This window comes from Pelophylax lessonae (assembly GCF_965119305.1).
Source record: "Pelophylax lessonae genome assembly, chromosome: 10".
In the NCBI taxonomy this organism is placed as follows: Eukaryota; Metazoa; Chordata; class Amphibia; order Anura; family Ranidae; genus Pelophylax; species Pelophylax lessonae.
In genome coordinates, this window is record NC_138777.1 from 62,011,709 (window position 1) to 62,300,066 (window position 288,358).

Below are 288,358 nucleotides of genomic sequence, written 5' to 3' on the forward strand. Positions count from 1 at the left end.
ACCTCTCTACATGAATATGGGCCTCACTCACTGACCCTGTCCTCCATAGGACCTCTCTACATGGATATGGGCCTCACTCACACTGTCCCTGTCCTCCATAGAACCTCTCTACATGAATATGGGCCTCACTCACACTGTCCCTGTCCTCCATAGGACCCCTCTACATGAATATGGGCCTCACTCACACTGTCCCTGTCCTCCATAGAACCCCTCTACATGGATATGGGCCTCACTCACACTGTCCCTGTCCTCCATAGAACCTCTCTACATGGATATGGGCCTCACTCACTGACCCTGTCCTCCATAGGACCTCTCTACATGGATATGGGCCTCACTCCCTGACCCTGTCCTCCGTAGAACCCCTCTACATGGATATGGGCCTCACTCACTGACCCTGTCCTCCATAGGACCTCTCTACATGAATATGGGCCTCACTCACTGACCCTGTCCTCCATAGAACCTCTCTACATGGATATGGGCCTCACTCACTGACCCTGTCCTCCATAGAACCCCTCTACATGGATATGGGCCTCACTCACTGACCCTGTCCTCCATAGGACCTCTCTACATGAATATGGGCCTCACTCACTGATCCTGTCCTCCATAGAACCCCTCTACATGGATATGGGCCTCACTCACACTGTCCCTGTCCTCCATAGGACCTCTCTACATGAATATGGGCCTCACTCACTGACCCTGTCCTCCATAGGACCTCTCTACATGGATATGGGCCTCACTCACACTGTCCCTGTCCTCCATAGAACCTCTCTACATGAATATGGGCCTCACTCACACTGTCCCTGTCCTCCATAGGACCCCTCTACATGAATATGGGCCTCACTCACACTGTCCCTGTCCTCCATAGAACCCCTCTACATGGATATGGGCCTCACTCACACTGTCCCTGTCCTCCATAGGACCTCTCTACATGAATATGGGCCTCACTCACTGACCCTGTCCTCCATAGAACCTCTCTACATGGATATGGGCCTCACTCACACTGTCCCTGTCCTCCATAGAAGAGCTCTAGATGGATATGGGCCTCACTCACACTGTCCCTGTCCTCCATAGGACCTCTCTACATGGATATGGGCCTCACTCACACTGTCCCTGTCCTCCATAGAACCTCTCTACATGGATATGGGCCTCACTCACACTGTCCCTGTCCTCCATAGAAGAGCTCTAGATGGATATGGGTGTCACTCACACTGTCCTTGTCCTCCATAGGACATCTCTAGAGGGATATGGGTGTCACTCACAGTGGCCCTGTCCCCCATAGGATATACATTGTCCCTTGCAATTTTTGTTACACACGTCTGTCCTATAGGGCAGATCATTCATTAGTATAGGCTGCTCTATGCGTGTTTGTTGCATGAAAGAAGCCCTGTAACCTTTTTGTGCGACAAGGTTTGCACGTTGTTTTTTTTTCCCACGTGCGGCAAAATCCTATCGTATTTGGAGTGCCATTGAAAATGTCTCCCAAACACATCACGTGCAGAATGGTGCTGATTCTGCTTGCGAATCTAAAGCACCAGGTTTGACCCGGCCACTTAAGGGCCTGTGCAGGTAAATGTAAACACCTGACATGATATGTATATGACAGACGGGGAAGCATTTCTGTAATTAAAAATAAATAAATAACCCTGCCTGTCAGTCATTTTTTTTAAAATGAGACTTTAATATCACTTTAAGGACATGCTCACATCACACTCACAGCTTGTTTTTTTTGCAGCCCATTCATCTTAATGAGCTAACAAACACATGGGAGTGTACACATACAGCAGGCGCAACTTTTAAAACCTACCATACCAAACCATATGGTACTGTGGTTCCATGCATTTCAGTGACTACAATGGCACTTTTCCACTGCAAGTACCGGCTCGGCTCTACTCGGCCCTGCTTGGCCCGGTTTGCTGGTACCGCATGGTACGGTGTTGGAACGGTTCGGTATGGTTTGCTTTTCCACTAAAGTAGTACTGAAGTTAAGTGGGTGGGATAACAACGATTCTCTGACCAATCAGTGGCTAGTAGTGACTGCATGCAAAGGATTGTGGGATATGGTACCGGTATGGTACCTCTTGGAACCACAATCGAGGTGGTACTGTTTTTGAGAGCCGTACCGTTCGGTTCCATGCAGTGGAAAAGCGCCGCCGTACCGAACCGTTCCTACACCGTACCATGCGGTACCAGCAGTGGAAAAGCACAAACGCGAGCCGAACCCTTCGGTTCCATGCAGTGGAAAAGCGGTATAAATGTATGTGTGTTTGCTAGATGTGTTTGGGTGCTATTAACAATTAATGGCACCCATGAACATCTGCAGATGGCAGCACATTCCTGTGCAGTTTGGGAAAACACGCATGAAAATGCACGTTTTTTTTTTACACAGTAGCTTATGTGAACGGGCCCTAAAGCTGAACTCTGGGATAAGCAAACATTAAAAGTCATGTAATCTTGCTTAAGGCTCCCATTCGCACCTGCGCGTAGCGTTTTTTCAGGCGTTATTTGCAGGTATTTGGAGGCAAGCATTGAAATTGGACCACAGAAAAAACTTTACCAGTCCATGTGCGGATACTGAGCTTCAAATCCAGGCTGGGGAAACCTTGAGATGTAACTAATGGTGGGGAGTGGCAGCTCTCCTAACCCTCCATTGGGATATGGGGAAACAACTGTGTAGAAAACAAAAGGACAGAGCGCACAACCGCCCTAGCATAACACCGTTTTATTGAAAATAAACAAAGCCATAAAATGTTACTCACAGGCGTGTATAAAAAGTCATGCAGAGTAAATGAAGACCTGAAGGAGGCCACGCCTCCGAAACGCGTTGTCCTTAGCAACCACATTTGGTCATGTTAGGGGTAGGGATGCACCGAATATTCGGCGGCCGAACATTATTCGGCCGAAAATAGAGAAAATAGCACTTTCGGCGTTCGGCCGAATAAGTCAAAAGGCCGAATAATTTTGAGCCGAACAATGTCAGCTTCCGCCCTGACCGCTCACCTTCCTCATTGCGGCTCGCGGCTCCCTTCTCACACGCCGCCGGTGTCCTGTCCGGCCGCGGGTAGGGGGTGTGACGTCACACGCGCGTCCCGCCCCCCTGCTCCTGACTGCGGCTCCTTCACACTAGGTCCACGCCCCGCCCCCCCCTGTTCGCGGCTTTTGGCTCTGGCTGCAGTTCAGGTATGTGATGTGGAGCTGAGCACATTTGGGGGAGAATACGGTAGCTGGCAGCTGCACAAGCATTAGTGTGCAGACTGCCATATGTTGTTGCCACTTGCCATGCTCATTACATTAGAGTGCCCTATAAAGTGCCCCTTAAAGAAAAAAAATGTGCCCATCAGAGTGCCCCTTAACATAAAATATGCTCATCAGAGTGCCCCTTAACATAAAATATGCTCATCAGAGTGCCCCTTGACATAAAATGTGGCCATCAGCGTGCCCCTTATTTTATGCTAAGGGACATGCTGATGAGCATATTTTATGTTAAGGGGCACTCTGATGAGCATATTTTATGTTAAGGGGCACTCTGATGAGCATATTTTATGTTAAGGGGCACTCTGATGGGCATATTTTATTTTAAGGGGCACACTAATGGGCATATTTTATGTTAAGAGCAACGCTGATTTAAATGTTTTGTTTTGCCCATCAGAGTGCCCCCTAACATAAAATGTGCCCATCAGCGTGCCCCCTAAAAATTGGCAAAATAAATGGAAAAAATGCGAAACACCGCGTTCGGTATTCGGCCTTCGGCCAAGCATTTCATTATTATTCGGCTTCGGCCAAGAATTTCATTTCGGTGCATCCCTAGTTAGGGGACCTCCCCTTTGTGTACCCATACCAGTGTGCCCTTTGAGCGGCTGCTCGTACCTTTCCTGCCTTGTGTGTGCGGTGACGGCTGGACCGGGCGCAGGCGCACTACACACAGCTCCCTCTAGGCGGAAGGAATACTCCGGATGTCACAGGTTCAGGAGGCTGCAAACAAGTGCAGGACGAGCGGTTAGCTGGCGGGACCTAGAGGAGAGTCTCTGTCAATGGAACATCAGGGATTCATTTACTATGCATGACTTTTTATACACTCTTGTGAGTAACATTTTATGGCTTTGTTTATTTTCAATAAAACGGTGTTATGCTAGGGCAGTTGTGCGCTCTGTCCTATTGAAATTGGACCAAAAATGCTAGTAATCTTCCAAAAAAGAAGCTTCAGGCGACAAAACGCTCACATGTGAACAGGAGCCATTGAAATGAATGGGATTTTGCTTCTTGACCAGTTTGGAACTACAGAAATTAGCGTTTTACGAGCTGAAAAACACTCATGTGTGAACAGGGCCTAAATCTGGGTGTGCTTTGTGTATTTCTCCCAGATCTGTACAGTAATTCAGTGTGGAGGAGCTTCCTGTAATACGGACCGGTCATTGCTGCTTTAGTTTTCTGCAGACACCCTGTGCACACTGCGCCATTTTGGTTGGTAGTGTTTGGCTGTGAGAACCAAAGTAAAAATCTTTGTTCACAGTCCAATTCATGTCATATTTTACGCTTGTACACGAGAACCTTTAGTGCTAGTATTTACATGTGTACAGGGTAAATGGTCGCTGTATGCCACCACTTGTCAAAACCATATCTATCTATAAAGAATTGTATGCGATTAGTGACCATGGGGCTGTATGACCTCTGCTTCCCTTATTGTGAATGGCTGAAGGCCGAGGTCATGCTGCACCTGCACTGTGGATTACACACTATTGTTTACATGTTGGCCCTCAATGACTCATTTAGGACTGACAGGTAAACTGTGGGGTTGATTTACTAAAACTGGAGAGTGCAAAATCTGGTGCAGCTCTGCATGATAGCTGATCAGCTTCTAACTTCAGCTTGTTCAATTGAGCTATAACAGCAAAACCTGGAAGCTGATTGGTTTCTATGCAGAGCTGCATCAGATTTTGCACCCCCCAGCTTTAGTAAATCCAACCCTTGTGTGTGTACAATCAGTTGCAGCAGCACAGAAGGTATACATCCAGCTCCTACGAAGAGAAGTGCTTGTATGTGTGGCTTGAAATGCAGCACACATCAATTTTTACACAGGATCTTGCTCCCAGTATGTATAGGGCCCTAAAACATGTCTAAACGTGTACAGTTAAGCACTTGATTGTGGAAGCGTTATAGAGTGCCCCAATCTCCTCTTCCTGTGATTACTGTAAAGTTTTGAATTTCCCATTCTTTTATTTATTTATTTCTCTTTGACAGTATTCACCAATGACAGAACATGGTAATCTCTCCAGCACAGACAGACATCAATAATAACCTGATAGGAGTACTAACCTTTCCTTAGCTGTTTGAGAAAGTTGGTTTCACATACTCTTAACTACTTTAAGACCGGAAGGATTTCCCCCTAATGACCAGGCCCTATTTTGCGATTCGGCACTGCGTTACTTTAATGGACAATTGCACGGTCGTGCGACGCTGTACCCAAACACAATTTGGGTCCTTTTTCCCCACAAATAGAGCTTTCTTTTGCGTAATTGTCCGAGATCACTGACTTGGAGCCCAGCAAAAAGCTTTTTTCATAGAGGTGGGGTCAGCAGTCGCGGTACTTATGTTTTCTCGGTACTTGTTTCCGTTTAACAAATTGGTGTAAATGAGGTTCTATGCCTCCTGATGGTTGCTGTATTCAGTTCCGAGAAATTTCTGTGGTTCCTATAGATTTCATCACTTTTCACATTGGCTTTCATCTTTTTTATGTTTTTATTTACTCTGCTTGACCTGCTATATTGGAGTGTTATTGTGTAAACTTGCTTTTCTTTTTCCAGTATTTGAACCTTTACCTCGGTCTGGAGTTGTTCAACCATGTCTACAGGAGATTCTGATGTTTGCAGCCATGTCAGAGTGGTGGTTCGAGTCCGTCCTCCAAACGAAAGAGAGAAATTGGCTAATTCAACTACTATTGTCCAAGTGGTGGATAACCACATTTTGGTGTTTGATCCAAAAGTAGAAGAAGTGAATTTTTTTCATAGCAGAAGCGTCGCAAACCGGGATGTCTCTAAGAGGAAAAATAAAGACCTTAAATTTGTATTTGACTGTGTCTTTGGTGAGAACTCAACACAGCTGGAAGTGTTTGAACAGACCACTAAGATTGTGCTGGACGGTGTCTTAAATGGATATAACTGCACTGGTATGTATTACGTAATTCTGTGCTTTTAAAACGGAAAGTACGGTGTATATTCATTGAGCCCATATTGAGTTTTATTATTGCTGAGTTTACTTGTAATTTTTGTCATGACATTCACACTTTTTTACATGCTTTTTTCTTCCACAACTCTGTATTAACAAGACTAAATCGCACTAGTGCATTGATCTGCATTTCTATGCAGCTGTAAAGTGCAAGTCAACGCAAGGACACCTAGAAAATGTTTTTCATATTTTTTGTTCACCAGAGGTGGGGGACTCGAGTAACATGACTTGACTTAAGTCAGACTTAAGTCACCAGTTTGAGGACTTGAGACTTGCTTGACTAAAATTTAATAAAAGACTCGACTTGACTTTGACTTGGTATTTATGACTTGAGACTTGACTTTGACTTGAGACATATGACTTGAAATTACTTTACTTTTTTAAGTTATTAAATATTTGCATTTTCTCAAGATGTGTTAAAGCAAAATGAATGTGCCTGTTATGTTTCTGACACCACAGTCACTTAAAACACCTCAATGTGTTCTGATTTTTAGGACACTGGCTGTTTAACAATGGAAATACTTAACCTGTTTTTAGTGACTGTGGTGTTGAAACCTGACCGGATGAAGGATTTTGACCTGTTTGGGCATTCAACGTGTTTCTTTAATATGCCAAGAAAAAAGCACTAAGCAGTTTTGTTAATGTTGAAAATAAAACAAAACCTTTCCTGACCACTGACTTTTAACTGATTTAAAGGTGAAAATTGGGCTAGATCAGTATTTTTGACTTGATCTGTGACTTGACCAAAATAAATGACTTGACTTGCTTGACTTCTAGCAGGGACTCCACTTGACTTGCTTGCTTTTCGCCACAGTAAAGCCCCGTACACACGCACAGATCGTCGTCATACAAACGTCGGCGGACGAAAGATCTGCCGATTGTACGCGTGTTAGTATGGTGCCTCCGACAGCTGTCTGCACACAATCCGCGGACAAGAGTCTTTCTTGCAAACATGAAAATTTTTGTCTGCGGACACCAGAACGGACGATTGTTCGCCTGTCAGTACAGAAATCAGCCGACAGACCGCAGATTTGCAAGACTGGGCATGCTCAGAAAATAAAAAACACAGGGAAAGTTAACCATTACATGACATCACTTCTGCAGTCAGCTGAAGTCTGCGGACAAAATTCTTGTGCTGTCTTTGCACTTTTCAACAGACACCGACATCCCGGGGAGAAAAGACGAACATTTGTATGACGACGATCTGTGCGTGTGTACGGGGCTTTATGCCCCGTACACACGTGCAGATTATCTGCAGACTTTTGTCTGCAGACTTTTCAAAACCATATAATATGAGGTCAAACCTAAACACTTTCAATTTGTATGCAATCCGGCAGGCCCTTGCACTACATAGAAAAGGTAAATCTGCAGATAATCTGCACGTGTGTACGGGGCATTAGGCCAGTCACTTCACTGGGTATATGTAAGGGTTTACAACCACTTAAGGTTAGAGTCTCACTAGGTAGGGAGGGAAGGATAAGATTGACCACCACTTCAAACTCAGCGATTTGTATGCTGTTATTTCTATTCTGACCAAATTATTTTAAAAATACAAATTACCAAGTGGGGAAGAATACAGACATGTATTTTTGGTTTCTTACTGTGGTCCCAGACAGAAGATTTCTGTCCCAGTGATGAGACCGAGAGAGGAAATCTCCTCAATGTTGTAACAGCAATAAAAAATTAGCAACAGTTCTAGTCATTGCCTCAATCTAGGAATATAAAAAAATAATTTTGAAACCAATTATGCTATCCCTTTATGCTGTATCTTTGCAAACATTAAAAACTCAGACTAGAAATTAGACCTATAAAGGTAAATTTTGACCCAAAATTGAAAGAACTCGACGTAAAAAGATGGATCAAACCAACTATGTGCACCAGCTTTCCTACAGCTGAAATCCTCCACAGGTCAGACAATGGAAAATATAACATACTTAGGTTGTGCTCACACCCTTCACACACAGCAGGTAAACAACATCCAAATGAAATACTGTATGTTCACCACAAAATATTTCAAAGGGCGGTCCGACCGTATGTCCATTTTTCATCCCATCAGTTAGCGGATGAAAAACTGACATAATTGCATGTCTATGGGATTGCGCATGTCTGCGGATGACCATTCGCTAACATCTGATTTGCGATTTGCGTCCTTTCCGATCAGTTACGTTTTTCGGAACGAAAAGAGAACCCTATTTTCTCCTTTCATCCTTCCAGGACGGCCTACATTTGAGAGATTGTGGCTCCGCCTCACAGGAAACACAACTAATTTGCAGCTGTTTAAAAGGGTCCCACCCATCCTTAGCTTCAGTTCAGTTGTGTTTCCAACCTCACATCGGAACGTTTTTTTTTTTTTTTTACTAACCTGAGGCAAATAGCTGGCCAAGAAGGTACCCCTGGAAGGCAGCTTCGGTCGGCCTAATAGCAGGTTCCTCCCTAGCTGTGTCCTTGAAATAGGAGCTTTTAGGTCGCCAAACATACCAGGTAGTGCGGTTTGCCTTATGGTGAAGGTCCCTCATACCTGAAGTCCTGCTTGTCTCTGCAGGAAGTCTCCTCCATTTGCTCCTCTAGAGCGGTAAGGATTTCGCCGGAAAAGAACCAAGGGGTTTAGAAGGTCTAGCCACCTGTTGGTTCCACATTCTGGACCAAGAAAGGGATTGCAAGCATCAAAACCCTCGATTTCGAGGTGGATTAAGCAAGCCATTAGCATGCCATATAAGGTGTGAGGTAAACCCACACCCGCAAAACTAAAGGCACATTCCACAAAAGGCATGGCAACTTCCTGGGCCGAAAAAGCCGGAACATCCTGGGAGCAGTCCGCCATGTACCCATCTGGTCCAGCCAAGATAAATTCCTAAAACACTATTGTGTGGAAGTACTGTCGCAACAAGACCTTGCCTTTGGCAGAAAGGTTTTACAGGCAGTGGTCCCACCCTAACGTAGGCCAGTATGGATTCCTTTATCATCCTCTCAAATGTAGGCCGTCCTGGAAGGATGAAAGGAGAAAACTTACCGTTAGTGTACCGGTAACGGCCTTTCTCTTCAATCCTTCCAGGATGGCCGGCCTACTTCCCGCCCAATGTGGTGGTGAGTTCTAAAGAATATGTATATATAAATGTATATGTATATATGTGTAGCTGTTTGAATAACTATATTCCTTAAGGTTCGGTTGGAAACTACTTTCCTATTACTGAAGCTAAGGATGGGTGGGACCCTTTTAAACAGCTGCAAATTAGTTGTGTTTCCTGTGAGGCGGAGCCACAATCTCTCAAATGTAGGCCGTCCTGGAAGGATTGAAGAGAAAGGCCGTTACCGATACACTAACGTTTTTCTTCCGTTTTAAAGAACGGAACGGACGCAAAAACAGATGTCAGCAGTTTCATCCGTAATCCCATAGACGTACATTATCTCCGTTTTTATCACGCAGAAGAATTGTCATAATATAAAATAAAATATGTCTCTAAACATCCTAATGTGTATATAGACAAATAGGATAACATTGAGCTGCTTCTACAGGCAAAACCCCTGTAGAAAAAGCGTGTTTTTTTTTTTTTTTTTAAGCCAGTGTGCATGGACCCTAAAGCCCCGTACACACGTACCGATTGTCGACCGTAAATATTCGGCCGACGACCGATCGGCCGATTGTAGGCTTGTTAGTATGATGCTTCCGACAGCCGACAGCGCATTTTCGGCCGAACAGAATCTGTTGTGCAAGCATTAAAATTTTTGTTGGCCAACACCAGAACGGCCGATTGTTCGCCAGTCAGTACAGATTTCGACCAACATACAGCAGATTTGCAAGACTGGGCATGCTCAGAAAATAAAAATGACAAGGAAAGTTAACCATCACATGACATCACTTCTGCAGTCAGCTGTTGTTGGCCGACAAAATTCGTGTGCAGTCTTTTGCAGTTTTTAACAGACACGACAGCCCTGGACAAAAGACGGCCGATCGTTTGGCCGACGATCGGTACGTGTGTACGAGGCTTAAGGGTGTAATGTGCAACCTGCTCCAGCTGCATCATCCATTTACAAAGTTTTGTGAATGAACTAAAAGTCCATGGCAGACGGCTTGTAGTTCTCAATGAACTGCGAGGGCGCTGCTGAGCATCCACATACTGTAGTTCATTCATTCTATTCATTACTCTGCACTTCAGTAATTGTCTGCTCATTTGGGAGCTACAGCCAGGCAGCTGTACTGAGTGTGCAGGAGCCTGACATTGCACCTGCATTTTTATTTATTTTTTCCAAAAGGTGAACCTATCCTTTAAAAGCAGCCGGGCCATTGGTTGCAGTGAGTATCTCTGACTCTGATTTTGGGGGCCCTTAATCTCTCCCTGGATTTTTTTTTTTTTGAGGAGTATCAGTTGTCTATTATCCCAGATTTACAAAAGAGTGTTTAAAGTGAACTTCGCCTTTGAGTTATGTTATAGCGGCTTATGATCCCTAAAGCTAAAGCGTAACTCCGCTTTTGTGACAAAATATGGCATATACAATTGCTACACAAGCTATAATGTAGAATAGTGTTTTTTTTTTTTTTTTTTTCAAATTTTCTTTCCTCTTAAATCTGCAGTTTTTGTAATTTTTTTTTTTTTTTTAAATTCAATATGTCAACCTGTAAGCCTTCTGTACACGGTTGGTTCCCCAGAAATGTAATTTCCTGCTTATGTGATTGGCTCAATGATTTTCCAGAAATCTGCACAAAGATGCAAGTAAAATTTTAGGCAATAAGAATAATATTTTTGGTGAGATACTCTCTAAAGGGATGCAGATCCTGCAACTTTATGGTGTTTTTTTTATGATGCTCAATAGAAATTCAGCTTCACTCACTTTTAAATGGATTCTCAATATGTTTTTCAATATACTAGCCCAGCCTTTAACCAGGGTGCCCCTTTGGGTTTCCTCAGGGGTGCCTTGACAAAATGCCTTAAAATTTCATACAAGCCAGCAGATGGCTCAAGCCTTTTGCACAAAGCCACAAGTTTCATTGTGTACCATTACAAGCGTCCAATTGCTGGCATCTTAACCAATGACTTTCTGTTGATATGGGAAATGTCGGGTGCCTGCACAACTTCGTTTGCACCTCTCCATAAGCATTGAGGTCACATTAGCTGGAGGAAAAGAGAAACATTGGTGTACTAGTCATTACCAATGTGCAAAGGTGTATTTGCTTTGGAAGAATAAATCGCCTCTAACGTTGGGTCTCCTACATGTGTGGATGTTGCTGTGTTATCTATTAGTTTAGTTATTTAGATTTTAAAATGGCATGTCTCGAGATTTGCCCATAATTTTAAAGGGTGCCTTGACTGAAAAAAGGTTGAGAAGCACTGTGCTAGGCTATGTAAAATACACTTTGCAGTGTTAGTCAACCAAATATTTTTCTCCTCTCAACTTCCAGGACGGCAACACATGAAAGATGAGGGCGTCCACCCTACAGGAAACGCAATAAGTTCACAGTTGTTTAAAAGGTCCCACTCTTCCCCTTGTTCCCCAGTATTGATTGAGTTTCTCCCACAGCTAAACGTTTGTGTTGTGTTTTTTTTTTTTTTTCTCTGACCAGAAGACCTAGAGAGTCGGATGGTACCCCTGTGAGGTAGGTTTAGGAACGCCAGTGAGGAGGCACTTTACCTGCATTTTCTCACAGGTCGCCTCTTGATATGGAACAGGCGGTTCGGGCACAGTGTGTGGTGGTGCTCCGCTTAGCAGCTCGGGTCTCCTCCTGTCCTCCCCTGCGTACAGTGGGTGCCATGCTGTAAAAGGCTGGCCACATTACATTAGCAGCGATGAGGGGAGGACTCGGTGTGCTCCAAGCCTCGTTCTGAAACCGGAACTTTCAGTCTGAACAGGGAAGAGGCAGTGCTTGCGTAGCGTGACCCAGAAGAGGGAGTAAAGTGCAGAGGAGACGCTGGACCCGCGCGGCGGCAGGAAGGTGACAGGCTCTTCAGCTACCAAGAGCCAGAGGCCTGCTAAGAGTGTGAAGCCTGTCTGGATCCACCTCATGGAGGATGGAAAGATGGCACAGGTGGCTGCGGGCAAGAGCAAGTCAAAGCCAGGTAAGTTAAGTGCATTTTCTGAGGAGAGTTCAGAAAATGCCACAATGCCCTAGGAGGGACAGCAGAAGAGGAAAAAGTCTGTCTGCAGCCCCCCCCCCCCCCCATAAAAGTTTTGATCCCAGAAGGTGTGTGCTGCTGCTGCAGTTTGGCACAGCAACTTTGAAAAAGGTGATTTTGGCCGCTATCATCCTTAGGTAACCTTGAGGATAGAAAAGCAAGCCCTGTGACTGGGGTACAGGGGAAAGACAACAGTGGTGAGTACTCTTCCCTTTTTGCCTTGGGAGCGTAGCAGCAGAATCCCTAATAGCAGCAAGATGGTTTCTTGGCTTTGGGATATTACTCCCTCCTTTAATACAGGGTGCTACTAGCCTTTCCTTTAGGCCTGAGAACAAGTAACCCAGAAGCTTCAGCTAGACTAATGTCCACAGCTTCCTTTTAACTCAGAAGATGCTGGGGTTATTGCAACATTAAGTTGCCAGTCTCACTCTATAAACCCAATTGTACATCAATAAGGGTACATCTAGTTAAGGGGTGAGACCTGTTAGACATGTAGCACTGCCCCCTTGAGGGCTGCTGAACTGTACTAATTCGGGTCCCCCTGGGTTACATTAACAACTCCAACATTCACAGTTTACCACTTTTTTATTCTTGGCTCAGTCAATAATTAGTCCAGGGGTATGTAGTTGTTTTGGGTTTTATTTTATAAATTAGGGATGGGAGAAGGGAATAGTGGGATACTCAGTTACATAGTTTGTGAGGTTGAAAAAAGACATCAGTCTATCCAGTTCAACCTATGATTGTGTGTGTGTTTGCTGTTAACCGTACATTGTATACCCCTCTATGTTGTGGTCTTTTAAGGTGCCCATCTAATAGTTTTTTTGACACTATCAATGCTCCCTGCTCATACGACTGCTTGTGGAAGAGAATTCCACATCCTTACTGCTCTGACAGTGAAGAACCCCTTGGGTATTTTAACCCTCCTCTTATGTTAGAATTCTGTTACTATCCATGATGTTAGGGTCAGTTTTGACCCGTGTTTTAAATCAGCCATAAAATACCCTCCTGAATAATTATTTATCATCAAATTTGTTTCTTACCTCTTGGTTACCTTGTTAGGCTTCTTTATCCTTGAAAAGATTGGTTTTAATATTTTTGGTGTGACCCCTAGACCTTTCTTTTGATAGCATACCTCTCATTGTCAAATTGAAAAAATGGTAAAATAAAGTCAGCAACTCTGAAATGAATTTGTCCTATGTTTCTTCACTTTATTTAGAGAAGCAGACAAGCAGGAAAAGAGATAGGCCCCTCCCTAACTACAGCTCACAGGGTTGAGAGGGGATTGGCTGTCAGTGTTACTAAGCAGAGAGAGTGTTTATGATTTTAGTTTTGGCACTTATTAGTGTCCTAAAATCCTATATTATAACTGGGTCAGAATTGACCCTAACACCATGAACGTCTTAATTTTCACCACAGTATTTTATAATTTAGTGAAAAGGATTATTTTTCTATTACATTGTTTAAATAGAGGTTCCTGACAAAGTAAAAAAATCTTGATGCAATAAACAAATTTGTGATACTTATAGACATTCAAAACCTGAAAACGGGTCAGTTTTGACCCTAACACAAGAGGGTTAAGGTTAAACCATTTTTCCTCTAGTTTTAGTGAGTGGCCACGTGTCTTATTGTATTTCCTTTCTCTGAAAAGTTTGTTCCTTATGCTAGGGTCGCCAGTACAGTATTTGTACATTGATATCATATCCCCCCTCAATCGTCTTCTCCAGAGAGAATAAGTTCAGTGCTTGTAGTCTTTCCTCATAGCCGATGCCCTCCATTCCCCTAATTTTTTTTGTTGCCCTTCTCTGGACTCTCTCCAATTCCAGCACATCCTTCCTGAGGACCGGTGCCCAGAACTGGACAGCATACTCCAGATGTGGCCGGACCAGAGTCTTGTAGAGTGGGAGAATAATCTCTTTATCTCTGGAGTGAATCCCCTTTTTTATACATCCCAGTATTCTGTTGGCTTTGCTTGCAGCGGCTTGGCATTGCATGCCACTGCCAAGCCTGTTGTCTACCAGTACCCCCAGGTCCTTTTCCATCCTAGACTTACCCAGAGGTTTCCCCCCCAGTGAGTAGCTTGCTTTCGTGTTTCTGACGCCCAAGTGCATTACTTTACATTTTTCAACATTAAACCTCATCTGCCTTGTAGTTGCTCACCCCATTATTTTGTTCAGGTCCGCTTGTAAGGTTTCCACATCCTGCATAGAAGATATTGGCATGCTTAGTTTAGTATCCGCAAATACTGAGATTGTACTTGATATCCCCTCCTCTAGATCATTTATGAAAAAAATGAAACAGGATTGGTCCCAGGACAGAACCCTGGGGGACCCCACTTTCCACACCCGCCCAATCCGAGTACTCCCCATTAATCACCACCCTCTGGACTCTCCCCTGGAGCCAGTTCTCTATCCAGGTACTCACCTTATGGTCCATACCTACCTTCCTTAGTTTGTACAGTAAGTGTTTGTGGGGAACGGTGTCAAAGGCCTTTGCAAAGTCCAGATACACCACATCCACAGGCTTACCTTTATCTAGGTGGCAGCACACTTCATCGTAGAAGGATAATAGATTGCTTTGGCAAGAACGATTTTTCATGAATCCATGCTGATTACTACTAATAATACAGTTTTCATTACTAAAGTCTTGTATCTGGTCCCTTTAACATCCCCTCCAAAATCTTGCAGACTACTGATGTTTGGCTGACCGGCCTATAGTTACCTGGGATATAGCTCGGCCCTTTTTTAAATATTGGTACCATGTTGGCTTATTTCCAATCAGCTGGCACCATACCCGTCTGTAGACTATCCTTAAAGATCAAGAATAATGGTCTGGCAATCATCCGGCTGAGCTCTTTAAGAAGCCTCGGATGCAAGCCATCTGGTCCCGGTGATTTATTTATGTTAAGTTTTTCTAGTTTAGTTCTAAGTCTGTCTTCTGTTAGCCATGGCGGCACTTCCTGAGGTGTATTATTTAGTTTAGCCTTACAAGCTGGGTTAGTGTAGCCCCCCGATTCTTTTGTGAAGACTGAAGAGAAGAAATTATTTAACACTTTCACCTTTTCTCTGTCCTCTGTGGCCATATTTCCTTTGTCGTCTTTTATGGGGCCAATGTGTTCTGGCCTTGCTTTCTTACTGTTTATATACTTAAAGAATTTATTGGGGTTCTTTTTACTCTCTTCCGCTATATGTCTCTCGTGTTCTAATTTTGCCGCCTTGATTTCGTCTTTACATTTCATACTACACTCTTTGTAATGCTTGAATGCTGCCAATGACCCCTCAGTCTTGTATTTTTTGAAGGCCTTTTCTTTAGTATTATGCATTTTTATGTTGGAGTTTAGCCACCCAGGGTTTAGTTTTGCTCTTTTAAATTTAATTCCCTTTGGAATGCACTGGCCAATCCCTTTGTTTAGTATGCTCTTGAAGCACTCCCATTTTTCCTCCGTGTTCTTTGTTTCCAGCGTTCTATCCCATTTGATATTTTCTAGCAGAGAGCGCAGTTTTGGGAAATTGGCTCTTTTGAAATTGTGTCCTTATATTACCCTTGTGTTTCCTATTACTATGACTAATACTCCAGATTAACTATGCACAAAGTTTGGAGGACAAAGATCTGTTGATCCACCAGCCAGGCTGTTGATCCACCTTGCCACTTAGGAGGATTTAGGTTTTAGTCTCTTTCCAGATGACTTGATAATGAACTAAAGTTCTCTTCAGGACACTCTACTAGTATCCTCCTTTCTTGACCACTGACTATCCTACACTGGAGTGGTCCCCCTCAGGTCAGGCCCGTTGACACGATCTCCTGTACTCCCAATACTGTTTTTCTAGGGTCGGTCTCCAGTGTGTCCCCCTCAGTCGGCTTTCCTAGACTTCTTGGTTCAGCTCCATTCCTCTACCAAAGACCCTGCAGCACATGTGCTCCTGGCTTTTATACAGTATCCCAGAATGCACGGAGACCGCCTGTCTGCCAATCACCAAGACTGTATCAAAGCCTATGTATCCATTGATCAGGTTTCCTCCCACTGTCCCAACATGCCTCCCTATTGGACCAGTGTGAAACACTCTCAAGACTCAATGAATCGCATACAGGTCCTCCTCTCTGGTAGGTAGAAAGCAATAAAGATGTGCCTGCTGCTCTTCTTATAGGCAGAGCCAAAAACTATACCCTCTCCCTAGCACCTACATAGGAGGGTGCTACAGACACAGAATCTCTTACAGGCTATTTCAGCCACTGAACAAGTTAGACATTCCTAAAAGATTAATTTGAAAGGGATGTAAGGTGGTCTGCAGGAACCTGGAGATTCAATGAGTAATACCACATATTTTTCCCTGATCAGCAATGCAGACCAGATAACCTGAATATATTAGGCCAGCTGCTATAATTCTGGCAGGCAGCTCCGAGAGGGTTAATTTTAGAGTTTTTTTTGCCTCTAAAAGCCTGCCTTCTAATTTTTCCCGATATATGGTGGAGAGACACAGGAAGGGGTATGCTTGGGAACATTTTCTCCCTGTGGGGTTGCTTTCTATGTGTAACATCTTAACAACAAGCTCCATCTAGGGTTGCCACATCATCCCTTTAAACCAGGGCACATAATAATTACACAGGTTCTGAGGCAAATATAATGCACATAACTCACTAAGTGAGTTTAATTACCGCCTTGATTGCACTGCTGTTAGATTTGTTGTCGTGTAAGAGTTAATTGGGACCTCTTGTGATTTGGGCTACAGCCCACCCTTTGGATAAACTAGCAACATAATATGTTATTCTGCCACCCTGGATTGATGGTTTCTTGGTGCAAACCTCTATGCAAGAGCTATATATACTAACAAGTATTTAATGTTTGCTTGTTAAGCCCTCCAGGCTAATGCCTCGTACACACGCAATGATTATTGGCTGTCTTTTGTCCGGTGTTGTTGTGTTGGTTGAAATGTGCTCTAGACTGCACACAAATTTTTTCGGCCAACAAAAACCAACTTCAGAAGTGATGTCGTGCTGGTTTACTTTCCGTGTGTTTTTTCTTCTCTGAGTATGCCCAGTCTTGCTCATCAGATATTTGTCTGACGAAATCTGTACTGACTGATGGAAAATTGGCCGTTCTGTTGACGGCCAACAAAAATGTTATAGCCTACACACCAGATTTTGTTCGGCCGAAAAGTCGGAGTCGGTTGTCAAAAGCATCATACTAACAAGCCGAAAATCGCTAGATCGGACGTTGGCCGAAAATTCACGGCCAACTATCGATGCATGTGTACGAGGCATTAGGCCCCTTTCAAACAGGCGGACCGTTCAGATCCGTTTGTCCCTTTTTTTTTTTTTTTTTTTTTTTTTTTTTTTTTTGGCGGATCTGAATGGTCCCCCCATGCATCTCCTTGGGGGATCGGATGTCAGCGGAGACATGTCCGCTGACATCCGATCCGTCAAATCTGGACGGATGGAAACCCTATTTTCCATCCGTCCAGCGGATCAGATCGAATGGGATCTGATGAGAACGGATCGACGGTCCGTTCTCATCCGATTTCCCCCATAGAGATGCATGGGGAACTGACAGCTGTGTCTCCGCACACAGTGCGGAGAACAGTTGTCATCCTCCTGCTCAGCGGGGGATCGGCGGCTCGATCCCCCGCTGAGAAAAATGGAATCCATCCGACAGACGGATAGTGTGAAAGGGGCCTAAAGCCTCGTACACACGCAACGATTATCGGCCGACCGATCGGCCGTCTTTTGTCCAGTGTTGTTGTGTTGGTTGAAATGTGCTCTAGACTGCACACGAATTTTGTCGGCCAACAACAACCAACTTCAGAAGTGATGTCATGTGCTGGTTTACTTTCCGTGTGCTTTTTCTTCTGAGCATGCCCAGTCTTGCTCATCTGATTTTTGTTTGCCGAAATCTGTACTGACTGACGGAAAATTGGCCGCTGTGTTGACGGCCAACAAAAATTTTATAGCATGCACACCAGATTTTGTTCGGCCGAAAAGTCGCAGTCGGTTGTCGGAAGCATCATACTAACAAGCCGAAAATTCACGGCCAACAATCGTTGCGTGTGTACGAGGCTTTAGATTGTGTCCACCTCCTTCCTGAGGCTGACTTAATTGATCTCTAGGTCTGTGCTCGTTAAGACCTTAGATGCTGGGAGACTTGAACTCACACCTGTGTGTGGGCTAACCACACTTATTCCTAAGGGCTCTTTCACACACTCCGTCCGCTGGACGGAGTCCGTTTTTCTCAGCGGGGGATCGAGCCGCCGATCCCCCGCTGAGCAGGAGAGCTGTGTCTCCGTGCTGTGTGCGGAGACACAGCTGACAGTTCCCCATGCATCTCTATGGGGGAAATCGGATGTCAACGGACCGTCAGTCCGTTCTCACCCGATCCCATCCGATCCGATCCGCTGGACGGATGGAAAATAGGGTTTCCATCCGTCCAGATTTGACGGATCGGGTCGGATGTCAGCGGACATGTCTCCGCTGACATCCGATACCCCATAGGAATGCATGGGGGGACCGTTCAGATCCGCCAAAAAAACGGACAGGCGGATCTGAACGGTCCGCCTGTGTAAAAGGGGCCTTATGCAGTGATAGGAAAACCGCTACTACTACTACTGTGATGAATGCACCCACCTTCGGGTCCTTTCACACGGGCTTTACGCCTGGCGGACTCCATTTTGCACAGCGAGGATCGATCTGCCGATCCCTGATGAGCAAGCGAATGACAGTTCTATCTCTGCTTCCTTTGCAGAGACAGACCTGTCAGAGCTCCGCTCTCCTCTATGGGAGATTGGATAAAAATAGACCCCCCCCCCTGTCCGTTTTTCATCTGATCCTATCAGATCCTCCAGTAGGGTTTCCATCCGTTTTGATTGATCGGATAGCAGGGGGTGTCAGCAGATATGTCACAGCTGACCTGATTGAATGCTGCATGGAGCATCCGATCAGGTCTGCCTGGAAAAACTGACAGGCGGACCTGATCGGAACCTGTGTGAAAGGGGCCGTAGACTTCCGTTATTTGGAACTACCCTGGTTCTCCTCTGGTGGATGAAGGTTTAGTATCTAGAGTCCAAGCTATGCCTATAATAGATTTTGCCCTTTTTTTAGCTATTTCTTAGTTGAATTCACCATGACTCTGCCTTGTCTGGCTGCATATCAGAAATGCTGATAGGGAACATTATTTGTTTTTTTTTTTTTGTTTTTTTTTCTGGTTGTTTTGCTGCTCATCAGAAATACACAACACTAAGGCCCCATGCACACGGGACGTTTTTAACGCCGCTGTAAGCAGCGTCAGGCGTTTTCTTTTTGCAGCCTAAAAACGCCCCTCCATGTTATTCTATGGCCTCATGCACACTCAGACGTTTTTGAGCTAGACGTTTTTAGGCTGCAACAAGAACCCACCACCTGCGCGTTCTGAGGACCAGCGTTACAGCGTTAAAAACGCCTGACGCTGCTAAAAGCTGAATAACTTTGCTATAACGTTGCTTAACGTGCGTTAAGCCACGTTATACGTTTTTTTTTCTTCCATTCAAAATCAATGGTTCCCTATGGGATCCTATTGATTTGAATGGAGGTCGCACCGCAACACCGCAAGTCGGATCCGACTTGCGGGGTGACTTGCGCTGTGGGAATCTTGAGGGGGAACTCCACGCCAAAATGGGAAAAAAACGGCGTGGGGTCCCCCCCAGGGTTCCAAACCAGGCCCTTCGGGTCTGTTATGGAATTTGAGGGTAGCCCCATGCCGAAAAAACGGCATGGGGTCCCCCCCAAAATCCATACCAGACCCTTAACCGAGCATGCAGCCCGGCAGGCCAGGAAAGGGGAGGGGACGAGCGAGCGGCCCCACCCCCCCTGGACCACACCAGGCCACATGCCCTCAACATGGGGGGGTGTTGGTGCTTTGGGGCAGGGGGAGCTCTGCACCCCCCACCTCAAAGCACCTTGCCCCCATGTTGATGAGGACAAGGGCCTCATCCCCACAACCCTGGCCGGTGGTTGTGGGGGTCTGCGGGCAGGGGGCTCATCGGAATCTGGAAGCCCCCTTTAACAAGGGGGGACCCCAGATCCCGGACCCCCTCCCTATGTGAATGGGTATGGGGTACACTGTACCCCTACCCATTCACCCCATAAAAGGCAGTGTATGGAAATAACGACAAGAGACGTTTTGGAAAGTTTATTAAAAATCTTCATCCGACTCTTCTTGTCTTCTCCTCTCCGGGGGTCTTCTCCGGGGTCTTCTGCTCTTTTGCTGTCCGCCCTTCTTGTCTTCTCCTCTCCGGGGTCTTCTCCGGGGTCTTCTGCTCTTTTGCTGTCCCCCTCTTCTTGTGTTCTTGTCTCCGGGGTCTTCTGCTGTCCCCTCTTCTGCTGTCCTCTCTTCTTTTCTTCTCCTCTCCGGTCTTCTGCTCTTTTGCTGTCGGCTGTCGGCTGTCGGCTGTCTTCTTCCTCCGGTCCTCCTCCGACGACGTCTCCGCTGATTATGCCTATCTCCGGTCTCTTCAGCTTATTATATAGCCATTAGGGGCGTGGCCCCGATGACGTCATCTGGAGGCCCCGCCCCCTCATGTCACATATGACGTCATCTGTGACATGAGGGGGGCGGGGTCTCCAGATGACGTCATCGGGGCCACGCCCCTAATGGCTATATAATAAGCTGAAGAGACCGGAGATAGGCATAATCAGCGGAGACGTCGTCGGAGGAGGACCGGAGGAAGAAGACAGCCGACAGCCGACAGCAAAAGAGCAGAAGACCGGAGAGGAGAAGAAAAGAAGAGAGGACAGCAGAAGAGGGGACAGCAGAAGACCCCGGAGACAAGAACACAAGAAGAGGGGGACAGCAAAAGAGCAGAAGACCCCGGAGAAGACCCCGGAGAGGAGAAGACAAGAAGGGCGGACAGCAAAAGAGCAGAAGACCCCGGAGGAGAAGAGTCGGATGAAGATTTTTAATAAACTTTCCAAAACGTCTCTTGTCGTTATTTCCATACACTGCCTTTTATGGGGTGAATGGGTAGGGGTACAGTGTACCCCATACCCATTCACATAGGGAGAGGGTCCGGGATCTGGGGTGCCCCCTTGTTAAAGGGGGCTTCCAGATTCCGATGAGCCCCCTGCCCGCAGACCCCCACAACCACCGGCCAGGGTTGTGGGGATGAGGCCCTTGTCCTCATCAACATGGGGGCAAGGTGCTTTGAGGTGGGGGGTGCAGAGCTCCCCCTGCCCCAAAGCACCAACACCCCCCCATGTTGAGGGCATGTGGCCTGGTGTGGTCCAGGGGGGGTGGGGCCGCTCGCTCGTCCCCTCCCCTTTCCTGGCCTGCCGGGCTGCATGCTCGGATAAGGGTTTGGTATGGATTTTGGGGGGACCCCATGCCGTTTTTTCGGCATGGGGCTACCCTCAAATTCCATAACAGACCCGAAGGGCCTGGTTTGGAACCCTGGGGGGGACCCCCACGCCGTTTTTTTCCCATTTTGGCGTGGAGTTCCCCCTCAAGATTCTCACAGCGCAAGTCGCCCCGCAAGTCGGATCCGACTTGCGGTGTTGCGGTGCGACCTCCATTCAAATCAATAGGCTCCCATAGGGAACCATTGATTTTGAATGGAAGAAAAAAAAACGCTGCTAAAAGCAACGTGGCAAAACGTGCAATAACGCCAATGGAAAAAGCTACTGAAAGCACGTTTTTACAGCTGCTTTTTCCGGTGTCAGAACTAACTTTGACGTACGTTTTTTCTAACGCCCCGTGTGCATGGGGCCTAAGTTGTCTGTCTTTTTCTGGTTTGACTGTGCCTTGTTGAGCATCAGAAATACACAATGAAGTTTATTTAGTCTTTTCTGTTTAATTTGGTTCTATGACGCTTATTAGAAATACACAGTATTGAAGGTTGTGGGTGTCTCTTTTATACCTTATTTTTCTGTACATTAGAGATGCACAACATTGAAGTTTGTTGGTAACATTTCTGTGTGTTATAGGCTACGTTCACATCTTGGCGTTGCTATTTACAGGCGTTTTTTTAGGCGTTTTACAGGCGTTTTTAGGTTAACTAGTAACCAATGGAAAAAAAGAAAAACGCCTCTAATCTGCCCAAAAAAGAAGCTCATGTACTTTTTTAAACGTTGGACGTTTTGCTTAAAACCTCAAAACGCTCAGATGTGAACAGGGGCCATTGAAATGAATAGGATTTGTCTTGTTGGGCATTTTTTGAGCTGATCCTAAAGCAGAAAAACTCCCCAAAAACGCCCCAAAACGCCTACATGTGGACTTAGCCTTATGGCTGTAACGGGGCTGCTAAATCAGAAATGCACACCAATAAAGGTTGCTACTGACATTTCTGTTATGACTACCCTGTTACTAATCAAAATGTGCAACATTTACATTTTGTTAGTAGCCTTTCTGTTATATAGTTGTACCCTGTTACTAATCAGAAATGCACAACGTTGAGGCCCCATTCACACTGGGGCGATCCGACTTCCCGGGGCGACCTCACAGGTCGCGGCGCGCTGCTCGCACTGCGACCTCGGAGTGGCCGGCACGGACTTCATAACATTGAAGTCAATGCAGGTCGCTCCAGGTCGCCCCAAAGAAGCTCCGGACCCTTTTTCTAAGTCGGAGTGACTTGTGTCGCTCCTATTAGAACGGGTCCACAGCTTCTCTATGTCAGGCGACCAGGTCGCCTGACAGGTCGCCCCAGTGTGAACGGGGTCTGAAGGTTGCTAGTGACATTTCTATTGGTTATATGTTGGTACCCTGTTGCTAATAAATAAATAAAAAATGCTAAACATTTAAATTTTGTTAGCGACATTTCTGTTGGTCATATGACTGTACCCTGTTGCTAATCAGATAAGCACAACATTTTTGTTGGCAGTGTCTTTCTGATATAAAACTGTACTTTGTTGCTAATCTTTTAAGTCTTGTTTCTTTTCTGTTAATTTTGGTTATTGTACTGTATTCTATTGCTCATTAGGAATTCAGTTTTTAAGGTTGTTGGTATCTTTTTGGTTTTCTTATTGGTTATATGACTGTACCTTGTCAGGCAGCAGCAATACACAGTACTGAAGTTTGCCCTTTCTTTCATTCTGTTGGTTTTTTTGCTGATCTTGCTACACTTTAGAAATACACAAGATTGAAGTTTTTTGTTACTTTTCAGTTTTTACATTTGTCTGCACATCACAATACTCAACAGTGAAGACGGTTTGTGTCTTTTACTCTTTTTTTTTATATTTATTTTATAGCCCTAGCTTGTTGCACTTTTGAAATACGCAACATTAAAGTTCATGTTGTGTCTTTTTTTTTTTTGGGGGTTGGTCTATCTAGCTGCACTTAAGCATAGACAACAATGTTGTGTATTTCTTATGTCCTTTGTCTACATCTATTTTTTGGTGCTGTGCGTCAGTAACGCACAATTTATAATCTTCTATATTTGTGATATTAGTTATACATGTATCACTTTTGTTTCAGACCTTATTTTCCCATGTACATGGAGGGGCCAGGAGTTCTGGCTGCAGAAACGTCAGATAATTCAGTCCTTTACATTGAGGCATACCAGAGGCATTCCCTCTGCTTGAAACCTGGTAGGGTTGTAGGACACTGGAAGGTTATAAAATCTCACATTTAAGAACCTTGGCCATAGGGTTTTTATGGCCTAAATATGCAGTGTCAGAACTTATCTGACCCTTATACCTAACTCAATAGGTTTACAGTTCTATATGTATCCTTCATATCAACCTCTTAGCATAACTGGTTGTAGTAAGCTATTGTGAGTCTTCTGCTACCCCTATGGACCTGAAATGGGGATCTGCCCAATGTATCCCTCATCAGTACCTAAAAGGCACCCAATGGTGTTTTAAAGTGGATTATGGTTTCAGACATCAGGTCGGACACCTGATCTCTACAGAATGGCTAAACAGTTCTTTTACCAAGCTCCTTTCCGCTTAATTTTATTGCATTTGCGGCTGGTGTATAGGTATTTTTTGGTATATAGAGCATTTTCACAACTGACATGCCAACATTCAGATGTAAGGGAAGTCATAGGTTTGGTGTACTTTGTGTACATACCTGTCTAGCTTTCTGAGCCCAGGGAATAACCTACCCTTAATCTATTTCCCTTAAGTGGGCTTCCCTTTACCCATTACTATGAAAAATAAATAAATTAAATGGGACCTGCAAGGTTTGTCTGTCAGGGAGCCTCTTTTGAACTCCTTCTCCTGAACAGAGAAGTGTTTTAGCCAGATCCTCTTTGTTGTAGTAGTGTCCTTGTTTCACAGAGCAAGTCTTGGATTAGTCCTTTTAGTGGTCCTAAGAAGTGGTATAGACATGATAGGCCACGATTGCTAGATGTCAGTCAATCTTGCTAACCTACTGATTTCACAGGTTTTCTGATTCCATCTTTAAGATCCCACTCCCCATAGTTCCTGCATCCGAAGCAGGGACATCGGAGGAGCAAACCTGCTGATCAGCCTCTTGATCCAAGATATCTTCATCAGTCATAATGGAGTGGAGGTAAAACACGCTGCAAAGCTTGGAATTTGGCAGGAAGATCTTGCAGGCAGTGATCCCACCCAAAGGTAGGCCTGCAGTTACTTGATTATCCTCTCGTGTTGCCGTCCTGGAAGGGGAGTGGAGAAAACCGGCTGTTAGACTTACCACTAACGGTGTTTCTGCAAACCTTCCAGTACGGTACGCCTACTTCCCGCCCAGTTAAAGGGTGAGGAAAGAATGTAAACACTAGGTGGCGATTACCAAAGTGAATGTATACCCCTTGTGCACCGGTTGGGAGAATTACTTTTTTACAACTGAGAGACAAGGGGAGGGGTGGGGCCTTGAAAACAGCTGTGAGCTGATTGTGTTTCCTGTAGAATGGAGCCTCTCATATCTCGTGTTGCCGTCCTGGAAGGTTCGTAGAAACAGAAACATTTACCAGTAAGTCTAACCGTTGTTTTTTTCACCCCTAGAAAGGGGTCCACTCCACGAGGAGTCTCTCGCCAGTGCCAGCTAATTCTCCCCGCCTCCTTCCAGGTTTTGGTCCTTGGACATCTTCATTGGCTAGCCCAGAATGACGTAACTCCTGTGCACACACCCAAGTCAGTTATCCTGGCACACAGGGACAATGCTGACAATGTAAATTGCATGCCACAGGAGACTGCGAACAGGCAGGTAGGTGTATTTTATTGCAGAAGAGACATTGCATGTCTCTTCTTTAATAACTAGCATATCTCTTCTTCAATAACTAGCCTGCCTGCTCGTAGGTTTTTTTGTATGATGCCTTTAGTTCTGTTTTAAAGAGTAAATGGACTCGGGAAGTTGTGCAGACAGGGCAGAAGACTAGTTACCAGTAGTATTGCATGTGATCTCCCTGCATTTTTCCTCTTTCTTACCATGCCTTGTTCCGCACTGTTCCCATGTGGAGGTGGCCATCTTGGTAGAGACAGGGCTTTGCTTCCTCATGGCAGAGCCTCCAGCAAGGAGAACAGTGAGCAGCATAGAAGTGACATCACTAATTCCTACTCTAGAGACTGGCAGTCAGAGACAGTAGTGCCTTGGATATGACACTGCAGACATACAGCTATGAAACTATAGACGCACAAGTGACCTGGGTACCCCCTCTCACTAATGTACTGACTTTTTTTTTTTTTTTTTTCTTTCTTCAGTAGTATTGCTTAGGCACAATTAATATTTCAATATATTCCCTATAGCATAGCTATTTTTCACTTTTTTTGTATATCCTGTTTAACAATAAAGGTTTGCTTTCTTTCTTCATTTTTTTTTTTTTTTTTTTTTCCGATGTGGTAACATTGCTCTACTTTGGAAATTAACTAGTAGAGACTAACCCCCCCCCCCCCCCCCCAGGTTTTTAATGAATGAATACTAAGGTTTTTTTTTTTTTAACCCCTTAACACCACTTAGCCCTTTAAGTGGGCTTTAATGCCTGAGAGGTGGCGTAGCTACTGTATCTTGTGACCCTTGTAACTGGTTTTTACAGGGGTTCACATGATTGGCAGCCCATCCCGTGGCACCCGATCAGAAATCTTCTTGGTGGCAGCTCTGTCAGTGTGCTGGGAGTGTGCAGTAAGCATGCTGTCTGCGCAAAACCTCAGGTATATGGGTGGATTGGTCTTGCCACTGCATGTATGCATTATGCGGTCAGAAAAAGGTTAAAGTAAACCTTTTCTCAGAGAAACATTGAAGCTGCCATGGCCAACTTCTTTCTGCATATTTTTAGAACACTGCAAGTGCATCAAGGGATTTAGGTTGAATGTAGACACCCATTCAGTAATCCATATTCCAAGGCAGGGGTATCAAACTGGTGGCCGTGTTGCAGAACTACAATTCCCCATGAGACGCATTGCAAGGCTGACAGTTGCAAGCATGACACCCGTAGGCAGAGGCATTCAGGGACTTGTTCCGCAACAGCTGATGGCGCATTATACTCATTTTTACTGCTGACTTAAAGTTTATCTTTAACAAAACGAATGCTAACACATCCTCCTTTAGTCGTATTGAACTTATCTACGCTAAAGCCCCCATCACCGGCTACTTATGTCAGGAGTACAGCTGTGTCCTTTTCTGATGTTTACAACCCCTTGGGTAGAAATCCTCTTCAGCGCCAGCCTTGTCTAATTACTTGTATGCCAAAATATATATCCTTATTTTCTGCCACTTTTGTGACTTGTGTACCCCTACTATACTTTACAGCCACAGGGTGAAACCACTTAGGCTGGCCATACACTATACAATTTTCTTATTCAATTTCCTTTAGATTTACCTTAAACTATGTAGTGCAAGGGCCTGCCTGACTGCATACAAATTGAAAGTGTTTGGGTTTGACCCTATATTACATGGTTTTGGTAAATCTAAAGGAAAGTTGAACAAGAAAATTGTATAGTGTATGGCCAGCCTTAAACCATGCAGTTCTGCTTTTTCTGCCTGCACACTGATGTGGTCCTGATCTTGCCTCTTCTGAAAGCTTTCCTAAACCCTATTCCTTCAGCCCCAACCACCAGCCCTTTCAGTTTTATTAGGACCTGACCAACTGACTCACTTTAAATAATGGTATGCATATATATATATATATATATATAATATATAATAATAATATATATATATATATATATATATATATATATATATATATATATATATATATATATATATATATATATATATATATATATATATATATATATATATATATATATATATATATATATATAATATATATATTTTTTTTTTTTTCAAAATTTTACTTCTATGAACTTAAAATTGATAAGTTCTGATTATTTACCTTTTTACTCACCTAGTTTTGGCTTATGGAGCTACTGGAGCCGGAAAGACCCACACTATGCTGGGTTCCCCCACACAACCTGGAGTCATGTATCTCACAATGATGGACCTTTACAACCGAATGGAAAGTTTAAAAGATGAGAAAATTTGCAACGTTGCAGTCTCTTACATGGAGGTTTGTACCCACTGTTTATATTTTTTTTATAGATGTGTGACTGTGTTTTTTGTAAACAAGTTATGGTAAATTAATAATTAAAGATGGCATCACACATTGCAAACTTATTATACTGTGTAATCCATTTTAGATTTTGCAAAAATTATGTAGTACAAGGGCCAACCCAAACAAATAATTTCAATTTATATACAGTTGGATTGCAATGTATGTGTAATCATCCTAAAGTCTGCTAGTTCAAAAGTAATGCTTTAATTTTTTTTTTTTTTGTTTGTTTTAATAAGTGTTTATTGAGAATTTTGTACAAACAGGTAGAAACAGAAACGTATCAACCAGTATGAGAGAGGAAAAACATACCATCTCCAACAGCATAGCCATGAGCAGGAATATCCAACAGCATAGCCATGAGCAGGAATATCCAACAGCATAGCCATGAGCAGGAATATCCAACAGCATAGCCATGAGCAGGAATATGAACAGTACATTCGAGTTGAAATGGGAGCAAAAATGGTATCAAAATGCAGCAAGAAATTGGAGAGGCAGAATGATGAAGAAGAAACAAGAGAGGGGAAAGGAGATGAGAGAAGAGATCGGGAAACGTTAAGAAGAAGTCGGGGGGGGGGGGGGAATACGGGAGGCGACCGGCTCCTATGGCTGTATGAGTATAAAACAGCAAAATGGTGAATATCCATCATAATATTATGACATTAACTCAGCATAAGAGGCAGAGTGGGTAAAGGAGATCCAACAGGCCCATGTTTTGTATGGCTTATCAAGTTGATTTCTATATTCTAGGGTCATATCTTCCACATGATAAAGGTGATCCACAGTTTGAAGCCAAAGAGAAATAGGGGGGATAACTTGGCTTTTCCAATAGCTAGGGATTAAAGCCTTGGTCACATTTAAAAGATTGAAGGGTAATGAAAAATAGTGCTTTAATTATAGGTGGAGTCTAGTGGGCCGAGCCAGCCCTTGTCTTCTAACGTCTTGGATGCCACATTTTTGCCTCTGTTCCGGTCTACCTGACCGTTTTGGTTGTTCCAGCAATCCCCACTTGCATTGTCCACAATGTTAACTAGAAAATCCATGGGAAAAAGTGGCAGCTGCTCTTGTCCCTTGCACAGCTTAAAGCTCCAGTTAGGAGCAACGACTACAAGAATTATACAGGTCCCTCTAAAAAAATTAGCATATTGTGATAAAGTTTATTATTTTCTGTAATGTACTGATAAACATTAGACTTTCATATATTTTAGATTCATTACACGCAACTAAGTAGTGCAAGCCTTTTATTGTTTTAATATTGATGATTTTGGCATACAGCTCATGAAAAACCAAAATTCCTATCTCTAAAAATTAGCATATCATGAAAAGGTTCTCTAAACGAGCTATTAACCTAATCATCTGAATCAACTAATTAACTCTAAACACCTGCAAAAGATTCCTGAGGCTTTTAAAAACTCCCAGCCTGGTTCATTACTCAAAACCGCAATCATGGGTAAGACTGCCGACCTGACTGCTGTCCAGAAGGCCATCATTGACACCCTCAAGCAAGCAAAGAAATTTCTGAACGAATAGGCTGTTCCCAGAGTGCTGTATCAAGGCACCTCAGTGGGAAGGAAAAAGTGTGGCAGAAAACGCTGCACAACGAGAAGAGGTGACCGGACCCTGAAGAAGATTGTGAAGAAGGACCGATTCCAGACCTTGGGGGACCTGCGGAAGCAGTGGACTGAGTCTGGAGTAGAAACATCTAGAGCCACCGTGTACAGGCGTATGCAGGAAATGGGCTACAGGTGCCGCATTCCCCAGGTCAAGCCACTTTTGAACCAGAAACAGCGGGAGAAGCGCCTGACCTGGGCTACAGAGAAGCAGCACTGGACTGTTGCTCAGTGGTCCAAAGTACTTTTTTCGGATGAAAGCAAATTTTGCATGTCATTCGGAAATCAAGGTGCCAGAGTCTGGAGGAAGACCGGGGAGAGGGAAATGCCAAAATGCCTGAAGTCCAGTGTCAAGTACCCACAGTCAGTGATGGTCTGGGGTGCCATGTCAGCTGCTGGTGTTGGTCCACTGTGTTTTATCAAGGGCAGGGTCAATGCAGCTAGCTATCAGGAGATTTTGGAGCACTTCATGCTTCCATCTGCTGAAAAGCTTTATGGAGATGAAGATTTCATTTTTCATCACGACCTGGCACCTGCTCACAGTGCCAAAACCACTGGTAAATGGTTTACTGACCATGGTATTACTGTGCTCAATTGGCCTGCCAACTCTCCTGACCTGAACCCCATAGAGAATCTGTGGGATGTTGTGAAGAGAAAGTTGAGAGATGCAAGACCCAACACTCTGGATGAGCTCAAGGCCCCTATCGAAGCATCCTGGGCCTCCATAACACCTCAGGAGTGCCACAGGCTGATTGCCTCCATGCCACGCCGCAAAAGGATTCCCGACCAAGTATTGAGTGCATAACTGAACATAATTATTTGAAGGTTGACTTTTTTGTATTAAAAACACTTTTCTTTTATTGGTTGGATGAAATATGCTAATTTTTTTGAGATAGGAATTTTGGTTTTTCATGAGCTGTATGCCAAAATCATCAAAATTAAAACAATAAAAGGCTTGCACTACTTCAGTTGTGTGTAATGAATCTAAAATATATGAAAGTCTAATGTTTATCAGTACATTACAGAAAATAATGAACTTTATCACAATATGCTAATTTTTTGAGAGGGACCTGTATGTATTCTCCCTGGAGAAGAGATGCTGAATAGGAGATTTGCTAGTGATTTACAAATATCTCAATGATTCAAACATACAGAGAAAACTATTCAGTCACAAATTGCTTAAAAGGACATATGGCGGTTTAACCTTAAACTGCATAAGGGATTCTTTACTGCCAGAGCCGTAAGGATGTGGAACTCCCTTCCAAAGTTGGTGGTGATTGTCTATTTAATTAAAAAACAAAACCTATAGATGGGCATCTTAGCGTACACAATTTACAGGGCTATGGGAAATGATAGCGACACATCCACACAGGTTGAACTGAATGGACTTGTGTCTCTTTATTCAATCTTACCAACTATGCAAATATATCTGCCAAAAAGTACCATTTTTACATGGACTGGCCCTTTAAGCGCTTTGCTCTATTCCCTCTGTTATTTAACCACTTGTAAGGTCTTTTTGACTGGTAAGGATATCGCTTTGATGTATAAAAATGTCCTTATTACAAATCTTTCTTTTATATTGTAACTTTCTTGAGCTCTTGTAAGAACAGTATGGATTCTCTTTAGCCCTCTTTTTTCATAGCAGTAATCTATAATAGCGCTTTCATTGGTACTTTACATCAAAACAACATAAATGTAGTACTAGAAGCCACTCTCAGCTGCTCAGCGCGCTCTCATTTTACTGTGTATAGAAGATTTACATCCTTATTAGTACAAACGACTCATTGTTGGTAAGGAATGTAAGTCAGATGGCTGTTGTAAGCTCAGCTGACCATATTTTCATGAACTGCATGATGTAGCTTTTAGGGACAGCTATGTGTTACATAGATTTCCAATGGTTAAAATTGTTAGCAGCCTCCTGTCTAAATGGCAACAGAGGGCCTGGATAGATAAATCTCACCAGGTAGTATTCACTTGTGCCACTGGCTATAGAAATTGTAATATGGCTGTCCAAACAAATTGTTGCCTATTTGTAGTTAATCTGCTTGCATACAGATACATAATAATACACACTTTATATTTGTAATCGTTCAGAGGGAGGGTTGCAGTTCATAAGGCTACATGTACACGGGACGTTTAAAAAAGTCCTTTCAACGCTGGAACTTGACAGCTACAGAACGACGTTTAAAAATGCCCGTTGTGTTGCGTTTGCATGCTGCGTTTGGACATGTTTAGTGGCGTTTGCGCTCAAAGGCGTTTTTTGCAAAACACATCAGGAGACCCTCCCAAACACCCACAATGCAACAAATATATGATTTTCATATATATATATATATATATATATATATATATGTTGTTTATGTATATGTGTGTGTGTATATATATATATATATATATATATATATATATATATATATATATATATATATATATATATATATATATATATATATATATATATATATATATATATATATATATATATATATATATATATATATATATATATATATATATATATATACACACACACACACACACACACACACACACACACACACACACACACACACACACACACACACACACACACACACATATATATATCACACACACACACACACATATATATATCACACATATATAAAGGCCTCCTGAAAACGCAAGTGCGAAACGCGTTTTTGCGTTTGAAACGCCTGTAAACACATGTCCTGAACGCAAATAATTGCTTTCCAAAAAACGACACTGAACTCAACTGACTGTAAACGACCCAGTGTACATGGACAGATAAGCTAACCTAGAGGTGGGTTCAGTGGCTTCTGAAAAAAACGCCCAGCTGCTCCTAAACGGCTGTTTACAAGTTGCAGTGTACATGAGCCCTCAAAGTCGTCTTGATCAATCTTTGATGGATACAAGAATTCTGGATTTTTTATTTTTATTCAAACATACTGCTGCCTATGGGGCTTTAGGACACTGGCAAATAAAGAACGTTAGCCAGGCTCCGTATTACCTCACCTAAAACTGTCATGCCTGAGTTTTTGCTAGGTGGATCTATTGGGGGAAAAAAAGTAAGTCTTTTTGCTATTTTTTTTTTTTTTTTTTTTTTCTTCATTCAAGACATTCACTCAGGGGTTGGCTGAGTGACTTGAGTGCTAATGTCATCATTTGGGTGAAGCATTGTGTACTTGTGCTCTTTCCCCCACTATTCAGCTTAAAGGAAGCCCCATTCCTCTAAGGACTGGAAACAATCCATAAGATATATAAAAAGAAATCCCAAAGATTGGTAAAGACAGGTAATGAGTGCACCACAATAATCTGGGCTTGACAAACCCCAGGCACCAGGTCATTATTGCCACTAGAAATTGTGTCCTGGCACCTGGGCTTTTGTCAGCCCATTCACTGTTGGCACCAGGCGTGAGCATAGTTTGCCAGAGCGCAGTAGTCCCTAAACGATTAGCCATGACGCGCGCTAATCGTCGGGAATCTCCCATCAAGACTCTCACCCTATTGACCGTCTCCTTATTGTCTGTCTTTTCTTTTTCTCTCACAAATGAGGCCCGCCCCTGTATTCAGAGGAAAGCAGCAGCAGTGTGTTCTGGGGAGGAGTACGAGTTCTATCATTGATTTAGGACCCTGGGGTTTATATCAGTGTGCCCCCACTTTAACCACTTCCATACCGAGTCATAGTAATATGACGTCGGCATAGTGGTTGTACGGATCCGGGCGGCCGTCATATAACGTCCGCCCGCTCTAGCTGCTACTGCGCGCCGCGCAGCGATCAGGGATGAAGCTCGTCCCTCGGACATAGCCCATCCCTGATCAAGGTAAACAGCCAATAGAAATTGGCTGTTTACCATGTGATCGGCTGTGTCAATCACAGCCGATCACATGAGCGGCTCCAGCACGAGCCGCTCATTCTCTCTGCAATGTGCGCCCCCGGGGGCGCACAGAGCAGCGATCGGGGACGAGGCTCGTCCCTCGGACAGAGTCGATCCCCGATCTAGGTAAAGAGTCAATGAAATTGGCTCTTTACCACGTGACCGGCTGTGTCCAATCACAGCCGGTCACAAATGTCAACAGAGAACACGGTAACTAGCTGTCACCGTGTTCTCCTCCTCACACACTGATCCTGTGTGAGGAAGAGAGTGTGGTAACAGCTAGTTACCGATTACAGTGCACCCCAACCACACTGATTGCCCCCCCCCCCCAATAAAGAGCACCTGTCACTAGCCCATCAAAGTACCCGAGTACCTGTCACCAGCCCATCGGGTACTCTGATGACAGGTACTCGGGTACTCTGATGGGCTGGTGACAGGTATTCAGGTACTCTGATGACGGGTACTCTGATGACGGGTACTCGGGTACTCTGATGACGGGTACTCTGATGACGGGTATTCGGATACTCTGATGACGGGTATTCGGATACTCTGATGACGGGTATTCGGATACTCTGATGACGGGTATTCGGATACTCTGACGGGTATTCGGATACTCTGATGATGGATACTCGGGTACTTTGAGTACTTGTCAACGGAGTACCCGTCATCAGAGTACCTGTCACCTACCCATCAGAGTACCCGAGTACCTTCCACCTGCTCATCAGAGTACCTGACGCCTGAAGTACCCGAGTACTTGCCGCCTACTCATCAGTACCCATCACTACTCATCAGTACCTATCACGTATCAGTACTGATCATCAGTACCCATCAGTACAGTATCACCTATCAGTACTACTCATCAGTACCTATCACCTGCCCATCAGAGTACCCGAGTACCTGTCACCTGCCTATCGGAGTACCTGCCACCTGCTCATCAGTACCAGAGTACCTGTCACCTGCCCAACAAAGTACCCGAGTACCTGTCACCCTTCATACAGCCACCATGTCCAAGTCCAAAAAGGTTTATATACGTCCTCCGTTTAAACCTAAATACCGGTGTTATGGCAGCAGATAGCTGCCATAACCCTGGTATTTTTTTAAACAGTGGACGGTTGGCTTTCCGATAAGGGTGGTCCCAGCGGCGGTTTCGCCGTGGGATCACCCTTCCGGGATGGCGGAAGAGGTGCCCCCCCCCTCCCGCCGCGTCCGGTCCTTTTCCCCGCTTACTGGACCCGCCGGCAGCGGGGAAAACGATCCGGTCCCGGATCCTCACAGACAGGATGTCGAGTGAGGGCAAGCTTGCCCTCACTTGACTCTATGGTCTTGGAGGACCGGAGCTATGGAAAATGTTGTTGCCTAGCAACCGGTTTAAAGGTCCTTTTTTTTTTTTTTTTTTTTTTTTTTTTTATCTTTTAGTGTACTTGTGAGATCTGAGGACTTTTTGACCCCAGATCTCACAAAAAAGAGGTCCTGTCGTGCCTTTTTCTATTACAAGTAATGTTTACATTTCTTGTAATAGAAATAAAAATGATCCATTTTTTTTTTTTTTTGTTAAACGGTGTAAAAATAATAAATAAAATAAATAGTAAAAAAAAAAAAATTAAAGCGCCCTGTCCCCGTTAGCTCGCGCGCAGAAGCGACGCATACGGAAACCCCGCCCACATATGTAAACGGTGTTCAAACCACACATGTGAGGTATCGCCGCGATCGTTGGAGCAAGGGGAATAATTTGAGCCCTAGACCTCCTCTGTAACTCAAAGATGGCAACCTGTAGAAATTTTTAAATTGTCGCCTATGGGGATTTTTAAGTACCAAAGTTTGTCGCCATTCCGTGAGCGTGCGCAATTTTGAAGCATGACATGTTGGGTATCTATTTACTCGGCGTAACATTATCTTTCACATTATGGAAAAAAATTGGGCTAACTTTACTGGTTTCTCATTTTTTAATTAAAAAAAGTGAATTTTTTCCAAAAAAATTGCGTTTGGAAGACCGCTGCGCAAATACGGTGTGATAAAAAATATTGCAATAATCTCCATTTTAATCTCTAGGGTCTCTGCTAAAAAAAATATATAATGTTTGGGGGTTCTAAGCAGTTTTCTTGCAAAAGAACTGATTTTAGCTTGTAAACACCAAATGTCAAAAATAGGCCTAGGCAAGTGGCTAGGATGCATGATGATGCTCCTTGGATGTTGGGCCCCTCTATATGGATAGGCTGTGAAAAAGTCTCACACATGTGGTATTGCCATACTCAGGAGTGGCAGAATGTATTTTGGGGTGTCATTTTTGCTGTGTACATGCTATGTGTTAGGAATATCCTATAAATTGACAACTTTGTGTAAAAAAAAAAAAAAAAAAAAAAAAAAAAAGTTTTCATTTTTTTTCCCACATTTTCCAAAAACCTGTGGAAAAAAATATGTTCAAAGGACCCATAATGCCTCATATAATATACGTTGGAGTGTTTGCTTTCCAAAATGGGGTCATTTTGTGGACTTTTCCATTGTATTGGTGCTCTAGGGCCTTGAAAAGTGTGATAGGTAGTAAGAAAGTTTTATGTGTATTTATGCTCCTAGAACGCCTGAAGGTGCTTCTTGGACGTGGAGTCTCTTTTTGTGGCCAGGCTGTGTAAAAGTCTCACACATGTGGTATCGCCATACTCGGAAGGAGTAGCAGAATGTATTTTTGGGTGTAATTTTTGCTGTGTAAATGCTGTGTGTTAGAAATAGCTTATAAATTGACAACTTTGTGGGAAAAAAAAGAAAAATATTTTTTTTCTTCATTTTCCCAAGAATTGTGGGGAAAAAATTACAACTTCAAAAAACCCACCATGCCTCTTACTAAATACCTTGGACTGTCTACTTTACAAAAAGCGGTCATTTGGGCGGTATTTGTACTGTCCTGACATTTCAGGGCCTCAAGAACGGAGATAGGCAGTCAGTACATCTGGTGTGATCAATTTTCAGTAATTGGTACCATAGCTTCTAGACTCAATAACTTTCACACAGACTAAATAATATACACTAATTTAGGTTAATTTTACCAGAGACATGTAGCAGTATACATTTTGGCCCAAATGTATGAAGAAAAATTAATTTTTTGCAAAATTTTATAATTGAAACTAAAAAAGTTTTTTTTTTTTTCAAAATTTTTGCTCTTTTTTTGCATATATCACGAAAAAAAAAAAACCCCAGTTGTGATCCAATACCACCAAAAGAAAGCTCTATTTGTGTGAAAAAAATGATAAAAATTTTGTTTGGTTACAGTGTAGCATGACTGAGCAATTGTCATTCAAAGTGTGAAAGTGCTGAAAGCTGAAAATTGGTCTGGGCAGGAAGGGTGTCTAACTGCTCTGTATGGAAGCGGTTAAAGTGGAGTTCCACCCTATTTTTATACTTACCTCCATCTTCTCGCTCCGGGTCACCTGAAAAAGAAATGGATAATCGCATATTTTTTCTTTTTTTTACTTACCTCGTAGCGAAGAAAAAATACTTACCTTACTTCCTTCTTCCTCCTTCCTCGGCCGCAGCCCGTCGTCACTTCCTGGCTCTGCAATGATTCCTGGGAGCTGAACGTCATAGCTCCCAGGAATCATTGCGCCTAAACCGGCCCCGACGTCAGTTCCGGGTCGCGCGCGTCATCCCCTTCTAAACAGCTTCTGGGCATGCCCAGAAGCTGTAGAGGGATGATGCGTGCGAACCGGAAGTGACGTCGGGGGGCCGGCGCAGAGCATCGTGGGACCAAAGAAGGCGGAAGAAGACGCCGAAGGGGATCTCGCTGGCTTCAAGCTGCCCACATCTGAGATGGCAGCGCTGGACAAGACGTTTGCAAGGTAAGTATTTGTCCTAACAGGTAAGTGCAACCCGGGACAGATCAGAGGCTAGCCATTGTGGAATGTACTAGCCCTGACTGTCCCGGGGGTATTAATAAAAAAAAAAAAAAAAATCCAGGGTGGAACTCCGCTTTAAGACCAACGATTGGTCTCGTCGGGGGAGTTCGCTTATATAAGGTGTGTTCTCACACCTCAAACTAAACTTTTGAAAATTCAGCTCAAATTCCCCCTTATAATTGTATTTATCTACTCACCTGTATCATTTGGAATTGCACGGACACTAGTCACTTTATCCCTTTTGGACTGTATATGATTTCACTTGGAATCTTTTCACCATTGTTTTATTTTGTACTACACTGTTGAGTGATTTTCTAGATCATTTATATATTCATCTGTTCACTACATGTTTATCATTAACCTTTTGGTTTTTGACTTTAACACACATTTGTGTTTTCACTTGAGAGTGATAACTTATATGTTTAGCGCACCTGATTTTACGTTTATTATCTGCCATTTCCTTTTTTTGGATCTATGGTTGCAGCTTCACATATTATTTAATCAGCGCACCTTTCACCTATTTACAATCTCACTTATGAGTATAAAAAAACCCTAGCAATACGTACAGACAAATTAAAAAAAAGTTGAAAAACTATGGCAACCTTGATTTTCTTGGATTAAACCATAATAATCTGTTTGTGGAAACAATATTCTACTACATCTCTGCAACCTTTCTCCTCTTTTTCTTTCTTTCGCTTTTCCTGTACCATTTTATACCCTGTTCAATATATATCATACTGTATACAAATCTAAACATGCTATCTGATGCTATGACTAAACTACGTCAACCTGTTATATACGTTTTTACTTTCCTTTTTGTATTGTAAACCTAACATTGCATTATTCAAAACTAATAAACATTAAAAAAAAAAAAAATGAATTAGTACCATTGCAGAATGGTCTGGCCACTGGAATGCTTGAGTTCACTGTAGTAGCTTGTAATACCTACAGTAAGCTGTATGGTTTTCCTGCACCTGTATCCTGAGACTTAACTTCTGCTTACTTTAAGTCCCGGTTCAAACTTCTGCGATGCGGGAACGCTGCGAATATGCAGCATGTTCCAGCATCGCATCCGCACCCCTGGCACTTCACACTGCCATATGCGATACGCAGGGGGTGTCAATTAAGTTGACACCCCCAGTTGAGATCGCATATCGCAGTGCGATCTGCAAGTTCGCATAGAATCAGATCGCACTAGTGTGAACCACCATGTGATCCGATTCTGCTGCGGATATAAAAAAGGGTCATGTGCGTGTTTAGTGCGATTGCGGTGCGAATTCAGACATACAAACTGTATGGCTGAAATTTGCACCTCACAGAGCGCATGTAATTAAGGAGCAGTGTGCTCCGAATTACATGCGATCTCTGTGATCGCACTAATGTGAACCGGCCCTAAAGCGGTTCTTCCGCCATTTTGAAAAAACAAACTAGCTTCTTTAACCACTTGCCGACCAGTCACTGGGACTGTACTGCGGCAAAGTGGCTCGATTCCGTCCAGCGACGTAGACCTACGTCGCTGGACTCCTCCCCTTGTGGGCGGCGCTCGCGCGCCGCCGGAGGCTCGCTCCCGCTGTTTTCAGTCACAGCGGAAGTCGGGCAATGGGAGGAGCAGTGGCGATCGGCGCTGCTCTTCCCCGATCGTCAGGGAATCGAGTCTGGAGATCCGCCCGCTTGTGTAAACAGAGCGGGCGGATCGCCTAAGTGACAAACAGTGACAGATTGCAGGGTTCTGCATAGCTGAACATGCGATCTGTCCCTGTGTCACTCAGTCACCTCCCCCCACACAGGTCAGTAAGCACCAGGCATACATTAACCCCTCCCTCTCCAATAAAATTAACCCCTTCCCTGCCAGTGTCATTTTTACAGTAACAGTGCATATGTATAGCACTGATTACTGTAGTAATGTCACTGGTACCCCCAAAAATGTCAGTCAAGGGTCCAATCTGTCCGCCGCAATGTCGCAGTCCCGCAAAAAAAAATTGCAGATCGCCGCCATTACTCGTTAAAAAAAAAAAAAAAAAAAAACACACCAAAAATGACAGAAATCTTTCCCTTAGTTAGTAAACGCAATAACTTTTGTGCAAACCAATCAAAATACGCTTATTTTGATTTTGGTAAAAAAAAAAAAAAAAACGTAGGTAGCAGAAAACAAATTGGCCAAAAATTAAAAATTTGATTTTTACATTTTTTTTGGGGGGAATTTCATATAAAAAAATGTGAACAATATTGTTGTTTTTTCGAAAATTTACACTTTTTGTTTATAGCGCAAAAAGTAAAAATCGCAGAGGTGATCAAATACCACCAAAAGAAAGCTCTGTTTGTGGGAAAAAAAGGACGTAATTTTGTTTCAGTACGGCGTTGCACGGCCGAGCAATTGTCAGTCGCACAGTGCCGACTCGCAAAAAGTGGCCTGGACGTAAGACAGCAAAATCCTCCGGTGGTAAAGTGGTTAATTAAAAATCAGAAAACTCACCTGTCCTTAAGTTAAGTGTCGTGCTCATCTGAACTGCTTCTTCTCCAGTCTTCCAAGTCTCTGGCATGTTTTCTGTGGGCAGCTGACTATGTGATTCCTTGCTGCTTCGCAACCCGCTGCTCTTTGTGAATGGTCCCTCCACCTGGGTCTTGTGATGTGTCCCGGAAGGTTGTGGGCTGGGTGGCAGTGGAAAACTTCTGGTGGATTGCGGTGGTAATCCAACCGGAAATGGGACCGAGCACCCGTCAAAACCAGGTGCGATGCATGGTGCCCCAACTTGTAGTGCTGCACAATAAAAACCTGTTGCTTTGTGTAACCAAAAAAAGCAGGCTTAATTAAAAATTTTTTAGGCAGTTTGCCATCACACTTAAGAACCCAGGGGTGCTGCGGCACCCTGCTTGCAAAATGCTGCCCTATTCTATTAAAACAAGGAAAATGGTTTATGTCTTCAATAGTACTTTTTATTGGTGAACATTTAAGGGAAAGTACGAATGATAAACTGATGGTAATTTGTGCTCTCTCTGAGATGCTGCCAGCAAAAACATGATCCCTAGTGTTACAATCTAAAAAACAAAAGAAAAGCCAGCGGTTCCTAAACTGCCAGAGTAGTAACCATTCAATAGACCTCTTGAGAATCCAATCTAACCTCTGTAGTGTCTTTACTTATAGGAATATTATCTCATGATGGCAACTCTCCCTCGTTCCACTCTACACTACAGATTCTAGATTGGATTGTGAAGAGGTTTATTTAATAGTTACTACTCTGGCAATTTGAGAAGCGCTGGCTTTTCTTTTGGGTTTTTTGTTTTTTAATGATGGTCTGTTTTTAGAAAGTACATTTTAAAAAATAATTATAGTAATCTGGGGCAACTTTGACATGCTTGCATGCTTTCCTTGTTGTTTTTCTCTTACGTCCTCTGACAGTCACCACCCACTCATACAATCTGCACGTCTGGGTATTGGCCTTCTCCACAGGAGTAAGCTAGGCAGAAGATTTTGTTAGAATATTCACAAAAACTTTGTATAGACACACCTACAGGGGGCTGTCCCTCTGGTCCAATACCCCCAGCTAGCCTCATTCCCAATTCAGTTTGCTGCTGCCTAGCTTAGGAGTAGGCTGGCTCTTCCCTGGCTGGGGCTGCGGTCTCAGCCTTTTTTCTTATTTTTTTCTCATTTTTTCTCTCTAGAAACGTTTTTTTTTCTTTTAAAAGATAGCTTTTTATTTGTTCCTGCGCTTAGTTAGTTGGACTTCAGAAGACTACAGCGTTTGCGGAGCTGGGAATCGCACTGGTTATTCTAGAGCCTTACGGAATCCCAGCATGCCATCGAGCGTTAGCAGGTTATTGGTACGCCCAGGCCTAGCAAACGATTATGTTCCTGACCTCGGGGTCGAGCCTGCGAAGTTGCTATCTTCGCTGGGATGTCTCAACTGCGGTACGCCCGCCTGTTGCTAGCATCCCCTTCGGCTGATGGCACCACCACTCGAAGTGGGAGGCTTCTTGTCACAAGAGTGGTACCCACGTTTTCGCTGGGCCGACGAGTACCATTCTACCCCTCTGTCTCTGGCATTGTCTGTCGGGGTGTGTATGTGGACGCTCTATTTTATGGGGATGGCAGTTCGGTATGGGTTCTGTAATGTCCCCCTCATGTCTGTAGGTGTGGTCCCTGTGTGTCCCTTCGCTGTCCCTGCGGGGGCGCTGTGGGGGTTACACCGCTGTATGGGGGGTGGTGGGGGTCTCCTATGTCCCTGAGATGCTTGTGCAACTATTGGGGGAACAGTACATGGTGTGTGGGGGCCGCAATCAGCACGAAACTGCGCGGCTGCCATTTTAGGTGTGGGCAGGCTGTTTGGCCTCATTGTGAGGGCAGCAGCCATTTTCTACTATACTGTTGGCTCCGATCGGGCACCATCTTTAGTGTGGGCAAAATGTCCTTATGTGGACAGCGGCCATTGTCCCAGAGCTTTTCTCATAGACTTGTATTGGCAACCATTTTGTGGCTCAGGGCTGTGTCTGCCTCTAGAGGCGTGAGATCACTTCCTCTTTCTTCACATGCAGATCGATTCAGCAGCGTGGCAAGTATAGCACACTGTGGGGGGCTTTTATTGTGTTTCCTGGCCTGCATTCCTGCTAGCATTCATTTTTTTGCAGTTTCCTGTAGCACAGGACCTGCTCTCCATTTGCGGTGGGGACTGCGGAAATCGCCGGTTTAAAGGGCCAACGTCATTTAAATTGAGATTGCTATTATGGAGTCCCAGGATAGCAAATTCCCCCCAGATCTGGTAGAGGGTTCAGGTACTCCTGAATCCTCTGCTATAGTCTCCCTTACTGCTGCACTTGCGACTTTAGCGTCAAAAGTGGATTTGTTGATGTCTGACCGGGCTTCTAAGAAAAGGCCTATGCCCTCTCATCTTCTGATTCAGAGCCAGATTTGGTTGCCACGGACAGCGTACCCCCCGATGGGTCTCAGTCTGATGTGGAGGAGTAGGATTCCTCCTCCGGATCAGCACGGGACCGCGCTGCGGTGTCCGCGCTTATTAGCTCTGTTGAAGACACTTTAAATTTGGATGATGAGCCCCACCTGTCAGGTAACCGGTCTTCCTTTGGGACCCGCAAAGCCCAAAAATCGGGTCAGGTTCCTTGTCCCGCAGAGTTTCACGATACCGCGAATGAACAATGGCGTCATTTGAAACGTAATGTTGTGGTGCCAAAGTACCATTATCCCTTTGCGGATCCGGTGGATTCTCGCTTGATTGTGGCTCCTAAGGTGGACCACACTGTGTCCAGGTTAAAAAAGGCCACTTTAATGCCCGCGGAGGATTCTCCATTGTTTAAAGACCCGGCGGATAGGCGGGTGGAAACTCTTTCCCGCCACATCTATCTGGTAGCGGGTTCCTTGCTGAAACCCGTGTTCGCTTCGGTAATGGTCTCTCAGGCTGTTGTGGAGTGGGCTAAGGCGCTTAAGCGCACTCTAATTGCTGACTCCGTCTCTCCTGCTGCTCTGGAGATGGTGGATCAAATGGGTCAGGCTGTGTTATACCTTTGTGACGCGGCCTTAGATGAGGCCCCTTTAGTCGCACGACTTTCAGCGGTCGCAATTGTGATTCGTTGCATCGTTTGGTTAAAAAGCTTGTCGGCCGACCAATCTTCCAAGAAGACAGTGTCTAACATCCCTTATGCGGGGAGTCCTCTTTTTGGGGACTCTCTGGATGAACTGGTCAAGGGGATCACTGGGGGCAAGAGCACTCTGTTGCCCCAGGTGTCCAGAGGAAAATCATTCCGTGGCAAGCAGGGTCCCTCCTTTATACCTGACCAGGGGTCCATTCATGCCTTCAAGGCACAAGACAAAGGTAAGTCCTTCAAGGCCTCTAGTGGCCAGAAGAAGTGGCGGGTAAGTCAAAAGCCACCCACACTGACACAGCGGCTCAGCCCGCTTGGACCTGAATGGGCGCCCTCACCCGTTTCAGGGGTGGGGGGACGTCTGCGCTATTTTCCCGAACCTTGGCTGGCCAAGATTCAGGAATGGTGGGTTCAAGAACTCATTTGGTCAGGGTACAAGATCGAGTTTCCATCACGCCCAGCAGATTCTTTCCCTCAAATCTTCATTTAACCCCCGATCGTTTCCGAGCTCTCCATCGGGCGGTTCAGGATCTCCTCGCCCAAGGGGTGGTTGTCCCGGTTCCACAGCGGGACAGGTTTTGGGGTTTTTACTCTAATCTGTTCACAGTGCCCAGAAAGGAGGGCAAGGTGCGTCCGATTCTGGACTTGACGTTTCTAAACCGCTTTGTGGGGGTTCAAAATGGAGTCTCTCCGGTCGGTGGGGGCATCCCTGAGTCCAGGGGATTTCCTGGCTTCCATCGACCTCAAGGATGTGTATCTACACACCCCTATTTACGAGGGTCATCAGAGGTACCTCCGATTCGCAATAGCGGAGGAGCACTATCAGTTAGTGGCGTTGCCTTTCGGCCTCGCTTCGGCTCCAAGGGTTTTTACCAAGGTTTTGGCTCCTGTTCTAGCTTTGTTGCGGGTGCAGGGGATTGCTATCCTCGGTTACCTGGACGATCTCCTATTAAGGTTGAGCTCCAGTACCACTCTGTTGCGCGATCTGTCGCTCACGGTTCAGACGCTCCAGGAGTTTGGGTGGACCATCCATTTTCAGAAGTCGACTTTGTCCCCTTCTGTTCGCCTCCCTTACCTGGGGATAATTCTGGACTCCGCCCAGGCGAAGGTCTTTCTTCCGGAGGACAAGCTCTGGATCCTGCAGGACGAGGTCAGGTCCCTCAGGGACAAAGAGTTCTCCTCACTTCGGACCTGCATGCGGTGCCTGGGCTTGATGGTGTCGGCTTTTGAGGCGATTCCCATTTGCACTGTTTCACACGAGACCTCTTCAAGCGGAGATTCTGGTTCTGTGGGCTCAGTCTTTGGAACGGAGGATTGCTTTGAGCCCCCAAGTCAGATCGGATCTCCTGTGGTGGCTCCAGTCTCCGGCTCTGAAGGAAGGCTAGTCCTTTTGTCCGTTGCTATGGACTGTGGTCACCACGGACGCCAGCCTCTCGGGCTGGGGTGGAGTTCTGGGCAAGTTGTCTACCCAGGACACTTGGTCATAGGGGGAATCCTCCCTGCCGATGTCTTGAAACTGCGGGCAATCAGGCTCTGTTTGCTCCGTTGGTCAGATCGTCTTCAGGTCTGCCCAGTGCGTGTACAGACGGGACAACACAACTGCGGTAGCTTACATCAATCACCAAGGGGGCACCAGGAATGCCCGGTCGGCCGAGGAATTGGCCGAGATTATGTCCTGGGCCGAGACGCGTTGGGGCTGCCTTGGACTCGGTATTGGCTGATTTATGCCTTACCCCCCCCCCCTCCCCCCCGATTCAGTTGTTGTCAAGATTCCTCCACAGGTTGGTCTCGAGACCGAGGTTGGTGATTCTGGTGGCCCCAGACTGGCCGCGTCGGTCTTGGTACGCGGACATCATGCAACTGGTCGTCTAGCCTCCCTGGCGGCTCCCGCTAAGAGACGATCTTCTGCTTCAAGGGCCGATCTTCCATCCTGCTTTACAGTCGCTGGCTTTAACGGCGTGGCTGTTGAAAGCCAGGTCTTGAGAGACAGAGGTCTCTCGTCGACGGTCATTCCTACCTTTTCTCAAGGCCAGGAAGGCCCCCTCAGGTAAGATTTATTATCGTACCTGGAAGGCTTATTTCGCCTGGTGCGAGTTGCAGGGTTTCAATCCATGCTCCTTTTTCGGTGGCGAGAGTGTTTGCTTTCTTGCAAACTGGTGTAGAGCAGCGTCTTGCGCTGACCACTATTAAGGGCCAGTTGTCTGCGCTGGCCATTCTTTTTCAGCGCCCTTTGGCATCAAATTCCTTGATCCGCACCTTCATTCAAGGGGTGCGTCATCTGGCTCCCCCTAGGAGGGCACCCTTGCCTCCTTGCGACCTGAATTTGGTTCTGTCCGTTTTGCATCGTCCTCCCTTTGAGAACCTCCGGGAGATTCCTCTGCCGGTGCTGTCACAGGGAAGTTGCCTTTCTGGTGGTGATCACATCTGCTCGCAGAGTGTCGGAGTTGGCGGCTCTATCACTCTGCCACTCCCCCTATCTGCTTGCTCATAGGGATAAAGTGGTCTTGCGACCTCATCAGTCCTTTCTTCCGAAAGTGGTTTCGGATTTCCATCTCAACGAGGACATTGTCTTGCCTTCGCTGTGTGCGTAACCTCAGCATCCTAAGGAGTTTGCTTTGCATTCCTTGGATGTGGTACGGGCGATCAGGGTTTACCTGTCGTCTACTGAATCCTTCAGAAAGTCGGATTGTCTTTTTGTCCTTCCTGAGGGACCTTGGAAGGGTACGGCTGCGTTTGCAGCAACCATTTCAAAATGGATCAGGCAGACGTTTGTGCAGGCCTATTCAATTAGGGATCAGGTTCCACCTTTCCCTGTCACAGCGCACTCTACCAGAGCGATTAGTGCGTCTTGGGCCTTCCACCATTAGGCGTCGGTGACTCAGGTGTGCAAAGCGGCGACCGTGCATACCTTTACAAAATTACAAACTTGATGTCTTGGCATCAGCGGATGCCTCTTGGCCGCAATGTTTTGAGTGCGGCAGTGCCTTAGGGGAGACAGGTAGTTTTGACCTGTGTCCTCCTATTGGAGGTTACTCCCTTTTTTGTTTATCCTGGGTTTTTCGCTCCTGTTGAGCTTTCTTGTTCATTGTTTACCTTTCTGGTTCAGAAAAGGTTCTTTTCTCTGACCTGGGTGCTGCGTTGCATTTCTTGACTGTTACGTTTTCCCACCCCTCACATCTACACTGCTTTGGGACGTCCCAGACGTGCAGAATGTATGAGTGGGTGGCAACTGTCAGAGGACATAAGACAAAATAGAATTTTTGTAAGAACTTACTGTAAAATTATTTTCTTCGAGTCCTCTGACAGTCGCTGCCCCCCTCCCCTCTTTGGGGTTCATGGATCTCTATACTGCTTGCTACCAAACTGAATTGGGAATGAGGCTAGCTGGGGGGGTATTGGACCAGAGGGACAGCCCCCTGTAGGTGTCTCTATACAAAGTTTTTTTGTGAATATTCTAACAAAATCTTCTGCCTATCTTACTCCTGTGGAGAACGCCAATACCCAGACGTGCAGATTGTATGAGTGGGTGGCGACTGTCAGAGGACTCAGAGAAAATCATTTTACGGTAAGTTCTTACAAAAATTCTATTTTTTTGTCATTTTTTTTATATTTAGAGATTTGTACAACGGCCACTAGAGGCACAGTACCAGTTGGTTCAGAAATCTGTTCAGGCTACTTTATAGCATTCAGTAAAATATTGTTATGTTGGCTGCCTTAAGGATTCCACCCTCTGCCTTCAAATGATAAATATGAACTATTCTAATGCACAATTTTGTGTTTATCTGCCTAAAAATAAATAACATTAAACCTTTTTAATGTTTTAGTTTTTATAAATGCTAGAAAATTCTGTATAATCTTTTTATGGTACTCTTATTGTATTACACATCTAGTACTTTTGAATTTATTATTTTTTTATTATTATTTTTTTAATCTGAAGCATTTCTCCCGTGCTGCGTAGGTGTACAATGAGCAAATCCGTGACCTCCTCTCAAACTCTGGTCCCCTTGCTGTGCGAGAGGATGCTCAGAAAGGAGTGGTTGTACAAGGATTAACATTGCATCAGGTATGTCTTCAAATATACAAGATAAAGCCGTTCAAATTCCTTCCACCCACCTAAATCTTATCACAATGTATATATATAGCACTAATATGTTGATCTGTACTTTTAAGCTAGTTACTGATCTAAGGAAGAAATATATAGATGACGTAGAATGCAGTTAAGCTCTTACCTAAAAATAAAAGTGAGTTTTCTACAAAACTTAAACTTGGCTGCTTTCTATCACGTCAAAGAGCAATTTTTTTTATTTTATTTTTTGATTTTCTAAGCAGATAATTATTTTCATTGTCCTATATTATTGTGTGAGTAGTCTGGTTGCTATGAGAAACAAGATCAATGTCAAACTGAACCTTTAATGAAAATGGAAGATCTGCTTTGGTGTGTGTGTGTAATTTTATTTTTTATTTTTTTTCCCTGGCAGCCAAAATCAGCTGGTGAGATTCTCCAGTTGCTTGACTATGGCAATAAGAATAGAACGCAGCATCCTACTGATGCCAACGCCACCTCTTCTCGATCTCATGCTGTATTCCAGGTAAAGTTTAAAAAATACAATGCTTTTATTTTATGTTAGTATTGCTGAAGTGTGAAGACAGGAAAGTGGCAACATTTTCCCCCCAAAATCATTTTCTATTTGTATAGATGGACAAAAATATCAAATAGGAATTCAAACTTCACAAAGCAAACAGACAAAATATGTTGTTGAAAAGGTTTTTTTACATGAAGAAATGGATAAAACCAATCTTTGGAAGCCCCTGTTTGAAAGTAGTCTAATTCTCTATATTGCTAGCTGTAGATAGTACTTCTTACTCCGTATATCCTTTTTTTCCTTGATTCTAATCTAAATGTCATCATGTAGTAATGCCCCCTAATTACCCTCAGCCTCCTCACCGCCGATTAAATTTACCAAGAAGCAGCACATCAAAGGGAATCTGTAACAGCACACTGCCACGTGGCAAAGTGCTGCATCTGAGGTTTCTCCTAAATAGAACGAGTGGTGTAAAGTCTTTAGTTGATGGAGTTCAATGGCTCTTTTTAGTAAATTATGGGGGAAAAAAAAGCTTTCTCCCTGAAAAGTAAAGCCATGATGTGCTAGAATTCATCACATACTGCCACGTCACATAGCTCTGAAGGAATTGCATGGGTATGCCGTCCCTTCAGAGCTCATGCGCCAGTGACGTCACCGGCTGCTGCTCACTGGAAAACCTCCTAAACAAAGCTGCTAACCTGTAGGTAAAATATAATTACTACCACTTTAAAATGCTCTCAAGCACACAATAGTTTCCTTTGGAATCTTGAAAGAAGTCTAGAAAAAAAAACAGATGAGCAAGGGCACCAATCCGGTCCAGAGTCTACAAGTATTCCGTCGGCCAACCAGTTTCAGATGCCGAGTTACAGTTCTATCCCTTTTTTTAATCAGGGATCAAAATAATGTGTCAGGTGGAAGCAAGGGGCATCATTTTAAATTACTTTTTTTTTTTTTTTTTAAATGCATCTTAATTGCAGTTAATATAATGGAATCAGCAGCTAATAGCTAAAAAACATGGTTTGAATATCTACTGCTGAAGCCTTTAAATTGTCCTCTTCTCTGACACAGTGATTTTAGCGCCGATGAAGATTGTACTGCCCCTTGAGATATACTTGCTTAGTATTTCGGATGAAATAACCTCTTTAAAAATTTAGATTCTTGGGTGTGGCTGCCTTACTAATATATTTTACCAGACAAAGCCCATGAACTACGAGCGAGGAGGCCACTTTGTGTTACTGCACTGAGGTGTATATTGTTTCCCGGAAACTAATTTTTACTAGTATAAATATGCTTTAACAAACCTAAGAAAAAATTCATACTTTTTAGGAACGTTTTTATGCTGTTCCCTTTTCACTAGATATACTTGAGGCAACAAGACAAAAGTGCCAGCATTAATCAAAATGTCCGGATTGCCAAAATGAGCCTGATCGATCTGGCTGGTTCAGAACGAGCAAGTGCTACAAATGCCAAAGGTGAGCGCTTGCGCGAAGGCACAAACATCAACCGCTCTCTGTTGGCTCTTGGGAATGTAATCAATGCTCTGGCAGATCCTAAGGTGAGTTATTAATTGCTTGTCTCCATCTTGTCTCTTATGCCAAACATTGGGCTACTTTGTCACTTTGGCCTCCTATTTAATTTGTTTTCCCTTTTTGCATGCCTATTTTGTTTTAGAAGTGTGGCTAGAGAACTAAAACTTTAATTTCTCAATCTACACAAAGATAAACACTGGGGTTTTATACAGTTATGTGTTTATTAGAAAAACCTGGTAAATGTAGTTCTAAATCTAGCTGGCATGTGTACCAGAAATCTATGTAGGCTTCCCATGATTCCATCCAGACCATGAACTGAACTAAGAGAAAAGGGCCATCACTGATGGACTTTGGGCTCTCTTAAAATGTTTATGCTGTCAGTTTAAGATGATCTTAGCAACTGTGAGCTTGGTTACAGAGGGCTGACCTCCTGGGTATCCTTTTCTAGTCGGCAGGTGAGAAAGGGGAGCAAGCTGTTTTGCGTTTGTATAAAAGAGAAGACTGATGTGGTCCACTTGGCTTTATACTGTGTCTGCATTGCCCAACTTCCTGAACAAAGTTACAAAATGCTTGGGCAGGTGATATGTTATGTATTTGTATGCGTTTTCAAGCGTGTGTTTATCTGCCCAACTGGAATTCCAGTTATAAGAAAATATTTACATATATAAACCAGTGCTTTGCTAATAAAGAATCAAATTGAATAACACACAAACCGCACAAAGTGTATCCAAAAAGTAGTGTCAATCGACTCGGCTGGTAAATTAGAGAAGCCAATGGTTTTACAATTGGCATCTGCTGTGCAAATGGTAAAACAAAAAAATAATTTAGGCTCTGTTCACATATTGACATCCCAGTTCGCGGGCAGAATCGCTGCTATTCTGCCTGGGATTCTGAATCGTAGCAATTCGCAGGATGCCTGCACGATTCCCGTCACTTCTAATGGCACCCCAAATGCGGCACGATTTTGCTGTGATTGTCACCCGATAAATCGCAGTAAAATCAAGCAAACAGAATCGCAGGATGCCTGTCGTCCAAAAAAAAATACAAGAAAAAGGGGACTGTTTCGCAGGTGATGACAGGCTTCTTCAGGAGGATGACTGTTGTGATCACTCTAGAGGATGTAATGATAAAATTTAAGTATAGATGTATAAACGTATGCATCATGTGTATAGAGACCTGCTCAAAATCAAGAAAACACATGGAAAATATGCATATATGTATACCACAAATATAGGGGAATAAAGACATAGGAGATGCTCCTGCTCACCGAGGAAGGTACACCAGCTATCCGGTACCACAGAACGACCCAGCCAGACAACCCTTCCCCCGGCGAACACGGGGGACTATAAAGATAAGACCTAAATGATAACAAAAATTCACAAGGTAGAATCAAGCGACGTGGGTTACCTATTTTACATGGTTGATATAAAACTAACCTTCTGATTAGTATAGCCACAAGGTGCAAGCCAGGGTGGAAATTTGGCCTCACGAACTGCAGGAACAATATGTATCCTGATGTTTAAAGGGTTAAGAAGTAACTGTTAATTCTCCTGATGGAATTGAGGTAAGGGATAAACATATATGATTTGTAAGTCCCCAGAAGGAAAGGTATCAAGACCAATCCTATAAATTCCAAAGGAAAGAGATGGCTTAGGAAGAAAGAGGGTGGGCACTATCTCAAAATGCCATATAATAGAACGTGCAATGAATGTAGCTAAAGGTAAAAAATTACATTTTTTTTCCTCAATTTTCTGTCTTTTTTTAGTTTATAACGCAAAAAATAAAAGCCGCAGAGGTGGTTAAATACCTCCAAAAGAGAGCTCTATTTATGTGAAACGGGCATAAATTTAGTTTGGGTACAGCATTGCATTACCGCGCAATTGTCAGTTAAAGTCACACAGTGCCAAATTGCAAAAAATGGCCTGGTCATTAGGGGGTAAATCCTTCTGGTCCAGCAGTAGTTAAACAGTTACAAACCCAAATGTAGAACAGCGCTGTATGTAAGAATAAGCTCACAGAAGATGATCCCCAAACGCAGTGACCTGGATAGGGGATCAAAACTGGCATCTATGATGTATGTATGATGTAACGGACGTCTATGCTATAAGAAAATATTGCAAAATTCATGAATGGGCAACCCTTCCATATCCCACTAATAACCAACTTTTGTTAAACTGTAAAACATGACCATTAACCAGTTCTGGACCGGAAAGATTTGCCCCCTTAATGACAGGCCATTTTTTGCAGTTCGGCAATGCGTTGCTTTAACGGAATATTGCGCGGTCGCGCGACACTGTAACAAAATAAAATGTCCCCCCCCCCCACACAAATAGTTTTCTTTTGGTGGTATTTAGTTTGATCACCTGTGCGATTTTTTTATTTTTTGCGCTATAAACAAAAAATAGTGACCATTCTGAAAAAAAAGTTTTTTTAAAAATCAAAATATTTCATCCTTTCAGGCCAATTTGTATTCTGCTACATATTGTGGTAAAAAATATCCCAATAAGCCTCTTTTGATTGGTTTGCTCAAAATTTATCGCATCTACAAATTTTCTACTAGTACTGGCGGTCATCTGCGATTTTTAGTGGGACTGAGAAATTGCAGCGGACAGATCGGACCCATAACTGACCTTTTTGACACTTTTGGGGGGACTACAGTATTCAGTGCTAGAAATATGCACTGATAATGTAATAATGATGCTGGAAGGGGTTAACCTTGTGGGTGATCAAAGGATGGAAGGTAAGCCTAGGGGAGTGTTTACTGACTGTGGGGAGAGGGGTTTTTGAAATGACCATAGAGACCTGTGATCCTATATAGAAGGATCACAGGCGTCTGTGATCATTTCATAGAGAAGAATGGTCGGCTGTGCAGTACAACTTTGGCAGGCGGTCGGTAAGTGGTTAAAAGAGAAGTATGGAAATCGTACTTGCTGCATCTGTCCCCACCAGCTCTAAGGCTGAAAACTAACCTCTTGCTTCTCCGAGATCTCTGAGCAGAGAGCTGTTGATTTTCAGTCTCTGGCTCCTCTGCTCTGCCCCTCCAGCGCTCACTGGAGCGCTGGGCTGTGGAGGGGGCAGGAGTGGCAGGCTGAGGCTGTTAGGCTCGGCTAGCTGAGAGGCTTAGCTGGGTTGAGATCCAGGCATGTGGGTGGATCCCGACTGTATGGTCGCGTTCTTTCCCAAGCCTGGACCAGCTCTGTGATGTCAGCCGATAACTGGTTTCAGTCTGCTGTCTGCTGAAAACAGTTTTGCACTCCTGTGATCCACAGGAGCTCGTTTGGCTGTACTTCTCCTTTTAAGATAAAAATAGCAATACTTAGTGACCCGCTGTGTCCATCTGGTTCTTCGATAATACATGGTTTGCGCTTCAGATATAGGTGGATGACTGTGCACTAATGTAGTAGAAAACCACAACTTTATTCCCTATTGTAAAAGAAACAGGAGTATCCCAAATGTGGTAAAATGGTATACAAATAAGTCTGTAGCTCCGGTCCAGGCAAAACACTCGTGGAGCTAGAGTATTCTGTGAAATCCTCATAATGACAAAGTTCTAATAGCACTTCTCTAGGTCAGTTTACCATAACTGACCCCACCTCACACAGCGGGTGCAAGTCTGGTTCGCCTCCGGATAATGCTTCAGATGAGGATGGATGACCGCACATCGGTGTAGTAGAAAACTGAACTGTTGGTGGTTTGAGAAACCAAAGCCTTATGCCTCGTACACACGCAACGATTATCAGCCGACCGATCATCCGACTTTTGTCCAGAGTGGTGTTTTGTTGGTTGGAATGTGCCTAGACTGCACACTAATTTTCTCGGCCAACAAAAATCTACTTCAGAAGTGATGTCATGTGCTGGTTTACTTTCCATGTGTTTTTTCTTCACTGAGCATGCCCAGTCTTGCTCATCAGATTTTTGTCTGCAGAAATCTGTACTGACTGACAGAAAAACCGTCCGTTGTGTTGATGGCCAACAAAAATTTTACAGCCTGCACACCAGATTTTTTTCGGCCGAAAGTCTGAGTCGGTTGTCGGAAGCATCATACTAACAAGTCGAAAATCGGCCGATTGGACGTTGGCCGAAAATTCACGGCCAATAATTGTTGCGTGTGTACGAGGCTTTAGTCTAAGGTCCAAGCAGAACTAGTAAGGGTATAAATCCCTTTTTTTTTTTTTTACCTACTGCATTCCTTGGCCCTCACTTTAGACTGCTCTTTTGATGCGTTTTGTTCAGGAGTTTAGCAGCTAAATAGGACACTTAATTTATTTTTCTTATAGACCCCTATGTTACTGTAGATAACTCTGCTGCTAATTACACAGAGAAAAATGCCAAATTAAATAGGCTTGTTGTGTATGATACAGACTTGTTTAAGATTATGATGTTGTGGGAGTCTTGTGTTTTGCTACTATTCATTTTTGGCTCTTGAAAGATATTTGTATCTTTTTTACGTGTGTTCGTAGAGGGTGATTAATTGACAAAGGAGGTTGTTTTTCTCTGCAGTTCCTTTGTAGTTTGGGGTTTTAAACCATATGCGTATAAGCCTGCCCTGTTCATCATTTGATGTTTACTATGTTATTTGGACTCGTAGCTGTCTGTGTTCATATTAAGGAATTGCAAATGTATTTTACTTTTGCCACACTCGTATGTATTTTGCCATTGACGCTCATTTCACTTTTTGTTCTCTGCTCTGCACTCTAGTAAATGCATAGCTTATATGAATTACACAATCAGCATTTCTTTCTTGGTTCTTTGGTGCACTGGTTAATGAGCCCAGTGGTCTACTATGTTTATGTAGGATTTTACGTTATTGATTAGGAGGATTTTGTTGTATAAACACAGCTATTTATAGGTTTTTAAGCTTAGAGGAGCTCTAGTTACCCCCCCCCCCCCCAAAAAAAAAAAATAATGAAAAAATGGGAGTCAGCAGCTACAAATACCAGTTACTTTTACTGATCCATCTCCAGCCACAACATCTTAAAGTGTTTGTAACCCAAAAAAAAAGGCTCCTTGTTCCCTTATAACAGGTTAGGACAGCACAGTACTTGTGCTGGCTAACCTGCCCCTCTCTAAGCTGTAAAAAACCTGGCTGATCCTGTTTCTGCCCTCCACCCTGTAAACTGACCACGGTTTATCATGGCTGCTGGGCCTTGACACCATGGTCAGGTTACGTGCCTCTGTCATCCGCAGCTCTCCTCTGCCCTCTCCCTCCTTAGCTCCGTGTGTCCTGTGAGAGCTGTCTCCGCCCCCCTCCTACCGCTATTAGTAGTACATACAAGTTAAAAAATTGTCACTGCCTGCCCCTCTTCTTTATCCAGCGATAACACAATGTGTAAGTGTTTATTGAATTTGATGCCTCTAAATACATTTATTTCAGATATCTTTAGGCCAGTCACCTGACTTCCGCTTGCTCTGCTTTTCTGATCCAGGGCTAGAGCGGGATGGGTGAAGCAACCAGCATGGCAGTCACGTGACCTCTCGGCTGATGTCAGGAGAGCTCCGCTCCTCCCGCTGCAGCCCCAGATCAGAGTAGCAGGGCAGCTGGGAAGTACGTGACTGGCCTGATATTTAAAAAAAGGTATATTTGGAAGCATCGATTTCAACAAAACACTTACACTGTGTGTTATCGCTGGATAAAGGAGAGGGGCTGGCAGTAAAAGTCATTAAGGTTCCTAACACTTTAAGGGAAGCCAGCAGTAAAGCCTTGTGGCTTCACAGCCAGTTTCCCACTGGGAAAGTCTTCTGGCATCTGTGACGTGTCCCAGAAGGCTGCGGGGGGAGGGGGGGTGTAGGAGGAACACTTCCATTCAGATTGCTGTGGCTATCCGACCGGAAGTGAAAGCAAGTACCCCCCCCCAAAAAAAAGTGCAGGCAGTAGTCACTGTGCCGTGTCTTATGTATGAGGCCGAGGGTTGGGAGGGGCGGCGCTGTGAGGCCAGGTAAGAGGAGAGGGGTGGGACTGTAAAGAGTGGGTTAGGGGAGATGTGGGGCAAGTAGGAGGGGAGGGGGCAGGGCAGGAAAAAGCCCCTAGCAGGAAATGCCCCCTGTGGTTTTCAGTGCCACCATGGCGGTGTAGATTCGAGGCTCTGGCTTTCGGGATCCTGGAGCTCCTCCTACAGGATCACTAGGAGCGGGTCCATGCCGAGCTGTCTCTCAGCCTCACCTCAGAGCAGGAAGGAACCGGCAGCGCTGAATGGGCTCAGCCGTGCCCCCAAGCAGGGGACCCCTAGGTTGCTCTGGATTATTTGAGGTGCAATTGGTTTCCAGGTCATCAACTGCATCTGCACTCTCCTGTACTTCACTCTTGGTTCATGATGCACTCTTCACAGTGGTGGGTGAATTGTGTGGAGTAGGAGGGTGGGAAGGAGTGTCTTAAGCTGAGGACCTTAGGCACTGGTCCTTCTGTCTGTTTTGGGACTCCTGAGGTTCCATGCAGAGAGGCAGACCTGAGGTGCAAATACCTGGAAGTGCTTGCACCCTTAATTGAAGAACAATTCTTCTTTTCTCTTACGTCCTCTGGACAGTCGCTGTCCGATGGTATTAGCCTTCACTAATGGTTAATGGCACCCTCTGCAGGAGCAAGGCTAGGCAGATAATTATCAGGTTAATACAAAAAAGTTTTATACCTCGGCATGCCACTTGGTGGCCATCCCTCGGCCATTATCCTAAACCCAATTTGATATTACCGGAGCTGGTTAGGTTTCTCTGACTGAGACCTTGTGTCTCAGTTTTCTTTTTTTTTCTTCTGAATTCGCTGCCGATAAACGTCTTGGAACTCCGAGCGATCATACTTTGTCTGTTCCGGTGGTCATCTCTACTTCAGTGGTGTCCGGTCCAGGTACAGACGGACAATGCCACGGCTGTGGCTTATATCAATTACCAAGGAGGCACCAGGAGTGCCCAGGCGGCCAAGGAAGTGGCTGAGATTCTATCATGGGCCGAATCGCATGTACGGCTATCTCGGCTGTTCACATCCCGAGTGTGAACAACAGGCAGCCTATCTGAGTCGCCGGACCTTGGACCAAGGGGAATGGTCCCTGCATCCGGAGGTATTTCGCCTCCTGTGCGCCCGGTGGGGGATCCCGGACGTGGATCTGTTCACGTCCCGTCTCAACAGTAAGGTGGATAGCTTAGTGGCCAGAACTTGCGATCCTCTGGCGGACGCATTGGTGGTGCTTTGGCATCACTCTCGGCGGATGTATGCCTTTCCTCCGATTCAACTGTTGTCCAGGTTCCTTCGCAGGTTGGCGTCGGAAAGGATGTTAGTCATTCTCGTGGCCCCAGACTGGCCTCGACTTCTGTCTCGAGGACCGATCTTCCATCCTGCTTTACAGTCTCTGGCTTTAATGGCATGGCTGTTAAAAGCCGGGTCTTGAGGGATAGAGGTCTTCCACAGGCGGTCATCCCTACCTTGTTAGAGGCTCGAAAAGCGACTTCTAGGAAGTTTTATCACCACACCTGGAAAGCATATATCGCTTGGTGCGAAGCGCATGGTTTTCATCCTCGTTCCTTCTCGGTGGAAAAGGTCTTGGCCTTCCTGCAGAAGGGCGTTGATCAGCGTCTGGCGCTGACTACGGTCAAGGGTCAGTTGTCGACCTTGGCCATCCTTTTTTTCGACGACCTTTGGCGTCGCATTCCTTGGTCCGCACCTTCATTCAAGGGGTACGGCATTTGGCTCTCCCGAGGAGAGCTCCCTTACCTCTCTGGGATCTGAATTTTGGTTTTGTCTGAGTTACAACCTCCCTTCGCGAACATCAGAGAGATTCCTCTGTCTGTGTTGTCCTAAAAAGTTGCCTTTTTTGGTGGCCATCACGTCGACTCGCAGAGTGTATGAGTTGGCGGCCTTGTCCTGCCGCTCACCTTCTCTGGTATTTCATAGAAATGAGGTAGTTCTACGACCGAACCAGACTTTTTTTCTTCCCAAGGTGGTTTCTTCGTTCCACCTCACTGAAGCTATATCGTGTTGCCTTCGCTGTGTGTGCGGCCCAAGTATCCTAAGGGATTTGCCTTGCATTCCCTGGATGTGGCCCGGGCGGTCAAGATTTACCTGTCTGCCATGGAGTCTGTTCGACAGTCTGATTCTCTATTCTTCCTGAGGGACCTCGGAAGGGATCGGCCGCCTCTGCGGCGACCTTTTCTAAGTGGATCAGACGGACGATTGTTCAGGCCTATACCATTAAGGGTGGATTTCTCCTTTTCCGGTAAAAAAGGCCTGTTATGCTCGAGCAGTTGGTGCCTCTTGGGCTTTTCGCCATCAGGCTTCTGTGGCTCAGGTGTGCAAGACGGTGACTTGGTCCCCAAGAAGGGGACATTATTTTTACTGTCCCTCCTTCTTGGGGTGTTTTTTTTTTTGTTATTCTGGGTTTGTTTCCAGTTTTTTCCTGTGGGCTCAGGTTGTTACTGGCCCGACTGTTTGCGGTACCTTCTGAGTTGGTTGCGTTGTTTTCCCACCTCTCATACCTGCACTGCTTTGGGACGTCCCATTAGTGAAGGCTAATGCCATCGGGCGGCGACTGTCGGAGGACGTTAGAGAAAAAAGAATTTTTGTAAGAACTTACCGTAAAATTATTTTCTGAGTCCTCTTCACAGTCGCCACCCCTCTGGTTTTTTTTTGGATCTGGGGGTTGTTGCCTTCCGGTACTGCTCGCTACAAACTGAGGTAATATCAGATTGGGTTCAGGATAATGGCTGAGGGCTCGCCTAGGTATACATTTTTTTTTTTGTTAACCTGATAATTATCTGCCTAGCCTTACTCCTGCAGAGGGCGCCATTACCTATTAGTGAAGGCTAATACCATTGGGCGGCGATTGTCAGAGGACTCAGAGAAAATAATTTTATGGTAAGTTCTTACAAAAATTAAAATTTTCAAGCCTGTGACTGTATAGTGAACGGAGAAGCAACAGATTATTAAGCTTCTCCCGGTCTCTCTGCAGTTGTCTCCTATCAGCAGGTTTCTTGTTGGCACACATGCATTACAACACAACTGACACCGTGCGCTGCTTCTTCCAGTTCTCAAATTTAGATACTTTCTCTGCTTTCATGTATTAAAATCAGTTGGATTGCATTTTCATAAAAAGGCGTCAGTGGCTGCCTCAAACGATGTCATGAAAGGTTTCTTTTATTTGCATTCCTTCCCATGTAGTCCTTTTTTTTTTTTTTTTTTTTTTTTTTATTTTTATTTTTTTTTTAGTTGGCATATGGATTAGAAGCCACCTCAGGGCAGCATTCTCTCTGGGTTCTGGACATGTCTTAGCCTCATTCTCGTGGTTTAATATACTCCAGACATAGTACCTTGGCAAGTCCAGAAAGTTTGTTACACTACATAGTTTCACAGATTTTTGAAGCCTTTTTTTCTGAAGCATACATGAATGCCAAACTCCCAGAGGGCAATCTGCAAACTTTTCAAGTTAACATTATTGATACTGGCTGTAATGTTATACCTCAAGTTTATGGTTCACTCACTGAGTTAAACAAAGTATATACTTCACATCTGTTATTTGTGATCATTGACTACCAGAAAGTAACCTGAACTGTTTTTAAACTGAGTTTTTTTTGTATATATGTATGTGTATGTAGAATATATATAGATCATATGCTCTGCAGCTGTTTTTTTACTACATAAAATAAACCGACTTTAACATGGTGTTTATCTAAAATGTAGCACCCAATACCCTATTTCCATGATACATTTTCACTGGCTGTCTGTGTACCTAAATTGAACCTTTCCTTAATGCTAAATGGCCCAATGTTGCCTTTCCTGCCTATAATAGTTCCTTCTGTGTCTGCTTTACTTATTTTGTGTCTGTTTTCATGGACACCTGTATTTTTTTATTTTTATGTACCTGTAACATAATGTTGAACTCAGAGCATGTTGCACACATAATTAACAATGATGGGAGGATGGTTGCAGTGGACACAGAGATGGCGACTGTACTAAATGCTTTCTTCTTAGTTTTTACACAGGAAAAGGAGGGGTATACTGACCATAACTGTATGGTTAGCAACACATCACAGGACTTGCCGCTATGGCTGACAGAGGGTGAAATTAAGGGAAGGCTTGATAACATTAACACACACAAATCACCAGGACCGGATGGTGTGCTCCGAGTACTCAAAATCTAGATCTATATATCTAGACCGTTGTTCCTGATCTTTGCAGATAGCATTTTTACAGGAGCTGTACCAGCTTACTGGAGGAAAGCCAATGTGATACCAATATTCAAAAAAGGGCAGAGGCATATCCTGGGAAACTATTGGCCGGTCAGCCTGATGTCAATAGTATGTAAATTACTGGAAGGGATGACAGGGGACTATAGCCAAGAATTTGCTAAGGACAACAGTCTCATCCGTAGTAATCGGCATGGGTTTACAAAAGGATGCTCTTGTCAAACCAATCTGTTAACATTTTACGAGGAGGTGAGCTTGACAGGGGGAGACCTCTGGATGTGGTGTGTCTGTATTTTGCTAAAGCATTCGATATAGTTCCCCACAAACGCTTAATCTACAAACTAAGGTCAGCAGGCATCGACCACAACGTTTGTTCTTGGATAGAAAACTGGTTACATGGGCGTGTCCAAAGGGTGGTGATAAATAACACGCACTCAGACTGGTCTGGAGTTGTAAGTGGGGTTCAATTTATTAATAAATAACCTCAAGGACGGGATCATTAGCTCAATCTCAGTTTTTACAGATGACACAAAAATAGGCAGGGCAATAACTTCTCATCAAGATATAGAAGTCTTACAGAATGACCTGAACAGAATAACAGAGTGGGCAACTACATGGCAAATGAGGTTTAATGAGGAGAAATGTAACCTTTATATTTGTTCAAAAGTGCTCCTGGCATGTATTTTTTATTTCCTCAGCTCTCTCGGTCTTTTACAGCAGCTGGGCGTGCCATTACTCCCCAGCTGCTGGGCGTGTTCCAACATGAAGGAACAACAATTTAGGAAGTGACATAGTTGTTTGTAAGAAGTGTGTGTCTCTCTGTGTGCCATGTGCTGCTTTCTTTTTCTCTCGATCTCACGATCTCAATCTCTCTCTCTCTCCTGATCTCTCTCTCTCTCTCTCTCTCTCTCTCTCTCTCTCTCTCAACATTTTCAGGAAATAAAAGGCACCATGAAAATTTCAGATAACAGGAAATAGTTGTCAGTGAAGAACAGGAAGAAGCTGTTTGTCCAGCTTAGTTTAAGACTTTCTAAGCTCCACAAGCAGCTAGCCAAAAAAATGAATAATATCAAAGATAAAGATATTTAACATACTATTAATAGGGAAATTTTTTATTTTTGACTGGAATTCCTCTTCAAAATACGCTTTAGGGGGGAACCTCTGGGGGAATCAAGAATGGAGAAAGATCTTGGAGTCTTAGTTCAAGATAGACTAAGCAATAGCATGCAATGTCAGAATATTAGCATGCATAAGGAAGGGGATTTATTCCAAAGATAAAGCTATAAATCCTACCACTTTATAAAACCATGGTCCAGCCACATCTGGAGTACTCTGTCCAGTTCTGGTGGCCATTCCTCAGAAAGGATGTGCTGGAATGGCAGAGAGTCCAGAGAAGGGCAACTAAACGGATTAGGGGATTGGAGGACCTTCATTATGAGGAGCGTTTGCAAGCGCTTGATTTATTCTCCCTGGAGAAGAGGCCTGAGAGGGGACATGATAGCAATTTACCAATACCTCAATGGTGATCTCAGCATAGGAAAAAAAATATTTAGTCTCAAGGAGTGCAAGAGGACATGTAGCCACACAATGAGATTAGGGGAGAGGCGGTTTAACCTTAAGCTACGTAAGAGGTTCTTTTACTGTAAGGGTGATAAGATTGTTGAACTCTCTTCCACAATTGGTGGTAACTGCGGGGAATATAGCTCTTTTTTTAAAAGACTCTTGGACGTGCATCTCAAAGATCACAACATTCAGGGCCATGAGAAATGAATACGTCCACACCTACACGGGTTGAACTGGATGGACTGTTGTCTTTATTCAACCTCAACTACTATGTAACTCAAAAGCAATAGTCCATAATGTTAAAAAAAAAAAATGCTGTAATGAGCACCACCACAAAATCTGGTGCCTCCGTTTTTATGATGGCAACTTGCATATACTCCAGAATGTTATGAAGAGTGATCAGATGAATTGCAAATATTTGCAAGTCCCTCTATGTCTTGAAAATGAATTTAATTCCATTAAAACATTTCCACTGCATTTGTGAAGAAGGCTTTAGGGTGCCCAAGAAAGTCAAGCGAGTGCCAGGACCGTCTCCTAAAGTTGATTCAGCTGTGGGATCAGGGCACCATCAGTGCAGAACTTGCTCAGCTATTGCAGCAGGCAGGTGTGATTGCATCTGCACGCACAGTGAGGCGAAGACTTGGGAGGATGGCCTGGGGTCAAGAAGGGCAACAAAGAAGCCTCTTCTCTCCAGGGAAAAACATTAGAGACAGACTGATATTCTGTGAAAGGTACAGGGATTGGACTGCTGAAGTCTAGGATAAAGTAATTTTCTGTGATTAATCCCCTTTCCGATGGGGTACCATCAGTCCTGTGTCATGCCAACAGTAAAGCATCCTGCGACTATTCATGTGTTTGGTTGCTCCTCAGCCAAGGGAGTGGACTCACTCACAATTTTATATAAGAACACAGCCACAAATACAGAATTGTACAAAAATATCCTCCGGGAGCAACTTCTCTCAATCATCCAAAAACAGTGCCTTTTCCATGATGGAGCAACTTGCCATAAGGCAAAAGTAATAATGAAGTGGCTTGGGTAACAATAAATCGAGGTGGGTGAACAAAAAACCCTCACAAATTCTGACAAACTCCAAGCATTGATTATGCAAGAATGGGCTGCCATCAGTCAGGATTTGGCTCAGAAGTTGATTGACAGCATTGCACGGCAAGTTGCAGAGGTCTTAAAGAAGGGTCAACACTGCAAAAATTCATTCTTTTCATAAACGTAATGTAATTGTCAATAAAAGCTTTTGCCACTTAAATGTTTTTAATTGTACTTCAGTATACCATAGTAATATCTGACAAAAAGATCTGAACACTGAAGCAGCAGACTTTGTGAAAATGTAATATTTGTCATTCTCAAAACTTTTGGCCACGGCTGTACATCTTCCAGGCATTTGCAGCCATTGTCAGTTATCTCTCCTACACAGATGTCGCTACTGGAGAGATCATGTGACTGGACGGGAGTGGCGTCAAATGCATTTATTTTCTTTCAAGTTAGATAGCATAGGCTTAGAAGAGGGGGCAGTAGTAGGTTTAGCCTATTTTTGACGAAACTGTACTTTAATATTGACAGCGGTGATTAAAATCAGTTTTTTTTTTTTAATTCATGCAAAAACTTTATCCCAAATGGGGGAAAAAAACTGCTGCAACCGATTTATAAAGTATGAGCTGGAGTTTGTCGTCAATTTGTTCATGTACATAAATCTGCAAATACATTTAATGCCACCCTCCTACAGGGGGGGGGGGGGGGCACTCTAAAACATAAAACAGGAGGTGTGTTAGTGGTCAGATCATCAGGTGAAAGCAGGGGGAGGGACCCCGTGCACACCGGCTGAATGCCAATGGCTGAGAGCGCTGACCAGAGTGTTCCCCATCCCCCTGTTGGAACACACAAGAACAGCAGAGGAGATCGCTGTACTAACATTGGATCGTTAGTACAGCGACTCCAACCTGAGCTGGCAGGTTTTTTTACATTCACCCAGCTGTGTTGAACAAGCGGGTCTGACCTGAGCTGTCAGGGACCAGTTTTTTTTTTTTTTTCGTTCAACCTGCTGGGTTGACCAGAGAAAAAAAAAATTGTGATGTGTACCAGGCAGAAAGAAAACTAATGCAGCCACCACATCTAATGAGTAAGCTGCAATATAATTATGTTTTTGTTTGTGGGTTTAATACCACCTTAAGGATTCATGTACACTGGCCTACATTTCCCGTGGCCGCGGAAAAACTCAAAACATGGCAAAATCACGCAGCAATTTTTGAATGTTTTTGTATTGCCCAAGGTTCCCAAAACTTTTAAAGGAATGTCCAGATATGAAAAACTATGAAGAAATGGTAAAATAAGAGTAGAAAAACTAACTGCATATTTTGATTGTGTTTTAAAGTGATTGTAAAGTCTAGTTTTTTTTTTTTTTCTTTAAAAATATTAAAACGAAAAACAAACGTGTTATACTTGCCTCCTTGCAGTTGGTTTTTGCACAGAGCAGCCCTGATCCTCCTCTTCTCAGGTCCCTCTTTGGCTCTCCTGGTCCATCCTTATTGCATGCCCCCACAGCTAAAAGCTTGGTATGGGGGCACCCGAGCTGCAGCTCCATGTGTCCTTTGAAACACAGAGCCACCGTTCGACCCCACTCCCTTTCTCTCCTGATTGGCTAACTGACCTTGACAGCAGTGGGAGCCAATGGTGCCGCTGCTGTGTCTCAGCCAATGAGTAGGGGGAGTCACAAACAGCCAAGGCACTTGTGGACATCGCTGGATAGCGATGGGTCGCAGGTAAGTATTATTAGGGGGTGCTGGGGCAGCTGCTGCACACAGGTTTTTATCTTCATGCATAGAGTGCATTAAGATAAAAAAAATCCTTCTGCCTTTACAACCCCTTTCCACCCATACTGGCCCTAACTGCATATGTGGAGATCCATGCTTTGCGCATGCAAATAAGGTAACTGTTTAATTTTCACGCAGACCTCCACAGATGCATATATTTAGGTTTGGTTTGCTATAAAATACTTCATAAGTGTCCATTGTATATAAATGAATAAAATACATTTTACATTTCTATTCTTTTTTAAAAGCATCTAGAACTAAACTCCTTTTTGTATTCAGAAGAATTTTTAAAAGGAGTATAAAATGACCAATATGTACAGTATCAAACCAAGACTTGGCAAGCATGCTATAAACATACAGTAGTCTGTAGATAGTTGCATAAGTATGGTTTATTTTTGTGTATTGACCGAACATTACATAAGCCTTTTAGTTCTTTGAATGATCGTAGTGAAGTGTGTTATTCTACGTGTTCGCAGTCCCATGGGATGCTTTCATAAAGTGCACCCCTGTAAGGTTCCACTGCCTTCATTAAGCCGTGTTGTATTTCTGTCGTACTGGATGCTTTTACAAACTAATAATCTTTTACAACATACTTTGTTAACATTGACATCATGTTTAATGCTCTGTGGGCTGAAAGCTCAAATGGCACATTATAGTTTGATTTTCTCTGTGCAGGAATACATTTGTGAACTGACAGATAAGTCTGATATACAATGACTATAACAGCTCATAAGGGGGAAATGTGTATTTACATTAAAAACTTTAGTTTTGGGTAAAAAGTTAAAATCAGATTTTTAATTGCTGTTATTTTTTTAACCCTGCTATTTAGTTTTATAGTCTCGATTTGGTATGGTGTCTGTTGACATCAGGGCAGAAAGTCACAGGAAAGCCAAAATATAGTTATAACCAGAAAAGGAATAGAGGGCAGTCTTCAAACGGGGCAACTGGAAATCTCCCTAGTTGAAGACTTGAGTGGGTTTTTACTACATCCTGTTCTGTTTAAACTAAAATTGTTTTTCTTAGTTGTACATTACATGATACAAAGGAGTAAATTACGACTACACTGTACTTGATTTATGCTGCCACTTTCAAGTAAATGGACAATGGCCAGAAAGGGCAGGAATCCTCACCTAGGCATAACCCCTAGCCAGTTTTGTGCTAGTATCTAAAGTTGTTGGATGCTCCCGAGTCTCCCTGAAGATCTCTTCCTTGTACTTTTTTTTTTCAACATTTTTTGTCCTGTTTTATTACACCCCTACCAGGGCATAGCTTAGCTCCATTTGGATTGGTCAGCAGCAGACCAATCTGCAGTTAGCAGATCAAGAGGGAATGTACCTGGACCCTGCATGAAAGAGTGGGCACGGCTGGTAATGTCCACCTTTGTGTGAGGAATCCTTGGGGGCAGCAATCTCTGATGTATCGTGTACCCAGAGATCCCACAGCATGCTCTACATGCCCAGGGCACTGATTCCTCCTGGAGAGGAGTTGAGTGCTTGAAGGCCCTGAAGTGCATCAAGGCTAGGCCTGATAGTGCTGCTGTGTGGATTGGTTGGTGGCGCTGTGGCAAGCCCCACCTTACAGCATTCCCGGAGTTGTGGGGGTTTTGGGACAGTGTCAGAATGTCTTTCCCTTATGGGATGTTATACTGACTGTGGCAATGTTTAAAAGGGGCTGTCCGTTATGCACCAGCCTGCCTCCTACCAATGCTGACTGCATTGATCTCTACTCGTGTAGTCACTGCAAGTCCAGGAACACTTGTGTTTTTGTGGGTGCTGCCACACAAATATTCTCTCCTAGACTGACACTTCTTTCAGCTGAGTGGCCACTTATCTCAGATATACAGTCCAGATTATCCCTCAGCAAGCCATGGCTTCACACAGTCAGAAATGATGAGGACAATGGGATGGGTTACTAAATCCCTCTCTCAGGTTCTTCTGCAAAGGTTGCCCTGCAATGGCTTTTCTAGGGCAGTGATTCTTAACCACCACTCCGTGGCAGCCATCTTGCCGAGCCCTGGTTTCCAGTCTTCTCTGACAGCTAGACTTTAGCTGTTTATGCAGATGAGGACCACAACTCAGCAGGAGTGTGCTGTCTGGGTCCTGAAGTGGGGGTGGAATGATGAAGTCATCCTAGCCAGCTCTGGCTGCCTTTGCCGCCTAACAGCCCTATAGCCCTGTAGCTTTTTATGATAAATTATTGATTTAAAGTGTGTGTGTGTGTATAGAAGTTGACGACAGGTCAATTGTGATCTACCTTCTAGTTATGGCCATGTTGTGATATGGAAGGTTTTGAAAGTTTACCAGGCTCTGGTCTTCGAAAGGTTGGGAACCACTGCCCCTGGGACCAGATTTTCCCTAAATCCCTGCCCTTATCAGGTAAGTACATGGTTTGAAAAATAAAATGTGGTATGACCCAACTACCAGCGCAAAGGAAATAAATTATAATATGTATGAATGGTGAATAAAATTAAAGCGGTTGTAAACCCTATGAAAAAAAAAAATAAAAAAAAAAAAAACCTGCAAGACAAAGGCATAATGAGCTAGTATGCATCGCATACTAGCCCATTATGTTTAACTTACCTTAAAACGAAGCCCCGACACGGACCCCCGGACATCGATGCGGGCGCTGCCATGATCCCTCGTCGTCTCTTCCGGGTTCGGCGGCTCCGGCGCGCTGATTGGCCGGAAGAGACGGCTCCAGCGCGCTGATTGGCCGGAGCCGCGATGACGTCACTCCCGCGCATGCGCGCGGGAGTGATTTTTCCGGCAAGCTCCCGGCAAGTTAATTGAAGGTCCCCCCGGACCTTCAGAGCGCATGCGCCGCTCGCGCGAGTGGCTGCATGCACTGTAAATATCTCCTAAACCGTGCCGGTTTAGGAGATATTATTTGTACCTACAGGTAAGCCTTATTATAGGCTTACCTGTAGGTAAAAGTGAAAAAAAGCGGGATACAACCGCTTTAATGAGTGAAAATCGATAAAATCAATATGAATAGTGTAGGTGAATCCTAAATTAGAAGCAGCAATCAACACGTGATCCGTGAAAAGTGAAAAAATAAATACTAATTAAGAGATTGCGCTCAACTAAAACACTTATATGAACACAATACAATATTGTACATATAAACACACCAAATCTGTGCAAATAATACCAAATAAGTATAAAGTGCAATAATGGGAGATATGGATTATTCGCAAAATGTGCAAAATCACTGCAAAATGTCCATAGATGGATAAATAGCCAAATAGTCCATGAGTTGACAATGAATATCCAAGTATAGATGAACGAAAACACGCTTGGTAGCAATATACACCTCCACCATAAATGCTTACCAGTTTCCGTGGACCCCTTCAGTTATAGGGGGGTCTATCAAGCGAGTGTATATAATAGACACCAGACTTCAAAATAAGCATCAACTTCACATACTCCAAAGTGATTCCTCCTCCAATACCATAAGATCTGGGGATAGGCTCCCACACAATACCTAGAAGGAAAGAAGGAACTCGATAATGAAATATGTTATAATAATGAAATGTATTAAAGAATGGATGCACTTACAAACATAAACGATGTCAGGGCATTAAGGATAATCCCGACTCGTTTCGCCAGCTCGTAATCTGACGTCGTCTGGGTCCGTGATGTCAGATTACGAGCTGACGAAACGCGTTGGGACGTAGGACCTGTGACTGCGCCAATATGTCATTTCCGGCTCCCGGTGGAACGCAGATGGAACGCGGAAGGCATTCCTAACCCAGAGACCGTGATTATCCTTAATGCCCTGACATCGTTAATGTTTGTAAGCGCATCCATTCTTTAATAAATTTCATTATTATAACGTACTTCACTATCGAGATCCTTCTTTCTTTCTGGGTATTGTGTGGGAGCCTATCCCCAGATCTAATGGTATTGGAGGAGGAATTGCTTTGGAGTATGTGAAGTTGATGCCTATTTTGAAGCCTGGTGTCTATTATATCCACTCGCTTGATAGACCCCCTATAACTGAAGGAGTCCACGGATCTGGTAAGAATTTATACGCTCTGGGTGTTCTGGTGGAGGTATATATTGCTACCAAGCTTGTTTTCGTTCATCTATAGTTGGCTATTAATTGTCAACTCATGGACTATTTGTCTTTTTATCCATCTATGGACATTTTGCAGTGATTTTGCACATTTTGGGAATAATTCATATCTTCCATTGCTTATATTTATTTGGCATTATTTGCACATTTGCATATATTGCACTTTATATTTATTTTGCATTATTTGCACAGATTTGGCAATATTTGCACAGACTTGGACATTTTGCAGTGATTTTGCACATTTTGTGAAAAATCCATATCTCCCATTATTGCGCTTTTATATTTGGTATTATTTGCACAGATTTGGTGTGTTTATTTATATGTACACTTTATTTTGCACTATCTGTACAATATTGTATTGTGTTCATATTAGTGTTTTAGTTTGAGCGCAATCTCTTGATTAGTGTTAATTATTTATTTTTTCAAGTACATGGTTTGTTTGTTTGTTTCAGGGGCAGGTTCTATACTTCAGTTGTGTCCAGGGAGTAACTCTGTAGCCATTTACGGACTGCAGAATCGGCTCTCAGGGGGGGGGGGGGTTCATAATGGCTTCAAACACCTGGGAAACTAACCTTGATGCTCTCCTTGCCCTCCTCCCCTAATGAAGGAGAATGAAGCATTGGAGAATATTCTTTAAGAGGAAGTGGAAGCCATTGAGGATCAGAAATCCTTCCAGAAGAATCTCCGGGTCCAGAGCTGTCTCAGACACCGCTACTGAAATCTTACTCTCCTAAGGTCTGTGAGTTTGCATCTTGGCAGTCGCTCACAAATCCCAAGTACTTCCCAACTGCATCCTCACTTACAAGAAGTGATGTATGCTGTTTAGGCTCACCTGGAGAAGGGTTTTTTTCACTAGCAGGACGGTTTGCCCACCAGTACCCCATGGAGAAAAAAAATGTGTCTCTTTGGCGGTTGACCTGGCTATATCCTATTTAAATAGGACTCTGACAGTCCCTGTGGGTCGAGCCCTGGTCTCTAATGATACTACAGATAAAAGGTTATAGTCAAGACTTGGGTGCATCTCTTCAACCTGCGGTGGCTGTGGTAGGGAAGTACAATTCTCGGTTAAGTGGTTGCTTCATTCCAGGGAATCTGATCTGATTTTACAAGTAGCTTTCACAAGTAGGCACCACATATTTTCACATATTTTCACATGAGAAGGATATTATGGTTTAATTGTTGGTTGGTGGAAATTCTCTGCAAGAGGCAAATTGAGTGCCTGCCCTTTTTGGGGGTAAATGCTTATTTGAACCATTTTTGGAGGCCTATATTTAGAAAGTTACTGTGGGAAAGCACATGCTCCTACCCCTTAAAGTGGTTGTGAAGCCCCAAGGTTTTTCATCTTAATGCAGCCTAGGGAGGATCAGAACTGGTAAAAAAAATAAAACTGTAGGCCTCTGCAGGATAACTTCTTTCTGCTCTTCTGGAGATTTGGGCAGTTTGGCTGTTTCTACGGTGTTGGACCATCCTACTATGGAAGGTCATCGGATTAATATTCACTCAGACCCTGCAGCGGTGGCATACATAAACGGGGAGTAACCAAAAGTCTTGCTGCAGTAGGAGGTAGATTTAAATCCTGTACTGCAATAGACTTCATGTTCCCAACCCTTCAGCCATGCACACCCCTAGCTCTGGGAGACAAAGTTGGTTTTACTTTTATAGGTATCACCTCTGTAAGGTTAGTGTTTGAACTGGCAAACTTATTCTGCAAAGCACGTTTTGGTTTGCATAAAGGTAAGGTAGTGTTGAGGCCAAGGACTACTTGTCTAAAGTACGTTCTGCTTTTTACCTCAACAAGGACATTGTCCTTCCACCCCTTTTTTCTGGCTTTGGTTCATAAAATAGAAATGACCATCCATTGGTTGGAAATGCCGCAGGCTGTGATCTATTTCTCAGCCACTGCTTCCTGTTAGGTCCAGTGAGGAGGAAGAGATTGCGCCGCTGCTGTCGTGTAGAGCGCTGGATGGATCGGGCTACAATAAGTATTGGGAGTGGGGAAGTGACAATTTAGTTTTTTTTTTTTTTTTTATATTAATGAAGAGCATGTATTAAAATAAATAACCTTCAGTCTTTACAAGCACTTTCAATTTACACACATTTAATTGAGCTGCAACATTAAACCCTTCCAGTCTCCCATTTTATAGACTGACCCTTTGAAGCTTCAATAAGTAAAAAAGGGTGTATGAGGGCAAAACACCATGTTTTTTCTTTTATCAAACCCATGGAGGTCTGTGACACCAGCATATTACACGCACCCCCTTTTAAAAATCAATTCTACATCTAAAATTTAAGAAAGTACTTCCTACTAAGAACTGGTTAGATACTCTCCTCTTGTGCTGGCTGTGCTGCTAATCCTTGCACTAGCAAGGTGAAACTCCCAACTGCCACTTTTAGGAGTGCTTATTTCCTGATTCCCTACCTAGCCCTTGCTTCCCCCGTGTCACTGTGGGAAGTAATAATGTAGGGTCCAGCAGATCAAATTGCTGAAACAGCTTCTTTAACCGTACATTTACTGAGGTGGGGGGGAGCAGTTTCCGGGTTGGGAGTGTGCTCCTACTCCCCTGTGATTTGACACCGCGGGAGTTTGTCACCAGATCACACCCAAAGATTCATGGCTGGGACCTGCTGATCAGCTGTGGCGAATCACAGCACAGAGCCGTGTGTTGACACAAACCGAGTCTGAACAGACGGTAAGATCGTTTTGTTTTTGTAGCCGAAACCAAAAATAAAATTTTTTTTATATAGAATTGTATTATGATTTTGATTTTTTTTATTTAATATCATGAATTTAAATGAATATGAATTTATTGTTGGCTATTATTGGCACCAGTCTTTTTTTATTTTTTTATAACAAACCTATTTTACTTACCTCCTCTGTGCAGTTGAGTTTGCACAGAGCAGCCTGGATCCTCCTCTTCGCAGGTTCCTTTTTGCTGCTCCTAGCCCCTCCCTCCTGTCAAGTGCCCCCCACCGCAAGCAGCTTGCTATGGGGCCAACCGAGCTGAGCTGCAGCTCCGTGTGTCTATTCAGACACAGAGCTGCGGTTCTGCCCCGCCCCCTCTCTCCTGATTGGCTAACTCACTTTGACAGCCGCTGAAGCAAATGGCGCCGCGGCTGTGCCTCAGCCAATTTGGAGGGGGAGTCCCAGACGGCCGAGGGACTCGTGGACATTGCTTGACAGAGATAGGGCTCAGGTAAGTATTAGGGGGGGGCTGGGGCGGCTGCTTCACACAGAAGGCTTTTTATCTTAACGCATAGAATGCATTAAGATAAAAAACTTCTGAATTTACAATCCCTTTAAGACCAGCTTAAAAAAAATGTATCCTTTTAAATTCTATATGTCTTTACACTCTGTTGCGCTACTGTTGTGTTTAAAATCCTGTTCTCTGCATTTTTGGGCCGTTAAAAAAAAACACCAAAAAAAACGCACCTCCCTGTTGAAATGCATTGAAAACGCAGAAAGAATTCCTAAATAACGCACCCAGGTTATGTCTAATGATACGGTTTTGGAGTCACGTGACCTATGCAAAACCACAAGCACGGTAAAATCGCAGCAGTATCGCGTGTGTGTTAGGGGCCATTATTGACCCCCATTTTTGGCCAATTTGTTTCAGCCATCGTAATTTTGGTGCATCTCTAAATTCAGCCACCACTATTATGCCCTATGCCCCTTAGTCCCACCTCCAAATCTGTAACCTGACTGCCCTTTAATTTCATTGTTTGTAGCTGAGGAACACACTTTACCTCCCCCAGAACACAACGATTGTATTTAGAATACAGCAATCATTGGGCCTAAGCGCTGTCAAGTTGTGAACGTTTTAGTTTGCTCAAGAAGTCAAATGTTTAGTTGTCATAGATCTAATGGTGGTTAGGAGGAATGTAAGGAATTATAGATTGCTTCTGGTTCCTAATGTAAAATGAGGTTTTTTCTTTGCCTAGTAGGCGTGAAGTACATGCTCACTTTAAAAGCAAAGTATGGGCTTTTCCACTTTCCAAGAGAATACTGCAGTTAAATTTAGATGCTATTTTGGTCATGTCTGATCCAGTTAACTAGGCATGCTATTCCCGGCTGTTTGGAATATGCCTCTGACTTTGGGGGATAATGATGCAATATTTCTGCTCGAGTGTTGCCTTAATCCAACCACTGACAAAACTAAACAATATGTCAGGGAGGGCTTTTCCCTTGAAAATGTTCCTTTCTTGTGTTACCAAACAGCTTGTAATTAAAATATGTATTCAATAGAGCACTAAGGCCCAACTTGTTTACGTGATATAATAAGTTCAACGTGGTCAGGTTTTCAGAGCCTTCATTGTTCCACATCTGTGTACCACTAGCAGGGTGATCGCACAGCTATGCCTTCTAATGTCTTTGCAGCAAAACAGTGAGTTTTTTTTTTTTTTTTTTCCAAAACTGTTTTTGTAAAAAAAAAATCTACTTAGACTTTGGAGTTTGCTATGTAAATCTTACCATTGGGCCAACACATTAAAAATAACTGAAATGTCAGAACTGCAGTGAGCTGAGGCATTTGCAAGGTCAGAGGTTACATCACACACTATTTGCCATGTTCTGAATCCATGGAAGCCTGGCCGATGACCTCTGACTTGCCACTTTTGCATCACTCCTAGACCCTCTTATGTTTCTGCTTTATTTTAAAATGGAATTCAAGTCAAAACTAAGATCTTTCTTTGCATTTTAAGTAAAATATCCCTATGCTTGGGACTTGGACCTGGCCTCTTATGCCCCATACACACGTGCAGATTATCTGCAGACTTACCTTTTCTATGTAGTGCAAGGGCCTGCCGGATTGCATACAAATTGAAAGTGTTTAGGTTTGACCTCATATTATATGGTTTTGGTAAGTCTGCAGACAAAAGTCTGCAGATAATCTGCACGTGTGTATGGGGCAATAGAACGAACTGGACCATTAGCAGACATCCTTCCACTCTGCCTTTAGGGGAATGCTTAATATCTCTTTGGCAAAACAAGTGTTAAGGCCCTTAAAGGTTTGGTATATGGTTCCAGCTATTTCCAACCTCCTCACCATTATGTTTTAGTGACTGCCAATCTCTGTGTACCATTCTCCTTGTTTGGTGGAAATGCCCTACAATCAGGGGCTTTTGTAACAAAGTATGTTATATGGAAGGTTACCAAAACACCGGTTGCCCAGCTACCCCTTATAGCTCATCTTTATGAAAAGGTGAGATCTACAATCAGCTGCCAGACAGGGCGACAGGCTGGATAATCAAGATCTAGAGGTCACCCCAGTCTGGCCAGTGAGCACCCGCAGACCTCGGCTCCACGCTAGGTCGGCCGCGACATTGCTCCACAGCGAGTTAAATGTCTCGCGGGGTCGCTTACGACCTGGCCTCAGCCTGAGTTGCAGCATTCCTCCTGGCGGTCAGCGCCCCCCATTTCGATGGAGAGGAATATCTGTCTGTCTGGTGCCCACCTGGTTCCTGGTATGGTGATTAGCTGCCCCCCCCCTCTACCCCTGGAGGGTTTTGGTTCAAACCCCCGGGTTCCCCTCCTTCCCGCAGGCAGCTCCCACGCCAAGTCTTTCATCCTGCCCCCCTTCACATACGCTGGGGATGTCGTTTTTTTGGGTGGTCTGGCCACTTTCCTGGGGTGGGGGCAGGGCGCTAACTAGCAATGGGGGCTGGCGGCCAGATCAATCGATTGAACTGGGGAGGTTGTACCTGGTGGGGGCTACTGCCAGGGCCCCCCATCCTGCCTGGATCTGTCCTGAGGCCTGGTTCCATTATGGGTCCCTGTATGCCTCGTGGTGCCGCCGTTTAGTTGTAGCCCGTGTTTCGATACACGGCGGCCATGTTTGTGTAGTTCTGGCGGCCATTTTCTTGTGGTTTACCAATTTAAATAGCGGCGGCCATGACAGTGGAGCACCGTGGGCGGCGTTTTTGCCGGTGGGAGCCCCTCCTTATCCCCTGGGGCTGACTCCTGGATCATTTAGCTTCCTAATCGCTGCAAGTGTAGTGCAGGTTCTTCTGGTGGTTGCAGGTGCCTGTGTCAGCTGGTGGTGAGTCTGGTCGGGTTCTCTCCCTCTCTCCTGAGGATCGCTCTGTGCCTTGTGCTTGGCGAACAGGTGGTGCTGCTAGCGCGGTGGGGGTTGTCCCTTAACAGTATGTTGCACTTTTTTGTGGGCTCCCCCTTGTTACTCATGGTGTCCTTGAAGCACGTTTCCCCACCTGATCCCCTCTCTGAGGCTGCGGGGCCCTTCGGGTCCCAACCATCCATCCATGCACTGATGGCGGTCCTGGAGTTCCTTGTGTCCCGGGTGGAGGCAGCTTGTGGGCGACAGATTAGCAAAAAGCACCCCCGCCCTTCCCCTGCCTCATCAGATCATATATCTGGTTCGAGGACGTGGGTCACCCTGCTGTGTCTGCGACCACGCGCCTGGAATACTCTGATAGTGAGGATGATTCCTCCACGTCTGCGCATGAAAAGGCGGTATTGGATGCACTGAATGTATCTGTGTGAGACAGAATCGGTCATTGTGCTTGCACATGATTTGGTGATAGAACGCATCAGAGCGTAACCTTATTCATACGGGAAAATTATTTTAAATTAGTCTATATGCCTTTAGTAAATCTGCCACAATGAGTCTTTCAGCTTTTTCACCTGTGGTACTTCATGTCTGGAGGATTGCCAAAATGCAGATGTTAACAGCACTGGAATGGATTGTATGGTTAGAGCAAGCAGACCTTCCCTCGCAATTTTTTCCTCTTGGCAAAAGCAGTGTTTTACTCTGGTCGTAGTTTTTCTTATTTCAAAAGTATTAGACCATAGTTCTCTCTTTAGATGTTGTAATGTCAGGCATTCTCTTAGCCTTAGATTGCTTCTTTTTCTTTAACCAAAGCCAGGGGCGGTATTTATTTTATATGCAGGTTTGGTGTGTAGTGCTATGTAACAATTTTGAGAGTGGAATGTTTTTATTGGCCAAATTTTATAAGCTTCATTTCTAGGTTTGCATAACTTTAAACTGTCAGTTGTTGTGCCAGATATTCTCTGGCAAAATAAGTATAACATATGGTTATGCCGCCTTTTTGATTTCTCCCTTCTCCTGATTAGTGGATAGAGTTTGTGTGTATACGTTGTTCCTGAAATTAAAACATTTAAAGGAAACATGCGTGTAGTTTCAGCCATTTAAAGTGTAGCTTGGGTAATTTTTTTTTCTATTGTGGACAGAGTAGGGAGGGTTATAACCCCTGTCAGGTTTCTTTTTTGCTATCTGTTTCTTGGGGAAATTGCCCTTACTTCCGGTCTCATAGCCAAAACAGGAAGTGAGAGGAAACCCCTACAAAGTGATGGAATCCCTGGGTGTCACCAGGGTCTATAGAACCAGTGTACCATTGGAAGATTTCTCATCTTACTGTTCCAGTGTAAAACCCAAATGTGGTATTTCCTTTCACTTTAAAAACACAGTTAACCGGACAGAGAGGGCGATCCTCCCTACTAGGGGCATAGACCGCAATAAAAACTGACAGGTGTTCGAATTCCTCTCTATTCAGAATTTGAAAAAAAAATAAAAATTTTGCGTTTAGTTACACTATACAGTTTCAAGCTTTCACATTTGCATGAAAGCCAATTCCTGACCATGCTTGTCTTTATATTTATTGCACAGATTAGTAAGTGCACAATCTAGTGGCTATATATACTTTAGGAAATGTAATTGGTATCCCAACTTGATGTGTGTTAAGATGAGCAAAGTAAAATGTTCATGCTCATTTGAAATCTGATTGTACAATTTATTTTAGATTTTGCAGGATCGATTTAGTTAGGGACTACATATTTTGTCATAAATTACCTAGTGCTTTAAGGAGGAAGTCGCAATGCACAATTGTTGGCATAGCTACGTACCTCTAAGTTTGTATGGCAGGAATAGTGGTGGAATCCTAAAACTGACTAAGAACCCAAATAAACAATTTAGTAAAAAAAAACGGACAAATTAAAAAAAGTATTCCCAGGAACATAGGTGTGTGTGGCAAGGGTAAGTTAAAGTGATTGATTGTAAACGATCACCTTGTTAAACAAACTTTTTTTTTTTTTTTCATTCATTAACGGAAACAGCTCCTGATCTTCATAACCATTGAATTATACTGCCCCCTACAGGAGTAGAACACTAGGCAGAAAAAGAATCTGGCTACGCCTATCGGAAGTCCCAGGGGGTATACTCCCTCTCCCTGCTATAGGTAGTTTTTTTTTCTGCCTAGTCAGGAGTAAGAACCCAGTTCCTTGCTGAGATCTCCGGTCCTGGCAAACTTTTTTTCTTTTCAGATAGAATTTTTTTCTCCTAGATTTTTCCTGTGAGATCTACAATCAACTGCCGGGCTGGATAATCTAGATCCAGTGGTCACCTCTGTCTGGCCAGCGAGTGCACGCAGACCTCAACTCCAGGCTAGTTAGGCTGCGACATAGCCCCACAGGACCGGGGGGCTGACCTGCGAGTTAACCACTTAAGCCCCGGAGGATTTGGCTGCTCAAAGACCAGACCCCTTTTTTCAACTTGGCACTGCGTGACTTTAACTGACAATTGCGCGGTCATGCAATGCTGTACCCAAACGAAATTTACGTCTTTTTTTTTTTTTTTTCCCCACAAGCAGAGCTTTTTTTGGTGGTATTTGATCACCTCTGCGCTTTTTATTTTTTGCAATATTGATAGAAAAAAGGGAAAATTTTGAGAAAAAAATTACATTTTCGACTTTTCTTTTATAAAATATCCAATATACTCAATTTATGTCATATATTTTGGCCAAAATGTATTTAGCTACATGTCTTTGACAAAAAAAATCTCAATGAGTGTATTTTTATTGGTTTGCGCAAAAGTTATAGCGTTTACAAACTATGGTGTAAATACTGGAATTTATGCAGCTTTTACTTTGACTGCCTATCTCATTTCACGAAGTGCTAAAATGGCAGGGCAGTACAACCCCCCCCCCCCCTAAATTACCACTTTTTGGAAAGCAGACATCCTGAGGAATGTCCTGAGAGGCATGTTGAGCTCTCTGAATATTTCATTTTTTTGTCACAGGTGTTTGATTAATGACTAAAAAACATAAAGTTGTCTTTGAAATGATATATTGCTCACACATGCTATGGGTATATGTGTAATTACACCCCAAAATACATTCTGCTGCTTCTCCTGAATATGGGGATACCACATGTGTGAGACTTTTTGGGAGCCTAGCTGTGTACGGGACCCCGAAAACCAATCGCCACCATCAGAATTTCAAAGGGTGTACATTTTTCATTGCATTTTCTCACTACCTATAACGGTTTAGGAGGCCCTGAAATGTCAAGATACCACAAAACCCCCCTAAATAACCCCATTTTGGAAAGTAGACACCCCAAGCTATTTGCTGAGAGGTATGGCGAGTCCATGGAATATTTTATATTTTGCTACAAGTTTCTGAAATTTACATTTTCTTTTTTAAATTGTTTTTTTTTTTTTTTTTTACATAAAGTTGTCAATAAATGATATATTTGCTCACACATGCCATGGGTATATGTGAAATGACACCCCAAAATACATACTGCTGCTTCTCCTGAGTACAGGGATACCCCATGTGCGAGACTTTTTTGCACTCTAGCCGAGTACAGGACCCAAAAACCAATCACCACTTTCAGGCTTTCCAAGGGCGTAAATTGTTGATTTTACTTACTCCTGACTACCTATCACAGTTTCAGAGGCCATGAAATGCCAAGACAGCAAAAATGACCCCTTTTCGGAAAGTAGACACCCTAAGCTATTTGCAGAGAGGCATGTTGAGTGTTTTGCAGATCTCACTTTTTGAAATTAAAAAAAGAGGAAAAAAATGCATTTTCCTGTTTTTTTTCTTTTCCAAAAAAGAGAGCTGCAAAATGCTCACCATGCCTCTCAGCAAATAGATTGGAGTGTACTTTGCAAAATGGGGTCATTTGGGGGGGGGGGGGGTTGCCATCTTGGCATTTCATGGACTTCAAAAGTGTGATAGGTAGTAAGGAGTGAAATCAACAATTTGAGCCCTTAGAAAGCCTGAAGGTGGGGATTGGTTTTCAGGGTCCTGTACACGGCTAGACTGCCAAAAAGTCTCACACATGGGGTATCCCTGTACTCAGGAGAAGCAGCAGAATGTATTTTGGGGTGTCATTCCACATATACCCATGGCATGTGTAAGCAATATATCATTTAGTGACAACTTTGTGTAAAAAAAGAAATAATAATTTTTCCGAAACTTGTGGCAAAATATAAAATATTCCATGGACTCACCATGCCTCTCAGCAAATAGCTTAGAGTGTCTACTTTGCAAAATGGGGTCATTGGGGGGGGGGGGGGTGTTGTGCTATATTGAAATTTCAGGGCCTCTGAAATTGTGACAGGTAGTGCAGAGGTAAAATAAGCAATTTACGCCATTAGAAAACCTGAAGGTGGGGATTGGTTTTCGGGGTCCCGTACACAGCTAGGCTACCAAAAAGTCTCACACATGTGGTATCCCTGTACTTGGGAGAAGCGGCAGAATGTATTTTGGGGTGTCATTTCACATATACCCATGGCATGCTTGAGCAATATATCATTAAAAAAACAAATTGTCACCTTCCCGAAACTTAGGGCAAAATATAAAATACTCCATGGACTTAATTTGCCTCTCAGCAAATAGCTTTGGGTGTCTACTTTTCAAAAAGGGGTCATTTGGGGGGTGTTTGAACTGTCCCGGCATTTTATGCTCAATCTTAGCCACACATCACCCACTCTTCTAACCACTTGAAAACCTAGCCTTTTCTGTGACTTTTTGTTTACATGAAAACTTTTTTTTTTTTTTTACTAGAAAATTACTTTGAACCCCCAAACATTATATATTTCTTTAAAGCAGAAGTCCTACAGAACAAAATGGTGTATGTTGCAAATTTTTTTGTCACACGGTATTTGCGCACAGATTTTCCAAACGCAATTTCTGCGAAAAAAAATATATTTTTTTTCAAATTTAATGCACAAATACACTATATAACTCCAAATTGTTTGGTAAAATTTAAAAGATGATCTTATGCCGAGTACATAGATGCCAAACCTGACATGCTTTAAAAATTGTGCACGCCTGTGTAGCGGCAACAAACTATGTACATTTTTGAAAGCCTTAGTCTTTACAGGTTACCACTTTAGACTTACAGAGGAGGTCTACTGCAAGAATTACTGCCTGACCTGGCGTTGGCGGTGATACCACACATGCATGCTGCAATTGCGGTTTACATATGACACTAGACCAACGCTTGCATGCTCCTTTGCGCGCAAGCACGGGGGGACAGAGGGGGCTTGATTTTTTTTTTTTTTTCCCCCATAAAATAATTTTTATTGAAAACCAAAGAATACAAGCAATTGCACAACAGCATTTGAAACATAATGGAAATTCAAAGAACCGCATACAGGTTATCCAACGATACAGGCCATACTTCACAGCAAATATAATAAGTCCTCCTGGATGGGGGCCGAGGCCCAGTCCCTTGTGGGTGCAAACAGATCAAGAGCATACATATAGGCTACTGGATTTCACTTAATAACCCAATAAGGCCAAACAGGAACTGAAGTGCCATTGTAGCACAGAAACGGTGAGATTTAGCCAGATTGAGGTAAGCCGGGGGGGGGGGGGGGGAGAGTCCCCTCCCACTGCATGTAAAAGCAGTCTAGCGGCCAACTATCCGCTAGGGTTGCTTTTACATGTAAGCCGACCGCTGGCTGTAAAAAACGATACCAAGATGATGCCTAAATCTGCAGGCATCATCCTGGTATAACCACTCAAAGTCCAGCAATGCACCAGTACATTGCTGGTCCTTGTTTGGCATATAGTGTAGGTTTTTTTTGTTTTTCATGCAGCCTGTGGGCTGAACGAAAAAAAAAGAGTACCTAACCGAAATCACCACAGGAAAATAGTGTAGTATACACACCATTAACCGCCCAACATCCAAACCCACTTATTTAATGGTGGATATACATGACAATATTCCACGTATACCTAAAGGTATTTTAAATGCAGTGGTGAAATCAACCTACCACTGCGCTGCCATCAGAGGAATCCATATATGCTGAGCGCAAACGCTGTTTGTGTCAGAATATATAAAATCAGTGTGGCAGCCAACAGGTACCTGCAAGAGAAACAGGTTAACAAAAGAATAAAAAACAAAGTACAGTAAAAGGTACAGTAGGAAGAGTAGAAGAACATAAAAATACCGGACACAACTGTGTTTAGCTTTTTTATTTCTTTTTTTTTTTTACACTTTTTTTGTGAACTGCAACTTTCTAGCTTAGGGTCTCTCAAAATGTCAATAGCCATCGAACCTCTTTTGAGACCCTGTGTTTGTGTGCCCTACACTATGTCGTGCTGTACCTTACACTAATACTCCACTAGTGTGTGGTAGCGCTCGAAACATTCCCAGATGCAGAGACCAGGTTGGTCAGGACAGCTGGGACAATAACAACGGGTGTCACGCCTAAATCCGCGCCTGCTACAGACACGACATCTTCTTTGGGGGTATCTTTGGGTAGGGGTACTCGGAAGGACCCGGCTCACTACATCTGGAAGGGGAAGTTGGGCAGGAACACCACCTGGGTACATGTAGGCATTGATGATCTCTTCCTGGAATTCTCGGAAGGATCCGGTTTCGTCCTGACGCCCTGTATAGAACCAGGGTGTTCAGCATTGCCAATTGGAATAAATAGAAAAATATAAGATAGCTGCGCTATGCACCGCAATGTAAACAGTCAAATATTTAAGATGATTAAATGAATAAAATACATAAAATGGATAAAAAAGCAGCTACACATAGAGATTCTGAAATAATCACACAAACCTATAGAGGGTATAAATTGTAGCGCTTATAATGATAAAGTCCGCATAAATTTTAAAAGGAAATGTCCTTTAAAATCCACATAAATAGCAGATATCCACGTGTTGATTAACGATGACATCCACCAACACTCCCACGAAAGACCAGGTGACACAGAACCACCACCAATAGAGGCATATTAAATACCCTTACCAGATCTCAAAATCTTAAAGGCAGTAAGTATCAGCTGATATCAGCATGCACAGAACATCCTCCCAGTAGATATCTGTGATCAATCGCACTCCAAATGCTAATTATCCCCTGTGAACATGGTTCTCAAAGACACAAAGGGAGCCTCTCATAGTGCAATATATCCAAAACAGACCGTTTATTGTGATAAAACAAATATATTACACTCACATTTTAGCAGAGTGGCAGTAGCATTTGGTATATCAGCATGGATGTAGCTGTTTCAATCCAAAAAGATGGCCGCTCTCGCCCTCTACTGCGCATGCGTCCGCCTCCACCAATGAGGGTCCACCCGACGTACGTTTCGTCATACGCAATGACGTCGTCAGGGGCGTGGCCTCATGGTAGGAGGACACACTTTATATACAGGCAGGACGAGGCGGATTGGTCGGCTGGGAGCCAGAAATAGGAGCTATGCGCGCCATTGACCGGATGACAGGAAATAACGATTGGCTATATTATAGGATTGACCCAAAATAATATGCCACAAAAACATAAGTTCAAACACCACCATCCAAAAGGATATATATCGATAAATGACATATCTGAAATGGTGATATAAAACTCCATATGAGTAAGCATGCGAAGCCCGGGGACGGCGCCATCTTGTGGCCAAATGAAACAACCACAACCTGCTACCTACACCAGCCACCCTGCAACCATAAACAATATACATTTTCTTAAAAATACATTTAAAACAGACAAAATGCAATACAATTAAAAATATTAATCATCAACAACATGGTGCATCAGCAACATTACATGTATTCACATTATTGATAATTGAGACTTCTACGATTTACTGATAATAATATTATCAATAGTGGAGATGGAATAAAAAGTAACAAAAAATCATGCTTCCTTACAGCTAAAATATTGTTTAGGTAAATCATACATTATTAATAAACGCATTCAAATCCCACTCAATGTTAAGTCCATAAGGGGCGCAAGCTTTGATACGGTAAATCCAGGAAGTTTCCAACCTGGAAACACCCCGAGTAAGATTACTCCCCCGCCAGTTCCCTACATACCTGTCGATCCCTAAGAATAGGGTACCTGCTGGGTTCCTATTGTGGCATGTGTGGTAATGGCGGGAGACACTATGCTTAGGAAAGCCATTGATTATATTTGTAATGTGCTCGTTCGAACGGACCCTAAGCATCCTAGTGGTATGTCCGATGTATTCCAATCCACATGGGCATCTAATAAGATACACCACGTGACTGGAAGCACAAGTAATGAAGGTTTTAATTTTATGGACTTCTTTAGTGACTCCCGCCTCAAACTCCTCACATTTTTTCCTTCCTCCTGTGTTTACTCTGCAAACCGCACAGGATTTACAATTAAAAAATCCCACTTTATCTTGGAAAAAGGAAACCCTCTTTGGGGGATCAATAATATTATGGGCCACTTGTAACCTCAGGGGCGGTACGCCTCTAAAGATTACCTGTGGTGCTTCTGGTAAGACAGGGCCTAAAACCCCATCGTTCCACAGCACAGGCCAATGTTTCCTCAAAATTTTTTTGACGGAATAATGCTGTGTGGAATATGAGGAAAAGAAAGCGTGTTGAAAAGTATCATTGTTTTGTCTACATCTGGGTTGCAATAAATCCTCTCTATTTCTCTGATCTGTCCTTAACATGGCAGAATCAAGGTCTTTTCCATCATAACATTTCTCTAAAAAAATATTTTCTTTAAGGAGACAGCCTCTTTAAGGAAATCCTCCTTTTTAGTACAATTGCGCCTAAGCCTCAAGAATTGACTGACAGGAATGGATCTCAGCCAAGATGGATGACGACAGATGGTCTTATCAATAAATCCGTTCCTGTCAGTCTCCTTGAAGTACGTGGAGGTGACGACTTGATCGTCCAATATTTTGATGTTCAGATCCAAAAAAATTTATCTTTCTTACTCCACTCAAAGGTCAACACAATACCCCTATCATTCCTATTCAGCCTGGCCATAAATTGTTCTAGGGAAGCAAGATCGCCATCCCATAGGAGGAGGATGTCATCAATGTACCTCCGCCAGAGCATAAGCTCCGGCTGGGGGACAGTACCGATGACATCCTCCTCCCACCTGGCCATGAACAAATTGGCCGTACTTGGCGCAAATTTTGCTCCCATAGCCGCTTCTCGACTCTGACGGTAATAGGTGTTGTCAAACCAAAAATAGTTGCGACTCATCGCAAAGTCGAGGAGTGACATCAAAAATTCCCTCTGAAATCCCAAAGGTACATCCTGTCTCAAATAATGGGCCACTGCCTCCATTCCATGCTCGTGCAAAATTATAGTGTATAATGAGGAAACATCAGCGGTGGCCAACATGTAAGTATCTTTCCAACTGATGTTCCCCAATTCATTTACAACTTGCATAGAATCTCGCAGGAAAGAAGGGGTTTTAACCACCAAAGGTCGAAGGAATTTATCAATGTATTTACCCACCCGGGAGGTAACGGAATCAATTCCGCTCACAATAGGCCGCCCGGGTGGGTTAACTGGATCCTTATGTACCTTTTGGCAGGTAATACATTACAGGTATCCTCGGGGCCAGAGGGATCAAAAAATCTTTTTCTTTCTTTGTCAGAACTTTATTCCTAAAACCGGTATCCACTAAAACACCCAATTCTTTTTTATATTTAGCAGTAGGATTACCTGCCAAAACTTCATAGGTCTCCCGATCCGATAGTAGCCTAAGCATCTACTTATTATAGGCGAGAGTGTCCAAGATTACAATCCCACCGCCTTTATCGGCGGGTCTTACAATGATGTCATCTCTTTCTTTAAGGCAATGAAGTCCCCTAGCAAATGTAGGATTAATCCTAGGGTTTTTAGAGTAAGCAAGGTAAGACAGTAAGGGAGGGGGTGAAGTCCCAGGGAGTGAGGACACTAGTTTGAAAAGCTGAAAATGAGGAATGTGTGTGCTGAGGACAGTGATGTGTGTGTCTGTATTTGAGGACAGTGAAGTGGAAGAGCTGTGGTGTGTATGTTGAGGACATTACAGTGGATGACAGAGGATTGTAATGTGGGAGGAGGTTAGGACATTCAAATGGAGAGGCTGAGGACTGTGATGTGGTGGGCTGAGGACATCATTAAAGTGGAGCCCTGAAGACTGATGTTCGGTGGGCCCTGAGGACATTAAATTTGGGGAGGCTGAGGACTGTAATGTGGGGGAACTGATGATTGTAATGTGGAGAGAGCGGAGGAAAATAAAGTGGGGGACTGAGGACTGTAATGTGTGTGTGTCATTAAATTGGGGGAGGCTGAGGACCGTAATGTGTGTGTTTGTGTGTGGGGGGGGGGGGGCATTAAATTGGGAAATTGGGGGAGGCTGAGGACTTTAATGTGTGTGTGTGTGTGGGGGGGGGCATTAAATTGGGGGAGGCTGAGGACTGTAATGTGGGTGTGTGGGGGGGCATTAAATTGGAGGAGGCTGAGGACTGTAATGTGGGTGTGTGGGGGGGGGGCATTAAATTGGGGGAGGCTGAGGACTGTAATTTGTGTGTGCGGGGGGGGGTGGGGGAGGGTGGGGATATTAATTTGGGGGAGGCTGAGGACTGTAGTGTGTTTGTGTGTAGGGGGGACATTAAATTTGGGGAGGCTGAGGACTGTAATGTGGGGGGGGGACTGCTGATTGTAATGTGGAGAGAGCTGAGGACAATAAAGTGGGGGACTGAGGATTGTAATGTGTGTGTGTCATTAAATTGGGGGAGGCTGAGGACTGTAATGTGGGTGGGCTAAGAAATATAATGTGGGGGACAATAAGCACAGTAATGTGAAAGGGGCTGAGGACAGTAATGTGGGGTAGCTCAGGATTGTATTGTTGGGGGGGGGGGTGATGTAAATAGGGGCAGAGGATAGTGCTGTCAAAGGGGGGGGGGGTCGATGACAAGGAAGTGTGAGAACATTACTGTGAAAGGAGTGGAGGGGGGTGATGTAAAGGGGAACCTGAGGACACTCATCAAGAGGGGATCTTGATGTGAAGGCGGAGGGGACTGTGATGAGCAGTGGGGACTGAGGGATCCAGATCTGTGCATGTGGCGCACACATCGCGGGCTGAACTACCCGCGAGAAACATAAAGAAAGAAGTCCTTGACCTTTTTTTTCCAAAATCGCGCAGAACCAAGCCGCATGGTGCTGTGGCAACATACTGTTTGGCACATGCAAAAAGACGCCACGGGTTCCGACATGATATTCGGACCTCTGCTACAAGAAAATTTTACTGATCGGACCTCGATAAATTTTAATTCAATACCCCTGGTATAGGGTGATAAATGCGCTGTCACGTGTGTATCCGAGTAGGAGGATTCCTCTAGTGTGTTGCAGCTGGTGACAAATTTATGACTCTGCTTAAACTACACTTCAACAACACTCTGCTCCATACGAGCACCCTGCGATTCCGCGCAGATTATCTGCAGGTGCCTGTTTCTGATGGGTGGTTAGTCTGGTGGGGTTCTCTTACTCTCTGCTGAGGATTGCTTGGTGCTTTGTGCCTGACGACCCAGTGGTCCTGCCAGCGTGGTTGGGGTTGTCCCTTGTAGTGTTTTTACCTTTTTTGTAGGGTTAACTGTATAACCCCCTGGTGGCTCATGGAGTCTTTGGAGCACATGGAGTCTTTGGAGCACATCTCCCCACCTGACCCCCTCTCTGAGGCTGCGGGGCCCTTAGGGCCCCAACCATCTATCGATGCACTGACAGCAGTCCTGGAGTCCTTTTTTCCTTGTTGGAGGTGGCTTTTGGGCGACGGGCTAGCATAAAAACGCCCCGCCCCCCAGAGGTGCCCTCTGTTTTACAAATCCTGATTACTAAGAACATTAAGGGCCGTTTCACACTGGTGCGATAGAAAGACATTGAATGTGTTTCGCACCACACTGCTATGTAAATCACATGCGATGTCTTTGCGATGCAAATTCATACAGATTGTATGGCTGAATTTGCGTCGCATTTGGACCAAGTCAAGCAGAACCTTTTTTTTGTCCGCACCAGAATCGGATCGCATGGGTGTTGACCCCTATGCCACCTGATTCCTGTTTGAATGCGAACTAATCTGGGGGTGTCATTAACTTTGTATTGATACTCCTAGCAATTTGCATATGGTAGTGTGAACTGCCTGCAAGTCGCGTGCGATGTGGGATCCCCCTGTGGATTTGCAGGGTTCCGGCATCGCACCAGTGTGAACCGACCCTAAATCTTGTTATTTAAAGTATGTAATCTCTATGGAATGCATTTTAAAATAATGCTGCTTCTCACTGGGAGCAAAATTTTCTATGTAACCAACCGGCAATTCAAGCGCAAGTTTTTGCTATATCGTGTCTAAATGTATCACATTATCTCTCATAGTTCTCCAGGCAAAGCACAGTAAACACTCATTGATTCCACAAAGTGCCATTTAGTGCTAAAACATTTTGATTTTAAGCATGAACTTGCTGTGTACCTGCATGCATTTTTGTGGTTTTAATAACTGGTTTTAACATTGGCTAATAAAGATTTGTAAAATAAAGTGCAACCCTGTAAATTTTACTTCCATCCAAAAAAAGTATGGTTGGAATTGATGTTGGCACTATAATTGTCCCTCCTGAGAAGGGAAGAAACCAGTGCGTTGTGTACTTGAGCAAACGAGTATGTGTAACAAAGAATTTTTAAAGCAGAAGCAATTTATTTTGGCATTGCCGAGTCCTAGTCTGTAAAGTAAATAAAATGAGGCAGCAGGCAGGACTAACACTTAGTGCTTTCAAGAAATAGTATTGGTGAAATTCTCCACAATGCCTGTATGCCAAGGGAACTCTCACCACATCCCTAGTACATATAAGGTTAGAAAGAGACAGGTGTTCCCAACACAACGGACTCTATATTAGCCCCATGATGTCCGTATGTATGCGTAGGATACACCAAAAGTGGGATTTTCAAGGTAAGGTTCACTTGGCAATAGATAAATAGTAATAGTAATAACATAAAACAAAAAATAAAATACAATAATTTTATTGATACATAATTGACAAAGGATTTTTCATCCAAAAAAGGGGCAGAACATCAATACAAATATGCAGAGTTGTATAATAAAACATGTATTTAAGAACCATATCCTATGGTAACAGGGTCACACAAGTCCAACATGTTTCGCCGCCATTTTATGGGCTTCCTCAGGGACCATAGAAACTGGTGACCTCCGAATAGGTTCTAAATATAAATGACATATTATAAATTTCATGTATATATTCAATTAAGAATTCCTTTATACAATGTAAAAAGATTAAACAGTGATCACATATTTAGAGATGTCTAACCAGACACTCGCCAATTATAAAATCCAGGGCATGATTAGTAAGTCGACAAACAGTGGCATGATGTATGCGTTCATCTAGGGAGTGCTCACACTCCTGGACTAATCCAGCTAGATATATCCTCCTAATGTGGCAGAAACTGGACCGGATAATGCCGGACAACGGGAGTTTGATAATGTGGCCAGCAATAAGGACAATCCAAATAGCTGCCTCCTTGAGATCAAGAGAAAGAAAACAAATTGGCAGGTAATATGACTATATATGGTTTGGGGTGGCAAATAAGTATGTCACCATCCATCAGGCCAAAAATATTTGTCAGTTGCCAAGCAGTGAAGCGGACATAGAATGGAACACTAAATAGTAGGGTAAGAAGTGCTTTGAAAATATCATCTAGGCTACTACCCAGCAAAGATGACACAGAAAACCGAGATGTGAAAAGAAATTAACACTGTGACTAAATAGGATCGTGCAAGTATCACAGAATTGAAACGCGTGCGTATAAGAGAAAAGAGGCCTCCATTTAAGTGTTTTCAAGGTGGTGAAATGATTACAAGAACAAAGAAGTACATCTATCCATGCAGAGACCAGCATGCCCGGAAGTAAATAATACCAAGCGTTAAGTGCAAGCCCAGAGCAGGTGAAGGAGATAGCTGCTTTCAATTGAGACAAGTACACACCATGGAGGCATATTCTTTGTTCATATTTAATGTCTGAGGTGTACAACCACTTTAATCCCTAAGAAATGTGAACTAAAGCAGGCAGTTCATGTCAGGAAGTCAACCAGCATTATGTTTGACTCCTTTGTTTCTTTGGGTTCATATTGTCTAGTTTAGGGCTTGCATTAAAAAAAAGTTTTATGTTAAATCGGAGTTCCAGCCAGTTCCAGATTTTTTTTATTTTTTAATTCTTTAATTTTTTTTAAATCACCCCCGTGATAGTCACCAAATATGTATTGGAAATCGGCATATGCTACAACGTTTTCTGTGTCATTAAAAGTATTAGTATAAGACCCCGTTCACACTGGGGCGATCCGACTTGCCGGGGCGACCTCACAGGTTGCGGCGCGCAGCTCGCACCGCGACCTCGGAGCGGCCGGCGCGGACTTCATAACATTGAAGTCAATGCAGGTCGCTTCAGGTCGCCCCAAAGTAACTCCGGACCCTTTTTCTAAGTCGGAGCGACTTGTGTCGTTCCTATTAGAACGGGTCCACAGCTTCTCTATGGCAGGCGACCTGTCAGGCGACCTGGTCGCCCCAGTGTGAACGGGGTCTTAACTGTAGCCTCCTGATCCAGCAAGTGTCCATCCTGAGTGTGGGCAACTGAAGCCCATTAGAAGTCTCCTCTGGGATAAGGTGCTGCTGGCTACCCAGCAAGCACCTCCCGATCTCATGCATGTGCAGTGGAAATTTATCACGGCCGTAGCAATGGAGCCTAGCATCTTGCCATTTCTGGTTTAGTAACTTGAGGTCATTGTAGCCGTATTAGTGCATTTGCGACCGAGACAATTGAGATACTTTTTTTATTTGCGCTAACATACAATTTTTCAGGACAAGCTTTCGGGGTATGCCCCCTTCATCAAGATCCAAGCAGTACTGATTCACAAAATGTTTAGCAGAATGGTAAAAAAACACACAATCTCTAAGAGCCCATTCACATTAGCGCGACTTGTCAGGCAACTTGTCAGCCTGACAGTCGCGCTCAGTCGCGGTCCATTGATTAGCACAGGACTCGCTCTAATAGGAGCGACGCAAGTCGCTCCGACTTAGAAAAAGGGTCCTGTACTACTTTGGGGCGACCTGGAGGCGACTTTCAGAGACTTCACATAATGGAAGTTTGAATTAAGAATGATACTTCTTTTTGACACAAATAACGGCTTAAATTTAGATATGGGTTTCCTTACTCATTATCTCACAGTTTTACTACCCCCTCTGTTACTATCCCCATCCCCCCCCCCCACCTTCCCTCCTGTCTTCAGCTCTCCCTCTGTCTTATCTCACGAACTATGCTAGTTTTATTACCATTGCCAGTTAAATTTATTTGTTTTTTTGGTTTTCTCTTTTTTTTTCCTTTTGGCTTAGAAATTTTTTTTTTTTTTTACCATTCTGCTAAACATTTTGTGAATCATTACTGCTTGGATCTTGATGAAGGGGACATACCCCGAAAGCTTGTCCTGAAAAATTGTGTGTTACTGCAAATAAACAAAGTATCACGGACAGTACTCAATTGTCTCTGGTTTAGTAACTCAATGCAAGCTGCGGAGGATGCCCATTGACTCCTGGGATTGCTTACGCTGGTATCCCAGGAGCCAAATGCGAAAAAGGATATGACGTACTTCGCCTCGGCCGGATTTGGACAGAAGTGGATCTTTTTTAGAAGGAAAGGTACTAAATTTATAAAAAAAAAAAAATACACTATCCAAAGGGGAATGGCGGAGTGATCAGCAGCACATGCAGATTTAAATGCAAATTAGGGTGGAACTCCGCCTTAAGTGTAGGACCAGCAGTTGCACAATCACGCATATGGTGTAAAGAGATGTTTTAGCTTCACTGTTTTGTGAAGGTGATGTCTTGCAAATGATTTGGCAGAGAGCTAATGTGCTTAGATTCCTATAGATCATAGTTGATTGCTGGCAAAGCAGTTTTGATGGAGGTTTATTAGTTAAACAGTTTTTCTCTTACGTCCTCCGACAGTCGCCGCCACTTCATAATCTTCACTAATGGGGGTAATTGACCTTTGCTCCGCAGGAGTAGCTAGGCAACAAGATTTGTTAATATCAAAGCTTTTAGCATATCACACCCCTAGGGGGTGGTCCCCTCAGTCAATACCTCCCTGCTTCCAGCATTCTCAACTCAGTTTTCAATTGCCTAGCTTAGGAGTAGCTGGCTGATCCTGTGCTGGGGCTTTCAGTCTCAGCCTTCTATTCTTTTTGATTTTATTTTGAGTATTTTTCTCTTTCTTTTACTTAGCTGTTCTTTTCTCAGCATTAGTTTAGTTTTCTTCGGATGAAGAATGATCATGCGGAGCTGGGTCTCGGACTGGCCACCCTGGATCCCAGGGCTCAGGGCCAGGGGTTCCCCAGCCTACCATCGAGCGTTCAGCTCAGGTTTCCCTGGCATATTGAACGACTCATCCCTGTTCGCTGCAGGGATGCTGCCTGTTAGGTGGCTACCTCACCTGACGCCATTTGCGGTTTCGCACCACAGTTCCACTGCGTCCTGGCTGCGACACTCCCTGTCCTCAGTACAGCGGTTTGGTCGCTGGAAAAGGCTCCCCACGCCATCCGGAATGGTAAGTGCACTTCTATGTGGGGACCTGTCTGTTTTGGGTGTCAGTCTGTGACTGTGTGACCCGCATGTCTGTGTATGTGCTGAGCTCCCTGTCAGATTCCTGTGTGGAATAGCTGCCTTTCTGTGGGCTGCGGGGGGGGGGGGGGGCTCTCCCGCTCTGCTGTTTGAGATGTATGGGGGCAGACTGGGCTCAGACATGCTGTGCGGCGACCGCTAATGCGGCCCGCCATTTTTTTCGGCAAACCATGGTGACCGGCCCTGTGTGGTACAGCGCAGTGTTTTGGCGCCAAACGCCGCCATTTTTGGCGGCGATCGCTCATACAGCCACATGTCGGCGCCATTTTCTCATTGCCTACAATGCCTCAGCCGAGCGGCCATGTTTGTGAAGCCTGCATAGGCTTTATAGGGCGGTCAGTCATTGCATCACTTCCTTATGCTCTGGAACAGCGATCGGTGGCAGCAGCCTGTGTGGTCTCTCCAGGTTTTTACCTTCCTTATCCTGTATTTCCTTGCTCAGTGTTCCTTATCCCTGTGGGGGTCGATACATACAGTAGTGTGCGGTGGGCTGCGCTCGCCGCGGTCTTAAAGGGGCAGTCCTTCATTTCAATTATTACTAGGGCATGGATTCTCAGGATTGCAAGTTTCCTCCCACCTTGGTGGGGGGCCAAGGGGCTGCTGCATCCCCCGAGGGGGCTGATCTGGCTGCTATTGTGGCGAACTTGGCTTCTCGGGTGCAGATGCTTATGGCTGATCGATCCGCAAAACGGCCCAGATTGTCTATTTCCTCTGATTCAGAGGGCGATGGGGCTGCTATGGCCGGGGTACCCTTCTCAGGGTCTCGTTCATCTCTGGACCTTGTGGGGTCTGAGGGGGAGGCTGAGGTAGAAGGAGTTGATAATTCTCCCCCTGCCTCGCCTGAAGAGCTTGCACTCATGGATGAGTTGGTTGCTTCTATCAAGGAAACACTGCGTTTGCAGGATGAACCATGTCCTTCTGCTTTGATGTCCTCTTATGGGACGCAAAGGAAACGCAAAACAGCGCAGGTTTTTCCCTGCCCTGCGGAATTTCAACGCGCTGTTGATGAGCAATGGCGCAATTTAAAGAAGCCCTTTACTGTGCCAAGTAAGTTCAAGCTGCGTTATCCATTTACACCCACCACTGATGAGCGTTGGTGTGTGCCGCCTCAGGTGGATCACGCGGTGGCAGTTTTGAATAAATCTACTGCGATTCCTGCTGAGGATACCCCGGTGTTCCGGGACCCTACGGACAGGAGATTGGAGTCTCTTGCCCGTCATGCTTATACGGTTGCTGGTTCTATGCTGAAACCTATTTTTGCTTCCATTATGGCAGCCCAGGCTATTGCGGATTGGACGCAGGTGCTCAGGCGCACCCTGGTGGCTGACTCTGCTCCGCCGACAACGTTGGCTATGGTGGATCAAATTCATCAGGGTGTCATGTATTTGTGTGATGCGGACTTGGATTTAGTCCCTTTGGCTGCACGCCTCTCAAGTGTAGCGGTGTTGAACCGTCGCCTGATATGGCTGAAATGTTGGTCGGTTGACCAATCATCTCGCAAGACTTTAGCTAATTTACCCTACGCTGGATCTCGCCTTTTTGGCTAGTCTTTGGATACTCTGATAAAGGGAATTTACGGGGGTAAGAGCACTCTCTTACCCCACTCTCAGAAGAATAAGTCTGTTCGAAGTAAGAAGAATACCTCGTTTAGGCCCTCTCAGGGGTCCTTTCGTGCCTTTCGGTCGCAATACAAGGGCAAGCCCTTCAAGGGCCAAGGCCCCCAGAAGAAGCCGTGGGCAGGTAAGCAGAAGTCCGGACAGTCCGGGTCCGCTGCCCATGCCAATTCGGCCTGAAGGGGCGCCCTCACCCGGTTCTGGGGTGGGGGGACGTTTGCTCGGTTTTCTTCAACCCTGGCTGGCCCGCATTAGGGACAGGTGGGTTCAGGAAATCGTTTAATCTGGATACAAGATCGAGTTTCTCTCTCGGCCGGCGAGCAGATTTTTCCCCTCAAATCTTCAGCCGTCTCCGGAGCGTTTGCAGGATCTGCACCTGGCGGTGCGGGACCTGCGGGCCCAGGGAGTGGTGGTTCCGGTGCCTCATCTGGACAGATTTCGGGGGTTCTACTCCAAATCTGTTCACTGTGCCCAGAAAGGAGGGCAAGGTACGTCCGATTTTGGACTTAAAAGCTCTGAACCGCTTTGTGCGGGTTCGCAAGTTCCGCATGGAATCCCTGCGCTCGGTGGTGGCTGCCCTGGTTCCGGGGGAATTCATGGCCTCCATCGACTTGAAGGATGCGTACCTTCACATCCCCATTTTCGAGGGTCACCAGAGGTACCTTCGATTCGCCATTGCGGAGGATCATTACCAATTCGTGGCGTTACCCTTTGGTCTCGCTTCGGCTCCGCGTGTTTTCAACCAAGGTGCTTGCGCCGGTCCTGGCTTTATTGAGAGCCCAGGGCATCTCTGTCTTGGGGTATCTGGACGATATCTTGATTCGGTCTGCGACCAGTCAGGGCCTGGTGAACGACCTGTCCATCACGATGCAGACTCTGCAGGAGTTCGGTTGGATGATAAATTTTCCAAAATTAACGCTGTGTCCGTCGGTTCGTCTTCCCTACCTGGGGATGATCCTGGACTCTGTTCAAGCGAAGGTCATCCTGCCGGAAGACAAGCTCCGGACACTTCAGGACAAAGTCAGGTCCCTCAGGGACACTCAGTGCTCGTCCCTCCGGACATGTATGAGGTGTCTGGGATTGATGGTCTCGGCTTTCGAGGCGATTCCCTTCGCCCAGTTTCACACGCGGGATCTTCAGGCGGAGATCCTGGCCAAGTGGGACAGGTGTCCGCAATCTCTGGATCTGCGGATTTCGTTGACCCGCCTCGCCCGAAGGGGTCTTTTGTGGTGGCTCCAGTCCCCGGCGGTGTCGGGGGGCAAGTCCTTTCGTCCTTTGTCGTAGACGGTGATCACCACGGATGCCAGCCTGTCGGGCTGGGGTGGTGTTCTGGGCGTTCTGTCCGCCCAGGGAACTTGGTCGGAGGAGGAATCCTCCCTTCCGATCAACATTCTGGAATTGCGAGCGATAAATCTCTGCCTTCTACATTGGTCGGAACGGCTTCAGGGCCGTCCGGTTCGGGTGCAGACGGACAATGCCACAGCGGTGGCCTACATCAACCACCAAGGGGGCACCAGGAGTGCCCGAGCGGCTCGGGAAGTAGCCGACATTCTGTCTTGGGCCGAGACGCACGTCCCGGTGATATCTGCAGTTCACATTCCGGGGGTGGAGAACTGGCAGGCGGATTATCTGAGTCGCCAGACCCTGGACCAGGGGGAATGGTCCCTTCACCCGGATGTCTTCCAGATGTTGTGCGCGAAGTGGGGTTCCCCAGATGTCGACCTGTTCGCGTCTCGTCTAAACAACAAGGTGGAAAGGTTCGTGGCAAGGACGCGCGATCCTCGGGCAGACTCCTCAGACGCGTTAGTGGCGCCCTGGCATCAGTATCGTCTGATGTATGCCTTTCCACCGATTCAGCTGCTGTCCAGGCTCCTTCGCAGGTTGGCCTCGGAACCGCACACTGTGATTCTGGTGGCGCCAGACTGGCCTCGTCGGTCTTGGTACGCAGACCTCGTGAATCTGGCGGTCGACGCTCTGTGGCGTCTGCCACTTCGAGAAGATCTTCTGTCTCAAGGACCGATATTCCAACCTGCTTTACAGTCGCTGGCTTTAACGGCCTGGCTGTTGAAAGCCAGGTCCTGAAGGATAGGGGTCTCTCCCCTGAGGTCATTCCCACTTTTGATCAAGGCTAGAAAAGCCTCTTCGGGGAAAGATTTACTACCGTACTTGGAAAGCGTATTTTGCCTGGTGTGAGTCCAGGGGGTATTCCCCTCGCTCATATTTGGTGTCGAGGGTGTTGGCTTTCCTTCAAACGGGCGTGGACCAGCGTTTGGCGTTGGCCACGATTTAAGGGTCAGATTTCTGCGCTGGCTGTTTTCTTTCAACGCCCTGTGGCGTCTAATTCTTTGGTTGACACCTTTGTTCAAGGGGTGCGACACTTGGCCCCTCCTCGGAGGGACCCTTTACCTCCATGGGACTTGAACCTTGTTCTGTCCGTGTTACAGCATGCTCCCTTTGAGAAGATCAGGGAGATCTCGTTGTCTCTCTTGTCCAAGAAGGTTGCCTTTTTGGTGGCAATCACTTCGGCTCGCAGGGTGTCGGAGCTGGCGGCCTTGTCCTGCAGCTCTCCCTACTTGGTGATTCACTTGGATAAGGTGGTCTTACGACCTAATCCTCCTTTTCTTCTGAAGAGGATCTCGGAATTTCACCTCAATGAGGACATTGTTTTGCCTTCGCTTTGCGCGAAGCCTAAGCATCCAAAGGAGGTGGCCTTGCATTCCTTGGATGTTGTTCGGGCGATCAGGGTTTACCTGTCATCGACGAAATCCTTTCGCAAGTCGGATTCTCTATTTGTCCTTCCAGAGGGTCCTCGGAAGGGCATGGCGGCGTCGGCTGCGACCATCGCCAAATGGATCAGACAGACCATTGTGCAAGCCTATGCTTTGAAGGGGAAGGTTCCTCCTTTCTCTGTGAAGGCGCACTCTACCAGATCTCTGAGTACGTCTTGGGCCTATCGTCATCAGGCTTCTGTGGCCCAGGTGTGTAAGGCGGCGATTTGGTCGTCCGTTCACACTTTCTCAAAATTTTACAAAGTGGATGTTCAGGCATCGGCAGATGCTTCCTTTGGCCGTAAAGTTCTTAGTGCGGCAGTGCCTTAGGGTCCCTTGTTTGGGTCCTTGGCTGTTGGGGTGTTTTACCCCTAGGTTACTTGTTCTTTCCTGGGTTGTTGCTCCTGTTGAGCATGTTTTCCTGTTGCCCAGTTGGTTCTCTTTCTTTGGTAAGGTTCCTTTCTCTGATGTGGGTACTGCGTTGCTTTAGGCGCGGCTGCGTTTTTTCCCACCCCTCATGTCTACACTGCTCTGGGACGTCCCCATTAGTGAAGATTATGACGTGGCGGCGACTGTCGGAGGACGTAAGAGAAAACTGAATTTTTGTAAAATCTTACCGTAAAATTCCTTTCTCTGAGTCCTCCGACAGTCGCCGCCCCTGCCCCTCTTTTGGGGTTTGTTTATGTACTCTACTGCTATGCTACTGAAACTGAGTTGAGAATGCTGGAAGCAGGGAGGTATTGACTGAGGGGACCACCCCCTAGGGGTGTGATATGCTAAAAGCTTTGATATTAACAAATCTTGTTGCCTAGCTACTCCTGCGGAGCAAAGGTCAATTACCCCCATTAGTGAAGATTATGAAGTGGCGGCGACTGTCGGAGGACTCAGAGAAAGGAATTTTACGGTAAGATTTTACAAAAATTCAATTTTTTCTTCTTTTCTGTTTTTAAGTTAAAACCTTAAGCACCTAAGAAGAAAAAAAAAAAAAAAAAACACAGACCTAAAAAAAGCATTAACCTCCACGGGGGTAGCATCAGTGGGATGGATTGAACCTGGAAATACAGTGCTGTAGGAAAGGGCCAACTGCTTTTGGCAACATTTTGTTTTTATTTTTAAACTTGACTAAGGAAGAGGATTACAGATATTTGAAGAAAAAATGATCTAGATCTAATGTGTATTTTGGGGAACAAAAAATTGAATTGGCTGTGTCTTAAGTTCAAAGCCTCAACAAATAGATGTTTTGCTGCGGATACTTGTTAATGATCCAGAGACCGAAATATAGTGGGATATAGAGGACTATTTTGTTCCAAGGTTCTTTCAAGTGTCTGAAACACAGAACACAAACTAGCTTGTTTTAGGAGCACATTTTTGATGTATATTGGAGTCAAAAGCTACATGTTTTTCTATTTTGAAGAATATTGTTTTGTTTTTTGTTTTTTGTCACCCACTCAGCAGTGGTTGGCAACATTTTCTGTATGTCTGGAAAGTCTTTGCTGGTGGAATAGAGAATATTTTTTATTTATTTATTTATTTTTTTATCATCAGTGTGGGTTTGGGGTTTGTTGCTTCTGCTCTTGCTAACCTTCTAGAAACATTTCTGGGGAGAGGTCCACTAACCAATCTACTCAATTTGTTCCATGTGTAGTCATTGGAAACATTACTAGACTAGAAGCTTAGTTTTACTTGGGGATTTTTAAATGTTTTTTAAAATTCTTTGTGATTTGTTTTTTTGCGTGCAACACTAACATGCATTTTTTTATGTATTACCTGGAGATAGGTTAAGTTCAGTTGTCAAGGAAACATTAACTGTTCCATGATTGTTAAAACTTACCATACATGGTTATCATGAAGGTTCACATAAGGTAATATCTGTACCCTATTTATGTCTCTCCTACCAAACTGTTCAGTAATCAGACCTTACATTTCATAAATTATATATTCAATTTCTTTAGTTTTTCATTGGTATACTGTTACAGTAGAAGGCATTTAAGGCTGTAGGTACTGTAATTGTATTATGTTGGGCAGTGAGTTCCATAAGTCAGCAAACCATGAAAGCAACTAGCTTGCTAGTTCTAGGTCTACTTATCAGGCCTTTGTCTTTAGGCTTCTGATTGTACCCCTGTTAATGCTGTTTTGTCTTTTTGTGGCTGTCCCGAACAACTGACTCTAATTTTCCAAAAATACCATGCACCATGAGCTTCTGCAGAAGTCTTTTTTTAGTGCCACCTTAGAAGAGCTGTAGTAGGTTCTTAACCAGTTGTGGACCGGAAGAATTTGCCCCCTTAATGACCAGGCCATTTTTCGCGATTCGGCACTGTTAATCAAAAATTGCGCGGTCATGCGACACTGTACCGAAATAAAATGTATGTCCTTTTTTCCCCCTCCACAAATAGAGCTTTCTTTTAGGGATATTTGAACACCTTTGCGTTCATATGTTTTTTTTTTTTCCACTATAAACAAAAAAAATGACATTTCTGAATAAAAAAAAAAAAAAATTTGCACATTCTGCTATAAAACATTCCCAAAAAAAAAAAAGGTAAAAATCAAAATTTTTCATCCTTTTAGGCCAATTTGTATAATGCTACATATTTTTGTTTAAAAAAAAAAAAAAAATTGGAATAAGCGTATTTTGACTGGTTTGCGCAAAAGTTATCACATCTACAAACTAGGGGAAAGATTTGTCATGTTTATGTATTTTTTTTTTTACTAGTAATGGCAGTGATCTGCGATTTTTAGTGGGACTGCAACATTGCTGCGTACAGATTGGACCCCTAACTGACATTTTTGACACTTTTGGGGGATCAGTGACATTGCTACAGTATTCAGTGCTAAAAATATGCACTGTTACAATGACATTGGCAGGGAAGGGGGTTAACCTAGTGGGTGATCAAAGGGTTAAGTGTGAGCCTAGGGAAGTGTTTTTTAACTGTATGGGGGATGAGCTTGTGAAATGACCACAGAGACCTGTGATCCTATATAGAATGATCACAGGTGCTCTGTGATCATTTCAGAGAGAACGGTCAGCTGTGTTTAAAGCAGCTCACTGTCCTCTCTCAGCGGGGAGTGATCTCGGGTGCCCGGCGGCATTCCCGGCCGCCGGCCACATGCATCCGCAGCCCCCCTGCCTATTGGGGGTGGTAGCGCGCCACCAGTGGCGCACTCTCGCTCCCCCAGCACCACGCGCGTGACCGATGTAGGGCAACGTCAGTTCGCGTAGGAGAGACAGCCTGCCGCAGTAAATCTGCAGCGGGCAATCTTAATGTGGTTAAAGGATGACCTCGAGAAAAAAATGTATATTGCAGTTTACCATTCCTTAGTGTGTTGGTTGCACCAGTTTTCATTTTTGCAAGCGAAGAACATTTTTTAGTAAGTGGAAAAAAAAAAAAAAACTGATCTTGTCAGAATTTCAGTGCCCTTTCAGAAGAACTGAAAGCAGAAACGTGGTTGTGTATCTTAGAGCTAATAAAACCATCAATCCCCTTGTAATAAGGACATGAACACCAGCTAGGAGTAACAGTATTCATGCACTGATCCTGGTGCATAGCAAGTCTCATACATGTGGTATCGCCACACTTGGAAGGGGTAGCAGAATGTGTTTTGTCGTGTATTTCTAAGTATGCCCTGTAATGTGTGTTAGATATATCTTATTAACCACTTACCCACTGGGCACTTATACGCTCTTTTTTTTTTTTTTTTCAAATACATTTTATTGAGGGTTTTCCAAATAACAAAAAGAGCTGTTACAACAGTATACAGTCTGTAAATACAGGGGATAAAAACTGTAAAAAAAACAGGGATACAGGAATAGCCATTAAACTGATTAACAAAAACCTGGGGGAAGGAAAGGCAGAGGGGAGGGGTTGAGGGGGAAACGAGAAACAGAAGCAGCAAGAGGGGGGGGGGGGGGTAGAATGGGGTTCAAGGTTAGAGGTATGGTGAGTATGATAGGGAGGGGATGGGAAACCTAGAAAGAGAAAAGGGAGCATATTCATGTCCAAAAAAAGAATAGGCTATTACATCCCTAGAATTACATATACGGCAGAGATATACATCAATACAATTTCCAATATCACTCCACTTTGAGTAAAGAATTTGGTCCGGGTGCCCGAAGGGGTATTCCCGGACTAAAGGATAGGGCAGTGATGGAGCACTCGCGCCATGGGCCGATGTCAGCAGCTGATAATGGAATAGGAGAGATAGCGTCAGAGGGCATATGATCAGCAGTAGGAGAGTGCTGCGGAAAGGCAGAGGAAAAGATTAGGCTGTCAGACAGGAGCCGGATGGCCCCTTGGAGGTTGTTACATCAAAGAGAGAATGAATCCAGGATGAGCAGGAAAATGTGGGGTGTAAGATGGAGAGATAGGGGGCCCCATTTCATGGAGAACCTACGGGTAAGGCCGGTGAGGAAACGGCATCTATGGTGTCTCTACTAAGTAGTTTTGAAAGTTCGGATCTAACATCATGTAATGTAGGAGGATTGCAGGTTATCCAGTTATGGAGTATAGCTCTTCTAGCTAGCATATAATAAGTAGACAGCAATCGACCATCCAGGTATCCGAAGAGCAGTAATAGTGGGTGACCGGTTGGTTTGAGGCCAGTGATTTGTAGAGCAAAAAGTTCCACCTCCAACCAGAATTGTGAGATGAGGGGACAGGTCCAAAACCTTTGACCTAAGGTTGGTCTTTTCGCCGAACACCATACACACTGTTGAGCATTTGAGGTGTTGGAGCAAGTAAAAGGGGCGTATGCCCGGTGTATTTTCAATTGCTGTTCCCTCCAGAATTAGTTGTTTATGAAGGAACATGTAGATTTGTAGCCGGAAAGGATGCAGTAGTGAAGATTGGCGTAGTGGAAGTCTTTTTCCCAGGGTGAGGTACTCGGAGGCGCTTTCTGCAAGAGACGGTGGCGTTGAAGAGGTTTGTAGATAGTTGAGATGCTAGATTTGGGAAGGTCTATGAGGCTATCCAGTAGAGAGGGACTGAAGCGCCTGGCATTATCCCAGCAGTGGTGAGTAGCAAAAGTGATGGCCTGATGAACATGAAGAAAGTCAGATTGTAGAATTTGGAACTTGGAGCAAATATCCCGCAGGGGGAGAGAATGACTAGTCGATGTGTCAAACAGTTGGGCAAAGGTCCGTAAGTTTTTTGAGGGCCATTCCAAAAAAGCAACATATTGGCTGGTTTGTTGGAACAAAGGGTGGCCTGCAATGGGCAGGTGTTTTGTAAGTTTGGGGGAGAGGTTGAGTAGTTTGCACATTTCACACCAAGCAATTATAGTGTCTCTGAGGAGCAGGTTGGATTTGAGTGTGGCTGGCAGAGAGGGAAGGGAGCAGTGAAGGAGGGTTCCAAAAGTAAATGGGGCAACCATTTGCATTTCAATGTCTAGGTTAGAAAAATGTGAGTGACCTGACAACCAATCCAAACCTGACAACCAATCCAAACCTATCCGTAGAAGGCAGGCTATATTATATAATCTGATGTCGGGGATGTTTGCCCCTCCCTCACACTTGGGCAGGAACAATTTTTTGAGTGCTATACGTGGGCGCTTTTTCCTCCAGAGGAACATTGTGAGCGATTTGTATAGGAGTTGGGTATCCTTGTGTTTTAACAACAATGGAATCTTCTGTAATGGGTATAGGAGCTTTGGGAAGCACATCATCTTAAAGAGATGACACCTACCAAGCAAAGATCATGGTAATTCAGACCACGCTTCCAATTTTTTAGTGATGGCTTTGAGGACTGGTGTAAAATTTAAAATGTAGATCGAAGACAGGGTCTTTCCTATGTTAATTCCGAGGAACTTGATGTGTTTATTATTGATCTTGAAGACTGAATGTGGCGACCAGGCAGGGGAGTTGGATTGTCCGAGAGGCAATATTTCGCTCTTGGAGAAGTTAATTTTAACCCAGCACATGAACGGAACGTAGTAAAGACATCATGGATCAGGGGGATATCAGTCGACGTATGCGAGGTGAAGATGAGGATATCGTCTGCAAACATAGCTGTTCGAACCTCCTGATCTCCCACTCGTACACCATTTCCCAAGACCTTAAAGAGCTAAGTGAAATTGACATTGTCGAAGGCCGTTTCTGCATCTAGTGTTATAATGGTCATGTCATTAGATGGGTTTAATTTTGCCGTTTCCAGTACCGATAGGACTTTTCTGATGTTAGAGGTGGCAGAACGCCCCTTCGTGAACCCTGCTTTGGCCGAGTGTATGATGTCTGGCATAATTTTTGCTAATCTGTTTGCAATGATTTTTGAGAATATTTTGAAATCTAGATTTAATAGAGAGATGGGGCGATAGGATCCTGGTTCCAGGGAATCCTTACCAGGTTTAGGAATCAATTTAATGTGGGCTTGGAAATCAGAGGCAAGATAGGGACCACCATCCAGAATATGCTGGTAGACAGAAGTCAGTGTTGGAGATACTATGTCCGAGGTGAGCTTAAAGAAGTCGGAGGTATATCCGTCAGGGCCTGGAGCTTTGCCGTGAAATAGAGAATGGATGGTGGAGGAAACTTCAGTTGCGGTGACAGGGGCATTTAACTTTGAAAGCGCTACGGGATCTATCTTGGGGAGAGAAACTCCTTCCAGGAATTTGTCAGCTTCCTGGAGATCAATATCTTCTGGGCCATAAAGAGAGGAATAAAAATCGTACATCACCCAGGAGATATCGTCCTGGGAAGAGCAAGAAACAACCCTGGAGTTTTTGATTTTAGCGATGTACGTTGGGAGTATATTGAGACTTGCAGAGCTGGGCCAATAATTTTCCCGATTTATTGCCATATTTGTGTAGTGCAAGATCTTGTAGGGAGTATTGGAAACGTTCTGACATCTCTGCCCAATGGTCAAAGTTTTGTTTAAGTTTTGTTTAGCCTCTTTCCACTCGAGTCTATGAGCTTGGGGTATTTGAATGAGAGAGTTTGGCTTGAGCCCGTCTCAGTGTGTCACTAGCCAATCGGAACTGGGCGTTCGCTTTTCTTTTATATGCTGTACTGAATGCGATTATGTGTCCTCGTATTACCATTTTCCCCGTTTCCCAGAGGAGAGCTGGGTTGTGTGAGTGTTGTGCATTATCGCTCAAAATCAGTCCAGACTTTTTTCAAAAGGGCCTGTAGTTCCAAATTGTTGGCCAGGAAGGAAGGGAATCGCCAAATTCTAGTGGAGTTAGGTGAGTGGTGATCGGGAAAGATAATAGAAATTGGAGCGTGATCCAAAATTGCTATTTCCCCAATTAGGGGATTTGAGGACCTCTGGCGGGAGAAATGATTACAGAAGAAATAGTCAATGTGCGATAAACTTATCGTGTGGATGGGAAAAGAATGTGAAATCTCTGCCTAATGGATTACCTTGACGCCAGATATCAGTCAAGGCTAAAGGTGCTGCAAAATCTGGTAGGTACGTAAGCTGTGCATGCTGGGAGGGGAGTGTGTCCTTATCTTTAGACTTGTCTTCCTCGTCCATCACGGAGTTAAAGTCCCCACCCACCAAAAGGGGGAGGTGAACCAGGGGAGCCAGTTTGGAGGTGAGAGTGTGAAAGTAGGCTTTGGAGGGGGAATTAGGGGCATACACATTAGCCAGGGCGAGAGTGGTATCCCTTATCTTGAGAGTCAAGGTTAGTAACAAGGTAGGGCTTTGTTTGATTATCAGAGTAATAACCCCCGCATTGTGGTTAATGGCAGCAGAGCCGCGTACCTTTCCTACCCATGTTTTTTGTAATCGATGGAAGTCAAGATGACAGGTGTGTTTCCTGCAATATAGCTATGTCTGCCTTTAGTCGTTTTAAGTGACGGAGTATCGCCAATCTCTTGTGGGGGGAACGGAGCCCTTTGACGTTCCATGATATTTTGATATCAAGGAGGGTCAAAGAGGGGTAGATTAAGCGGTATCAAGATTAAGGAGAGTATAAAAAACATGAAGTCTACATGAACCGGATACATAAGTTGAGTGCCCTTGGGGGTAGTGGAGCTTGCCTTCTGTCTAGTTAGGTGTGGATAGGTGTTCCCAAATGAGATTAAACAAAAAACGGTAAAAGAAAATGAGTACATTTAAACATACCAAAGAAGTCTTGGACTTCGCTTTCTTCCTGAAGAGCTGCATCTCACCAGCACGGCGTTACCGGAAATTCTGGGTGTAGCCAACTCCCGGAGCAAAGTAATCTTGTAGGAGTAAAGGGAGTCGCTGGGTCAATGAAAAAAGTCTTAATGGCTGGGAAGATACCTCCACGTAATTTATACATCAACACATCTGGTCTTAGGAGGGGGCGATAATTGTTTCTTTCCGCTAAGGCTGTGGGGGGGAGAGGCTGACTGCGAGAAATATAAAAGCATGAGTATCAGACAAGAACACAGTTAGCAATGTGATCATTTAAAAAAAAAAAAAAAAAAAAAACATGGAAAAGAAAACAAAAAGAAAAGAGAACAGTAAGAGCCGGTTCACACTACCACGACCAGAAAGTCGCCCGAGACTTGTGAAGAGACTTGTGAAGAGACTTGTGAAGAGACTTGTGAAGAGACTTGTGAAGAGACTTGTGAAGAGACTTGTGAAGAGACTTGTGAAGAGACTTGTGAAGAGACTTGTGAAGAGACTTGTGCACTACTTTGAAGAGACAGGCGACTTTGTCTGTGCGGAATGCCTGGCTAATCTTTCTTCTTCCTGGAAAGTCTGATAACAAGTTGTGTCAATTAAGATAAGGAGGCGACTCCCATTGAAGTATATGGGACAGTCGGATCACAGATCGCCTCAAAGTAGTACAGGACCCTTTTCTGAAGTCGGAGCGACTTCAGTAGTGCCAATTAAGACCGCACTGATTGATTAACATTGCTTTTGTTATGTCAAGCTACCTGGGGCTACACAAGTCGCCTCACAAGTCGTTCTAGTGTGAATGGGCTCTAACACATCAAATTAAATCCTGAGAGCATGGCAAGGACAAGTTATTGAAGGCATATTACCATGATCCTAACCATGTCCTTGGGGGGTGGGTGGGCAATAGTGTTGAAACCGACCTATTACATATGGTAAATTAAGGTGTTGTGGTCAGCGCTGATGGTCACCGTTGGATTTGTGCCCATATCTTGCTCTTTTAGATTAATCTTTCCTTGAACTACGGAGGTACCTGGGAAAGAGGCAGCAGGGAATGAATCTTGGGCATCCATCACAATTTGCATGTGTGCTTGAAGGTATTCAGAGGCTTCGTCGGGGTGTGTGAAAGATTTAGAGTCTCCTGCAGGAGTACTGAAGCGCAGGGTCGCCGGATAAGCCAGGGTGAATTTGATACCCTTGTGATATAGTGTGGCACAAAGTTGTTGAAACGCCTTTCGTCACCTTGCGACATCTTGTGAGTAATCTGCAAATAGGAGCAGTTTGTGGCCATCCATTTGTAGTGCTTTTGCATTGCGGTACGATTTAAGTATGGCGGTCCTGTCGGCGTAGTTTAGGAAACGCGCGATCACTGGGCGTGGCGTGCGCCTGCCGTTAGAAGGTGGGCCCAGTCTATGTGCCCTTTCCACTGTGGATGGTGTTGGAAGCCCCAGAGCCTGGGGGATGCGATTAGAGCACAAGTCAGGTAGGGTGGCAGCAGTGAAAGATTCTGGGATTCCTATAATTCGCAGATTGTTTCTGCGCGAGCGATTCTCGAGATCTTCTAATTTATCTAAAATGTATTGTTGAGTCTGTGCCGTTTTTTTGGTCATTGGAGAGATTCGATTGAACCTCATCCTCAACTTCAGAGAGCCTGTGTTCTATCTCGGAGAGCCTTCTTGCCTGCTCCCCCATCTCCATACACAGTTGTGTGATACCAGCTGTGACAGCCTTATCCACTGCCGCCGTGATGGTGGGTGACAGTAAAGCAGCCTCTGCCTGGGCTATACGGGCATACTGATCATCCGTGCAGGGAAGAGCAAAGGCTATTGGCATTGGGGAGGCTGTGAGTCCCGATTGCTGCTGTGTGGTTGCGGTGGCCATATTGGCTGCATGTGCGGCGGGAAGTTCAGTGTCGAACTGAGCCTCTCCAGGGCACGGAGCTCCGTGGATAATGAATCGATCCATACCTGGGGTGTCCCCGGAGGTGAGGGAGGTGGGTGCAGTGTGAACCGCCGGTTGTGGGAGCTGAATGCCGGTCTTTTAGGCTGATGTGTCCGGAGCCGCCGTTCCCGCCACTTAGCTCATCAGGCGCCGGAACCGGAAGTTGAATACGCCCTTCTTAACCAGACCGTTTTCAGCTTTCAGTGCTCTCACATTTTGAATGACAATTAGTCATGCAACACTGTACCCATATGACATTCTTTTTTTTTTTTTTTCCACACAAATAAGAGCTTTCTTTTGGTCGTATTTAATCACCACTGTTTTTTTTTTTTTTTTGCGCTATAAATGAGAAAAGACCGCAAATTTTGTAAAAAGAAAATTGCATTTTTCTTTGTTTCGATATTAAAAAACTGTACTTGCCCTTTCTCTGTACACGGTATTATGTGCAGAATAATAATACATGAAAAACGCAATATGAATAAAGTGCCTTGAATTGCTACTTAACGTGCAAAAACCATATATAATGTAAGCCCATATAATATGATGAAGCCCAACCGATTCAAAGACCCGATAGTGACTGCTTTGGAGACCATCCTTTTACAGTTGTCTTAAAGAAAAAAGTGCTCCATGCATCCACAATATCCCCATCTGTGCCTCCCACTGGGGTATGCATTCACCCCAGTGCTAGGGACCCCCCTTAAACATATACTCAGGTAGGTCAACCAGCTTTAAATTTACTGCTGCATTGCCATCCAGGTGCAATGGATTCACATCTCAATCTATAACTCAGTGAGGGAGAGACCAAGGAGAGCATCATAGTGTAACTGTATTTTACTATAAAAATAAACAAAAACATATATGCACTTACAAAGAAGGTGCTCTGTCTTGGGCATCCGGATTTTCTGCCAATACACCGAAAGATGGCTACCAAAGCTCCGTAGCTCTCTGGAGTGCATAGGTTCTAATTTTTTTTTATATAATAAAATAGTTACGCTATGACGCTCTCCTTGGTCTCTCTCGTTCTCTGAATTATATATTGAGATGTGAATCCATTGTACACAGCTGGTAATGTAGCAGTAATTTGAAGCCTGGTTGACTTACTGGAGTATACGCTTGGGGGGTCCACAGCAGCGGGTGAATGCAGACCCTGATGGGGGGGGGGGGGACACAGATGGGGATTTTTGTGTATGCATAGAGCAATTTTTTATGAAGACCACTTTATAAGGATAGTCCCCAAAGCACAGTCACTATCACGTCTTTGAATCTGATGGACTTGCATATATATATTATATAGTTTTTGCACTTAAAGCGGAGTTCCACCTAAACAAAAAGACAAATGCATAAAAATACCCCCGGGACAGTCAGGGCTAGTGCATTCCACAATGGATAGCCTTTGAACTGTCCCGTGTTGCACTTACCTGCAAGAAGAAATACTTGCCTTGAAAATGTCTTGTCCAGCGCTGCCATCTCAGGTGTGGGCAGCTTGAAGCCAGCGCGGTCCTCTTCTGCGTCCTCTTCCATCTTCTTCGGTCCCACGATGCACTGCACCAGCCCCGCCGTCACTTCCGGTGCTTCAGCGTCATCCCTGCACAGCTGCTGGGCATGCCCAGAAGCTGTTTAGCAAGGTATGACGGCGCCTGCACCAGAACTGACGTCGGGGCCGGTGCAGGCGCATTGATTCCTGGGAGCGATGACGTTCAGCTCCCAGGAATCATTGCAAGCCAGGAAGTTACAACGGGCCGTGGCCCGCCGAGGGGAGGAAGTAAGGTAAGTATATTATCTTCTAAACAAGGGAAGTAAAAAAAAAAAAATTGCTATTATCCATTTGTTTTTCAGGTGACCCCGGGCATGAAGATGGATCCAAGTCACATTTTAGGGTGGAACTCCACTTTAAGTAGCAATTTAAGGCACTTTACTCATATTGCATTTTTCATGTGTTATTTTGCACATAATCGTTGCACATAGGACAAGCACAGCCTCTTAGTAATTTAATATTTGTGCAGAAGTGTAAACAAGCAGAGGGGTTCATTTTCAGATCGAATAGCTAATTTATTACGTTCAGTGTCATTTTAGTATGTACCCTTGTGCATTCTTCCCTCCTCTTTTTAATCATAAATCTGTTCACATTGGGGAACGTAACCACTTTCAGACCGGAGGATTTTCCCCCTAATGACCAGGCCCTATTTTGCGTTTCGGCATTGCGTTACTTTAACGGACAATTGCGCGGTCATGCGACACTGTATCTAAATAAAATTGATGTCCTTTTTTTCTCACAAATAGCTTTCTTTTGGTGGTATTTGATCACCTGTGCAGTTTTTTTTGCGCTATAAACAGTGACAATTTTTTGCAAAAAAAAAAAAAAATAAATATATATATATATATATATATATATATATATATATATATATATATATATATATAAAATTCCCAAAAAAAATAATTAAAAATCAAAATTTTTTAATATTTTAGGCCAATTTGTTTTCTGCTACATATTTTTTGTAAAAAAAAATTGCAATAAACGTATTTTGATTGGTTTGCGCAAAAGTTATTGCATCTAATAACTACGGGAAAGATTTGTCATATTTCGTGTTTTTTTTTTTATTATTTTTTTTTTTTATTTTTTTGTTTTTTTTACTAGTGGCGGCAATCTGTGTTTTTATTTTTTGCGGGACTGCGACATTGCGGCTGACAGATCGGACCCCTAACTGACATTTTTTACACTTTTGGGGGGACCAGTGACATTACTACAGTAATCAGTGCTAAAAATTTGCACTGTTGTTGTAATAATGACACTGGCAGGGAAGGGGTTAACAGTATAGTTGATCAAGGGGTTAAATATAAGCCTAGGGGAGTGATTCTATCTGTGGGGGGGGGGGGGGGGGCTTGAGAGATGAACACCGAGACATGTGATCCAATATAGCAGGATCGCATAGCCTCTGTGATCTTTCTAAGGAGAAGGACGGACGGCTGTGTTTACTCTGTCAGCGGGGAGAGATCACCGGGGGGGGGGGGGGTGGTAGCGCGCTGCCGGCGGCGTGCGCTCGCCCCCTAGCGCCTCCCAAGCAGATGACTGGGAAAGCCACTTTGCCGACGTATTTATAAAGTAAGCGGTCGGCAAGTGGTTAAGAGATATTCAACTTTTACTTCAGGTTTTTAGAAGCTCTGTTGCAACTACAGAGCCCAATGTTTTATAACGAATTTTAATGAAAGAAATCACCAAAGGCAAAACACAACCGATTTGTAGTTGGAAAGTTTTTTTTTTTTTTTTAATCTCTTCCACATGTGATATGTAATAAATGTATGCCATTCATTAGAGAACATGTGTTTAAAATCAGATTAATAAACAGCATATTCATGTAACTGGGGCTATTCTGTAAGCACAGTCTTTCTCCTTCTCATCAACATATCCTCTGTGTGAAGTACAGGCAGTAGGGAAAAGAATTAAAGGAAAGTCTGAAACCTGTTTTGGAAGATCTGAAGTGTGTTTTAGGACTAAACTGGTTTCCCTTCAATACTGTTGAAGTAACTCACTTGGAAAAAATAAATAGCTAAAGGTATGTAGTACAATTCCCAGCCGTTTTGCTGGATATTGGTCCGCCTGGGTTACCGCTAGCAACAGCAGCACATTTAAACATGTTCTCCAAGTGTGAGCACTGAGACAATGACCAGTCCAGTATCTTTTGGGTTTTTTATATTTATTGAGAACTTGGATGGTAGAAGGGAATGAGTGGGATACTCCTTTGGCTCAACTATACACAAATTGCTAGGGACAATTGAAAAATTACGCTGGCCTGCTGCCTGTTAACGTTGAACTGACTTTTGACTGCTTTCCTCAATGAAGAAGTCCTCTTTAAGCTCCCTTAGGCACTCCTTGCTGAGGTAGCTACATGTATACTCTGCTGCACTGCTGAACACTTCAGGGCAAACACCAGCGCCCCCTTTCTCTTATCTTCAGGGCTTAGACACTGGCACCCCCTTTCCTAAGCCTCCTCTACTGGTTAGCTGGCTCCCGGATCCCTTTGACCTTCTGGAGTGGTCCCCCTTCCTAGACAGACCCCTGGGCGTTTTCAAGTACTCACGACACTGTTTTTCCCCAAAACTTCTGCCCAGCAGCTCCACTCGGTCCACAGCACTCTGGATCCCTCTCTGCAGCCCTGCTCAACCTTCGTCCTCTAGGCCGACTGTCCAGGACACCTTCACTAGCGCTGACAGGAGGAGAGACAGCCGTCACCCTCTTCCTGGGGCTCTGCTTCCTGCCAAAGACGCCCTGTCACATGCTCCCCTCAGACTTGTAACTCATCCCAGGGTGCATTGCGGCAAACTCCGCCCACTGAGATAGCCATAATCCCTGGTGTGCTATTGGCTAGGTTTCCTCCACTGTCCAATAAGAGCCCTCATTGGAAACAGTGGGGAGACTCCCCAGGCACAACAGGTCACACCTGAAAGCATGTGACAGCCTAACTAAATGATCAGGCCCCCCTGATATGCAGACAAAGCCACCTATATGCTTTTTCCTAGCACCCACCTAGGAGGGTGCTACAAGTATAATGCGTTTTGTGGTCTTGTCATCTGCAGATGGGACACAAGATTGTTATGGCATACTGTATACTCCACACAGACCCTAGATGGTTCCAACCACACTGCTAAACAACCATCTGTAATATTTACTGACCCAACAGTGCATATACAGTGCCTTGCGAAAGTATTTGGCCCCCTTGAACTTTGCGACCTTTTGCCACATTTCAGGCTTCAAACATAAAGATATAATACTGTATTTTTTTGTGAAGAATCAACAGCAAGTGGGACACAATCATGAAGTGGAACGAAATTTATTGGATATTTCAAACTTTAACAAATAAAAAATTGGGCGTGCAAAATTATTCAGCCCCTTTACTTTCAGTGCAGCAAACTCTCTGCAGAAGTTCAGTGAGGATCTCTGAATGATCCAATGTTGACCTAAATGACTAATGATGATAAATGGAATCCACCTGTGTGTAATCAAGTCTCCGTATAAATGCACCTGCACTGTGATAGTCTCAGAGGTCCATTTAAAGCGCAGAGAGCATCATGAAGAACAAGGAACACACCAGGCAGGTCCGAGATACTGTTGTGGAGAAGTTTAAAGCCGAATTTGGATACAAAAAGATTTTCTAAGCTTTAAACATTCCAAGGAGCACTGTACAAGCGATAATATTGAAATGGAAGGAGTATCAGACCACTGCAAATCTACAAAGACCTGGCCGTCCCTCTAAACGTTCAGCTCATACAAGGAGAAGACTGATCAGTGATGCAGCCAAGAGGCCCATGATCACTCTGGATGAACTGTAGAGATCTACAGCTGAGGTGGGAGACTCTGTCCATAGGACAACAATCAGTCGTATACTGCACAAATCTGGCCTTTATGGAAGAGTGGCAAGAAGAAAGCCATTTCTTAAAGATATCCATAAAAAGTGTTGTTTAAAGTTTGCCACAAGCCACCTGGGGGAGACACCAAACATGTGGAAGAAGGTGCTCTGGTCAGATGAAACCAAAATCAAACTTTTTGGCAACAATGCAAAACGTTATGTTTGGCTTAAAAGCAACACAGCTCATCACCCTGAACACACCATCCCCACTGTCAAACGTGGTGGTGGCAGCATCATGGTTTGGGCCTGCTTTTCTTCAGCAGGGACAGGGAAGATGGTTAAAATTGATGGGAAGATGGATGGAGCCAAATACAGGACCATTCTGGAAGAAAACCTGATGGGAGTCTGCAAAACACCTGAGACTGGGACGGAGATTTGTCTTCCAACAAGACAATGATCCAAAACATAAAGCAAAATCTACAATGGAATGGTTCACAAATAAACATTGCCAGGTGTTAGAATGGCCAAGTCAAAGTCCAGACCTGGATCCAATCGAGAATCTGTGGAAAGAACTGAAAACTGCTGTTCACAAACGCTCTCCATCCAACCTCACGGAGTTCGAGCTGTTTTGCAAGGAGGAATGGGCAAAAATTTCAGTCTCTCGATGTGCAAAACTGATAGAGACATACCCCAAGCGACTTACAGCTGTAATCGCAGCAAAAGGTGGTGCTACAAAGTATTAACTTAAGGGGGCTGAATAATTTTGCACGCCCAATTTTTCAGTTTTTTATTTGTTAAAGTTTGAAATATCCAATAAATTTCATTCTACTTCATGATTGTGTCCCACTTGTTGATTCTTCACAAAAAATTACAGTTGTATATCTTTGTTTGAAGCCTGAAATGTGGCAAAAGGTCGCAAAGTTCAAGGGGGCCGAATACTTTCGCAAAGCTCTGTATTTTCCCTTTGAGCTCACATGCTATGTAATCTGTACCTATGACCTCTCAATGGCACTCTTTTGACCATATAAACAGAAATTGTAGCGCTCAATAAATATATTGAAGCACCTTAAGTGATGTAGCAAAAGTCTAAAATATAGAAATATGTGTGAAAGAGTCAAAAGTGATGCTTGTAACAGGTGACCAAATTGTAGGATTATGCACACAGGCGCATAAACAAGCGCTGTGCATTCTTCAGTAAAGAATAGAAACATTTGTATCTCTTTCGTTCATTGACGGATACAGCTCCTGATCTTCATAACCATTGGGTTATACTGCCCCCTACAGGAGTAGAACACTAGGCAGAAAACAAATCTGGCTACGCTTATGGGCAGTCCCAGGGGGTATACTCCCTATTTCTGCTATAGGTGCTCAGTTTTTTTTCTGCCTAGTCGGGAATAAGAACCTAGTTCCTTGCTGGAATCTCTGGTCCTGGCAAATTTTTTCCTTTTTAGATACATTCCTTCTCCTGGTCTTTTCCTGTAGGATTATCAATCAACTGCCGGACTGGGCGACGGGCTGGATAATCTAGATCCAGTGGTCACCCCAGTCTGGCCATCTAACGCACACAGACCTCAGCTCTGCGCTAGGTCGGCCGCGACATAGCCCCCACTGGACGGAGGGCTGACCTGCAAGGTAAGGTCTCGGCCCGAGTCGCAGCATTCTTCTTGGCCGACAGCTCCTCCCATTTTGATGGTGAGAGGTTCTGTCTGGAGCAGCGCTCGCCTGGTTCCTGGTATGGTGAGTAGCTGTCCCCCCCTCTCCCCCTGGTGGGTCTTGGGGTGAACGTGGGCCCCTCCTTGGGACAGTCAGACCCCTGGGTTCCCTTCCTTCCCATCAGGCACCCCCTTTCATTTGTCCTCCATTCTATCTTACCCCCCCCTCCACTTATGCTGGGGCTGTGTGGCTGGTCTGGTCCACCTCCTGGGGTGGGGGCAGGGGAGTTGAGTGCGCCAGTGGCGACTGGAGGGTCCCCCTGGTGACTCATGGACTCTTTTTGGAGCACATCTCCCCACCTGACCCCCTCTCTGAGGCTGTGGGTCCCAACCATCCATCGATGCACTGACGGGCCTGGAGTCCATGGTGTCCCAGGTGGAGGTGGCTTTTGGGGGATGGGCTAGCAAAAAGTGCCCGGTGCCTTCCCCTGCTTCATCTGTCTCATCAGATCCTGAATCTGATTCGGCCGCTGCGGACGAGGGTCACCCTGCTGGGTCTGCGACCACAAGCCCGGAATCCTCAGATAGCAAGAATAATTCCTCCACATCTACAGCGCTGGATGTATCTGTGCTTGAGACCTTGAAGATGGAGGATGCAGCTGCGACGGAGGCACAGGTTTCCTTCGTCATGCAAAAGCCATCCAGAGCGTCAAAGGTGTTTCATTTTTGCCGCCTATTTTGACGGAATTGTTACTAAAGAGTGGGGGCGACCAAAGTGTCCCCTTGTGGTCCCTAAACGATTTACTAGGCGTTACCCCTATGAGGAGTCCCTTATTAAGAATTTGACTGTTCTACCGGTGGTGGACCCTCCGGTTTCCAGATTGAACAAGGCAACCATGATTCCGGTGGAAGAGTCCATGGGCCTTTAAGGATCCGGCTGACAGGAAGGCAGAGGCTGTGGCCCGCAATATGTACACTCTGGCTGGTTCGGCACTGAGGCCGGTATTCACCATTGCCCTGGTGTCGCAAATTCTGATCGAGTGGGCTAAGCTTTTACGCCGTGACTTGGAGGAAAAACCGCTCCCCCCTGCATTTGCCCGGTCGCCAATGTTCTTTGGAAGCTTCCTCTTGGTCACCTTACCTGGTGGTTCAGAGGGACAAAATGGTGCTATGTCCCTGGTCAGTCGTTCCTTCCTAAGGTCATCTCTGATTTCCACTTAAAGACATTGTGTTGCCTTCCTTGTGCCCTACGCTGACACCTTAAAGAAATTGCTTTGCATTCCCTGGATGTGGTTCGGGCAATTAGGGTATACCTGGCGGCGACTGAATCTATGTGGAAATTGGATTCCTTGTTTGTCCTTACGGATGAATCTCGTAAGTGGCAGGCCACATCGGCTGCGTCTTTTTCCAGATGGATCAGGCAGACGATGGTGCAGGCCTATTATATTAAGAGTCAGGATCCTCCTTTCCCTGTTAAGACGCATTCTACAAGGGTGCTCAGTGCCTCCTGGGCCTTCCGTCATCAGGCATTAGTTGTTCAGGTGTGCAAGGCGGCCACATGGGTAGTCTGTGCATACATTCACCAAGTTTTACAAGGTGGCTGTCCTAGCATCTGCAAATGCTGTGTTCGGCCGCAAGGTTTTGTAGGCCGCTGTTTTAGAGACTTCTGCCCCTTGAGGGTGTATTCTTTCTGGGGGTTGAGCGCCAGTTGTTCCTGGTTGAGCTTCTGGCTTACCTGGTTGACTATGTTTAGCCCTTTTTGGGAATTGTGTGCATTGCTGGGTTTTTTCCCACTCCTCATGTTGGCACTGCTTTGTCACATCCCCAGAGTTAAAGAAGATATGGAGCCGTGTCTGTCAATGAATGAATGAGAGAAATGGATTTTTGTCTTACCGTAAAACCCTTTTCTTTGATCATTAACGGACACAGCACTCACCCCTCTGAGTTGAGTTATGTATTCTTCCGACACTGCTTGTTACAAACTGAAGTCCTTTAGCGGGAAGTGGGAAGTATACCTCCTAGGACGGCCCTAGAGGCGCAGTAAAGTTTTGTTTCCACCTAGTTCTACTCCTATGCAGAGCAGCATAACCCCTGAGTCAAAGAAGATATGGAGCTGTGTCTGTCAATAAACATCAGAGAAAATTATTTTACCTATTGCAGAGAGAGGGTACCTACAGCAGAGAGAGGAAGTATACCCCCTTGGACTGCTTATAGGCATAGCCAGATTCTTTCTCTGCCTAGTGACCTACTCCTGTAGGGGGCAGTATAACCCAATGGTTATGAAGAACAGGAGTTGTGTCCGTCAATGAACATCCGAGAAATTGATTTTTCGGTAAGACAAAAATCCCATTTTTTGGTCAGTAATTTACGCCTCATGCCCAAATGCTTACAAATATGTGTAAATATCCATTTACATATTGTGCAGAACAAAAATGCAAGATTAGGTTTTTGCGCATTTGCGCGGAAATATGCGCAAATACATTAAAAAAAAAAAACGGCTGAAAAAGTAGATGCTCAAACAGGACTATCGTGTGCAAGAGGCCTAATACAATTCAAGCAGTTATACCATTACTGTTTGGAGTTATTGGTCAACTAATATAAAAGTTGTGTTTTTTTTTTTTTTTTTTTTTTCCCACAGTGTGGCTGGTGGTGCATTACACACGGTCTCTGTGACAAATACACTGCAGACACCACCCTGCCCATTGGACAGTGAAGGAATAGCAGCAGGCTGATGTCTCCCTGATAAGTCTGCTCTTGTTTCTTTTCTATTGTTTTGTGTGTGCATGTATGCATCTCAGCTGAATATAAGGACTCCTGGCACTTGGCCTCCCTCTAGCAATATGAGCTGTATTGTACAGGAGATTACAAGGAGCTAAGCAAAAGAAACCTGGTACTTTTGCTATATACTGCACACAAAAAAAAGAGCTGCATGAACGTTTGTCTGTACATTTCCTTGACATTTAGCTTAAGCCTGGGTACACACTTGTGCGTTACAGACATCACATGATTCGCACATTTTGTATGGCTCAAGTCGCATCGCATTTGCTCCAAAATGGTGCAGGACCCTTTCCCCCTGCACCTGAATTGATTCTGGCAATTGCATTGCGTTTTGCAATTTTGTTTTGAGGTGTCGGTAATCTAACATTGACTGCTCAAAACAAAATAAGGTGAAAGAACCACCTTTCTCCTGCGCTCAGAAAACGAGGCTCCCCGATTGCTCTTCCCACAGGACTTTGCAAAAGGCGTCTCGGATGGCTATGGTCTTGCTGCCTTAAAGAACTGGGGCAGTCCAACAGTACTGCAAACAAATAACACAAAAAAGGGCGCACCGACCTAGCGCATTATCCTCAATAATGGCTTTATTGTTGTAACATAAAAATGGCTACTCACAAACGCAGATGAAATCAATCATATCCTCAGAGTGGCTCTGAGGAAGAGGCGCATGCCTCGAAACGCGTCAGCCGTCATCCTAAAAGGACAATGGACATTCGTATGGACTACTTCTGACACTCAAGTTTCTGAGTCTGGTATGATTGATTTCATCTGCGTTTGTGAGAATCTTATGCGTTTCCTGCATCCCATTAGTGAACCAGGGCTTATTTATATGCTGAAATCAATTATATGCTATTTCCAAATATTTTGTTTATATTATTACCGGTTTTGTTTCCTTTAGACAAAGAAACAACATATACCTTACCGAAACAGCAAGCTTACACGGCTACTAAAGGATTCCCTGGGTGGGAACTGTCGCACCATCATGATTGCTGCTGTTAGTCCTTCTTCACTGACCTATGATGATACATACAACACTCTCAAGTATGCCAATAGAGCGAAAGAAATAAAATCTTCTGTAAGTAAATTGCTTTGGTCGATCCTGTACTCATTTTTCTTTTGCAGGGGTCAATATAGTGAACAGGAAGATGACCAACATCCTACCATTTTCATTTGTGGCAGATTTGAGTATTGAGGTTGACCCAGCTTTGTTACTATGTTAGCTTTTGGAGTTGGTTGTCCATTAAAAAAATACAAAGGTTGCGATTGCTGACCACCTTCAAAAACAGCTATTGCTTGGCTGCTACACTGACCTATTGATACCAGTGTTATTCAAAGACCAGTATGCAGATCAGGAGAAACAAAAGTTTACGTACATGTGAACACTTACCTTGTAAAACAACCCAATCAGCTTGAAATAAAAAGGAAAGGCACAACATTTGTGTATCTATAAAAACAGTAATAGTTTTTTTTTATGTGAGATCATGTCATTTCTGTTCTCGGCGAGCTGGTGTCAGCAGAAGTCTGACCATTGGAGGACTGGCAGACTGTTCTCGCAATACAGCCAGAAAACGGACCATACTACAAGGGATGTTCTTTCATGCCTAGTGTGGTTAGTTTGAAGTTGGAAAGCAGGGGGACTGTCAGGATCACCAGGTATTTTATGCAAAGAAAGCAATACTAAGAGGACAGGCTACTTTTTAACACAAGTAAGTGGTTCAACAGACACATCAGGAATATGAAATGTTTGGCTAACATATTCTTTAAATGTCCCACTCTATGCTTGTGTTGGTCAGTGACTTAAGCCTAAGGTTCAGTATTCCAGACAGAATTTTTAGGAGAAGTCATTAATGGCAGCTTGCATATTTTTCTCATGACTTGGTCCTATGAGAACACAAACTGTTAGGTGGATCCTGTTGAGCCAGACAGCAATTTGAGAATGTTTAGTTGCACATAAACCCAATCCATAAACTCTTATTTGCTGTCTTTTGTTCTGTTTAAAATATCATTGGAAGCATTTTTTTTGTCTCTTTGGTAAGTGCATAAAAAACTATGTCAGGAATTCAGAGCTGTCATGTGTCTTCTGCATGCTCCCACTTTTTTCTCAAAGAGCCATTTTAGTTGTTATCTTGGACTAAAGATTGAATAGCCTCTAGGTTTTAGAGATTTGAGAGAGGTAACAGTAAGTAGTTTAGCAAAAGACACTAGGCAGGGCAGACAGCGCTCAAAACATAGTCCGCAGAAATGCTGTACATCTGATCGATAATTTTTTTTTTTGTCTCATCAATTGAGAGACACCAGAAATTAGATTTGCAGGTTATATTGCGAACTACAGATGTAGTGGACACTGGCCAACACACAATCTGTAGGGCAGACCAGGATAACCTGTCCAACTATCATCATGCCTCAAATTTTGTAAAAGTGTCCTATGTGAATGGACATAATCTTCTCTGCTCCACTGGGAAAAAGTCTTAAAGGACATTGTGTGCTAATATTTAATATTCTTGACGTCTCTATTGTACCATGTACAGTGCCTTGAAAAAGTATTCATTCCCCTTGAAATTTTCCACATGTCTCTCGTTGACGGACACCGCTCCATATCATCTTGGACCCTTGAGTTATGCTGCTCTCCATAGGAGTAGGACTAGGCGGAAACCAGTTTAATTATGGCCCTAGGGCAGTCTTAGGGGATATACTTCCCACTTCCTGCTATAGGACTTCAGTTTTTTTTAGTCAGGAGTAAGGACCTGGTTCCTTGCTGGGATCTCTCGTCCTGGCATTTTTTTCCTTTTTAAATGGAATTTCTTTCTTTTATTATTTTCTGTTCATGTGAGAACGACAGTCAACTGCTCGACTGGGAGATGCACTGGATATCCTAGATACTTACGGTCTCACCAGTCTGGCCAGCGAGCGCGATCCAAGTTTACGACCTGGTCGTGGCCTGAGTCGCAGCGTTTCTCCTGGCCGACAGCACCCCCATTCCAGTTGAGCGGTGATCTGTCCGGAGTGGTGTTCACCCGGTTCCATGGTATGTTAAGTAGTTGTCCCCCTGTCCCCCTTGAGGGTTTTGGGTTGGACGTGGGCCCCTCCCTGGTACGGTGGGACCCCTAGGTTCCCCTCCTTCTCCCCAGCGCCACTAGGGTCACCGTGGATCTTCCATAAACCCTCGTGGATCTTCGTCTCAACAGAAAGGTGCAGAGAATTGTGGCAAGGTCTTGGGATCCTCTGGCTGACATCACAGATGCACTGGTGTCTCCTTGGGGCCAGTATCTTCTGATATACGCCTTTCCCCCACTTAAATTTCTGCCAAATCTCCTGTGAAAGATCGAGGCAGAAGGGATATGGTCATCCTAGTGGCTCCAGACTGGCCTCTCCGATCTGGTACGGCTGGTCGCCGATTCACTTGGAGGCCTTCTCTCAGAGAAGATTTATTGGCCCAGGGGCCAATCTTCCATCCTGCTTTACAGTCGCTGGCTTTAACGGCTTGGCTGTTGAAGGCCAAGTGTTGCAGGATAGGGGGTTGTCTGAATCGGTGATTCCCATGTTGTAAAAGACTAAAAAATATACCTCTAGGAATACTTTACCATCGCGCTAGAAAGGCGTACATTGTGTGGCGTGAGTCTCTTGGGGTTCATCCCCGTTCCATTTTAAATGGGGGATCAAAGGGTTAACTGTGTGCCTAGCTAGTGTTTGTTTGCTGTGGGAGGTGTTTTTACTAGTGGAAGGCATGGATCCATGTCCCTTCTTTGCAGGAACATATGTTCCATTCCTTACTACTGATAGAGCAGGGATCTGCCTTTTTTTACATAAACAGATCGTCCTTCTGCCTCTGTGCTGGATGATAGGTGGGTGCTGGCAGACCTAGAGCCTGCAAATAAGCTCCTGCTGGCAGTGTGCATGCGCACCCCAGACCTTTAAGTGTCGGATAGTGTACTAGGTACGTGATCCGGCACAGCAGTGCCACCTTGCCTCTTAAGTGTTATGTAGGTGTCAGTGGTTAAAGTGCTTAACAGGAAGGCATTCCCCTCCCTCCTTAAGTCGCAAAATGCTTAGGTGTGAAAAGGGCCTTAGGCAAATGGATTCCCTCTCTGTGCTTCTTAACAGTTCTAGGCAGGGAGTTTCCTGCTCCACTCGCTCTACATGGGTCAAACACATTATTCAAGTCAATAACTTGAAGGCTAGGTTTCCTCCCTTCTCTCATAAGTCACCTTGCTCATGCTTCTTGACCGTTGTAGCCTCTGTTTTTCAGATTTTCAAGGCTGTCACTTGGTCATCTTTTAAACATTTAGGTTCTACTAAAGTGGCTGTTCAGGCCTTCTTCAGGCATTTGGTTCTACAAGCGGATTTCTGTGTCTGTCGAGCCTTGCTCTGTGGGCCTGTTGGAGTTGTTACTGTGTTGCTCACACCACAGACACCTTTTGGACATCCCAGTTTTAATCATTAAAGAGCCTTTGCCCCATATTTTTCAACTGAGAAAATAGCAATTTTGACTTGCCAGTAAAATCCATTTCATGAAGTGTAGTGTGGGACACAGGTCCTTCCCCATATTGTCATCACCGTATTGCCTGCCACAAAACTTAGGCTAGCTAGGAGTGGCAAGGGTTATTAGGGGAATGGCCCTGCATCTTAATTTTTTTGCCAGTGTCCAGTCACTTGAGGTAAGCTGTATGTCGTAATGAATCAAAAGCCTTTAGCCTGTACTATATTACACGAAAGGGATTCTACTTCTATGTCAAATCTTTTCATTTTTTGTTGTATTTTCAGGGCATTTAAAGGGATAAAACACTTGGGACTGTACACATTGCAAAGCTTGTACTGTATGTTTGTTTATTTTTGCTTTGATATACACTTACAATTTTATTTTGTGTTAACAGGTGAAGAGTAATGTGGTTAGTCTGGACAGTCACATCAGTCAGTATGTTAAGATTTGTGAGCAGCAGAAAAAGGAGGTATGTCTGTAAACTTTCATACTTATATCTGGGTATTTAGAATAAAAAGTTATTTAAAATGGATGTCCGGTCTACTCCAATCTAATTTTAAACCTGCTCCTACCCCCATTTTAAGTCCTATACGTAAATTACTAGCCTGTAGAGGAAAGATGTGTACACTTACCTATTCTAAGAGCTTCCTGGTCCGGTCATGTGATCGGCTCTCAGCACCAACTTCAGGGGAAAGAAGTTATGGTCAACAATGGGTGTTATATAAAAAGGCTATAGGTGACGCTATCACTCCGGTACTGCAGCCGTTGTTGGTGAACTCTCCTCTCATCTGAAACTGACACTGGGAGCCTATCACTTGAGTGGTCAGGAGCGCCCTTATATTAGGTACGTATTCTCCTGTTCTCTACAGGCTAGTTAGTATAGGACTCAGAACAGGAATGGGATCAAACTACTGTATTTTTCTGGCGTATAAGACTACTTTTGAACCTCAAAAAAATCCCCCAAAAATGGGAGGTCGTCTTATACACCGAGTAGAATATCTCCAAGGTAACCGAAGTATAAGTATTACCGGTAGATCATGTAATAGGGGGTCGTCGTTATATACGCCGGAAAATACGGTACTACCTAAATTTCAGTGTTCTTTTTTTAAACTGGTGCCAAGTGCTTACTGGGGCAATCATTTTGGTGCCAATAATTTAAGTGTCCCCCTTATACTCCATGGCTATTAGGCTTCCTTTACACTAAACTCTAAAAAACAAATACCCATCCCAAGCTTTTTAACATAACCCTGAAAATTACACTTTGCCTTAACCTAAAAAGTAAACCTAACATTTATATCCCTAACCTAAAGTGTTCCAAAACCCAGGACCCTGCATTCACTGGTCTCCCACAGTACACAGAACATGGAAATGCAATAGTTTTAGTAAAGATTAACTGCTAAATACCTTTTCTCATCAGCAGTTGGAGTAGTCTTGTGACTTGTATCAGTGTCTGCCTAAAACTTGTAGTAGTTTTCATTCTCCCCTTACCTGTCTGGACAGTGCTGATCACATGCACTCTCCCAAGAGGAAGAAAAAAAAACCTCTAGCAATACACACCAAACTGAGCGTGTACAGTCTGACTCCTAATGCTTTGTTCTATCGGGAGATGGATTGGGGACAGTTAAAGAAGGGGAGGATCAGAGAGACAGGATCGCACAGCCTTTATACACAATGCAGAGGATTAACCCCTTAGGTTCCAAAATGAGTATAACGAGCATGCTTTACTGCATATACAGACGGATTTTACTGTTGTGGGTTTAGTACCACTTTTCAAGATCTATCACCAGAGGATCTTAAAGATTTTAACCCCCCCCCCCCTCTGCAGGGAATCCTGGATACAAAGCACTTGTCCCCTGTACATCTGAGCAGCGGTTGCTGAGCTGTATTGTTGAATAGCCCATTCGCCTAGCTATCTGACAACACAGATAAACCAAGATGGATTTGAGTATTGGCTCAAGAGGAGAGGGTGAATGCCAGGCAGTTTACAGAGAGTCTGTACAGCCCCCACCTTCCTAACCTCCTAAGCTGACAGAACTGTGCAATGCTGTTTCCTAATCGCTGCACGAGGGCAAAAAGTGTAAACCGTTTGCTTGTGTTGTGAATGATTGCAGCTTGAGAAAATGGCTTGCACAAAAAGACAGTGACAATAGTACACAGCAGCTATGACATTTTTCTGAGACCGCTTAGTGTAGTACCTGGCTTGTGGTGTTAGATTGTGTTTTTTGTGATTGATTGCAGCTGGAGAAAGGGACTCTCATTCAGAACACAAGCTGACAGTTTCTGCTGTCTTTCCTGATTAGCAGGCTGCAGTGTAAACTGATGAGAATGGAACACATGACTGAGTGGTAGTAAGAAGTGGTGGGATTCAGTACTGGCTGTAACCTAGACCTCCTCCCCAACCTTGCGAATACCCATATTTTTAGGCTTTAGTTGGGGAGGAGTTACAGCCAGCAATGAAAGATATCACTGCTGTTGGAACACAGGGGCAGTGGCGGCACTGGTTTGCATGCAGTTGCTGTTCAACCAACAATTTTACAACGGGCTCCTGTTTTCAGATCGTCAGATGTAGGGGGGGCTGTACTCCCTTTTGTGATATACTGTATTAGTAACACAAGATGCCTCACCCAACACTATTGTCATCCAGGTATCTGTAAAAATAGACTTGGCAAATTCAAGTTGGCTTAAGCCCCTTTTACACTTGTGCGAATTGGGACTGCAAAGGCACATGATAAGTCGTACTTAATGATTTCCAATAAATACCATTGATATCTGTGCGACTTCAAGTTGCAACTGCACTACTTTGGTCAGACTTTGATGCGTTTTGAGGTCCAAAGGCATTGCTTCAAGTCCAGTCAAAATCGTGACCCAAAATTGCGTGACTTTTAGGTCGCACAAGTGTGAAAGGGTCCTTACTTTGAAAACGCTGATAACAGTTGCTTGGGACTGTATTTAGGTGTGAAAGGGCTCATAGTAGTTACCAAATATGGTCATAATATGATTCTTGTGAATAAAAATCTATAACCGTTATGAGCAATTTGCATAAGCCAAGTTTCACAATTTAAGAGCTTAGATACTGAACAATTTTTAGATTTTTCTGCTGTTTCCTGTTTATTTTTAGATTGCAATGTTGAAAGAGAAGTTGAAGACCTATGAGGAGCAAAAGGTTTGCGAACAATCTAAGCACAATGCACTGCTTGTGAGACCGGAACGGCCCGAAACTAAGCGGTAAATATGAGTCAGCTGACTTTCTCAAAAATTTCTCAAAAGAAGTTTCCTTTTTTAATCCGGAAATGGAAGCCTGTGTAGTTGTCTGATCAAGCTTAAAGCGAACCTGTGGCCAAGCTGTAAACAGATAAGCGTTTACATATTAATAAAGCAACATTACACACACACACACACACACACGCTCTGCCACTGTAAGAATAAAAGGTTACACCGGATTCAGTTATTGCGAGGTGCAGAACTGTCATTTGAGTGGAGAAAGCAGTATTTTTTGGTTTTCTCCAGATTATGTAATTCTGGATCAGAACTTTTAAATCTGTGTCTGGGTTTTGTTAGAAGCTTGCAGCCTGGCTGACTACATAGGTGTGAATGGTCATTACATACTCCTATCGGATATAAGTTCAGAGCTTCCAGTTTGGAGACAGCTTCCAATTTGGAGACCGAAGGTTCAACTCCGGGTGAGGGGTCCCCAGCCAGAAGCCACGATACAGAGGTCTTGTCGAGGGGTAAGAGGGCCCAGCCAGAAGCCAAGAGACAGCAGATCTCGGTTACAAAATTCAGGTTGGCTCCTATCAGGGGTATCAGGCGAGCCCCAATCCTTGGGCCAGGGGATTTCATTGGACTTTGCACTATTTATTAGATTTTTTTGGATCACTGGTTTGGTTTTTGTGATTTCTCTTTTGTTCATTGACGGACTCAGGATTTTTTTCCTATTTTTGTTATTTTTTTTTCTTGAGAATCTACTATCAACTGACGAACTGGATAATCTAGATCCAGAGGATCCCCACAGTCTGGCCAGTGAGCCCGCGGAGGCCTCTGCTCCTTGCTAGGTCGGCCGCAAAACTCCTCACGCGGCCGAATCCGGCCCCAAATTTAGGCCGAGGCTTTGCGGCCTACTGGTCGGGAGCTCTGTGGGCCTGAAGCCACTACCCTCAGTTTGTGCATCCACCCTCCCCTCCGCTGCCCCTTGGTGGTCGGCTTGCGCCCTGGTGGCTGGGCATCTACAAAAATTTAGGCCACGGCTTGCGGCCTTCTAGGCCATGTGGCTAAGTCTGCCTCTGGGGGGGGGGGGGGTTAGCCGGGGGGGGGGGGGGTTAGCCCCAGTAAACCTGGATGAGATGCGTGCACTTGACTGGGCCTCCACACAAATTGAGGCCACAGCATGTGGCCTACTAGGCCATGTGGCCAGCTTGGCACCTCCCTTGGAAGGCATGGTGCTGTAGGGGCAGTTTAACTTTTGATGGCAACCATGCCACCATTATTGTGGAGGGCACCTATCCCTTTTAGTGCTGCGTGAACATCAGGATACCCTGCCTGATCGTCCATGTCACGGTGTACGGCTCCCTTTTTAAGGGGGCTATTTCCTATTCTGTGGGCCTCCTATGGAGGGTCTCGGAGGCCGATCCCCTCGTTTTTTTGAAGGGTTCAGTAGGTGGTCCATTCGTGAACCCTGGGTCGGCATCCCCTTTGCTTTGCTTGGCGGCCCTCCCCTGATTGTTTTTTCGGGGGACCTTAGTATATAGCGTCCACCACCCTCCCCTGCCTCATCTGTCCATCAGATCCTGAATCTGTTTTTGGCCACTGCAGGCATGAGTCACCCACACATCCGGAGTGTTTAGACAGTGAGGATGTTTCCTCTGCTCCTCTAGCCGTGCATAAAAAGGCGCTGGTGGATGCACTGATTGTTTCAGAGCGAAACATTTTAAATGTGGCGGAGATGCTGCATCGCAGGCGCCGGTCCCTTTTGGCACCACAGGTTCTCCACTGTGGCAGGGATATTCCCCTTTCCCGCTTACTTTTGACAACATGGTCACATAACAGTGGGGTTGTCCAAAACCCCTAAGTGTTGCTATATCGTATCCTTATAAGGATTCCCTGCATAAAAGTGGATGCTCCCACCTGCAGTAGATTCACCGGTTTCCAGGTTAAATAAAGCTACCTTCTGGTTGAGGAGTCCTTGGCCTTTAAAGATCCGGTTGACAGGAAAGCCAATATGGTGTAAACTGCAGAGAAATGGCATGCAAGGGCTAATTTCTCTCAAATATTGTTGGCGAATCTGGCTCTGTGTTAGTGAGCACTTCTCCTTTGCTGAGATAATCCATCCATCCACCTCACAGGTGTGGCATATCAAGATGGCTGACCACAATAAAGACCACTCTAAAATGTGCAGTTTTTCCTGTATTGGGGGGGGCCTGAAAACCAGTCAGTATCTGATGTGACCACCATTTGCCCTCATGCAGTGCAACACATCTCCTTTGCATAGAGTTGATCAGGTTGCTGATTGTGGAATGTTGGTCTAATCCTCTTCATTGGCTGTGCGAAGTTACTGGATATTGGCAGGACCTGGAACACGCTGTCGTATACGCCGATCCAGAGCATCCCAAACATGCTAAATGGGTGACATGCCTGGTGACTATGCTGGCCATGAAAGAACTGGGATGTTTTCAGCTTTCAGGAATTTTATACAGATCCTTGCAACATAGGACCATGCATTATCATGCTGCAACATGAGGTGATGGTCATGGATGAATGGCGCAACAATGGGCCTCAGGATCTCATCACGGTATCTCTTTGCATGCAAAATACCATCATAAAATACACCTGTGTTCGTTGTCCATAACCTATGCCTGCCCATACCCCCCTAACCCCTTCTCCACCATGGGCCACTCGATCTATAACGTTGACATCCGCAAACCGCTCACCCACACAACGCCATACACACTGTCTGCCATCTTCCCTGTACAGTGAAAACCGGGATTCATCCATGAAGAGAACACCTCTTCAAAGTGCCAGATGCCATAGAATGTGAGCATTTGCCCACTCAAGTAGGTTACGATGACAAACTGCAGTCAAGTCGAGACCCAGATGAGGATGACGAGCATGCAGATGAGCTTCCCTGAAACTGTTTCTGACAGTTTTTGCAGAAATTCTTTGGTTATGAAAACAGATTGTTGAAGCAGTTTTCCGGGTGGCTGTCTCAAACGATTGTGGAGATCCTGTGCTGGTGTGGTTACACGTGGTCTGCGGTTGTGAGGCCGGTTGGATGTACTGCCAAATTATCTGAAACGCCTTTTGGAGCTGGCTTTTGGTAGAGAAATGAACATTCAATTCACAGGCAACAGCTCTGGTGGACTTAATCATGCTGTCTGCCTTGTCAGTTTTGTGTGTGTTTTTTATTTCCCTTTTAAAGTCTACATTTTTAGCTGGTGTCCCTAGGTGATGTCTCCCTGTGCTGTCTCTGTTCCCAGCATTCCTGTATTCCTGTATTTGCCCAGTCTTCCTAAATGCAGAGCATACTATGCAGAGGTGACGTCATCAACTAAAGCTGTTGTGAATATTTCCTAATCTGCGCAAGTTTAGGAGATTTTCATGGTACCTGCTGGCAAGGCTTATTTTGAGTTTACCTGTAGGAAGAAGTATTAAATTTGAGTTTACTACCGCTTTTAAAGCTAGAAAGTCGACCTCCAGGAAGGAGTACCATCGCGGAAGGCCTATTTCACCTGGTAATGGGGCTCATAAGCGCCATCCCTGACAATTTGTAAGGCGTATTTTCACTTTTTTCCAGTCTGGTTTGGAGATGTCTATGGTCTTCAGTAGCAAAAAAGGACTGATATCTGCCTTGGCCGTTCTATTTTAGAGACCTATTATATCTCATGCATGGGTAAAGCCTTTGTGCAGGATATCACGTATTGTTTTGGCTGTTTAGCTCCCCTTGTGGAACCTTTATTTCATTTTGTCTGTTTTGAAGTCTTCTCCCATTGAACCTCTTAAAAAGAATTCCCTAGTTGCTACATATGTCAAAGGTTATCTTTTTGGTGGCCATTAATTTGGCTCTCATGGTATCCGAGTTGGCTGTTCTTTGCTGCATGTTCACCAAAGAAAGGTGGAGTTGATGCCTCAGTTCTTTCCTACCTGAATCATAACATTGTGGGGTTTTTTTTTTTTTTTTTTTTTTCTGTACCCTAAACCTCTTAAGGAAAAGGTTCTTCACTCCTGGTATGTTTTTCAAGCAGTTTATCTTTAGTCTGCAGCTTAATTTGCTAGTCTGATTCCCTGCTTGTTCTGTTTGAGGAACCTTGCATGGGTCAGGCTGCTACTTGATTCTCCAGGGTGCTTTCTGGGATATTCATCAAGCTTCTGTTGTTCCTGTTCGTAAGGCTGCCACCTGGCCATTTCTTCACACGTCTCTAAAGTTCTACCAGGTACAGTAAATGTGTATACCTTTGGGGATGTCAGTTATGGCGGAGGGTATTACAGGTGGCTTTGTAGTGGGCTCCCCCCGCTTCTAGGATTTTTGGATTACTTGTAAAATCTCTTTCATGGAGAACATCACAGGACACAGAGATACTCCCCTGCCCCCCCCTTTTTTCTGTTCTTCATTGCCTTCTACAAAACAGGGGATTGGCTGTGGTGCGAGAGTTATACCTGAGCAGGAATTTCTGCCTTTTTTGGCTTGTCCCCAATCATGTGAAGGTGGCAGGCATAACCCAAGTAGTTATGTATATTAACTCCTCTGGGTCCTGTGATGTACTCCCAAGAAAAGGATTGTACAGGTAAGACAGTATTCCATTTGCTTAAAATTATTTTTCTCTTTCAGCTCCTTTTCTTCATAACCATTGGGTTATACTGCCCCTACAGGAGTAGGACACAAGGCATAAAAAAGACTTGACTACGCATATGTGCTGTCCCGGGAGGTATACTCCAAACCCCCCCACCCTCTGCTATAGGTACTCCATTTTATTTCTGCCTAGTCTGAAGCAAGGACCTAGTTCCCTGCTGGGATATTTTGTCCTGGCAATTTTTTTCCTTTTTAGAAACATTTTTCAATTTTTTCCCTGCAAGATCTACAATCAACTGCCGGACTAGGCGACGGGCTGGATAATCTAGATCCAGTGGTCACCCCAGTCTGGCCAGTGAGCATGTGCAGACCTCAGCTCCGCGCTAGGTTAGCCGTGACATAGCCCCACTGGACGGGGCTGGCCTGCGAGTTAAATTCCTTGCGAGGTCGCATACGACCGGGTTTTGGCCTGCACCGCAGCGCTCCTCCTGGCCGGCAGGCCCCCATTTTGATGGAGAGGAGGTTCTGTCTGGAGCAATGGCCGACTGGTTCCTGGTATGGTAAGTAGTTGTCCCCCCTCTTCCCTTTGAGGGTCTTGGGAATGACATGGGCCCCTCCTTTCTGGGTGGCTATTTTCGGTTGTGGGAGCCCCTCCTCATCCCCTGGTGCTGACTCCTGGGTCTTTTCATTCCCTGGATGCCGCATGTGGAGTGCAGATTATCCTGGTGCTGCCAGTGCTTGTTCTGTGGAGTGGTGAGTCTGGTGGAGTCCTTTTCCTCTCTGCTGCAGGATCCATTGGTGCTCTGGTACTGGCGACCGGGTGGTGCTACCAGAGTGGTAGGGGTGTCCCTTAGCAGTGTTTTTTGCACTTTTTTTTGTGGGGGTCCCCCTTTTGACTTATGAAGTCCTTGGCGCACATTTTCCCACACCTGACCCCCTCTGAGGCTGCGGGGGCTTCCGGGTACCAACCATCCATTGAGCACTGACAGGGGTCCTGGTTTCCTTTGTGTCCCGGTGGAGGTATTTTTTGGGCGGCGAGCTAGCAAAAAGCACTCCCTGCCTTCACCTGTCACCTCCTGAATCTGATTCCGCCACCGCTGACGTGGCTAACCCTGCTGGGTCTGCGGCCACGCTCCCTGAATTCTCAGATAGTGAGGATGATTCCTCTACACCGGTAGCTGCGCACAAAAAAGCGCTGGTGGACGTACTGAATGTGTCTGTGCCTGAGACTTTAAAGATGGAGGAGGCACCGGTTCCCTTTGGTACTCATAAGCCGTCCAGAGCAGCAAAGGGGTTTCCTTCCCCTCCTTTTTTGACAGTATTGTCGCTTAAGGGTAGGGACGGCAAAAACGTCCCCTTGTGGTCCCGAAGAGTTTTGCTATGCGGTACCCATATTAGGAGTCACTTCTTAAAAAGTGAACTGTTTCACCCATAGTGGACTCTCCGGTTTCCAGATTGAACAAGACAACCATGATTCCGGTTAAAAAGTCTCTGGCCTTTAAGTATCCGGCTGACAGGAAGGCAAAGGCTGTGGCCCGCAATATGTACACTGTGTGGCTGGTTCAGCACTTAGGCTGGTGTTCACCATTGCCCTGGTGTCGCAAACTATGACCGAGTGGGCTAAATTTTTCTGCTGTGACCTGGAGGGGGAGCAGCTTCTCCCCCTGCGTTTGGTGGGTTAGCCAACCAGTTGGTCCAGGGACTGCAGTTTATCTGTGATGCCTCTTTGGATGCGGCTCCCCTAGTCGCTAGGCTTTCTGTTTCGGCAGTGGTCCTTAGCCAAAAAAACACACCCAAGATGTTGGTCTGCGGGCCAGACTCCTAAAAAAGCCTTACCTGATCTTTCTTTTCAAGGAAATCGCCCCTTTTGGAGCTACCCTGGATGACTTTATTAAGGGTCTCACAGAGGGGGAAGAGTAATTTTCTTCGGCAGGCTAGTAAGGGCAAGGATTCTCATCAAAGTTGTGTCCCATCCTTCTCGGCTCACAAGATTTTTTCTCTTTCGTTCATTGATGGACACAGCTCCTGATCTTCTTGGATATTGGGTTATACTGCCCCCTACAGGAGTAGTCCCAGGAGGTATACTCCCCTTCTCTGCTATAGGTACTCAGTTTTTTTTCTGCCTAGTTAGGAGTAAGGACCTATCTCCTTGCTGGGATCTCTGGTCCTAGAAATTATTTTCCTTTTTGGATAGATTTTTTTTTTTCCTCCTAGTTTTTTCCTGTGAGATCTACAATCAACTGCCGGACTGGGCTGGATAATCTAGATCCAGTGGTCACTCCAGTCTGGCCAGCGAGCACGCGCAGACCTCTGTGCTAGGTCGGCAGCGACCTAGCCCCATTGGACAGGGGCTGGCCTGAGAGTTAAAAGCATACGACCGAGTCTCGGCCTGCGTCACAGCATTCCTCCTGGCCAACAGCCCCCCATTTTGATGGCGAGGAGGTTCTTTCTTGAGTGGTGCTCGCCTGGTTCCTGATATGGTGAATAGCAATTCCCCTCTCCCCCTGGAGGGTTTTGGGGTGGACGCAGGCCCCTCCCTGGAATGGTCAGACTCCTGGGTTCCCCTCTTCCCGTTGGGCCTCCCCATTGAGTCCGATGGTCCTGTGGTTCCTCTATCCCCCTCTCTGCCCCCCCCATCCCCCTCCACCTATACTGGGGTTGTATGGTGGTCTGGCTACCTCCTGGGGCAGGGGTACGCCACCAGTGACCGAGCGTTTGGCATTGGGTCGGGGCTGTGCTTCTTTCCTTCCTGGCTGACGCACGTGGAGTGCTTTGATCCTGATGCTGCCAGTGACTGCCTGGTGGGGTAGCGAGTCTGGTGGGGTTTGCTCCCTCTCTGCTACATGTTCGGGGGGGGGGGGTGCTCTTTGGCTAGCGGCCGGATGGTGTTACCAGCATGGTGGGGGTGTCCCTTAGCAGTGTTTTTTTGCACTTTTGTGGGGTACCGTTATTCCTCATGGAGTCCTTGGAACACATTTGCCGACCTGACCCCCTCTCAGAGCCTGCAGGGCCCTCCATGTCCCAACCATCCATTGATGCACGGACGGCGGTCCTGGAGTCCTTTGTGTCCTGGGTAGAGGTGGCTGGGGTAGTAAAAAAGCGTGATTCGCAATAAGGGACCCATTTGAAGAGTCTTTCCTTAAGAAGTGGACTGTTCCATCGGAGCGGGATCCTCCGGTTTCCAGGTTGAATAAGGCAACCTTGATTCACAATAGAAGAATCGCTGGCTTTAAAGGATCCGGCTGACAGAAAGGCGTAGGCTGTGGCCCATAGTATGTTCACTGTGGCCGGCTCGGCACTAATACCAATCTTCACCATTGCCCTTGTGTCACAAACTCTGACCGAGTGGGCTAAGCTTTTAGGCCGTGACCTGGAGGGAGAGTAGCTTCCCCTTGCCTTTGCTGGTGAAACAGTTGGTTCAGGGTCTGCAGTCATCTGTGATGCCTCTTTGGATGCGGCTCCGCTGATTTCTAGACTCTGTTTCAGCAGTGGTCTTTAGGCATGTTTTGTGGCTCAAATGTTGTTCTGCGGACCAGACCTCTTTTAAAAAAAAAAAAAAAAAAGCGTTAACTGGTCTTCCCTTTTAAAGGAGATGGTCTGTTTGGAGCTACCCTGGATGACTTGATTAAGAGTCTCACAGGGGGGAAGAGCACCTTTCTTCTGCATGCTAGTAAGGGTAAGGAACCTCGTCGCCGACATGGCCCATCCTTCTGGGCTCACAGGAAGTTTTTTCTTCCCTCTGGGTTGGCTGACAAGGGTTCAAAGCCTTTCAAGCCTCTATTGGGAGGATCCAAGTGAACTTGGTCTGGTAAGTCCAAAGTGGGGTTCTCCAGACCCGCAGACAAAGCTCCTTCTGCATGAAGGTGCACCCTCACCCATGCCTGGGGTGGGGGGACATCTTTGCTGGTTTCTTGACCCGTGGACCTCCTTGGTGCAAGACAAGTGGGTCCACTAAGTCAGTGGTCCTCAACCCTGGCCTACAGGGCCCACTAACAGGCCAGGTTTGCAAGATAACTGAAATACATCCCAGGTGATATAATTTGGTTCTCAGTGATTGCAGTACTCTAGTCTGCATCTCCCCAAGGTAATACTTAAAATCTGGCCTGTTAGTGGGCCCTGAGGACCGAAGTTGAGGACCACTGCACTAAGTGATACAGTCCGGCTACAAGATCGAGTTTCATTCTTACCTTCCTGAGAGGTTCTTTTCTTCTAATGTGCGTTTGTCCCTGGACCGATTCCTAGGCCTCTTCGGGTCAGTGCAAGACCTGTTCCTTCAAGAGGTAATTGTCTGGTTCCAACTCCGGAACATTTTCAAGGGTTTTATTCAAACCTGTTCATGGTCCCGAAGAAAGAAGGCAGGGTGCATTCAATTCTGGATCTCAAGGCCCTGAACTGCCTTGTGTGGGTACAGAAGTTCAGAGTGAAGTCTGTTCACATGGTGGTGGCATCCTTGCATCAGGGGGCTTTCCTTGCCTCTATAGACATCTAAGGATTCTTACTTACACATTCCAGTATGTGTCTGTCACCAATGCTTCCTCTGCTTTGCTGTGGGAGAGGGGCATTAGCAGTTTGTGGTGTTACCCTTTGGTCTCGCCTCTGCTCCTCGGGTCTTTACAAAGGTGTTGGCTCCGGTGCTGGTGGTGTTACGTCAGTGGGAAATCAGTGCTGGACGACCTTCTCTTGTGAGCAGAGTCTCCTACTGCTCTGATGGACAACGTGGACATCACTATACAGACTTTGAGGGCGTTCGACTGGCTTCTGAATTTTCAGAAGTCTGCTCTGATTCCTTCCACGAAACTGGACTATCTGTGTCTGACTCTGGACTCTGCTCTAGCCAGAGTGTTTCTTCCTCTGGACAAACTCCAGAAGTTGCATGCTGCGATTTATCTCTTGCTGTTCAGCAGGTGGTCGACCCTCCGGACTTGCATGCGGGTGCTGGCCCTGATGGTTTTTACCTTCAAGGCGGTCCCGTTTGCACAGTTCCATACGAGGTCCCTGCAAAGGGAGATCTTGGCCAAATGGTACAAGTGTCCAAAGTCTCTGGACAATCGGATCCGGCTGAGCCGAGAAACAAAAGGCTTCCTGCTCTGGTGGCTTCGTTCTCCATCTCTTCGACAGGGCAAATCCTTTCTCCCTTTGTATTGGACAGTGGTCAACACAGATGCCAGCCTGTCCAGGTAGGGAGGGGTTCTAGGGCGAAACTCTGCTCAGGGTGTCTGGACTCTGGAAGAGTCCAGACTACCGTTCAGTGTCCTGGAACTCCGAGCGATCAGACTGCCGTGATCATTAAATGGTTTCGTCTTTAGGGTTGTCCAGTGCGCATTCATTCGGACATTGCCGCGGTTTATGTCAATCATCAAGGTGGCACAAGAAGTATCCTGGCATCTCTGGAGGTAGCCGGCATTCTAACGTGGGCAGAACGAATCGTTCCAGCCCTTTCCTCGGTACAGATTCCGGGGGTGAAATACTTGCAGGCAGATTACCTCAGTCGGCAGGCGTTGGAACAAGGAGAGTGGTCCCTTCATCCAGAGGTGTTTCATCAGTTGTCTCCGGTGGGGCACCCCCAAGGTGGATCTGTTGGGGTCTGGGCCCAACAGAAAAAGGTGCAGAGGTTTGTGGTAGGGTCACAGAATCCTCTGGCGAACGCTACAGACTCGCTGGTGGCTCCATGGGGCCAGTATCCTCTGATTTACGCCTTCCCTCCTCTCAAGCTTCTGGCAAGACTCCTGCGCAGGATTGTTGCAGAAGGGATTCTTGTTATTTTAGTGGCCCCAGACTGGCCTCGCCTCTGTCCATCGTTTCTTCCGAAGGTTGTCTCTGATTTCCATTTGAACAAAGACATTGTGTTGCCTTTCCTGTGTCCCAGGTCAAAACATCCTAAGGAAATTGCTTTGCATGCCCTGGATGTGGTTCGGACAATTCAGGTGTACCTGGCAGATACAGAGTCTTTTTGGAAGTCAGATTCACTATTTGTGCTCACGGATGGGCCTCGGAATGGACTGGCCTTTTCCTCTGAGACTATTTCCAGATGATTCAGACAGACGATGGCTCAGGCCTAATCAGTTAAGGGTCAGGTTCCTCCTTTTCCTGTCAAGGAGCACTCTACTCGGGTGCTCGGTGCTTCCTGGGCCTTCTGTCATCGGACTTCAGTGACGTAGGTTTGCAAGACGGCCACCTGGTCGTCGGTGCACACTTTCACAAAATTTTATAAAGTGGATGTGTTGGCATCGGCAAATGCTTCTTTTGGCCGCAAGGTTTTGCAGGCTGCTTTTTGGAGGACCTTGTCTTCTTTGAGGGTGTGATGTTTTTTTTTCAGGTGGGCTCTAGTTGTTTTTGGTTGAGCTCCTGTTACCTGGTTGGCTATGGTTTAGCCTTGGGAATTTTATCTTGCTGCCCCCCCCCCCCCTTAATGTTTGCTCTGCTTTGGGACGTCCCAATGGTTAGGAAGATCAGGAGCTGTGTCCTTCAATGAACGAAAGAGGAAATGGGAATTTTGTCTTACAGTAAAATCTATTTCTTTGATGTTCATTGATGGACACAGCACCCACCCCTCTTTGGAGTTGTAACTCTTCCGACACTGCTTGTAAAAAAAAACGGAGTACCTATTGTCACGGTTACGGGTATCAGACCCCTGGCCTTCTCATCCACCTCGTGACCAAAGACCAAGCAATCTCACACCCTGCCATCACTTGCGTAACAATGCCACTCTCAGCTGCACCCAGCACACAGATTGTCCAGCTTGCGGGACCACAATCTAGATGCCAGCAGACTGAGAGCAATTGTCACCGGGTTAATTAAACGATTAACCCTTTCCTGCCACCACCCCTACGTTATACTGACTGAGCCTAGGGGATGCTCATGGTTTGACAAATATCAATTATGACTTTAGAATAACCGTCTGTAACACACACTGTCACCTGACAAGAATGTTTCAGATAGGTTAGCCTAAACAGTACAAATATCAATTATGACTTTAAAATAACTGTCTATACACACAATAGCGCTCCTCAGGGGGCAGATTTGTTTGGGTCAAGTTGCGTTTAAAGGGCTTAGAGACAAAGTTTAACACTTTTCAAAATAAGGTTTAATTATAAGAAAGGTTTAAAATTGGTGCGAATAAAAATATTTACAGAAAAATGGGTTACAAAGAAATGGAGACACAATATACAGCAATTTAGAAATAGGAGAATAAAAGAATGAAAATACTTGCATTAAAACAGTCCTGGTATTACCTTAAGTGTCAGAGTTGAACAGGTATGTTTGGTTCTCCTTGGGGCGGTGTTATGCCGTCGATCTTAGGATGAGAACTGAGCTCTCTATCAGTTCCTGTTCTTTTCTCTGAGTTCAAAAGGGGTGGTGACGGGCAGCCCTGACCAATTATAATCAGTGTGGCAAAAAGGGCTGTCCTGTGGTTTATGACTCTTTCAAATGTACTTTGTGGACAGAGTCATACCACTCTTAATATCTCGACGTATGTAAGGGTTAGATTCTGGAACCTGATATTTTATAACTAAGTATGTCATTTGCTTTCAAACAATATCAAACATGAATATATTTTATCACAGAAGGGGTATTTTATCGATCGTTTCACTTTCCTGTACTACAGGATGACCATGTGCGGTCTCGTCACGATCAGCGTGCCATGCAGCATTCAAATATCTACTTTTTGTTAATATGTTATGTTTGGGTAAAAAGATATGATTTGAGCACAGATTGTGAGATGTAACTTAACAGTTTGGCTTTGGGAATGTACAAAGCGATTTCACTGGACATCTAATCTGACCCCCTGCTGTCCGCGGAGACACAACTCCTGCTTGGTCACTCTGCTTGTGTATAGTAAAGGTGTGAAAAATGTCAGCTTAGCAGGAACCTGGCATATAGTGACCCAGGGGGTCATTAAACTGCCAAAAGGCTGGAGGATGAAGCTGGTAAGAATGACCCATTTGGCTTTAACACTGTCAACTAAGCTTGTAACACAAGATGGATGCCTGTGACAGCGCCTGAACGAAATGGCGGCTTGACAAACCAGAGTGCCAACGCAAGATATCATTACACCTATAGCAAAGAGGGGGAGTATACCTCCTGGGCTGCCCATAGGCATAGTCTGTCTTTTACTGACTGGTGTCCTGCTTTAGGGGGCAGTATAACACAATAGTTAAGATCCGGAGCTGTGTCCATCAGTGAACATGAGAGAAATGGATTTTACGGTAAGACAAAAATCACATTTTTTTTAAATGGCAAATTCACAGTTAAAATATGAGGGGAAGAACCCCTTTAATTATTATAATAGCACTGCTGTGTGAATGAAAAACGACACTGACTTTTGCTCAGGGCACGCTTAACATACGCTTTCGGAGTGCTGCAGACTCTTCTGTATTAAAAATTTAACAGAACAGCATCACCATCCACGTAAGAGGGGATGCACTGAGCATTACAGGAACAGGCTACAGTTTTCATTAAAACCTACTGTTGCACATTAGCAGAGAAGCACAGCTGGGATCTTAGCAGTTCAGATGTATCCCCAGGCTTCTGAGTAACACACCAATTTGCCTCATCTCATTGAAACACTAAGCTGCCTGTTTTTATTCTGATTCTGAGAGAACACTACATAAACTGTACCTCATTGTGGGTTTGCTCGAAGTTTTCCCACCTTTCTGAAAAGCTGATTTAGAGCCACAGGCAGTCCAGTGTGTTTTTTTTTTTTTTTTTCTTGTTTTCTGCATAAAAAAACGCATGGAAAATAGGTTATATGTTTTCCAATCACATAATTCACACCGGGGCTTGCAGTTCCAGAAAAAAAAAAAAAAAGTAGAACATGCTGCATTTTTCCTGCACTAGATTGTACTGGAATGCATCAAAAATGCACTGAAACATGCGTCCCCTTAGAGGGAGGGAGGGGATGCACTGGACTGCATCAAAAACGTGCAGGCAGAAAAGCATCTGGAACGCATCCAGACTGTGTTTCTATGGTGTGAACTGGTTTTTAGAGAAAAATAAAAAATATACGAAGTGTAGTAACTTTTTTTTTTTTGTTTTTTGGTTTTGTTTTTGTTTTCCATCGTGTATTTGCGATTTTGTTTGAAGTGTTGCAGTGCCTGAAAATCAGTCAAAAACTGGGAAATTTGATATGCCTAACAAGGTTTCTGGGTTAACATCTGGCTACCAAACCATAAGGTGACGAGCTATTTTGTTCCAAGGCAAGGTTTCTCAGACCCTGTTCCTGAGTCCTTCAATAGTCCAGAGCTGTGTGATTTTTTTCCCTGACTATCTTCCTACTTTGTTCGATTTTTTTTTCTTTCTTTGGTGGTGGGTGAGGCTTTTGTTTTTATGCCTCTTAGCTGACCTTCGCATAGGCTTATGACCACTGTACTGCACTATCTTAAAAGTTCACTAACTCTGAGTGATGCCCGGTAGAAAGATATCCTCTGTAGTTGGCACAATGTTCTAATTATGAACAACCTTCTATGCAAACGCCCAGAGTAAGCTAAGAATCCACAATTGAGTTATGGGCACCATTTTGCCAGGACCTTTGTAGAGATTTGATGAATAGCGTGATGCCCTGGTCCAGGTCTTGGAGGAAATACCCCAGGACACCATCCGTCATCTCAGTAGGAGCAGCCTCCGATGTTGTCAGGCATGCATACAAGCACGTGGGGGCAATACAGACTGCTGAGTACTATTTTTAGTTGCTGCAATGAAATTTCAGCAAAATGGACCAGCTTACTGCAACATTTTTTTCACTTTGATTTTTGGGGTGTCTTTGAATTCAGCCCTCTGTAGCTTGATCATTTTCAGCAAATGATGTGGCATCCTTTCGTTCCTAAAGCCCCGTACACACGCACAGATCGTCGTCATACAAACTTCGGCGGACGAAAGATCTGCCGATTGTACGCGTGTTAGTATGGTGCCTCCGACAGCTGTCTGCACACAATCCGCGGACAAGAGTCTTTCTTGCAAACATGAAAATTTTTGTCTGCAGACACCAGAACGGACGATTGTTCGCCTGTCAGTACAGAAATCAGCCGACAGACCGCAGATTTGCAAGACTGGGCATGCTCAGAAAATAAAAAACACAGGGAAAGTTAACCATTACATGACATCACTTCTGCAGTCAGCTGAAGTCTGCGGACAAAATTCTTGTGCTGTCCTTGTGCTGTCTTTGCACTTTTCAACAGACACCGACATCCCGGGGAGAAAAGACGAACATTTGTATGACGACGATCTGTGTGTGTGTACGGGGCTTTACACATTACCCAGTCCATATTAATATAGATATCCAGAAGTGTATTTTTCCCCATTGAGATCTGATGTGTTTTTTTAAAGTGTACCTTGAGTTTTTTTGAGGTGTGTGTATGTATATATATTTTACATATACATTCACTGGACACTTTATTTAGGTACACCTGTTCAACTTCTTGGTAACACAAATTGCTAATCAGCCAATAACATGGCAGCAACCTAATGCATTTAGGCATCTAGACGTATTGAAGACGAATTGCTGAAGTTAAAACTGAGCATCAGAATGGGTAATAAAGGGGACTTAAGTGACTTTGAATGTGGCATGGTTGTTGGTGCCATCCGGGCTTATCTGAGTATTTCAACAACTGCTCATGAGCTGAGATTTTAATGTACAACCATCTCTATGGTTTAAAGAGTGGTCCAAAGGAGAAAATATCCAGTGGCAGCAGTTGTCGACAAAAATGCCTTATCAGAGGAGAAAGAGCAGAGGAAAGAAAGACCACAGTAACTCAAATAGTACAAAAAAGGTATCCTTTTATCTTTTCCTCGATTCTGACTAGTCTCCTAGTTACTGCTGCTTAAAAATGCACTGTAGGGATGGCATTGGCCAGGTGATGACTTGAGCGGTGCCTGGTTTTCTCCAGACATGACGCTTGTTATTCAGGCCAAAGAGTTCAATCTTTGTTTCATGAGACCAGAGAATTTTGTTTCTCATGGTCAGTGTTCTTTAGGTGCCTTTTGGAAAATTCAAGATGTGCTGTCGTGACGTTTTCAGATGCACGGCTTTCGTCTGGCCACTCTAATTTACAGGCCTGATTGGTGGAGTGCTGCAGAGATGGTGGTTCTTCTGTAAGGTTCTCTTCTCTTCACAGAGAAATGGTGTAGCTTTGTCAGTGACCATTGGGTTCTTGGTATCCTCCTTGACTAAGGCCCTTCTCCCCCGATCACTCAGTTTGACCTGGCAGCCCACTTTAGGAAGAGTCCTGGGGGTTCCAAACTACTTCCATTTACGGATGATAGAGGCCACTCTGTGCTCATTGGGACCTTCAATGCTACAGAAACTTTTCTGTACCCTTTCACAAATCTGTACCTCAATATAATCCTGTCTCGGAGCTCTACAGAAAATTCCTTGGGCTTCGTGGCTTGGTTGTGCTCTGACATGCACTGTTAACTGTGGGACCTTATGTAGGCAGGTGTGTGCCTTTCCATATTATGTCCAACTGCATTTACCACAGGTGGACCGAAATGAAGTTGTAGAAACATCTCAAGGATAAACAGTGGAAACAGGATTCACCTGAGCTCAAGTTTGAGTTTCATGGCAAAGGCTGTGAATACTTGCAGTATGTACATGTGATTTTTTTTTTTTTTTTTTTATTAAATTTGCAAAAATTTCCACCAAACTTCTTTCACGTTGTCATTATGGGATATTATTTGTAGAATTTTGAGGAAAATAATGAATTTAATCTATTTTGGAATAAGGCTGTAACGTACCAAAATGTGGAAAAAGTGAAGTGCTGTGAATACTTTCCGGATGCACTGTACCTGTTTTACCTTTAGACAAAATGCAGTTGTAATACGGTTTGTGGATTTGACTAACATCTCATTTGTCTTTGTAATTCCAGGTTTAGAGAGATTCTTCACTCCTTATTTAGCAACAGAGAGGAGATAAGGGCTGCCTACTGCCACTTGGAAATGCAACTGAAGGAAAATGAGTTGAAGTCCATTTACCAGAGGCAGTACCTTGACCAGATACAAATGCTGTGCTCTCAAGAGCAAGCATTGAAGGTGAGTTCTTCATCAAGAAATGTCATGAAGTACTTTCCAGCTCTTTAACTACTTTAGCTTTTGTAGCTTCTATAAAATTAAAGTATTTGCTAACCTAACTTTTTATATTCCTGATATGTGCCTGCTGTACCATGTACCTGTATGAAAAAGTATCCTGTTCTTTGTATTGCTTCCTTTGCGTGAAATCCCTGGTGTTCCTGCCAGTCTCTGTTTTACTATTAAAAGCTGACTACACTAGGTATGAGAGCACATCATGGTTAGTTTTCTGGTTGTGCTAGGAACTCAGCCTGCTCTTCTTCTAATGATCAGACTTGTGGTGACATTCACCCCCTGCAGTGCCATTTACTGGGAAGACAAGTGGGGCTGCTGTCTGTCCTCCCCTACCTCTCTGAGCTCCTAATACAGCTGAAAACACAGGTATGTGATTATATATATATTTAAATAAACAAGCTGCGCTACTCAAATGAAAAGTGCTGTGACCACACAATATCAAAAATAAATGTGAAATTTCAGAAAAAAAGTCAGTAAAGTCTCTTGATCCAAATTCCAGAGAAAATGTATATAATAAGTGTTTGTAAGGTTCACTGGGTGTAAACGAACATCCACTAGTGATACAAACTGCTTACCAGAGTGTATTGGGTATTGTGCCAAATTCAGGGGTTTGCACACCCAGAATCTCCAATGGACATCCCACAGCCAGATCGAAAACTCCACTGTGTTTCCAAGTCTTGGACCATACAGTAGGCTCAGCAGGCATGAAACCACGTACATATAAAAGAAGATGGTATGGGATCCCATAGCGTAAAACTGGTATATATTGTATATATAAACTACTAAGTACACAAAATATTAAGCGTGAAATGTATCACACTAGACTGTGAGCCATTCAATATGTGAAAAAAATAAATAAAAATACAATAGGGATTTATTGGGATTACCAAAATAGCTGTGTGTTTGAGTGGCAGAAAAAACTACTCAAACTTACCAGTAAGGAGGAAGATGATTCAATGGATGTCACCAATCCTAACCCATCTGCTCCTACCTCTAATTCCTCTACTCAGAAGGGTAAACAAAAGGTCCCTAAAACTCATAATAACTTTAAAACATCCTATCCTAACCCTAAGCGGCGTACTTCATATAAGTCACCGTTTAGAGGACAGAATCAGAATAGAGGGAAACCTCAATCCGACCAGACCAAGTGGACAGTACCCCCCTTATAATCAAGCCAATAATTGGAATGGTAATGATAGGGGACTACGTGATACCCCTTGGAATGGACCACAGTGGCGAATGGGCCCTAATAATAACAAACAAGGTCCCTACTGAGGTTATGGACCCCAATCGAGACCCCATCAAAACCAACAAATGGGGCCTGGTTATGACCAGACTCCACAGTGGAGACAGGGGTTGCCATAATATAGATACAACCAGCAATGGGCGGATCCGGAATATGGCTCGGATCAATATTTTGACTTCGAGGAAGGTCCACCTATAAACAGGCAGCCCCAATCAGAGTACCAGTATAACGTACCAGTTAGAAATCAATTCTTCCCTTTGAAGGACAGTGAGGGTCCTGATGATACCGAACAATCTAATCCTCAACCGATTCAACAGCGAAGGGAGATCGATATAGGGGCCACAGCCCAAGTACAACAACCTAATCAAATCTATCCGGGTTGGGGTTTTCCCAGGGGAGGCCAGGGCACCAAAAGGTTGGCAGAACCCAGCGAGGCACCAGGGGAGGAAGGCGGATCCAGCATAAAAAAGTCAGAATGTAGCAGGGACGGGCATATTTAACTTGAGTAAAGTGACCCTTACTGAGCCCGAAAAACGTGTCTTAGATAAGGGTCTTAAATATGCCCCCCCCCCCCCCCAGAACTTTAAATAATTTTGAAACATATATGGACGTACATACGTTCATTAGAAAGATCAACATCAAAAGATACATGGCTAGTAATCCTATTAAGGATAATCGTATTATATCTACTAATTTCCAGCATTCTGGATTATCTAACCCCTCTCTTTTCAATCCCCCTGGCTCACTGGCCCCTTCTTTGAAAGTATTTAGAGATGTAGTACTTAGGGATCTTGACAAAATGAAGATCCGCAAATTTAATATGAAGAGGGACCTACAAGATGGTTTGGATTCCTTGTGTAATAACAAACAATCATAAGACCAGCAGATAAAGGGGGTGCTATAGTCATTCCCGATAGGAATGACTATATATCTGAAATGTACCGCATACTTAACGACAACTTGACGTACACCCCTCTCTCTCAGGAGATCCGAAATGTCAATACAAACGGGAACTAGAGTCTATCATTAATAAAGGATACCAGTTCAATATCTTGAACAAAAAGCAGAAATCCTTTTTAATACCTAAGTGCCCACGCACACCTATTATATACTATTTACCCAAAATTCATAAGAGCCAGACTTCCCCCCCCTCCCGGGCGTCCCATTGTCAGTGGGATTGAATCTGTGACGTCCCGGGTGGGGAAGTATATTGATTTCTATTTGCAACCCATAGTACAAAATATGCCGTCTTATGTCCGTGACACAAGACATGTTATTAACTTCATATCCAATATCACTCCCACGAAAGATCTGTGGATGGTCACGGCTGATGTATCACCACTATACACAGTTATACCACACGAACTGGGTTTGGGTGCAGTTCATATGTTCCTAAATAGAGACTCCAATATACCGTCTGTCCAAATTTCATTCATTATGGAATTGTTGGAGTACGCCACTAAACACAATTATTTTTGGTTTGGTGGTTGGTTTTACAGACAAGATACTGGTGTCGCGATTTTGGACGGGCGGAAGAGCCGACCGCCCGGCGGCTTGTCATCTGTTCTTAGCGCTCTCCCCTTGATGTTTGTAAGTTGCTTTCCATTTGGTTTTAAAATAAAATACACAGTTTTACGCTATGGGGTATTTCATATTTTTATTCATGTGATCCTGTGACTGATGCTCATACTGGGAGATCTGAATTTTCAACACCATTTGGAGGTTATTTGAGTCTTCCCTCACTCTTAATATTGGAGTACGTTAGACCTTTGGTGGATTTGATTTCTACGTTTGGCATTGCTTATAACTACATCTGGTAAGCAGTTTGTGGATTGGGGTGGCGGTCACTGTTCCTGTGTGGAGTCTGGTGCATATCTGGATTGTCCTACATTTCTTTCCACTGGAAAATCACATGTTTATTTCTGGTAAGCAGTTGGCACTATTGGTGGTGGTCAATATTTTTTGGATGAAGTTGGGTGTTTGAAAATATCATTGGCGATTTATTATACTCATCTGGGAAGCAGTTTGCACACCTGGTGGTGGTCACTACACTTTTTGGTGGTGTTGACATAATCTGTAATTTTTTTTCACATATTGAATGTCTCAGTCTATTGCGATACATTTCACCCTTAATATTTTGTGCACTTAATAGTTTATATATACAATATATACCAGTTTTACACTATGGGATCCCATACCATCTTCTTTTATATGTGTGTGGTTTAATGCCTGCTGAGCCTACTGTATGGTCCAAGACTTGGAAAGTTTTCGATCTGGCTGTGGGATATCCATTGGAGATTCTGGGTGTGCAAACGCCTAAATTTGGCACAATACCCAATACACTCTGGTAAGCAGTTTATATTGCTAGTGGATGTTCGTTTACACCCAGTGAACCTTACGAACACTTATTATATACATTTTCTCTGGAATTTGGATCAAGAGACTTTACTGACTTTTTTACTGAAATTTCACATTTATTTTTGATATTGTGTGGTTACAGCACTTTTCATTTGAGTAGTGCAGCTCGTTTAATTTTTTTTGGGTGTATGTCACACTTTAAGCTGCTGCTTTAATCCATTTACTTAAAGCAGTTATCCTTTCTATACACACATTACACATATATATATATATATATATATATATATATATATATATATATATATATATAATATATGATAAAGGGTATTTATAATAAAAAAATGTTATAGGTATACACAAAAGTGTTGCCTTTCTTTTCGGTTTTATTCCGAATGGTTTGTTTTACAAGATGAGGGTTCACATATACTTTAAACATTTTAAAAGGCTTAAAGGAGAGTTACAGCCAAAGCTCCCATGGATCACAGGAGTGCAGAACAAACAAACTTTCAGCAGAGAGCAGGCTGAAGTCCGCTCTCCGCTGACGTCACAGAAGTCGGTCCAGGCACCGCGTCATCACGACAATGGAAGTCGGGCAAACCGCTGAGAGCCTGAGCTGGCCACTCCCCGCCCCTCCACAGCTCAGCGCTCCAGTGATTGAGGAGGTGGCAGAGCGGAAAGCAGTCTCAACAGTATGCTACAGGCCCTTGATACCACCGCAATTCGGGTACAACAGCTCTAGACAATGTTGGTGATGCTTTTACAGTTTCTGCACTTCAACAGGCACTTAGAGAGGACTTATGATACTAGAGAAACTTCCGAGTCAAGGGGATTGCTGATAGGCAGAGCAGCCGTGCAGGCACACTTGGTAGACTGGTAGAAAGATACCTATCCCAACTCTCTGGAGTCCCCAGATAGCGGAGCCAGAAATAGAATCGCTGCTCTGTCCCTCCTCAACAGGAGCCTCTCCCAAGCGCCAATTACTGTCCCTAACCAGTGGGGATCGTGTCAATACTCTAGCCTTTTTGCAAATGCACCCAACTAAAGATGATGACTGCAGAGGGCAGAAGCACCCAATCGGGCAGCTGCTACCCTGATTACTATAGACAAAAAATGCAGCGCTCATAGAATAACATATGGTGTAAATGAATATATGATGATGACGCAGTTGCCTGCGAAACATGTAGGCGGAGCTTCAGCACGGTTCGACGTCACAAGCTGGAAGTGCTTTACTGCTACAGTGGTTTTATTGATTCAAGGCTGTTTTATTGATTCAAGGCTGTTTTATGATAATGTATCTGGTGAGTGCATTTTACTTTCAATAAATATACACCTGTAAAAACGTACTTCACCATGGTCTTCCCCCTGTTTTTTAACTTTTGGGAGTGACTGTGCCTGGCTACTTCTACTTTGGGATCCGACATTTGAATTGGGAGCACCTATTGGAAGGCTTTCAGGGTCGATTATCAAGCTTTATAACAACAAGCGTTGTGTGACCATTGTGAAGAGCGGTGGTCATACCCATCTGGTAAGAGGCCAGCAGGCTACTTTGTGTGTGGTGGAGGTCTTCACTGTCCCTGTGATTTCATAGACGGATTGTCACACATTAAGGGTGTTGTCGGTGGACTATACAACTCATTTCAACAGCTTGAAGTGGACTTTCATATATTCATTTACAGTACACCATATGTTATTCTATGAGCGCTGCATTTTTTGTCTATAGTTTTTTATCACATTGTGGTTAATGCTGGCTGCTAATCTTTGAGAGCGCGGATATTCAACAATTTTATGCTACCCTGATTACACCTACGGAGGCTTCAGAGGAACAAAGCTCCTCTCAACCTCTGTTCACCTCTGAACAGCATCAGAGCAACAGCTGAGCAGCGCCACTTACAGCAGAGAGGATAGCCTGCACCTGCCTGCATGTAAAGCTGTGTATAACTTTAAACTATGCTAAAAGATACCCATGTTATGCAGAACTAAGTGCGTCATTGCAACCATTACCAATTCCTTATCAAATTGCGGAGTCTGAGATTGCAATGAAACTAAGTCTTAAAACAAGCTTCCCCTTTTCCCTGCTCATTCATTAGCTAATTATAGTGCTCTGGGAAACCGTCATTTGGTAAATGTTTGAACTAGACTCCTAGAATGTTTTGTATTTGAATGCCTTGTTTTAACCCCTTTTACGACTGCCTGACACATGTGCAGCAGCAAAAGGTTGAGCTTTTTATGCCCACGTGCTATACATGTGTGTCGCTGAGTGGCAGCTTTTGTGTTGAGCACACAGTGAGCAGACAGCTCTCGGACTAGGCTACAGATTGGTAGCCAGTGGCTTTCTGATCATGTAGTTTCATGACTGCTAATCCCCTATGCACAAAAGTGCATGTTGACTCTTCCAGAAATCTAGTGAGCCCCTAAATTCCTATTTAAGCGGACAACACTGTGCCTTTGCCACATGAAATCTCAAACCGTATTATCAGCCCTGCCTCCTTCCTGGTGGGACTACAAAGCACACCCATCCTCGTCTCCATATAGAGGTGTTCTGTAGTCCTGATAGGAAGAACTGCGTAGGGCTAACACTGCTTGGGGTTTCATTGCAGCAGGTATTTCTCTATCGTCCATGTTTCTTAGACTATTGGGTTAAGCTGCCCCCTACTGGAGCAGTACTAAGCAGAAAAAACGTTAATGGATGGGGATGAGCCTGCGAGTGAATGTCTCGCTGGTACGCGACGACCTGGAGTCAGTGTAGCTTTCGGCTGGCAGCACCCCCACTCTGGGTGGGAGGTGGTCTGTCCAGAGCAGAGCCCACCCGGCCCATGGTATGAGTAAAGGCAGGCCCTCCCCATATCCCTTAGTGGTCTTGGAGAGGGGGGCGGGCGTGGGCCCACTCCTGGGGATGATGGGACCTAGTACTTCCTATAAGATCCCCCTGGCCTGTCAGGATACCTGGCCGTGTGCCCTGCCCCCGCCCCCTGCCCTTACTGCAGTTTTCACCTGGGGGGGCACTATTTCTGCAATGCCTGGCGTCCTGGGGGGGGTAAAAATGGTACCCGTTCCTGCTGGGTTTTGTAGATCCTCTGTGGCCTCCAATTTGGGGTCCCCTGACTGCATGGCGAGCTGTGGGGGCCACCATCTTTAGTGTGGGCATATGGAGAATTTATCCCCTTTGACCGGCATGGTGCAGCCATTTTCCCCTGTGCTTCCCATTGATTTGCATTGACAGCCATTTTTGTGTAGCCCTATGGAGCTACACAGGCAGTGTGACCTTTCACATTCTACCCAGGCTGATTTCATATCCTGTGATTTTAATTTTCACTTTCCTGCTGCACAGATCGGCTCTGGAGGTTTCTCAGAGAGGTGGTAAAGTACTGGGGTCTCTTTGGGCATATCCCTGCGCACTCTATCTGCATATATTTAAGGGGACTCCACATTCCGTGGTGATCAGCGGTGGGGACCGCGCTCAGCGCTCTTAAAGAGACAGTACACCTGATTTTATTTTGAACTAATTATGGGGTCCCAGGCAGTGGTTTCCCCCTCAGACCCTTTTAGTGCGACTACTGGATCGCAGTCGCTGGCCAGGATTTCAGCAGCACTGGAAAGCCTGACGACCAAGGTCGATTTTGTGATGAAAAACGTTAATGGCGGAAAATGGCTGCTGCCTTCACTGTCATCGTTGGGGTCCTATGATTCAGAGGCTGATATGGTCGTCACGAACGCCCCCCTCCTTGAGGGATCGCTGTCCTCGCAATCGGATGGTGAAGAGGACCTGTCGTCTTCAGCTGCAGTGCGGAAACGTGCTTTGGGGGAGGCCCTGATTGTTTCAGTAAGGGAAGCTTTAAAAATGGCAGATGAGCCCACACCGACAGGGACACGGGTGTCCTTTGGCTCCCGCAAAAAAAACAAAAATCAGGCAAGGTTTTCCCTTGTCCCGAAAATTTTCATGATAGTAATGAACAATGGCGGCGCATCAAGCATGTGCTAGTAGTGCCAAAGTGCTTTAAACGCCATTATCCCTTTGTAGAGACGGTATCGAACCGTTGAACGGTACCGCCTAAGGGTGATCACCCTTTATCCAGGTTGAACAAATCTACTATAGTGCTTGTGGACAATTCCCCGGTGTTTTCGGACCTGGTGGACGGGAGGGTGGAATCCCTTTCCCGTCACCTTCATGTGTTGGCGGATTCAATCCTGAAACCGTTTTTTGTTTCTGCTCTGGTATCACATTTACGGAATGGGTAATATTTTTAATGGGGAACCTAGATGCTGACTTAGTTTCCCTGGTGTTGATTGAACTTATGGACCAGATGGCCCAGGCCCTGGTGTTCCTGTGTGATGCGTCCTTGGATGCGGCTCCCCTGGTGGCCAGAGTGTCGGCTGTGGGGGATTGCCATAAGACGCATTGGTTTGGCTGAAGAGCTGGTCGGCAGACCAGGCTTCCAAGAAGGCCTAAACGGATCTGCCTTTCCTGGGAGAGCGATTATTTGGCAACTTGCTGGATGAGTTGATCAAAGGTCTAAGAAGAGTACTCTTCTTCCTCAAGCCTCCAAAGGTAAGGAACCTCGTAGTAAACGGGGGGCCTTCTTTCACTGCTCATAGACGTTTTTTTTTACCTCACGGGCGCAAGACAAAGGTAAGCCGTTAAGGGCTACTGAAGGGGCTAAAAAGCCATGGTCAGGAAAGACCAAGACTGGCGAGTCCGGTTCTGCGGACAAGTCCTCTTCAGCGTGAAGGACTTCATTCAAGACAAATAGGTTCACAAATTGATTTGTACCGGGTACAAGATCGAATTTTGGTCCCGTCGAAGGACAGGTTCTTACAGTCAAATTTTTTGCCTGTGTCCGGATCGTTTGAAGGATCTCCGAGACGCAGTGCAGGATCTCCTTGGTCATGGAGTGATTGTGCCGGTTCCTCTGCGGGAACGCTTTCACGGTTTCTATTCAAACCTTTTCATGTTGCTCAGAAAAGAGGACAAGGTGTGTCCAATCCTGGACCTCAAGGCTCTGAACCGCTTTGTGCAAGTGCAGAAGTTTCAAATGGAATCCATTCGGTCGGTGGTGGCGTCTTTAAATCAGGGAGATTTTCTGGCTTCTACACATCCCCCCCATCTACGGGGGACACCAGCAATTTCTCTGCTTTTTACGGTGGCAGAGGAGCATTTTCAATTTGTGGCGTTACCCTTTGGTCTTGCCTCCGCTCCCAGAGTCTTTACCAAGGAGCTGGCTCCGGTATTGGCTTTGTTGCGCCAAATGTGGTGGCAGTGTAGGTTCACCTGGATCACTTTTGTCAGTCGGTCTGTTTTCACATTGAGAGGTGGAAGTCTTCTTCATTTCCAGTGATTGAGGGATATTATGGACTTATTATAATTTTATGCGCTGCATTTTATATTCAATTCATTATATTATCATCTGGTAACTGATGCTAGCTGCTGTTTATACAATTATTTTTGAAGCGCGGTTTTCTTAATTTTATTTTTCAAGGTAGATTTGTTGGCATCTTCGGATGCATTCTTTGGCTGCAAGGCTTTGCAGGCTGCTGTTTGAAGAGACTTGCTTGTTTCTCTTTAGGGGTTTTTTTCTTAATGGTTAAGCTCCTGTTCCTGGTTGAGCTTCCACCCAGTTGACCAAGTTTAGCTTTTGGACTTTACGTTAACTGTTTGGTTTGCGTTCTTCCCACCCCTCATGCCTACACTGCTTTGGGACGTCCCAATGGTCTAAGAAGCATAAGGGCTACATCTTTCAATGGACGACAGAGAAAACTGGATTTTTGTAACTTACCGTAAAATCCTTTTCTCTGAAGTCCATTGACAGACGCAGCAACCGCCCTTCTGATATGGGGATGGTTTGTTTCGTCTTATCACTACTTGCAACAAAACTGGTATGTTGGAGCAGGGTGTTTGGGGTTATGCCTATACAGACAGCCCCCGTAGGCGTGGTAAACTGTTTTTTCCTGCCTTGTACTACTCCAGTAGGGGGCAGCATAACCCAATGGTCTAAGAAGCATAAGGGCTGTGTCTGTCAGTGGACTTCAGAGAAAATGATTTTACAGTAAGTTCAGAAAAAATGTTTTTTTGTAAGAACTTGCAGTGTTTTTAAAGTCTGGACCAAGCCTAGGAAATTTGCAAGTTTTTGCAGATCATCTTTTCAGGCATATGCTTTAAATATAATTGAGAAAATGAAGATGTTTTGCCAGTATACCAGTTCAACAAATATGTAAAGGCTGTGAGTTGTGGCTTTGCGGTTCAGTTGTCTTCAGGGGTGCCTTAGCAAAATACTTAGAAATTGCCCAAAAAAACATATTCAGCAGGTGGATCAAGCCTTGCTTTTTAGTTTCACAAAGCCACAAGTTTTCATTGTGCACCATTAGCTGCCAGTGTCCTAACAACCAATAACCTCATTGGTTAATAAGGAGGACCTTGGACACCTGCACAGCATCCTTGTTTGCCCCTCCCCTTGGCCCTCTGCTTCAGCACCAGGGTCACATTAGCTGAGAGAGGGAGAGAAACCAAGGTAGAAGAGAAACATTGGAATATTATTCAGTACCAGTGTGCAAGGGTGTATATGCTTTGGAAGCATAAACCGTTTGGTGTCCTATGCGTGTGGATGTTGCTACATTATGTAAAACTATTAGTTTCGTTTTAGAATGGGATGCCTTGAGATTGTGTGTGATATTGGGGTGCCTTGAGATTGTGTGAGATATTAAAGGTTGCTTTGACTGAAAAAAGGTAGAGAAACACTGGTCTAGAAAATGGAATTGATTTATAGAAGTCTACAAAAATTTCAATGAAAAGGGCGATTTTCTTCCATTGGACATATGGTTGGCATCTCGGAACTGCCGTAATTCTTGAAAGTTTAGCTACAGAACTCTGAATTGGTGAGAAGACCATATGTTGGCATATTTGATTTTGATGTTTTTTTATGAACCTGTACGCCATCTTGAGCTCAGATTAAAATGTAAACTCCTGTGAAGTGGCAACCTGCCATCTGACGATGCTAAGCTGTATTTTTGCTTGAGTTTAGCTTGGCAGCTGTTTCTGTTTAATATATTTTATAATTCGCTCTCCTACCTGAGATGATGTCAGAGTAACTATAGAGACAACAGCTTCGTGACAGGAAGAGAGCCAAGTGAAATTCCTGAAGGAATTCCCAGAACACCTGATGGGGGAGGCGGTGCAGGGAGAAGTTTTCCTATCGGTGATGTTTGGATTTATTCAGTAAAGCATTTCATGGGGTAGTGGTGATGTGCAGTAAACCATAGCAATCCGTTTTCAATTTCCTGTAGCCTTGGCAATAAAAGTTGATTTCTGGTTGGTAACTACTCCTTGCCATATCCACTTGTGCCTTGCCGATCCATACGCACTGACATCAGAATAGGGAAGAACTGAAGACTAAAATGATGTATGTTCAAAACTGTTGTAATGTTATTTATTTATTTCAGGCTACAAATAGGAAGAATCATAGGCTAGAGGCTTTGAAAGCCAAGCAAAACCTTTTACAGATGAGAAAGGAGGAAGAACTGAAACGATTTGATGAGAACACACATTGGCTCCATCGTGTGGAAAATGAAATGAAATTGTTGGGATCAGACAACCAGATCCCAAAGGTAATAATTGCTTCTAGAAATGTTGGCATTTTCCAGTCATGTTTCTTCTTTTTTTGACATGTTTACAAATATTTATTTAAGAGTCCGTTCACACTATGGCGACATGACTTCGGTGCAACTTGAACAAGTCGCCGTGCGCCGCGACTTCTGCGTGGCTTGCACTGACTTCACATAATGGAAGTCAATGCAAGTCGCTCCAACTTCAGCCAAAAGTAGTGCAGGAACCTTTTTCTAAGTCGGAGCGACTTGATTTGCTCCTATTAGAACGGTTCCCATTGCACAGAATGGAGCACGACTTGTCAGGCGACCAAGTCGCCTGACAAGTCGGAGTAGTGTGAACCGGCACTAACCAGTTCCAGCCAGGGCCTGTTTAGTCATCAAAGCCTTTTGTTGCTAGAAAATTATTTAAACCATTATATTTTTTTAAGGAGGGACCCTGGAGGATATAATGGCTGTTGCAATATTGGTAAAACAAAAAAGATGTTAAGTCGACTATATGGATTCCCAACATGTTATGCATTAAAATTTCATACACCCGTGGGATGGTGCTAAACTAGGGTACCTAAAAATCTCCATGGGCAATGCTTTAAAAGCCTTTACAGGTTGACATTTTAGAGTTGCACAAGGTGTCTGGCAGTAGAATTATTTCTCCCTGACGTTTGTGGCAATACTTCATGTGTGGTGCATGCCATTTACATTTGTGTGCAGGACTTGCACGGGGGAATTGGGAGCGCTTAAAACCTTCTTTTTTTAAAATTGTTTTTTTAACTCTTTACTTTTTTTTTAATCCGCTTTATTGCTGTCACATAAGGTGATCAACATCCCTTGTGATGAAATGGGCAGTAACAGGTCCTCTTTATGGAAAGTTCTGTGGTCTATTAGACCCCAGAATTCTCCTCTTGCTTCCAAAGCATCTGATCAAACCGAGATTGGTTTTATCAGATGCTTTCACAAGCCAGTATCAGCTTGCTTACATTAAAGTGAAACCGAAAGTGACAAAATTATCGTCGCTTCCAGTTTCTGACCTCACACAGTGGGAGGAACAGCATCAGTTCCTCTCACTGTGTCTCAGGAACTAGATGCCACTGGTCGCTTTCTTACCTAGCTCCCCAATGGGATGAAAGAGCCCAAAAAAAAGTGGTGGGAGGGGGACCCCTTTTGGCTGCCTGTGAAAGTAATCTAGCAACTGTATAGCGGCTAGGATTACTTTTACAGTGTGCCAAATCGTGGGCTCCAGGATTAGAACTGTAGCTGCAGTCATTATCCCGGTATAACCACCGTTTTTAAACAGCAAAGGGATTGGAAGTGGTTAAAGGCAAAACTTTTTTCTCTTTCTTTCATTGATGGACACAGCTCCCTATCTTCTTGACCATTGGGTTATACTGCCCTCTACAGGAGTAGTAGGACACTAGGCAGACAAACTTGACTACACCTATGGGGCAGTCCCAGGGAGTATCCTCCCACTCTCTGCTATAGTTATTCAGTTCTTTTTCTGCCTAGTTAGGAGTAAGGACCTAGTTCCTTGCTGGGATCCCTGGTCCTGGCATTTTTTTCCTCTTTAATATTTTGTTCCTTTATGATCTACAATCAAGTGTCAGGCTGGGCAACAAACTGAATAATTAAGATCCTTAGGGTCCCCCCCAGTCCAGACTAGCGAATGCGTCCATACCGCAGCTCTGCACTAGGTCGGCCTTGACATAGCCCCACTGGACTGCAAGTTCGGTCCATTGCAGGCCTTTAGTGTCCCCTTCACCTGTTTTCCTCTGTCTCATCACATCCAAAATCTGATTCGGCCACCAAATAATGCGAGTTACCCTAAGGGGTCTGTGTCCACGCACCCCGCGTGCTCAGATAGTGGGGAGGATTCCTCTGCTCCTATAGTCGCAAATGAAAAGGCGCTTGTGGATGCACTGATTATATCTGTGCGGGAAACCTTAAAGATGGAGGATGCGACTAACGCAGCATCAGAGGTGCGGGTCACCTTTTGGCACTCACAGGTCCTCCAAAGCGGCAGAAGTGTTCCCCTTTCCCACCGCCTTTGACAATATTGCCACAGAACAGTGGGGGAGCCTGAAACGCACCTTTGCAATCCCTAAGCATTTTGAAATGCGGTACCCCTATTAGCATTCCCCCCCCCTCAAAAAAATGGGACGGTTCCTCCAGTAGTGGACTCACCGGTTTCCAGGTTTAATAAAGCCACCTTAATCCCGGTTGAAGAGTCCCCGGTCTTCACAGATCCGGCTGATAGGTTGAAGGCTTTGACCCGCCATATGTTCACTGTGGCTAGTTCGGCACTTAGACCGGTATTTACTATTGCCCTGGTGTCGCAAACTATGACAATACTTCTACGCTGGGACCTGGAGGGGCAACAGCTCCCCCCTGCCTGTGCGGGGCTGGCGGATCAGTTGGTCCAAGGACTGCAGTTTGTGATGCCTTTTTGATGCCGCTCCCTTCATTTCTAGACTGTCTGTCTCAGCAGTGGTCCTGCGGCGTATTATCTGGCTGAAATGCTGGTCTGCGGACCAGGCCTCTAAGAAGGCCTTATCTGATCTTTCATTTGTGGGGGGATCGCCTGTTTGGGTGACCTCATCAAAGGCCTCAAAGGGAAAAGGGTAAGGAGTCACATTGCAGATGGGCCTTTCTTTTCGCCTCACAAGAGGCCTTTTCGTCCCTCAGGGTCTCAAGACCAGGGATCTAAGACTTTCAGAGCCTCCGCCAGGGGTTCTGAGAGGACCTGGTCCGGCAAGCCACGAGCGGGTTCTGCCAGACCTGCGGACAAGGCTTCCTCCACATGAAGGGGCGCCCTCACACGTATCTGGGGATGGGGGACGTCTTTGCTGGTTTCTGGATCCGTGGACCGACCTGATTCAGGACAGGCGGGTCCACAAAGTCATTCGCTCCAGCTACAAGGTCGAGTTTCAATTACATAGTTACATAGTTACATAGTTAGTGAGGTTGAAAAAAGACATCAGTCCATCCAGTTCAACCTATGATGCGTGTGTGTGTTTGCTTTTAACCGTACATTGTATACCCCTGTATGTTGTGGTCTTTAAGGTGTCCATCTAATCGTTTTTTGAAACTATCAATGCTCCCTGCTGATATGACTGCTTGTGGAAGAGAATTCCACATCCTTACCGTTCTTACAGTGAAGAACCCCTTACGCACTTTAAGGTTAAACCGCCTTTCCTCTAGTTTTAGTGAGTGGCCACGTGTCTTATTGTATCTCCTTTCTCTGAATAGTTTGTTCCTTATGCTCAATCATACCCTCAGGAAAGGTTCTTCCCTTCCAACCTGCACTTGTCACCGGATCGCTTAGGGGATCTCTATGGGGCAGTGCAAGACTTGTTACTTCAAGGGGTGATTGTTTTGGTTCTGACATTGGAACGTTTTCAAGGTTTTTACTCAAACCTGTTTACAATTCCCAGGAAGAAAGGAAAGGTGCGTCCCATTCTGGACCTCAAGGCACTCAACTTATGTGTGTGGGTACAGAAGTTCCGAATGGAATCCATTCGCATGTTAGTGGTATCCCTACATCAGGGGGATTTCCTCACCTCCATCGACATCAAGGACGCCTTCCTTCACATCCCAATATGTGCCACCCACCAGCGCTTCCTCCACTTTGCCGTGAGCGAGGAGCATTATCATTTTGTGGCTATAGCCTTTGGTCTTGCCTCCGCTCCTCAGGTATTCACAAAAGTATTGGCCCAGAGGCTAGCATTGCTGTGTCAATGGGGGATAGCGGTACTGGGGTATCTGGACGATCTGCTTTTGCGAGCAGAGTCTTCGACTGCTCCGATGGACAACTTGGAGATTACTCTGCGAACTCTGAAGGAGTTCGGTTGGATTCCGAATCTTCAGAAGTCTCCCCTGGCTCTGTCCACAAGTCTGGACTATCTGGGTCTGACGCTGGACTCGGCCTCAGCCGGAGTGTTTCTTCCTCAGGAAAAACTTCAGAAATTGCAGGAGGCAATTCAGTTTCTGCTGTCCAGCAGACATTCATCTACCGGTCAAGGTACTGGAGCTCCGAGCCATCAGACTTTATTTGGATCATTGGACCTCTCCAGGGGTGTCCGTTTCGGATTGTATCAAACAGTGCCACGGCCGTAGCCTATGTCAATCTCCAAGGGGCACAAGAAGTGTCCTGTCAGCTCGGGAAGTAGCCAGCATTCTAAGGTGGGCAAAACTAATAGTTCCAGTCCTCTGTGCTGTACACATTCCAGGGGGTGGAAAACTGACAGGCGGATTACCTCAGTCGACAGACGTTGGACCAGGGGGAATAGTCACTTCATCCGGAGGAGTTTCATCAGTTGTCTCCAGTGGAGTACTCCTGAAGGTGGATCTGTTAGCCTCTCGCCTTAACAGGAAAGTGCAGAGGTTTGTGACATGGTCTCAGGATCCCCTAGCCGACGCCACAGACGCATTGGTTGCTCCTTGGAGACAGTATTTTCTGATTTATGCATTTCCTCCTCTCAAGTTTCTGCCGGGACTCCTGCGCAGGATCAAGGCAGAAGGGATTCCGGTCATCTTAGTGGCTCCAGACTGGCCTTGTCGGTCTTGGTACCCCGATCTGGTACGACTGGCTGCCGATGCTCCTTGAAGACTTCCTCTCAGGAAAGATCTTCTGTCCCAAGGGCCAATCTTCCATCCTGCCTTACAGTCGCTGGCTTTGATGGCTTGGCTGTTAAAAGCCAGGTGCAGAAGGATAGAGGGTTGTCCGAATCGGTGATTCCTACGCGGTTAAAGGCTAGAAAATCTACCTCTTAGGAAGATGTACATTGCGAGGTGTGAGTCTCTTGGGGTTCATCCCTGTTCCCTTTTTGTTGCTCGGATTTTGGCATTCCTTCAATGAGGTGTTGAGCAGCGCCTGGCCTTGGGTACCGTCAAGGGCCAGGTTTCGTCCTTGTCGGTCTTTTACCATCCTACGCATTCTTTGGTTTGCACCTTTATTCTGGGGGTTCGCCTCTTTGCTTCCCCAGTACATGCTCCGTTGCCTCCGTCAGATCTCAATTTGGTACTGTCGGTGTTCCAGTAACCGTCTTTCGAAAATATTTGCGAGCTTCCTCTGCTTACATTGTCCCAGAAGGTAGCCTTCTTGGTGGCTATTACTTCTGCATGCAGAGTGTTGTAGCTGGCGGCGGCGTTCACCTTACCTGGTGGCTCACAGAGCTAAAGTAGTGGGGCCCCAGCTTCTGAAGACGTCAAGCTGAAATGCACGCGGTGACGTCATACGTTGCAGGTGGAACGCAAGCTGGGAGTCTGGCGCGCTACCCATTTGCAGGGCTCCCATACACGAGTGCGGTAAGCAGCACAGGAGATATATTTTTTCACCAGTGTCTTGGAGTCCGTTTCTTTTTTGCCTTTTCTTTGAACCACCTTATCTGGAACATCTGAGCCGGCAGTGAGTAAGACCGCAGGATTGATGTGGAGCATTCACCTGGGGCAAAGGAGCCCCACAAAGCCTTACTGATCCTATTGCCGTATGGCAAGGAGGACCTACAGCATATGGTGTGGGAGTTTTGCTTGCCTTTCGTTCACAAGGGTGCTGTTTTCTCCTTTTGGTGTGGACGCTTAAGATTGGGAATATTTTCATCCTATTGCTAAAAGATCACAAATCTTTCTATCTTGGAATATATTATCTTACTTGTTTGGACTTTTTGTCACTGGACACTTATGCACATTTTATTATGAATTGTGTTTTTTTTTTTATTTGGCACGTCACTTTTTATTTCTTGTGTTTACTGAAGGCTATGGAATTACCTCTCGTATCTTATTGGTATTTATGTGATATTTGAAGAAGGTATTGTTTCAGAAAATTGGTATAAATTCACTTTTTATCTTATTTTCACCATTCAAGCAAACGCTGGTGTCAGCATGGATTAATATATCCTAGCTGTCCTTATTGCCTCTTGGGCTTTCCGCCATTAGGCGTCAGTGATACAGGTTTGCAAGGCGGCCACCTGGTCGTCTGTGCACACTTTCACAAAATTTTATAAAGTGGATGTACTCTCATCTGCGGATGCTGCTTTTGGCTGCAAGGTTTTGCAGGCTGCTGCTTGAGAGGACCTGGTCCTCTTTGAAGGTGTATTGTTTTCAGGTGCGCTCCAGTTGTTCCTGGTCGCTAGGTTTTTAGCCTTTTGGGATTTTTTTCTGCTCTTTTTCTCACCCCTCATGTTTAACTGGCGGCTCTTCTGTCAGCTGAAACATAATCTCTGTTTGCCTGTCTAAGCTGAAACGCCGATCTCTGTGTGCCTTTCACAGAGCCCCCCCCCCACAGTTAGCAAGCACATTTAGGAGCACACTTAACCCCTTGAACACCCCCAGTGTTAACCCCTTCCCTGCCAGTGTCATTTATATAGTAACAGTGCATATTATTTAGCACTGATTACTGTATTAATGTCAATGGTCCCCAAAAAGTGTCAAAAATGTCAGGGATGCAATCTGTCTGCTGCAGTGTCGCAGTCCCGCTAAATCTGACTGATAAATAAGTCCAAATATCTATCCCGTAGTTTGTAAACGCTATAACTTTTGCGCAAACCAATTAAAATACGCGCTTTGGGATTTATTTTTTTTGGGCGAAAAATATGTAGCAGAATAAAAATTGGCCTAAACTGATACAATTTGATTTTTTTTTTTTTTTTTGGGGAATGTTTTTATAGCAGAAGGTTAAAAATATTGTCTTTGTTTTATTTTTTTAAATTGTTGCTTTTTTTTGTTTATCGCGCAAAATCTAAAAACCGCAGATATGACCAAATACCACCAAAAGAAAGCTCTATTTGTGGGGGAAAAAAGGACATCAATTGTATTTGGGTACAGCATCGCACGACTGCGCAATTGTTAAAGTTACGCAGTGCCAAATTGCAAAAAATGGCCTGGTCATTAAGGGGGTAAAACCTTCCGGAGCTGAAGTGGTTAAAAGAGCAATTTTTCTCTTTGAGGGTGTATGTTGTTTCTTGGAAACTCCAGTTGTTCCTGGTTGAGCTCCATGTTTTCGGTATTGGACCCTGCCATTTCAGTTCTCATTACATTTCCTATTGAGAATGGTCCCTCCTTTAAGGATTCTGTTGATGGGCATTTTAAAATCCTTTTAAGGACCTTTTTTTGCTCTTGCAGGTACAACCCTGTATCTGGCAGTTGCTGCAATGTCTATTTACCAGACTAAAGCCCCGTACACACGTACCGATCGTCGGCCGAACGATCGGCCGTCTTTTGTCCGAGGGCTGTCTTGTCTGTTGAAAACTGCAAAAGACTGCACACGAATTTTGTCGGCCAACAACAGCCGACTGCAGAAGTGATGTCATGTGATGGTTAACTTTCCGTGTGTGTTTTCTTTTCTGAGCATGCCCAGTCTTGCAAATCTGCTGTCTGTCGGCCGAATTCTGTACTGACTGGCGAACAATCGGCCGTTCTGGTGTTGGCCAACAAAAATTTTAATGCTTGCACGACAGATTCTTTTCGGCCAAAAGTGCGCTGTCGGCTGTCGGAAGCATCATACTAACAAGCCGAAAATCGGCCGATCGTTCGGCGGCCGAACATTTTCGGCCGACAATCGGTACGTGTGTACGGACCTTAACTCAAGACAAATAAACAGAGTCCAGAAACCGATCTTTAAAGACCCCTGCTCTCTTGGTACATTTATATCCTTCAGCCTTATTTTGTCTTGACTTGCTTGAGAATGTAATATGCCAAGTCACAGGAATCTCTAATTTCTGTGCATATACACATATGGCTTTAACTTTTTGTCCCCTGAACATGCTTGTAAGAAACTTCTTCTACACATGTCATTGATTGTGAGTGCCTCTTTTGGAAATCCATTGACAAATTCATCCAGTTTCTGGAGGAAAGAAACTCCTACGCCACAACCTTGGACTTCTGGGTCCAATCTGTCATTTCAAAGAGATAAAAGATACTATTTCTATCTATCCCTTCCTCGCTTTATACCTTCCAGTTTGCCAGCTTCAAACCAAAGGAAGGCAGATTTCATGACCGCCTTCAAGAGATTCTTGTATCTGTTTCTCTAGAAGAGCTGTTTCAAGGCTTCTATTTAAACTTGTTCATAGTCCCAAACGGGGCATGCACCCAATACTGAACTTTAAAAAAAAAAATGATTTCTTTGTGTACCAAGTTGTTGGACAGAATCCGCTAAAACTGTCATTGCTTCTATCCAGCAAGGGACATTTCTTGCTTCAGTAGACTTACTGTATGAGATGCCTATCTACCCTTTCCCGTTTTCCCCACACACTTTCTGAATTTTGCTGTGGGACATCAGCCATTCTAATTCGTGACACTGTTCTTTGTGCTTACTTCTGCACTCTCAAGTATTCCAAAAAATCCTCGCTCCGCTGCTGGCTCTTCTTCTAACCCTGGGTGTTCATGTGATAGGTTAGCTAGACCTCCTGTTGAAGAACTCTTCAGCCAGGACTTTGGAAAGATGGTAGTCCAGTCAAGAGCTTGATAGAAATAAATTGTCCTTTGGGCAATGGCAAAGTCGGCTCTCCAGCCCTCATGCTGTCTGGCGTACCAGGGTTTTTTCCTGGTTACAGCCCAGGCCAGGACCTCTCTACCTCAGGAGAAGATTGCCATCTCAAGATCCGACCCACAGACCCAGTCAAAACGGCATCCATCGCTGCCCTTATGCTTGAAGGTTTCGAGCCCATTGGTAACCATCTTCCAGGCAGTTTCCTTTGCTCAATTTCACTGCAGATCTCTTTATTACAACAACTTAAAAACATAAACAAAGCTAATCCAATCCTTGGTTCGCTCAATGCTTCCGTCCAGCAAAACAAAGATCTCCCATGGTGGATCTCCAATCTTGCCTAAAGTTTGGAAAGTCCTTCCTTCACATGACTTAAATGTGGTGAAGACAGATGCAAGCTGGGATAGAGTTTACAACTCCTTGATTGTTCATGGGATGTGGTTCTTACAGGAGGCAAAACTCCCAATCCACAAGCTGGAACTGAGCGCTATCAGATTACTACATTGGACCTTCCTTCTGCATGGTTGCCCAGTCAAGAGTACAGTTGGACAATGCCACAGCAGTGGCTTGCGTAAATCATCAATGGGTCACAAGGAGTATAGGAGTCCTAAAATAAATAAGTCTAATACTCTCATAGGCAGAAACGTACATTCCAGCTTTCTGTCGTCCACATTCCTGAAGTGAACAATTGACGAGTGGACTTCTAAGCTGGGAGAGCACCTTCACAGTAGATGTGTTAATGATACCATGAACTGAATTCCAGCTGGTTTATGCCTTTCTTCTAATGAAGACCCTCCCTTGACTGCTACGCAAGACGGACAAGAAAAGGGTCCTGGTGTTTCTTATTGCCTCAACTTTGCCCAGAAGAATGTGATGCACATGAATATTCAGACTTTGGAGCATTGGCCTCCTCCGAACAAGCCAAACTTACTAGCCCAAGGCCCCCTAACTAAGTCTTCTGGTATCGCTCTGATTTGGTTATTCCCACCTTACTCAAAGCAAGGAACTCCAACTCCTGTAAAAGTCACCATTGCACCTGGAAGGCCTTTGCATGGCGGGAGTACTTATATGTATTTATACACATACACACATATAGGTGTGATAGGAGCAAAGTCCTATGCCTGTTAATTCATTAGCGCAGGCATAGGGTTCTGCTACATTCACACCTATATATGTGTATGTGTATATATACATACGTGTGTGTGTGTGTGTGTGTGTGTGTGTGTGTTTGTGTATCTATACCCCTACACAGAAGTTCTGATGTCATGCCTGCCTCCAAACACGTCCACAAAAAAGCCCAATAAAACGCCTGCAACAAAAAGCCGGGTGTCACAGGGGCGAAGCCACTATCCTGCTCTATTGCAATTCTAATAGAAACAATCTTTTTTCTATGGCTTTCTATGGCGGTCACCCTGACATGGAAGGGTTTGGTCACCCTGCCATAGCAGTCAGTCAGTTAACCCTACACTACACTACAGTCCCCTGACACTTAACACTTTCCCTACAGAAACTAGATTATTAAATCTAACTATAGTGGAAAATAGTACCTTAACTACACTAGATATCCCTTTCCTCACACTAATAATTGCTAAATGACACTTTGAAGCAGGTGTAACAGAACTGCTTCCACTCTCTTCCACAGCCCCAGTATTAAAGTGCTAGAGATTTGGCGGGGCTATCTTATATACTGGGGGGCGTATTTACTACTGATTGGCCTCTGGACCCCCTAGTCACTCCAATCACATTCCTAGCATCCTCCTGCCCCCTCAATTTGCTTTTACTGATGTTTCTGGTCCAATCACAGGCTTTTAAAGCCCAGTTCCTGTCCCATTGCATTTTGGTCGGTTCTGGTTGCCGAATTCCGAACTTTTTCAGCAAAAAGTTTGAAATTCGGCCGAATTTCGAACAGTAAATGTTCGGGTGGAACCGATGGTCGACCCGAAATGTTCGATCATCCCTATTGACTGGTACATCAGACAACTCATTTACAGGGCCTACACACTTACAGAAATCCAGCTAAAGATGTACTTTTCAACCTAAAATTGTAAAATTTTTCTCCTCATTGTTTTTCGTTTAATGCATACCTATTTTAAAATACCATTTGGAAGGTCTCGTGACACAGGAGTTGATTTACTAAAAACTAAGAGTGAAAAATCTGGTGCAGATGTTTATGGAAACCATTCAGTTTCCGAGCTTTTTATTTGTCAAAGCTTAAAGAATTACAACCAAAGCTAATTTGGCTGCACTTCTATGGATCACAGGAGTGCAGTCTGTTCTGCACTCCTGTGACTCATTTTCAGCAGACAGCGGGCTCAAGTCACAGAGCCGGCCCAGTCTCGGGCAGGATCGCAACAACAAAGTAGGGATCTGCCCATGGCACCTGGCTAAGGCTCCCGCCCCCTCTGCTGGCCAGCAGTCCAGTGAGTGCGGGGGCGAGCCGGCAGAGCAGATAGCATTGACTGACAGTCACCAGCTCTCCACTCACGAAGCTCTGGGAACCGAGCGATCAGTCTTTGATCGCCCGGTTCTCAGTCTTTGAGTCGGCGGGGGATAGATGCAGTATCAGAATAAGTATGATTTTGAAAAAAAAAAACAGAACTTCTCTTTTAATTGCAGAAGCTGAAGTTAGAAGCTGATTGACTACCATGCCCAGCTGCACTAGATTTTGCACTAACAGTTTTAGTAAATTAACCCCATAGTGTCCTCATTTCATTTTTTACCTTCTCTTGCGGTGAGTAGTCCTCAGTACTGCAAAGAATGTCACTGACCTGACACACCAGCACTGTTCCTTGCATAATTACAGTGTGAATGCAGGCCACCTTAGTTATTTCCCCAGGGGACGGGCTCATGATGCCCTGAATTTCACAGTATATGGGTTAAATGATGCTGACCCTCATTAAACCTGGATAAGGTCTGGTGCTGGATTGTATAGAGGCAAGTCTGCATGGGACAGCGGCACTAAAGAAGTATGTAAGCTAGAGCTTCAGTTTTATTTTTAGAATTGCTGTCCTACCCATTTAAAAATGAAATAAACTTTCTGAGCTTAGGAACAATTCCTTGTGTTTTCCAAATTTGATATACGTTTTGATAGCTGTTACAAATGGTGTTTTCTGCTGAACTTTTAATGTGGAGAAACGCCAAGCTTTCTGTAGTTTTAGCATTCAAAAAATTCCTAATTGCTTACCATAATGTTTTGGCTTTTTTCGCTGGCTTAGCTGTGTGAACAGAAATCCTACATAAGTATAAACTGCAGTCCTAATAATTCTATTTTTAAGTTCGTTGCCATTGGTTCTGGGTTATTCACAGATTTCATTTGTTAATATTTCATAAGCTTCTCTTGCAGAGTAGCCATGATCCTTTTCTATAAATAGATCCTGTGACATTTTCATTAATAATTTATCCCTACCAGTAGTTAATTGTAAAGGCCTAGAAGTAGCTGGGCATTTCATAATCTCTTGCTGATCATTGTCTGTGGGTAATAATGAATGCATTGGTTCGGTTTGTGAAAACGCCTTTTTTTTTTCCTAACAGGAGCTTTCTAAAGATTTAGAATGCTGCCATTTAAAATTGGAGGCAAAAGATTTAAAATCTCAGATTGATCATATGAACAGGCTAGTATGCCTTCAAGAAAGAGAACACCGTCATAGTGAAAAGTAAGTGATATAAAGGTTAATTTTTCCATTGTATTGTATGCCTTTTTACATTTGTATTCCTCTTCAGGCATTATACTGACGGCACCATCTAGTTGAATGTTTAGGACCACACAAAGACTGGACTCTTTTGCATTTGGCTGCTTCTCTGGTTCCCAAATCCCACATTTTCCATTTACCAATAATCCGCTTAAAGGAAACAAAACGGTAATCTCCATTTCCAACTAGAAAAAAACGCTGAATGAAAAATGCTTCAGCGTTTTTTTTCTGCTGGAAAAAAGTTCCACCAAAACGCCACAAAAAACATTTTTTTTCTTTCAATCTTTCACGGACACAGCTTCATATCCTCATTTGACAGATGGGTTAGGCTGCTCTTCCTAGGAGTAGGACACTAGGCGGAAAAGGTTTAACAAAGTTTAATTATGCAGTCCCAGGTGGTATACCCCCACTTCCTGCTCTAGGATCTCAGTTTTTTTCAGCCTAGTCAGGAGTAAGGACCTAGCTCCTTGCTGGGATCTCTGGTCCGGACATTTTTTTTCCTTTTTAAACTGAACTTTTTTAATTTTGGTGTTTTTTTTTTTTTTTTTTCTACAAACATGTTGTTCCTGTAAGAACTACAATCAACTGCCAGACTGGGTGACGTACTGGATATCATAGATCCTTACAAGGAAAGACAAGAAGAGCGCCTTTAAGTTTTAATTATGTATAAAATGAATAGCACACTCACATGAGGTAAGGGAGAAAAAGGTAATGGAGAAAAAGCTCATCGAGAAAAAGCTCATCAAATTAAGATGTAGTAGTGCTGTTATGCGGTGTGTCCGAGGATCCAACGCCAGAGCCGGTATGGTTGCTGGTGGTGAAGAGAGTGCCTGCGCTCTGAGTCTTCTAGGTCAGATGCTGTGACCAGCTTGGGTCTTCGCTCTCTTCACCGCCAGTCACTATCCCGACTCCGGCGTTGGATTCTCAGACACACTGCATCACGGCACTACTACATCCTAATTTGAGCTTTTTCTCCATTACCTCATGTGAATGTGCTATTGTTCGTTTTATACATCATTAAAACTACTGCACTTAGAAGCGCTCTTCTTGTCTTTCCTTGTTACTTCGATCTACAGAGTTCACTTCACTCCTGTGAGGAGCCTGCCCTTGCTGCATGTTGCCTGAAACCCATGCATCTCCCTTGATGGACTAATCCACCCACTGACTTACAGAAAAAAAAAAAAAAAAATATATATATATATATATATATATATATATATAATTTAAATGTTATGCTTTTATTGCTGCTTTATGTGTATTTGACCTTGAGCGCCATATTTTTTATCAAGTTGCATAATAGATCCTTATGGTCGTCCCTGTCTGGTCAGCGAGCACGTGCAGACCTCAGCCGTGACATGCTCCCACTGGAGGAACTGGGTTGCGAGTGGGACACCTCGGGAGGATGCACACGACCTGGTCCCGGCCAGAGTCGCAGCGTTCCTCTGGCCCGCAGCACCCCCTGTTCCGAGATGGGGAGGTGACCTGCCCGGGGTGACCCCTGCTTGGTTCCAATGGTATGGTGAGTAATGCCCTCTTCGCCCTCTGGAAATTTGGGATGAACGTGGAGCCCAGGGTCAGTATGTCTCCCAGGTTTCTACCCCCCCCTCACTAGCGGGGTTCCCCCTGCATGGGCTCTTCCTCCCGTACTCCGTGGGGTTTACTGGTGACTTTTAACAGTTTTTAGTGGTAAACTGTCACCTCTGGTAAGGTGAGTTGTGCCTGTTAGGTGGGGTGGGAACATGGAGTCACATCTGGGTCGCTTCTAGTTGCTGAGCGGTCAGATGCCTGCCGTGTTGTGTACTAAGGGGGGGTCCCTACAAAGCCCCCCCTGGCCGTGTACATGCCTCGTGGTATTCACGCTCCCACTGGTGGTCCCACAATTTTTTTGTGGCCACATGTACGACTGTTCGACCATTTTTACAGAGTTGGCGACCATGTTTTGGTGGCTTTTCTATAGTAGATGCGGCGTCCGTTTTCTTGTAGCAGCATGGAGTGGAGCTTGGCAGGTGGCCTCTAGTGCCAGCACGGTCATTTCCTCTTCCTTTCGGAAGGGCGTACTGCAGGCTGTTGCCGCTCTTTCCTCTCTCTCTCCCTGCTCCTTGCTGAGACACATTGGTGGTGAGTCCTGGGGTGATATCTCACTGCCTGCTCTTCTATTGCAGTGTTCCTGGGACCTGTGGTACCACGGGAATCAGCGCGTTCTTTTCACAGCTTATTTCAAAATTTACACTTTTTTTTTTTACTGGGGCCCCAGGGTGCCATGGAGCCTTCTGAACATGTCTCACCACCAGAACCACTCTGGGGGGGGGGGGGGGGGATCCTTGACTCTGGCATCTAAAGTGGACCTGGTCTTATGAAAAAGACCTGGCAAAAAGCGCCCCTGCCTTCACCTGTTTCCTCTGCCTCAGATTCTGAGGCTGATTTGACCGCCTCAGAGGCAAGCCACCCCATGGGGCCCACGTCCATGCACTTCCAGTGCTCTGAAAGTGAGGATGATTCCTCTTCCACCACTTCAGCGCAAGAAAAAGTATTTGTAAAGGCACTGATTGTGTCAGTGCGAGAAACTTTAAAAATGGAGGACGCAGTGCATGCTGCGTCTGCCGTTCCGGTGCAATTTGGCACCCGCAGGCCATCCAGAGTGACATAGGTTTTCCCCTTCCCTGCCTATTTTGACGAGATTGTCGCTAGTGAGTGGGGGTCCCCGAGACATTATGGCTGGCATACCTAAGCGTTTCTCTAGGAGATATCCTTTTGAAGATTCCCTTTTGAAGAAACTGACAGCGCAACCGGTGGTGGACTCCCAGGTTTCTAGGCTAAATAAAGTCACATTCCTACCAGTGGAGGATGCTCCATCCTTTAAGGATCATGCAGATAGAAAGGCTGAATCCTTGGTCCGCCATCTTTTAACCGTGGCAGGTTCTACCTTGAGGCCGGTGTTTGTCTCTCAGGCCTTGACGGAGTGGGCAAAGATTTTACATCAGGGTTTGAAAGAGGGTCAACACCCTCATGAAATGGCGGAGCTCGTGGACCAGTTAATACTGGATGCAACTATGTTAGCCTGCAGGGCAGACTGCGATGACCTTATGCCGCATGATCTGGTTACCAGGATTTGGAGACCAGGCCTCCAAAAAAGGTGCTGATGGATCTTCCCTGTTTCCACAGGTTACTAAAAACAGAGAGCCTTGCCGCAAACGTGGCCCTGTCTTCTCGGCTCACAAGCAGTCTTTTCATCCCACAGGGTCGCAGGAAAAGGGTTCTAAATCCTAACGTCCCTTTGCAGGAGGTTCCAAGAGACCCTGGAGTGGTAAGTCCACGGCGGTCTCCTCTGGCCTCGTGGATAAGCCCTCCTCCACCTGAAGGGACACCCTCACCTGTACTAGGGGTGGGGGACGTCTTCGTTTCTTTCCGGATCCATGAACTTCGTTCATCCAAGACAAATGGGTACTCGAGTTGATTTGGTCCGGCTACAAGATCGAGTTTGGATCCTTGCCCCTGGCAAGGTTCTTCCCTTCCAATTTGTGTCTGTCCTCGGATCGGTTTCAAGGCCTTCTGGGAGAGCGGTACAGGATTTATCACAAGGGGTCATAGTCCCAGTTCCAAAGTCGGAACGTTTTCAGGGGTTTTATTCAGACCTCTTTATGGTCCCCAGGAAGGAGGGGGAGGTTCGCCCAATCCTGGATCTCAAGTCTCGTCTTCTGTCCTGAAGGAGGATCTGGACATCATGGTGAGTACTCTGCAGGAGTTCGGCTGGACTCTGAATTTTCAAAAGTCAGCCTTGACCCCGTCCAACAAGTTGGACTTCCTGGGGCTGTCTCTGGATTCAGCCTCAGCCAGGATGTTTCTCCTGGAAACGAAACTCTTGAAATTACAGCATGCGATTCTGCTCTTGTTATCCAATCACCGGTTGTCTCTCAGAACTTGCATGCAGGTGCTGGGCCTGATTGTTTCTACCTTCGAGGCCGTTCCATTCGCTCAGTTCCATACCAGACTTCTGCAAAAGGAAAGTCCTTCCTCCCTCTGTTCTAGACAGTGCTTACCACAAACGCCAGCCTGTCTGGATGGGGAGGGGTCCTGAGCACGAAATCAGCCCAAGGGTTCTGGTCTCGGGAGGAGTCCAGTCTGCTGATTAACATCCTGGAAATTCGAGCGATCAGGCTTTGCCTATCCCAGTGGACAGATCGTCTGCAAGGTGTCCTGTGAGGATTCAATCGGACAATGCCACGGCTGTGGCATATATCAGTCACCAAGGGGGCACAAAATGTGCCCTAGCGGCCAAAGAAGTGGCCGGAATTCTAAGGTGGGCAGAACGCCTTGTTCCAGCGCTCTCTGCTGTGCACATTTCAGTGGTGGAAAATTGGCAGACGGACTACCTCACTTGTCAGGCACTGTGTCCTGGCGAATGGTCCTTTCACCCAGAAGTGTTTCAACAACTGTCTCTCCAGTGGGGGACCCCCGATGTGGTCCTGTTGGCCTCTCGTCTCAACTGGAAGGTTTTAAAATTTGTTATGAGGTCTCAGGATCCACTGGCAGATGCTTGGGGCTAGTATCGTCTGATTTATGCCTTTCTTCAAATACTACTTCTGCGCAGAATTGAGGCAGAAAGGATTCCAGTGATTCTGGTAGCCCCAGACTGGCCTTGTGGATCCTGGTACGTGGGCTTGGTAGCCGATGCCCCTTTGGTGGCCTCCTCTCAGAGAATATCTCCTGTCTCAAGGACCGATCTTCCACCCTGCTTTATGGTCGCCGGCTTTAACGGCCTGGCTATTGAAAGCCAGGTATTGAAGGATAGGGGGTTGTTGGAAACAGTGATCCCTACCCTGTTAAAAACTAGAAAATCTACTTCTCTGAAGATTTACCATCCAGTTTGGAACACTTATATTTCTTGGTGTGAGTCTAGCGGGGTTCCCCCCGTCCCTTTTTGGTATCACATCTGCTGGAGTTTCTCCAAAGGGGTGTAGACCTGCGTTTTGGCTCTGGGCACCATTATGGGCAAAATTTCAGCATTGGCAATTTTTTTCCAAAGACCATTGGCAACAAATTCCTTGGTTCACGCTTTCATCCAGGGGGTTCACCACTTGGCTCCTCCGGTACGGTCTCTGGTACCTCCATGGGATCTCAATTTGGTACTCTGTTCTTCAAAGACGGCCTTTTGAAAATATTTGTTAACTTCCTCTGCTTACTCACAGTAGGTAGCTTTTCTGATGGCTTTTACTTCTGCACGCAGGGTGTCGGAACTGACTGCATTGTCCTGTCACCTTACCTGGTGGTTGATGGTCTCCATCTTCGAGGCGGTCACCTTCATGCAGGGAGTTCACCTTTTGGCCCCTCAGTTGCAGTCCCTGGTACCTCCGTGGGATCTTAGCCTGATACTGTCTGTTCTTCAAAGGCCGCCCTTTGAAAATATTAGTGAAATTCCTCTACTTGTCACAGAAAGTGACTTTCTTTTTGGCTGTTACTTCTGCACGCAGGGTCTCTGAGCGGGCTACTTTGTCCTGTCGGTCGCCTGGTGGTTCACAGTGGTGCTTCGCCCCTGTTAGTCGTTCCTTCCTAAGGTCGTTTTGGGATTCCACTTGAATGAGGACATTGTGTTGCCTTCTTTATGTCCTAAGCCAAAGCACCCAAAAGAGGTTGCTCTGCATTCTTTGGATGTGGTAAGGGCCATCAGGGTATACTTGATGGCGACTGAGCCTATTTGAAAATCTGATTCCTTGTTTATTCTTACGGATGGTCCTCGTAAGGGGCAGGCTGCGTCTGCTGCGATCATTTCCAGATGGATCAGGCAGACAGTGGTGCAGGCCTATTCAATCAAGGGTCAGGTTCCCCCTTCCCTGTTAAGACTCATTCCACGAGGGCGCTTACTGCCTCCTGCGCCTTCTGTCATCAGAAGTCAATGGTCCAGGTTTGCAAGATGGCCACCTGGGCATCTGTATACACATTCACCAAGTTCTACAAGGTGGATATTTTTGGATCTGCAGATTCTGCGTTTGGTTGCAAAGTTTTGCATGCTGCTGTGGCAGGAACCTCTACCTCTTGAGGGTGTGTTTTTTTTTTTTTTTTTTTCTGGTAGGTGAGCTCCAGTTGTTCCTGGTTCCAGTTGAGCTACTGGTTTACCTGGTTTGCCAAGTTAGCCCTTTTTATGGGAATTTGTTTATTGCTGTGTTCTTTCCCACCCCTCATGCTGATACTGCTTTGGGATAGTACAAAGGTATTGAAAAGCTTGATATTTTTTTACTGGCTGTGCCCGTGTTATGGAGATTCACCCTCTCTTTGTCCTGTTTACCATTCGCATTAAAAGTGAAAGTAAAAAGAAAAAAATCCCGCATTTTGTGTTGTCTCCAAAATAGTAATGGAGGGCAAATCTTCCAATGGGGACAAAAGTTCTGATTATCTGGGAGTCCCCATTAATTCCCCTAATTTGCAGGGATTTCCTCTCAATTCCTGTTTGGTTATGGGACAGGAAGTGAAGGGAAATCTCTGCTATGGGACACCGATGGCAAAAAAAACATCTAATGGGTTTTAACCCTCCCTTGCTCTATCTAAAATAAAAAAGAGAGTTTTGCCTATAGTTCTTCTTGGATTTCATTTTATCCTTCAGTCAAAGCAAAAAAAGTCAGGCTTGTCATTTTGAAAGACTGTCTTCTATTTCTGAGGACAGTGCTGATAGCACTGTAGTGGTAAATCTATGATCTAACAAAGGTGTTTTCAGGGTTATCTTGTAGCATCACCAGGTTTGTCAAATTCTTTCTGCTGCAGCTGGAGAGAGTTCAGTTTCTATTGATGTAGGCACTCCCCAGAACTATGTCTCACATGAGCTCTTTCTTTAAAGCAGTAGCATTAATTTGCTGGGAAAGAAATTGATGTATGCATGTGTAGTGGTGGGCAGAGGGGAGGAAGGTAAGGCAGAGTTCTTTGTTCCAGTGGACAAAGCTACTGGTGCTGGTTGGGAGTTCAGTGCAAGATAGGCCCAAACAGGAAGCTAGGTGCACAGTGGATTTCTAGCAAATCCACAAGTATTTTCTGCACTGTTGCATTTTAAAAGGAATAAAGCACGGGGAAGTGTACATGCATTGGGAAGAGGTGTGTTTTTTTTTTTTTTTTTTTTTTTATACCCGGTCATACATTTTTTTAGACTTAATTGATGGTTTTATCCTCCAGCATCCTGGAGAGCGTTAGATATCAGCCTTGAGGTCAGCCTCCGTAAGGTCCTTACAGCCTGACTTTGAGCTGACATTTGCATGTAATAGGGAGAGAATACAACCAAATGACAGTTAAACACCTGTCAATGATGGGTAAGGTTGCCTTATTTTCACCACGTACAAGTATAGATGCAGACTACTTACTAGACCCCCAGAAGTCATTAACATAAAATAAAGTTTTTTGCATAAGGAACAAAATCTCTTTGTTCAACGAATAGTATCCGTTTTATTTTCTTTTTTAAAACACAACCTAGATATACAAATGATTTTGTAGTCCTATTTATTCTGTAGTGCAAAGCTTCTATTTAAAGAGAGAAGATCTAATTGTTTTTGTTCTGTTTCAATTTAGGTTGCTTAACTATCTCCTGCCAGCCTTCAGAAGACAATATGAAATGTTAAAAGAAGGTGGATTATCCAGTGCTGCTGTAGAGTCTGATTTCCAGGAGGTTGAGCACTTGGTACAGAGGGAAAAGGCCGTAGTGTGGGCGGATCAGACAGTTGTTGAAGACCCCAACAAATCAGAATTACCTGATATTGCATCAATCATTTCCTTCCCACCTCTCTTGTACACGCAGACTACACCATGCCGTAAGATGATTTTCTTCTGTTTTTATCTATTTAGTGTAATACAATGGTTGACCACTTTCACATTAAAACAGAGAGGTAAGGAATTGAATGTCATTTATGCACGGTTTGCTTCTTTTTGGTTTTCTGCAAAAGATGTAGCCTAAAAAACATTCTTACAAGAGATAGATTTGATTACTATGCCTAGGGTTCAAAGTAGTCAAGTAAGGTGCAAGGAATCCTAGGGAACTGGTCTAACAGTGCTGAAGGTATGGTCTTTTAGTTTGAGTTAGTTGCGCATAGTCTCAAATGTTGAGGAAACCAGTGAGTGTTGGTCTGTAGATAGAGAGAGACTGGGGTTTATTTACTAAAGTTGAAGAGTGCAAAATTAGGCACACTTCTGCATGGAACCCGATCCGCTTTCAGGTTGTATTGCCAACGCTTAATTGAACAAGCTATGGTTAGAAGCTGATTGGTTACCATGCACAGTTGCACCAGATTGAGTGCACTAGTATTGGTAAATCCCACCTCACTGTGGTGCCAGCTTTGTGAGCTTAAAAAAAAATGCTTATTGGTTGTGGAGCTAGACACAAAGTTCAGCTTTCTGATAGAGAGTTTTACTACTTATAACCGCCAGACAGGCTAAAGCTTTATTTCTCTTTCCTTCATTGACGGACACAGCTCTCCAGGATTCTGATTATATTGCCCCTTACAGGAGTAGGACACTAGGCAGAAAAAAATAACTTTGCTACGCCTATGGGCAGTCTTCGGTGGTATACTCCCCCTCTCTGCTATAGGTCTCACAAGTTTTTTGCACTGAAATAAAGACCTAGTTACCTGCCGGGATCTCTGGTCCTGGCAATTTTTTCCTTTTTAAATTGCTTTTTTTCCTTGGGGCTGGGCGACAGGCTAAAAAAATCTAGATTCAGTGGTCCCCCCAGTCTGGCCAGCGAGCACGCGCAGACCACTGCTCCTTGCTAGGTGGGCCGTGACCTAGCCTCATTGGACGGGGACTGGAGGCTTTTGGAGTGGACGCGGGCCCCTCCCTGGGACAGTTGGACCTGTGGGTTCCCCTCCTTGCCATCAGACCCCCCCTGTATATTAGTGGTCCCTGTGGGTCATCTGGCACCCGCAGGGGAGAGGGGGGTGCGCCGCTGGCGACTGAACTATCAGTTGGGGGGCATTTCCTGCTATGGGAGCCCTGTGACTGGAACCCCCTTTCCATGTAGTTGCAGTCTGGGCTCCTGGGATCCCTGTGACCAATCCCCCCTTTCCTTGTAGTTGCAGTCTGTGATCGATCATTTTGTTGTAGCCTGTGTGCTTCAATGGCCGACGGCCATGTTTGTGTAGTCTGGCAGCCATTTTTAATTGGTCCAGCATACTAATAGTGCAGAGGCCATGACAAAGGAGCCCCTAGGTGGCGATTTCAGCTGTGGGAGCTCCTCCACTTCCCTGGTATGGACTCCTGCATTCTCTTTCCCTTGGATGCCGCACATAGAGCAAATGCATCCTGGTGCAGACAGTGCTACTCTGATGGGGTGGTGAGTCTTGTGGGGTCCCTCCCTCTCTCTGTGGCAGGTTGTGGGGTGCTCTGTTTGCTGGCGACCTGGGGGTGCTACCAGCACAGTGGGAGTCCCCCTCCTTACTGATGGAGTCTCTGGAGCACCTGACCCCCTCTGATGCTGCAGGTCCCAGCCATCATTGATGCACGGATGGCGGTCCTGGAGTCGTTTGTGTCCCAGGTGGAGGTGGCCTTTGGGCAGGGAGCTAGCAAAAGTTGGACTCCTTCTGCTACCCTCGTCTCTACATTTCTGATCCATACAGCACTGCGCAGCTCTTCTTGAGCATACATATATAGTACTGTGGAAAGGTTTTAGGCAGATGTGAATTTCTGTAAAGTAAGAATACTTTCAAAAATATATATTTTAATTGTTTATTTTTTATCAATTTCCAAAATGCAAAGTGATGTAGTAGAAGAAGAATCTAAATCATGTCAATATTTACTTCATACTAGCATAGATTCTTACACTTGCACAAAGTCAGGGGCTTTAAGTGAAGAACAGCCAAACTCTGCCACTAAGGTGAGATTGTAGAAGACCGTTTCCAGTCACAGGTCATACACCATGACAAGACTGAGCACAGCAACTAGACACAAAGTAGTTATACAGCATCAGCAAGGTCTCTCCCAGGCAAAGATTTCAAAGCAGACTGGAGTTTCAGGATGTGCTATCCAAGCTCTTCTGAAGAAACTCAAAGAAAAGGGCAATGTTAAGGACCATAGACACAGTGGTCAGCCAAGGAAGTTCCATGCAGCAGATAAGACACATTCTTCCCTTATCGGATATCGGAAGATGCCCAGCAGTGCCACCAGCACAGAATTGGTGGAAACAAGTGGGACCCAGGTACATCTATCTATTGTCCAGAGAAGTCTGGCCAGAAGTGGTCATGGAAGAATTGCGGCCAAAAATCCATACCTCCGACGTGGAAACAAGGCTAAGCGACTCAACTATGCACAAAAACATAGGAACTGGGGTGCAGAAAAATGGCAGTAGGTGCTCTGAACTGAGGAGTCAAAATGTTAAATATCTGGCTGCAGTAGGAGGCAGGTTGCTAACGAATATCTGGAGAGTGCAACAATGAGTGCCTGCAGGCAACAGTGAAGCATGGTAGAGATTCCTTGCAAGTTTGGGGCTGGATTTCTGCAAATTGAGTTGGAGATTTGGTCGGGATCAATGACGTGCTCAAAGCTGGGAAATACAGGCAGATACTTATCCATCATGACATATTATCAGGGAGGCATGTAATTGGCCCCAAGTTTATTCTGCAGCAGGACAACGACCCCAAACATACATTCAATGTCATAAAGAACGATCTTCAGCAAAAAGAAGAGCAAGGAGTCCTGGAAGTGGTGGTTTGGCCCCCACAGAGCCCTGATCTCAACATCAAGGCTGTTTGGGATTACATGAAGAGATGGAAGGATTTTAGACAGCCGACATCCAGAGAAGATCCGTGGTTAGTTTGCCAAGATGTTTGGAACAACCTACCTGCCGACTTCCTTCAGAATCTGTGTGCAAGTGTACCTAGAAGAATTGATGTTGTTTTGAAGGCAAAGGGTGGTTAAACCAAATAGTGTGCATCATTCTTCATTTACTTTTTTTTTATTTTTTTTTACTAATTTGTTAATTGATAAAAAATGAACTATTAACGCTTCTGAATTTCTGAAAGCTTTCTCTCACACCTGCCTAAAACATTTGCACAGTACTGTATTACAATATTATTTGATATACTATATAGTGCTAATATATTTTGCAGCACTTTGCATAGTACCTAGAACCAGTCATTCCATATCATTTTCTTTTCCTCTACTCTTGAGTAGAGGTCGGTTAACTTATCAATGTGGATTGTTGGAGAAAAGCGCCTAAAAGAACATGCAAATTAGAACTAAAGTTCTAATAAGAGCAGAACACAGAATTCCTGTATTAATAGACAAAAATCATTTGGTTTTTAGCATTGTGTACAGCACTTAGCCTGCACTTTGCAATAAAGCTACATTTTCCTTGACTTAGGCCGGCCGAAGTAGGAACTTAGTAGGAACCAGTCGAGAGTCGGACCATTAATGGACAGGCTGAATGTACCAAGTTGATTGATCAACTTGGGCACAACCAGCCTTCCAGATTTGCCTTGCATTATCGCAAGCGGCTGCTATATCTGCTAGCAATAATTCTGGTCGTCTTCTGGCGGGGACGGCTTCCCTCACCCCCTCCACTGGGAGAAGACATTGGTCTGGCAGGAGGTATTCCCCTGTCAGCACTGTGTTGATAAGGGCATCCAGCAAATTTTTCTTTCAACCCGTGGCTGCAGGAAAGAAATTTGCACTGCCTTTGGCTGGCCTTCGAGTTCAACTAAAGTATTGTCCCTAAAAGAGGATTGTGTTTTCTGTGAAAAACTGTTTAACCTTGAATTGTTCATGTTTTTGAGTTTTTTTGTTTTTTCCAGAACTATGCACATCCAATAAAGTTGTAGGAACTTCCTTTAGATGTACACATGATTCAACATGAGCTGCACACTACACACAGTGACTACAGAACAATCTACTAGCACACTGTACATTAGCCTTACTGCTTACAGTTCAACTTAGGAGTGTGCAGGAAAGCGTAACAGCCCTGCAAAATGAGCGTGGTCACCCTGAGATCCCTATGTCTGGATATAGGTCTTTTAGAACGATAAATACGCTACGGTTAAATAAAAGTGAAAAAAGGAAGGATCGTGGGTTTTATTCACCCGTTGATATTTAGTCTAATAGTAACAGGTGAATACAACCCACGATAACATAAAAGCCCCTGCCCTCTTACCCACTCCCACCAGTCTCCCTGCACCACTTCATCTTGAGCATGTGCAATGGTGGAGCAGGCAGTGAGTGGTCAGAAAGTCATCTGCAGCCCTGAAAAGAATTGTCCGTGAGAGAGACAGCAGAGGACTCCATGGGCTGACAACCAATGAAGGTACTGTCCCCCCAGCAAAGTGATAACAGACAACCTCTCACTTGATTCTTTGGGGTAACAGAAAGATAGAGACAGATTACTGGAACATCTTAGAGGCAACTGGAGAGTACTTGATCTGTTCATTGTGACCTTTTAGTCCTATATAAATCAAGCCTGTTTGACTCCTAGACTAAAAAGCTGGGGGTCCATTGTTTCTGGCAAGGATGGACAAAAAAGGGGGTGTGTGTCACATCGCGGAATGAGTTTAGGTTGAGCACTTCAGCACTTTTAAAAAGACTGGAGCACAAGAGCACTTTATATTTGGAATTTGTATATACATGTTTACATGATGTTATTGCTGTTTTTTTTATACTTCTCTTTCATGGCTATAGGTTTTATTGAAAGCAAATGGTTTTGAAAAAACATGAAGCTTTTTAAGCACATGAAATCCAAATGCTGAAGCCACATTTGTTGCAGATAATTTCATTTGTTATGATAACCTGATTTTTATTTTTTTTTCTAGGAGGAGAGAAGCATGTTCAGAAAACACAGATGCTAGTTAGAGTGACCCAGAATGAAAGCAACCTAGCAGTTGTCAGATCTTTCACTGAGGAACCAGGTACATTTTTATTTGCTTTTTTTTTTTTTTTTATTTTCATTTTGAATGCACAAAACAGATGCCAAAACTGTCAGAAGTTTAATTACCTACACGTGACAGAGCCTACCTGCCTAAGGGTTCTCATTCACACCTTGGTGTTCCACAAACTGTGTCGCCAGTAACTTGGTGTTCTAGGAACACTATCTTATAAGCCTAAAGCTAACCATATGCAAAATTTGGCCAGTTCAGTGGGGAGAGACCAAATTCCAAACAGCTTGTGGTCGTCCCAGCTCAACAGAAGTGGATAGTGGGAAGAAGATGCAGGCTGGCCTTTTATTTTGCCCTTTGGCCCTGGACTCGAGTTAGGTGCTTACCTATGTAGTGCAGCATATTGTTTAACACATGGCTTTCTACAAGTAAATGGCTTTGGCACTACCTCCCCGGTATAACTCTGTTCCCGATGACTTCTTAGGGTGTATGCCAACCAGGTGGGCATAAACAGCTGGATAAGCCTTTACCCTTTCTGAGAGTCTAGATGTGCTGTACTCAGGCTCTCTAAGAGGTATATTTGCGGAGCATGGCAAAGACCCACTCAGTCACACAGAGGCTAGTGACAGGAGAGTAGACCAGGTTTACTCTTTGAATTTGTTACCTTTTTTCTGCTGTTTTTGGTCTGGATGTCCCATTTAGTCTGTTCCGCCTCCTTGTTGGGGCATTTTTCACATGCATACGCCATCTTGTAACACATGCGTGGATTTAGCTCCACTCTTCCTTGCCTCGAGTTCAGCATAAAGCACAGTGATCCTCTGGGATCTTTCTGGGCTCACTGCTGGCTACAGTGACTGGTCACAGAAGACTAAGCTGAACTCCAGGATAAGCAAATATTGTCTAAGTACAAGAGGCATGTATATTCTTCACTCTTGGTGTGTTCTCTCTTTCTCTTGGATTATACCACTTTACACTCAGATACTGGCTCAGGGGAGATTTGCAGATTTTCTTTTTTTTCTCTAAGAGTTATGATTTTGCAAGACCTAACCACTGTCCCCCCAAAAGACCCCCCAACCCCTTCAGATGTCCTCCCCTCCTACTTACTGAGAGGAATTTTATACCATGGCTGATCTAAGAGGTTAATTCAGCGTTATTGGAGGCATCGTTCTGAAGGGAATACAAATGAGCCTCCTAATCCTCTTCCTCTGGTCAATCTTTGATCTTCCTTTTGCTACTTCTGCACTTAATGTGAGGATGGTACCTCTTCTGGTTTAAAGGACTTGGTATGTGGAGCAGTTCATTGTGCTATGTTTCCCAAACTTAGTGTTACTAAAACCACAACAGTAAATGCAGTAAAGCATGCTTGTTATACTCACTGTGCAATCAAAGGGGTTAATCCTCCGCATTGTTTAAAAAGGCTGTTTGATCCCGTCCTCTCTAATCCTCCCCTTCCACTGTCCTCTAACCATCTCCTGATAAGACAGAACCTCTGGAGTCACTCTGCACATGCTCAGTTTGGTGTGTGTTGCTAGAGGAGTTTTTTTTTTTTTTTTTTTTTTTGGGTGCATGTGAACGGCACAGGAACAATCAGCACTGTTCAGAGAGTCAGGGGTCCTGCAGTCTCCTAGGACAGTCAGAGTAGAATGAAAATTCCTCTTACAAGTGTTAACCAGAAGTCACAACACTGGTATATACTGCCAAAGAGAAAAGGTATTTAGCAGTTTATATTTACTAAATAATTTAATTTCCATGTTCTATGTACTGTGGGAGACCAGATATAGTGAATGCAGGATCTGGGTTTAGTAACACATTAAGTCCTATTTTTATAGATGCAGTGTGCACTTGCCCTGACCTAGAGCAACCTATGTTAGCCTTGCCAAAAGTCTCCTTCCTGGATTCCTTAAAAATCTTTCGGTCTGCAAAAACCTTCCCTGTACTATTGCTTTTACACATGTACAGTATTATACAGTAACTGGCCCCATCCTAAATTGACCTTAGCCCCTCCCAGGTTTTTTCCCAGCAAAATCCAATTGAAGGATTTATTGAGAAGTGGGCTTTCCCGGTTGTAAACTAAATCATTTCAAATCCTAACAAGAGCTTAACTTTCCATGTTGAGCATGTGCCTGTATTCAAGAACCCTGTGGTTATAAAGTTTGAAGCCCTTTCCAAGCCCTTGTTCTCTCATTGCAGGTCCTGCTGTCCCACCTGCCTTTGTAACGATGTGTCTGCCAGATTCTAGCTCTCCGTCCAATACCATGGTTTGTTAATACAAACAGATCTTTCAGATCTCTCAATTACTCAGTCATGCAACACTGTGCCCCAATTCATTTTATATCTTTTTTTTTTTTTTTTTTTCTTTTGAGACAGCTTTCTTTTGGTTGTTTTTCATCACCATTAAGTTTTACTGTGTAAAGGGGAAAAAAAAGACAAAAGTTTTTTCTGTTATAAAACTTTGTAAATAAACTTTCTTCATAAATTTGGGCCAAAATACAGTATATTCTGCTTTTTTTTTTTTTGATAAAGAAGAATATAAAATCAGTATGTCATTTAGTCAGTATGAAAATTTTAGTCTACAAACTGTATTTTATATATATATATATATATATATATATATATATATATATATATATATATATATATATATATATATGTATATGTAATTTGAGCAGCACTATGGCTAAGTGGCTAGGCCTCTGCCTAGCATCACTAGGGTCGTCGGTTTAAACCAGCCAAAGCACTACCTGCCTGGAGTTTCCATGTTCTCCCTGTGCCTGCATAGGTTTCTCTTGGGTACTCTGGTTTTCTCCCACTCTCCAAAGACATGCTGGTAGGTTAATTGGCTCCTGTCTCAACTGACCCTAGTATGTGTATGTATGTAAAATGCCAAGACAGTACAAATACCCCCAAAATTACCCCCTTTTTTTTTTTTTTTTTTAAGTAAGCAGTCCAAGTATTTAATAGTAGGCATTATGAGTTTTTTTACGTTATTTTTTTTGCCACACTTTTTTGGAAAATGAAGAAATTAACCAATTTCCCCCCAGAAGATTTATCCCCCTTTGTGATCAGGCCATTTTTTTACGATACAGCACTGCATCACTTTAATACCTTAAACTGATAATCGTGCGGTCGTGCGACGCTGTACCCAAATAGATTGTATGTCCTTTTTTTTTCCCCACAAATAGAGCTTCTGTTTTTTTTTTTTTTTTTTTTGCACTATAAAAAATTGATTGGTTTGCTCAAAAGTTATAGCGTCTACAGACTAAGATATATTTTTTTCACTAGTAATGGCGGCGATCAGCGACTTATAGCGAGCTTGCGATATCGCAGCAGACAATTCGGACACTAAGACTTTTGACACTTTTTGGGACCAGTGATACTAATACAGTTATCAGTGCTAAACAATATGTATGGTCACTGTACTAATGACACTGTCTGGGAAGGGGTTAACATCAAGGGCGATCAAATGGTTATCTGTGTGCCTAGCTGTGGTTTTCTTACTGTGGGGGAGGTGCTTGTACTATGGAAAGGCATGGATCAGTGCCCCTGTTTTGCAGGGACACAGGACCTATGCCTTCTGTACTGACAGAATAGCTATCTGCAGCCATTCTCCCTCTGTACCGAAGTATTGCTTTATAATCACATCAGGAGGGGCACAAGTGCGCGCCCCAGACCCAGAAGTATATCTACGGTGGGCAGACCACAATGTGTAAACCCAACATTTCATATTTCTTATGTGCCTGCTGTACCATGTACTTGTATGAGAAAGTATCCTGTTCTCTTTATGATGTTTCCTTTGTGTGAAATCCCTGGTGTTCCTGCCAGTCCCTCTGCTTTCCCATTAAAAAGTAACAAGAGTAAGCAAGAGAACACCATGGTCAGTTCTCTAGCTATGCTTGAAACTTAGCCTGATCTCCTCCCAATGATACCTATACAGTCTTTCACTGAGAAGACCTGTGTATGGTTTCTTTTCCTCCCACCAGCGATTATGCAGCTGTGAGCAGAGGGAATGTGATCACTTTTTAAAAAAGAGGAAAAAAATAAAGGATAATTTTTAATATCTATACACGTTTTACCTTTCATTTCTATTTTAAACAGAATGGTTTGTTTTTATAAGGTGAGGGCTTACGATAATTTTAAATAAAATTTGTTAGCAGTTGGACACTGACCGCTCCCACAGCTATTCACGGCCATTCGCATGTAATCACTCATGCATTACCTGTGGGTGAGCGGCCCTGGACGCAGAAAGTCTGCATCCAAGGTTGATCATTCACAGGTACTCTCCCTTAAGCTTGGTACACACAATGAGAATATCGAATGAATGATCGTCCCATATTTTGGGGGGTTTTTGCATGCTAATCTCCAAATCGAAAATGAAAAGGTTACTAAAGTTACGAAAATGTTCGTATGTCAGAATAAAATTCTAAAGTGATATAATGTATTTTCGCATGAAAACTGTAGATTAACCAGTTCCAAACCGTCCACCGCATATATACTGCAGGAGGGCCAGAAATAGGCCTGGTGCCTAAGTGGTAAGCTTAGTTAGTTTTCTACTTGCCTTCCACTTTAAGCTTGAATATGTTCACAATACTGTGAATTGCACTGTATCTGGTAAACTGCAGTCCTGGCTATATCATTTGTGAGAAAATATTTGATAGGTCCTGGGGGATGCTGACTTTTTTTTTTTTTTACCCTTTCTCCCCTGCCTCAGCTTTTAAACAAATGAAGATTTATATCGATCCAATTGCACCTTTTGCTGATTTGCTGCTCATTCCTAATCAGTTCAAGATGTTGGAACGGAAGGTGGACTTTGCGCGGAAATTGCAAAACGCTGGCCACCTGTTAAACGGTGGTCATTATTTCATATTTGAAGAAACATATTTAATATCCATCCTAATTATGTGGATTTTACTTGTCAACAAAAGCACCAGTGTTTCTTAAGCATTCCCCATTTCCTCTTTAGAATTTCTTTCTAGATCTTGAATCAGATTTCAAACGTGCATAGAAGTTTCGGACCTATTGCTGTTTAAATTGTGGACAACTTATTTGCTGTTGACTTTGCTCGGTGTTTGGATCTTTGTAAGAGATTACAAAATATAAATTACATATAAGCTGTTTGAAAGTATTTCTAAAAACATGTAGTATAATGTAAAATGAAGCGGTCATGGTGGTAGGAGTCAGAAATACTGCACATGCTGGGATATTTACATTTATGTACTTGGGGTTAGTTGCACCCCTAGCACATCTGACTTACTGCTGGTGGGTACTGCTGGTGGGAAATGCAGGCAGAGATCACTGAGTGGCGCCTGTGACAGGAGAGATGCTTCCTGTATCTCTCCTGTCACAGGCGGGAGTGCATTTCATATCACTCTGCCTGTGACAGGACAGAGCCAGAACTACACAGGAAGCATCGGCTCTGTTCTGTCACAGCTGACAAGACACTGTTCCTTCGCCTTACATCCCAAGTCTCCTGCGAGGTGCGGGAATCTTCCACATGCGGACGCGGCACTTACGGGTGTCAGGGAGCCGCAGCCCGCATGCGGGAGACTCCCGCACCTTGCAGGAGACCTGGAATGCCTGGTGACAAGGCCCCTCCGGCAGTGTAACCCAGGCACCAGGCCACTAATTCTAGTCGCCAATGCGACCTGGCGACCCCTGACTTACGGCCTTCCCAGTCTGGCCTGCGAGGGCGACCCAACTATTAGTGCCGTGCTAGGTTGGCCGCAACATAGCCCCACTGGACGGGGGTTGGCCAGCGAGTAAAACACCTCGTGAGGTCGCTTAGCCCAGGACATGACCAGAGACGCAGCGTGCCTCTAGCCACAGCACCCCCATTTCAAGATGGCAAGGTGGCCTGCCGGGAGTGGTGCCCGCTTTATTCCAAGGTGTGGTGAGTAGTGTCCCCCCCTCTTTTTTCTCTGCGAAATGCTGGGCTGGATGCGGGCCCTTCATGGGGATGGTAGGCCCCCATGTCCTTCCTCCCCTCTTGGTCCCCACCCCCCCCCCCCTCTCCCTAGCATGGTTTTTTCACTGTAATGGTTGCCCTCACCTGCCCCCATCCCTCTCCCTTAGTCCCCCGTCGGGGTGCTCGGGTGTTAGGTGCTGGGCCGGAGGGCGGTGGTAATGTGCCTCTGGCAGCTCCTTTTAGTGGTGCCTGCATTCACATTGTAAAGCGCTGTGCAAACTGTTGGCGCTATATAAATCCTGTATAATAATTGCTGTGCGGGGAGGGTCCCTGGGGGGGCTCCCCCCTGGTTGACTACAAATTCCCTGTTGTCCTGTGGGGTCTCGGTTTCCGCACGGTGCCGCCATTTTGACATGGATGGCTGAGTTCAGCCTTGGCGGCCATGTTTATGTAATCTGGCGGCCATGTTTTTGGCGTTTCCCTTTGTAGTCTATGCAGCGCCCATTTTTTTTAAGTCCGGTGCGGTGACGTGCATCTGGGGCCTCTAGTTAGTGTCAGTGCTTCCTCTTCCTTTCTGATCGCAGCGTAGCAGGCAGTTTGGCGCTCTGGATCCAGCTCTGGGTGCATGGTGGTAAATCCCTGTGGGTATGCAGTCCTTCCTTTGCTATAGACAGCGCAGCGGGTGCGCTGGTCCTTGTGGTAGCTCAGCGGTATCGGTGTGCAGGGTTTTTTTCTTACAAAAAAAAAAAAAAGGAATCTTTTTCTTTTGTGCACAGTGCGGCTCTGATTTAACCATGGAGCTGGAATGTGTATCACCACCTGACCCACTCTTTGAAGCTGCGGGACCCTCTGGGTCTCAGTCTACCCTGGTGGCAGCCCTGCAGTCACTTGTGTCAAAGGTTGATATGGCCCTGCAAAGGCAGCTCAGAAAAGAAGCGCCCCTCCCTGCCCCCACCTGTATTCTCTGCCTTCTCAGAGTCTGAGGTGGTTTTGGTGGACGCGAGTTAACCCACTGGGTCTGCGTCCACGCACCCTGAGTGCTCTAACTGTGAGGATGAATTCTCTTCCACTGCAGCGGCACATGAAAAGGCGCTGGTGGAGGCGCTGATTGTGTCAGTGCGGGTAAGTTTAAAGTTGGAGGACTCAGCTAATGCTAAGTCAGCGACGCCAGTGCCGCAGATCTTCCAAGGTGATTAAGGTGTTCCCCTTTCATGTCTATTTTGACAGGATTGTCGCTAGTCAGTGGGGATCCCCAAAACGCATGTTTGGGATACCTAAGTGTTTCGCTAGGAGATATCCCTTTGAGGAGTCTCTCCTGAAGAAACTGATGGTTCCACCGTCGGTGGACTCTGAGGTTTCCAGGTTAAATAAGGCCACACTTTTACCGATGGAGGATTCTCCATCCCTTAAGGATACTGTGGACAAGAGAGTTGAGGCTCTGGTTCTATACCTTTTCACCATGGCGGGTTCAATTTTGAGGCCAGTGTTTGCCATCACCTTGGTATACCAGACCTTAACAGAATGGTCAAAAATGTTACGCCAGGCTCTGGAAGGTGATCAACATCCTTCTGAGTTGGCGAATCAGTTGATTCAGGGGCTACAGTACATTTTGTGATGTATCTTTGGATGCGGCCCCTTTGGCTGGCAGAGTATCTGTGCTGGCAGGGACCTTTTGCCCCATGATTTGGTTGAAGTACTGGTCGGCCAACCAGGCTTCTAAAAAGGTGCTGACTGATCTACCCTTTGTAGGTGAACGTTCGTTCGGTGCCTCTATGAAGGAAATCAATAAGGGCCTTACGGGAGGTAAGAGTACTTTTACTCCCGCAGGTTGCTAGGGGCGAGGAACCTCGTCGTAAACGTGGTCCTTTTTGTCCGACTGGATCGCAGGAAAAGAGTTCAAGATCCACCCGTACTTTCGCGGGTGGCTCCAAAAGACCCAGGAATGGTAAGACGGGCAGACAAGCCTTCCTCAGCCTGAAGGGGCGCCCTCACCCGTATCTGGGGTGGGGAGATTTCTTTTTCTTTCTGAACCTGTGGACCCTGCTCATTCAGGACAAATGGGTCCACGAGTTGGTTCGGTTACAAGATGGAGTTTTGGTCCTTGCCTCCGGCAAGGTTCTTTCCTTCCACCTTACGCCTAGCTCACGATCACCTGCAGGGGCTCTACAGGGCAGTGCAGGACCTGTTAGTACAAGGAATCATTGTGCTGGTTCCAGAGTCGGAACGTTTTCAAGATTTGTATTGAAATGGGTTTACAGTTCCCAGGAAGGAAGGCAAGGTCCGCCCGATCTTGGACCTCAAGGCTCTGGACCACTTTGTGCAGGTTCAGAAATTTCAGATGGAGTCTATTCGCACAGTAGTGGCATTCCTTCATCAAGGGGAACTTATCGATCTCAAGGACGCTTACCTTCATGTTCCAGTATATGCTGGGCACCAGCGTTTTCTTCGCTTTGCCGTGGGCGAGGAGCACTATCAATTTGTAGCGTTACCTTTTTGGTCTCGCTTCAGCTCCTAAGGTGTTCACAAAGTGTTGGCCCGTTGTTGGCCTTGCTCTAGCAGAAGGGGATCATGGTACTAGGCTACCTAAAAGATCTACTTCTGCTTGCAAAATCTTCATCAGCTCTAGAGGTTGATTTGGACATTGCAAACTCTACAACAGTTCAGATGGACACTGAATTTTATGAAATCGGCTCTGACTCCGTCCACCAAACTGGACTACTTGGGTCTGACGCTGGATTCAGCCTCGGCCTGGGTGTTTCTTTCACAGGTGAAACTACTGAAGTTGCAGGATGCGATTCGGCTCCTGTTGTCCAACTGTCTGTCGTCGTTCAGGACTTGCATGCAAGTGCTGGGTCTAATGGTCTCCACCTTCGAGGCGGTTCAGTTTGCTCAGTTCCATACCAGACCTCTGCAAAGAGAGATTCTTGCCAAATGGAACAAGGATCCGCCGTCGCTGGACAATCTGATCCTGCGGGGGTACAAGAGGGTCTCGGATATGGTGGCTCTGCTCTCCGGCGCTTTGCCTGGGGAAGTCCTTTCTTCTCCTGTATTGAACATTGATTTCCACAGATGCCAGTCTGTCCGGGTGGGGAGGTGTCTTAGGAGTATACTCGGCCCAAGGTGTTTGGACTCGAGAGGAGTCCAGTCTGCCAACATCCTGGAGATTCGGGTGATCAGACTTTCTGTTCTAGTGGACAGATCGTCTGCAGGGATGCCCGGTGAGGATACAACCGGACAATGCTATGGCTGTGGCATATGTCGATCATCAAGGGGGCACAAGAAGTGCCCTGGCGGCCTGGCAAAAAGCCGGAATCCATATGTGGGCAGAACAATATGTTCCGGCCCTCTCTGCTGTGCACATTCCGGGGGTAGAGAATTGGCAAACTATCTTAGTCTGCAGACGTTAGGGAGAATGGTCTCTCCAACCGGAGGTGTTCCATCAACTGTGCCTCTGGTGGGGGACTCCTGATGTAGACCTGTCTCAACAGTAAGGTGCAGAGGTTCATGTCAAGGTTTTGGGATCCTCTTGCCGATGCCGGAGATGCTCTGGTGGCCCCTTGGGGTCAGTATCATCTGATTTACGCTTTCCCCCCCAATACAGCTTTTGTCGAAACTGCTACGCAGAATCAAGGTGGAAGGGCTTCCAGTCATTCTGGTGGCGCCTGACTCGCCTCGCCGGTCTTGGTATGCAGGCCTGGGTAAGGCTGGTAGCAGACATTCCTTGGAAACTTCCTCTCAGGGAAGATCTTCTGTCTCAGGGACCAATCTCCCATTCTGCTTTACAGTCGCTGGCTTTAATGGCTTGGCTATTGAAAGCCAGGTGCTGAGGGACAAAGGGCTGTCAGAGTTGGTGATTCCCACGCTGTTGAAAGCTAGAAAATCTACTTCTAGGCAGATTTATCAACGAGTTTGGAAGGAATACATTACTTGGTGTGAGTCTCGAGGGGGGGGGGGGATATATCGATATCAGGGATGCTTACCTTCATATTCCAATATATGTTGGGTCATCAACACTTCCTCTGTTTTGCCATGGGCGAGGAGCCTTATCAATTTGTGTCATTACCCTTTGGTCTCGCCTCTGCCTCCGAGTCTACACAAAGGTGTTGGCCCCAGTGTTAGCATTGCTGTGTCAGAGGGGGATTGTGATACTGCAGTACCTGGACCGACTGCTCTGACAGACAACCTGGAGATCACTGTGAAGACTCTTTAGGAGTTTGGTTGGAGTTTGAATTTCCAAAAATCTACTCTGGTTCCGTCCACCAAGTTAGACTATCTGGGTCTGACTCTGGGCTCTGCCTCAGCCAGGGTGTTTCTTCCACTGGACAAGCTCCAGAAGCTGTTGTCCAACAGTCAGTTATCTCTCAGAACTTGCATGCGGGTGCTGGGCCTGAAGGTGTCTACCTTCAAGGCAGTTCCGTTTGCAGTTCCACACGAGACCTCTGCAAAGAGGGATTCTTGACAAATGGGACAAGAATCCACAGTCTCTAGACAATCTGATCCCAGATTGTGAGGGGGTCCCTGATCTGGTGACTTTGCTCTCCGGTGTTTCGACAGGGGAAATCTTTTCTTCCCCTGTACTGGACAGTGGTCACCGCGAATGGCAGCCTGTCTGGATGGGGAGGTGTTCTCTGCACAGATTGAAGAGTCCAAACTACCGATCAATATACTGAAACTCCGGGTGATCAGACTTTGGCTCATTGGACATATCTCCTTTAGGGGTGTCTGGTATGGATTCAATCGGACAATGCCACGGCTTATGTCAATCTTCTACGGGGCACAAGAAGCGTCCTGGTGGCTCGGGAAGTAGACGGCATTCTAAGGTTGGCAGAATGCTTTGTTCCTGCTCTGTTCGCCGTGCATATTCCAGGAATGGAGAATTGGCAGGCGGACTACCTGAGTCGTCAGGCGTTGGACTATGGAGAATGGTTTCTTCATCTGGAGGTGTTTCATCAGTTGTGCCTCCAGTGGGGGACTTCCAAGGTGGACCTGTTGGCCCCTCGCCTCAACAGGAAGGTACAGAGATTTGTGGGATGATCTTGGGACCCTCTAGCCGACGCCACAGACGCTCTAGGGGCTTCTTGGGGTCAGTATCGGCTGATCTACACCTTCCCTCGTCTCAAACTCCTGGTAAGACTCCTGCGCATGATCGAGGCAGAAGGCCTTCCGGTCATTTTGGTGGTTCCAGACTGGCTTCACTGGTCTTAGTACGCCAACCTGATATGACTGGTCGCCGATGTTCCTTGGAGACTTCCTCTCAGGGAAGATCTTCTGTCTCAAGGGCCAATCTTTGATCCTGCTTTACGGTTTTTGGCTTTAACGGCTTGGCTGTTGAAAGCCAGGTGTTAAAGAAAGAGGTTTGTCTGAATCTGTGATTCCTACCCTGCTAAGGGCTAAAAAAATCTACCTCTAGGAAGAGTTCTCATCGTACTTGGAAGACGTACGTTGCGTGCTGTGAGTCTCCGGTAGTTCATCCTCGCTCCTTCCAACGAGGGGTCGAGCAGCATTTGGCCTTGGGTACCATCAAGAGCCTGGCTAAGACCTTGGCGGTCTTTAACATCCTTTTGGCTACGCATTCCTTGGTTTGCACTTTTATTCAGGGGTTTGCCATTTGGCTCCCCTGGTGCGGTCTCAATTGCCTCCTTGGGACCTCAATTTGGTGCTGTCGGTACTCCAGAAACCTCCTTTCGGAAAGATTCCCCTGCTTACGCTGTCTCAGAAGGTAGCCTATTTGGTGGCTATTACTTCTGCGTGCAGTTTGTTGGAGCTGGCAGCATTATCCTTTCATTCACCTTATCTGGTGGTTGATAGAGATCAAGTGGTGCTTCGCCCTTGTCAGTCGTTCCTCCCTAAGGGTGTGTCTGATTTCCATATGAATGAAGACATTGTGTTGCCTTCACTTTTTCCTAAGCAAATAGCCTTGCATTCCCTGGATGTGGTTCGGGCCATCATTTAGTAGCTGGCGGCTACGGAGTCTTTTAAAAAAATCCAGACTCTATTTGTCCTTACAGACGGACCTCAAAGGGTTGACTGCGTCTGCTGCGACCATTTCCAGATGGATCAGACAGACAGTAGTTCAGGCCTTTTCAGTCAAGGGTCAGGTTCCTCCTTTCAGTGTTAATGTGCATTCAACTCGGGCGCTTAGTGCTTCTTGGGCTTTCTGTTATCAGGCATCCATGATGCAGGTTTCCAAGGCAGCCACCTGGTCATCTGTGCACACTTTCACAAAGTTTTAAAAAGTGGATCTGTTGGAATCTTCGGATGCTTCCTTTGTCCACAAGGTTTTGCAGGCTGCTTTTTATAGATCCTGGTTCTCTTGAGGGTGTATGTTTTTTTCAGGTGAGCTCCAGTTGTTCCTTGTTGACCTCCACATTACCTGGTTGACTAGGTTTAGCCTTGGGGAATTGATTTTCTACTGTGTTTTTTCCCACCCCTCATGTTTAACACTGCTTTGGAACGTTCCAATGGTCAAGAAGATATGAAGCTATGTCCGTCAATGAACGAAAGAGAAAATCAAATTTTTGTTTTACCGTTAAATCCTTTTCTTTGATGTTCATTGACGGACACAGCACCCACCCCTCTATTGAGTTGGGTTATTTTTCTTCTGACACTGCTTGCAACAAAACGGAATGCCTATAGCAGGAAGTGGGAGTATACCCCGTGGCACTGCCCCATAGGCATGGTAAAGCTTTTTCCTGCCTAGTGTCCTACTCATGTAGGGGGCAGTATAACCCAATGGTCAAGAAGATATGGGGCTGTGTCCGTGAATGAACATTAGAGAAAAGGATTTTACGGTAAGACAAACCCAATTCTTACACAGTTGGTAAATTGATAAAAAATATTTCTCACAGGCAGCATGGGCTTGCTTGGAATTTCACCCCAAAACACATTATGCTACTCCTCCCCAGTATGGTGATACTACATGTGATACTTTTTCATTGTCTAAGCTAACCAGATCCCATGTGGCATGAAGGTGTCCAGACACATTTTCCCTAAACAACACATGCAATCCTAAAACCACTATACCGTTCTGCGGTATTTACCGAAAAACGCTGCTGTAGGACACCAGGCTGTTAAGTAAACTTTAAGGCAAAGAGCAGACCACCTGTTTTGCTCTCCGTTATAAATTGGGTTCTGAGTGTATGTATGTATATATGTGTGTGTGTGTGTATGTATGTATGTATGTGTGTGTATATATATATATATATATATATATATATATATATATATATATATATATATATATATATATATATATATATATATACACATGTATGTAAATAAAAAACTATAGTCATGTGTTGGTTCATATTTTAATTTGTAAGAGAAACAAAAATCACTACATTTGACTCATTGAGAGTAATGAATAATGTTGCTTAAAGTGGTTGTAAACCCTTACATATACACAGTGAGGTGACTGGCATTAGGTAGTACACAGACATGAAACAAATCCTCCTACATAAGTCGTATCTGTCTATCTGCGGTCTTCTCTTCTCTAGAACTGTCAAAGTGAAGAATTTATAAGCGTGTCAGTCTTTCAGAAAAAGGAAGTGGAGAGCTGAAGTTGCACACTGCAGAGCTGTGGGACGAAAGCTTAAGCCTCGTACACATGCAACGATTGTTGGCCGACCGATCGGCCATCTTTTGTCCAGTGTTGTTGTGTTGGTTCAAATGTGCTCTAGACTGCACACGAATTTTCTCGGCCAACAACAACCAACTTCAGAAGTGATGTCATGTGCTGGTTTACTTTCCGTGTGCTTTTTCTTCTCTGAGCATGGCCAGTCTTGCTCATCTGATTTTGGTCTGCTGAAATCTGTACTGACTGATGGAAAATCGGCCGTTCTATTGACGGCCAACAAAAATTTTATAGCATGCACACCAGATTTTGTTCGGCTGAAAAGTTGTAGTCGGTTGTCGGAAAGCATCATACTAACAAGCCGACAATCTGCCGATCGGACGTTGACCGAAAATTCATGTTGCTTGTGTACGAGGCTTTAGAGAGCTGATTGAAGGGAAGAAACATGCCCTCATTTACACAATACACCGGAACAGAGCTGAGGCTGTCAATCAGCTGAAGAGTCCCTCCCCTGTCACCATATCTCTCTTGGTGTCATGAAAAATTTTCAGAAGTTATTAATGCTGATAGAGGAAAAAAACTGACAGAAATGACACTTAGTGCTTTTAATTTAGACAAGTACACACTATGGAGGAATATGGTTTGTTCACATTTTATGTCTGAGGTTTACAACCTCTTTAAGCACAACTTTTAAAGGTTAAGGGTAAATTTACCAGGATTATGACAAAATAAAAGACATCTTCCTCTGATTTATCTGCATTTCTGAGTTTTAGCTGTTACCTAAATACTACACATTGGTGAGAGAGATGGAATAAATTAAATTATAGCTGTATGTACTACAGTGTGATTTGTACTCAAAATGATGGTAGCTATAGTCAACATGTATTATCCATTAATAGCAGTTACGAACGCTGTTTCTGAGACTCACAAAACTAATTATGTCTAATGTAGGTGTCTAGTTTCTATGCAGAATGGTAATTGTTTTTCTGTTCATCGAACATAACCACAAGGAGCTTTGTTACTTGTGCTTCATAAAGATAATCTTTACCTACATATTTATTCATTTACAGCAATACTGGAAAAGATACTGTTAATAAACTGTGGTTTAAATAAAAACTTTCTGTAGTTTGCCCAAGCAGTTAAGAACCCCCCATATACATCCTATTCATATTGTGGATCTTAACGCAGACCTTCAGTGATTTTTCAATCTTTCCACCTAGTAAATATTCTGCCCTTGTTTTAACTTTGGATAGTAAACATTTTTTTTCTGCCAGTATATACCGTACCTTATACAGCCCCCTTTTTTTTTGCACTATATATTTGAAGAAGCCTTGTTGGACTTGTCCATTAGACCTTATAATATTTGAAGTCACTTGTTTGCACGGCACATTGCAATATCATCGGGAAAGTTTTATATAGATTGGCTTTTTATATAGATTTGTTTCATTTATACAGACATTGAGTAGCGCATTATTATATGTATTACTTTGAGGCAGTGAAAGCATTTTCAGTGATAGCAGCCACTTAGCATATTGATTTTGTATTCACTATTGGGGTTGCACTGATTTATACTTTGTATTTTGTCTGGTAATTAGCCTAGGCTAATGACATCCTGCACAGTGCTCTCTCTCTCTCTCTCTCTCTCTCTCTCTCTCTCTCTCTCTCTCTCTCTCGTGAGAGTTTGCCAGCAAAGGAAAAGGGATGAGTCCTAGGAGAGCAAGGGGAAGCTGCATAGCTCGAGGGGGCTGGACGAGGGAGGAGATAACAGGAGACTACAGAGATCCCTAAATATTCATTCAGGGCAAGCTGTGGTGTTAGATTGTCTGTATATGTGTGTGTTTCTGTGTGTGTAAATCCAGGAAGTGAACAGACAGCAGCTTCAGCTGCCCACAGTTAAAATGGCTGCAGCCAGACTTAGTGGAGGGAGATTTCTGCAGCATATTTGGCAAGTACAGAATAACAGTACATATAAAATATGCAAAGTGGTTGGAGGGAAGCTTCAGAATGGCAAATATGTTTTTATTAAAAATTATGTGAGCAGACTGCAGTTCTTCTTTAACCACTTAAGGACCAGAAGTGATCTTTTGATGGTGTTTGATCACCTCTTTTTGCGCTATAAACAAAAAAATAGCGACAATTCTGGAAAAAAATAAATAAATAAATAAATAAAAAAAAAAAAAATATATATATATATATATATATATGTATATATATGGTAAAAAAAATCCCAATAAGTGTACATTGACACCTAACTGACACTTTTGAGGGGACCAGTGACATTACTAAAATTACCTAAATGGTAGGAACACAGGATCCCTATGTAAATCTGTGACAGAACGGCGGTTTGCCTTGTTTGCTTAGGCAGACCACCGTTCTGTCTCCATTAGGAGCAATCGTGAGTGGCCGGCGAACATCGTGTCCGCCGGATCTGCTGATTGGCTCCGCTTCTGGCCAATCAGCGTGCGCGCCCTCACTGTCTACTACACAAAGCCAAGTACAGGTATGTTGTTTTGCGTAATAGAGCCCACCTGCCGCAGTAAAACTACCTAAAGCCAAAAAATGTGTCAGCCTCCACTGCTTTATGGCCCATTTACACCTAGACCTATTCATTTTCAGCGGCACCCCAGCACACTAAGAGAAGCATCTGTATTACAGCGCAATGTTCTATTATGCACTGTGGTGCATCGCGCAACAAAAAATGTTGCACGTCAGTGTCTAGTTTGTTGTGGTGTGTTGGCAGCCCTTTCAAATGACCTGAGCTGCCATAACACAGAGCAGTGCAAGGGAAAGGTGTTAATGGGCTTTAAGGCCCTATCACATTAGCAAATAGGGCTGTTTTCGATTACTCGTCAGAGACTCAGCGGGAATCGATGCATGTACGTGCAGGTGGAAAGCCCCTTTAAAAGCAATAGGAGCCTGGCAGCACCCACAGCTATTTGCAGTTGTTTGCTTGTAATCGCTTTTGCAGTGATTTACCTGCAGATGATTGGCCCTGGATGTAATTGTAAATATTCCTGATATGTGCCTGCTGTACAAAGTACTTGTATGAAAACCTATCCTGTTCTTTGTATCGCTTCTTTTGTGTGAAATACCTGGTGTTTCTCCCATTACCTCTGCTCTATTAAAAACTGGCCACATTATCCACATTAGAGCATGAGAGCACAGCGTGGTCAGTTCTCTAGCCGTGCTGGGGCATCATTATTCTGCTCTCCTCCAGTGATCGACTTGTCCTTATATGTCCCCACCCCACTTCACAGCCATTCACTGGGAATGCCAGTGTGCTGTTGCTGCCTCTCCAACTCCCCCAGCTCTCTGAGCTCCTCGTGCAGCGAAGGTGGTGTCTGCATTGCAGCTTAATTAGGCTTTTGTTCTCCATTCTTTAAGCCCTGCTCTGAAACCTTTCCAAAATATTTCTCTCCACTGTCTGGATGTCATATGCGCTGAGAGAGTGTCAGCTACTGCCTCCTTTAGACAATCAGATTCCTTCTTTGTGCTTAACTACTTCTTGTCCGGGCCATTGTAGAATTACCAACAATAGAAGCCCTATTTTTCTGATTGAACGTCATATGACGCCCCCCCAAGAACACGCCATGTACAGGCCGGATGGCTTGTGCTCCAGCGTGATCTGTCACTCGCTGTGTGCACTACATCTTAATCATATTTAAGTCTGGACTTTGACTAGGCAACTTCAAAACCTTTGAGCCATTCAGAGGTGGACTTGCTGGTGTGTTTCAGATCATTGTTCTGCTGCATATCCCAATCCCACGTGCCCTTGAGCTTGAGGTCAGGAACTGATGGCTGGACATTCTCCTTCAAGATATTCTGGTAGAGCGCAGAATTCATGGTTCCATCAATTATGGCAAGTCGTCCAGGTCCTAAAGCTGCAAAGCAGCCACAGACCATCACACTACCCTCACCATGTTTGACTGTATCTTTTTATGAAATGCTGAGTTTGTTTGAAATGCTGAGTTTGTTTTAGCATGAAACAGATGTAACAGGACACACACCTTACAAAAAGTTCAACTTTTCTCATCAGCCCACAAAATATTTGCCCAAAATTCTTGGATAATCAAGATGTTTTTTGGCATATATGACTCGAGTCTGTGTCTTTTTGGTCAACAGTGGCTTTCACCTTGGAACTCTCCAATGGAAGCCATTCCAGTCTTTCTTATTGTTAAATCATGAACACTTACCATAACTGAAGCAAGTGTGGTCTGCAGTTCTATAGATGATCTGGGTTCTTTTATGACGACCTGGATGAGTCATCGTCGTGCTCTTGGAGTAATTTTAGTAGGCCAGCCACTGCTGGGAAGGTTTACCACTATTCTAAGATTTTTCCATTTGTGGATAATGATTCTCACCATGGTTTTCTGGAGTCCCAAAGCCTTAGAAATTGCTTTGTACCCCTTTCCAGACTGATGCATATCAATTACGTTTTCTCATCTGTTAATGAATTTCTTTAGATCGTGGCACAATGTGTTGCTTTTTTAGATCTTTTAGCGTGCTTCACTTTGTCGGACAGCTTCTATTTAAGTGATTTCTTGATTCAACAGGTCTGGCTGTAATCAGGCCTGGGTGTGGCAAGTGAGATTTAACTCTGCTTTCCAAAAAATTGTGTTAATCACCGTTCATTTATGATGATTATAGCAAGGTGGGGGGAGGAGGGTGCCAATTACTTTTTCAGGCAGGGCAGGTTTGAACAGCTTTTTCCCCTTTTAATAAAATCCTAATTTAAAAACCATATTTTGTATTTATTTGGGTTATCTTTGTATAATAAAATTTTATTTGATCTGAATCATTTAAGTGTGTCAAATATGCAAAAAAATAAAATCAGGGAGCGGGCAAATACTTTTTTGCAGCACTGTATATATATCTCCGTATAAAGAGCCTGTGTCTGGTACAGTTCTCCAGGAAACAGATTTTACTGGTAAGGCCAAAATCCTATTACTCCTTATCCATGTACCCCTAAACTTAACAAGCAATTTTTTATTTTTTTTTGTGCCTGGATTTGGGCTTTAAAGGCCAACTACAGCTAACACTTTTCAAGCAGTTACATCCATAGAGACAATGCCCTCTCAGTTCAATACACGACGTGCAAACACTTTCTACTCTAAAGTAGTGAATAGTGTGATGTTCAGCCACTGCCAAAACTTTCATTCTAAGAATTTACAGGATATGCACAGCATGGAGAAACATCATGAACAAAATTATAGTAAAAGTGCTTAGTTCTATTTTAAATTCAAGAAACAATGTTTGTGCGCCAATGCAGAGTAAAGTGACAGTATATCTGCAACGGTGATGTGTGGGTGATATATACACTCTGTGTATACATAAAAAATGTGTGCTTGCTTACTTGGATATCCTGGAACATACTGCCCTTTAGCGAATATTGGGACTGCTGTATAACGTATCAGGCTGGTTTTGCTTCTCTGTGATTGAGTGGAAGTGTTAATCTTAGTTAATATGTGATTTGCTCACAAAAGTCTTGACTGAACCCATCCGTCATTTCTAAAACAAAATAACACAGGATGAACATACGTTGAATGCTTGTGCATTCGATCATTCTTAAACTTTTACAAATTGAATCATTTCGTTTGTACTTAATTTGCATTAACATGCACAAATATATGTTTATAGCCCTAATCTTTATCTAGTTGCACAAATGTAGGTTACCACAGAGACCAAGAGTTTGAAATTCACCCACACTGCTCCCTCATGACATTACAGATAGGTAGCCATAGTTACTCAAGGCAGCTCTGCTGCTTTGTTGTAAAGATTTGCTGCATCTATGAGTAATACCTGGCATGTGATGCTTAGTGATTAACAGCTTTTGTTATTAAATTAGTGTTGGCATAGAAGTTGCATTCAACTCTTTTGTAAGTAAATGCATTTAAAAAAAAGTTTTTTTTTATGTTTTTGTCTTTGCACAACAAAGAAATTACATCTTTAGACTGCATTTTTTTTTTTCAACAGAATAGACCTTTCTAAAAAATCAATAAATATTGTAGATCGAGTTTTGAAATATAATGGCTACTAATAGTGCAATACCAAACTTGCAGTTTATTTTAATAGCATAATTCAAATTCAGATTTTAGTATACACTATATGACCAAAAGTGTGTGGGTGCCAGACCATCACATCTATATGAGCTTGTTGGAAATTCCATTGCAAATCCATAAGCATTAGTTCAGTTGCCCACCCTTGCCCCGTGCAGCGTTGTCTTACACTCCTCTGGGAAGGCTTTCACAAGATTTTAGAGTATCCTTTTTTCTCTTTCGTTCATTGATGGGGACAACTCTTCATCTTCTTGACCGTAGGGTTATATTGCCCCCTACAGGAGTAGGACACTAGGCAGATAAAAAGCTTGAGTACGCCTATGGGGCAGTCCCTAGGGGTATACTCCCACTTCCTGCTATAGGTGTTCAGTTTTTTCTGCCTAGTCAGGAGTAAGGACCTAGTTCCTTGCTGGGATCTCTGGTCTTGGCAACTTTTTATTTTTACAAGCCGATGCTACAAACGCTTTAGTGGCTCCTTGGAGTCAGTATTGTCTTATTTACGCCTTTCCTTCTCTCCAACTTCTTCCAAGACTACTACACAGGAGCCAGACAGAAGGGATTCCAGTCATCCTAGTAGCTCCAGACTGGCCTCGCCGGTCTTGGTACGCTGATCTGGTACAGCTGGCCGCCGATGCTCCTTGGAGACTGCCTCTCAGGGAACATCTGCTGTCCCAAGGGCCAATCTTCCATCCTGCGCTACAGTCACTGGCTTTGACGGCTTGGCTGTTGAAAGCCAGGTGCTGAGGGACAGAGGGTTGTCTGACTTGGTGATTCCTATGCTGTTAAAAGCTAGAAAATCTACTTCTAGGAAGTTTTATCATTGTACGTGGAAGACGTGTATTGCGTGGTGTGAATCCCTCCGGGTTCAACCCAGTTATTTTTTGGTGGCTTGGTACTTGGCTTTCTTCCGAGGGGTTGAGCAGCGCCTGGCCTTGAGTACCATCAAGGGCCCGGTCTCTTTCTTGGCGGTTTTCTTTCAACGCCTGTTGGCCCCAAACTCTTTGGTGCGTACCTTTCTCCATAGCGTGAGACGTTTATTTTCTCCAGTGCGGTCTCCATTGCCATCGTGGGACCTCAATTTGGTGTTGTCAGTTCTCCGGAAGCCTCCTTTTGAAAACATTTGAGAGATTACCCTGCCTACATTGTCGCAGAAGGTGGCCTTTTTTGGTGGTCATTTCTTCGGCCCATAGGGTGTCTGAGCTGGCGGCATTGTCTTGTCCACCTTACCTGGTGGTTCACAGGGATAAGGTGGTTCTGTGTCCATTTCCGTCATTCCTTCCGAAGGTCGTCTCTGATTTCATCTGAATGAAGACATTATGTTGCCCTCCCTTTTATCCCAAGCCTAAGCATCCTAAGAAAGTTGTCTTGAACTCCCTGGATGTGGTTCGGGCAATTAGGGTGTGTCTGGCAGCTACGGAGTCTTTTAGGAAATCACTCAATATTTGTCCTCACGAATGGACCTCGCAAGTGGCTGGCTGCTTCTGCTGCAACCATTTCCAGATGGATCAGACACTGTGGTTCAGGCTTATTCTATAAGAGTTAGGTTACTCCTTTCCCTGTCAAAGCGCACTCTACTCGGGTGCTTAGTCCCTCCTGGGCCTTCCGTCATCAGGCGTCAGTGATACAGGTTTGCAGACGGCTACCCGGTCGTCTGTAAACAAACATTCACAAAGTTTTATAAAATGGATGTGTTGGCATCCGCGGATGCTTCTTTTGACCGCAATGTTTTGTAGGCTGCTTTTTAGACTTGTCCTCTTTGAGGCTGTTTTTTTCAGGTGCGCTCTAGTTGTTGACAATTGAGCTCCAAGTTACCTGGTTGGCTATGTTTAGCCTTCAGGAAATGTGTTTTTTTTTTTTTTTTGCTATTCCCACCTCTGATGTTTGACACTGCTTTGGGACATCCCTACGGTCATAAAGATGAAGAGCTGTGTCCGTCAAAGAGCGAAAGAGAAAATTATATTTTTGGCTTACCGTAAAATCCATTTCTCTGATGTTCATTGACGGACACAGCACCGCCCCGCTATGGAGTTGGGTTTTTTCCTTCTGACACTGCTTGTTACAAAACTGAATACCTATAGCAGGAAGTGGGAGTATACCCCCAGGGACTCCCTCATAGGCGTGTTCAAGTTTTTTCTCTGCCTAGTGTTCTACTCCTGTAGAGGGCAGTATAACCCTACGGTCAAGAAGATGAAGTGCTGTGTCCGTCAATGAACATCAGAGAAATGGATTTTACGGTAAGACAAAAATCCCTTTTTTTCTTTTGTGCCTATTTAGCCTAAAGAGCATTTTATGGGCCGAAATGTTTTTGGATGGGAATACTTGGCTTGCTATGGCATTCCAAACCATTCCACTAATTGGGTGTAAGCTATGTGATTGCAGAGTTTTTTGATGTTATACATGTCAAAATTTGTACAGATTGCCTGCAAATGGTTGGGTAGCTGTTATACAGAAGAAACTATGCAATCTAAAAAGGAGGGAAACTAATATTTTGCATGTTTTTTTTTTTTTTGCTTAAATTTTTACATGTTTAAAAGGGTGGGATTGGTCCGCTTAAAACGGTTTCTTGATTGGTTCTTGACCTTGTCCATACTATGGAAAATAAAATGCCATTTTATCTGACTAAGCCATTTTTTGCTTACTCATTTGATAGGTTTGAAAGAAAATGTTCCTCCAAGGCTAGAAGAAGATCTTCCTCGCAAAAAGACCAGAAGGAAATTAATGGAGTCTCCTCAGACAGCTGCTCAATTTTGTAATCAGCATGATGATTCTATAAGTGCAGAGCTCCTGCCTATTGTTTACTCCCCAGAAAGTTGCAATGAAACCATTGTTATCAGTAAGGATGTCAATACAATCTCTGGCATTGGAGAGACTCGGGAAGGTGCTCCCACTTTCATGGCTCATGAAAAAAGCTGCCAAAACAGGGGTTTCACCTTCCAGATGAAGATAGATTCTCAACAAGACATGGACTCAACAGTCATTCTTTCTCATGGCAACACTGACCTGAATCCAGCTGCTATTGGCACAGGCACACATCCACCTTCTAGCATGATCCAGAGGTATTAAATTAGACCCAGAATACTCTAATGTATGCAAACTTATTACTGGTAAACACACAGACTTAACCTTATGTTGACACTCAAGATACCCAACTAAAGCCTGCCAGAGATGGTTCAAATCTCAGCCAGTTACTGCTGAACTTCCTGCTGATTCGAACCATGTATTGGCAGGCTGAATACACCGTAGGTAATAGATCAATCAACTTAGATAAACCAGGCTGCCAAGTTTTACATGCGATTATCGCTAACAGCTGTTATAGCCACTAGCATCACTGTGTTCTCCCGGCGGGGACAGTTTCCCCCGCGACCTTCCCCCTTCTGCTGGGAGAACAGAATGACGGGGGAATCGAGCAATTGTAAGAAAAAAAATTGCTCCATCTTTGGCTGGCTTAACATTGGGGTCACACTACTCAAGAACCTCATGTGTTTTATTTATTCAAATAATATAATAGAAATGCAGAAGTCACCAATTTTGAGGCTGCCTTTTTTTTCTTCTTGGGTGATCATCCCTGTTAGGGCCCCCCTGGTGGATTACAAGTACCTGGAGGGCAGTTTGGGGTCCTGGGTGCTTTGCCGTGCTGCCATTTTACTGTAGATGGCTGTTCTGAAGCTTCGGCGGCCATGTTTCCAGACTTTCCAATTAAAATAAATGCAGCAGCCATTTTCTTGTAGCCCGTGGAATGGTAATGCCGCCGTGGGCCTCTAGTGGCAGTGGTGGCATTTCCTCCTCTCTGATCGCCGCATGGCAAGCAGCTTAGTGCTCTGCATCCTTCCCTATGTTGGTGGTGGTGGTGAGTCTCTGCAGGTGTACAGCTCCCTCTTTCTGCTATAGCAACGCCGCTGGTGCGCTGGAACTTGTAGTACTATCACTGCAGCAGTGAAGGGACGTGCGTCATTCCACTGGATCTGCTTTCACACACCGAGTGCTCAATCAGGGAGGATGAATCCTCACTACAGCCGTGCATGAAAAGTCCCTTGTGGAGGCACTGATTGTAACAATGTGGGAAAGTTTAAATTTGGAGGACACAGCTAATGCTGCGTCGGTGCAATTTGGTACCTGCAGACCATCCAAAGTTGACTAAGGTGTTCCCCTTTCTTGCCTATTCCGATGAGATTGTCAAAAATCAGTGGGGATCCCCGAAATGCATGGTTGGGATTCCTAAGCGTTTGGCTAGGAGGTATCCTTTTGAAGAGCCCCTTTTGAAGAAACTGACAGTTCAGCCGGTGGTGGAATCTCAGGTTTCCAGATTGAATAAAGCCCCATTTCTTCTGGTGGAGGATTCCCCGTCTTTTATGTTGCAATAGTTTTTATTGAGAATTTCACAATACAAATAGTGGATAACAGTAACTGGTCATATTACAGTGCATGAACAATAGTAGTGTAAGGTAAACGTACAGGTTACATCTGGTTACAGAAACTCAATTTACAATAACATCAAGTGACTAAGTATAGAACGGCGTGCAGACACCGGGGAGGAAAACTAACCTAGTCCATAAGGCCTCATGTGGGGGCTGTTTGACCTTTGTAGCTCCATTGTAGCCAAGGTTGCCATAAAGAAAAGAGAGGCTTTCTTGTAATTGCCTCTGCTAGAAGCAAGCATCAATTCGTATGAACAGTATTCATGGATCATGTCCAAGACGTCTATTGGGGGGGTGTTTTTTTCTTCTAGTTTCTGGTAATGTTGAGTTTTGCTGCTAGGAGAATGTGTGTTATGGAGTGTCGGGTGGTTGGAGGGTAATTTTCTATTGTCAAAGTTAATACGGCTAAGTCTGGTGAGGGTTGAATTTAAATTTGGCATATCTGGAATATTTCTCGCCAGTAAGTGTGGAGTTTTGGGCATTCCCACAGAATATGTAATATGTTCCCTGGTTTTCCGCAGTTTCTCCAACAGAGGAGAGACGAGTTGCGATAGTATGACGCCAATATAGTAGGCGTTAAGTGGCACCTGAGGGTGATTTTAATAGTTTGTTCCCATAGGGCAGAACAATTGGTGTATTTGTAAGTCTGTTGTTTTGCAGTTGTCCATTGGTATTCCGTGTATGTGTGTTTCAGATCCGATTCCAATTGTAAAAGGGGTCGTGATTTAGTCAAGATCCTTTTGGATTTAAAAATGGAGTAAATTTTCGAGATACCGTTACAGTTGTGCTTGGTGTCTATAATGAAGTGCCATATTTGGTTGGGTATAGTGTATAAGGGGCTTGGTATTATACAGAGACAGTGTTTTTATTCTAAGGTGAATAGTGTAGAGAGGGGAAGATTGAATTGCTGTTGTATGGTAGTGAAGGGTTTTAGGATCTTATTGAGGTGTTGAACAGTAGTGATGCCATTTGTAGTCAAATCTTTAAGTGAAATGTCCGGAATTAGGATGGCAAGGGTTCCTAAGAGTATAGGCAGGGATATTAATGGTGGCGGGGGATTTTGTGGATCAAGTAGTGTATGCCAGGCCATGGTGGAGGCCATCATGGGGCTGAGAAGATGGATGGGAGTAAAGGGAGCTCAATATCCAGGTTCTGAAGTTCTGACTGGGTGCCAGAGTCGATTCAATTTGTCCCCAGCTGGTACTTGGTATGGGTCAGAACCAGTCTTTTAATTGCGTGATGAGTGTAGCGTAATAGTAGTCTTTAAAGTCTACGTATCCCGTACCTCCTACGGATCTGTTTTGATTAAGTTGTGGTTTGCACAGCAGGATTTTTTGTGTTGCCATATGTAGGATCTCAGCGTGGATTGTAGGGAAGTAAAGTATGATTTAGGTATAGGGATTGGCAGTGTTCTAAAGAAGTATAAAAGTTGGGGGAAGTACCATCATCTTAAAAGCTGCCAGTCTACCTGACCATGAGAATTCATGGTTTTGAAGAGAGGCAAGTTTGTTTCCCATTTTGGTTATAAATGGAAGGTAGTTGATTTGGAATAGAGTTTTCGTCGTTTTAGTTAGTTGTATGCCTAAGTACGGTATGCTACAATCTGCCCAAGAGAATGGGTTTTGGTGGTCAGGTCAAGGTGAAGGTCCAGAATGGTGGACTTGGTTTAGTTTACTTTGCAATATGACAGTCTACTAAACCATTGCAATGTCTTATAAATTTTGTTTAGGGATGTGGTTGAGTTGGTGATCATCATTACCACGTCGTCAGCGAATAGGCTAATCTTGTATTCTTGATTGCCAATGGGGAAGCCCAAGTAAGGGGATTAGATCTTATGTGTTCTGCTAAGGGTTCCATGAGAAGATTAGAAATCATTGGGAACAAAGGGCACCCCTGCCTGGTTCCATTAGTGATGAAAAATGGTTGTGACAGCATGTTTGACGAGTAAACTCTGGCCAAGGGAGTCGTGTCAAGTGCTAAATTTAATGAGAGGATGGTGCCTTGGAGTCCAAATTTTAGCAATACTGCTTTGAGGTAGTCCCAGTGGATTCTATTGGACGCCTTCTCTGCGTCCAGGGACATAAGTCTTCTGGTGGCGTCCGAAGACTGGCGGAGTGGTGTAAAACCTGATTGGTCTAAGTGTACAATGGAAGGTAATACCTTTTTGTAATCTATTTGCAATCAGCTTGACATAGATTTTCGTGTCTAAATTCAGTAGGAGATTGGTCTAAAGTTTTGCGGAGAGGTGGGTTCTTTCCCCAGTTTTGGCAGGATAATTATCAGCGTCTGAAGCAATTCAGATGGAAGTTTTGAGTAGGAGGCAGCTTTTACAAAAAGAGGAAGCATGTGGGGGATTTAAAATGGAATTAAATTGTTTGAAGTATTCTCCAGTGAGGCCGTCTGGGCCAGGCGATTTGTTAGGAGGCAGGTTGGACGATTTTTGGTTCAAAAAGATGTTGATCTCTTCGAGGGGTTGATGGATGAGTGCATCCCCTTTAATGTTATATAAATCCATGTAGTAGGCGCTAAAAATTGATTTTTGTAAAATCTTACCGTAAAATCCTTTTCTCTTAAGCTCATTGACAGACGCAGTCTTCTTGATTAATATCAAATAGGGTTATGCTGCCCTCTACAGGAGTAGGACTAGGCAGAAGGAAAACTTTCTGGCCACACCTTAGGGGCAGTCCCAGAGGATATATCCTCTCTCTCTCTGCTCCAAGAAGTCAGTTATGTCACAAAGCAGTGTTAGAGAATTTAACCCAACCCAACTTAAAAACAGAGGGCGGGTACTGCGTCTGTCAATGAGCTTAAGAGAAAAGGATTTTACGTTAAGATTTTACAAAAATCCATTTTTCTCTGTCGCTCATTGACAGACGCAGTCTTCTTGATTAATGTCAAATAGGGACGTCCCAAAGCAGTGCCACAAATGAGGGGTGGGATAACAGAAATCAAATTTTAAATCCAGAAGGCCCAACCGGTGCCGACTAGAAGTCTTAAAGGCTCATCAAACCAAAGGATGAGACTCAATTGAAAATCCAACTGAAAAAAAACCCTCGAGGTAGACCAACGGTCTCCTCAAATTGTGGCCTGCAGAACCTTGCGGCCAAAAGAGGCATCCGCCGATGCCATCACATCAACTTTATAAAATTTTGTAAAGGTATGAACCGACGACCAGGTAGCCGCCTTGCAAACCTGGACCACTGACGCCTGATGGCGGAAGGCCCAGGAAGCACTAAGCGCCCCGCCTATGGGAAGATGGCGGCAGCCTGCTGCAATGTGCGGCCTGCGGAGGATGGTATCGGCCTGTGCGGCCTGCGGGAGGTGTGGGAGGATGGCGACCTGCGGACGGATGGCGGCCTGCGGATGGCGGTAATCTAGGCCCAGGCATCGGCCTGTATTGCAGCCTTATGATCAGGTAGGATCTATCCCCCATACATGGCCATCATTCACAGTAATGCCAGCCACTGACTTCAGTCATGGTCCTTAAACAGTGCACCCTCATACAGTGACTTTAGATAGTCAGCTCCCAAACCAAGCCTCCTGGTTTCTTATACACAAAATCACACTCAAATGGGGGATTTGTAACACCTGTTATAGGATAGTGACCATCCCAGGGAGGGGCCCGCGTCCACCAACACACCCGTAGGGGGAGAGGGGGAACATTTTACTCACCATACTGGAACCAGGCGGGCGCCAACTCCTGACAGAAACCCTCTCCACCGAAGTGGGGGGGCTGTCGACCAATACGGACGCCGTGACTCAGTTTCCAACTGGTCGTTGGCGTCCAGGCGAGACGTTTAACTCGCAGGGTCAGTCCCTGTCCAGTGGGACTATGTCGCGGCCGACCCAGCGCAGAGCTAGGGCCTGCACGCGCTCGCAGGCTGACTGGGGTGACCACTGGATCTCAGCATCTAGCCCGTCGCCCAGTTTCAGCATACTTGCTTGAAGATCTCACAGGAACAACTGGAGAAAAAAGCTGCCTAAAAAAGTTTCTAAAAAAATCTTGCCAGGACCAAAGATCCCAGCAAGGAACTTAGGTCCTTACTCCTAACTAGACAGAAAAAACTGACTTCCTGGAGCAGAGAGAGAGAGGATATACCCTCTGGGACTGCCCCTAAGGTGTGGCCAGAACGTTTTCCTTCTGCCTAGTCCTACTCCTGTAGAGGGCAGCATAACCCTATTTGATATTAATCAAGAAGACTGCGTCTGTCAATGAGCGACAGAGAAAAGCTTTTGCTATTTCTTGTGGGTTGTATACCCTTTCTGAGGAAGTCGGGTGGTGGTGGAATGCAATTCTATTTCTAGCCCAGTGACCCTTAATTATTTGTGCCATAGCCTTTCCAGCTTTATTGGAAGATGAGTAGGATGCGGCCTTAATTTTACGATGTTCGAAATTTTCTAATAGCTGAGATCTTAATTCCGGTCTCGCGGTTGCTAATTGTAGTTTGGTGGCTTGGTCTGGTTGGGATTTGTTTTTTGCGTCTGGTGCCTTAATGGATGAAATGAGAGAATCCAAACGCTGCGTCCTCCTTTTTTTTTTTCTTTTCTTCCCCCCTAGATACTATCTGAATCAATACCCCTCTAATGAACGCTTTGTGTGCGTTCCACACTATAGCTGGATCGGACACTGAATTTTGGTTGCAAGCAAAAAATTGTGAGAGCTGGTCTGAAATTTGTTCAGCAATTTTTGGTTGCTGGATGAGGAAATTGTTGGTACGCCATACATAGCAGTTCTGCTGCGTTACATTGTCAGGCAAGGTGAGGGTTATCGGTGCATGGTCCCACCAAGCTATAGTGTGTATTTCTGAAGCTATAACGTCCTGAAACAACCACTTATCAAGAAGAAGTCGATCCTGGAGTATGTATTGTGGCGCGGAGAAAAGTAAGTGTAGTCCCATTCATTTGCATGGCAGCATCTCCAGGCATCATGAAGGTCATGGGAATGGAGTATAATTTTTAGTCATGATTCATGGCGTTTGGATAGAGTGGTAGAGTCTAGTTCGACATCTGGAACCATGTTTAAGTCCCCACAAACTATTAGATGACCTTTTTGGACCTTGGCGGTTTTGCAAAGGACTTTGATGAGGAAAGGGATCTGTTTCATTTTAGGTGCATATACATTTAGAATTGAGTACAGGACATTGTTTATCGTGCAAATTAGGATGAGGTAACGACCATTTGCATCTGCAGTCAGGTGGTGCTGTTGAAATGAGTGTCTTTGATCGCGATCATCACTCCTCTCTTTTTTTAGGTGAAGCAGGAATGGAAAACATGGGGATGTTGCTTGTGTTGACAAAATGGCAGAGGTGACTGGGAAAAATGCTTCTCTGGAACTCAAAGAATATTGCATTTGTGAGACTGCATTTTTCCAGAGGGAAGTCCTCTTAGTGGGGCAATTAAGTCCCCTGACGTTAATGGATAACACGGTGACGGGCGAGATGGTGGAGGTCGTGGAATGTAATGCCTTTTACTTACGGTTAGGCGAGTTTCTGATGGTTATTTAGTCGGGGTGAAGTGGCTCGATAAAGTTCGTGCAGCAAATGTAGTTGAAGTCGGGCGCACAGGCCCCAGGTACTGCAAGTAAGATGAACAGTCAATAGTAATACTTAACCGACAACCATTTCAGAACAGATCTAGTAAAAATGTGGTCCCCATGTAATCGGCGAGAAAAAGTTATGTCTGATAAGGCAAATCCGCTATGGAAAGATAGTTAATAAGTAGCAGCTAACATTCAACTGGTTGGATCTGCTAGGTAATCACAGGGGAAAAGTTCACAGTAGGTGCTCTGTAGCCGGGACAGAGAGCTAGATGTATGAGAGTTGGTATACCAACTAGAGAGTTGTCAGGTTTGCTGTCTGGGGCCCCCAGCGGGGTATCTTCGTGCTTGCTGAGGCATGGAGGTGTTTGTTTGCATATCCTCATCCAGTAGCGGATCTGGAATTATGCCCCAGGTGTGAAGCATTCTCATGCCGTACGATAAAGTGGATATGGCGTGTGGGGTGCCATTCCGCGTGACTAAGATAGTAGCCAAGTGGCGCCATTTATAAGGTATATTATGATTCATTAAGGCCTTTGTGATCAAGCGAAGTTGCCTCCTCAGTTGCAGAATATATTTTGAGAGGACTGCGAACAGCTGGACGTTTTCATAAGGTGCAGGGAGTGTGCGCCTTAATCTGGATGCAGCTAAGAGGTGGTCTTTAGTTTGGTAAAAATGGATTCGCATAAGTGTGTCTCTTGGTACGGAGTCCGCAAGGTGGGTCCGCTTTTGGCAGTCTGTGCATGCGGTCTATGGTAAGTCCAATATCATGGTGGCCATGAGGGATCTGGTATAGCTGTGCAGCTCATTCTGTGTCACTGACTCTGGGATTCCTCGCAGTTTGACATTGTTGCGTCTGGACCTGTCCTCCTATGCATCTATTATGTAATTTATCGTGTCAGTGCATTCCCCCATCTTGGCTTCTACTGATTGTACTATGTGTTCCATACCCTGTAGCTCTGATGAGACCTTGCCAAACAGAGAAGATAGGTTTGCGAATAAAGATGATTGGAAGGACAGGAGCATGTCCTTCATTGTGGTGTCTAGGACCGGCTGTCCTGTGGTAGTGAAATCCGCTATGGAGGCCTGCACACTGGGCGCAGTGAAGGGGTTACTGTCCTGGTGTCCAACAGTGCTGGCGTGCTGTTGTATTTCCAGCCTCATTCGTGCCTTAGCTGGGCTAGAGGTTTCTGGGCTGTACCCTTCCGGTCTTAGTGGGGAGGATGGAGACGTAGAGGGTGATATTACCCCTGTTAGGCCCTCGTGGTCTGGGTGGCGTGCTGTGTCACAGGATGCAGGGAGGCCGGCGCCATCTTGTCTTCCTGCTCCACACGGTGGCTGAGAGAAGAACGCTGTGAGCTTCTTTAGGCGATGGTCGTCCTTTCTTTTCCGTGACATCCTGCTCTAGAGAGGTGCAGGAGGCTCCGGTGAAGCTGTAGACAGTCGGGGAAAGGAGTTGGTGTCCTTAGTCGCCGGCGTTCGCTCTCTGTCCCTCAGAGCTCCGGGCTTAAGTGGCCATCTCTGGTGCTGGCAAGCCACGCTCCCCGATTCCCCATCTTTTAACCTTACACCGTGGCAGGTTCAATGTTGAGACCGGTGTTTGCCATAACCTTGGTTTCACATACCTTAACGGAATGGGCCAAGCTTTTGCACCAGGATTTGATAGGGGGGTCAACATCCTTCTGAGCTGGCGGATCAGTTGATACAGGGGTTACAGTATATCTGTGATGCCTCTCTGGATGTGGCCCATTTAGCCTGTAAAGTGTCTGTGACAGGTGTGACCCTTTTGCTGTATGATAAGGTCGTCTCAGGTTTCCACTAGAATGAAGACATTGTGTTGTCTTCTTTGTGCTTTAAGCCAAAACATCCTAAAGAAATTGCTTTACATTCCCTGAATGTGGTTCGGCAATCCGGGTGTACCTGGCCGCGACTGAGTCGATTCGGAAATCAGATTCCTTGTTTGTCCTTACGGATGGATCTCAAAAGGGGCAGGCCGCATCTGCTGTGACCATTTCCAGATGAATCAGGCAGACGGTGGTGCAGGCCTATTCCATTTAGGGTCAGGATCCTCCTTTCCCTGTTAAGGCACATTCTGCAAGGGAGCTTAGTGCCTCCTGGGCCTTCCATCATCAAATGTCAGTGCTTCAGGTGTGCAAGGCGGCCACATGATCATGTGTGCATACATTCACAAAGTTTCACAAGGTGGATGTACTCGCATCTGCGGATGCTGCGTTCAACCTCAAAGCTTTGCAGGCTGCTGTTTCAGAGGCTCCTGCCTCTTGAGGGTTTATTTTTTCTAGTTGGTGAGCTCCAGTTGGCTATGTTTAGCCATTTTAGGAATTGTGTGCATTGCTGTGTTTTTCCCACCCCTCATGTTGACACAGCTTTGGAACGTCCCAAGGTTCAAAGAGGATGTGGAGCTGTTTCTATCAATGAACAAAAGCGAAAACAGTTTTCTCGTCTTACAGTAAACTCCTTTTCTCTGATGTTCATTGACTGACACAGCACCCGCCCCTCTGCTGAGTTGGGTTGTGTATTTTTTCTGACACTGCTTGTTACAAACTGAAGTCCTATAGCAGGAAGAGGGAAGTATACCCCCTAGGACTGCCCTAGGGGTATAGACAAATTTGTTTCTGCCTAGTCCTACTCCTATGGAGAGCAGCATAACCCAAGGGTCAAAGAAGGTATAGAGCTGTGTCCATCAATGAACATCAGAGAAAAGGGAAGACAAAAATCCCGTTTTTCCTGCAGCATGGGTAGTTGAATGAAAAATACTTTAGGGTTTCAGCATTAACATTTATTAATTTGCTTTTAGTCACGCTCTTGTCCAGTTACCTGCAGGTGATCTAGAGACAAGTCACATAGCTCAAAATTGATGTAGGGATAATGCAGATTTAATGCACTGTAAAGGGGCCCCTAGATCCCCAAGATAAACTAAATGCAAGTTTTACTGATGTTACAGACTTGTATGAAATCGCTATCCTTCCAAGTTTCAGTGGGTTTGGTATTCATCTATTCTAGTGTTTCTATGCCCAAGGGGGGGGGGGGGGCTTTACTTGATTACCTGGTGACAGATTCCCTTTAGACATTAGTCAAACTATTGAATGCGGATCTTGTTACTGCACACCGATGCTTTTTGCATGTTACGAAGTAGTGCTCGAAACAGCTTCATTATAGCTTTTTAGTTGAACAAGATTTTTTTTACATTCCTCCTCCCAGCAGTATTTAGTTCCACCGATACTGACGTTTGTTCTCAATGCTAAATGCGAAGAACTATATGCATTGTAAAGCTGACGGTCATATTGTAGAAGGCAAACATTTACCAAAGCCTTTAATCCCTGTTCTCACAGGCTTGGACTCCCATCTCTGCTGAGCAGAAATCCAGGAAAGCTGAGTGAGAAGCCATCCTACATGGCAATGACTTCAGCTGCTGAAAGAAAGAGAAAGCTATTAAGGTAAGATTGTGCACTTCGTGCCATAAGATCTTCTGTCTGGAATGAATTAGAGGTTGGCTCTCCGAATGACATTTCTATGAAAATCTTACAGTATTATATAAATACCAGGTTATTGCAGTTGTATCCCTCGGTCTATTGTTTCTCTTCCTTCCCTATTTCTGCTTTTCTTAATTTAACATTGGGTTTTCCAGGGGGCAGGTTTTTACAAATCTTTCCCTTTTTATAGACAACCTTTACAGCATTTCACTTCAATACACTAAACAGGAAAGGTTCTGACACACTTCATTTTACGCATCAAGCTTAAACCTCATAATAGAGAAAAAATCCTCCCCATTATACAGACAGGATTCCTATTTTCAGGGTCGCTTTTGGTTCCAAAGAATAATCGCCCTCAACTTTTTTTTCACTGAGCTATATATAAAACATTGCAAAGTAAATGGTATTATTGTGTTTACTTTTTGGCAATTGGCCGGAAATCATGAGAAACAGAATTGCTTTAAAGTGGATGTAAACTTAAACTGACTTTGGTATGCTAAAGTGCTATTCCGTAAACCTTGGTCTTTTTCCCCCTAACATATGTTTTTTTTTTTTTTTTGGTGGTTTTTTTTTTGGTGGTTTTTTTTTTTTATCTCGGTGCTGCTTTGCAGCTTCTTTCAACCTCTTCCTGTCATGCACATTGGCTGCAGGTCATTTGCCTGGCTTTCCGATGATGAAAATTGTGGACCATGCCTCCACAAACTGCATTAGCATGGCCCCTTGTAATGCATGTATCAAAGTGACAATGCAGGAGCACAAATGACATTTGCTATTTCATAGCAGGAAATGTCTGAATAAGAGTCTTCATGGTAGGGTCACCGAGTGGTATTTTAATAAAGACTAAGCTAAAGATTGAAAATAACTTTTGAAATGACAATAACTTATTAGCTTATTTGACAGTTTAGATCAACTTTAAAACTGCAGTTGAGACAGGCAGCTAAACACTTAAAATCCGCATTTCTTAATCGTACATTACAGAGCACAGAGGAGTTAAGTCATTACTACATGCATTATGCTTTCACTTTCAAGTGAATGGACACTGGCCAGAGAAAAAGCAGGAGTCCCCGTCCAGACAAAACCCAGCTCAGCTAAGCCTGTGCTAGTGTCTGAAGGTTTTCTTCCTACTTTTTATGGCCTGTTCCTTATACTCCTATCTGGGCAAGAGTGGACTTTATCCAGATCAGTCCTTATGGCCAGCAGGCCAAGTACAACTGTACCCGGACCCTGTATACAAGAGTGGGGATGGACTGTAATGTCTGTACTTTAGAGCTAGTTTACTTTAGAGCTGGGCAGCAACCCTAGAAGTACCTGGTGATCCCTCGCTGGCAGTGTGCTCTACAGGTCCAGGGAAGTGATCTTCCTAGTTGGGAGTTGAATGCCTGAAGGTCCTATGGGACATGTTTGGGCCTTCTGAGGCCCTGCAGCATGATATGGTCAATGTCTGGGTTTATGGTGTTGTGGCAGCCCCCCTTACAGTGTTCCCTCTGTGTTTTGTTTCTTGGAGTACAGGATGGCATCGGAACAAGTGTTTTTCTAATGGGGCTGTGGCAGTGTTTGAAGTGGGGGGGGGGGGGCATATGGAACGTGTGCACAGTGGCATCATCCCATACCACAGCACTGGGCGGTAGCCCTTTTGTGTCCCATTCACTTACATGTGATTCATTGCCCACACTGCTCAACCGCTTTTAACATGCATCTTCGCCATACTGTGTTCCACGACTGCTGACTTCCTACGATTGGAGAACAGGGAAATCAGGGACACCTATATTTTAGGAGGCGCTGCCAACTTAGCGTTCTGGCAAAGGCCAAAACTCCTCTCAGCAGAGTGGCCTCTTCCCGCTGGGTTACAGGCCTATCATTCCAAAGGTCGAAAGGACATTGGGGACTTCCATATTTCCTTGTCAAGTAAGGAGGTCCTCCAGCAAATTTTGCACTGTAATGGCTCGCCTGAGAGTCAGGTTTTCTCTGAATCCTTGCACTTCTCTAGTACCTCCACTGTTTCAGGGGCACAATCTTTCTTTGTGTCAAGAGAAAAATTCTCTGCATCCATTTCTGGGCTGCAAGATCAGTTCTCAGGGGTTCTCACTAGCCTGGGACGCAAATATGGGAGCTCTCTTCCCCCTCCTCCCCCTTTGTGGAAGGATGAGGCATTAGAGGAAATTCCTCCAGAGGAAGTGGTGGAAGCTGCTAAGGATCAGGAATCCTCAATTGAAGAGTCTTCCCAGAAGGAGATGGTTTCAGACACAGGGGGCCATAGTGGACTTCCTGGCAGATGTGGTTTGCACTAAACTTGTTTCCACTGCCAGAACCTTCTTCCCTAAAAGTCACTGGTTTTAAGTCCCGGCAGCCACCAAAACGTCCATTCCAGTGCACCCTCACCTGCAGGCAGTGATGCATGCTGATTGGGCTCACCTGGAAGAAAGTGTTTTCACCACCACAATTGTTTACCAGCAGCCTATGGAGGAGAAATTCTGTAATAAATGCGGCTGACAAATTGTTGACCCATGTCCCTGACAATCCAGGCGAATGATGTTGTTTTTAAACACAATGCCGTAGGAGTATGCCAAGTCCCTAAGGGCTGGGTGAAGCAAATTCACCTTCCCAAGGAATCTGAGAAGATACTGTCATTTGGCAGCTTCTAGACCTAGACATTCTGAAAGCTCTGAGCTTCTCGGTAGCTGCCCTGGATGGCTTTATAAGGCAGCTTTCATGGGTAGGAACCATGCCTGTCCACATGAGAAGGATCCTATGGCTTAAGTGTTTGGTGGAACTTTCTGGCATAAGTTTACATTGAGGACACCTGGAATACTTGGGTATTAGTCAAGAGTACTGCTTCCACTGTTCTTTGAGCCCATGTGGAGTCTCTAAGGACATTGGAGAGTTTCTCTATTCAGCAATGCATGGGAGTGCTAAGAAATACCGTAGCTGCCTTTTAAGGTGTTCCGCTATGCAGAGTTTCACTCCAGATCTTTGCAGTTCAATATTCTGGCGTTTTGGGACAAATGTCCTGAGTCTTTACATTTGCCAATGCATCTGATTCTGAAGACTAGAGCGACTCTGGATTGGTGGCTATCTACACAGATGCTGAATGTCGGAAAACGTCTTGCATCTGATGTGGAAGGTCTTGACTATGAATGCCAACCTGTCAGGCTGGGGAGGTGTTCTGGAGAGCCTCTCGGTTCAAGGAACGTGGTCGTCGGAGGAGATGAAGTTGCCGATTTAACATTCTGGAACTTAGGGCAAATTGGCTGGCCCTCACACACTGGTCTTTCTGCCTTTGGGGTACAGTAGGACAAAGTCAGGGCTGTACTCAATTCATTTACAGACCAGGTAGTCCAATACCTGGTCCACAAATTGCATTGAATACAACCATGAACGCTGCCAGCTGTCATCCATAGGGGATTTAGCACCCTTGCAGCGTAGCTTATGGATTTCAGTGATCGTCTGTGGCTGTGAATATTATGCCTCTCTGCACCTGAATCTTTGCTTCTATGTAAGTGATGGTATGCTGTTTGGCAATGAATGTGTTACAAGTTTACGAATTCAAGAGCCCTCACTACTTTGTTTTTCTCTTGTCGCTTCTTGCAGGCAAGGTGGTCCTTTTTATGGCCATTACCTCGGCTTAGTGTCTTGGAGTTGGCAACTCTTTCCTTCAGGGAACCTTTCCTGGTTCTTCTGTGGGATAGTATGGTGTTGGGGCCTCAATCCTCTTTCTTGCCTAAGGTTGTTTCACCTGAATCAGGGTAACCATTTGTTCTACTTCATGAAGCTAAAAGAGAAGATGCTTCACACTCTGGATGATGATTGAACTGTTTGCATTTATTTGAAGCCTTTTGCTTTGTTTCACCAGTCTGATTCCCTGTTTGCTCTGCCTTAAGGCCCTCATAAAGGGTCATTCTGTGTCTAAATCCACTATTTCTGGGTGGTTTCATCAGCTCAATTCTCAGGCCTTATGGGATCAAGGATATGGTTCCTCCCTTCCCAGTTAAGGCCCAATACACTAGAAGTCTAAGTGCTTCCCTGGGCCATTCAGGGTTAAGCTTCAGTTGTACAAGTTTGTAAGGCTGCTACCTGGTCTCTGTTTACACGGTTTTAGAATTTCTACCAGGCTGAAGTGTTTGCCCCTGCCTACGCCCATTTTGGAAGAAGATCTTGAAGGCTGCTTTGTAAGGTTGTAACTCTTCTGTTTAAGATTTGGGCTTGTTGACCTTGTTGCAGTGTTTCCCTCCTCTCAGGTTCATTGCTTTTGGAAATCCCATGTAATGAGTATTAACTAGGGATAGACCGATTATTGGCAAGGCCGATCTATCGGGGCCAAAATGTACTTTCCCCGATATGTCGGTATCGGCCCCAGAACTAGCCGATATTGCCGATATTTTTGTGACCTCATTCCGCCTTCTTAGGCTGCCTCCCTCGCCTTGGACAGCCTCGTCTGGAGTGGGGACTAGTCTTGCGGGAGTGTATCACAGCCATACACCCACCCACAGCAGCCTGGTGCCAGCCAGCCACCCACACCCACAGGCCCTGTACCAGCCAGCCACAGGCACTGTGTACCAGTAAGCCAGCCAGCCACCTACAGGCCCCGTGCCAGCCAGCCACCCACCACAGGGTGCCAGACAGCCAGCCACCCACAGACAGATTGCCAGCCAGCCACCCACAGGCCCTGTACCAGCCAACCACTGGCCCTGTACCAGCCAGCCACCCACCACAGGGTGCCAGCAAGCCAGCCATTAAGCATTAAACAAAAACATGGTTAGTACCAGATTTGTGTCAAAAATTGTCTTTATTTTTCAAAACTTTAAATGTACAAAATAACGGCCGATACCGATATGTTTTGACCAAAATATCGGTATCAGCCCTGAAAAAAAATCAGTCTATCCCTAGTATTACCTCCTTTGTGCCCTGTGATGTACGACTGAAACTTCAGATTTTTGGTTTACCTTTTTTTTTTTTCATGGAGTACATAACCAGACACAGAGATCCCTCCCCTGTGTCTTGTTTCCACATTTCTTGCTACAAAACTGAAGCTTGGGCTGGTCATAGATAGTTTAAATCTTAAGCGGTTCAAAATTCAAACAATGTAGGGGCAGGCTGAATGTACCAAGTTGATCAATTTTACATACAATTATTGCTAGCGGCTGTTACAGCCACTAGCAATAATCACTGTCTTCTCCTGGTGGGGATGGCTCCCATTTACTTGAAGGTTGTAGCATTACCCATGTAATGATAATTCATCTGTGTCCTGTGATGTACTCCAAGAAACAGGTAAACAGGCAAATTGTTTGGCAAAAAGAGTGATTGTGATCAGCTTGTAATGTGACCCAGACATGGGTATTTATCCCCATTGCCCACCCAAAGCTAAAATATTTTTAGGTGGAGCTGGGCTCTAAAATGCATTTTAGTGGGTAACGAACAACTGAGTGATTAGTTGCATAGATGCATAAACACAAGTTCTCCCTATTTTGTTCAAGAAAACTAAATCTTTGTTTCTATTATTTATAAGTCTTGCAGCAGGCAGTGCTGTGAAAGAGGACAATGTACCACTTCCTATCCCTAAACGTGTGCGCCAGGACAACCCCTTTGTCTGTAAAGCCTTGCGAGTGAAAAAGACAGCAGGTAAGCACGCAATGATAGATTATGACATTACTGTTCACTTTTCACTGTGTGATGAAAGGCTGACATTTCCAGGTTATCAGCGTAATGGTTTGTTACTGTAATCAGTCATCTAAAATATTTTCGAAGTGTGATATGTCCTTTATGCTCTGAATTGGCAGAAATGTCTGTTTCAAAGGTGTGGGTGTCTAATTTTTATTCCGAATGCTATGGCATATAGCTTGGACGGTGTAGTTTGCTTTTCAGTGCTATCTCATTAAACTTCTCTTGTTAGCTGTTCTACATAACTACAAGTATGAAGCTCCTTTTTTGTATTTTAATTTGTGTAACTGATCAACATACTTCAGTATCTGAAAGATATGTCTCGAACAGTCTATATTGCCCACAGCAACCAATCAGATCTCAGTATCCAAAATTGTTTCAAGAAGCCTTTAGAGTAAGCTACAGATGTTCTTTTGTCTCCCAGTCTAGTATAAAGAATAAAAGACAGGGCCAATGCAAAACTGATATTAAGATACCATAGTTGTTACTGGAACAGTTATTCCAAGTTGTCCACTGTACTCCTGGTGGCACCTGTGAAATATTTGATTTCCCTTCACTTTTTGTTACCAGAGATAAAGGGCACCAAGACCAGATGTTAAGCTGACTCCTTTCAATAGAGCCAGAGATGGCAAAAAAAAAGTCCTAACTATTCCAAATAGTCTAGGGTTCGCTTTTTATGGAGCTTCGCTTCTATTGTAGTTGGGGGAGTCTTACTTTTCCTGTTGTATTCTCTAAAATTGTAGAGGCTTAAGGTTTTTATCCTTCATGCATTCTGTGCATGAAGGTAAAAAAAACACCTCTGTGCAGTAGCCTCCCTAATCCCCATTGCGATCCAGCGATGTACACTACAGCCTCGGCTCTCCAGGGGCTCTCCCTCCTCATTGGCTGAAGCAGGAGCCATTGGCTCCCGCTGCTGTCAATCACAGCTAGTATGCCAATGCGGAGAGCCGTGGTTATTTATGTGAATGGACATACAGAGCAGTTGCTTGGGAGCGTGCCTGGGGGTGCTTAATAGGGGGGAGGGGCCTGGAGCACCAGTGGGGTACACAAGAAGGGGATTTAGGCTCCAAAACCTCTACATAGAGCAGATATGTATATACCGTTTTAGTTGTTAAAAAAAAAAAAAAAAAAAAAAAAAGAACAAGCCTTTACCATCACTTTAAGTGTCCAGCCAGGCATGTGTGTGTTTGGCTGTAGAAGGATTAGAACCCTCATCAGGTGTTACCTATATCTGGGGCTTTACTTACTGCCCCAGTGACAACGGGTAACTGGGCAGGAAGTGAGGGGGAAATCTTCAAATGTAACAAGTATTGCTTTTAGTATAAGAGAAGGCAAAGGTTAGCTCTGAGCCTTTTCTTTTTCTTCATGTCTCTGTTGCAAGTTTTTCTTCAATTTCCGCTGGTAAAAATTAGAGCTGCAAGATTCTGGATAAAAAGAGAATCACAATTGTTTTGTTCAGAATAAAGAACGATTCTCGGCGTAACATCATTTCTCTGTCGCTCATTGACAGACGTAGTCTTCTTGATTCACAAGAACTGGGTTATGTTGTCTCCGCAGGAGTAGGACTAGGCAGAAAAGAAAAAAGTTCTGGCTCCACCCTAAGGGCAGTCCCAGAGGGTATATCCTCCCTCTCTCTGCTACAAGGCATCAGTTTTTTTCTGTCTAGTCAGAAGTAAGGACCTAAGTTCCTTTCTGGGATCTCTGGTCCTGGCAAGATTTTTTTTTTTTAGAAAAAATATTTTTAGGTAGTTTTTCTCCAGTGTGTTTTCCTGTGAGATCTTCAAGCAAATACGCCGGACTGGGTGACACTAGTGGTCACCCCAGCCGGCCTACGAGTGCGCGCAGACCATTGCATTGCGCTTGGTTGGCCGCGACACATTCAAGTAAGTATGCGGGGCCGGGCGACGGGCTGGATGTTGAGATCCAGTGGTCACCCCGGTTTCTGCCTACGAGCGCGTGCAGACCAGAGCTCCGCGCTGGGTCGGCCGCGACTGAGTCCCATTGGAGGGACTGACCTTGCGAGTTAAGTCTCGCTTGGACGCCAGGAACCAGAGAGTCGAGGCGTCCGGAGTGGTCCACAACCCCCCACCCCGGTGGAGAGGGTATTGTGAAGAGAGGGTGCCTGTCGGTTCGGTATGGTGAGTAAACGTTCCCTTTTTTCCTCGTTATGAGGCAGTATGAATTATGGGCCCCTCCATACATGGTCAGTATCTGTCTGACACTAAAAGTCCCCCTTGTAAATACAGCATGTGTTTGGTGGGAAGTGGACTTGGTTTGAGAGCTAACACTCTACCCAGCAGACTGTAGTATTACAGCAGACATAGGAGGTATAATCCTACCTTAATTGTAGTGTACCTCCTGCAGATCGATAAACCGCCATTTAGCAGAGATGCAGGTGGATGTGCTGGGAAAAACGATTTCGGCAGTCCGCCGCCATTTTGCCGTAGACCGGGTGCATGAATGTCCTCAGGTCACGCCGGCCGCCATGTTTTTGGAGTCTATTGTCTCCTGTATGGGGGCGGCCATGTTTGATGAGCCCAGCTACCTCGTGGAGAGCTGGAAACGCCGGAAGGCGTACACAGGGGGCGGAGCCACGTCCTTCTACCCGGGAAAACTAACACAGCTCTTTCCAGTCTGTAAAAGACAGACGCTGACTGCAGTTGGTTGGAAACTTCTCTGCATCGGGTGGTGAGCCTTGAGGGTCCCTCTCTCTCTCTGTGGGGATCAAGAAGCAGGTACTCTGAGGGGCGCTATTGCGCTAGGGGGATACACAAAAAAAAAAAAGAGGTATTTAAAAAAAAAAAAAAAAGTTTTTGTTTTTTCTGGCAGAGGTGTCCTGAATTAACATGGACCCTGCCACTCATGTATCTCCACCGGATCCCCTCGAGGGGTCTGCAGGATCCTCCAGCACCCCACTGACGGTTGAATCATTGTCAGCTATTATGGAAACTTTTGTGTCCCGGGTGGAAGTGGCTTGTCAGGGACAGGGCGCAAGAAAGCGACCCCCGCCTAACCCCTTATTATCTGAAACTTCGGATTCAGAATCTGAGCCTATTTCTGCAGTTGCAGGTACTTCATCTGGGATTGGTGTCTCGGGTACTGTCTCTTCAGACAGTGAGGAGGATGTTTCGGCATCAGCCATAGCCCGAGAGGAAGCGTTGGTAAACGCACTCATTGTATCTGTTCAAGAAACCTTAAGATTACAGGGTATTCCGTCGGAAATAGCTGAAACTGAAATCCCCTTTGGGACTAAAAAACGCATCAAAGTAGCGAAGGTTTTTCCATTGCCCAAATGTTTTGGCAATCCAATCAAAGAAGAATGGAGTCTGCCAAAACGCACTTCTGCTATTTCTAAACGCATTAACAGGCGTTATCCGTTTAAGGAAACCCTCATTAAGAAATGGACAGAACCACCTGTGGTGGATTCACCAATTGCTAGATTGAATAAAGCCACGGTTATTCCTTTAGAAGACGCTCCGTCTTTTAAAGATCCAGTGGATCGCAAGATAGAAGCTATGTCTCGCACCATGTTTTCCTTGATTGGATCAGCTTTCAGACCAATAATTGCTATTGGACTGGTTTCGCAGACTGTAACTGAATGGACCAAGTGGTTGCGCCGGGACTTAGAAGAAGCCCCTCAGGCGGTATCAGATTTGTTTGAACAAATGATACAGGGGTTACAGTTTGTGTGTGATGCGGCGTTAGACGCCACTCCATTTTTGGCGCGAGCATCAGTTTCAGCAGTGGTTCTCAGGCGTACACTGTGGCTAAAAGGTTGGTTAGCCGACCAAGGTTCCAAAAAAGCATTGGCTAATATCCCCTTTTTAGGAGAGCGTCTATTTGGAGCCAACTTAGATGAGATCATTAAGGATCTCACGGGAGGAAAGGGCACCTTTTTACCGCAAAATGTTAAAGGTAAAGGACCTCGTCAAAGACGAGGGCCTTCTTTCTCTGCTCACAAAAAGATTTTTCGTTCCGCGGGTGAAAAAATTAAGTCCTCCAAAGCTCCTTCAGGAGGCTTCAGGGGACGTTGGTCGGGCAAGCAAAAGCCCGCCCCCTCCAGACCTGAAAATAAATCGTCCAAAGCCTGAAGGTGCGCCCCCACCCATAACTGGGGTGGGGGGACGTCTTCGCCGGTTCCCGGATCCATGGCTTTCCAGAATCCCGGACAAGTGGGTTTGCAAAGTCATAAGGTCAGGGTACAAGATCGAGTTTCGATCTCTCCCACCGGCGCGATTCTTCCCTTCCAATATCCGACTATCCCCGGATCGTCTAGAAGATCTGCGGAGAGCAGTCACAGATTTACTACAACAAGGAGTGGTAGTCCACGTTCCTTGGACAGAACGTTTTCAGGGGTTTTATTCAAACCTATTTACAATACCCAGGAAAGAGGGCAAAGTGCGTCCAATTCTGGACTTAAGGGCACTCAATTCCTTTCTCAACATAAGAAAATTCAAGATGGAATCCATTCGCACAGTAGCAACCTTCCTGCATCCAGGGGATGTCCTAGCGTCCATAGACATCAAGGATACCTATCTTCACATTCCCATTTTCGCAGGACATCAGCGGTTTCTACGCTTTTCTGTAGAAGAGAACCACTATCAGTTTGTGGCGTTACCTTTCGGTCTCGCCACGGCTCCTCGGGTCTTCACGAAGGTGTTGGCCCCAATGCTGGCACTACTGCGCCAAAGAGGCATATCGATTCTAGGTTACCTAGACGATCTCCTGCTTCATGCAGAGTCTCCTCAGACCCTGCTACAAAACATAGAAATTACTATAATTTCTTTACAGGAATTCGGGTGGCTGGTGAACCAGCAAAAGTCATTTCTGGTTCCCACCCAGAGGCTCGAATATCTGGGTCTAATTCTAGACACAGTCAGGACAAGAGTTTTCCTTCCGGTAAGGAAACTCCGGAAGATTCAATCAGCAGTCCAGTTGTTACTATCCAACAGCTGGTCTTCTCTTCGAACTTGCATGAGGGTTCTGGGGTTGATGGTGGCTTCCTTCGAAGCAGTCCCATTTGCCCAGTCCCATACCCGAATTCTTCAGCAAGAGATTCTTCTCAGATGGAATCGGAATCCGGAATCCCTGGACAATCGGATCCGATTGAGCAAACAGACCAGAGAGTCTCTGGTCTGGTGGCTTCGTTCTCCGATGCTCAGCCAGGGAAAGTCATTTCTGCCAATATATTGGACGATAGTGACTACGGATGCCAGTCTATCCGGATGGGGAGGAATTCTCAGTCAGTTATCTGTCCAGGGACTTTGGTCCCCGGAAGAATCCAGGTTGCCGATAAATGTATTGGAACTGAGAGCGATCAGACTTTGTCTGATTCACTGGACCGAGCAGCTCCAGGGCAGCCCGGTTCGGATCCAGTCGGACAATGCCACGGCCGTGGCTTATGTCAATCACCAGGGGGGCACCAAGAGTGTCCGAGTGGCCAAGGAAGTGGCTTGCATTCTTCGCTGGGCAGAACGATTTGTTCCAGCGATCTCTGCGGTGTTCATTCCGGGGGTGGAAAATTGGCAGGCAGATTATCTCAGCCGTCAGACTCTGGATCAGGGGGAATGGTCCCTCCATCCAGAAGTCTTCCACCAGTTGTGCCTACGTTGGGGCACCCCGGATGTGGATCTGTTGGCATCACGATTCAACAGGAAAGTACAGAGATTCATGGCTCGCTCCCGCGATCCTCTAGCAGAGACCGCAGACGCACTGATCGCCCCGTGGGGGCAATACCAGCTAATGTATGCCTTCCCTCCTCTCGGGTTACTGCCAAGACTTCTTCGCAGGATAGAGGAGGAAGGAATTCCAGTAATCCTGGTAGCTCCGGACTGGCCTCGCCGAGCGTGGTACGCCGACTTGGTCAGACTGGTGGCGGACGTCCCGTGGAGACTTCCTCTCAGGGGGGACCTACTGTCTCAGGGACCGATCTTCCATCCTGCTTTACGATGCCTGGCTATTGAGACCCAGGTGCTGAAGGACAAGGGATTGTCAGCTTCAGTTATTCCTACTCTAGTTAAAGCAAGGAAAGCGACTTCCAGAAAGATTTATCATCGCACATGGAAGTCCTACATTGCATGGTGTGAACCTCTGGGGTTCCGTCCACGGTCTTATTCGGTTAGTCGAATATTAGCTTTTCTGCAACAAGGGGTTGAGCAGAAACTGGCCTTGAGTACTATCAAGGGTCAGGTCTCCGCATTGGCTATCTTCTTTCAGAAGCCTTTGGCTACTCATTCCTTGGTGCGGAATTTCATCCAGGGGGTGCGACATCTGGCTCCGCCAGTGCGCGCGCCGTTACCACCCTGGGATCTTAATTTAGTATTGTCGGTTCTTCAGAAACCTCCCTTTGAAGATATTAGGGAGATTCCTCTACCTACATTGTCCCAGAAGGTGGCCTTCTTGGTGGCTATCCCTTCTGCACGCAGGGTGTGTCATTCCCCATATCTGGTGGTTCATAGAGATAAGGTGGTTCTTCGTCCGAATCCATCCTTCCTACCAAAAGTGGTTTCAGAATTTCATCTGAATGAAGAAATTGTATTACCTTCCCTGTGTCCTAAGCCCAGTCATCCTCGGGAGTTTGCTTTACACTCCTTGGATGTGGTCCGGGCGATCAGGGTATACTTGAAAACGACAGACTCGTTTCGCAAGACGGATTCACTTTTTGTGATCCCGGATGGACCCAAAAAGGGGTTGCCTGCATCTGCCGCGACTATTTCCAAATGGATCAGACAGACGGTGGTACAGGCTTATTCTATTAAGGGTCGGGAGCCCCCGTTCCCTGTTAAGGCGCACTCCACTCGGGCACTTAGTGCGTCATGGGCCTTTCGCCATCAGGCGTCAGTGGTCCAGGTGTGCAAGGCGGCTACCTGGTCGTCGGTGCATACCTTTACAAAACATTATAAAGTTGATGTAATGGCATCGTCTGATGCCTCGTTTGGCCGCAAGGTTTTGCAGGCCGCCATTTGAGGAGACCAGTGGTCTACCTCGAGGGTTTTTTTTTTTTCCGTTGGAAATTTTTATTTGTGTCTCATTCTTTGTTTATAATGAGCCTTTAAAACTTCTAGTTGGCAACGGTTGGGCCTTCTAGATTGGATTTTGATTTCTGTCAATCCCACCCCTCATTTGTGGCACTGCTTCTGGATGTCCCAGTTCTTGTGAATCAAGAAGACTACGTCTGTCAATGAGCGACAGAGAAAATCGGATTTTTGTAAGATCTTACCGTAAAATCCTTTTCTCTTAGCTCATTGACAGACGTAGTACCCGCCCCTCTATCATTGAGTTGGGTTGGGTTAAATTCTCTGTTGCTGCTTTGTGACAGAACTGATGCCTTGTAGCAGAGAGAGGGAGGATATACCCTCTGGGACTGCCCCTAGGGTGGAGCCAGAACGTTTTTTCTTTTCTGCCTAGTCCTACTCCTGCGGAGACAACATAATCCAGTTCTTGTGAATCAAGAAGACTACGTCTGTCAATGAGCTAAGAGAAAAGGATTTTACGGTAAGATCTTACAAAAATCCGATTTTTTCACATTATATAAAAAAATTGGGCTAACTTTGATGAATTTGAAAAAAACTAAACAGTAAAGTGTATTTTCTCTTACGTCCTCTGACAGTCGCCGCCCACTCATTCATTCTACACGTCTGGGTATTGGCCTTCTCCGCAGGAGTAAGCTAGGCAGAAGATTTTGTTAGAATAATCACAAAACCTTGTATAGACACACCTACAGGGGGCTGTCCTTCTGGTCAATACCCCCAGCTAGCCTCATTCCCAATTCAGTTTTCTGCTGCCTAGCTCAGGAGTAGGCTGGGTTTCCCTGGCTGGGACTTAAGCCTCGTACACACGCAACGAATTTCCGCTGACCGGTCGTCCGTCTTTTGTCCGGAGTGGTGTCTGTTGGTTGGAATGTGCTCTAGACTGCACACGAATTTTCCCGCACAAGTGATGTCATGTGTTGGATTGCTTTCTTTGTGTTCTTTCATCTCTGAGCATGCCTAGTCTTGCTCATAAGATTTTTCCCCATCAAAATCTGTACTAATGAGACGAAAATCGGACGTGTTTTGACGGTCGATAAAAATTATGTAGCCTGCACACCAGGATTTTTTCAGCCGAAAAGTCGGAGTCAGTTGTCGGAAGCACCATACTAACAAGCCGAAAATCGGCAGATCGGTCGTCGGACGAAATTTCCCGGCCAAATTTCTACTCGTGTATACGGGGCTTTAGTGTCTCAGCTTTTTTCATCTTTTTCTGTTTCTCTCTGAAAAGTGTTTTTTCTTTTTTATAAGATAGCTTTTTTTTTTCACCTGCGCTAGTTAGTCAGGCTTTAGAAGACTTCAGCGTTTGCAGAGCTGGGCCTCGCACTGGTTGTTCTAGAACCTTACGGACTCCCAGCCTGCCATCGAGCGTTGGCAGGTCATTGGTACGCCCAGGCCTCGCAAACGACAGTGTCCCTGGCGACAGGGATGAGCCTGCGAAGTTGCGGTTTTCGCTGGGATGTCTCAACTGCGCCTGTGTGTTGCTAGCGTCCCCTTCGGCTGACGGCACCCCCACTCAGGATGGGAGGTTTCCTGTCTCAGAGCGGTGCCCAGGTTAGCTGGACTGGTGAGTACTAATACTACCCCTCTGTCTCTGGACCATGTTTGTTGGGGTGTGTATGTGGGCCCTCTGTTTGGGGATGGCAGTTCAGGTATGGGTTCTGTAATATCCCCCTCATAAAAAACAAGAAGAATCCTGCGCTAAGTGAAATGGTGAAAAATGAAGATGATAAAAAAGCAGCTGGTACACTTGATCTATATAAATCAAAAAACGTGGAAAAACAAATAGTGCAGCGCTAACATGTGAAATTATGAGCATAAGTTTGATCATAAATTGTGCAATAAAAAATTGATACACAAATGTATAATAAATAATGCACGATAGCATGATCTAGGGAAAACCATACAGTGCAGGAATTGGTGATCATCAAAACGTGCAAAATAAACAAAAGTTCATATAAAAGTCCAAAAACAAATTGCACAGATCCCAGAGTGGACAATGAAAGGGAGGAGGCTTGAATCCCAAAGAGGTGTTGCAGCAGGAATACACCCGTGACAGATATACAAATGAGCTGCTTACCAGAAGCCACGGCCTCCAAATTAATGGACAGGCCACACACGCTAAGATATATCGATATGCTCCTTACTCTGGAATCCAGGGCAAAAGAATCTAACACCACCAAGCCTTGTATGTCCAAGCAAACAAAACACCAGATATATGGGGAAGAAATGAGAGAGCCCAAAGCGTAATCCAGTATAGTAAAACAGCAAAGATTTATTTATGTTGCACTTACATTTAGTGAGTATGACAATCGCATCAGTAAAACTCTTTAAAATCCATGGCGTCCCACGTGCAGTGAAAAAGCGAGGCGTCTAGGGGTCGTGATAGCTGAGCGTCCGGTACCGCCCGACCGGTTTCGTGATACGTGACGTCGTCCGGGGCGTGGTTACCGGACGCTGCTAACACGCCATTAAATCCCCTAGAGGCGGAAACGCCTCTATATCTTTAGCCTATCGCGGCATGAAAGGGTGGAAGTGTCACAACAACGCCATTTAACTAAAGGGCAGACCGCGCTTTGGGTAAGAAGCCACAGTCCGCAAAGGATTGATTAAAATAAAGATATACCCTTATATTAAAGGGTACATGAACAAATGTGGAGATTAATAAATCGAAACCGTCAGCAACGAGGTGACAACATACAAGGAGACACCACCACTGGAGCTTAACAACAACTGACTAAATCAAATAAACAAACGTAATCCGTTTACCAGATGCGTATATTTAACAAATATGTAATGAAAAACTGAAAAATATATTTGATAATAAATGAAATTATACTAAAATTTAATGTGCTCCATCTAGTGGTGAAATTGATGTAGTGACTCCATGTCATGATCTGCCCCTGTTATAATTTAATCCAATAATAAAAAATTAATGTTTATTTAATATATATAAAAGGTGAATATTGTGACACCCCCAAATATGAATAAAATTGTACATACAACATATCTCAAAAAATGCAGATTGAATGTATGATAAACCGTTGAAATTTAGAAAAGCATCTGTATAGCCCCTAAACTCAACTACCAGGAAAAAAGTACATAAAATTGAAGGTGAAAAGGACATGTTTTTAACTACTATTAATGAAACAGTTAATGTCCCATTCCACGTTTAATCCATGGGGGACATACGTTTTGAGAATGTATATCCACCGTGTTTCAGCACGGGATAATTCTCTTTTTATATTAGCTCCTCGCCAATTGGGAATATAGCGATTGAAAGCTACAAAAAAAATATTTTGGGGATTCCTCCGGTGGCACATGTCAGTGTTTTGAAACACTATGATCTGGGAATCCCTTGCGAATGTTGGCTACATGCTCTCCCATATGTATTTGCATGGTGCGCAAAGTACGGCCAATATACTGTTTGCCGCAACTGCATTGGAGCATGTAGGCAACATTCGGTGTTGAACAAGTAATGAAAGAATTGATGGAATATTCCCTACCCGTATTGTTAGATTTAATCTTTTCTATTTTCCTACCTTTAAAGGAATTAACAGTGCAGATGTTATATTTTTTGCACGGATAGAAGCCCTTAAATTCTGGAAAGAATAAGGGTCTAACGGGTTTTTCTATCACATTACGAGCCACTTGATTTCTCAAAGAGGGAGCTCCCATAAAGATGACATTAGGTTGTTCTGGAAGTGCTGGACCTAAAATACGGTAGTTTTTGACCACTGCCCAATGTTTACGTATAATCTTTTTGATCAAATGGTGTTGCGTGGAAAAAGATGTAACGAAACAATTTTTGGAAGACTTGTTACCTGAATCTTTTCGGTTACTGGGAGCCAATAGAGTTGATCTGTCCAAGCTAGCAACTTCCCTGATGGTTTTATCTAGGGTGTCGTGTGTATAACCCTTATCCAGGAATTTTGTTCTTAGCTCTGAAGCTTGTGTCAGAAAATCACCCAGATGGGTGCAGTTATGCCGCAACCTCATAAACTGTCCTCTGGGGACCGCTTTTAGCCACAAGCTATGGTGACAGCTGTCCATGGGAATAAACCCGTTGTGGTCAGTTTTTTTGAGAAAGGTTGAAGTGACAAGCCTATCATCATCCACCATCAGATTTAGATCAAGAAAATTGATCTGTGTGGTTCTACTGGTACAATCCAACTTAATTCCTCTGTCATTCACATTTAATTTAGACATAAAGGAATCAAGAAATGTCTGGTCACCATCCCAGAGGAGGAGGTCATCATCTATATACCTCCGCCACAGAATAAGCTGTGGCGGTCGGTCCCCATAGATGACCTCCTCCTCCCACCTGGCCATGAACAAGATAGCTAAACTTGGAGCAAATTTTGCTCCCATGGCCACGCCACAATACTGTAAATACTAAACACCATTGAACCAAAAGACATTATGGGTCATGGCAAATTTAAGTATATCCAAAATAAAGGATTTCTGTTCCCTTTCTAGATGGCTATTTCTATCTAGATAATATTTGGCCGCTTGCAATCCTTGTTTGTGAGGGATGATGGTATACAGTGACATTATGTCTGCTGTAGCCATGATAATACCCTCTTTCCACATCACATCTTGTATGATATTAAGGACGTGGGTTGTGTCTTTTAAATAAGATGGCATTTTTGACACAAGCGGCTGGAGGAACTCGTCCACATGTTTTCCAACACGAGAACATAGGGAATCAATTCCACTGATTATAGGACGTCCCGGTGGTTTTACGGGATTTTTATGTACTTTAGGGAGAAAATAAATCACTGGTAAACGAGGGGCTAAAGGAATAAGAATTTTTTTTTCTTTGGTATTGAGAATACCCTCTTCAAATGCTCTATTCACAAGGAGTTGTAATTCCTTTTTATATTTTATGGTAGGATTACAATTAAGGATTTTGTAGGTATCCCCTTATCTCCCAGAATATTGTTAATTTCAAGGACATAGTCATCCTTATCCATAAAAACAATGCCACCCCCCTTGTCTGCCCCATTCCCCTCATGGCTGTAGGTGCAGCTCCTGTGTGTCCCTTCCCTATCACTGCGGGGGGCGCTATCGCGGTTTGGGGAGTGCGGGGGGGTCTCCTACTTCCCTGGGGTGCTCTGTGGGGGCCAGTACTAGTGCTTTTTAGGCTGCGTTTGGCGCTGTGTCACGTGCCCTCCATTTGGTGTGAGGGCAGGCTGTTCAGCCTCATAGTGTTGGCAGCAGCCATTTTCTGTCATCCTTTTGGCGCAGATCGGGCGCTATCTTTGGTGTGGGCTTTCTCTCCATTGACTTCTATCGGCAACCATTTTATTGTGGCTCAGGGCTGGCTTTGCCTCTAGGGGCGTGAGGTCACTTCCTCCTTCTTCCCTTCAGCTCCTCAGCAGGGCGGGCAAGTATAGCACACTGTGGGGGGATTTTTACTGTTTTCTCTGGCCTGGATTCCTGCTAGCACTCCTTTTTCCGGATTTCTGTAGCGGGGGATAGGGTCTCCATTTGCAGTGCAGGTTTGCAGTAGGGTCCGCGGGAATCGCCGATTTAAAGGGCCAGCGTCATTTATTTGTTTATTGCTACTATGGAGTCCCAGGATAGCAAATTCCCCACAGACCTGGTGGGTGGTTCAGGTACTCCTGAATCCACTTCAATAGCCTCTCTATCTGCTGCAATTGCGACTTTAGTGTCAAAAGTGGATTTGCTGATGTCTGACCGGGTTTATAAAAAACGACCTATGCCCTCTGTCTTCTGATTCAGAGCCAGATTTGGTTGCCACGGACATCGTCCTCCCTGAGGGGTCCCTGTCTTCTCATTAGGATGTGGAGGAGGAGGCTTTGTCCTCTGGGACAGCGCGGGACCGCGCTGCGGTGGACGCACTTATCAGCTCCATTAAGGAAACGTTAAATTTGGATGATGAGCCCCCCTTGTCGGGTAAGCGTGTTTCCTTCGGGACCCGCAAGGCCCAAAAATTGGGTCCGGTTTTTCCTTGTCCCGAGGAGATTTATGAAAACCGTGAATGACCAATGGCGCCGTATCAAGCATATGAAAAATATATATATTAAAACCTGTGCTAAAAATATAAAATAGTGTCACCTGCAACTGCTGCTCACCTAGGTAAAAACCCAGAAAGTTGTAATATATTCTAAAACAGCGCTACCAGGCGTGTATAAAGTAATAAAATCTAAATAATCCACAAATTGCAATATATAAAATAATAAAGTGCACTAGTGACAAAATCTGAAGTATCCAAAATCATTCAATGATAATGACAATAAATACTAATAATAAGTCAATAAATATGCAGAGGTGCAAATAAATTCATAATTGGTGCAATAAGTGCCAAAGTGCTAAATCATGTGCAGTCCAAAGATACAGTGCCTTGCGAAAGTATTCAGCCCCCTTGAACTTTTCGACCTTTTGCCACATTTCAGGCTTCAAACATAAAGATATAAAACTGTAATTTTTGTGAAGAATCAACAAGTGGGACACAATCGTGAAGTGGAACGAAATTTATTATTAAATAAAAAACTGAAAAATTGGGCATGCAAAATTATTCAGCCCCTTTACTTTCAGTGCAGCAAACTCTCTCCAGAAGTTCAGTGAGGATCTCTGAATGATCCAATGTTGACCTAAATGACTAATGATGATAAATAGAATCCACCTGTGTGTAATCAAGTCTCCGTATAAATGCACCTGCACTGTGATAGTCTCAGAGGTCCGTTTAAAGCGCAGAGAGCATCATGAAGAACAAGGAACACACCAGGCAGGTCCGAGATACTGTTGTGGAGAAGTTTAAAGCCAGATTTGGTTACAAAAAAATTTCCCAAGCTTTTAACACCCCAAGGAGCACTGTGCAAGCGATAATATTGAAATGGAAGGAGTATCAGACCACTGCAAATCTACGAAGACCTGGCCGTACCTCTAAACTTTCAGCTCATACAAGGAGAAGACTGATCAGAGATGCAGCCAAGAGGCCCATGATCAATCTGGATGAACTGCAGAGATCTACAGCTGAGGTGGGAGACTCTGTCCAAAGGACAACAATCAGTCGTATACTGCACAAATCTAGCCTTTATGGAAGAGTGGCAAGAAGAAAACCATTTCTTAAAGATATCCATAAAAAGTGTTGTTTAAAGTTTGCCACAAGCCACCTGGAAGACACACCAAATGTGGAAGAAGGTGCTCTGGTCAGATGAAACCAAAATCAAACTTTTTGGCAACAATTCAAAACGTTATGTTTGGCGTAAAAGCAACACAGCTCATCACCCTTAACACACCATCCCCACTGTCAAACATGGTAGTGGCAGCATCATGGTTTGGGCCTGCTTTTCTTCAGCAGGGACAGGGAAGATGGTTAAAATTGATGGGAAGGTGGATGGAGCCAAATACAGGACCATTCTGAAAGAACCTGATGGAGTCTGCAAAAGACCTGAGACTGGGACGGAGATTTGTCTTCCAACAAGACAATGATCCAAAACATAAAGCAAAATCTACAATGGAATGGTTCACAAATAAACATATCCAGGTGTTAGAATGGCCAAGTCAAAGTCCAGACCTGAATCCAATCGAGAATCTGTGGAAAGAACTGAAAACTGCTGTTCACAAACGCTCTCCATCCAACCTCACTGAGCTCGAGCTGTTTTGCAAGGAGAAATGGGCAAAAATTTCAGTCTCCTGATGTGCAAAACTGATAGAGACATACCCCAAGCGACTTACAGCTGTAATCGCAGCAAAAGGTGGCGCTACAAAGTATTAATTTAAAGCGGTAGTTTCCCGCTTTTTTACACTTTTACCTACAGGTAAGCCTATAAAGCCTATATATTTTACCTACAGGTAAGCGATGCATACTAGCTCATTATGCCTTTGTCTTGCAGGTTTTTTTTTTTGTTTGCGATTTTGGGTTTACAACCGCTTTAAGGGGGCTGAATAATTTTTGCACGCCCAATTTTTCAGTTTTTTTTTTTTTGTTCGAGTTTGAAATATCCAATAAATTTCGTTTCAATTCAGGATTGTGTCCCACTTGTTGATTCTTCACAAAAAAATTACAGTTTTATCTTTGTTTGAAGCCTGAAATGTTGCAAAAAGTTGAAAAGTTCAAGGGGGCCAAATACTTTTGCAAGGCACTGTATAGTCCACTTCAAATTAAATAAGGTGCTTGAAGTGCTCCACACAGGTGCCAAAGTGCTTTCAAAGAGACCCTTTTGGGGATCCACTCACCAGACTTAAGATAAATCTGAGCCTCAAGTATGCAGTGGTTTTCCAACAAATAGCCAGTAGTGATGGATGGGTCAGCAGAGCCTCCAACAAACCTCCAGCCTCTATTTAAAGTCCCCCCTCGATCAGGTACTCAAAAGAAAGGGAAGGAGCCAAACCTAGTGAAGCCCGTAGAGCATTTATTAAATAAAAATGGATAAAAACTACTCGCAAAAGTGTAGCATAAAGTAGCATTTGAATAACAGCAGTTATCACAACAAATCCGTCCACTTCCGGGAATTTATTTGCACCTCTGCATATTTATTGACTTATTTATTGTCATCATCATTGAATGATTTTGGATACTTCAGATTTTGTCACTAGTGCACTTTATTATTTTATATATTGCAATTTGTGGATTATTTATATCGTATCAAGCATATGTTTGTGGTGCCCAAGTGATTTAAGTACCGTTATCCCTTTGCGGAGACGGTGGATTCTCGCTGGACTGTGGCTCCTAAGGTGGACCACACTGTTTCCAGGTTAAATAAGTCCACTTTAATGCCCATGGAGGATTCCCTGGTTTTTAAGGACCCAGCGGATAGGCGGGTGGAGACACTTTCCCACCACACATATCTGGTAGCGGGTTCCTTGCTGAAGCCCGTGTTCGCTTCGGTAATGGTCTCTCAGGCTGTGGCTGAGTGGGCCAAGACGTTTAGGCGCCTTCTAATTGCTGAATTCGCGTCCTCTGCTGCGCTGGAGATGGTGGATCAAATGGCTCAGGCCATGCTGTACCTGTGTGACCTGGCCTTGGATGAGGCCCCCTTAGTCGCACGGCTATCGGCGGTCGCTGTTGCAATCCGCCGCATTACTTGGTTAAAAAGCTGGTCGGCCAACCAGTCTTCGAAAAAGACAGTGTCTGACATCCCTTATGCGGGGAGTCGTCTTTTTGGGGACTCTCTGGATGAACTGATAAACGGGCTCACTGGGGGCAAAAGCCCTCTTTTGCCCCAGGCGGCTAGGGGAAAATCGTCCCACGCCAAGGGGGGTCCCTCTTTTAAACATAACCAGGGGTCCTTTCGTGCCTTCAGGGCACAGGAAAAGGGGAAGTCCTTCAAGGCCTCTAGTGGCCAGAAGAAGCCTTGGGCGGATAAGTCCAAAGGCGGCCACGCTGGCACAGCGACTCAGTCAACCTTGTCCTGAAGGGACGCCCTCACCCGTCTCAGGGGTGGGGGGGACGTCTGCGTTGTTTTCCCAAGCCCTGGCTGTTCAAGGTTCAGGACAGGTGGGTTCAAGAACTCATTCGCTCAGGGTACAAGATCGAATTTCGGTCTCGCCCCGCAGACAGGTTCTTTCCCTCAAATCTTCATTTAACTCCCGATCGTTTCCGAAATCTCCAACGGGCAGTTCAGGATCTCCTCCCCCAAGGAGTGGTCGTTCCAGTTCCACGGCGGGACAGGTTTCGGTGTTTTTACTTCAATCTGTTCACAAACAAAAAGGAGGGCAAGGTGCGTCCGATTCTGGACATGAAGTTCCTGAACCGCTTTGTGTGGGTTCAGAAGTTCCGGATGGAGTCCCTCCGGTTGGTGGTGGCATCCCTGAGTCCAGGGGACTTCATGGCTTCCATCGATCTCAAGGATGCGTATCCACACATCCATATCTACGAGGGTCATCAGAGGTACCTCCGCTTCGCAATCGCGGAGGAACATTATCAGTTTGTGGCAGTGCCGTTCGGCCTCGCTTCGGCTCCAAGGGTGTTCACGAAGGTGTTGGCTCCTGGTCTAGCCTTGTTAAGGGTACAGGGGATTGCAATCCTCGGTTATCTGGACGATCTCCTACTAAGGTCGAGTTCCAGTGCCACCCTGTTGCGCGATCTGTTGGTCACGGTCCAGACATTCCAGGATTTTGGGTGGACCATCCATTTTCAGAAGTCGACTTTGTCCCCTTCGGTTCGTCTCCCCTACCTGGTGATGATTCTGGACTCCGCCCAGGCGAAGGTCTTTCTTCCGGAGGACAAGCTCCGGAACCTGCAGGGCGAGGTCAGGTCCCTCAGGGACAACGAGCTCTCATCGCTTTGGACCTGCATGCGGTCCCTGGGCCTGATGGTTTTGGCTATCGAGGCGATCCCATTTGCACAGTTTCACATGAGATCTCTTTAAGCGGAGATTCTGGTCAGGTGGGACAGACATCCTCAGTCTTTGGAAAGGAGGATTTCTTTGCGCCCCCAAGTGAGATGGGATCTCTTGTGGTGGCTCCAGTCTCCGGCTCTGACGAGAGACAAGTCCTTTCTGCCATTGCTGTGGACTGTGGTCACCACGAACGCCAGCCTGTCGGGCTGGGGTGGCGTTCTGGGCAAGTTGTGTCCCCAGGGCACTTGGTCGGAGGGGGGAGTCCTCCCTGCCGATAAACGTCTTGGAGCTGCGGGCAATCAGGCTCCGTTGGTCGGCTCAGCTTCAGGGCTGCCCAGTGCGTGTACAGAAGGACAACGTAACGGCGGTGGCTTACATCAATCATTAAGGGGGCACCAGGAGTGCCCAGGCGGCCAAGGAAGTGGCCGAGATTCTGTCCTGGGCCGAGACGCAGTTTCCAGGGATTTCGGCGGTCCACATTCCGGGTGTGGAGAACTGGCAGGCGGACTATCTGAGTCGCCAGACCCTGGACCAGGGGGAATGGTCCCTACACCCGGAGGTGTTTCAGATGCTGTGTGCGCGGTGGGGATCCCCGGATGTGGATCTATTCACGTCTCGTCTCAACAATAAGGTGGAAAGGTTCGTGGCTCGAACGCGCGACCCTCTGGCGGACGCCTCGGACACGTTGGTGGTACCTTGGCATCGTTATCGACTGATTTATACATTTCCCCCGATTTCAATTGTTGTCCAGGTTCCTCCGCAGGTTGGCCTCGGAACGGAGGTTGGTGATTCTGGTGGCCCCAGACTGGCCGTGTCGGTCTTGGTACGCGGACATCATGCAAATGGTCGTCGAGCCTCCCTGGCGGCTTCCGCTACGAGACAATCTTCTGTCTCAAAGCCGATCTTCCATCCTGCTTTACAGTCGCTGGCTTTGACGGCGTGGCTGTTGAAAGCCAGGTCTTGAGAGACAGAGGTCTCTCGTCGGCAGTCATTTCTACCTTGCTCAAGGCTAGGAAGGCCTCCTCTGGTAAGATTTATTATCGTACCTGGAAGGCGCATTTCGCCTGGCGTGAGTTGCAGGAGTTCCATCCCCGCTCCTTTTCGGTGGCGAGGGTGTTGGCTTTCCTGCAAACGGGGGTGGATCAGCGTCTTGCGCTGACCACGATTAAGGGCCAGTTGTCTGCGCTGGCCATTCTGTTTCAGCGCCCCTTGGGGTCAAATTCCTTGATCCGCACCTTTATTCAAGGGTTCAAGTGCATCATCTGGCTCCTGACCCCGTCCAACAATCTGGAATACCTGGGACTGACTCTGGATTCAGCCTCGGCCCGGGTGTTTCTTCCAGAAACAAAACGGTTGAAATTGCAGCATTTAATTTGGCTCCTGTTATCCAATCACCGGTCATTTCTCAGGACTTGCATGCAGGTGCTGGGCCTTATGGTTTCCACTTTCGAGGCGCTTCCATTTGCTCAGTTCCATACCAGACCTCTGCAAAAAAAGATTCTATCTCCAAATGGGATAAGAATCCACAGTCCCTGGACAATCTGATCCTGTTGAGACGGGGTATGCTGGGATCCCTAATATGGTAGCTTCGTTCCCCGTCGCTTCGGCAGGGAAAGTACTTACAATAAAGGTGCATATATAATAATATCACAAACAAGATATACTACAACACACTAGCAGCGCTAAGAGCATAAAAAATATATATAAATGCAGTCCACTGGGATAAAGTCCATGTGCTCATATGATCATGCAGTGTGCCCAGAATATTCTCTCCTGACAATCCAAGGTCGTGAGTATGTTGGTGAATACACCGGACCCTCCACCTCACCAATGTGCTCCCCCAAATCAGAAACACTCACCAGAAATCTGGTCAACAAGCGCCTGTAACATCAGCCTATCACAGGCTTAGAAACGATCTCCTCAGGAATTAACCAGGAGCGCCGGCACTTGAACCGTCTCAATCAGATCAATTCTTAAATTTACAACCATTATAGCCTTTAACCTTTAGGGGTACTTACTTTCCCTGTACTGGACGGTGGTTTCCACGGACGCCAGCCTGTCTGTGTGGGGAGGTGTGTTGGGCACAATCCGCCCAGGGGTTCTGGTCTCGGTGGCAGACTATCAACATCCTGGAAATTTGGGCAATCAGGCTTTGCCTGTCCCAGTGGACGGATTGTCTATGGGGGTGTTCAGTAAGGATTCAATCGGACAACACCACGGCATGTTCTGGGACGACACCCATGCAGACCAATTTGATGCAGTGTGCGGCTTATGGTCTGAACACTGAAAGGCTGACCCCCCACCCCTTCAACCTCTCTCGCAATGCTGGGAGCACTCATACGTCTATTTCCCAAAGACAACCTCTGGATATGATGCTGAGCACGTGCACTCAACTTCTTTGGTCGATCATGGCGAGGCCTGTTCTGAGTGGAACCTGTCCTGTTAAACCGCTGTATGGTCTTGGCCACTGTGCTGCAGGGTCTTGTCACTCTTCTTACAGCTTAGGTCATCTTTAAGTTGGAAAACAATTCTTTTTTTTTAGATCCGCAGTGAGTTATTTGCCATGAGGTGTCATGTTGAACTTCCAGTGACCAGTATGAAAGAGTGGGAGCGATAACACCAAATTTAACACACCTGCTCTCCATTCACACCCGATACCTTGTAACATTAACGAGTCCCATGACACCGGGGAGGGAAAATGGCTAATTGAGCCCAATTTGGAGATGTTCACTTAGGGGTGTACTCACCTTTTGTTGACAGCGGTTTAGACAATAATGGCTGCGTCTTGAGTTATTTTGAGGGGACAGCAAATTTTACACTGTTATACAAGCTGTACTCTCACTACTTTGCATTGTAGCAAAGTGTCATTTCTTCAGTGTTGTCACATGAAAAGATATAATAAAATATTTGCAAAAATGTGAGGGTTGTACTCACTTTTGTGAGATACTGTATAGAATAAGAAAAAAAATGTTGCAGTTGGGCTTATAGATCTGCTTTTATAGGTTAATAAACATTTGTTGGAGTGTCCACAAGTTAGAATTTAAACCCATGTGCGAAATGTAATGTCGCCTCCTCTTGGGATTTATCAATTCAAACATCGCTAAAAATATTTTTTTCCCTCCCCTTTACAGTATCGAAAAATAAGGACAGTGGTGCACAGAGACGTCTAACCAGGAGCATTTCAGATGGAAGCTTGGCAGCTGGAGCTACAAAGAAACCTTTCTCTTTTCTTGGTTCATCTCGTCCATTTTCACAAGCTGGAAAGAAGTAGTGATACCGATCTGGACTAAATTAGACTCTTGAACTTTAATGCAACCTTACCAGTGTCTTACTAAAATATTTTTTTAAATTTACTACATAGCATGTCTTGTACAGTATAAACAAACCTCAGTAATATTTTTTTATGTCCTTTGTACCGTCCGGCGCTGTTGTATGTATAGAGAACATTGACAAGGTTATGTGTTGAACGTGTGCTTGTAAGGAATGCTTGTAAATATTTATATGGAATCTTTGTATTTTTTTTTCTTTGTGAAAGGATTGTTGTTCCACTGATGTGGAATTATAAATTCCTGAAGTCGGTACGTTGTAGTCTTACTGATTCTGTAGTTATGTGCCCAGAGGAAAAGTTGTGGTATTTTGTCAAAGCTTGTGGTGAGAGAAGCCACTACTAGAACTCCTCATTCTTATTTCTCAATACAAAAATACTTTTATAGATTTGTGTAGGTGTCGAAGAAGTGTGTTGAAGTATTCACATTCTTCCTAGTGTGCCAATAACTTGCTCCCCGTTGCTCACTGTGGCTTCTCCCACTGGCTCCTATGTCACTTCAGGACATGTCACGTATGACCTGACAGGTGCAACCACAGCGAGGATGCTTAAGAGGGTCGAGGGCAAGGATGTAAGGTTTGGAGATATATATATATATATATATATATATATATATGATAAAGCCAAACAAATACTTGCAGAGGATGGTAAACAAGCAGCTTTTTAAGAAATTAGATGCAATTTAAGTTTATGCAGTGTCGCTTCGTCGACTGGATCAAGTTGAAGCATATGTCTGGGCAAATTAAAAAATAATTAACTATATTCAGTACATCTCTGCAAACTCCACTTATCCTCATGTTTTATCTCTTAAAAAGTGCTGCAAGTACAGAACAATATCTGGGGATCTCACAGGAATTAACTGAGGGGCAAACCAGCAGGTTTGCGTCAAGTACCATTAACATATGCTTACTTTTTAATTGCTCCCCCACTACTCTGTCCAGCTTCAGGACCTGAAGGAAGGCTTGGTCATGGACAGCACTGAGTAAATCAGCCCTGTCGCATAGGAGGCCTGTGTAAGCTATTCATCCAGCAAATTGTAGTTTTACACAAGGCTTCCCTTTTGGTCCCAGCAGCTGAACAGTGGGGGTGTAGTATTGAGTGTAAGGGAAATAGACGCTCCTGTGTTAAAGTGAAGCTGTTTTGAAAAAGCACTGGTTCTTTTTAATAGTCTTCAGGAGTCTGGACAGAGAAATGAGATTCTGAGGCATCTTCAGCTCAATATATCCTAAAGTGAGTCTGAGAGAACAGAGTACAGAAGCTGCCAGTGCTTGCTTGTTTTCACAGGAACAGGCTTTGAGATTGCAGTCCACAGCCTGATTTCACTACCTGCTAAGTTTCTGACTTGAAACAAGTATGCAACTGTAGTTTACGTTTTAGACTTCACTGTCCGCATGCTTGTTTTCAGTCATTGACTGATTGGTTAACCCAGAAACCGTATGACTGCCCTAAAGTTTACAAGTTGGGTCTAATATTTCTATCCTGATGTTTCCATTTTTGCTAGATTTCTTTAGGTTTAACAGCGCACAGGGGATCCCTTTTAGATTGGTAAGCTGCCTTAAGCCAGCCATGCATGGATTTAATTTGGCTCATTCAGTATGGACTGGACACATTTTGATGCATTTATGGACAGGCTAGTTGTACAGAAGTTGATTTACTGATTGACTTCTGTACAACCACCCTGTTCGATTTTTCTTCTGATCGATCAGTGCCATCGGCTTTAGACAGCAGCACTGATCAGTGTATTCTGACAGTGGGGAAGTCTTCCCCACTGTCAGAATACAATAGTTCAGCTGCAAGGATTCCCCCATTCACATACAGTGTGTAAATGGGGGAATCGGGTCATTTTTTTTTTTCATCAAACCCGCTAGTTGAGCAAAAAAAAAAAAAACTAATGTATGCGCTGCCTTATTTTAAAGGAACGGCCTCTTGAGCTATAATCTCAGGTTTGCTACCACTGACCTGTAACTGACCTGTAACAAGCATTCATCTGTGCAAGTCTGAAAAACCTGAATATCCAACCTGCTTGTTCTAGGAAACTGATACAAAGATCAGGAGGCTCAAAGCTTCACATTTAATTGGAAAGTATTATGTATTTTAGTAAGCACACATTTTAATTTATTATATATTTAAATATTGTCTATAGAGAGAGCGTTCAGTGCAGTTACTGTATCTCATTTAACAACTGCTGAGATAACCAGGATTTTAAACCATTCATTTTATTGATGAGATTGTTTAAAGATAATAACTTTTACATGACTACATAAAAAATAGGAAATACCACACATACATTCCTATTAAGGAGGAACTTCTCTTGCCAATAATCAGATAAGCACTAGGGATAGACCGATATGGTTTTTTCAGGGCCGATATACTGGTCACAACGTATCAGTATCAGCCGATATGGGCCAATATTTTGTACATCCTATGTCAGGGTCTGAGACTAGTCTTCTCCTCCTCCAACCATTTGGTGGTGGTGCTCATGTAAGGGTAAAATGTCACATAGCATAATCCTGTTTACAAATGTTATTGAATATGCCACTCACATATGTACAAAAGATATAAGCAATTCCACATTAGCAGATCTGCTGGCAGATCGGTATCTCTCATCCACTTGCCGTACGTGATACCGGGGTAATACAGCTCCGTCCGGCACCCGCTCCATCTCTCACGCGCTCCATCTCCCACCCGATACCGCTCTGTCTCTCACCCACTTGCCCGTAAGTGACACCCGCATGATACTGCTCCGTCCGGCATACGATCTCGGAAGTCACGTAGTCACGCCATGACCTCCAAGATCGTATGCCGGATGGAGCTGTATCACCCGGGTGTCACGGCAAGTGGGTGAGAGATTGATCGGTATCAGGTGGGTGAGAGATGGAGCGGGTGAGAGACAGAGCAGTATTGAGTGGATGCCGAACAGAACGGTATCACCCGGGTATCACTTACGGCAAGTGGGTGAGAGATACCAATCTGCCAGCAGATCTGCTAATGTGGAATTGCTTTATATCTTTTGTACATATGTGAGTGGAATATTCAATAACATTTGCAAACGAAATTATGCTATGTGACATAATTTTACCCTTACATGAGCAATATTTGGAAGATTGGTAATATCGGCCAGTTCCGGGGCCGATACAGATATATCGGCAAAAGTGAATATCGGCCCTACGATAAACGGCTTTGCCGATAGTCGGTCGATCCCTAATAAGCACAGGATACCACCACGTTATGGTAGAACTTTGCTGCTCACCCTACCTCGGTACTGACCTATTAAAGTTGTCGCTTTTCATTCCATCCACCGCCGCTGCCAGCTGCCTTCCTCTAGGTTTTCCTTACTACTTATCCTGGGCAGCTATTAATGATGCAATGTATGCAGGAGCTACATAGTCTTGACTCCCTTCTCTGCATCTTAGAAATGCAGGGAAAGAGCTGAGAGGGTGCACCGTGCATATGGTGTATACTAGGGAAAAAATGCAAAGTCCTTTCCTTTTTAACTAAGTTTGCTTTAGTGCTTTAGTGATGGCAGCTTTTATGTCCCCCCCCCCCCCCCCTCACATATTTTAGTTTAGGATTTGAGTTTCCAGGCCTGTACGACAGTTAAGGGTGACCTGCTTAGATTTTCCATTGATATATTATGGAGAAAGCACAGCAATACCCCAGGGTGGATGAGAAAATCTCACTGCTGTGGTCAAGAAGACACCCAACTAGTCATTGGTTGAAACAAACCCCAGATTTAATGTCATTAAAACAGCAAAGCTGCAGAAATAAGAATACAGTAATGCCAGTGTCCTTATTACCACAGCTAAATGAAGATCCTCAAATACTGCCTGTTTTAGTCCCTTTTCCAGTCACCTTTTCCATAGTATTTATTTTAGTGAAATGCATGTGGTTTCCCATCCAGTGAAAATGCACCGTGCTCGGTAAGACGTAGACTGCTCATGCAAACGCTTTTATTGGCAGGCAGGATTTCCCCACACATTGTGGTAATGCAAAAAGCATTAGCGTTCTAACTGGAGATTCCAGCACCAATTTAAAAAAAAAAAAAAAAAATTCAAAGAGGTTCCTGTAAGCCATGGTTTTTACTAATGGTTTCTGTGAATGATCATTATGAATGATATTTTATTTTTATGCTGTAAATATTGGTTTCCTGTGTTATTAATATTTTTCCGTGTGTTCCAAGATGTGTCCTGTAAATAGACTGTTTATAGCTTGAAATATGTTTTAAACATTATTTTTTTATAGTTCTAATTAAAGTATTGTTTGCTTTTTAATTTGTTTGATTTTTTTTTGTTGGGGGGAAAGGGGGGGGAGGTGTTGGTCTCAGGCATCTGTGCTGCAGTAATGCACAGTAAAACCTGCATTTTACCTTGCATTACCATAACACACAACCCTGTGTGTGGCCATTAATTTAAAACCGCAGTACACAAAAGGTACTGATGGATCTGCACTGTTGTTAACACTGCTTTGTTGCAAACGTGTAAAAAATGCATATGCGCGTGTGACTCTAACAAATGCAACTGTGGGTGCGTTTTCAATATATTTCATTGAGGCGGTACCTTCTTTGGTGCCTTTTTTTTTTTTTTTTTTTTTTTATCACACTGAACGTGCCCCAGAAATGCAGCATGCAGGACTTTTAAAAACTCAACTGACTGGTGTGAAGGGCTCCTTATGATGCATCTGGAAAGGCAAACATGGAAGAAAAACTGATCAGTGTGAAAGGGACCTAAAGCAGGATTTTTAGGAAAACAGAAGTAAGTCAACACTGCAAGGAATGACTGTTTTTGTATAGTGGTAGAAGAATAAGCAGAAACACTGTTATACTTTGCTTCTGTAGGCATACATTCTGCCTACAGAAGCAGAATTTTTTTTTGCCACTCAATCGTTTGGACTTCTCTTTCATTACGTACCTTGCAGGAGAAGCAGTTCTGCCTTGTATGTAAGGATAATGAGGGTCTTGCCCACATCATGAAGCATCAGTGCAGGGAAGCCAAGCCTGGAGTGCTTGCTGTCCTCTAGGGAGCGCTGCCATGTGCTTGCTGTTCATGAGGCCTCAGCTGTGCTAGCTGAGGGTCCTGGATGCTGAAGCTGCAGAGAGCGGTCTGCTGAAGATCTAGACTGGGATCACAGGAGAGAGGTGTCACATGGATGTTGTAAGAAGGCAACCAACTTTCCTTGGGCATTTGTGAGCACAGACTGCTGTAAGATCTTAGAGACTTTTGGGCTGCAGCCATCCCCTCTGGTGTTTGTCAGCTGTGTGTTTGTGAAAAAGGGACATTGGCTGGTTCCTGAAGAGCTCAGTCTTATCTATTTCTTTGTGAAGAGATTTTGCTCTGATTGCTAGAAAGAAAGAAGCTTTTGTGCTTAAAGGTTAAGGTCACCTTTTGCCAAAAAATAATAAATGCACATTTTACAGGTGAAAAAAATGTGCACTTATTTTTTTGTTTCTGGAGCCAGTCAAGTATTGCACCAGCGATCAGCAGATCCCTGATGCCATGTAGGTCTCCTACAGATCTGTCAGTGTATCGGCTTGCTCGTACCTCATACGAGCAAGCAGATACATCCTGACAGGAAGAATGAACTACCGTAGCGCCGTGGTAGTTCATTGAAAACTACAAGCCGCAAAGGCTGCTGGACCTTGTCTTTTTCCATTAACAGAGCACTGTGAATAAGTGTTGTAGCTGGGCAGGCCCCCCGTTAGCTGTAACAGCGGGGGCCGGTGCATTCAGAACATGTCACATGTCCCCCCCCAAATATGAGTGTAACCTGTTATGAAAGGCAAAATTATCCTTTAAATGCTTAGATTACAAAGCCAAGTCCACAGTTTGCTTTTGCTTCACTTCTACAGAAGGGCGTTTGCTGGCCTCAACTTGTACATAGTTAGTTTTGCAGTGTACCACTCCATTTCCTACCCTATCCCAGTTACCCCAAAAAAAAACACCTCTAGAATTGTTATTGAGCCAAAGAGTGACTGTGATCCAAGTGCCTGGCTGCGAAAAGGAATCTGGGTGATTTCCAGCAGCTTCTTCGGGGGAAGCGCTACACTTTTGTCCACAAAATATTTTTAAAAGTGGGATATATCTTGCTACAGCAAACATGTTTGGGCAAATTGCTTTATATAGTGCACTTGTATCTTGCCTTAAATAAAGTGGTTGTAAACCTCAGACATGAAAAATTTAAACTCACGCATTACCCTATAGTGTGTACTAACCTGAATCCAAAGCACAGTCTGGTTCTGCTCTAATCTCTCCTTGCTCTATCTGCGTGACTCACTCCTAATAGATTAAGCCAGTGTTTTTCACCCTTTAAAATTCTGCATCTCAAGGCATCCCATTCTAAAATGTAAAAAACGAAATCAATAGTTTTACATAATGCAGCGGCATCTACAAGCATAGGACGCTGAACATTAGAATTGATTTATTTATACAAAACCGTATGTTTGCATATTGCTACTGACTAGGGATGAGCGAACTCAAGCCCAAGCTTGAGTTCAGGCCAAACATTGGCTGTTTGTCAATTTGACGAACACCCAAATTATCGGGGTGTTGGACCATTTTGTTCGGCCCACCGAATCACCATAATACACTGTGCCGTCACAGTGCATTGGAAGCCCTGATTAGCTGAAGCAATTAACGCTTTGCCCAATCAGGGTACAGAGCACCATCAGAGCCATGATTTGAGAAAGAAACTGATGACTCTATGCAATCATGACTCATTGCTCTTAGTCCCACCTCACACTATAAAAGTATTCTTTTAATAGCGGCCATTTGAAGTGTGATATCAGCGTGGAGATGGATAGAACAGGGCTCTGTTCAGTGCTACTAGAGAGTTAGTGTGCTATTCTGATTCTATTGTCAGTGTAGAATTTAAGTTTAGTGTGAATCTAGTGATAGTTCAGTCAGTGAGTGTAGTGACCATTCATTTTTACTTTAATGTCACTTTAGTGTGAATCTAGTGATAGTTTGGTCAGTGTGAGTGTGGTAAACGTTCAATTTTTATTTTATTATCAATCTAGTGATAGTTCAGTGAGTATAGTTAGTGACCATTCATGTTTACTTTTAGTGTCAGTTTGTTTTGTCAAGGCAGGTTTACTGCATTATAGTTCAGTGCGTTATTGCATGTATAACCGCAGCACATTTCTGTGCGTTACTGCGCGTTTAACGCAGTACATTTCAGTGGATTTAAAATATAAAGAAATATTTCCACGCTAAAAAAATGATACAGGTAGAATAATAATAAAATAGTAAAAGCAGCTAGCACAAAATCAACTAACAGTGACCCATAAACATAATACTTCTAAAAGTGCAGCGCTATAAGTGAATTGAAAATTTTAAACTCTGAGAAATTTGTGAAAAAACAAATGAATAATCCTCAAAATAATATGAGGGTAGTGTCCAAGATAAATGATGAATAAAGTCCCAAACAAGATGGTGCAAGTACAAATAAATCCAAGTGCAAGATACTGTGAAGAACACTCCTTCCAGTGACACCCAGGGAAAAGTGCAAGATGGGGACACCTCCGTGCACAAGTATTACAAGCAGCTTCCCAGAACTCCATGGCTACTCAAATGAATGAGACAGCCTCTCCCAGCAAGAAGATATGTATCAATATAATCGGTGGATGTCAAACAAAGTAGATGCACTTCTTGATTACTCCGTTATGAGCAAATAGATATATAGGGGAAAATAAAGGACCCTAGCGTAATCCCATAAAACATGTGTATCATATTTATTTATAAAAAACTACTCACAATGTAAAGGCATAAGCAGGCATATGAAATAGACTGTTTGTAGATCCGGTTGCAGCGTCCCGCGGGTATCCAAAACTGCATGGAACAGTGTACAACAAGCCGGCTCCGTAAGGAGGCGTGTGAACGTTACGTCTGGAGTCGCCAAACGTAACGTCCACACGCCCCCTTACGGAGCCGGGTGGACACTACCCTCATATTATTTTGTGGATTATTCATTTGTTTTTTCACAAATATTTCAGTGGATTACATGCCATTTATGGCGGTATATTTCTGTGCGTTACTACGCGTTCAACACAGTATATTTCTGTGCATTACGTGTCGTTCAACGCAGTATATTTCTGTGCGTTAGTGCACATTTTACGCAGTATATTTCAGTGCGTTATTGCACGTTTAACGCAGTATATTTCAGTGTGTTACGTGCCGATTAACGCAGTATATTTCTGTGCGTTAGTGCAGTTTTACTGAAGTATATTGTATGTCGGTGGAGTATGTCTGTGTAGTGAAGTGAGTACTCAGGTTAAAGTGCACCAAACACCCTTTTCCATTGATTAAAGTGCATCCACGTACACATTTCCACATCTTTATTACATTTTGTTAATAGGAACCTTCCCATTCTGTCTGGCAGGCAAACAAGGAGAGGCAGATGTTCCCATGGCACTGTGAGGGGGTCAGCAGCGTATGTGTCTACAGGCAAAGGTGGACGTGGTCAGTCCTCAGGCAGGGCATCATTTCCTATGTTTAGTGATGTTGCCCATGCTATCTAGCCACAGCATGCAGAGTAGGTGGTGGACTGGCTTACTAAACAATCCTTATCCTCCTCATCCTCCGTCACCCAAGCAGAGACTCAGTGTGCAGTCCACTGCAGCTGCCAGATGGGCTAAATCCTCCTCCTTGTCCACGATTCCTGCCATAGCCCCAGCATCAGGCATGGAGGAATCAGCTGAGTTATTTGAACACAGCGTCAGCCACTTGCTCCTTGACAATGCACAGCCATTACTTGATTAAGATGTTGATCCTGAGGTTGAGGAAGGTAAGAACATGAGCCTAAAGAGAGGGAAGACCACTGGTACACAAATTGGCAGTTAAGTTGCCCCAGCCGTGTAATACCAAGTTGTTTCCAGTGGTAATGAGGATGAAGGAGATGATGAGGTCACTGACGCGACTTGGGTGCTGGATGGAGTAGAGGAGGAAAGTGAGGATGAGGCAACCATCTTTTAAGAGTAGAGAGCAGCCATCTTATTCCATCACATTGTGGAGCAGCTATCTCCCGACACACAGCTCAGCGGTCTTGGCCTTTTTTTATCACATGTGCAGCCGATCGCACTGTTGCAATTTGCAAACTTTATCTCAAGCACAACAAGCGTGGCAAAAATACCAGCCATTTAGGTACCACATTCTTGACCAGTCATTTAACCTCCTCACCAGCTAATTGGCAAGAGCTACACAAAAGGGACGCAATTCTGTTCATTACCCACCTCAGTCTACCCCCGCTATATCTCATGAGCCTCCACTGACCGAGATGATGGTTTAGCGCAGGGTGTCCCAGGTCTTTGCAGCACATCTGCCAGTAGCACACCATCAGCTGTAGACTATAGCCAGCAAATTTATTTGCACCATCTGCTGCAGCGAGAAAAAAAATAGTCACTGCCACCCACATGCCCAGCGTCAAAATGCAACTTCTGCCTTTCCGTCTGGTGGATTATGCCCCCTTTTGTGAATTTGCAGAAACTGCTGTACCACAATGGCAGGTTTCCAGTCGGTATTTTTCAATTAAGACATTTCCAGCTCTGTACCATCATGTGGAAGGCAATGTTGTGGTATCATTGGGAAAGGCAATCAGCTGCAAAGTCCAGGTTACTGCTGACACATGGTCCAGCAAGCATGGTCAGGGAAGCTATATTTCGTTCGCAGCACACTAGGTAACTGCTTGCAAGTCAGAAGGATGCAAGACAGGGCTTAGTGCTGCAGCTTGTTGTGCAGACATGTCTCCATACAGATAGTGGTGATGATGCGAGATTTGTCACCTCTACCCCCCCTCCCCTCATCTGGGATGTTTATTGCTTGCTACAAAACTGAGGTACTTTCTGTATGGGAGGTGTTATATAGAGGGGGACTTCCTGTCTTTTGCCAGTGTCCATTCACCTATAGGTGGAGTATAACCCAGATAGTAATTATTTTGGCTGCTCTGTGTCCCGTAATGTACTCCAAGAAAGAGATTTTACAGGAAATATGTAGGAAAAACACAATTTTTTGACAGCAAGATCAATTCTTGCTTTCATCAAGAGTACCTCTATAGAGTTACAGTGTGAAGGCACCTTCGACACCCAAAGACCAATTTTTCCACACCTGTTACTTCTATCCAAAGTCTGCGGAAGAGACACAAGAATGTATCCAAAAAAATTCTAATCTTGTTCCCATTGCACTACAGTGTGGCTGCATCATACAAACTGGCTCCCCAAACCGTTGTTTACAAAATAAAGACAGCTTGCGGGACAAATGTAATTTTTTTGGCTTTATAAATGCAATTATTTCTGCAGCAGCAGCTTCTCTTCACAGTACAGATGTGCCACTTTAGGTAGACTAAGGAGACCTCCCAGGCACTATATTGAAAGACATTTTTCATTTTTATTGTTATTTCTCATTTCAATGCTTTCACTTTAAGCATCAGTAAATCACTGATCATTTAAAAATTGTTTTTTTACACACTTTTTTCATTGATACATGTCCCCCAGGGCAGTAACCAGACCCCCATAACCATTGTATGTCCAATTACTTGCATATAAGCCTTCAAAATGGGCACTTTTGATTTTTCCAGTTCGGTTCCCATAGACTTCAATGGGGTTCCTTATTCAGTTCCGAACTTTCGCGATGTTCGAAAGTTCTGACACAAACCGAACGGGGGTTCTTCGGCCCATCCCTACTACTGACTAGTATTTCATCATTCTTCTCCCTCAGTTTCCCTCCCTCATTCAGCTAACGTGACCTCAGTGCTAATACAGCAGAGCAGGGAAGGGGCAAACATGGACATACTCAGGCGCCCAAGATCCCCATCAATTGACGACATTATTTGTTAGGATGCCTGCAGCTGGCCTGCACTGTGCCTAAGGTTGTGCAAAATAAAAGCCAGCGGCTTTGTGTCATAAAAAAAGGCAGGCATGAGCCACCTACTGGGGCAATGTTTAGGCATTCTTCCAAGGCACCCCCCAAGAACCCAGGGACTCTGGTTGAGAAAGGCTAGGTTAAGCCGACAACACAGCTTTTTGGGAGTTGCCCCCCCCCCCCAGAACACAGCCGACAGCTCATACTCTGCTCTATGTTTCTCTAAGCCTGTGAAAGGGGGGGGGGGGGTCTGTACCTTCCCTCCAATCAGCTCAGCTTTGTTTCTGTAAGCCTGTGAAGGGGGGGGGGTCTGTACCTTCCCTCCATTTACCTCAGGATTGTTGTTTCTGTAAGCCTATGAAGGGGAGGGGGTCTTTACCTTCCCTCCAATCAGCTCAGCTTTGTTTCTGTACGCCTGTGAAGGAGGGGGGGGGGGGCTGTACCTTCCCTCCAATCAGCTCAGCTTTTTTTCTGTAAGCCTGTGATGGGGGAGAAGGGAGTCTATACCTTCCCTCCATTTAGCTCAGGATTGATGTTTCTGTAAGCCTATGAAGGGGAGGGGGTCTTTACCTTCCTTTCAATCAGCTCAGCTTTGTTTCTGTATGCCTGTGAAGGGTGGGGGGGGGGTCTGTACCTTCCCTCCAATCAGCTCAGCTTTGTTTCTGTAAGCCTGTGAAGGGGGGCTGTACCTTCCCTCCAATCAGCTCAGCATTGTTTCTGTATGCCTAAGAAGAGCGGGGGTTTGTAATTTCCCTCCAATCAGCTCAGGTCTGTGAAGAGGGGGGTGTGTCCCTTCCCTCCAATCCGCTGTCAGATTTAATGGAGCTCTAGCTCTGCAGTGTGTTTAATCTCAGATCCCCACCCTCTGCTTTCTGCTGCTGAAATATGCTGTGTAAAATGTGTATTTTGGAGGACTGTGGAGGATAGGTGGCTGCAGATAAACAGGTACAACTTATGCTGAAGGATTTGCTTAATCTGTCTGTGTCACTTGAGGCTAATCACTTTACTGGCTATATATAAGGGTTTACAAGCACTTTATGTTTTTATTTGAATGCCAGCCTCCATTCCCCCACACCCACAAAATTGATTAGTCTGATTTATTGCCTGGAAGATGTAGGATTTCTTTGTTCTCTGCTTGTTTCTAGGAGCAAGAAATACTATGAAAACTTTTTGAAATTATTATTATTTTTTTTATGTATGTATGTATGAGCTTTCATTAAACATTTACACATCTTGTTTGTATCAGACCAACACAGTAATGTAATGTAATCTGCACTGGTGAATGCTGTGTGGCATCTGCTTTTTATTTTGTCTCCCCAGTAGAAGAGGGAAGGTAAGAACTTAGGTTAAAATATTTTTTTTATCAAAGGAAACAACTTTGGGTAGTCATTTTTATATGTTATTTACATTCACTTTAAAATGGTCATAAAATGGATAGTTTTCAGATCTTTTATCGTGGAAGTAAATTAGTAGCAAGGCTTCTGATGATTTACTTGTTTCCAAAAAGGGAATGGCTTCAAAGTTTTATAAAACTTTTAAATGTAATTTGATATGGTCTGTCATACTATGTTGTAATTCATGCTTTATTCAGTGCATACCATGTAGTTAAAAACTGTAGATGAGGCTAAACTCCAGTTCCCATTAGCTGTGATTCAGATACACCTGCTAAACACCATTGGTATGTTGGTGACCTACTTTTCTTAATTGTGGTTGAAGCCCATGTTTGATAAGCAGCTGAAAAATTGTTATTTCTCTTTTGTCCATTGACGGACACAGCTTCTTAGGATTTTTGACCATTGGGTTATACAGGAGTAGGCAGAAAAAAAAACTTTACTATGCCTATGGGTGGTCCCAGGAGGTATACTCCCCCCTCTCTGCTATAGCTACTCAGTTTCTTTCTGCCTAGTCATGAGTAAGGACCTAGATCCTTGCTGGGATCTCTGGTCCTGGCAATTTTTTTCTTTTAAAGGGCTTTTTTCCTACAATTTTTTTCCTACAAGATCTACAATAAACTGCTGGACCGGGCGATGCGCTGGATAATCTAGATCCAGTGGTCACCCCAGTCTGGCAAGCTAGCGCACGTAGACCACAGCTCCGCACTAGGTCGGCCGCAACATAGCCCCACTGGACGAGGGCTGGCCTGCGAGATAAACACCTCGCGAGGTCCCATATAACTGGGTCTTGGCCTGCATCGCACCATTCCTCCTGGCCGACAGCCCCCCATTTCAAAGGCGAGGAGGTTCTGTCTTGAGCAGTGCCCATCTGGTTCCCGGTATGGTGAGCATCTGTCCCCCCTATCCCTCTGGAGGGATTTGGGGTGGATGCGGGCCCCTCACTAGGACAGCCAGACCCATGGGTTATCCTCCTTCCCGTTAGGCCCTCCTGCATTCTGGCAGTCCCTGTGGGTCATCTAGCCCCCCAATCCAATCCCTCCCCCCATCTGGGGGTAGTGTGGTGGTCTGGGCTGTGTCTAGGGCATGGTGCTGTAATGGTGGAGGGGGAGTATGCTGCCGGTGACTGGGCTATTGGCTAGGGGGGGGGGGGGGAGACTGTGCCTGCTTCCCTCGGGTGTCATTCCTGGGCCTCAGGGATCCCTCCTGGGTCCCTGGGAGCTTAATGGGGCCATTTTGTTGTAGCCTGTGTTAGTCTACGTAGTCTGACAGCCATTTTTCATGGTCTGACATACTACAGAGCGACAGCCATTACAGAGGAGTCTCTGGGCGGTGATCTTGGCTGTAGGAGCCCCTCCAGTTACCCTTGTGCGGACTCCTTGATCTTTCCTTTCCATGGACGCCACACGTGGTGCAAGTGTTATCCTGGTGCCTCCCTTGCCTTTCTTGTGGGCTGGTGAGTTTTGTGGGACGCTCCCTCTCTCCGCTGAAGGATTTTGGGGTGCTCTGTTGCTGGCGACCTGGTGGTGCTACCAGCGCGATGGGGGTGTCCATTGGCAGTGTTTGACATGTTTTTGTGGGGTCCCCCTATTTACTGATGGAATCCTTTGAGCATGTTTCCTCACCTGACCCCCTCTCAGAGGCTGCTGGGCCCTTGGGGTCCCAACCATCCATTGATGCACTGATGGCGGTCCAAGAGTCATTTGTGTCCTGGGTGAAGGTGGCCTTTGGGCGAAAAAAAAAAGCAAAAAGCACCCCGCGTTCCCCTTTCTCATCTGTCCCCTCAGATCCTAAATTTGATTCGGCCGCTATGGACGTGGTCCACCCTGATTCTTCCACACCTGTAGCTGCGCATGAAAGGGCACTGGTGGATGCACTTATTGTGTCACCGGTTCCCTTTGCCACTCACAGGCCGTCTAGAGATGACATTATAACGTCATAAAAACAGAACAGTCTGGACTACACTCCTAAATGATCAAATCCTAGTAAAGTAAGGTGCGGTTATATACAGTATCTCACAAAAGTGAGTACACCCGTCACATTTTTGTAAATATTTTATTATATCTTTTTATGTGACAACACTGAAGAAATTACACTTTGCTACAATGTAAAGTAGTTAGTGTACAGCTTGTATAACAGTGTAAATTTGTTGTCCCCTAAAAATAACTCCACACGCAGCCATTATTGATTAAACCGCTGGCAACAAAAGTGAGTACGTGAGTAAGTGGAAATGTCCAAATTATGCCTAAAGTGTCAATATTTTGTGTGGCCACCATTATTTTCCAGCACTGCCTTAACCCTCTTGGACATGGAATTCACCAGAGCTTCACAGGTTGCCACTGGAGTTCTCTTCTACCCCTCCATAATGACATCACAAAGCTGGTGGATGTTAGAGACTTTGCACTCCTCCACCTTCTGTTTGAGGATGCCCCACAGATGCTCAATAGGGTTTAAGTCTGGGGACATGCTTGGCTAGCCCATCACTTTTACCCTCATCTTCTTTAGCAAGGCAGTGGTCGTTTTGGAGGTGTGTGTTTGGGGTCATTATCATGTTGGAATACTGCCCTGCGGCCCAGTCTCTGAAGGGAGGGGATCATGCTTTGTTTCAGTATGTCACAGTACATGTTGGCATTCATCGTTCCTTCAATAAACTGTAGCTCCCCAGTGATGGCAGCACTCATGCAGCCCCAGACCATGACACTCCCACCACCATGCTGGACTATAGGCTAGACACACTTGTCTTTGTACTCCTCACCTGGTTGCCACCACACATGCTTGACACCATCTTAACAAAATAAGTTTACTTTGGTCTCATCAGACCACAGGACATGGTTCCAGTAATCCAGTCATGTCCAAAGTCCTGCCCGCGGGCCAGTTGCGGCCCATCCTTTACTTTCATACGGCCCCCAGAGACACCGCTGATCAATGTCTCTCTCTGAGACATCACACATCCCCGCCCCGATGCCGATGCAATGGTTTGGGGCCGGGGCCGGGGCCTCTGGCCTCCCTCGGCTGCTCCCGAGTCCCGCTGAGTCCTGCTCCACCCCCTGCTCTGCTCTGTGCCTGGCGCCGCCCACGACTGCGCGGGAGTGCAGAAGGATTTTGAAATCTGCATTCCTTCTCTCCTTCACTGCACAGCCACCCGTAGAAGCCGTGTGGAGCTGACCAAGGAGGTGTCATCTCTTCTACTGCCTGTCTAAATAAGTGTGATTTTATCCATAAAGCAATGATGCTTTTTATTTCATATATATATATATACATATATACACACATATATATATATATATATATATATACACACCGTATTTATCTGCGTATAACATGCACTTTTTCCTCCTAAAAATGGAGGAAAAAGTAACCGTGCGTGTTATACGCCGATGTAAAAAAAAAAAAGTCAAGGAAGCAGCGTCGAGAGGTAGAAGGGGGCGGGCGGCGCCAAGGAGAAGGAAGGGTGTGCTGTCATCGGAAGTCCCGCCTCCTATGCCGACGTCTATCATAGGCGCCGGGACTTCCGATGACAGGCGTCCTTCCTTCTCCTCTGCCCCGCCCGCCCCATTCTACCTTTCGGCGCTGCTTCCTGGACTTTTTTAAAAGTGATTTGGATAGTGTCAATGGCACTGGAGAGGCTGCAGTTATGGGCACTGCGCTGGCGAGGCTGCATGTATGGACACTGCGCTGGCGAGGCTTCAATTATGGGCACTACACTGGCGAGGCTGCATGTATGGGCACTGCGCTGTCGAAGCTGCATGTATGGGCACTGCGCTGGTGAGGCTGCAATTATGGGCACTGCGCTGGCGAGGCTGCATATATGGGCACTGCGCTGGCGAGGCTGCATTTAAGGACACTGCGCTGACGAGGCTGCATTCGTGGGCACTGCGCTGATGATTGTATTTAATTTTAAATGTCAGGCAAAATGGTCGGCCCTCACGCATGTTCACTTCATCAAGTCTGGCCCTCTTTGAAAAAAGTTTGGACACCACTGCAATAATCCATGTCCTTAGTCTGCTTGTCTTCAGCAAACTGTTTGCAGGCTTTCTTGTGCATCATCTTCAGAAGAGCCTTCCTTCTGGGATGACAGCCATGCAGACCAATTTGATGCAGAGTGTGGTGTATGGTCTGAGCACTGACAGGCTGACCCCCCACCCCTTCAACTTCTGCAGCAATGCTGGCAGCACTCATACATCTATTTCCCAAAGACAACCTCCGGATATGATGCTAAGCATGTGCACTCAATTTCTTTGGTCGACCACGGCGAGGCCTTTTCTGAGTGGAACCTGTTCTGTTAACTACTTGGCGTCCGCGCTATAGCGGAATGACGGCTACAGCATGGACCTGAATTGCCGGGAGGGCATACAATGACGTCCTCTCAGCAGCGAGCGGCCTGCACGCTCCCTCCGGAGCGCGCCCGGCTCGCTCTGTGATCGGCAAGTCCATGAGACTCGCCTGATCACAGTTCGGAGATCGGAGGGAGATCGCCCCCTTACCACGTGATCAGCTGTTGCCAATGACAGCTGATCATGTAAAGTAAACAGCAGCCGACGATCAGCTGTTTTTTTTTCTCCTCACACTGTCAGTGTGAGGAGAATAAAACAAGGATCGCCGGCTGCTGTCAGAGGGACATCGGTTCCGAAGAGGAGAGGGATAATTTGTGACCCCAGTGCTACCTACCAGTGCCCACCAGTGCCATCTGCCAGGGCCCACTAGTGCCACCTACCAGTGCCACCTACCAGTGTCACCTATCAGTGCCTCATCATAATTGTCCCCTACCAGTGCCTATCATTGCCCTTTAGTTCCACCTATTAGTGCCCATGAGTGCTGCCTATTAGTGCCCTTCAGTGCCGCCCATCATTGCCACCTATCAGTGCTGCCTTATCAGTGCCCAAACAGTGCAGCCTATCAGGGCCGATCAGTGCCACCTCATCAGCGCACTTCAATAAAGGAGAAAAATTACCTGTTTGCAAAATTTTATAACATACTATAAAAAAAAAGTATTTTGTTTTTTTTTTTCAAAATTTTCATTTTTTTTTTGTTTGTTCGTTCAGAAAAAAATAAAAACTCCAGTAGTGAGTAAATACCACCAAAAGAAAGCTCTATTTGTTTGAAAAATATGATACAAATTTCATTTGGGTACAGTGTTGCATGACCGCTCAATTGTCATTCAAAGTGCGACAGCGCTGAAAGCTGAAAATTGGCCTGGGAAGGAGGGGGGTTGAAGTGCCCAGTAGGCAAGAAGCTCAGTTTCAGGGTCTTGGCAATCTTCTTATAGCCTAGGCCATCTTTATTTAGAGCAATAATTCTTTGTTTCAGTTCCTCAGAGAGTTCTTTGCCATGAGGTGCCATGTTGAACTTCCAGTGACTAGTATGAGAGAGTGAGAGCGATAACACCAAATTTAACATTCCTGCTCCCCATTCACACCTGAGACCATGTAACCCTAACGAGTCACATGACACCGGGGAGGGAAAATGGCTAACTGGACCCAATTTAGGCATTTTCACATAGGGGATGTACTCACTTTTGTTGCCAGCGGTTTAGACATTAATGGCTTTGTGTTGAGTTATTTTGAGGGCACAGCAAATTTACACTGTTATACAAGCTGTACACTCACCACTTTACATTGTAGCAAAGTGCCAATAAAAGACTAGTGTAAACTGATACACTAGTATCAGTCTACTAGTCTAGCAAGTCTGATATTATGTGCTCCAAAAAAATTGTTAAAAAAAAAAAGGTAAACACATGTTAAACGACACAAATGTTTGATAACTAGAAAATCCAAATTTAGACCTCATTAATTGAAATACCTAACATCCGTGTATCAGAATCAAATTTTGAAAGGAAAAATAATATGAACAAAAAATGATAAGTCCAATGTGGATAGTGACAATTCACTATATATCACAGGGCTGAGGACAGAAATCACCTCATCATATATTGTGATATCCTACATCAGTGATGGCGAACCTTGGCACCCCAGATGTTTTGCAACTACACTTCCCATGATGCTCATGCACTCTACAGTGTAGTTGAGCATCATGGGAAATGTAGTTCCAAAACATCTGGGGTGCCAAGGTTCGCCATCACTGTCCTACATACACCCCAATATAATCACCTCATCATATACTATACACCCCAGTATCATCAGGATATCTGACGAGGTGATGATACTGGGGTGTATAGTATATAATGAGGTGATTATATTGGGGTGTATGTAGGATATCACAATATATGATGAGGTGATTTCTGTCCTCAGCCCTGTGAGGTGAATTCCCAGTTGTAATACTCACATTTGGCCAGTAGATGGCGGTGGTTTCCTCAGACGGAGATGATTTGTCTCCGGCCGCTCTCCGTAGTTGTAGTCTTGCTGCTCTTTGCCCGGACTCGGAGCTGTCAGTGAGTTCGGTCAGTCGGTCGGTGTGCGGATTGTGTGTGTGGCCGGTCATGGCCTCTAGCGGCTCTATCTAGATCCCCCGGCGCCTGCCTCTTCTCCTGACCCAAGACGGGGTGCTCCTGCCCGGCTCCAGCATGCGGGTGAGTGTAGACTCTCTGGGGAATATGGATCTGGTCCGGAGCCGCCTGCTCAGAGGAACTTCCATGAAGAGCACCATTATCGGGATGACCCCCAACATCGGGGACCCGGCCTCCGACACCGAGGAGCTCCCCATCCTACACAGTTCAGTGTGACTTACTTCTGGGGCCACTGACATGGTGCCCGCCCCCAGTCCCAACGGCTGTCCGTGGGGCACATGCGCAATCCCACGGACACAGAGACAGACGCAGAGACACTTGCATTTTATTAATGTAGAATATCCTACATACACCCCAGTCGGGCGGCCGGCCAAAACTCTTGAAGCGGCGGGTGCGCGCGGGCACGCGCTCGCACGCGAGAGCCGCTCGGTCAGCTCTGTGCGTGTCTTTTGCTAGGGCAACAGGGACGCTATGCGCAGAGCTGGCTACGTCATGCGGCTCTCGCGTTGTTAGAAAAAAAAAGAGATAAGCGAGATCCGCTCAGTCAGCCATATGTTCTAGCGCCCGTTAATTTAACAGGCTTAATGTCTAGTTCCACTATAAAGAGATACTTGTACAAATATGGTCTTCATGGAAAAGTCATCAGAAGAAAACCTCTTCTACGCCCACAAAAATCAGCGTTTGAACTGTGCAAATGAACATATAGACAAGCCTGATGCATTTTGGAAACAAGTTCTGTGGACCGATGAGGTTAAAATTAAAATTTTTGGCCGGAATGAGCAAAGGTACGTTTGGGGAATAAGGGGCACAGAATTTAATAAAAAGAACCTCTGTCCAACTGTTAAGCATGGGGGTGGATCAATCATGCTTTGGGGTTGTATTGCAGCCAGTAGCACAGGGAACATCTCACGAGTAGAAGGAAAAATGGATTTAATAAAATTTCAGCAAATTTTGGATGGTAACTTGATGCCATCTGTGAAAAAGCTGAAGTTAAAGAGAGGAAGGCTTCTACAAATGGATAATGATCCCAAACACGCCTCGAAATCCACGGGGGATTACATCAAGAGGCGTAAACTGAAGGTTTTGCCATGGCCTTCACAATCTCCTGGCCTCAACATAATTGAAAATCTATGGATAGACCTTAAAAGAGCAGTGCGTGACAGACAGCCCAGAAATCTCAAAGAACTGGAAGACTTTTGTAAGGAAGAATGGGCAAAGATACCTCAAACAAGAATTGAAAGACTCTTGGCTGGCTACAAAAAGTGTTTACAAGCTGTGATACTTTCCAAAGGGGTCAGTACAAGATATTAACTCTGCAGGGTGCCCAAACTTTTGAAGACGCCATTTTTTTTGTTTTCTGTAATTTTGAAAGTGTAAATGATGGAAATAAAATCAAACTTTTGTTGACATATTATAAGAATGTCTAATCTGTAATTTGATGCCTTTTCGAGATTTTTCCATCTTTCCTTGGCTTCTTTATGCACATTAATACAAATTTTTACCTGGGGTGCCCAAACTTTCGATCACCACTATAGGGTTATAGCATTTTTCTTCCTCCAAACACGGTGAATTGAGATGTCGCAGAGCTAAATTTTGGTCTCATCTGACCACAGCACTTTCTCCCAGTCCTTCTCTGAATCATTTAGATGTTCATTGGCAAACTTCAGACAGGCTTGTACATGTGCCTTCTTGAGGAGGGGGGACCTTGTGGGCGCTGCAGGATTTTTTTAATCCGTGGTAGCATATTGCGTTAACAATAGTTTGGTGACTGTAATCCCAAATGCCTTGAGATCATTCACAAGCTCCTCCAGTGTAGTTCTAGGCTGATTCCTCACTTTTGCCATGATCATCCCTACCCAATGAGGCAAAATCTTGCATTGAGCTCCAGACCAAGGGCGATTGATGGTTATTTTGCATTTCTTCCATTTGTGAATAATCATTCCAATATTTGTCTCCTTCTCACCAAGCTTCTAACTGACAGTCTTATAGTCCATTCCAGCCTTGTGCAGATCTAGAATCTTAACCCAGACGTTCTTGAACAGCTCTTTGGTCTTGCCCATGATGTTGGGTTCAAATGGTAGAAAGAGATTCTGTGGGCAGGTGTCTTTTATACACTATGAGTTGTTGTTAGGAGCAACTTCTTAAATTGACAGGTTTAATCTGTGTACCACATAAGCACATACTGTAGCCAGTCTGTGGGAGCCAGGATTATTATTAGTTTGGTAGGGGAGAAAATGCTTATTTTACTCACTGAACTGCAACTCAATTTATAACATTTGTGTCATGTGTTTTTCCTGATTTTTGGTTGATATTCTGTCTCTATCACTTAAAATATACCTATGATAACAATAACAAATGGGGGGGTTCCGTAGTTCTCAGAGTAGTTCCCTAGGAACAGTGTAGCTGATAAAAGCAGGATCAACAGGTATTTTGTTGCACTTATCAAACAAATAAGTTCAAATGCTCTCAATGGTATAAATACATTTTTAGGGTTTACATACACTTAAATTCACAGATAAAAATGTTATTATTGGGGAAAAAACAAGTATGATGGTTACTTACATCTCTCCATACACTTGATACCTTAGTGCTATCTAAATGCCCAAAAATGTATTGCATCTTACCAGTCCTTTAATGTGGTGGCTGCAGATTATTTGCTTATCTTCACCACTTTGTTGAGGGAGCCATAGTTGTCAAATGGGCTGGATTTAAAGTGTGACTAAACCCACATCAATAAAAACTATTAATAAATGGTGTATTACATGCTCTTCATGCTCCCTCAGTCACTATGAGATTTTGGCAGCTTTGCACATGCTCAGATTTCAGTGAATTTTCTACCCTGAGCATTTCCTCCCTATCACATCTGAGCAGCCCATGTGACTATAGAGTCACACATGTGGACATAAACAGAGTGGTAAAGGACAGCCCACTCCCTCCTCTTCCATGCCCACTAACCACCGAAACACAACAGGGGTGGGATATTACATCTTGATTGATGGAGGCTTCACCTCCCTGTTCTTCTAAGACACAAGCTAGAGGGGGTGTGACACAGCCTGTAACTGGCAGAAATGAGCCAACACCATGTTATTGCCAAACATAATAAAGATTTAATTTCAGATATATAGTTTTATGGCCATTTAAAACAGTTTATTGATATTTATTTTTACTCCGTATTCCAAAGGCTGTTTTTTTTATTTTGAACATGTGACCAGCAGCAGAGAACTAGAAGCTCCTCCTGCCACGGGTTCCCTATAGAGGCTGGGAAAGAGTTAGGTCATGTCACAGCTGTATATTGATTAGGAAAGATGGTACTTGGATGTTTTTTTTAATTAAAATAATTACAGTGCCATCGTCCACATACAGGAAGATTTGGGACAATGTAAAATAAACAGTGTGTGTTTAGTATCACTTTAAGACATTTCTGCCTTTTTTCACCTTAAGGCTCCATTCACACCTGAGTGTATTGTTTTCAGGTGATTTTTTTGGGGCGCTTTTCAGGCGTTTGTTCAGCCGTTTTTTCAGGCGTTTTTTTCCAGGCATTCTTCAGGCGTTTTTTTTGCAGGTGCTTGGAGGCAAGCATTGACATCTAACAAAAACACTTGTAATTTGACAAAAAAAAAAAGCTCATGTACTTTTCTGAGCATCAGGCGTTTTGCTTCAGGGGACTTAAAGCTCATAGGTGAACAGGGGCCATTGAAATGAATGGGATTTTGCTTGTTGGGCGTTATGAGACTTCAGTGTTTTATGAGCTGAAAAATGCTCAGGTGTGAACAGGGCCTAATTACATGGTGGAGTGATTTGCCTAGTAGTTTACATAGTAGAAAGTAAGGATGTTTACTTTACTTTTCAGCTTACAAGAAGTGACAAGGACACTGCATTTCTGGGAAGATCAACAGTTGTTTTCTGTACTTACTGAAATGCTTTTAGTCTGAAAAAAGAAAGCAAACACAGCCACCATATCTAAAGGACTGGTATACAATTCTTTTTTTTGTTTTTCGGTTTAGATATGCTATAACTACAGGCATGCTTCAACTTGCATTGGAAGGATTACATAAATGGTGATTGTCCCATATGCACTCAGTGCTCACTGCTATGTGTTTTTAATGACTTTATTGGTTACAGACGTGAGAGCTAAGCAGGCTTCTCTGCAGAGCTGAACGTTAAACTGAGGGGAATCAAATAGCTGATTTGTACAGCTGTAGCAAGTATACAAGCGCAGCCCTGGAAAATAACAACTGTTAGGGCATGTATGCGCTTCACTGGTTCACCAACGAGGTCTTTGTGGGAAGCCTTCACATACGCTGATTTCCACACCCACACAACACAAACAAGCTCTCTGCAATTTTTTTCTTTTTTTTTACATTATTATTTACTTTAGAGCAAAATTGGTTGCAATGAATGCTAGTTTTTATTCATTTAGCAAACATACTGTTGTGTATTTATAACGTAGATTATGGCTATATTCTCATGGGGTGTGCATAGTTTGCCGTGTTTAGAGGGGCTAATTGTCTCCTCTGGATGCAGCAACACTCTATGCTATGCACCGGTCATTGATTTTTACAGAGTACAAATCTGACAGTCACCACTGATGGCTGCTGCCTGTCGTGCACAGTGTGTGCAAGCAGCGTTTTAAATCCCGGGCAAGAATCAGATTCTTGCCCCTGGCTGCAAATGTTCTTCTAAATTTAGCTTTAGAGGGTGCAACACTTTGGTGTAACACTCAAAGGGTTTTACAAGCAAAGGGACAAAACATAGGGACACTGATAATTTTACTTAAGAACACTCCTCAGACAGCACTATCTTCTTGCGCAGTGGTCTCCAAATAACGAAAAGCAAAAGTTTGAATTTATCCTGCCCTTGGGGCACTATTCTTCCCATTGACACAAGCGAGTATTCCTTCTACTTACTTCAAAACTGAGGCATCATTCCTTCCAGTGATACCAAGAGTGAGACAAAAAAACCCTACTGCCACCAATAATGGGTCACCATTCCTTCCACTGATACTAAGAGTGAGACAAAACCCCCCTTACTGCCACCAATAATGCGGCACCATTCCTTCCACTGATGCGAAGACTGAGACAAAATGACCCCTACTGCCACCAATAATAGAGTACCATTCCTTCCACTGATACCAAGACTGAGACAAAATTCTCCCTACTGCGACCAAATAATGGGGCAGTGTTCCTTCCACTGATACCAAGCATGGGACAGAATTCCCCCTACTGCCACCAATGATGGGGCAGTATTCCTTCAACTGATACAAAGCGTGGGACATAATTCCCCCTTCTGACATCAACAATAGAGCATTATTCCTTCGATTGACACCAACAATAGGGCATAGTTCCTTCCATTGATACTAAAGATTGGGCACTTTTCCTCCCATTACCACAAATGCTCAGGCATTAATACTCCCACTGACACCAATGATGGGGCATGATACTTTCCACTGACACCAATGATGGAGAACTTTTCCTCCCAATAAGGCTTAGGCATTATTCTTCCCACTGATACCAATGGTGGGGCACGATACCTTCCACTGACACCAATGATGGGGCACTATACCTCCCATTGACACCAATGATGGGGCACTATACCTCCCATTGACACCAATGCTCAGGAATTATTCCTCCCTCTGATACCAATGATGGGGTACGATACCCTCCACTGACCCCAATAATGGGTCATTATTCCTCCCATTGACACCAATGCCCAGGCATTATTCCTCCCTCTGATACATATAATGGGGTACGATACCCTCCACTGACCCCAATAATGGGGCACTATTCTTCCTAGTGACAAAAATGTTCAGGCATTATTCTTCCCACTGATACCAATGAAGGGGCACTATTCCTCCTCCCACTGACCGCAGGTGCTATGTAATTTTTGTCGTTCCACTGACAGTGAGTTTTCTACTCACTGGTTAAGCCCCCTAAAATCTGAAGGACAGTAAACTGGCCCTCTGTTTAGAAAGTTTGGAGACCCCTGTTCTAGCGCAAGGTTTCCCTGAAAGTAAAAAGGTTCCTTAAAATGTCTGTAGATGATTCAAAGTGGATGTTTTCACTGTTTGTTTGCCCCTCTCTAAACTCAAAACGTATTTAAACTCAAAACCCAAAATTTAATACATTGCAGCTTTCTAGTCATTAGATGAAGTTACTTCATATTTTCTCTTTAGAGCATTTTTTTTTTTTGGTTTTAAATATTTTTATCTGGTAATATTGAAACACAAGTACATTCCCTGCTCATTCTTCACTGTATCTATTGAGGAAGCCATGGCTGTCACTTAAGCCCCATACACACGGGTTGAATGCCGTTAAAAATGGCTGACATTCGACCCATGTGTATAGCACCCTGTCCAACAGAAGCCGGCCGAGGAGGCTGGAAAACTAGCAGCTGATCGGCTCCTCATCAGCGCTCTCAGCCAATGTTGGAAAACACTGATCTGAATGTTCTGGCAGGGGGCCGTCCCCCTCTCAGAACACAACAGCTCAGCGGGGGGAGATCGCTGTACTAATGTCAGATGGTTAGTGCAGCAGCTCCAACTGGAGCAGTCAGTTTTTTTATTTCATTCTACACAGCGGGTTGAATGAAAAAATAAACTATTAGTGTGTACCAGGCTTTAGACTAGGCTTCAAACATGTCTTTATCTCCATTACATGGGAAATGATTAGAAGTTTACTGAAGGAAGATAACATTGTTTGTATTTCAGTTCGACAACCATGAACTGACAAGGACAGGTGTCAAAAAGAGAAAAAAAAACACACACACACAGTTTTTGACAATTATAATATTAAAAAATAAAAAAAACAATTTCCCCCCATGGGGGGGCGGGGACCCTTGTCAAAGTGTGCCTCTAGGGTCTGATAAGCCCCCTGCCCACAGACCCCCACAACCACAGCCCAGGGTTGTCGGGAAGAGGCCCTTGTCCCTATCATTTTGGGGACAAGGTGCTTTGAGGTGAGGGGCAGAGCCCCCCCGCACCAAAACTCCCCCCCATGTTGAGGGCATGTGGCCAGGTATGTGTGCAGGCAGGGGGCTTATCAGAATATGGAAGCCCCCTTTAACAAGGGGGCCCTCAGATCCTGTCCCCCCTTATGTGAATGAGTATGAGGGACATAGTACCCCTACCCATTCACCAAAAAAGTGTCAGAAACAAAAAAGAAAAATTTTTTTGACAATTCCTTCCATATCCTTCTATGTCAACACTGGACCCCGAAAAAAGAAATAAAAATAACGCTCTGTCTGTGACAAAGGCTCACTGCCTTCTGCCTGCTCAGCCATCTAACATTTCCTTTTTTATTCTTTTTATTGATAACCACAGCCCAGGGCTCTGGGGAGGAGGCTCTTGTCCCCATCAGCAAGGTGCTTTGGGGTGGGGGGCAGAGCCCCCTCTTCCCCAAACCCCCCCCCAAGTGGGGGGCATGTGGTCTGGCATGGTTCAGAAGGGGAGGCGCTCACTTGTCCATCCCCTTTCCTGGCCTGCCAGGCTGCATGCTCAGATAAGGGTCTGGAATGGATTTGGGGGGGGGGGGGGGGCACCATGCATTTTTTAAAAATGTTTGAATGCGGTTCCTTTTAAAATCCATACCAGATCCAAAGGGCCTGGTATGGATTGAGGGGCATTTTTTTTTTACATTTTTCTATTGCCGGCAATGTTGCTTTTTCAGAAATGCTGAATTTGCATCCAGATTGCCCTAGGAAACACCCATGTGTGATGCTGTTCTTCCATGGTTGAAAAACTAAAATCTAATGAATTGGCAGGAACAGTCAGGCTGGAAAGGAAAAATGCTCGATGATGCTGGATATCCTTTAGGATGTCAGGAAATGAAACGGGCTCCATCTGACTTCCTGAAGCTTTTATTTCATAGTGAGAATCTCACAGTGTTCAGTAAAATCGGAGTAAGCAATTTCTGTATAGAGAGAAGCCTATACAACTCTGCATTGTTATAATACTTTAGAGGTAATTACTACCTCCGCTGAACATCACTGGGCCTGTTGAAGGAAGGCTGGTGATGACGTACTGTGATGCCCGACAACCAAACAGGAGGTTCCTCCCCCTAAGAAGAAGGTTATCATAACCTGAAAAAATCGACCTATGACAAACACCCAGTGGGCTACATTATTTCTGCAAAAATAGTTTTATAGGCTATGAACCATTGAAAAAGACCTTTAAAACACAGGGATTCTAGGATATTCTGCAGTCTCATATACCATCATAAAAAAATAAGATTCTTAGTCACTTCATTATGTGTACAGCCAGCGATGTAAAGTTATTTATCGCTCAATTATACAAATGTGATTTAATACCTCCGTGAACCGGCCCCAGACTACAAGACGTCCCAGCTGACAAAGGTGAACTATACAACCTTTGGTTAACCTCAACATCTCGTCTAGTTCAACTATGTGGACATGTATTCATTTATTGACAAAAGCATTTAAATAAATAAAACTCTGCCACTGAACTTTAAAAAATAATTATTGAAAAGGTCTTGTTGAAAAATCCACACTGCCTTCAGTTACCATAGACATGTCTTTCCAATAAATTAACTGAAATGTAACATTTTAATTATAAACTAGCCATGACTAAGTGTGTAAAACCCACTTTTCTTTTTTCTCTCACAGCGCTCCATAAATCATCACACTTGTATAAAGTACTCAAAACCCATACTTGAGTAAAAGTACAAGTGCTCGATCAAAAAGTGACGAGTAGAAGTGGAAGTGCTCTATCAAAAAGTGACTTGAGTAGAAGTACTAAAGTATTCAACATTTTTTGTACTTAAGTATTGCAAGTAGTTTTTTTTTAAATTTTGCTACTCAAGTACTGAAAGTAAAAGTACCAGTAGTTTTTTTAAAAACTTTGCTACTCAAGTACTGAAAGTAAAAGCACAAGTACTGTGTTATGTAGTTTTTAAAGAAAGAAGTCAAAAGTTTGAACATCATATTGTTTTTTATTATTTCAAATGATTAACCTAATGGACAATCACAATTCCTTTGGCTGTACACATTTTTTTGAATTTCATGAAACCTGCCATCTACTGTTCTGGCAGTGGTAATTTTTATAATTGTAACGAGTAACTATGCAGCACAAAAAAAAAAATATCGGAGTAGAAGTATTGAAATAATCGAAAAAATGTAGTGAAGTAAAAGTGGAAGTAAGAAAAAAAAATTCTACTCCAGGAAAGTACAGATACCGCCTTTCGGTACCTAAGTACAGTAGTGAAGTAGTTCTACTTAGTTACTATACATCTCTGTAAATCATAACTACTGGGTTATATTGCCTTCTTCAGGAGTAAGACTAGGCAGAACAAAAAACACCTGGCTAAGCCCATGGGCTGTCCTTAGCTTGGTATATAGCCCCCCTCTCTGCTGTAGGTAATCAGTTTTAATCTGTCTAGTCAGGAGTAAGGACCTAGGCTCCCGGCTGGGATCTCTGGTCCTGGCATTTTTTTTCTTCTTCCTTACATCTTTTTTGTTTTTTCTCTTGGGAGATCTACAATCAACTGCCGGGCTGGACAATGGGCTGGATAGTTTGGATCCAGTGATCCTCCAAGCCCAGCCAGCTAGCGCATGCAGACCACAGCTATGCACTAGCGGCCGCAACATCGGCCGCAACATAGCCTCATGGACAGAGGCTGGCCCGCAAGTTAAACGTCTCGAAGGGTCGCATATGACCAGGTTTGGATCTGAGTCACAGTGGTCCCTTGGCTGACAGCTCCCCTATTTCGGTGGCGAGGATTCTGTCTGGAGCGTTACCCGCACCATGGAAGGGGGTAAGTACAGTCCCCCCCTTTTGAAGTTAGAAGATGATTGAATACCATGCACAGCTGCACCAGATTGTGCACAGTTTTAGTAATCAACCCCATTGTTTTTTCATAAACTACTGAACTGAAAGTATTCAGCAATAATAGTTTGGAAACCCTGGCCTACCTACTTTCTCCAGTTCATTAAAATTGAAGTCCAGCAAGTGTGGGCACATCTGCAGTGCTGGATTACGTGTAGATCCCATCCAGTGCTGGTGGTTGCTTTTATAGTTGAAATCTTCTATCTTCTGATTCCCCCATCTCCCTGCAGTAATCTTTTGGTGCTGCTTGTGTTAATGCAGCTGCAGAGTGCTGACTATGCCCACCTTTCCACCCCTCCCTCCCTAGAAGCTGTACTATAGCTTCCAGCAAGAAAAAATGCTTTATGAATGAATGGAAGCAGACCTTTTATTCATCTGCTGGTTCTCCATTCTTAAATTATTTTTCATTCATGGAAGATATTGTATTGTAGCTTCTGTGAATGGAAGATGAGGCAGAAAAGGCAGGCATAGTTGGCATTCATGACAAGTGTCTTTGACAGGTCCAGCGGCATTATCAACTCCATAGCACTAGAATATTATCATTGTTGGAGTATGGGAGGATAGAGGATGGAAGATTTAAACTTTTTTAATTTAACTAAATCTAGGCTTTGAGTTTTTCCCAGAGATGGTCTTTAATGCAATTTCAAGCCCCCTTCTCCAAGAATCTTCACCCGCACTCTCTGAACCGCTCCTTCTGAACACCTATTTTTATTTTTTTTTTTCAATTCCCTTCATACATACCTCAGTTTTTCATAGGTCCTTCCTCTTCTTGCCTGGCAGTGTTCGTAATAACAAAACAATGTGTGAGCGCCTTTCATTGCTGCAGTATTATGAAACCTCCTAGGGGTGTGTCCATGAAAGTCTAAGCACACAATAAGAGGTTAACCACTTAAGCCCCGGAAGATTTTACCCCCTTCCTGACCAGGGGGTATTTTGCGATTCGGCACTGCGTGACTTTAACAGACAATTGCGCGGTCGTGCGACGCTGTACCTAAACGAATTTGACGTCCTTTTTTTCCCACAAACAGAGCTTTCTTTTGGTGGTATTTGATCACCTGTGCGATTTTTTGATCATGCGCTATAAACAAAAAAAGAGCGTCAATTTTGCAAAAATAACAATATTTTTCACATTTTTTTTATATGAAATTCCCCCCAAAAAAATTTAAAAATCAAAATTTTTTTACATTTTCGGCCAATTTGTTTTCTGCTACATATGTTTGGTAAAAAAATCGCAAAAAGCGTATTTTGATTGGTTTGCGCAAAAGTTGTCGTGTTTACTAACAAAGGGAAAGTTTTTTGTCATTTTTGTTGTTTTTTTTTAACGCGTAATGGCGGCGATCTGCAATTTTTTTGCAGTACTGCGACATTGCGGCGGACAGATCGGACCCTTGACTGACATTTTTGACACTTTTGGGGTTACCAGTGACATTACTACAGTAATCAGTGGTATACATATGCACTGTTACTGCAAAATTACACTGGTAGTGAAGGGGTTAACTTTATTTGAGAGGGAGGGGCTGTGTGTGTCCCTAGGGGCGTGATTCTAACTGTGATTGGCTGTCTGTTGAGCTGTAGAAACAGTGATCAACGGTTCTACATAGTAGAACCGTGTGATCACAGTTTCTACACAGGGGAGAATGACAGGCGGCTTGTTTACACAAGCTGCCTGACTTTCTCCCTCTGCAGCGGCGATCGCAGAGTGACACACGCGCGGGGGGGACCGTGACCACGCGGGAGCGCTCCTCCGGCGGCGTGCGCTCGCTCCCTAAACCCTCACAGGCTAGCGACGTAGACCTACGTCACTTTGCCTGTGAGGGGCTGACTGCCGACGTAGATAGTCGTGCGGCAGTCGGCAAGTGGTTAAACACTGGTCATCATTTAATCCAAAAGTAGATGATGCTGAGCAGAAGAGGAGGATGCAGTGCTGGAGCAAAGAGAGGGTGAGTAGAACAAAAAAAAAAAAAATATTGGTTAACCACAAGCTAAGCAGCACACGGCCAAACAAAAGCATTACTCCTATACAGAGTTGTATAAAGTACTCGAAACCCATACTTGAGTAAAAGTACAAGTGCTCGATCAAAAAGTGACTTGAGTAGAAGTGGAAGTGCTCGATCAAAAAGTGAAGAGTAGAAGTACTAAAGTATTCAACATTTTTTGTACTTAAGTATTGCAAGTAGTTTTTTTTTTTTAAATTTTGCTACTCAAGTACTGAAAGTAAAAGTACCAGTAGTTTTGAAAAAAAAATTGCTACTCAAGTACTGAAAGTAAAAGTACAAGTACTGTGTTACGTAGTTATTAGAGAAAGAAGTCAAACGTTTGAACATCATATTGTTTTTTTATTATTTCAAATGCAGCTTTTATTTATACATACAGTAGCATTTATTTTCGTATGCGCTGATAATACACATGTTTTGAGCTTCATGAAACCTGCCATCTACTGTTCTGGTAGTGGTAATTTTTACAATAGTAACGAGTAACTATGCAGCACAAAAAAAATAAATATCGGAGTAGAAGTATTGAAATCATCGAAAAAATGTAGTGAAGTAAAAGTGGAAGTAGGAGAAAAAAATTCTACTGATAGCAGATATGGATGGTATTGGTTTGGATCTTTTGCCAGCTTCCTCTCACATGCCACATTATGATTACTGTTACAAGTGACGTCCATAGCTATATTTTTAAAAAGATCTTTTTTTATCCTGAGTTCTTTAATGTGCTATTCAGTACAGAGACATTGATAGAGAAAGTAAAAGACTTCCTTTGTGAAACATTTTGCTGGATGGCATAACATTAACAGCTGCAGAACTGCCTTACCGAGTGTTCAGTTCACTTTTTTATATTGTGAATGAAATCACCAAGGTTAAAACTATAGAATTCCATTAAGAAACACAAAACACGTTAGTGACGTCAGTCTGCAACTGTAGCAAACAATGTTCTGGCTTTTACAGAAAACGACTGAAAAAAAAAAAAAAAAAGAAGCATTTAGTGAACAAAACAACAAGGGGAATGTCCTCATCATAATAATAAAATTAGCAACACAAGGTCGTATGCTCTGAGGAGTGACGTCACATAGCCGCCAGTATAGAATCTTCACTTTGAACTGTCTCATGTCCACATTCCAGTGGCTAGTGACTCCTGCTGTTGAATGTGCCATTTTGAAAACGTGTTTTTCATTCAGGATACTCATTGTCAACCTTTTATTTACAATTTGGAACACAATTTAGTGATCCTTACTGATCATTAGCATAACCGTAGTAAGGGATTTGGACGATTTAACGGTACTTCATCAAGGATTGTGCTACAATCAAATGAGTCAAATGTATGGGTTTTCCTCTTGTTTTTAATGCCAGAGAAAAGGGGGACATGAGATAGTTTCCTAGTATAGTACACACACAACCATAAAGGGTATTGGAGTATTTTACTGTATGTTCCCAGTATATACTTACAATTGAAGGTTGTCAGAAAGCAGAGGTCTTTTTAACCCTAATGAAGATTCTCCAGAACATAGCAGTCTCTATGCAGATCTCTTTTTCTATGAAGCAACTCTTGGGACTTATAGGGGTCAACCATGACCTTTTTCTGCTGGTGTAGATCATATAGTACAGCCATTCTCAACCAGGATTCAGTGGAACCCCAGGGTTCCTACAGAGGTTGCAACGTATTCTTCGAGCTATGGCTGGTTTACCTCCCATTGGATAGTGTCTGCAAAGTTCCAGGGCCATAGCCACTTGGCAGAGTTTGCATCATGCAATCAAGGATCTTTTTAGCTATCTGTGAAGTACCATATGCACTGGCCGAATGCTGGGCGACATCAACCAGTTAAAAAAAAAAAAAAAAAAACAGCCGACATTCGGCCCATGTTTATGCCAGCCGCTTCGACAGAAGCCAACCATTTGCCCGCCTTCTGTCGGACGTGCAAAACCAGCAGCTGACTGGCTCCCGATGGCTAAGAGTGCTTATCAGAATGTTCTGGCGGGGGAGCCGTCCCCCTATTAGAACACAACAGCTCAGCAGGGGAGATCCCTGTACTAACGTCGGATAGTTAATATAGTGTCTTCCACCAGAGCTGACAGTTTTTTTTTTTCATTCAACCCACTGTCCATTACTGTAAGAGGAACATTCTTCCCACTGACCACCAATATAAAGGGCATTTTATCCCAATAACTCCCCTGATGAGTTGGTATTAGCAGGGGTTCCCTGAGACCCAAAAATGATTTCTAAGGGTTCCTTTAGGGAAAAAGGTTTAAGAAAGGCCGAGATAGCAGATGTGGAAAAACCCATTGGTTGGCACAGTATATAGTAGACAAATGATGCTTAAAAAAGATCTATGGTCACAGCATACACTTTCATATTATAACATCAGCATTGTAATGGCAATACATACATTTTTTTTTTTTTTTACGTTTACAAAAAAAAAAAAAATATATGTCGTATTCTCCTTGTGATGTGTCTTATACGTGAAATCACATATTACTGAAATTATTGCAAGTTAATCTGTATGGCAAATATCTATAGAAAGGGTGTCCACCATCCCGGCTAAGTTACATTTTTTTAGTTTTCATTTTCAATTTGATGCATGTTATATGTGAAGTTACACATCACAGAGACCAGTACTGTGGTAATATTGAAGTTTATTTAGATTACCATACATTAGAGGGTTCCACCATTATTGTTAAGTTATTGATTAGTAAGTTAGCACTGCACTTTTTTTTATTTTTTTATTCTTTTTGTGGTGTAGGAATACATAACAGTGCTTAGCAGCCTTTTACTGACACTTTTTTTTATTATAACTCCAGTAGTTTATTGTAAATAGTAGTGTGGTGATTACCTATGTAGCACCCTCCAAGGTAGGTGCTAGGTAAAGTTATAGTGGGGCCTCGCCTGCTTATCAGCAGGGCCATATGATTCAGCTAGGCTGACATGTGCTCCCAGGTGTGCCTGTTGTGCTGGGGAGTCTCCCCACTGTGTCTCAATGAGGGCTCTGGAGGAAACCTGGCCAATAGCACACCAGGGCTTGTATCCATCCTGGAAGGGCAGATTCTGCCACACAGCATTCTGGGAGGGGGTCCTGCAAACTACCCCTTGGGTCTGCCTAGGAGAGGGGACCACTCCAGAGAAGGTCAGAGGGATCCAGGAACTAGCTAGCCGGTGTGGAAGTGTAGCAAAGGGGATGCCAGTGTATGCCCTGAAGAGTAAAGGGGGCGCCAGCAGTTGGGCCCTGAAGTGTTAAAGTGTTGAGAGTTGCAGCAGTAACTACAAGTGGTTACCTCAGTCAGGAAGGACTGGAGGAAGCAGTGCAAAGGACTTTTGAGCTAACAGAAGGGTCAGACGTCAGTTTCAGTTCAGTAACAGCAAAACAGTGTTCACAAGCACTAGTAAGCGTTGTTTGGCATTCAGCCTGTGCCAAGTCAGCGCTAGAAGGCATTTTTCCTCAAGTGTGACAATTTTGTAACTAGTTGAGCCAGAGGAGTATCCCACTCATTCCCTTCTCCCATCCCCATATAAAATAAACCAAAAAAAAAAAAAACAAAGATGCCGGACTGTTCACTGTCTCAGTTCTCACACTTGGGCAACAAGCTTAAATGTGCTATTGGTGTTAGCGGTAACCCTGGCAGACCCATATCCAGCAAAATGGCTGGGAATCCTGCTACATTTGGGAGCTCGTCCGGGATTTTGCCATGGGTTACTGGGTCGGTTGCCCCTAGCAATGGCCAAAGAAAATGTCAGAAACTTCAATTTTTGTGCCCAGAACTGTTATTCAAATTGCAAGCCAAGTGTGAGGCCAGATCTGCGGGAGGCAGGGAGAGTGGGATGAAGATTGAAGTGCACATGGAGGGTTGCCCATGGCAACGCAGGTGTCCAAGCAAATCCTGTAAAATGATGGGAACCTTCCACATGGACCATGACATGTACTCTGCTTTCAGGCATTGGAAAGCTGGGGGAAGAGGAGTGAAAGTGTACAAATGCTGCAACTGCTTAACAGGGAGAGGTCCCGGTGGGGACGGGGAAGATAACGGCCAGGGGCATGAGGAGCAAGGGGCCAGGTGTGTGTACAAGTTATATGGACTGATGTTGACCTTGCTTGTGACAGCAGGACATTCATTCTATACAGCGAGTGCACGGATACTGTGAAGATTGCAGTCAGCAATGCTGGGAGAGGCAGTGGGACTATCTTCGGAGACAGTATGGAGGGCCTTACTTGCATTACTTGCACATGTGTTGGGGAAATAACTATTGACCGTGCTTATGACAGCGGGATATTTCTCTTGCCTGGCAAGGAGGGACAGCTGGCTCCAGGAGAGGGAGGCGCAGTTGTGGCCTGGGTGCAAGTAAGGAGAGTGGATGCACGTCTGGCAAGTTACATGGTCTGCTTTACAGTAATTTCCATGTGGGCTAGAGAGAAAGAGCCTGGCAGGGGAAGAGTTACTGTACCGCGTGGGAAAGGGTGATCCACATAGACCTGCCTAGCAGGAGGAGCCACCGCCCAATTAGGAAAGAGGGTGGAGATAGTGGAAACATCCAGCCAATCAGGAGTGACTAAGGGAGTCCTATTAATACCCCCTGTTTCGGGTGCGGCTGCAAGGGAGATACGTATAGGAGAGAGCAACATGGCGTTTGTAAAAGAGCAAAATAGTGTGACCGCTATCACCACATCCATCGGCGGAGACCCTGCTAGGCGCAGATCCACCAGCCCAACCCAGCTATCGTTTGGGACACAGGCATCTGGATGGTGCCTGAAGAAGGACTCATGCTGTGCACGGGATGCGGCCGGGAGTACCTGGGAGCGGTATGTCCCCAATATGCAAATATAACTTTGAGAGTGCAAGCGTGGGTCCAATGTGGCTATCTGCTGCTGCGGGCAGAGAGGAGCGAGGGCCGGCCCAAGAAGTTGTATGTGACTTGGGAGTCCGGGCTCACTCAGGAGGTGACCGGTACAGAGTCCAGGTTCCTCCGCGGAGGCGGAAGGGACATGCTACGTGTAATTATGATGCTGGAGGCCATGCCAGTTGACAGTGGGTCAACATTATCTGTGAGAGGAACTCGGTCAATAAGCTCTCTGGGGAGAGGATGCATGCCGGTACAAGGGGCCAGCGGATGGCCGGAAGATGCATCTACCGCAGCAGTAGCAGGGTCTGCTCCCATCACCATTCCGCAGCACACACGGCCTGTGGCCATTAAGGCCTCACCCACAAGTTCTGGTGGTGAGGAGGATGCTGGAGTTGTCAATATAGGATCCCCATCCTTCCAGTGCAGATATGTATCCATAGTGGAAGGAATTGACGACTGGGGGTCAGCTGATAAGAAAGAGTGGGACTGGGGGTCAGAAGCTGGGAGCAGTTCCCCAGGTCCTGAACTTGTTGTTACCTTTGACAAGGTGGCCAAGGAAGCCATGGAAAGAGAGGAATTGGCACAAAAGTTAGGGTTTTGTGAGGCCTATTGAAAAGGATCCCTGATCTATCCCCTCCTGCCAATATTGCCCAGGCTTGGGACCAGAATGCAGCTCATGAGAATTCAATTCAGCGGGTAGAGACCCCATTTTCTCTGCCTGGGGAGAGGCAACAGGAAAACCCTTCCCAGATTGTCCAGAATGCAGAGATGGATGCAACACAAGGTGGCGCTAGAGTATGGGTATGATTATCCCTATGCCCCAAGAGAAGTCATGTTGCTAGTAGAGAAACAGAGAGACTTTTGGTGCGATGAGGTTATATGGGACTTTCTATTCATTCCTAAGCCATATAGAGACTCACAGAAGTGGAACTAAAGGAAAGATTTAATGCTGCCAATGCCCAATGGAACTATGGGCGTTCAATTTACACAGACAGGGTGGAAGTTCGCCGCCCAGATGGATCAAGCCAGGCCTGGTCTGTAAGAGTCAAAGATGAACAAGGTGCTTATGGTCGGGTTCCCTATCCAGATTATTATATCTGAAAGGAAAAAAAAAAAACAAGAGTTTCTTCATGGATCCCAGACTGTACATTTACGGCTGGCTAGCTGTCACAACTAACCAAAAAAAATATATATATATAATGCTGAGTTCTACCAGTTCTTTTCACGTTAAGAGTGTTATGTTGATTCACAGACCCCTTGGGCCAACGGGCCAGGGTCTCAAAGAAAAATACTTTGGCTATGTCAGATTCCTTGGGCCAGGATCTGTGTGTGGATTACAAATACTGTGTGAGAGACTTTGCACAGTTTGAAGCAAGGAAAATAAACAAGTGACTGTCACAGCTGTTGGTGCATTCAGAAGATTTGGTGAGGGGTACCTTGGAAGAACCTTTCCTGTTTCCCTGTCTCAGCAGGACTGCAGGCCATTCAGACTCTGGTGGTTTGCCCTGTTTCCTTACAAGAGGTGTTCTGAGAAACAGCCAGGGGGCGCTGTGCCTCACTTAAAAAAAAAATGGACTCTGCCTAGGTAACCAGTGTTAGGGCACAGATTCCCCAAAGGAGGGGAGAAGTGGACCCAGCAATTCAAGACACTGATGAGCAGAGAAGTCAGGGAAGGGAGTGAGAAGGTCGCCCTAGTTAGGAGGGTCTTCTCACTCAACTGATTCAGACAGTTAGTACTGAAATTTCTTTATGTATGTAGTTGACTAACCTTTTTTCATTTCTCTACAGGTGGACTCACAGTAGAGGTAGTCAGTATGGATGTATATATTGTTGAAATCCCCACCAAGCGAGTTTGTTTAGTGGGGGGTGCATCATCTTAATGCTCCTTAAATGTTTGTATATTGGTACAGTAAAGATGCAAATATATTTTTTCACATAATTTATTTGTACATTTGTTCTTTTCCCTTTTCCCCCTTTCCAGGTTTGTGGGATACTCCTGAGTTTTTGGCTGAATTTTTGGTAGGAGGCGGCTGCCTCTGAGTCAATGGGGACATGACTCAATTTGGTGGGGGGTGGATGTAGCACCCTCCAAGGTAGATGCTAAGTAAAGTTATAGTGGGAATAAAAAAAATAGTAAAAATTTAAAAATTGAAAATGGCTGCAGCCCACCTCCTATCTATAATCATTGTCCAATTGCAGGCTGAAGAAGACCTGCAAGTGCAACTTAACGTTAGTAGAGCAAAATCAGATCTCCTCCCCTGTGCTGTGTGACAGAGCTGTGTAAGTCTGGGAATTAGATGATCAGAAACACAAACCCTTTGACAGATAAAATAGCTCTTATATATATTTAGTAAGTTTTAAATATACAGTATCTCACAAAAGTGGGTACACCCCTCACATTTTTTGTAAATATTTTATTATATCTTTTCGGCCCCGTTCACATAGGGGCGACGCTACTTCGCACCGCGACCTCCGAGGTCACGGTGCGAGCAGCGCGCCGCGACCTCGGAGCAGCCGCCACGGACTTCATAACATTGAAGTCTATGGCGGTCGCCTCCTGGTCGCCCCAAAGAAGCTCCGGACCCTTTTTCTAAGTCGGAGCGACTTGTGTCACTCCTATTAGAACGGGTCCGCAGCTTCCCTATGGGAGGCGACCTGTGAGGCGACCAGGTCGCCTCACAGGTCGCCTTAATGTGAACGGAGACTTAATGTGACAACACTGAAGAAATGACACTTTGCTACAATGTAAAGTAGTGAGTGTACAGCTTGTATAACAGTGTAAATTTGCTGTCCCTTCAAAATAACAATACACAGCCATTAATGTCTAAACCGCTGCCAACAAAAGTGAGTACACCCCTTACGTGAAAATGTCCAAATTGGGCCCAATTAGCCATTTTCCCTCCCCCGTGTCATGTGACTCGTTAACCCTCTTATGCATGGAGTGCACCAGAGCTTCACAGGTTGCCACTGGAGTCCTCTTCCACTCGTTCATGACAACATCACGGCGCTGGTGGATGTTAGAGACATTGCACTCCTCCACCTTCCTTTTTAGTATGCCCCACAGATGCTCAATAGGATTTAAGTCTGGAAACATGCTTGGCAAGTCCATCACCTTTACCCTCGGCTGCTTTAGCAAGGCAGTGGTCATCTTGGAGGTGTGTTTGGGGCCATTATCATGCTGAAATACCGCCTTGCGGCCCAGTCTCCAAAGAAAGGGGATTTTGCTCTGCTTCAGTATGTCACAGTACATGTTGGCATTCGTGGTTCCCTCAATGAACTTTTCCAGCGGCTCTCAGGTAGCCCCAGATCATGACACTCCCACCACCATGCTTGACTGTAGGCAAGACAAACTTGTCTTTGTACTCCTCACCTGGTTAATGCCACACATGCTGGACACCATCTGAACCAAATAATATCTTGGTCTCATCATAACACAGGGCATGGTTCCAGTAATCCATATCCTTAGTCTGCTTGTCTTCAGCAAACTGTTTGCGGGCTTTCTTGTGAATCATCTTTAGAAGAGGCTTCCTTCTGGGACAATAGCCATGCAGACCAATTTGATGTAGAGTGCGGTGTATGGTCTGAGCACTGACAGGCTGACCCCCCAACCCTTCAACCTCTGCAGCAATGCTGGCAGCACTCATGCGTCTATTTCCCAAAGACAACTTCTGAGTATGTGCATTCAACTTCTTTGGTTGACTATGGCGAGGCCTGTTCTGAGTGGAACCTGTCCTGTTATCCGCTGTATGGTCTTAGCCACCATGTTGCAGCTCTGTTTTAGGGTCTTGACGATCTTCTTATAGCCTAGGCCATCTTTATGTAGAGCCGCAATTCTTTTTTTCAGATCCTCAGAGTTCTTTGCCATGAGGTGTCATGCTAAACTTCCAGTGACCAATATGACAGAGTGATAGCCATAAGACCAAATTTAACACACCTGCTCCCCATTCACACCTGAAACCTTGTAACACTAACGAGTCACATGACACCGGGGAGGGAAAATGGAAAATTTGGTCAAATTTGGACATTTTCACTTAGGGTGTACTCACTTATGTTGCCTGCGGTTTAGACATTAATGGCTGTGGGTTGAGTTATTTTGAGGGGACAGAAAATTTACACTGTTATACAAGCTGTTCACTCCCTACTTTACATTGTAGCAAAGTGTAATTTCTTCAGTGTTGTCACATGAAAAGATATAATAAAATATTTAAAAGAATGTGAGGGGTGTACTCAATTTTGTGAGATACTGTATATATATATATATATATATATATATATATATATATATTGTATATAAATATATATAGCGCTACCCCTGCAGGAGCCACTGGTTACTGGTCACCCCTATTTCTGCACAGCCAGGCAACACGCATTTACATATGAAACAAACAAAAGTAAAATTCCCAGTTCAATTTGCTAGCCAGTTTGCTTACCAACCAGATTAACCTGTCTAACAGTTTGCGTCAAAACAGGGGTTTAGTTAGCACACATTTGCAAACGCATGTGAAACACGCATTTACAACCTGCATTCCAAACACAAGAAATCACTGGACTTGTTTTTGTTGTTTTATTGAGGGGAAACAATTTGGATAGGGTATGGGGAATATGGGATGCCCAACTTAACTTGAAGAACAACAGATGAGGACAAACTCCTTTGGACTGTACTTCCTCCGCAATAAACGCAGTAGCTATGGATTGGTAACAAAATCCTTTTACGAACCAGGAGCTCTCAGTCCCCTTTAAAGAATTAGCACAAAGCTGAAAACTGTATGCAGAAATATCTTGTTTCCTTTGTAGAACTTCACCCAGTTCTAACGCTTGCAGACACTAGCAGCCTACCCAGCTGCTTGACTATCAGCCCACCTGCCTGCTCTGAAGAACTCCTGGCGACAAGGGATCAGGATTTAGCACAATACTGTCCTTGGAAAGTATGCCATTTCTGGCAGTCTTTCCCCATGCACCTTGGTGTGTTGAGGTGCTCACACTGTCCTTTGCTCCCTGCTGCATTGGGCAACACTCCTGTTCAGGGCTCCAACTGATCAGATCTTCCTATGTCAGCCCAGATGCCCAAAGGTAATGGGAAATCCTCACTTAGGCTACCTCTCCTTTCTTTCCTCAGCATCTGCCTGGAGGCAGAGCCCCAGACCTGGGATCCTCTGTCAGACCACATGACAGCGACCTCAGCACTCCATCTTCCACGCAACTGCCCTGCTGCTCAGGCTCCACTATATTTAGGGGTTAACCCGCCACCCTGCCAGGCCCTCTGCCTAGGGATTTACCAGATTTCCTCAAGTACTGTATGTAGATTAAGACCTCCTGGCTTCCGCCCACTAACTTCCAGAAGCTTCTCTTCCAGAAGCTTTTAGGTCCAGAAGGAGGTACCAGGGAACTGCCATGTAGAGCCATCCAGCCTGACCTGCAGTAACTCCACCTAATTACAGACTCACACAGTTGCCATGAGTCATATCAAATAAATTTACCTGCACTAGTTGCTCAATAGAGGGTGATATATATATAGAAATATATATTCAGCATTATAAGTACATAAGCATACATTGAGAAGTATGAGGGAGTGATATCAGCAATCTATGTTAGAATGAAAAGCAAAAAATATTGCGCTAACCATAAAAAAGCTGCTACACCAAACAACTGACAAGAAAATTGTGAATAGCAAAATGTGGAAAAAAGTGCAGCGCTAATAAATACTAGCAATATAAACGTGTATATATATAAACCAAGAAAGGTAAATACAAATAAATAGCAAAATGAATAAAAGTGAACATCAAATCAACAGTCCCATATGTGAAGTGAAAAAAAAAAAAAACAGTCCACAACGGTGATAATTGAAGTGCTCACTGGATCCCAACACCAACAAGATATAGAGATATAATGTGCTCACCAGAATGATAGGACTCAAAATGCCATATAGCATATGAGTCAAATCAGCTTGTTGTACAATGGATGGATAATCCGAAAGGGATGACTGAGGTCACTGATGTTGAGGTGAAGAGGTAATAGCAGATATGAACCGTCACACCAGAGAGGCTCTCACTCCGTCAGATGGCCAGAAAGGAACCAAAAAACAAGGGAGCACAAAATAGTGTAACACTGCTAAAATTTTAATTAAATAAAAATACACCAAATTGCACTTACAAACATCTCGTGGTAAAGAGCGTATACAGATGCAAAGGTAGGCTGTCAGCAGCGTGGCCTTGACGCGTTTCAGCATAAATGCTTTTTTCAAAAGATAGTGCCAGCCAAACACCCACAAAAGCCACTTATTTATAATCTAAGTAGTAATAAGTCACCCAATGAGAAGATGCCTACTGTGCAGACACACCAAGCCCAAAATGGCGTCGGCTTGCACTCCAAGCCTCGTTTTCAATGTGGCTATGGATGCCTATTGTGCAGACAAACTGAGCCCAAAATGGAGTCGGCGTGTGTTCCAAGCCTCATTTTCAATGTGGCTAGGGAGCACAACATCACTTCCGGGTAAACAGGAAGTGCATCATATGCGGAAGTAACCACATTCCAAGCCTCATGTTCAGATAAACCAGAGGCACAGCATCACTTCCGGGATAGACAGGAAGCAGCATCATATGAGGAAGTGCAGCCGGCTTTACCACGAGATGTTTGTAAGTGCAATTTGGTGTATTTTTATTTAATTAAAATTTTAGCAGTGTTACACTATTTTGTGCTCCCTTGTTTTTTGGTTCCTTTCTGGCCATCTGACGGAGTGAGAGCCTCTCTGATGTGACGGTTCATATCTGCTATTACCTCTTTACCTCAACATCAGTGACCTCAGTCATCCCTTTCGGATTATCCATCCATTGTACAACAAGCTGATTTGACTCATATGCTATATGGCATTTTGAGTCCTATCGTTCTGGTGAGCACATTATATCTCTATATCTTGTTGGTGTTGGGATCCAGTGAGCACTTCAATTATCACCGTTGTGGACTGTTTTTTTTTTCACTTCACATATGGGACTGTTGATTTGATGTTCACTTTTATTCATTTTGCTATTTATTTGTATTTACCTTTCTATGTTAGAATGAAGTTTGCTTTGTTAATGACTGGGAGGGTTTGATTTTTTGGGTCCTTTTTTTTTAAATTTCTACCAGAATTTTTGAGATACCTAAAATTCAGAAAATTAGGAAATCCCGAAATATGTATTGAATAGTGTTAGTGCAAGATGAATGAAAGTTTCTTCCTTCGACCTTAAGAAATCTTTAATTTGACTGGCATGTTGCAAGAAAGTGGAGGGTTCAGCCAAGGCCACTATTTAATGCAAAAACTGTCCCTTTTACTTGTTATTGAAGTGTCGTTTTTTTTAATCAGTTTGAACCACCTAGATTACATTACACGCTCATCAAATTACAGGTATTGGTTGTCAGTACTACACTTAGCACACAATAGCTTCATCATGTCTAGAATAGACACTATCTTATTTCTTTCATTGTTGATATGTTCTGTCAAGTGTATTTTTGATCAAGAGGCCTTAATAAAATCCTAGCGCTGGCAATATCAAGTGGAGACAATGTGCAAAAAAAAAATAAGATGCTGATTTCAGTTTGACACTTTCCCAATAATCTATGCTTTCTGCTATAGGGCTTTCATTGTGATTATCCTGGCATCAGATATATACAGGTGCATCTCCTAAAATTAGAATATCATCAAAAAGTTAATTTATTTTAGTATTAAATTCAAAAAGTGAAACTTATATATTTAATATAGATGCATTACATGCATAATGATATATTTCAAGCATTTCTTTATTTTAATTTTGATAATTATGGCTTACAGCTAGTGAAAACTCAAAATTCAGTATCTCAGAAAATTTGAAAATTACATAAGACCAATATTAAAAAAAAAAGGATTTTTAATACAGAAATGTTGGCTTACTGAAAAGTATGTCTATGTACAGTATAGTATGCAATCAATACTTGGTCAGGGTTCCTTTTGCATTAAATACTGTATCAATAAGGCGTGGCATGGAGGCGATCAGCCTGTGGCACTGCTGAGGAGTTATGTAAGACCAGGTTTCTTTGATAGCGGCCTTCAGCTCGTCTGCATTGTTGGGTCTGGTGTCTCTCATCTTCCTCTTGACAATACCCCACACATTATCTATGGGATTTAGGTCAGGCGAGTTTGCTGGCCAATCAAGCACAGTGATACCATGATCATTAAACTAGGTATTGGTACTTTTGGCAGTGTGGGCAGGTGCCAAGTCCTGCTGGAAAATTAAATCAGCATTTCCATAAAGCAGGTCAGCAGAGGGAATTTCCTGGTAGAGGACTGCGCTGACTTTGGACTTGATAAACACAGTGGACCAACGCCAGCAGATGAGATGGCTCCCCAAATGATCACGGACATCATTTTACACAATGCAGGGGATTAAACCCCATAGGTTCTACAGTGAATATAACAAGCATGCTTTACCACATATACAGACTTATTTTTCTGTTGTGGGTTTAGTAACACTTTAAAGAGAAATTATTATTATTAATATTATTTCAGGTACTTATATAGCGCTGTCAATTTACGCAGCGCTTTACATAAATGAATTACAGAAATGAAGACTAAGGCCTCTTTCACACGGCCGTTCAGTTTTTCGGCTCCGCTCCGGTCCATTTTTTTTTTCACGGAGTGGATGACACTTGTGTCATCCGCTCCGTATGTCCGCATATCATCCCATCCGTTTGCGGATGATATACGGACATAATGTTAGTCTATGGCAGTGATGGCGAGCCTTGGCACCCCAGATGTTTTGGAACTACATTTCCCATGATGCTCATGCACTCTGCAGTGTAGGTGAGCATCATGGGAAATGTAGTTCCAAAACATCTGGGGTGCCAAGGTTCTCCATCACTGGTCTATGGGCATTGCGGATGTCAGCGGATGACACCGCTGACATCCGATTTTGCTTCCTTTCCGTTTTTTTTTAACGGAGGAAAAATAGGGTTCTGTTCCGTTCCAAAAAACGGAACAGAACTGAAAGGAAGAAAATCGGATGTCAGCGGATGGTCATCCGCTGACATCCGCAATCCCATTGCCATACATTATGTCCGTAAATCATCCGCAAAAAAATAGGATGATTTGCGGACATACGGAGCGCCCGTGTGAAAGGGCCCTTAAGGGGCCTTTGCCTTCATCCAAGCATGTTACAGAAAGGTACAAATGCTGCAAACTTATCCCAAATGTCAGTGCTTGTCTTTACATATATATAGCTATACTTTGGTCAAAATAAAAAAAATGAGGGTTCCCCCTTACTTTTGCAAGATCTAATGCTCATTTACCAAAGGGGGAACACTAATAGAGAAGACTAATTACCTTACTTTATGGATCCATAGGCTTCCCAATTTCAGTAGTGATGACTGGTCCCCTGAAGCAACTCCTCTTTTCTGGTCATGTCTCCTCCTCTTTTGCTGACATCATCACATACAATGCAGAACCAACTACCCCTTTTATAAGCAGCATTATATTCTATATAAACAGGGAGAAGGGACTACGCTCATTTTCTTTTCTGGCTCAGCTGCCATTCACCCACTAAAAGTTGAAATCATACTTGCTGTGTTAATGTGTAGTTTGCAAGCCAGTGAAGGGGAAAGAAGAAAGCTTAGATGAAGCTGAACAAGAGCTCAGGTTGAGTGTTGATCCTAAGTAGGAGGCGGGGCAGTGACACTCCAGCATTACAAACTCTTAGTAGTGTTTCCATTCTTCATATGCTCTGCAGACACATAACACAGCACTGGGTGGATGAGACACAAGTGTATGTGCGTCATTTAGAAAAAAAAAAAACCTCTTCCAACAATAAACGTTTTCTTTTGGAAAAAAAAAAAAATAAACGTTTTCTATACACTGTACGTGTTTCAACTATATATTGGGCTGCTTGGCTGGAGATTCCCTTCTAACAATTATTAGTAGACAACGTAAGGTAGAATAAGCTCTGAAAATATTTTCAGGCAATACATCATTTTTTTTTTCCTTGTGATTTAATTACAAAATAAACACTTAAACATCATAGTAAATTAGAGTTCTGTTTCCATTGGAAATACTTACAAGCGCATCTATTTCAGCTACTCTGATTTAATGTGCACATTCTGAATTTTCTTTCTTTTTTTTTCATTTGTTATTAAATAAATTCCCCTTGCAGCGATTGTGTGGGAGGACAGGTACGCTTCTCCAATGAGACTGGCCTGACTGTTATGTTTTAACATATAAATAACATCAAGTATCGTCACAGGAAATGAAATTCATGATTTAGAAAAGTTTGTCAAGTACACTGCAGCAATATCTGGAATTGTTTGTGTTATTATACAGAAGGTCAAAGCAGGATGTGGAGATGACAGGGCTTGTCAGGGCCGATCACAGATGTACATGAACCAGGACGACATTTAAAGTGAACCTGTCACAAATTAATATAATGCACTACTCCCCTTCCCCTTAAGGCAGGGATCTCCAACCTACGACCCTCCAGCTGTTGGGGAACTACACATCCCATGAGGCATTGAAAAACTCTTGACATTCACAGACATGACTAGGCATGATGGGAATTGTAGTTTCTGAACAACTGGAGGGCCATTGTTTGGAGACCCCTACCTTAGGGTGTCTATTCCCACATTTAAAACTATAAAACAACCTCTAAGCACCTAGACAGCCATAGTGCTGTAACCTTTGCTCCGACTCAGATTTTGCATGAGGCTAACTCTCTAATGGATGCTGGACCACCCTCTTTTGAACACTGGACCACCATATTGTATGATGGTAACACATGTTTTACATTTGCTGAGTTATCAATTAAGCCATGCTGTATTACTGAAGCCAATTCATTTTACATTGGCCCTAACACAGGAAAAATTTCGGGATTTCCCTCTGAGATTGGTTTGTAAAGCATTTTTTTGAGAGATGTGTTTACAACCCAATTCCAAAAAAGCTTGGAGACTGTACAAAATGTGAGTAAAAAAGGAATGGACTCATTTACAAATCTCATAAACTTATATTTGTTCACAATATAATATAGATAACATATCAAATGTTGAAAGTGAGACATTTTGAAATGTCATGCCAAATATTGGCTCATTTTTGATTTCATGAGAGTTGCACATTCCAAAAAATTTGGGACAGGTAGCAAAAAGAGGCCGGAAAAGGTAAATGTACATATAAGGGACAGCTGGAGGACCAATTTGCAACTTATTAGGTCAATCTGCAACATGATTGGGTATAAAAAGAGCCTCTCAGAGTGGCAGTGTCTCTCAGAAGTCAAGATGGGCAGAGGATCACCAATTCCCCCAATGCTGCAGCGAAAAATAGTGGAGCAATATCTGAAAGGAGTTTCTCAGAGAAAAATTGCAAAGAGTTTGAAGTTATCATCATCTACAGTGCATAATATCATCCAAAGATTCAGAGAATCTGGAACAATCTCTGTGCATAAGGGTCAAGGCCGGAAAACCATACTTAGACGGCACTGCATCACATACAGGAATGCTACTGTAATGGAAATCACAACATGGGCTCAGGAATACTTCCAGAAAACATTGTCGGTTAACACAATCCTCTGTGACATTCGCCGTTGCTGGCTAAAACTCTATAGGCCAAAAAAGAAGCCATATCTAAACATGATCCAGCAGCGCAGGCGTTTTCTCTAGGCCAAGGCTCATTTAAAATGGACTGTAGCAAAGTGGAAAACTGTTCTCTGGTCAGACGAATCAAAATTTGAAGTTCTTTTTGGAAAACTGGGACACCATGTCACCCGGACTAAAGAGGACAAGGACAACCCAAGTTGTTATCAGCTCTCAGTTCAGAAGCCTGCATCTCTGATGTTATGGGGTTGCATGAATGTGTGTAGCATGGGCAGCTTACACATCTGGAAAGGCACCATCAATGCTGAAAGGTGTATCCAAGTTCTAGAACAACATATGCTCCCATCCAGACATCGTCCTTTTCAGGGAAGACCTTGCATTTTCCAACATGACAATGCCAGACCACAAACTAGATCAATTACAACATCATGGCTGCATAGAAGAAGGATCCGAGTACTGAAATGGTCAACCTGCAGTCCAGATCTTTCACCCATAGAAAACATTTGGCGCATCATAAAGAGGAAGATGCGACAAAGAAGACCTAAGAAAGTTGAGCAGCTAGAAGCCTGTATTAAACAAGAATGGGACAACATTTCTATTCCTAAACTTGAGCAACTTGTCTCCTCAGTCCCCAGACATTTGCAGACTGTTATTAAAAGACGAGGGGATGCCACACAGTGGTAAAATGGCCTTGTCCCAACTTTTTTGAGATGTGTTGATGCCATGAAATTTAAAATCAACTTATTTTTCCCTTAACATGATACATTTTCTCAGTTTAAACATTTGATATGTCATCTATGTTGTATTCTGAATAAAATATTGAAATTTGAAACTTCCACATCATTGCATTCTGTTTTTATTCACAATTTGTACAGTGTCCCAACTTTTTTGGAATCGGGCTTGTAAATTTAAAGTCTAATACTATGGATCAGTGTACATTGAAACTGTTCTCAACCTGATCTTATAGGAATAATGCATATCACATGTACACTATATTCTCAAAGTATTTGGGCGCCAGCCAGTCTTAGTGCGTAGGGCTCAATATTGAGTTGGCCTACCCTTTGCAGATATAACAGCTTCAACTCTTCTGGGAAGGCTGTCCACAAGGTTTAGGAGTGTGTCTATGGGAATGTTCGACCATTCTTCCAGAAGTGCATTTGCGAGGTCAGGCACTGATGTTGGACAAAAAGGCCTGGCTCGCAGTCTCCGCTCTAATTCATTCCAAAAGTGTTCTGTCAGGTTGAGCTCAGGACTCTTTGCAGGCCAGCCCAGTTTCTCTACCCCATATTCACTCATCCATGTCTTGATGGACCTTGCTTTGTGCACTGCTCCAAATCATTTGGTGGAGAGGGATTATGGTGTGGGGTTGTTTTTCAGGGGCTAGGCTTACCCCTTAGTTCCAGTGAAGGGAACCAAGACATTTTGGCCAAAAGTCGCTTGCTAAAGAATAGCTGGTGAGTCAGTGCTCCACTGAAAAAACAATCAGTCATATAGGTCCATGGGAGACAAATGGGAGGGAAGAGAGGGACAGCACATTACAGCTAAGACCTACCCCTGAAAATAAGCCCTACTGTGTCTTTTGGTGCCAAAATTAAAATAAGGCTCGGGCTTATTTTCAGGGAAACATGGTAGCAGCTTGTTTTTTGGAAATCAGCACTCTCATTAGAATCTGTGCGTGGGTACATTAAAACGCTTCAACAAAGCTCGCGGAAAACTCTGCAAGTGCTTGGTTAGAGCTTACTGTTCATACTTCTCTTATGCAAGCTAAAGCCTTTGTGAAACAGGCCTTACTGACTGAGCTTAGCACTAACCTTAAAACTGACATAGACAGTTCGAATCTCGGCCAGTTCAGCAGGGACTGGCCAAGATTCGAACCATGTATGGGCAGGCTGAATGTACCCAAGTTGATTGATTGATAGACTTGGGCACAACCAGCCTGTCAAATTTTGCATGTGATTATTGCTAGCTTCTATTATAGCCTCTAACAGTAATCGCTGTGTTTCTCCCAGCAGGGAAGTCTTTGCCCGCCTCCCCCAACCGGGAGAACACAGTGGCTCTGTGGGAGGGATTCCCCCCATCAACACTGACTGTGTTGATGGAGGGGATCTAGCAGTTTTCTTTCCTGTAACCTGTGGTTGCAGGAAAAGAAAGTTGCTCCATCTATGGCTGGCTTAACCTAACACTCTATGTTGCTAGAGGAGTGCAACACTGTCTGCTAATGAAGCCTTTGGTTTTCTTTCATGTAATCTGGACAATGTTTGAGTTTCTGTTCACAGCAGTGAGCTCAGATAGGGGGAAAGTCCACAAAACGCGTAGAGCCAGTTATTATGCATTCCTTTTATTACTCGATCTACATTATGCCGATCTGGCTTTATATGCCCATTTTTAGCCATGGCTTCACCTGTTTAGGCCTTATTAGTTTCTCATGATTGTACATATATGCTGTTTCAATTGTGTTATTATTGTACTCAACATTTTACACATGTACCTATGCCTCTTTTGGATATTTGTACGGATGATGACAATTATCGTTAAATTGTTGTTCTTTTTGCTACCTGGTTGTGCACCCCAATGTTATACACCCCAACCATTATGCACTTCATATAAAGTCCCACTTGTTCCCCTTCCTTATTGTATTCCCTTAGTGTTAGGGCTGCTAGGCCTTCGGGCTTTTTTAAAAATATTACTGTGGTATGGATTCATCCACACTTTACCTGTTTCTACCATATGATATACATATATGCCGATTGTCCTATGTACTTTTTAACTACATTCCTTTCCCCCATTTGTCATTAATGACCAGGGATGGAGGCACCCAGCCTTGATTAGGCGATGCCTCATACAAAGTCCCAAACCTCTTTTTGTTTTCAGGGGGAAAAGATAGTCTTTTAGTTAAAGGTAGGCCAAACATTATACTTTTTTTTTTTCAACCAAAACAGACAAAAAATGGGCCAATTCCCCCATCAACACACTTGGTGCTGATGGAGGAATCCTTCCCACAGTGCTATGGTGTTCAATTCAATATCATACAATAGAATACAATGATCAGTATTTCTGACTGTGGCTGGTGGCATTGATCTTTCAGGATCAACTTGTGTATAACCAGCTAGCCCATACAGGTATTGAAATTCGGCTGGTCCCTGATGAACTGGCTGAATTTTGATCCATGCATGGCCAGCTTAACACCTCAGCTCCAACTGGGAGAGAATAAAAAGGAATAATAACAAATCAAGTAATCCATGAGATGATAAACTTAACAAACATAATAATGGAAGTGTGGAGATGAATATAACTGCAAATGCTCATAGAGTACTGGTTCTCTTGAATACACAGACTTTTTCTTTTTAATTAGAACATTCTGTGGTTCCTTGTTTTACAATTGGGATTGCGGCAACCACACTCTTCATAAGGAGACACTTGCTTTTTAAATACAGCTCTCTATGTTAATGACTTTGAACAGGGACTTGTGAGCACCAAACCGGAGGTCCTCGCTGCTCCTCTGTGCTTCCAGCAGCTGTTTTAAGGAAGCTAATGGGAAGATGGTGACTGAACAGATGTGAGAACAAGACTTGTAAGTCTCTGAGCAAACAAGACAGGATACAGTTCATCAGGATGCAATCTAAGATGTAATCTATGCTTTAGCAATTCTTTTTGCTAATGTCATATTACATTATATACAATGGAAAACATGTTTCAGTAATCTAACAAGGAATCCAAACTTATTTCACTTAAAGTGGTACTTGCATGATAAAAACAAGATAATAATAATATAATCTACTCAAGTTTAGCGAAAAATCAAACAGTGTTAAAAAAAAAAAAAAGAGTGTTACATTGTTACGGTAAAGCTCAACCACTTCAAGCTGCTGATAACTTTGGTTTGATGTTTCCATTCAATAAAAGACTAAATTTTAAAGCAATATTAAAGTCTTGTTTAAAAAAAAAATAAGCAACCTGTTATACTTACCTGCTCTGTGCGGTAGTTTTGTACATCCTCCTCTTCCCACGCCGGAGCTCCTGGCTCCTCCCTCCTGCCGAGAGCCCCCACCCAAGCAGGCACGCTGCTGACCCTTGGCTTTGTATGTTCACACACAAAGGCATGGCTGGTCCTGCCACCTCCATCCCCTGGTTGGCTCACTGGCTGTGATTGACAGCAGCAGGAGCCAATTGCGCCTGCTGCTGCCAAAAGCCAATCAGGAGTGCGAGTCCCAGAGAGGCAAGGCTCTCATGGACATTGTTGAATCAAGAGGGGGCTCAGGTAAGTATTAGGGGGGCTGCTGCACACAGAAGGTTATTTATCTTCATGCATAGAATGAATAAAGGAAAAAACCTTGAGCCTTTACAACCACTTTAATACAACATATTGTAACACCATTATTTTGTAAATTAAAACATATTTTTATTCATCTATGAACATGCAAATGATACAGTTTCGTCTTACATACAGTGGGTATAGAAAAGAACCCCCCCTTTTACAATAATCACATTTTGTTGCTTTGCAGCCTGAAATGAAGACAGACACAGTTTTTCTTTTTTTCCAGCTGTATTTACTCAGTGCAACTTATAACATCCAAGTGTAAGATATAATACCAACATGTCAGAAGAAAAAAAAAAATTCAAAAACAGAAATAGTTGAAAAAAGGATCACCTCCCTCAACTCAATCAGGTGTAGCCAATCACATTCTCAATGGCACACAAAGCCATTTGACTTTCAACTGTGATCAGCTGTGGTCATTTTGATTAGCTCAGCATGAAAAGAGCTTTCCTGAAGCATTTCAGTCCCAGGTAGTGCAACTGAAGCAAGCAATCAACTATGGTGGCAAGGCACTGACAAAAGCTCTCCGGGATAAAGTTATGGAAAATTCAAAGGCTTTATCAATGCTTAGAAGCACAGTGAAGTCTATTATTAGGAAGTGGAAGGTATTTGGTACAACAGACCCTTCCTGGATCAGAACGTTACTCCAAACTTGATGTAGTAGTCAGGAGGAAACTGGTCACAAATGTGGCTTGTATAGGAGGGTTGCAAAAAAAGCCACTCCTCAAGAAAGTCCACATGCAGTCATGATTGAGCTTTGCCAAAACGCACCTTGAAGATTCTGAGGCCACATGGAAAAAGGTGTTATGGTCAGATAAGACTAAAAATGAATGTTTTGGCCACAACACCGAACTATATGTCTGGTGGAAATCCCATACAACTCACCATCCAGATAACACCATTTCTACATTAAAGCATGGAGGTGGTAATATCCCGTTATGGGGGTATTTCTCTGCAACAGGGACTGGAGCACTTGTTATGATAGAAGTAAAAATGCATAGGAAAAAATACTGTCAAATTCTTGAGGGAAATCTGCTTCCCTCTGCAAGAAAGTTGTCAATGGGAAGGAGGTTCACCTTCCAACATGACAAAGCACACAGCAAAAATTACCACACAGTGGTTGAAGGAGAAAAAGGTGAATGTCCTTGCTTGGCCTAGTCAGAGCCCAGATTTAAACCCCATTGAAAATCTGTGGAATGACTTGAAGACTGCAGTCCACAAACGGTCACCATCAAATTTAACTGAACTGGAGCAGTTCTGTAAAGAAGAGTGGGCAAAAATTGCAAAGTCTAGATGTGCAAAGTTAGTAGGGACATATCCCAACAGATTAACCACTTTACCACTGGAGGATTTTGCTGTCTTACGTCTGGGCCACTTTTTGTGATTCGGCACTGTGCGAATTTAACTGACAATTGCGCGGTCATGCAACGCCGTGCCCAAACAAAATTAACGTCCTTTTTTTCCCACAAACATAGCTTTCTTTTGGTGGTATTTGATCACCTGTGCGATTTTTACTTTTTGCGCTATAAACAAAAAAAGAGCGACAATTTTAAAAAATAATATTTTTCACATTTTTTATGTGAAATTCCCCCCCCCCCCAAAAAAAATGTAAAAATCAAAAATGTTTTATCATTTTAGGCCAATTTGTTTTCTGCTACATATTTTTGGTAAAAAAATCGCAATAAGCGTATTTTGATTGGTTTGCGTAAAAGTTATTGCGTTTACTAACTAAGGGAAAGATTTCTGTTGTTTTTGGTGTTTTTTTTTTAACGAGTAATGGCGGCGATCTGGCAGTGATCTGCATTTTTTTTTGCGGGACTGCGACATTGCGGCAGACAGATCGGACCCTTGACTGACATTTTTGACACTTTTGGGGGTACCAGTGACATTACTACAGTAATCAGTGGTATAAATATGCACTGTTACTGTAAAAATGACACTGGCAGGGAAGGGGTTAATTTTTATTGGTGATCAAGGGGTTAATGTATGCCTGGTGCTTACTGACGTGTGTGGGGGGAGGGGACTATGTGACACAAGGACAGATCGCAGGTTCAGCTATGCTGAACCCTGCAATCTGACCCTGCCTGTCACTTAGGAGATCCGCCCGCTTGTGTTTACACAAGCAGGCGGATCTCCACACTCGATTCCCCGACGATCAGGGAAGAGCAGCGGCGATCGCCGCCACTCCTCCCCTGGCCCGACTCCCGCTGTGACTAAATACAGCGGGAGCGAGCCTCCGGCGGCGGCGCGCGCGGCGCCAAGAGAGGGGAATGTCTAGCGAGGTAGGTCTACGTCGCCAGACGTTATCGAGCCACTTTGCCGCAGTAGAGCTCTAGTGAGCAGCGATAAAGTGGTTAAAGGCTGTAATTAAAGCAAAAGGGGGATCAACAAAATCCTCGAGGGGGGGATTATATTTTTTTATTTTTTTCTGACATGCTGGTATTATATCTTTTACTTGGATGAGCTGGATAAAGCAAAAACTGTGTCTTTCTTCACTTCAGACTCCAAAGCAACAAAATGTGATTATTTTAAAGGGGGGCGATTTTTTCCTATACCCACTGTATAACGTTTGCATTATCATCCAGACACCTAAGAACATATGTTCTTTGTTCACACAGTATTTACTGGCGTCAGCCCACAAGGATAGGCATTTCTCAATGTGTTTCGTGAACTAAAGTCCACTTTAAAGAATGATGAATCCTTAGGTATACAAATAATACAGTATCTGGTAAACATATGGCCAAAACATAATCATATATCCACTTCAGCTCCAGGCCTCCAGGCCATTTCTGACACTTTTTTGTTTACATTTAACAATCAGTATGTTTTGCTAGAAAATGTCTTAGAAACCCCAAACATTATATATTTTTGTAGAGCAGAGGCCCTAGAGAATAAATTAGTGGGTTTTACA

The 288,358-nt window shown here is 44.4% G+C and overlaps 1 protein-coding gene across 1 annotated transcript; it reads left to right on the forward strand.

Moving 5' to 3' along the window:
• Positions 1 to 5,833: 5,833 nt before the first annotated feature.
• KIF18A (kinesin family member 18A) lies at positions 5,834 to 234,245 on the forward strand. Its single transcript, XM_082270833.1, has 17 exons — positions 5,834 to 6,160; positions 27,594 to 27,751; positions 46,716 to 46,820; positions 47,236 to 47,346; positions 48,698 to 48,895; positions 115,275 to 115,451; positions 119,248 to 119,322; positions 121,972 to 122,078; positions 138,495 to 138,657; positions 149,744 to 149,908; positions 161,913 to 162,034; positions 169,616 to 169,854; positions 174,835 to 174,930; positions 197,079 to 197,484; positions 207,730 to 207,834; positions 213,374 to 213,486; positions 233,998 to 234,245. Exons 1-17 carry the CDS (start codon positions 5,836 to 5,838, stop codon positions 234,135 to 234,137), a joined length of 2,805 nt encoding a protein of 934 aa, XP_082126959.1. The 5' UTR covers positions 5,834 to 5,835; the 3' UTR covers positions 234,138 to 234,245.
• Positions 234,246 to 288,358: the final 54,113 nt, after the last annotated feature.

Excerpts from the sequence above, each read along its gene's own strand:
- KIF18A (XM_082270833.1), top strand. The coding sequence starts at position 5,836 with ATGTCTACAGGAGATTCTGATGTTTGCAGCCATGTCAGAGTGGTGGTT. Across the intron at positions 47,347-48,697 it reads GATCTCATGCTGTATTCCAG|ATATACTTGAGGCAACAAGA; the intron begins GTAAAGTTTAAA and ends CCTTTTCACTAG. Across the intron at positions 48,896-115,274 it reads ATGCTCTGGCAGATCCTAAG|ACAAAGAAACAACATATACC; the intron begins GTGAGTTATTAA and ends TGTTTCCTTTAG.